General features: G+C 39.6%; 1 protein-coding gene and 2 pseudogenes across 1 annotated transcript; 2 read left to right on the top strand and 1 right to left on the bottom strand.

Annotated features, from left to right (window-relative positions):
• Window positions 1-22,839: 22,839 nt before the first annotated feature.
• Window positions 22,840-22,978, top strand: LOC136858928 (5.8S ribosomal RNA; annotated as a pseudogene).
• An 87,085-nt stretch (window positions 22,979-110,063) lies between these two features.
• Window positions 110,064-264,704, top strand: Mcm3 (minichromosome maintenance 3). The gene is made up of 15 exons (XM_068225217.1): window positions 110,064-110,307; window positions 110,432-110,544; window positions 120,962-121,170; window positions 139,986-140,116; window positions 157,055-157,154; window positions 157,233-157,371; window positions 187,209-187,451; window positions 199,746-199,910; window positions 207,507-207,705; window positions 238,526-238,674; window positions 243,799-243,954; window positions 244,038-244,188; window positions 252,879-253,139; window positions 253,324-253,505; window positions 264,337-264,704. Exons 1-15 carry the CDS (start codon window positions 110,236-110,238, stop codon window positions 264,536-264,538), a joined length of 2,472 nt encoding a protein of 823 aa, XP_068081318.1. The 5' UTR covers window positions 110,064-110,235; the 3' UTR covers window positions 264,539-264,704.
• Window positions 264,705-265,117: 413 nt separating this feature from the next.
• LOC136857513 (kinesin-like protein Klp61F) lies at window positions 265,118-268,269 on the bottom strand (annotated as a pseudogene).
• Window positions 268,270-288,358: the final 20,089 nt, after the last annotated feature.

Genomic DNA, 288,358 nt, shown 5'->3' with positions numbered 1-288,358 from the left:
TGCGGTGAAACAAGAGAAGATTTTTACTTGTTAACAGTGTGCATGGGAACTCGAATGGAAAGTGCGAAATACATGAGTGAGGTTCAATTGAAAGCCATGAAACAGCCGGGTAACGAACAGAAGACCATGGATTGTATAGTGAAAGAGTGGACAAAACCAGGTATATAAGTAAGTTTTTAGAGGCAGTTGGAAAACACTGTACAAAGAGGTTAAAGAAGCAGAATTTAAAAGTAACAGAGAGGATGTAGAAACAAGTATTTGGAGCGATATAGATTTATTCTTCTTGTCATAGATTCTGGTTGTTGTAAATAGAAAGTAAAGGTAGTGAGGACGCAGTTCAGCAGTAGAGGACAAGACTGTGTGTCAGAGTGGGTGTCCTAGGTCAGTGCTCAGCTGCCTGACCGAGCGTATAAGCGTTGAGTCATGTGGTAAGCAGTTAGTTATCTGTGGGAGGGAGTGAAAGAGAAGTGGGGCCTGAGTAAGCTCAAGACGGTCATGTATGGAAGAGCGACTGCAAGGATGGAATAAGAGCAGATGTCTTGGGTGGCAGGTCATCCGCGGCAGAGGTCAGGAGGGAACACCCACGCTGACACACACCTAGAGTGAGTAGACTTTTAGATAACTTTGTATTTGTTAATTTTATCACTTTGTTATTTTATCTGTATTTTCTCCAAACAGATGCATTAGGTTGAAAAACAGTATACACTGACTGACAGAGCAAATGCAGCACCAAGAAGGAGTGGTCAGAACTTTATGCAAATTGCAGGGTAGACTGACGTCACTGAGGTATGCTCATGATGTGAAATGCGCCGCTGTGCTGCGCACGTAGCGAACGATAAATGGGACACGGCGTTGGCGAATGGCCCACTTCGTACCGTGATTTCTCAGCCGACAGTCATTGTAGAACGTGTTGTCGTGTGCCACAGGACACGTGTATAGCTAAGAATGCCAGGCCGCCGTCAACGGAGGCATTTCCAGCAGACAGACGACTTTACGAGGTGTATGGTGATCGGGCTTAGAAGGGCAGGTTGGTCGCTTCGTCAAATCGCAGCCGATACCCATAGGGATGTGTCCACGGTGCAGCGCCTGTGGCGAAGATGGTTGGCGCAGGGACATGTGGCACGTGCGAGGGGTCCAGGTGCAGCCCGAGTGACGTCAGCACGCGAGGATCGGCGCATCCGCCGCCAAGCGGTGGCAGCCCCGCACGCCACGTCAACCGCCATTCTTCAGCATGTGCAAGACACCCTGGCTGTTCCAATATCGACCAGAACAATTTCCCGTCGATTGGTTGAAGGAGGCCTGCACTCCCGGCGTCCGCTCAGAAGACTACCATTGACTCCACAGCATAGACGTGCACGCCTGGCATGGTGCCGGGCTAGAGCGACTTGGATGAGGGAATGGCGGAACGTCGTGTTCTCCGATGAGTCACGCTTCTGTTCTGTCAGTGATAGTCACCGCAGACGAGTGTGGCGTCGGCGTGGAGAAAGGTCAAATCCGGCAGTAACTGTGGAGCGCCCTACCGCTAGACAACGCGGCATCATGGTTTGGGGCGTTATTGCGTATGATTCCACGTCACCTCTAGTGCGTATTCAAGGCACGTTAAATGCCCACCGCTACGTGCAGCATGTGCTGCGGCCGGTGGCACTCCCGTACCTGCAGGGGCTGCCCAACGCTCTGTTTCAGCAGGATAATGCCCGCCCACACACTGCTCACATCTCCCAACAGGCTCTACGAGGTGTACAGATGCTTCCGTGGCCAGCGTACTCTCCGGATCTCTCACCAATCGAACACGTGTGGGATCTCATTGGACGCCGTTTGCAAACTATGCCCCAGCCTCGTACGGACGACCAACTGTGGCAAATGGTTGACAGAGAATGGAGAACCATCCCTCAGGACACCATCCGCACTCTTATTGACTCTGTACCTCGACGTGTTTCTGCGTGCATCGCCGCTCGCGGTGGTCCTACATCCTACTGAGTCGATGCCGTGCGCATTGTGTAACCTGCATATCGGTTTGAAATAAACATCAATTATTCGCCCGTGCCGTCTCTGTTTTTTCCCCAACTTTCATCCCTTTCGAACCACTCCTTCTTGGTGTTGCATTTGCTCTGTCAGTCAGTGTAGATCTGGAGAAAATAAAGGTTTCTGTAATGTAATGTAGTTCTTTGAGCACGTGATCAGTCGATCAGTTGTAATTTTATTTAAAATTGTCGTGTAAATGCGTAATTTCGAGTCAGGTAAGCATTTAGAGTGGATATGAAATTAAAAAATGTTATCAGTGTAATTTTCAACAAGAAATGTAGAAGTCTGTTGTGAATATTGTATTACAATTAAATTCGTTTCATCCAACGATTTAGAAGTGCTATTCGTAGTATCAAGTCGTTTCTGACAATGTTCCGTATTCTTGTTCCAAATTTTCAAGTGTTACAATCGGACTATTCTGAATATGTCATATTATCAGTACTTGTGCCCTGAAGATTATTTAGAGGATTAGATGTGAGATTTATTTACTTTAAAACGCCTTACCATGTTATATATTCAGTACTTACTTTGACAGTTTGCTATTGATGCGTGACGTCATCAGTGGTGCATGCTTGGAACAAGACGTGGGCTACTACTAGGCTTAGGTTACCACATTTCCATAGTTGGTTTAGTGAAGTCTTCAGCATTTTGAGCAGTAGCCAATAGCCAACGGAGAAGCCTGCTGTGTTGTCAAGGCTGCTTCACAAGCTAGTGCCCCGGCCTCTAGCAATGAAAATACTCAACACCTGATCAATGGAGTTGGTAGCCTAAGTTTAAACAAATTAAAGTCCATCTTTGTGGTTAAATGGGTAGAATGCTTGCCTTTGGACCGACAGTCTCCGTTCAATTTTCGGAATAAACCCCCTCACACTGTTAATTACCCTGGCTTGGGGACTGGAGGTTCATGATGTCATTCAAGTTTAAAAACTTCGTATCAAATCGGTATTGAGCCGCGAATCTAATGGGAACAAAATAGAGGGGTCCACCTATTCAATACAATGTTATAATATGAATTATAACATTTTATTATTAATGGGACAGGTTTCGATGCTGGTGTGCATCATCTTCAGCCACAAAATTAAAAAACATACAATGCATAAAAGTGTACACTAATCTTATAAATGATATGAGGAGTGACTTGATTAAAAACATGAGCCCTGAACATTAACTTGTAACATTAACCTAAAAGTCCTCTTTCCAAAAAATTATCGCACCAATTATCTTAAAGTTTTGTGTAAACGTCCTTTTTAACAAGAGTACACCGAATCTTAAAAACTTTGAATGATATGTGACTTGATTAACAATGAGCCGAGGACAATAACTTACATCACTATCTTCTTTTTTATGAAAATATTTGTACGAAAGTTTTCTTGATGAACATTCACCGAGTCTTGAAATAAATGGTGCAAATGTTAACAACTTGAATCAAAAACATCTTGTTTTACTATTGATTGAAAAAGATCGGTCATTAAAATAACTTATCCAGTCTTAAGATGTTACGGTACAAATTTTAAATCTGAAGAGAACATGAAGAAACTTCAAACTCCGTTTTTACATGGTAAAATGCATGTCTTATCTAACATAAGAAATTGTGGCTGGAGTCGGTCTACTAAGTATTCTATAGCAAGTTTCTTTATGAAAATGAGGCGGACGCCGTATTTGCCCCAGGGTGATAAACGATGTTCTCGGTTCAAAATGAGACCTCTGGCGGCGTGTAAGACGTGTGTAAACAGGTGTTAGAGAAGACACCAATGTTTATGATGTCTCCGCCATTCATTTTATCCTCATTAGGTCACCACCAAGCCTATACAGACGCCATGCACCATTATTAATATCATTTTTATTTTTATTATATTAAATAGAAATGTTGAATTTTACAGCGGTCGTATCCATCGCTCACTGGTTAATTAGATTCCCCGAGAGATCAGTGGTGGTGTCCAACCCATGATCATGGGTTCGATTCCAAGCAACAAAAGAGAACACTAAACCTGAAAATATGCATTTCATTTTATCAGAATTACCTATAAAAAGACAACTATATTACTCCTATGACAGCAGCCCTGCAGTGTCTTCCTACAAGAATGTATAAGTAAACGGGAGTGAAATACCAGCACTCTGTTATCTATATAATTAAGTCAGAAGTATGAGGTGAGGAAGTATATACCATGAGAAACGCATGGTTGAAAAAATATAGCAGTGGCGATCTGACGGAACGAAGCCTAGCACAGCTATCATCCCGGTTCCAGCACCTATCGGACATACGTCAGCAAGCCGCGTGATGTGGGTCGAGGGGAGAGGGACGAGAGTCTGGGCTGCCTTGCTCTCAGAAATATGTGCGACGTATTTTCTCACTGCTTTCAAGTGTTGTAAATGGAACAATGTGTCAGATGCTTACATTATAATTTGCTTTTGACTTCCATCATTCTCAATTGAGGTTTGGTAGCCCTCAGTATACGCCACTGGACGTCATATGGCTGGCTTTATTTCATTTGAGAATGTTAACTATGTGACGTGTGACGTCAAGAACATGGCTAACACACCATTCCCTCAGGTGCACTTCGAAAATACGGTAAAATATGTGTCTTATTCCCTAAATATTGAGAAAATTAATGACTGGAGCCCGGAAGTTATGCAAGTCGCCTTTTTCACCTGGGTGGATGTATCGAAGTGTAACATAGAGACAAACATGTTTCCGTACGTTTGGGAACGGTGGGACCAGTTATTATTTTGCCTTTCTTGCCTATTTCAGCTTCCGTAGCCTATTTGATAGCTTAATGCTTTTTTTGGCCTTTTTTAAGTTGAGGATATTTTCTGCTGTTATTTTCAATGGAAAGAAAAACTATATAATTCCTATGTAATGTATTATATCCTATAGGTACTTAATTAGATAAGTTGAGTGGGTACGCGCTTATATAACTTACCTAACTTTCCTGTCCTTGCTGCATCGGTCTAGTAGTCAAAAAGCGCCTGAACGGTGCTGTGGCCTTAAAAAATTATAACCAAGAGGATCTTAAATATCTAATCGGACAGGAAACGTCGTTGTGTGAGTAAATGAGTTGTGTGAGTAAAATAAAAAAGTTTTATTAATCGGAAGCACAAAAATGAAAGTAGAAAAATGAAACTCAAAATGTACACAAAGCTATGGCAATAACTTACAAGTTAAATCACATGCCATGAAGTGGCAATCAAACAACTAATTCACGGTGTCGCCGTGAGGAATTACGATAAGTTTGAATAGTCCCTTTGTATATAACGCATTGGCATAACGTTAAAGATTTATAATGTTAGGAGCAGTAATACTTCGCAGATCTACAAACTATCACACTTATAAATTCCCTCACATACTGGATATATTTGCACATGTACATGAAAACAGGGCAAAATTATTCCCTTCCAAAATCACACCTGTTAAATGTGAGCCCGAATCTCACTAAGAACAGGATGGGACTGAACCCGCAACCAACTAGGTAGCTGACGTGCTACATCACTCTCTAATCAACAACACATGCGACAATACAACGAAATATAAACAACTCAATAAGCACAATAATATGACAACGCAAAGTAAGACGCAGATTCTGCCATCAGATATTTTAAAACAAGCTAAATGGAAAGAAACACATTTTACACGCAGTCTTCTTAAAGAAGGGATTTCATCCTCGCCCAGGGTGTTATGCTGTGTCGTTGACCGCTGCCAGAGTGGGATGGGGGAAAGTCGTCTCGAACGACAAAAAAATGTAAACAGACCCATTTTACACGGCCTAGTTCCACACACAGCTGACACTGTCTCGGCAGAATGGGACATTTTAAATCTTCTGCTTGCCTAAAGCATGTATTCACTGGCTCATTGGCCCTCTTCATAATACACATGGGATCGTTCTTTCCTCATTCACATTAAGGCCTATGGGCCTGACCTCATCAAGAGTCCATTTCATCAAAAGTAAAAACACTTCCACGTGTCAATTCGTCACATAATTTACGGAATATCATCCGTTCAATATAATACTTGTCCCTAAGTCCCAGGTTCAGAGCAAGTGCAGAGTTGTTCCGGAAAATTTAGAAATCCTTACTGATTCAACGTTGTAAATGCATGCACACTCCTTATCCCACCACTCTGAAATACAAGCACACATGCAATCATGCCAACCCTCTCCTTAAGTAAACTAACACTTTGTAATAAATTCCCATTCGACATCGTAAGTCGGCAGAACTTTCCATTTGAAGACACAAACTGTACAACTAACTACGTTAATATGCATAAAGGAATAAAATGAAATATTTACATAGTAACAAACCTAAGTTATACCTATCTCCCTTGTAACCCATAAACAAAGCTAAAAACACCAATTGCACATCCAACAGTCCTGTGAAAATTAACTACTTGCCAGAAAGGCTTAATCAACCTGTTATTTACATAGAAAGATTGCCTGAAAGACTTGAACAAGCATCTTACTTTTATAAAAAAAAAGCTGCCTGAAGGCCTTAACCAGCATCTTATTTACAATATAGAAACCTATCTGCGAAACATTACTACCCTAACATATACCAAAACACCTGTTCACTTATCTCATTGTTGATGACCTAATGGCACCTCCATTGTGGACGCGGCTACTCTGCTTAGCCCATCATCAGGCTGCCGTCATCAAGGGTTGATAGTCCTGGTTTCATTTCCTTGGATGGCTTCACGGTGATGTCGTCTCCTTGAGGTAAATGTAGGAAGGTCTCGTGCTCTGTCAGCTCTTGAGGTCGACTCCATTACCTAATTCCAATCAGACGCCTAATTATTCTACTGCGTTGCACAAGGGATGCTCCTGCTCACTCACGTGGGCATTAAAACAGATGTTGCAATATGCAAAGCCAAGCATAACTGTTACTGTCTGCTGCTCAACCTCACGCGAACTACTGTAAAAAATGACTCTAACTGAAGGCAGAAATGATCGCCTAGTTAGTTGAAATAAACGTTACTGTATCGTGCTCAACTGCACACACATATCAATCTGACGGTAATTATATTGGCTGCTGGAGTCTATATCTATAGTTGTACTCTACATTTTTATATTTACATAGTTTGCCCATGCAGCTTCTACGACGAAGTCTATGCATACGGCGTTATTACCAGTCATACCGTAATTCACTCCCGACCTCACTGTGAATTGTTCAAACAGGATAATTAAACCAAAACTGTTCTACAATGAGTTCATCGCAATTATCGGCCGAACTATAACATGACCGCACTGAATAAATGTTAAGTCTTTGTTCAACACAAAGTCTATGGCGCAATATCTTGATCAAACGGACATACGACCGCATAGGAGAAAATCTTGAAACAGAATGAGATGCCTCCCTCCAATCTCTCAGTTCTTATACGGAAGAGCAAGGCACGCCACGCCAGGGGGTTTAGTAGCAAACATACTTGAGATTGGTATGCGGCTACTCATCTCGTTTCCACGGTGCACGCGCGAATGCTGTTTTATTTAATTAATTATAAATTAGTGTCTCAAGACACATCATATCGTTCGGAAAATTACGAGGATTATTACTATGACTTTCTCTTCTCTAATAATAACCCTCTGGGAGATTAGATATGGCTCAATTTCTTCGACGTAACAAGCCTGCTTTTTGCTACTTTAATTTTTATCACGGTGGCATGGTGCTCTCCCAAACAAAATTCAAGTGTCTCTGTCCCTTTCCAACACGTTTCCTCTCACTCACACATGATGCCACGCCCGTCTCAGCAGACTACGCCTCAACAACAGCTTACAATATGGCTTCGCGCCAATTGTAAATTGAGTCCTATGGTGCAATACTATAATTGCTTTAAATATCAATCTATCACCTCACGAATGATACGGTTCAGTATTAATAATAAAGAGAAAATCAGTTTAGCTTAATTGATAAGAAATAACATTTACATAAATTATAAGAGTGTGCAAGTTAGTCCTTGCTACGTAAATTGGTAACCATCCTCTATTAACACTTATCAGCAGAAGAATGGAAGAGGCCCCATACTTTGAAAAATGTAGGTATCGGCGCTAAAATGAGAGACTCCCTATGCCTCGCAAATCTAATACCGTTGGGTTCGGAAAAGTACAAGACTTGATCAAGGGAGGTCAGACAGGAAAATTAAGAGCGAGTAACGTAACACAAGTGGAAGCAACGCCAGGCTCAACTGGGGGAACCGTGGCCGCCAAAATTCACTCCCAAGTTTAGAGGCTGTGGTCCCCATTTTACTCGCCCCCTCCTACGACAGACAGGGGATAACGTTGACGTTATTCTATCATCCTCACGCACAGGGGGATTTAAGATTAAGTACTAAAGTGTGATGCAGATATATGTTACTTAGCGTACGTTAAAACATCTTTATTATTTGATTGCCCATTTGTGTCATTATAAATGCCTATTTCCTGAACGTAAGTTTCTTTTTTTTTGGTGTGAGAGAATTCGCCCCCATAGATGTAGAAACTTCTGAAACCCGAACTGCTCATGGTCCGCTTCTTTACCGTGCCCCGGTTCCCTTATCGGGTAGCAAGACAGCTGAGTTCTCGCCTGGCTTCTGGGTATGCATGGGATTCTTTATTGTAAAGCCTTGGGACGAGATAGTTAGCATGGCCGTGGCTACGAGTGACATCACCGAGCTACAGCCCCGCCCGTTCGCCGCGCCGTAGCAATTCAGGAACGATCCGGACACGCTAGGTCAGCCCTCTCTGCCACCACTCTGTCGTCGCCCCATTAACTCACTGGATGTCTCCTGACTGTGAGAGAAAGATGTGGATGGCAAACCCAGAGCATTCAAATTCGAGAGGACTCTGGGGTCTTCTCCTTTAGGAATGAACCTGGAAACGCTGGCCTCTCTATTTAAGGTGAGACGGATGTGCTCGAGTGTTCAGTTCAGTGAGAGAGTTAGTGTTGTGTAGGAGCACTATTTGTGGGAGTACTCCCGTTGACACGCCCCCTCACACAAGTGATATCAAAATGGTCTCCGGCTAGTGACACCATGGGTAAGCGTATCAAAACAAGGAAGCAACAAAATCAAAATGCTACCAAAACACAGAAAAAATTAAAATAAAGGTGGAAGAGTGAATATTGAAAACAAGGGACCCATTTCCCAAGGAACAAAAAGGGGTGGGATCAACCAGGGAACCAGAACGAGCATCTACAAGAAAAAAATTGTACACCCTTTTCTAAAAAACTACTATAATTAATTCAATAAACTATGCAAAACTTTACATCTTTAGCAGGAAATAAATTTGTGGAATAAAAGCAATTTTATCAGTAATAAGAAAATGAAATTAGAAATTTAAACAAATAAAACAATTAAATCACCTTTTGGTTAAATATACAGCCTTTAAATTAAAATAATAATTTTATGAATCCAAAGGTGAGGTTTTAACAATTAAATATAATATCTCTTGATTTAAATAAATAAATAATTTAGATAAATAATACAAAATTTAAGAAAGGGTAATTTTCTTTTTTTAACGAAATACGGACCCTAGCGACCTAAATAAGAAAGGAGCTCCTTGAATAAAGCTAAAATGTACCGTATAACATGCTATCTACACTTAAAATAAATAAATTGTCTAAGGACCATTCTTAATGGAGGCTTCACTACACCGAACGCGTAGCAGAAGAAGATAAATACAAAACGCGTCGCACGAAAAGAATCGCCAAGACATATCTGACGAAAAATATCAGTCACATAGCATACCCCAGAAATAGAACCGAATACCATAGTAAAATTAAACACCCCCAAAATAAAACCACAAGCAGAAAGAAACGAGAAGTCATCGTTCATATGCCGTACACTTCAAGAGAGAACCGGTCAGCTAATACTAAAATGTTAGTAATCACACACTCAAATACACACTCGTAAGAGAGCAACATCAACTGAGATCCGTACACAACGGCATCCAGAGGCAGACTCCACGCGCGATAAGATAATAATAATAATAATAATAATAATAATAATAATAATAATAATAATAATAATAATAATAATAATAATAACAATGCAACAGTTATGTAACGACCAGGAAAAGATACGGGCAGATAATCAACAATGGCAGACCAGACACGGTTCGAGGAGATAAGGCTGCTCAATAATGCAAGAATGATGACATGAACGTAATAAAGCCCTCCATTAACAATGTCCTTACATTCTACAGAAACACTACACGTAAAATGAATAATACCGAACGTTACTGTCACCAAATAGACCAAAATATAACCATCTACCTTAAATTACTTTTAATAATGATTATTATTATTTTGGAAAATGAGTGTCAACAGAGATTGCTCGGTGCACAATTCAAAATGTTCAGTTACAGAGGAGAAACTAACCCGAATTAAAATAATGAAAATAAGTAGAACAAGATGTCACAATAAAATTTAACGTAAAACACCGGCAGAATTTACAAGTACGGGCAGCAATAAATCAAATGAAAACACCAGCATGAAGCATACGCAAAAATTTAGCAGAAATAAAATAAATAATATGAAAAATGAAATGGGAAAAGACCAAGACACACCAAGAGTACAACGCACATCACAATGCATATACGACGGCTCCAAATACAAGTCCCATGACGAAAATGAACGAATATGAATTACGCCACGCGTAAAATGTGAACACCAAAACAGAGGCGCCACAAACTTAGGGAAAGCACAAATCACGAATAAATAAGATGCAGTACTTACATAAATGAAGAACACTAAATTACCAAATAATCCATAATGAACAGTGCATCAAACAACCACCCGTCGCACAACAGAATTAATTCTACATTAAACACTACATCCTTTTCATCAAAGTAAAATATAACTACATATTTATATTCACAACTAATCCCTAAAAGGGATGCACCACACCACTTTATCCGACTCCTTTAGCCCTAAAATTCATCTTGCAATATAAGTAGGCATTACAAAGCGTCTTACTCCAGTAATTTCAAAAATGCAGACAAGCAGACAGTCGTTTGCGGAGCGCTCAGCGCAACAGCCGACAGTTCAGAGAGTCAGGCGCTATCTGCCTAACAGCGTTCACACTAACCACAAGTTCCAATGCGCGCGCATAGTTGGCGTTAACGTACACATTTTAGGCAGTTGAATATACTGTTACCAACATAGAAGTATAAAATGTGCCGTGCATATGGTCCAACAACACATACGAAAGGTCCAAATATATTATGCCGATATACGAAGACGTACACCGTCAGATTTCAAGTTTATTTAATAATAACGCCTCACCGTGGAGTTCAGTATGTGGTTCAATTTGGGTGTCGCCCTCGGTATACTTCAGTGCAGCTGAGGAATACAGTATCCTTCGCCGTCCAACGGTTTTCAATCACCGCAAGTCAGGCACGTAGGGAATTCCCTATTGAAAAAGTGAACTGAACAGGTGGACAACGAAAATCGGGGAGGTTTCACCTCAGGACGAGCCCATCGCCAGGAACTACCACACTACCCAGGGTGACTACATTGTCCTGCCAGTCTACTGGAACATACGTGCACACCATGTTTCCATTTTCTCCTCACTGTTCGACTACTACAACGGCCACTACTAGTACCACCACTACCACCATCACGGATCTCAGCCCATCAGCCGCAGTCGGTCATGTCGAGTTTTGCAGCGCCAGATTACCAGGCCAGATTCATCCCAACGACGCCAGCTCCACAATGGAATGCCTCCAACTTTCAGTTTAAATTTTCGAGTCTGCCACCAAGTTCTCCAGCACCCGAGGAACGAGTCCAACAACACGCATCAGCAGTGGCACGAACTGATCCATCGCTACCCATGGACACCTCCGTTCAGGCTATTCCTCCTCCAACCACTACTGCCACCCCCACTTCCAATTTTCCTCAGCTTACTTTCTCCGCTGTTTCCGGTACTCGATGCCCTATCACTCGCTCCCGTTTCCTCCAACCCGCCCCAGCAGGAACTCATTCCTTCTTACTTACTAGTCCTTCCTCTGACTTCCATTCACCCCACGCCATTTTCTCCACCCTATTACGCTACAACATGCGCCGAGAGACGTAGCGGATATCCGCAAAACTACAAATGGAGTCATCATCCAGGTCAACGGAGACACTGCTGCCAACCTTCTCACCACGGCCATCGGCGCTCAACGTCTCGGATCCAACAACCCCCTTCAACCCCTCCCAGAGCCATCTCTCAAAACTCCACCTCCCCCACCACGCTACAGCCTCCTTAGTTGCGTCATTCGCAGCGTCGACCCCTCTATTTCTGAAGACACAATCATCTCCGAGCTCAACGCAGAAGGCATCCCGGCGAAAAAGGCATTCCTGATCAGGAACGCCATGGGTCCAACTTACATGGTGCGGATTCTTCCCCCCACACCAGCAGACATCGACCGGGTACTGGCCAGCGGAGTCTCGTTCACCGTCACCACCATAAGGTTGAACCTTAACGTGCACGGCCTCCCCAATCCATCAGATGTGAGAGGTGCCTCACCTACAACCATCATCTCACCACGCACTGCACTGCCCAACGCCCATCATGTGGACACTGCAACCAACAACACGCTACGTTTCGCTGCCCCAACACCCACCAACCACTCCAGTGTCATACCTGTGGAGGCACTCACCCCGTATACTCCCGCCGTTGTAGAAGCCGCCCTTCCCCTCCCCATAATCGCCCAGACCTGGTGGCCCCTATTAGAACCATAGACCCGCCCAAATCACCCACTCGCTCTTTATTTTCCCCACCCACCGTAGAAGATCTCATCCGTATTGTCACTCTCTCCCTACTCAACATTCACCCCTACAATCGCTCCTTAGTCCTCCATCACCTACAGGCCGCAGCCAACCAAACCTTAAACCTCCACTTCTCCACCACGCATTCCGGTTTAAATTCTAATTTCAATTTCACTCCTCTGGAAACAATGGTTTAACCTCCCGTACTCTCCCGTATATCTTCCAGGTCTCTAAGTGTTTTACAAGAACAATGTCTCATGGTTAAATATTTTCACCGTTCGCTGTCTGTCTTCATATCTTGTATCCCAGGCGTCGGATAATGGATAATCCCTGAAGATTTGTAAAAGCTGTAAATTATGTTATTACCAAAAAAAAGCAAACTCTCTGAAACCCTTCCACTTTATTATGCATATACTTTTTGCTTGTATGTATGTTCTAAAAAAAGAAAAGCAATAATAAATGAATAAATACAGTAGTAACATCTTTAAGCATAGGCAAAATTCCTCCCCCATCTCCTCCTTCTTCACATCCTTTACCCACCTCCTTCTTCCATCACTTCTCCCCAACCCGCCCGCATCTCTTGGCCAGAGAGAGGGCGTAACCCTCTAGGTGGCCCGCCCCACCCCTTCAAGGTGGGGAATGAAAACATTCTTAGTTAGAGAGAATACAGTGCAACGAAGCAGATCTGTCCTGAAGTGAGTGTACATTCTATTCTGTCTGTCGCATAGGAATTGATCCCACATGACCAGCTGCTGTAAGTGAACGTCGTGTTTCTGGTACAGAGTGAGATAGTTCGATCGGGTACCGGGAAGGAACAGTGAATAAAGACTGTTGTAAGTGTACGCACAGTGTACAACATACAGGATTGAGAGACTGCGTTGTCTCTAAACTAAGTGACAGTGATAGCGTACAGCGTAAATAACTGTGGAACTGACTCGGACTGATAGCGATAGTTGTGGAAGACAGTGTAGTGTGATTATTTTAGTTTGCGAGCGATAGAGTGAACCACTAGTGTGACTGAACAGAAAGAGCGCAAACAGATGTAACTGTGTGTACTGTGTAGTGTGTAAGCAATTAGCAGTTAGTTAATAAATCCTACAGTAAATGCTACCAGTTGTATGTTTGGACAAGGGGCAATTTATATTAGTTACAAAGAGGAATGATTATCGACTTTCCGGCTATGGGTAGTAGTATTCTTGAAAGTGAAAAGTTTGTGAACTGATAGCATGCTGCTGTCACGAATGTTTATCTTGAGCGGACATATGGCACCTGAGTCGGTAACTACGGAATACGGTACGATATTGATGTGTAAGATAGAGATACGTGGGGATCGTGAAGGAGCTCGTCGTCAAGACGAACCAGTAGGGTACTAGCTCCCTAAATCGACAAGTCAACAATTGGGTTCCGAAGCAATCAGATGGGCGCTTCGTCTATGCTTAATGGAGAAACACTGGTACAGAAGGCTTCATTGTTTCATGGCAGTATCGGAATTGGATCTCCACTGCCTGAGGGGAGGTTGCCCTCTCCGATGAGTGTTCTGCTTCACTGATGGATGAATGGTCATCGGCGTACCAGGCTAAAAACTGTGGAGAACAAACACCCTGTAACCATTCCTGGAGGAGCAGAGGCTCTAGGTTTTGGGGATACATTCTTGGTATTACAAGCGTAACTAACGAGATTAACCCGCCAAGTGTAACAACACGGTTTGCCGTAAAATTCGCTCAGCGAAAGAGCGGTCAAAATAAGCGAACACATGAACGTTTCCGAGGAAATTATGGTCGAAGTTTCCGACGTGCTTATTAGCGCGTAGCAAGCTCAGTCGACGCGGTGGCGCTGTGGCTTTCGCCGCGACCCCACGTTTTTGCGCCCCGTGTTCAAATCCGAATGTTAGTCCCCTTTAAACAACCAGCAGCATCATCAAATCCGGATGAATTGTTTTCACTGATTTACATTTTTCTATTGACGATTAGTACACGAATGGTTTTGTTCAATGTATCTTGAAATATTGTTATCCTTTTTCTTCTATTAATGTTCTGTCTGGTAAATGAATTTTAAAACATCAACTTTTCTACAACCATTGCACAGCAAAGGGATATCACGGCTAGAAACGATGCAATAACAATCTACGCCTTACTTCATAATCAGTCCGCCTCTGTGGTGTAGTGGTTAGTGTGATTAGCTGCCACCCCCAGAGGCTCGGGTTCGATTCCCGGCTCTGGCACGAAATTTGAAAAGTGGTACGAGGGCTGGAATGTGGTCCACTCAGCCTCGGAAGGCCAAATGAGTAGACGGTGGGTTCGATTCCCACCTCAGCCATCCTGGAAGTGGTTTTCCGTGGTTTCACACTTCTCCTCCAGGCAAATGCCGGGTTGGTACCTAACTTAAGGCCACGGCCGCTTCCTTCCCTCTTCCTTGTCTATCCCTATCCCCACAAGGCCCCTCTTCAGCATAGCAAGTGAGGTCACCTGGGCGAGATACTGGTCATCCTCCCCAGTTGTATCCCCGACCCAGAGTCTGAAGCTCCATAACACTGCCCTTGAGGCGGTAGAGGTAGGATCCGTCAGAGTCCGAGGGAAGAACCGGCCCTGGAGGGTAAAGAGATTAAGAAGAAAAAGAAGACTTCATAATAAACTGCATGCGCAAGTTTTTGGAAAAATGATCCGTTATGCGTCGTTTGTCGCAAACGTAATGCCAACACGTGAAATCTTCAGTAACGTTAATAACGTTTATTTCCTGAGTGATATTCGTAACGATGGCAAACCTGCCTTCACGCGATGCTCGTGGTGTGCGAAATGTCTGGGCCGACTGCAGAAACGATGACCAGTTTTAAGCCTTAGACAACGTCTACCTAAGTTGCGCACGGTCTTCCATTGCACAAACAATGTTCAGCTGGTATTTAAACTAGACACCGCTTAAAGTTTCAATATTGTTCGAAAATTGAGATAGAAGTATCTTTCATACAACTCTTTGCTTACCGGGCGAGTTGGCCATGCGGTTAGGGGCACGCGGCTGTGAGCTTACATCCGGGAGATAGTGGGTTCGAATCCCGCTGTCGGCAGCCCTGAAGATGGATTTCCGTGGTTTAAGACCACGGCCGCTTCCTTTCCTATCCCATCGTCGCCATAAGACCTGTCTGCGTCGGTGCGACGTCAAGCCACTAGCAAAGAAACTCTTTGCTTGTCGCAACCAATGAAATTCGTCGGTGCGTGCGCCGAACGCTAGTCAGCTGTTGTCTTTCTGCACGTTACTCCAGCTCGTTGTATTACTCAATATGGCTAAGCATGAGCATGACTTGCCCACAGATAAGAATGTAGCTTTCGGTGGAAAATATATCTCATAATATCATCGGCATTAAATCTAAATAGTTTCGGTGAAGGGAAGATGAAACAATAGTACTATGTAAGCGAATGAGTTGTACGGGCCATATAAACTTAGATGCAGCTTTCATTCTGAAGATCATAGGTACGAAACATATCATCGGCAGCCCTGAAATTGTTTTCCGTAGATTCCCAGTTCTTGCCTTTTCCAGTCTCATAGTTGCCAAATACTTTTCTGAATTAGCGCGACGATTACCCAAAAATAAATAACCCCACACACAACGTACTTTTTAGTTGTCACTATGTATGCTTACTTGGCAGTAAATATGATATAAGTGAATCTCTCCCGGATGATGTATGTGACAGCCTTCTGACGATCGGGACAAGTAATTTTGATATGTATGTAGTCGAAGTGACCTATAATTCCATGGAAAATATCCTATGTATAATAAAATACTGTATATCGGTTGCCAAGAATTGTGATCAAGTTGACAATTACCGGACTGTCACTTTGTCAGTCTCAAGAAACAAATCTCTTGAAAAGCGAAATCGTCAGACTAACCTTTATGTTTCATGCTACATAACCTCTGACTGTGATTCACTCTTTATATCTGAGGATAAATAGTGTTCTCATGTTTAAACGTGGCCGATTGAACATCGGTTTTAGACAGTGTCTAAGTGATAAATAACGTTTCTGCAATGTAGCAGCCATACTTAGACATTGTTTAACCACACCCATCGTCTAAACATCGTTTCTGCAATCGGGCCTCTGTTTCTTTCGAATGTTTCTACGATCGGTATATATAAAATACATAACGCTTAAAGTGAAACCCAGCTGTAATTTTATAACCAACATAACGCCCTTGTATCTACTAAATGTATTTATCTTTCTTTCTTTCTTTCTTTCTTTCTTTCTTTCTTTCTTTCTTTCTTTCTTTCTTTCTTTCTTTCTTTCTTTCTTTCTTTCTTTCCGTTTACCCTCCAGGGTTGGTTTTCCTCTTGGACTCAGCGACGGATCCCACCTCCACCACCTCATGGGCAATGTCCTAGAGTCTGAAACGTTTGGTCGGGGATAAAACAGGGGAGGAGGACCAGCACCTCTCCCAAGCTGACTCACCTGCTACGCTGAACTGGGGCCTTTGGAAGATCGGAAGGGATAGAGTAGGAAGAGGGAAAGAAGCGGCCGTGGCCTTAAGTTAGGTAAGTACCATCCCGACATTTGCCTGGAGGAAAAGTGGGAAACCACGGAAATCTACTTGGAGGATGGCTGAGGCGGGAATCGATTCCCCCTCTACTCAGTTGACCTCACGAGGCTGAATGGACCCCGTTCCAGCCCTCGTACCGCTTTTTAAATTTCATGGCAGAGCTGGGAATCGGGGGTGGCAGCTAATTACACTGACCACTACACCGTAGAGGCCGACGAACAAACAAAACAAACCCCATGGCCGCAACAGTCCCGAAGGGCCTTCGCCTGCCAAGCGACCGCTGCTCAGCCCGAAGGCCTGCAGATTGCGAGATGTCGTGTGGTCAGCACGACGAATCCTCTCGGCCGTTATTCTTGGCTGTCTAGATCGGGGCCACCATCTCACGTCAGATAGCTCCTCAATTGTAATCACGTAGACCGAGTGGACCTCGAACCAGCCATCAGATCCAGGTAAAAGTCCCTGGTCCGGCCGGGAATCGAACCCGGGGGCTACAGGTAAGAGGCAGGCAAGCTACGACTACACCCCGGGGCCGGCTATGTAGAAGCCAACATGTTCACTAATTTGATAAGAAAATTTCTTGTAGGGGTCATAAGTAGATAAATGAAACAACAACAAACAGTCGTCGGGATTTAAACACGGGGATCAAAAGAGTAAAGCCGCTGCTCCACCGCGTCAGTTGAACGTGTTACGTTCTAAAAGGCACGTACTCCACGTCGGAAACTTTGACTGTCATTTTCCCGGAAACGGTCGAGTGTCTACGAATAAGCCGAAACATGCCAACCCTTATTTTGGTCCTCTTTCGCTGAGCGAAGTTTCTGGGAAATCCGTTTGTTACACTTGGCGGTTCCCCACGTAAGTAAAATAGCGTCCAGGAAAAGTCGAAATTTAGTTCCGCATCCAAATTTTAGGATGTGGCTTTCTTTCTTTCTTTCTTTCTTAATCCGTTTACCCTCCAGGGATGATTTTTCCCTCGGACTCTGCGAGGAATCCCTCCTCTACCGCCTCAATGGCAGTGTCCTGGCGCGTGAGACTCTGGATCGCGGGGTATAAAACTGGGGACCAGTACCTCAGCCATGCGGCCTACTCTGTTATGCTGAACAGGGGTCTTGTTGGGGATGGGAAGAGTGGAAGGGATAGACAAGGAAGAGGGAAGGAAGCGGCCGTGGCCTTTACCTGTGGAAGAAGTGGGAAATCACAGAAAACCACTTCGAGGACGGCTGAGGTGGGAATCGAACTCCCCTTTACTCACAAGGGAACATCCACAATGGTGAAGTCGCCGATCGCGATGAAACTTAGAAAACACATTGAGGTACATGTAAAAACAATGCCAGCATCAATTTTAGGCGCCAACATTCATTAGCGCGTTAACTAAGGGGCCTAAAAGTTGCGACATTTCAAGTTCCGCGCGATCAGCGATGAATACCTGCTGGCCAATGCTAAGCCGGCACACACACTTCCCGTCTGGAGACACACCCTCTGCACCGCCTTTTACCCTCCAAGTGGTTCTCCGCGGCACGTTCCCCTCCCTTCTCCTCGCGCTTGCCGGCTGCTTGGCTGTGGAACGAGACCGGCGCTATATTTTTCTTCTTTACGTACTATAATTATTGAAATCCTTTAAATCACGTTCCGTTTCACACATAATGATAATAAATAACCTAAACGTATTTACTCATATTTTATGCAAATGTTATATTTTCATTCCTGCTAATTCCGGTGAGGTGTCAATTCGTGGGTACAACCCCGAGTTAAGCACCATCGGGCGTGGACAAACGTGGTATAAGGTACCGCGTCCGACCTAGGCTTAAATTATTATTTACGTCTGAAACACCTTGAAGCTGTCGGTAGTGTCATTTAGAGTGGACATACATATGAAATTTATTAAAATAAATCACCCACCTTGAAACAACGTTAAAAATCCTTTTATTTAAAAAAATTACGTGCCCGGGTAGAGGATCTCAATGAATGTAATGAGATGTTGTACCTCGGGATATCAAAATATGGTTACAGGTCCAGACCTTCTTTTCATGTCCACTCCCCTACCCCCATTTTGTGTACGCTATCGGGTGTGTCATAACGAAACGAAATTGCGAACAACAGCAATTATAAACTCCGAGTTAGAAACTGCTGGTATTTCCCGTATTACGTACTCTGGTATAAGGAATCTAGATAGAATGTTTTTATTTGTGCTTGTATTGAACGATGTATTTATGTTTTGCAGTGAAAGGCACAACACATTTCAATTGCAGCCATGGTTGTCGAACATAAATCAATTAAATGCATAGACAACTTCGATATGAGTATGACATGGAATGATTGACGTAAGCAACGTCTTTAAAATGAAATAAAGATGTGCATTTATATATGCAGTAGATATACCGTAATCACAGGCAGAGCTGTAGTCCTACTTACTCGTACTTTTGCGCTATAGCTGACAGAGGTCTATGTATTCAACAAGTAGCCATATTAAAGTATCACCATGACAAATATATTCGTCATGGTATCACACTACAGTCTTCTGGGTACAATGGCAGTTACATACGTAAAAGTGTACATGGCTATTGTACGAACTGGTACAACAACAAAAAATTACAAGGCACCACAATAAATGACTCCATATACATTACATCGGGCAAAAAACTGCCTATACAATGTGGAAATTCCAAGGGAGAGCTATGAGGAAGGCTGATAGCGTACGCAGTGTAGCACAGGTTCTGTTCGACAGCTTAGCAGACGGCAGCGCGGGGAGAGGGATACGAGTGGTGCTGAACCAGGCGGGGCGGGGGGGAGGAGGAGCAGAGGTGTGGCACAAAGCAGTGTTCCGGCTAAGCATTGGTCAGGAGGAATTCATCGCTGTTCGCGCGGAACTTGAAATGTCGCAACTTTTAGGCCCCTTAGTTAACGCGCTAATGAATGTTGGCACCTGAAATTGATGCTGGCATTGTTTTTACATGTACCTCAATGTGTTTGCTAAGTTTCATTGCGATCGGCGACTTCACGATTGTGGATGTTCCCCTGTCAGTTGACCTCCCGAAGCTGAATGGACCCCAGGCCACCCGGGGTGGCAGCTAATCACACTAACAACTACACCATCGAGGCGCACATGATGTAGCTTGAAATATTAAATAAAATATTATAAGAATCGCAAATCATGTAAGACACGTAAAATTTTATTTAGAAATGCAATTCCTTAACATTTGAGCTGTACAACACATATGATATAATTACAAACATCTTTGGATTATCTTTCATAATACATATCGTAACTATTTCCATTTAATTGAAACAGACCGAAAAAGTTGGCCACGTGGTTAGAGTCGCGTAGCTGTGAGCTTGCATTCGAGATGTGGTGGGTTTGAATCTCACCGTTGGCAGCCCTGAAGATGGTTGTCCGTTGTTATTCATTTTCACACCAGGCGAATAATGGTACTGTACCTTAGTTAAACCTTCGACGTTCGTTTATTCGTTACTCTGTATATTAACAGGAAGTCGTAACAATTGTGTGAAGAAGTACTACTCTACAGATACGAAAGATTCTTAAGCTTCTATTTCAAACAGAATAAAGTTATCAGTATAAATAATTAACTGAGTGGGCAAATCCAAACATAAAGAAATGTATTTCTAGTTAGAATATTGGATAATGAGCATAATATAAGTAGTCATAGCTCCACAGAACACACACAGTAAATTGAGATCTAGTGTGAAAAAGCTGCAAGCAGTAAAGCTCAGTTTAGAATGAGTTAATTGTTGTGAGAATGAACTTAATTCCTGGGTAATTCTACTCCCTACTGGTTGATGAAGGATTAATTTTGTCACGTAAAAAGCCGTACTGTTAGCTTCAGACGAGGCCAAGGCGCAGACTGCTCCGATGGTGATCAACTGTATCATGTGGAATACATCCCAGAACACAAGAACTGAAATTTCGTGTATATAGCTCGATGGTTCAGCTTGTAATAAGCGATATAATTGGTAGATATCCGATAACAAACCAATGAAGTAATACATTATTCTCGAAAGGATATCGGGGCCGTAGATCGAATTGATCAGGTGAGCGACTTTTATGACATCGTCGTGAAGAAGCCGAACTGTCCTGATGGAGCACAAGTCTCCAGTTGCTCTGTTGGGAACTGACGCGTTTATTCCATCATAACAAGAGATACCGTACTCAGCTTTCTCCTCGCTACCGGCACGATAATCACGAGCAAACTTATCGAGTATTTCATTTAAAAATTGTAAAAGTTTTCTTAGAAAAATAATACTGTTAATAAACTGCAAATAAAGTACTGTTGAAATTATATGTGCAAAACAGTGTAAAATGTACCCCAGTGTATGAGTAACATAGAGCCAGTTTACGTACAAAACACACATGACGACGATGTGGATAGGAATTTGTGACATGATTATCTTGGACCACTTATGTTCAACTGCGAACTTTACACGTAATATCACTTCTACTTTAGCTAACTTGAGATAAATTTCTTCAGCCTTCCCGATGTAATTGCCTAAGCTAGGTATCAAGGTGACCATAGGCATTATGAACACACCAAGATCCAGGAACCCACGCACGACTCTCGCCATTCCACCGTGCACGTATGGAACACCTTGCAGCAGATCAAGTATGAGAAAGTACAAGAAGCCAGCAGCTATGATGACAGTAATAGTGATGGTTCTGAACAGTCCCTTTGAGCTAATCTTTAGACGTTGAGTGTTAGAATCTAGTTCGTACGGCATGAGGCCACACAATCTTGACACGTGCAAGAGAGGAAGAAACTCTGATAATAAGTCCTTGTTTGGCTTCATATTCACGCTCGTAGGAATTCTGCAAGTAATCCTTGTGTTTCTGAGGGCACCTTAACGACTACAGAACCAGCAGACACTCTCATGCCACTTCATGCTGACAATAAGAACACTCTTACTATATTGATCCGATCAATTATGTTAAGAGCACAATCAACTGAGCAGTTTGCGTGTCAACTCTTCAGTCGATTCGTTGTCAAATAAACACAAGCCTCACATAAGAAAGCTTGGATGTCCGTGCAACAATTGACAGTTTAATCCTCTTGAGTAATTGGAATGTTGTTGAGTCCTTGGTCGATGTTCAACGGATGCAAATGCAAAACAGAAAATTTCTGTCGCAGTTATACTAACGTAAAACTAATGACATGCTGTTTTAAATTTACACTTAGACGTACCTTTCTTTGTTAATCACATGGCAAAAATTTTTACCATTCAATGTTGCTTTGAAAATTAATTTTTGCGACATTACCTTAATATATTCTGATACGATCGAGATTAAAGAATACTTCCTTGTTCTTTGTCGATTTTTTAAAAATGGTAGCTAATATAATCGAAACTGGGATGCATTTAGTACACTTCCTTTTCACTTCTGGGTACCTACCTCCCTCGCTCAGTGGAGCGGAGAAAACACGAGGGGACCCGTCGCGGCTTCGGCCCGGCGGGCAGGTTTTAAATGAACGTAAAGCCCATGCTCGAAACACTTCTTAGCTCTGTAACGAGAAACCCATAAAAATTATTGTTTCTCCTCCACTACCCGTGGAGAGAACGCTCGAGAAATGAAAGAAAACAACCGTGAACGGTGGATCACTCGGCTCGTGGGTCGATGAAGAACGCAGCAAATCGCGCGTCGACATGTGAACATCGACATTTCGAACGCAAATTGCGGTCGATGGATTCCGTTCCTGGGCCACGCCTGGCTGAGGGTCGGGTGCTAAAACTGAACGCGACATTGCGTTCGAAGGATGCGAGCGTCGCGGTTCGTGTGGCCACGGCCGCCGGCCGCCGCCGCGTCTCCTGAAAAGAGCTTCACCTCGGTGGAGCTGAATCGGTTAATACCACCACTGAGAGTGTGTGAGACAGAAGGGTTGGTCCATGCAGCATCTTTGTGTCTGCTGGCGCCGGTTCGCCGCCTTTGCCCCGCGACCAAGCTCGAAAGTGTGTGCTGTGTGTGGAGCGACCGAACATTTTGTGGGATACGTACAAACCAAACACGACTTCAGAGCAGGCGAGACTACCCGCTAAATGTAAGCATATTATTAAGGGGAGGAAAATAAACTAACAAGGATTCCCTTAGTAGCGGCGAGCGAACAGGAAAGAGCCCAGCACCGAATCTCGCAGGTTCACCCTGCCGAGAAATGTAGTGTTTGGGAGGGTCCACTTATCCCGGGATCCTGCGGCGACTTCAAGTCCTTCTTGAATGGGGCCACGCTCCGCAGAGTGTGCCAGGCCCGTGGAGACCACTGCGGATTCCGGGAGGATCTCTCCTTAGAGTCGGGTTGTTTGAGAGCGCAGCCCTAAGTGGGTGGTAAATTCCATCTAAAGCTAAATATAACCACGAGACCGATAGCGAACAAGTACCGTGAGGGAAAGTTGAAAATAACTTCGAAGAGAGAGAGAGTTCAAGAGTACGTGAAACCGTTCGGGAGTAAACGTGAGAAAACCGAAAATACCTCAACCGGGGAGATTCAAGCCTTATCCGCGCCTCTTCCCCTGCTTTGGCCAGATAGGAGCACGGAGCAATCTGGCGTTAGGGTGATAACAGGTTTCTACTCGGTCGGGTAGTGGTGGCGAAGTCGCTGGGCCGCACTCCTCCCCTCGTTGGATGTCACGACCGTCGGGTGTCGGTCTAAGGCCTGCGTGTGTAGCCTGTTCGTCCGCGTCGCAATGCGAGTTCGTAGGACAGACCCCCGGTGTTCCGGCCGACGACTCGACGGCACGTGTGCGCGGAGTTGATTCGCCGCCCTTCGTGGCAGGCATTCGTCCCCTGACAAGGGATGGCGAGCGGCATGGACGACGGACCTCCAGCCCGGCTTCCGGGTCTGCTCAGCTTTTGGTTTGGGGATGCCTCGGACAGAAGAATCTTGTAGACTCCCGTCAGCGGCGCAAAAGCTTCGGGTAATTTCACGACCCGTTTGTAACACGGACCAAGAAGTCTAACATGATCGCAAGTCATTGGGTTGACACTAAACCTGTAGGCGCAATGAAAGTGAAGGTCCCGCCTTGTGCGGACCGAGGGAAGATGGGCCGCGCTGCTGTGCGGCTCCGCATTCCCGGGGCGTCTCGTTCTCATTGCGAGGTGAGGCGCACCCAGAACGTACACGTTGGGACCCAAAAGATGGTAAACTATACCTGGCCAAGACGAAGTCAGGGGAAACCCTGACGTGCAAATCGATCGTCGGAGCTGGGTATAGGGGCGAAAGACTAATCGAACCTTCTAGTAGCTGGTTGCCTCCGAAGTTTCCCTCAGGATAGCTGATGCTCGAACGAGTCTCATCCGGTCAAGTGAATGATTAGAGGCCTTAGGGCCGAAAAGACCTCAACCTATTCTCATACTTTATATGGGTGAGATCTCCGGCTTGCTTAAAACATTTTTGAAGCCGCGAGATTTATTTCTTGGATCGGAGTGTCAAGTGGGCCATTTTTGGTAAACAGAACTGGCATTGTGGGATGAACCAAATCCAGAGTTAAGGCGCCCATGGGAAACCATGAAAGGCGTTGGTTGCTTAAGACAGCAGGACGGTGGCCATGGAAGTCGGAATCCGCTAAGGAGTGTGTAAAAACTCACTTGCCGAAGTAACTAGCCCTGAAAATGGATGGTGCTGAAGCGTCTTGCCTATACTCTGCCATCAGCTCGGTAATGAAGGGTGCGCGGTTTCGCTTCGGCGGCCGGCCCCGTGAAGCCCTGACGAGTAGCAGGGTCGCGACGGTGAACGCAGAAGGGTCTAGGCGTGAGCCTGCCTGGAGCCGCCGTCGGTGCAGATCTTGGTGGTAGTAGCAAATACTCCAGCGAGGCCCTGGAGAACTGACGTAATTCGATATATATATGAGCTAATTTAGAACCCCGCGATGATAGCGTTGTTGTTTTTGTTTTTGTTGTTGTTAATTACTGTTTTAAGAGGAAGTCCAACCAGGGAAGCATTCTATATTAAGAGTAACCAGGGAAAAGTGGAAGAGATGCGATCTTACAAACAATTAGAATTTCGTTCATGAATCTCATTAGACGTTTCCTCAGAAATGGGCCGAAATGACCCATGGTACGAGTAAAGAACTAGAATCACAGATAAGGCTATTCGCGGATGATGTTATGTACTGTATAGAGTAATAAATGAGTTGCAGGATTGTGAGCGACTACAGGGGGACGTAAACAATGTTATGAGATGGACAAGGAACAGGGAACTGGAAATCAAGTGGGGATGACATAAAATTGTTAGTGTTGAACTGTAGAAGTATTGTACATAAAGGAATAGAATTAAGTAATTTAATAGATATATATTTACCAGATATTGTAATAGGAGTTGAATCATGGCTGAGAAATTATATAATGGATGCAGAAATTTTCTCACGGCACTGGAGTGTGTATCGTAGAGATAGGATAGAAATGGTGGGAGGGGGAGTATTCATTCTGGTGAAAGAAGAATTTGTAAGCTACGAAAAAGTTAAAGATGAGACACATGAAATTCTAGGTGTAAGGCTCATTTCTAAAGATAATAGGCAACTTGATGTATTTGGAGTGTACAGACCGGAAAAGGGTAGCACTGACGCGGATTCGGAATTATTTGATAGGATAGTCAGCTATGTGGGAAACGACATGGAAAGAAATGTGATTGTAGCGGGCGATCTGAATTTGCCAGATGTCAATTGGGAAGGAAATGCGAACGACAGGAAGCATGACCAACAAATGGCAAATAAGTTAATATGGGAAGGACAGCTGATTCAGAAAGTGATGGAACCAACCAGAGGGGAAATATCCTGGATGTGGTGTTGATAAAACCACATGAGCTCTATAGGGAAACTGAAGTAATAGATGGTATTAATGATCATTAGTGTCGCAGTCAAAAATAAATGTGATAGAAAGGAATGTCTTAAAAGTAGGACTATTAGGCAGTACCATATGGCTGATAAAGGAACTTACTAGAAACATGAATCTAGCAAAGAAGGCAGCTAAGGATAACATGATGGCAAGTATAATTGGCAGTCATACAAATTTTAGTGAAAAATGGAAAAGTATGTATAGGTATTTTAAGGCAGAAACAGGTTCCAAAAAGGACATTCCAGGAATAATTAATGAACAAGGGGATTGTGTATGTGAGGATCTTCAAAAGACAGAAGTATTCAGTCAGCAGTATGTAAAGATTGTTGGTTAGAAGGAAAATGTCGAGATAGAGGAGGAGACTAAGGCCAATGAAGTATTAAAATTTGCATATGATAACAATGACATTTACAATAAGATACAAAAGTTGAAAACTAGAAAAGCGGCTGGAATTGATCAGATTTCTGGGGATATACTAAAGACAATGTGTTGGGATATAGTACCATATCTGAGGTACTTATGTGATTATTGTTTGGTCGGAGGAGCTATACCAGATGAATGGAGAGTTGCTATTGTCGCCCCTGTGTATAAAGGAAAGGGTGATAGACATAAAGCTGAAAATTACAGGCCAGTAAGTTTGACATGCGTTGTATGTAAGCTTTGGAAAGGTATTCTTTCTGATTATATTAGACATGTTTGTGAAATTAATAACTGGTTCGATAGAAGGCAGTTCGGTTTTAGGAAAGGTTATTCCACTGAAGGTCAACTTGTAGGATTCCAGCGAGATATAGCAGATATCATGGATTCTGGAGATCAAATGGACTGTATCGCGATTGACCTGTCTAAAGCATTTGATAGGGTAGATCATGGGAGACTACTGGCAAAAATGAGTGCAATTGGACTAGATAAAAGGGTGACTGAATGGGTTGCTATATTTCTAGAAAATAGATCTCAGAGAATCAGAGTAGGTGAAGCTTTATCTGACCCTGTAATAATTAAGAGGGGAATTCCTCAAGGCAGTATTATCGGACCTTTATGTTTTCTTATATATATAAATGATATGAGTAAAGGAGTGGAATCGGAGGTAAGGCTTTTTGCGGATGATGTTATTCTGTATAGAGTAATAAATAATTTACAAGATTCTGAGCAACTGCAACGTGACCTCGATAATGTTGTGAGATGGACAGCAGGCAATGGTATGTTGATAAACGGGGTTAAAAGTCAGGTTGTGAGTTTCACAAATAGAAAAAGTCCTCTCAGTTTTAATTACTGCGTTGATGGGGTGAAAGTTCCTGTTGGGAATCATTGTAAGTATCGAGGTGTTAATATAAGGAAAGACCTTCATTGGGGTAATCACATAAATGGGATTGTAAATCTCTGCACATGGTTATGAGGGTGTTTAGGGGTTGTCGTGAGGATGTAAAGGAGAGGGCATATAAGTCTCTGGTAAGACCCCAACTAGAGTATGGTTCCAGTGTATGGGACCCTCACCAGGATTACCTGATTCAAGAATTGGAAAAAATCGAAAGAAAAGCAGCTCGATTTGTTCTGGGTGATTTTCGACAAAAGAGTAGCGTTACAAAAATGTTGCAAAGTTTGGGTTGGGGAGAATTGAGAGAAAGAAGAAGGGCTACTCGACTATGCGGTATATTCCGAGCTGTCAGCGGAGAGATGGCGTGGAATGACATTAGTAGACGAATAAGTTTGAGTGGCGTTTATAAAAGTAGGAAAGATCACAATATGAAGATAAAGTTGGAATTCAAGGGGACAAACTGGGGCAAATATTCATTTATAGGAAGGGGAGTTAGGGATTGGAATAACTTACGAAGGGAGACGTTCAATAAATTTCCAATTTCTTTGAAATCATTTAGGAAAAGGCTAGAAAACAACAGATAGGGAATCTGCCACCTGCGCGACTGCCCTAAATGCAGATCAACATTGATTGATTGATTGATTGATTGATTGATTGATTGATTGATTGATTGATTGATTGATTGATTGATTGATTGATTGATTGATTGATTGATTGATTGATTGATTGATTGATTGATTGAGCAGACAATGGTATGAATGTAAACGGGATGAAAATCCAAGTAATAAGTTTCACCAAGAGTTAAAGTCCTCTCATTGTTAATTACTGTGTTGATGGTGTGATAGTACCTCATGGGGAACACTGTAGGGACCTAGGTGTCAATATACGGAATGCTCTTCATTCGGGTAATCATACAAACGAGATTGTTAAGAAAGGTTGCAGATGTCATCAAACGGTTACGAGGGTATTCAGGGGTTGTAGTAAGGATATAAAGGAGAGAGCATACAAATATCTGGTAAGACCCTTATTAGAGTATGGAGCAGAGCTGACGAAAGTAGGAAAGATCATAACATGAAGATAAATTTGGAATTCACGAGGACTAATTAAGAGTAAGGGAGTGATATAAATTATCAAGGGAAAAAGTTCGATAAATTCCCAAGTTCTTTGAAAACGTTTAAGAAAAAAGCCAGGTAAACATTTGATAGGGAGTCTACCACCTGGGTGATAGCCCTAAGTGCAGATTGATTGATTGATTGATTGATTGATTGATTGATTGATTGATTGATTGATTGATTCATTCATTCATTCATTCATTGAGATGTTGTAGTGGTTGTCAACCTCTCTGAACACAGGGAAAAACTGAAGAAGTCCAATCCTTCGCAAAATTCTTCTTCTCCCTGTCGGATATTGTAAAGGATCAGTGTCCGGCACTTTTCTCTAAATACTCTTGGCACTTCAACAACTCTTTTCTCCACTTATTCCCTTGCTTCCTACATCCATCTCCTCCTACCTCTTGGTCTCCGTCCATTCACAGTCCTTTTGAGCATGGTTCTTGCAATTCAAACCTTGAGTAAATGATAATAGGCTGATGATGCTCACAAAAAGGAAGGAAACATGTACCATATATTAACAATTTAATAAATATATAAGTTCTCATTAGCTTATTATGTATTGAATAAGTGGTATTTAATAAAATTATAAGAATTTGTATCACAAGTACTGTAGATCTTCAATACAGAAAAAAAAATTATAACCTGCAATAAGCAGTATGTTCCAAGCGTCAGAGGAGAGAGTGGTGGTGGTGGTGGTGGTGGTGGTGGTGGTGGTGGTGGTGATTATTGTTTTTAAGAGGAGGTAGAACTTGGCAATCATACTCTATTAACACTAATCAGAGAGAAATAATGGGTAGGATGCGACATTTCAAAAATTGATGGTATCAGCCAAAGAAAGACAAAGGCCACGGAGGGTATGAAAATGAAAGTCTCCCTAAGCTTTAAATGCTCAAATACCTTTGGGGTCAGAAAAGCAGAAGAGTTGACCAAGGTAGGTTGGACAGGAGAGATAAAAGTGAGGATCCTGGAACAAGTGGAAGCAATGCCAGGACTCAGCTAAGGGCCCCAATGTCACCAATATTTCTTTTTCCAAGGCACTAGGCTCAGCGGAAAGATGGCCTGGAATGGCAGCACACGAATAAGCTTGAGTGGAACTTTTAAATGTAGGAAGGATGAAGATGAAATTGGAATTGAACAGGACAACATAGAGCAAATATTAATTTTTAGGATGAGGAGTAAGGGAAGTGTTCAATAAATGTCCAAGTTCTTTGAAAATATTTATGAAACGGATAGATTAACAATTGGTAGGGAATCTGTCACCCGGCTGATAGCCATAATTGACTGATGAAAATATCGTTCAATTATCAACAGCTCAGTGTTTCAAGTTTTGTACGCAGTGGCACTAAAATGTTCCACCCACATATCATTTTAAAGCCTGAACTCTTTTGTGACGGAAAATGGAAACAGACAACTGCTTATCACGCTGACTTAAGTTCGACACCTGACCTGTAAGCACCTGGAAAGCTTTCTTTCTCACCTCAAAAACTATTGTCCATACGGGCAAGTTGAAAATGTATTCTTCCACTGGAAAGTGGAAAAAAACATTTTTAATCCACTAACTGTTTTGAATTTCTAAACATCTAGGACTGTTAGGAATTTTAGGAAATTTCTCACGGACACCAGACAGAAGGTTAAATTGTAGGGCATATCTGGGACTTTTCTGGATATCTGGTAACCCTTACTCTACCGTACCATATGTTTATGATCTGTGTGAGTAGAATGAATCGTAATACATTTATCATGCAAAATGCATGAATTCTTGCAGATACAATGCAGGGACAGATCGATATGAGTACCCACTTGAGCACCTGATGTACGGCAATTACGCTACCTCGTATATGATTCTAGTTTTGACGTAGAGCCGGGAGTGGAGCGAGTTATATCGATGAGTAATCCGGTTTTAGCGGTTGAGTACATCACCAATCCTCTCTGTTTTCAACTGTTAGTACTCGCCGAGGACTGATGCACAGTATAGCGCATGACACGTGTTTGAAAGTATTTGACTGTGCTTATCAAATTGGGGCCTATATTTTATCTTCTTTTTGTGTTTTGTGGATTATGAATGAAATTGCAATTGTGCATAATTTGCAAAGAGTAAGTACAAATAAATATTTTGCAAAAAACATTTTAAGGGATTCAGTTCGCATTTTGCATGCCATGGCGTGGTGCCTCCCACATGGTTCAGTGCATCTTGTACACACCCAGCCTGCACCTGGCTCATGATATTGTTTCACACCACAGAGCTTGAAGTGATAAACCATGCACGGAAAGTCTTGTCACTATGTGCCTCCTCACATCCATTCACAGTTGATCATTGCATCTGTTGCATAAAACTGTTCCTTTCTTTTCCTTTATTCTCACCAGAGTGTTTAAGAATCCCAGCGATGCAGCTAGCAGGAAGTGTAGACATAGCTCCTCAATGAAGAAAGGCTCTCTGATTTACTCATGCGTGCTACGAGATGGAGTGAATTTAGTGAATTTTGTTACATCTGTTTCTTCCGAAGACATGGCCACACATTTTCCAGGCCGTATACACGTATTGGTCTAACCTTCAAATTGAACGGCTTCATGACCGCTGCTTGGGAATCTAATATCATTCATAGCTTTCATTGTGGCATTCTCTCTGTTGGCTAGGTGTAAGCTGAAATTGTTACCTTGAGTCTGGAAAGCCACCCCTAAATATTTTAAATTAGTAACTGCTTTGAGTTGATTCTTCCTTGTGTAAAAAATGACTTCCTTCCCTCCTTTCCTAAAAGTAATGGAGACAGTTTTATCCTCATTAATTTTCATCTAATTCACTTAATCCGTGTACATCAGTAGCATTGTGACGTCCTTTGTTATTGTCGTAATGTCTGCTGTAGTAACTATGAAGAGCAGTGGACTGAGCGGGTCACCTTGTAGAACGCCTGTTTACTATCAGATGGGATCTAGTGATGCCATTGTGTTTTGTAAATTACGTAATGTTAGCGGTGTTTTATTAATCCTATTGTTACATAGTATGTATAATTTTAGTAAATTTAAAGGTGATTTTATTGTAAGAAAAGTTTATGGGAATTTTCAACAGAAATAGGCTACCACAAAAATCATCTGATGCATGGTGATCCTTTGAAAGTACTGATGACAAAGAAATGGGCGAAATACTATTTTTGTAGGCACATTTGCGCGACGGGTGGTGACACATTGAGTTTGTAGCATCAGTCAGTCAGTCAGTCAGTCAGTCAGTCAGTCAATCACCACTGATCTGCACTTAGGGCAGTCGCCCAGATAGCAGATTCCCTATCTGTGTTTTTTTATCCAGTCTTTTCTTAAATATTTGCAAAAAAAATGGAAATTTTGTAAATTATTCCAATCCCTAACTCCTCTTCTTATAACCGAATATTTGCCCCAATTTGTTTTCTTGAATTCCAACTTTATCTTCATACTGTGATTTTTCCTACCTTTAAAACACCACTCAAAATTATTCATCTGCTAATGTCATACCACGCCATCTCTCCAATGACAGCTAAGAACATACCACTTAGTCGAGCAGCTGGTCTCCTTTCTCCCAAATCTTCTCAGCCCAAACTTTGCAACATTTTTGTAACGCTACTCTTTTGTCGGAAATCACCCTTTCCTTCTCTTGAATCAAGCAATCCTGGTGAGGGTCCCGTACCCTGGAACCATACTCTAGTTGGGGGTATTACCAGAGAATTATATGTCCTCTCTTTTACATCCTTACCACAACCCCTCGATACCCTCATAACCATGTGCAGAGATCTGTACTCTTTATTCACAGTCCCAATTTTGTGATTACCCCAATGAATATCTTGCCTTATATTAACACCTAGGTACTTACAGTGATTCCCATAAGGAATGTTTACCCCATCAACGCAGAAATTAAAACTGAGAGGGCTTTTCCTACTTGTGAAACTCACAACCTGACTTTTAACCCTGCTTATCATCATACATTTGTCTGCTGTCCATCTCACAACATTATCGAGGTCATTTTGCAGTTGCTCACTGTATTGTAACTTATTTATTGCTCTATACAGAATAACATCATCCGCAAAAACCGTTATCTCTGATTCCATTTTGTTATTCATATTATTTATATATAAGGAAACATAAAAGTCCATTAATACTGCCAGGGTCAGATAAAGATTCGCCTACTCTAATTATCTGAGATCTATTTTCTAGAAATATAGCAACCCATTCAGTCACTCTTTTTTTCTAGTCCAATTTTGCTGGTAGTCTCCGATGATCCACCCTATCAAATTCCTAGTCCAAAAGCACTAATTTTTGCCAATAGTTTTCCATGATCTACGCTGTCAAATGCCTTGGATAGGTCAATCGCTACACAGTCAACTGACCTCCCGAATTTAACATATCTGATATACTGTATCTTGCTGGAATCCTACAAGTTGAGCTTCAGTGGAATAACCTTTCCTAAACTCAAACTGCCTTCTATCGAGCCAGTTATTAAATTCGCAAACATGTCTGATATAATCATAAAGAATGCTTTCCCAAAGCTTACATGTACCATACGTCATACTGACTGGCCTGTAATTTTCAGCTTTATATTTATCACCTTTTTCTTCATACACAGGGGCAACTATAGCAACTCTCCATTCAGTTAGTATAGTTCCTTCATGTAAACAGTAATCAAATAAGCACTTCAGATTTGGTACTATAACCAACCCATTATCCTAAGTATATCCCCAGAAATCTTATCAATTCCAGCTGCCTTTCTAGTTTTCAACTTTTGTATCTTATTACAAATGTCTTTTTTATCATAGGTAAATTTCAATACTTCATTAATATTAGTCACCTCCTCTATCTGGACAATTTCCTTGTAACCAACCATCTTTACATACTACTGACTGAATACTTCTGCCTTCTGTAGATCCCCGCATACACACTCCCCTTGTTCATTAATGATTCCTGGAAAGTCCTTCTTGCGACCTGTTTCTGCCGTAAAGTGCGTATACGTACATTTTTCACTGAAATTTGCATGACTGCCAATTATGCTTGCAATCTTGTTATCCTTAGCTGACTTCTTCACTAGATTCAATTTCCTAAGTTCCTTCTATTTCTCCTTACCTGCACAACCATTTCTAACTTTACATCTTTCCAGGCTTCCTTCATAGTCTCTTTACTTCTCTGGTGTAATATAGTGGATCTTTACCATTCCTTAGCACCTTCAAAGGTACACACCTGTTTTTATATTCCTCAACAATCGTTCTAAAGCTATACCATTTTCCACCGATCATAATTACTTTTTTAAACTCCCTCATGCCTGTCTTATCAGCCATATGGTATTGTCTAATAGTCCTACTTTTATGACCTTCATTTCTATCACATTTATTTTAACTATGATAACAAACTTTATGATCACTAATATTAATTTCTCTATAGATCTCATCCTATTTTACCAGCACCACATCCAGAATATTCTTCCCTCTAGTTAGTTTCATCACTTTCTGATTCAGCTGTCCTTCCAAGATTAAACTATTTGACATTTGTTGGTTATGCTTCTGTCATTCGCATTACCTTCCCAATTGACATTTGGTAAATTCAGATCACCTGCTACAATCACTTTCCTTTCCGTATCATTTCCCACATTGCTGATTATCTTAAAAATGATTCTGAATCACCATTTGCGTTACCTTTTCTAGGTCTATACTGTGACCGTATCGGCACAATTAATATTTATTTCAAATGATATGTTTGGGAAGGAAGCAGGCAGCAATCTTTCTTTGTGTGTATGTTGGGAGAAGCATCAGATTGTGCAATAGGACGCCCGCCAGCGCGGCGCCTTACACACCCACTGGGTGGCTTAAAGAATCCCCGAACTAGGCACACGTCATAGAAGAAGCAGCAGAAGAACACTGTTTTAGCGACTCCATATTGAAAACAAATGCCAGCGTACAGCGATGCCAAAGCGATCGGGCCAATTTTAATGTATTTTCGGCTTAAAAGGCTTGGTTAACAAAAATGCATCCGTCAGAGCGGTAGAGAGAATATTGGCAAAAATTTTAAAACAGGAGTTATAGTAGAAGAGATTCTCCAAGGTAAAGGCACTTGAGAACAGCTTATGTAACTGGCTTAGCGTACGGACGCGATGTGTGAAGCCAGATGTCTTTGGGGATTCACCATTTCCCCTTCGATCTTATTAATTGATTACGGCAGATCCGCCGAACAAAATCAACTCCGCATGGCATAGCGCACTTGCGCGTAACATAGCCACACAATCTAGCGTATTGCTGATTTCAACAGGCTGGTTTATCCAGGAGAGGTCAAAATAAGGGAGGGGGAAAGGCCCGCTAGCTACCCCTATTCCCGGTTTGGCTATAAGTTGTTGCACTTTCTTGGGAGAGTCCGCAGTCGAGAACGAGCTTCAGAGGTGGAACTACGGTCGGTTCGCGAGCGATATCTACCTCTTCTTTGTCTGAATAACTGACACAAAGAAACGGGAGTGAAGTTCTAAAGATGTTTTCCAGTGTGCAGTGATAGTAGGAAATGTAACTATATGACAAAGATATTTGTGCGACATCCGATCGCGAAGTAAACTCTGAATACTTGTCATTGTGTCGTAGGTAGTGACTGTGAAAAGTTGAGTACGCCGTGGGGATCAAACTCCGGACGAAGAACGCTCATCGCGAGGGTGATGTCTGTAGCAGTGAGGGAGCTCATTTTTCGAGGAGTATAATTTTGGGATTTGGGAAACTCTGTTTCAAAAGAAAAGCAGTCGTCGTGTGAAGAAATACTATAAAAATAAATCCATGTAAAATTGAGAACAGGATTTCAGGATCAGATTATCACACTAAGTAACGGGGAGTGATAAATGCAGGATCTGAAAGATCTAGACAGAAAATTAGGAGAAGGACGGTTGATTTAGATCACGGAAGTAGGAGGCGATAGACTTGGGAAGGAGGAGGTCATGAATGTTCAACTCGCCTAATTTAAATGAAATAGACTAGCTGAGATATCCATAATAATTGGTATCACGTAACTTGCATCGGTCATAGAACGATAGAGGGGAAGTTTGATGGTGTCGAGTGATCAACAAGTGTGCAAGATTGTGTAAATATAATTTCAGTGATCTGTTTACTAGGAAGATGGATTACGCCAGCAATGTCATCGAACTCCTAGAACCCAGGACTGCACGAGCCAGCGACATGGAGTGAGCACCGATGGCAGGCCCCCCGAAATCTCCGGACGGGGCCAGAAAACACCAAAACTGTTGAGTACTGAGCTATTTTCCTTCCAATGTTAGTATTTCCCCTTGTAAATAGAGTTAATGTAAAGATAGGGTTAATGACGATGTAATTGATAGGTTAATTACCTGGAGTGGTCGGATGACCCTTGTTCAATTTGATTTATTTAATGAGATATGGGAAGGAATTGAACCAGGGAAGATGTATAGAGTTTGGGACCCCTTTTAGAGGCTGCATGTGCATGCTACAATATATATTTTTGTTATGAGTGCTGAGAAAGATTTGAGGGGGGAAATAAGTAGAAAATTGAACAGGTTAATGCCGTAAATTTAATCTGCGTGACTGCATGAAACGAGCAGGGATTAGCAGGTGACAGGATCATTAACATGTGCCTATACAGAAATTAATGTGGAATAGTGACAGCACTAAATTCATAAAAGTAGAGGCAGTAGTTTGTTTTACATGCTAGTGTATAAGTTTGGCTGTAACTGAAGATGTTCGAGAAGATATGTGCGGAGGTTCGAACCCGGCCCCCCTACACATTAGTTAGGCTAATAAAGTAGAGATTTACTAGTTGAGTTTGATCATGTCTGAATATTATTATTATTATTAGTAGTATTATTATTAGTATTATTATTATTATTATTATTAGTAGTATTTTCTTGAAGTAATTTGATCGGTGATTTTATACCGATATATCTCGAGCAATAGGGTAGAATATGACAGGTACACAATCTCGCCTCAGAAGGCGGAGATCTGGGAATATTGCTGTGGTCAGTGGCTGACGTATGGTGAATATTAGGAAGGAGAGAAGATACGAGTCGAACTCCAGACCTCCAGAGATATGAGAGAATTTGATGTGCGTTAACGATTGAATTTGAGAAATGATTCTCGTGTATTGAAAGTATGTGGGCTGGCTTGAGCAATGAATAGATTGCGCCAGTTTCTAATGAATTAAATTTTATAGACACAATATCCTAGCGTAAGCAGGTTGGTTGGTGTTTTTAGCTTCCAGACGGTGGAAAGAATGACCGCTGTAATTTACGAGCAAGGAGGAGGGGAGCGACTTGCGAGGGTAGGTCCCGGCACGAGCGAAGAAGTTGGTCGTGCTAACAGGCTGCCTTGCCTTTGAGAAATAATGACAGTAGAGTTCTGTAATTGCCACATATGCCGTAAGCCACGAACCACGAAGCAATGTAGATGTTTCCGTTGTATGACAGTGTTCACATGATTAGGGTAAATTAGGGTTTGATTGCACTTTGATGGAGACGAACATAGTCTCCAGTTCGAACCTCGACTGCACATAGACAGGACGGCTGCTCGCACAAGTAGCGGGTTCTACGAGATGAAATACAGCCATTTATATTTTGTGTTGTGGTATAATGTATGTTTTCTTTTCAGGGTGTAACCTTGTTTGTGATAAGTACTGTTCTGCGCGAATTTAGACTTCATGAAATTTCACTGATAGTTGTTGTAAGTGACGAGTTCGTTGTCAAGCCTGTGTTCGTTTGATTTTTATTTCATTTTTCTTCTAATTAGTGGAGACGCGTAACCTTATTCTCTTTTCCATGGTTTAAGTAAAGCATATGATTATTCTCCAGTATACTTTTATTCATGTATAGATATTTGGTGGCGGTAGATGTAAGATAAACGACCACTCTGGGGTGAATCTGAGTTAGTGTAAGTAAACTTTTAACTTAGTGATGTGGGATTCGGTCCCAGGGGATACTGGTATTTGGAGGAAAATGGTTCGTAATTGTAACTGTAAATAGGTAATATGTGTTATTTTGTTTTATGTAACACTCAACAGTTTTAATGTTCAACGGGAGATAGACAACAAAAACCAGAGGTAGAAACGTAGTATGTCTACGAGTACGATCATCCTTTGGGGATGGGAAATATTTTTGTTTTATGTCAAATTAGGTATCCATCAGGTTGTTGGTTCGGATGGAAGTTTTTTCCTTCATCTGAAATATTATTAGAAGCTGTGGTCATCCACACAGATATTCTAATGGAATGTGGATGACGTTAGCTGATGGATGGTAGCACGGATTTTTCCGTTGCTAAGTAATTGTATTCATTTTGCCAATTTATATTACTTTACCAAGGATGTCATAGTGTTTGTATAGATTTCAACGAGCGCCTTAGTAAATTGGTAAAAACTTATTTGTGCCTATCTTTACCGAAAAACAAGCATCCAAAAACCTCTTCCGTTCATTGTAGGCCTTTAAGATAGTTTAAGGTTAATAGACTATACATGCCGCGAAAGGTCTTCGACCCTGAGGAGTCCGTGTTCAGACCTCAGGAACGGGAGAGTAGCTCTGACCTGGCTGTGCTGTATGGCCGATAACTTCTCATGTGAGTGGATTAACGATACAATCCCAATGAGGGGAAATCGGCACAGGCCGAATAGGTCCCTTGACTATCGACTTCCGTGGAGCATGGTCCCATGTGTTCGTGACCCGAAAGGGTTGGTTTGTTGTCACATGGTCCCATGAGTCATGGGGGAAGGTGGGAAAGGTTCCAATACAGTACTAAAACATCATCTCTAGAGATGAGCCTTACAACTAGAATTTCATGTCTTTGTCATATAGAGATTATATGAAGAGAGATAAGGAATAAAGGGCCAGGTCAGATTCAGCTGCAGAAAAATCATTTCTTTATTCAGCAAAACAAGTGTTAAAAACCAAAATTGGATAGAATTTCGGACAAATTTGCACATCAATGCACGTAATTCCTTTTGTCATTTGGTACATGAAAATATTTAATTTTTTCATTACATTCTGTTAAATATCAGATTTTTATGTTTACTTTTCTCATTAGCAATATAGATAGGTGTACAGCATGAAATTATGGATCATTTGATAATAAATTAGTAACTGTTAAATTCTAAGCTGCATTCTTTACAAACTCGTTCTTTCACCCATAGCCTACACAATAGGGCATTCTCATGACAGCCACCGTGAAGGCGACATAAATTTGTGAGCCAGAAAATATCCAGGGGGAGATGGACACACTCAAAGTCATGTTTAAGGTTACAACGATGTTAATATTCATAGATTTCTGCATCCCAGAGGGACAACTAAGCAAATCTCACAGAAGAAAGAACTGAAAGTAACTGCCTACCCGCCTTGCATTCACTTTATCACGGATTGAATAGCCAAGGTCCTCTGCAAGCACAATATAAACATTGTGTTTGGCAATGTCACTAAAATTTCTCACAGTTTAGCTAAAAGCAAGGACAAATTATTCCCACTACTACACAAAATTCCCTGTACTAGCGACAAGGTATACATTGGCCAAATATTCCAGTCCATTGGTACTAGTGTCAAGGAACACCAATGAAATATACATCTCAACCAGCCAGACAAGTCAGTAATAGACATGCATGCCCTATTAACAGGTCACGATGATGTGTTCCAAGATGTTGGAGCTCTTACCCACACCAAACACTAAAAATCATAACAAACACTCTATCGGTGCTAGTTCTATACATCCCTATTGGAGAGTAAGTTACAGTACTGCCAACAGAATATTGAAGACAAAGAACTTCTAGCTCCTCTAATGATGCCAGAATAAAATATGCCCCTTGGTACATACGTCTCTTGGTACAGCACTCTCCCCTACGTGTGACAATGCAAAGGGATGATAGGTAGTCATCTAAACGAAATAATAAATCTTTGGTCAGGAAATGGTAAGAAATATCACGCATATGAATAATAAGAAAATAGGCTGCTGTGTTAGCAGGAATGTTTTCAGATCTAAACGAATATCAACAGGAGATTCTTTTATAGATTCTTCATGATAATAGCTGTCTATAACTACAATCGGTGCTTTATTTTTAATTCTTGAGGCGAAAATAGCGGACGATCTTCTTTCTGATAATACGATGATTGGAAATTACACATCATGTCACAGAGCATCCCAAATTTCTTTTTCTCAAAGTTAATGACTATGTTTTCGTAGGGATACGTAATTCCGTTGAGATATACACTGACTGAGCAAATGTCATGGGATAGCGGAGCACAGATGCGCACGTGTGTTGTCTGCGCACCGCACGCCCCCTGTGCCAGCGGCAGTTGTATAGGAGACCTTGTGAGCAGTGGCTTCGAATGTGACAGGTGTAACATGGAACGTTGTCGTGAGCAGACACCGTTCGAACGGGGTATGGTGGTTGGTGCCCGACGGATGGGAAGTGCAATTTCGGAAGTGGTGCGGGAATTCGGCTTCACACGACCAACAATGTCCAGTGTGAATCGTGAATGGTTGAATGCGGGTGTCACCGTCCACAACAGGTGAACGACCGGCCGTCCAGCCACCCTCGATGACCGTGACCGGCGACATTTGAGACGGATTGTCAATAGTGACAGACGGGCAGCCGTGCAAAAAATCACGGCTCAATTCAACACAGGCCATGCTAGACACGTCTCCCAATGGACAATCCGTAGAAATATGGGTTCTATGGGGTATGGGAGCCGGCGCCGCACACGGGTGCCACTGTTAACCCAACGTCATCGGGCACAACGACGCGCATTTGTCGCCAGTCATCAGGGATGGATACTGGAACAATGGCGTAACGTGATATGGTCGGACGAATCACGACTTCAACTGCACCATGCCGATGGGGGCCAGCGTGTATGGCGCAGACCACATGAAGCGATGGATCCCGCCAGCCTCGAATGTGTGGCCCAGGGCTCTCGTGTCTCTATTACGGTCTGGGGTGCATTTTGCTGGTATGGAATGGGCCCCCTAGTTGTTCTGGAAGAGACTTTGAATGGTACGCGGTATGTTGAGCTGCTCGGAGACCATCTCCGCCCATTTTTGGCCTTCCAGCGCCAAGACGGTTCTGCGGTGTTTCAAGATGAAAACGCGCCGCCACATCGCTCCCACGTCGCCCGGGAATGGTTCCAGGAACATGCAGAGGAGGTTCAACGACTGCCATGACCACCCAGCAGCCCCGATATGAACCCTATCGAGCATATGTTGGATGTCCTGTAACTCAGGCTCCGTGCCATGGATCCTTCACCCTCGAACAGACCAGCATTGGCGGCCACTCTGCAAACGATTTGGTGTCAGGTGCGTCCAGAGGACTACCAGGGACTTGTCGACTCACTTCCACGGCGTCTTACTGCAGTTCGCAGGGCCAGAGGAGGCCCCACACGTTATTAGGTGACTATCCCATGACATTTGCTAAGTCAGTGTAGTCTAACATGTTTTAATTTACGGTGATCAAACAGTGAGCTATCTTTTTTGTGATTGAATTTACGATTGGTTTGAAATCCAAGAATAATATACAAGGGCTTCTCAGTAAAACGTGACGTTTTGACAGCCCAGCTATGCTTGTTTGTAGGTAGTAACACAGGATATTAATTCAGTTCCCAACTTCGAGAACGTATAGGTAATGGTGTATCATTTTCTACAATCTTCAGTAATCGAAGTTTTTCACGATCAGATAAGGTTACATGTGGAATCCTCCACAATATACGATGAAGTGTAATTTTCGAGTCTACTGGTGTTTCTGCTGCTTTAAGAGAATTGTAATCATTTCGATCACGGATCAGAATAAGCTCTTGTTTTGCGATGATTATAATACGTGTAAAGTCTTCTGTGAAACCAAAAGTATGTGTCAGTGATAACATACCTGTAAAAGTTCCATCCTCATTAATCATCCAGTTGTAAGTAGCTTTTGGACACCATCCTGCCATCCGCAAAAGATTATTTTCTTCAAAACAAAAAGAAGGGTAGAGTTTCATTGCACTTGTAATACTAACATTCTTCGTTCTATCTATTTCTACATTATTTACTTCATATCGCGCTTCAGAAAAGAGAAAAGCTAGAGCATGGTTGTTTAGTTGTGATGTACTTGGTCCATTTCCATCTGACTTATCTAGCCGTCCTTCAATATAGAGGAAGGTTTCGTGTGGTAAGGTGTATACATCTTGCTGATTAATAATAAAGTGAATTTCATTATTATTATTTAATCCAAACATAAAAGGATGATAAGAATGAAGCTCACATCGTACTACATCTTCACGAGTTTCTACTGTATTCATAATGTCTAGTATTTCTTCTATATTGTGGTTGTAGCGAATAACCTAAATCTTGGAGTATCTGCTTATGGTTATCTGTTAACTCGATGAGTCTTCGCAAACATGTAGTTCGTATCTGCTCTGGCAAACTAGCGAAACTGACAAACTAAGGAATCTGTAGTTCTGAAGTTCTGGTCTAGATTTTGTTATTTATATATTGTCTACCCTCTGACAAAGTCTCACATCTGCAGCTCATTCTGTATGCCTAACACATAAAACCAATAATTAAGTATAAATATTGATTTGACATGAGTAATCACAACATCTTTCAGCTCTCCTAACCTTTTGACAATTTTCAGATTCGTTAGTTTGCCAGAGCAGGGACGGTCTTCGAAATGTACACCGTGTTTTATAGATGTTTTTCATACTGGTTTGAGATGAAGATTGTAAGGTACGTACGCGTACCATTCTAAATGAATAAGCTGATTATGTTTATTTACAAGCCTAAGAGTGATGTTACTAATGTATTTTACAGCCACAGCATGATAAAGAAATATTGCTGGCCTCTCACGAATAGTATATCCAAGTTCCTCTGTAAAAGTCGTGCAGGACGTGCGAAGGTTGTAGATTACTATTCAAGTCTGTAATAATATTACAAGTAATGTTCACATGATAATCATCGAAGGGTGTTATAGGTTGATCAGACTCGTAACGTACGTTCGGTAGGAGCTCCCCTGATGAAAATCCAACAATGGTCCAACCGAATCAGGTTGTGATTTGACTCAATCTTAAATGATGATTCAATAACACATTTATGTGTAATGTTGCTTACAGTAAGTGAAAACTAGTAATTATGATTACGGTACTAAAACTCTCTTCTCCAAACTGATCAATTAACGTACTTTCAATATATTCATGAATATCGACTACTGAATAACTGCCTGAGGGTAGCGTTAGCCCATACTCATCGTAATAGAACTTGTTTACACCAACACGCACATTATAGATTTTATTGTAGCTTTCAGACGACAATAGTCCAAGACAATGAAGCTGATAACCAAGTTCGATCGGGGTATTAAAATAGACAGAGTTTTCAGGTCTTTTCCCACGTACAGCAAACGTTCTTTCACCGTTAGTCATCACGTATACACTAATTCTCTTTCTCTACTGTCTGAGTTTGATATAAGAACATAAGACATAATCGTCCGCACATGCGTGTATTGAACTTTTGGACACGGTTTTTAGTGTAAAATTTGTCTTCACTGCTTCCGAAATAACGTATGAGCTCAAAGGGAAGAAGTAAGTCTCCATAGCTATCGAAATACCATACTTTAGATTTACGTTTTACATAAGCAACGTAATGAGTTCCAGGTCCGGAACTATGGTCTAAGTTAATTACGGCACTTTCGCGTTCACGTGGTCTCGCTGATAGTTGATCGCGCATATAATCACCTCGAAAATAAAGAATTCCTAGTTGTTCAGCAAACGTAAAAACGTCTTCATGCGTTATTGCTCAATGTGGCAGTGCATTCAGTAGACGTTTTTTGGAGAATAGTAGGTGCCAAGCCCTTTTTTGTATGGTGCTAGCTTCATGTGTACGACTTTGCCTAGTAATTCAATTGCATCCATGGTCTTGTTATGACGTTCACTCTCTTTCAACTGTTGTTTCCCTGCTTCTACAGCCTTAACAGTTCTTACTACAGCGCTAGGACCATCCAGTAATGACCCTAAAGCTGCTAGGCCAGCAAACAGCGCAGGAAGAAATCCTCCTCGTTTTGGTACAGGAATAATTCGTCCACGTTTACTAATTCTCTTATGATCTTTGACGATGTCGCAACAGAAAAGTAAAACGTTATTCCTGCATTCTTTACTATGGAAAGGCATAAATATGTTGATTGCATCTATTTATGCCAAATTTATTCTCGTGTGCCTAAACAGTTGATACGCGACAACGCAAATGTTATTGTGCTTTTTCGGCAAGATGAGCGCAACATGAGACATGTGTATGATGATCATGTTAATACTGATATGACATTCAATGACTTTAAACGTATGTGTGTTACATGTTGGTCATCACATCGTTATACAGTTTTTAGTTATTGATAAAGAAAATGATGTTCACCATGGACGATATCGCGTGGGTTTTGATCATTTTATATGCATTAAGACAGAATTACAGTCACTACTTGATCGAAAACCATCATCATGTTAATATCTAGCAAGGAGATTACAAAACATACCATCCATGCACGGAACAATATTCGACGGAAATTTAAAGAGCTTAAACGTATTCAAGCAGGCACGGATTTATTTTTATTTTCAATTGTACTTCATTGCCACAGTCTACTTCAAGTTTTGCTTCTATGTAAACATCATCTGATATCTGATATAGAAAAGCATGAAGAAGAAAAGCATAAATAGGAAAAGCATAAAGAAGAAGAGAAGCAAGATGAGGAAGGGGAGAAGCAAGATATAGATCAAGAAGAGGATAAGGAAGAAGAACTTATAACGATACTTCGCCATCTAAGGGTGTTGAGTTTTAACTACAGATGTTATTGCTGAAACACCTACTACATCGACACAAGATCTAACATCTTTGTCTGAGGTTATGATCACGCCAGGGTATCGTAATCAGTTCAGAACTTTTATTCAAGATACCTATGGATCTCTATTTACACTTTTATATAGAAAAATCTTTACAGGACAAATTGACACTAATTACAGTATTCGCTACGAAGACGACTGTTTCTGGATAGGAAATTCAAATGTTAAGATTAATAGCAACAAACTTACTGTAAAAGGTGTTACTTATAAACCTACGAAAGGACTCATAGAATTTCTTTTCTCACGAATACCTGACAAGGATATAGTTTTACAAGATGCTCTTAAAATATAAAGCAATACTTTTGCTACTGATGCAACATGACGTAACTGCAAGAGAACAGAAAATGTTAATTCAAATAATAGTTACAAGTATCGTGAGTTTATTTCTAAGCTGTTTCCTACTGTACGTGCTCTTTATGGTATCTACAAGCCTTTTTTGACGTATGTAGACGTAAGATACTGGAATGACCGAAACTTACTCGTTGAACGCTTACAACTTCTAAGAGCATCGCAAGATGCTGGTCACACAGGTCATGAACCAGAAATTCCAGAAATAGTGAGAGAATTACAACATGCCGGTATTATTTGTAATGGCTCGTCAATAGAAGATCTCATCTGTAAAGGTAAACATCGCACATGAGTTACATAAACCAGCACGTCGCACCTACTGTCGCGGAATTGTTATTACACGAGGAAAAGATGATATCTGGCAAGCAGACTTAGTATAAATAATTCCATATGTCTCTAGCAATAAGAGGTATAAGTATCTACTTACTGTTATCGATATGTACTCGAAGTTTGCTTTTGCACAACATATGCGTTCTAAGACAGCAGCTCAAGTCAAAGAATCATTTAAAAATATTGTTAAAGAATCGAAACGCTGCCCAAGGCTCCTTCAAACTGATCAAGGTAAAGAGTTTTACAACGAGGATTTTTCTTCTTACCTCAAGTTACTTCGCATTCAGCACTACTTTATTTCAGCAATCTCAAGGCAAGTGTTGTAGAACGCTTTAATCGTACACTCAAAACAATGATGTGGCGAGAATTTACAGCGCAAGGTTCATATCGTTGGATTGATCTGCTACCTAGACTTGTATCTACCTACAACGATACACCTCATCGCACTATCGGAACAAAGGCATGTCTTGTTACAAGGAATACACATCGCCCAGATGCTATTCATCTTGTAATTAAAACAGCTGATCCACGCCGCTATCGCTTTAAAGAAGGTCATTTCGTTCGCACCAGCAAACACAAGTCTATCTTTGCAAAAGGATACACTCCCAACTGGAGCACTGAAATTTTTCAAATCAGGAGTGTTAAGCTTACTAATCCAGTTACGTATTTATTTCGCGATCTCAGAGGGCAGCCTATTGAAGGAGGATTCTACATCGAAGAACTGCAGAAAACAAAATATCCTGATCATTATTTAATTGAACTTGTTATTCGACGTCGTGGTAATAAACTGTATGTTAAATGGCTTGGTTTTAATAACAGCATTAATTCGTGGATTAATAAAGATGATGTACTTTAAATCTTGTGTGTTTTAATTTTCAATCCTCTACCTCTCCTTTCTTCTAAGTTAACATTATTACTAGGACATGCTATAGGATTAATATTAAATAACACCTGTAATATGTTTTGACAATTCATATTTATTTTAAAATATATATACATTTTTCTTCAAGAAAATCTCTTTTATCCTTTCTTTATTTTACTGTCTTTGCCACTACCTAGTAACAGTTTTCCTTTTATTGTACCGACGACAACAACAAGTGCTGCTATCTTCTCAGGAACAGAAGCACCTGGTGACGACACACGCAACATAGCTTTACGAAGCAGATTTTCATCAGCTACACGTCTTAGTTTAGGGTTGTTTTGTCGATAAGCAAGGTCAGCATATAATATATTAATACCAGGAACACCACGTGCCAAGCGAACGTCAAGTCGTGTTCTAGGGCCACAATACTCATAATTAGGAAGATGAAGCTCGAAGCGAAGAAGATCAATCGCTTCCTCGCGTTTCTCCCAGCACGTTTCATCACCTTTTTCCTGTTTACTCCTTTCACAGCCATGATAAGTGTTTATAAGCGATGACAGCTCGTTAGTTTTAAGTCCGTGATACAGTTTAATCAGTTTACATATACAACACTGTCACACAGAAGGTCTCCTACCTAAACTCATTTGTTCACGATGTAAACTACACGTTTTAAGCTCTGAAAAACAGGATGTTGAATCCACTTACGAGGCACCTTATCCCAAATCTTCTTTACGGCATTCGCAGCTACATTAACCAAAAATGCCTTTGGTAATGCATTTAACTCTTCTTCAGTAAAAGTGTTTAGTTTCTTTTTGCATGCATAAAACTTAACGATTGCCTTTTCAACTGCGTTACACTTAGTATCAGTTAGAAATGACATGATGTATTTACTTTACAAATGTTTCTTTCACACTAACGTTATTTCGACACTGCAGTTTACAAATGTTGTTCACCTCCTGGCATGCACTACAACACAACCAATCAACATGCACACATGTTGTAAAGACTGTTTACTTGTTTCTCCACTACGCTCCTTCGGAAGAGTTTTAAATAATTGACACCCTAATTCACGCATGTTGATAATTTCACACTATGATGGTAGGTACTCATGCAACCATTTCTTCCTTTCACAACCCTTTAAAAGACAAGACCTGCTCTTGACAAATGTGCGTTCATCATTAAAGATAGAAAATGATAAGGTACTCCTTTTTCTTCCCTCTGCAAACCTAAGGTTTTCGATCGATTGAGTCTGCTTTTTATCTTCATCTGTTTGTAAACAATAAGGGAAAAGTGGACCAAATACTAAACTAACAAGTTTCGGTGCCCACAACACACTGCAATCTAACACAGCCACCTCTTTGAACACAAATGTGTTGCCGTTTACTTTAAAGCCTTGTACATCAACTATTAATGTTCTCGTCATGTTTGCGCTCTACTCTCTATCACTGTATCTCGAAGACTAAAGCTTTCAGTCAGTAAGTAACCTTCATAATGATCAAGTCTAAACATGCACAACTATGATGACGTCAGCGCTGCAGGTTAAGAACAGGATAATAGCACGTGCTCACTCTAGCCTTAAGCATAAGATCACGGCCTTATACTAATGCATGTTTAAACTTGTTCGACAGAGACATAATGCTATGCCTTAGCAGAGGAGGAAGAGGAGGAGGCCATAACAGCCTATATATAGCCACCATCTTGTGCAGTAGCCTCTAAGCTAGATTTCTTCATAAAAGCAGCCGCCATATTGTGCAGTAGCCTCTAAGCTAGCTTTCTTCGTAAGAGCCTGTGTATTGCCGCCATCTTGCGCAATCGCCCCTAGGCATCTCATGAGAGCTTATGTATAGCCGCCATCTTGTGCAATAACCTATAGCCGGCATCTCTAACAGCTTCTTGGTTTAAAAACTAAGATAATAGTATCTTGAGAAGGGCAGCTCGGTCAGTATGTTGAGAAGAGCAGCTTGCTTTATAACTATGATCGTAGTAAGTGCTTGGCTGAGTGGCTCAGACGGTTGAGGTGCTGGCCTTCTGACCCCAACGTGACAGGTTCGATCCTGGCTCAGTCCGGTGGTATTTGAAGGTGCTCAAATACGTCAGCCTCTTAAAAAACTCCTGCGGGACAAATTCCGCCATCTCGGCGTCTCCGAAAACCGTAAAAGTAGTTAGTGAGACGTAAAGCAAATAACATTATTATTCATTGATCGTAGTAAGTTGAGAAGGGCAGTTAGCTTGCTTGTCCCGTTAGATTCCGCGCTATAAAGTTTACTTCCGTCAAAATAGCAGTAAGCCGTGTACATGTAGTTAAAGATGGAGGCTGACAGTTGTCAAAAAGCACGTGGAATTTTTCAAATTGCCCGTCACTACATGCCTAAGGTGGCAACCAGGTGGTTTAGCGCCTTAAAGATAGCAGCACTGAGGTTGGCGATGCTCTGTTGTTTAAAGATGGCAGCTGTCAGAAAAGCACGGGGAATATTTCAAATTGCCCACCACCACGTACCTAAGGTAGTAGCCGTGAGGTTTAGTGCCATAAAGTTGGCAGCACGGTGCTCTGTTGATTAATGATAGCAGCTGTCAGCTTGTCTGCTCTCAAAAAGCAAGTGGCTTTGTTTACAAACAAGAGCACGTGGAATTTCAATTTCTCGCCACCACATGCCAAAGGTGGTAGCCGTGAGGTTTAGTGCTGTAAAGATGGCAGCACTGAGATTAGCGATCGTCTGTTGTTTAAATGTGGCAGCTGTCAGCTTGACAACTGTCAAAAAAGCACGTGAAATTTTTCAAATTTCCCGCTACTACGTGCCTAAGGTGGTAGCTTATCAGCTGTCAAAGAGCACGTGGAATTTTTCAAATATCCCGCTACTAGGTGCATATACGGTTTAGTGCCGGAAAGATGGCAGCACGATGCTCTGTTGATTAAAGGTGGCCGCTGACAACGGTCAAAAAGCACGTGGCTGTCAGCTTGACAGCTGTCAAAAGAGCACGTGGCTTTGTTTACAAACAAGAGCACGTGGTTATGACCTTGCCAGAGGTCAATGAGGTGGAGGCCTCTGCCGATGGCCTGTGGTGGCGGTGGCGGCTGAAACCCCCCCCACCAAAACAGCTACTCCTGGACATCGTACCATGGTCTCCTTAGCTCATGTTGACGGTCATCACATGCGCAAATGTAACAAAAATGAATACAGAGTCAGTTTCGTCAACTCAGGAACTTCACTGCATTCTTACAATAATATTGATATTAACGTTATAATTCTCATGTTAGGTCCATATTTAAATGTACGTAAATACAAAGTATGTTACAAGTGTTATTATTTTTAATATCCACCTATTCAATACAAAGAGATCATTTTTAGAAATTAAATATTATTATAAAATGTTAAGGGACATGTTTCGCCCATATTAAGGGCATTATCTGTCTCAAACTCAAACCTGTATGGTGAAAAATCAGGATCCTGATTACTCTTACAAGTTATAAAAAGAGGATATCAATGTAGGTGTCTGTCCAAACATTAAATATTATTAGAATGTACTTGGCTAAAATCGCAGTATCCAGCTGCATGTCAAAAGTTCACACGATTATACTTTCCGGAGCGTTGATTCCATGCGCCCAAAAACTTGTTGGGGTAGAGCAATAAACAGCTCAATCTTGAAAATGAAACAGAAATGTGCCTCCTTGAATACTCCTGTTAGAGGATAACAAAAAGCAAAGCTGGTAGACTGTTAAAGATGCCAATTTCGTATGTCGTGATAAGAGAACAGCCCTCTTAAGGGGCTGTTCAGCTGCCTATAGTCTATTTAACTGGCTGAAGGAGTGAAAGTCGAATGCATTACGACAAGATAACAGTCTTCCTTAAGTAGTTGTGGGAGCAAGGAAAAACATTCGGTTGTCTATAGACGTATTTATCTCGCTTAAAGGATCGAAAGTCGAAGGTATATCGACGCTGATGGAGCTCTTTGATGTGAAGTCTGTAACAAGAGGAGAGTGAATGCTTAGGAAAGGTATTTTAGAAGAGAATGTGGGTTTTAAAAAAGAAAAACATGGAAAATGTATAAAAAACTTACCCTTTCGTCTGTAAAGATGTAAATCAGTTATAGAAAGTTTAGTTGAAGAAAAACAACGTTATGTGTAGGTTCATTTATTTCTTTGACTGTTATGGTGTTAAACAGTTGCTATGGTAGCGTTGAGTGACTGACACTTGTGCTTCTAGTATTGTATCGATGTGAGATTGGCGGAGGAGGGTGTAGAAATAGTCCGACATATAAAACCTCAAAATATATCCACTATTTTCTAAAAAGTCATTGCAGGTTTAACAATAAATCCTCTTTAAAAATTCAATAGACTTCTGCGAAATTTTAAAAATTCACCTTACTACCAAATCACATTATGTGCTCTTTTGATATTACTAATATGTATTCTAATGTACCAACAAAGGAAACTGTAAATATTATCAAAGACAACCTCGCAAAACACAGCAACCTCACCAAGCTTGAATTAGAAGACCTCATAAAAATCCTAAATTTTGTGCTAAAAAGAACTATTTCACTTTTAATGGTAAAATTTACCACCAAGATGGCCTAGCTATGGTGAGCCATTATCAGGCATCTTAGCCGACATCTATTTAGTTTCTTCAGAACACCATAAAATAATAAATAAAATAAAAGGCCTTAGCTTATGACTTCGGTATGTAGATGACACATTCGTAATAATCAATAAAGATCTTAAAAATAGTACCGATATTTTAAATTATTTAAACAACCTAGACCAAAATATTAAATTCACCAAGGAAGATCAAGTCAGTGGATCCTTAAATTTCCTAGATCTCACAATAGCTCATATTAATGGTAACTTCGATTTTCAAATTTTACAGAAAACCTACTCACACCCCCATTAACAATCAAAAATACTTCTATACATCCTAACTCCCATAAATTGGCCACTTTTCACAGTTTAATTTACTGAGCTTTAAGAATCCCTCTAACACCCAAGAACCTTCAAACAGAGATAAATTATATATAAAGGATTTAGAAAAAATAAATGTATATAAACCTGAAATGATTAACCGTTTAATAAATAAGGTCAAATTCAAATTAACAACAAACCTAATCCCTGACAAACCCAAAAAATCCAAATTCGTTACCTTCACCCACAAGAATTCAAACTTTCACCAGGTCTTGAACTCAATAAAAAACAAAAATACCAGTATAGATTTTAGGACAACAAACACTAACCAAAAATATTTTTTAATCACAAAACAGTCAATTCAAGCAAAAACATTTACTCAGGCTCAGGTATATACAGGCTCACCTGCACGCAATGCAACCTCTCTTGTATTGGTCAAACAGGCTGAAGTTTTCAAACTAGGTACTTAGAACAATATAATGCCATTAAGCACAATAAATTTTCAGCTATGAACACCCATATGACAGAAACAGGACATCAATTCACAACGATAGAAAGAGACCTCACAATTATTAAAAGAGTAGACAAAGGAAAGTTGATGAATGAACTTGAAACCATCTATATATTTTAGGACCAATACTACAACAAAAATCTAAACTTCAATGACTTAATTGAAGTCAAGAATCCATTATACGAAAGTTTACCCAAATTATTGCAAACTCCAAATTCAAAACATAACTACATTCTTAAAAATCTTCAATTAACATCTTCTAGAACATCCACTACTTTAACTATCTTGACTCCTTTCATGTGCGCCCCCGAAATTCTCCCACAACCCAACACCACTCCCTCCCTATCCGACCATACAAATCTCTCGCAACCAACAACACATAAACGCCCCACCTACACCTCCCCATCCACCCCACCCTCCTCCGCCAATCTCACATCGATACAATTCTAGAAGCACAAGTGTCAGTCATTCAACGCTACCATAGCAACTGTTTAACACCATAACAGTCAAAGAAATAAATGAACCTATACATAACGTTGTTTTTCTTCAACTAAACTTTCTATAACTGATTTACATCTTTACAGACGAAAGGGTAAGTGTTTTATATATATTTTCCATGTTTTCCTTTTTTTAAACCCACATTCTCTTCTAAAATACCTTTCCTAAGCATTCACTCTCCTCTTGTTACAGACTTCACACCAAAGAGCTCTATCAGCGTCGATATACCTTCGACTTTCGCTCCTTTAAGCGAGATAAATACGTCTACAGACAACCGAATGTTTTTCCTTGCTCCCACAACTACTTAAGAAAGACTGTTATCTTGTCGTAATACATTCGACTTTCACTCCTTCAGCCAGTTAAATAGACTATAGGCAGCTGAACAGCCCCTTAAGAGGGCTGTTGTCTTATCACAACATACGAAATTGGCATCTTTAACAGTCTATCAACTTTGCTTTTTGTTATCCTCTAACAGGAGTATTCAAGGAGGCACATTTCTGTTTCATTATCAAGATTGAGCTGTTTATTGCTCTACCCCAACAAGTTTTTGGGCGCATGGAATCAACGCTCCGGAAAGTATAATCGTGTGAACTTTTGACATGCAGCTTGATACTGCGATTTTAGCCAAGTACATTCTAATAATTTTTATGTTTGGACAGACACCTACATTGATATCCTCTTTTTATAACTTGTAAAAGCAATCAGGATCCTGATTTTTCACCATGCAGGTTTGAGTTTGAGGCTGATGATGCCCTTAATATGGGCGAAACATGTCCCTTAACATTTTATAATAATATTTAATTTCTAAAAAGATCTCTTTGTATTGAATAGGTGGATATTAAAAAAATAACGCTTGCAACATATTTTGTATTTATTAATATTGGTGTCAAATGTAGCGTTTCTTTAAGTTTCAACTCTGATTTTTCTTCTAGATTAAAAAATATATCTGCCTAAAATTCAATTATCTGTTACGATTTCTATTTGATATATTGATACTAATTGCCGAGATTTAAATATTTCTTTCTGGTCAGCTATGAATGCTATCTGCTGCTGTTCGGGATTCGTGACGTAATTCTTCCCACAATCTTCTTCTCAATATACCACTTTGATTTATTGTCGGCTATTTACGCGTTTCAGCGTAGCACTCTGTATTTCTGATCATCTTATCCCAAATGTCTTAATAATTCTCTTCAAACCTCAGTCAGCCGCTCGTATCATATGCTTATTTTGCCATGACGGGTACCTTGCTTCTTCCAGTTATCAGTCTTTTACGAGAAGTAGTAGTAATGATATAACAATCTTAGGCTTTACTTTACTTTTTCACCGCCGCCTTGATATTTCTTGCTTCGGTTACGGTATATATATTACTTTCTCGATTTCTATTATTGAATTTAGGTGCCGTATCTATTCGTCTCGTGGTAACTGCGTCCATTTTAGTTCCAGCGTGTCAATTTATGACAGTGAATTGGCACACTATTGCATGTTTCTGTAATGGTTGGAAGTGTAGTGTATTGTCTGTAAATGAAGATAAAGTGTTGGAACAAACACAAAGTTCGAACTACACTGTCGGCAGCGCTGAAAATGGTTTTCCGTGGTTTCCCATTTTCACACCAGGCAAATGCTGCGGCTGCTTAATTGAGGCCATGGCCGCTTCCTACCCACTCCTAGCCCTTTCCTGTAGCATCCCCGATATGAGATATATCTGTGTTGATGCGACGTAAAACATCTCGTAAAAAAGAACACCCAGTCCCCAAAACAGAAGAATGAATTAGTCGCGATTAAAATCTCCGATACCGCTGGGAATCGAATCTTCGACCTTCTGAAGAGAAGACCTCAACGCCGGCCAACCAGCCAAGAATTCTGACAAAATGAAATAATGATTTGAGTTTCATTATTTCTATCAGTTTTAACATTCAACTTTCGTAGTAGAACAACGCAAACATAATTATTTAGTTTCATGATTTCTACCAACTATCAACATGCAACTTGTGTAGTTTCAATCTTATCACCTGGCGTTTAAGGTCGGGCTGCCAGGTGCACCACTGTCAACATGTCTCGCAGTTCAGTACGGGAGAATGACGAAGTGTCCAGTATTGTCTATAATGTAGTCTACTTGCTGGAGTGCTGTGTGCAACGCGCAACCTTACTACGAGCCTTCTGGCGCCAGGGAGTAAAGACCTGGCGCCAACGCTCCTCCTCGACCCACTGACTTTCCCCTAGAAGTACTCTTATTTACAAGCATTTAAACGGAGGCACTGTAAAACTTAAATTTGCCACCGTTTTCTGCGTTGCTATTGGCTGACTGGGGCTGCCAGTTTCGTTGAAAATGAGAAAATCGAGCAGTTTAAAAATTGTTACGGAGTACGCCGGGTACGTTTTAATTAGTCACAGGGTTATTAATCGCGTCGTACCTTGCGATGTGTATGGGATGCTAGAGACCTGTTGACCACTTTGTTGCCCCTGCCCAGTTGTCTTGTTACAAGCCGGACTTAGCCAAGCCAGACTAATCTTTTTAGTAGCCTGGTCTTGAAACTAATTCCAAAGTTGACAGCATCGCTTAGCCCAATGTGACATCGTTCTAGGCGCTACATGTTGAATTTCTAACCTCTGTGACATCGTCCGAGCCGCGTCATGTGGGATCTCTAACCTATCGTTCGCGAAGGGTCTACAGAATCTCTACTAAAATACAGGTTATCGCCGTATCCACGTACATAATTAATTTGCAATAAGAGAGCTGACCTTGAAGGTTGTCCAGTTACTACCAGATGTAAGGAAAAGTGAAACGAAACGATGTAAAAGTCGCGCATTTTATGTTCATCGTGTATGTCATGATTGCAGTGGTTTGATACCGTTATGTACAGTACCGTATGAGCATGTCCGGCTTCATGGCTAAATGGTTAGCACGTGTTGTCCTTCAGTTCAAGAGGTCATGATTGGGTGGGGGATGTTAACTTTTGTTGGTTAATACCGTCAGTTCGGGGGCTGTGTGTGTGCGCCATCTACGCATTAGGATTCATCTTAGGTAGAGCCACATTTTCCTAAGCGCGTAGTTCGCATTGCACGCGACAACTCGCAAGATCTGCAGCCGGCTTCGGAGGCCACACGCCATCATTATTATTATTACTACTATTATTATTATTATTATTATTATTATTATTATTATTATTATTATTATTATTATTATTATTATTATTATTATTATTATTATTATTGTTACGGAGTTATCCGTGGTAGTTAGAGGTGAAAGAAGGTGCTGGGATGAATAGGTCTCAATCTACGAAATTAAAGTTAATTTAAAATTTAACAAGGTTATATTTTCTTTTCAAGATCAAGAAATAACAAATATAACAGGTACTTAGTAGCCTAGCAACAAATCGAGAATGTACAATTACAGTAGTTACAGGATTTGGGCTCCGAGAGCCAGACACACAATTCTTGAGCTTGCACCCGCCCATGTGGCAGTCAGCGCCAAGTTATCCCGGTAGCTCTTGATTTCTTCTCAGGGTATTCAATTTTCCGCTCATAAAATCTGTGATTTTCTATATAGTTATTTTACGTGGTTTCGGATGAGAATCAGTCCGCTGGGATACGCGTCACGGGAGTACCTACACGCACCAGTACGAACCTGTGGCCGATAACTTCATAAGAATCTCTTTCCATTTGTGAAACTAATCAATTGCTTATATCTACAAAACTTATCAACTAACTTACAAACTAGCCGTAACTCAAAAAGAAATTAAGACACAGTCACTTACAAAAAGAAAAATATAAAATTATTTATTGAAAAAAAATGTTCAATGCAAGAAAAAATGAAATCTGGGTAGTATTATTTGAGTAATATTTAAGAATGAAAGATTAGAGTCAGCGCTGGCTCAAATAAAATAAAACAATTAAGGCTTAAAATATTTACATTCTTTCTTATTGAATGTTCAAATTCTTATTAATATTTACTTCAATATTCGTAGCCATGTTCCGAAAAGTATTTCATTTTCTCCAAATATATTCATGAGATCACTGAGCAATCACGGTATCAATAAAAATACTCGTTGTGAATACTGACACGCTAATTATTTAAATTATTCACACAATATTTAAGTCATCTCGCAGAGATAAAATGAATGGTTTACTAACTTGAAAACGTAATAAAATTAAATGGGAAAAAGTCAGATTATAAATGTAAATCTGCTCTTATCTTCACGTAAGTATTTCCCAAACAAACTCTTGTGTGAGTATTAAATCGTAAAAGTGTTCTCCAACTTTTCCATTCATAAATCTTAATCATTCATAAATTTGAACTCTGATTATTTGGTCACCTATTTCGAGTACGCACAAATAACAACTTACGGACTAAGACAATACCTCCGTAAAGCCTACGACATATGGCTCCTAACTAACCATTATCATATTCTTCATATTTAAAATACTTCAATTGAAATCATTACTGCATGAAAAGAAATAAACATCTATCTAACTATTCAAGTAGTTTCCAATCCACACACTCCTCTATCAACGGCTCAATGTGCTTTAGCAATCTGCTCTTTCTCAATTTCTCATATGTATACGAGCTACTCAACTCGTATGGACAGTATAGAATGAAAATATTACGTATTATACTGTATCGTCACCGCACTAAAGAAAATCAGATGTATACTACGTCATGAGCCTAGTAAACCATATATTATAGCTCTCTCTTATATTCAGTACCTGTCATTCACCAATGTCAGACAAATACAACTGTCACGATACACAATTCTATCATAATACATGTCAATCTTACCTTAAAATGGTCATATGCGCGATGTTCACACTGACATATTATTTCCAATATGGCACAGAAACTCACCTCGTAATTCTAACACAACGTTTCCACATCGAATGGCAATTCTTACTCTTTCCGTAGAATATAAACAAATCTCTATACTTCAACTATTCATCAATATACTCCAATAAATAATCACATTTCAACGCCATTCCAACATACATTAACATAACACCGGCATACATATTGCCGTATGCATATAGCCAATTACACCCAAAACTATATGCTAAACATTCTAGAATTGCATTGTAAAATACGCATTTAATAACCTTTATCTTAAAAAAACTGCAGTACGAGTTCAATGCCCTCTTTCTATGAAGAAAGGAATACGTAACATGACAATATTCATCTGTATCGCGCAGGTAATTCGTGACGTAATCTATGTACAGGTAAGCGAGATTAATCGAAATTTCACTAGTTAAATAGACTCATTGCTACTAGGTCTTCACAAGTAACACTTCTTTCTTTTATCCAAGCTAGTTTCTACTGTATGTATGCAAGTGCGGTAGCTTGTATATGTCATAATAGAATTCTAATTCTACACTTCCATCTTATCTTATAGCCTTAAATATCTCACACTTCACTTTGTATTCCACACACGTTCTTAATTAATTCATAAATATCACCAAATATTCAGCACATGCCGAGTTAGATTGAGGGTGTAGATTACAAGAAACTACTCTACTAAAGAAATGTATGGACTTAGCTCGTCAGTTGCTACGTTTGGTCTGGTTGTTGCTCCATTCCTCGGTTGTAGTTAGACCCTCCGATCGGATCTGGATCTCTGGTTAAATAGCATGTTCCTGGTCATCAGCTGGTCACATGGTTCGCCGGTCCACTCCTCATCGACCGGACTTTTGGCTGGCCGGTGCTCATCCTCATCACCATGTCCACTGGTTGGCCGGTCCAAACATCATCGGCTGGTCCTCTGGCTCGACGGTGCATATCCCCAGTTCAGTCCATCATGTTAATTTAGCAGACAGTCATCATCTCGAATCTGCGGACAACGAAGAAAATTCCTCTTGCGGAGCAATCAGTCATAAGATATTCCATATTTCTATTACTTATTGTAAACGACGAAGTTTTCTTCAGTTGAAATAATTTCTCCGTAGATAAATATTGAGTTTACTACCACAGCGGTAACTATCTTCACGTATGAAATTATTAGTTCTACAATATGGTGAGTCCCTTTTGCTTCAATCGTTGAGTGGCAGCTCACGAATCCAAGTCAGTCGTATCTCACCACAAATTATTAATTTATATAATATTTCGTCTCCTTTCTTAGCAAACGCCGGTGAATTAATTTATCGTATGTTATCGGCGATTGTAAATCGTTAATATCCTCCTCAGTAGTTTAGGAAATTCTTCAGTAATGAAGCTTCGCTCGTATCTGCGTCTTACTTCTTCGGATGCAATTTTTAAAGTATCAACTTAAACAATCCTTCCGCTGCTATATTTTTTTAAAACAATTCAAAATGAGCCTCTACTGTTCTGCAGTGTCTTCCAAATCAGTCCGTTCCGTGACGTGCATAGCCTCCTATATGCTGTATTAATAAGTTCATTGCCATAGTAGATCGCATGGGCCATACCTTCCTACGCCGCCATTTTGTAACTGGTCTACGAGATGCGAACGGGCACAAGCTATAAGCCCAACTTTACCCGTATACCAGATTCAACCAAGGGGTAGAAGACCCCAATCATGCTCAAGAGCACTTGCTCCCAATTACATAGTAAAAGCCTCCTCAAGGCACATAGAAACAAAATTCTTTTTGGGAAGAGCAACCGGCTCTCAAAGTTCCAGCCTATCAAAGGCCACACCAAACTCAACTTTCAAGCTGACCTCCAAACACACGAAAACAGGGGTAAAAATACCCAACCTACTGAGGCCTATTAAGTAAAGAAACAGGTCAATTACATGGCCTCCAAAATACCAACTTGAGAGGAGGCGAAACTGCACTCCTAATACACTTTATTAAAACCTACTGGACACTAGGCCGCATATGCAAGGGCTAATCCCATACTAAAGAGGTGACACGATAGGAAAACTATTACATAACGAAACGAAGAAAAATGGTTGAGAAAACGTAGTCACCTCAAAAACAATATGAAAGGGAGCTCGAGAGGGTTAGGCACTCTCTATCCCAATTTGTAGTTTAAGGAGACAGAATTTATACCAAGAGTCTATTACATTTTAGAGGAAAGTTACATGATAAAAGGTATCGAACCTGCCCCGAGAGTTAAACTGCTGAGCTGGCAAGAAAAGAAGTTATTAAAAGGCCATTACCTTATGGATGAACTGCTGCCCGAAGAAAGAGGCTCTTCCCGCCCCCTGCTACATAATTTACACAATGAAAGGTGTTACTGAAGTGGCGCGGAGACCCGAAAATCAGCAGTTTATATACCCTCGCGGAACATTCGAGACCTTTCATGAATGAGAACACCCGCCCACAAGCCTTTTATTGGACGACCAAAAGATTACATGTCAGAATTGAAGAAGAAAACCAGGATTGGTGGAAAATTAATTACAGAAATTTATGATTGGCCAGCTTCAAAACTGGCAGAATGAAAGGGTTAAAGTTGCCAACTTAAACACAAGCTGAAAGAAATTTAATAAGGAACAAACTTATAAATACTAAATTTCTTCAAAAAAGGGTTCCCTCACTTCGCACTAGGGTGCACAATAGTAGTTCGTAAGTAGTGTCATCTAGAAGAGAATGTTCACACTTCTTGCTACAGAGAAAACAACAATGAATCCAAATTGACATAGTTCAGAACCCTTCAAAATTTACAAGTAGCGACATCTTCTGAGAAACTTGAGAATTAACACGATAGTTAAAGTTCAGGCTTCCTCCCGTAGAGGAGTTTCAACTGGCGCAAAGTTTGAATTAGCGGCGCGGAGGTGTACCGCCCGGTACAGACCTCCCCCCCCCCCCAAAAGTCCCTCGAAGGGGTAACACAGAAGAACATAAACTTTTGTTTTAAAACAAGGTCCAACTTATGCTGTTGAAATAGAAATTAATTGCAGAAGGATTTACAAACAAGTTTTCTTAAAATGATTGGATCCAGTTTCAAAATTCTTTGTAGTTACTTCTGATGTAATGTCTTTATGCTTGTAGAAGTTGAATTCAGAAGGAAAAACTTTTAATACTTGAAAGTGAAGAGAAATTTTCTAAGTCCACCAAATAATGCAGTTGAATTCAAAAATGTAGTAATTGTTGATATTAAATGTCCATGTGGCTGATTAAGTACATTCAATGTTGATTAAGCTTGACGGCCAGACCAGCCGCCGCTGCTTGTGTCCAGAGGAGGCCGCTCGGACCCCTCGAGTACCCTGAGATACCCCTCGCCCGCACTATGAGAGGAGCCGTGGAGTTGAAGCACGCCGCGCCCGCGGCGAACATACAGGTCGCGGGCAAGTTGCAAGTTGAGCGCCGCACATCAGCCTTGGCCGGGAGGAGGGCTCCGGCTCGCCGTACACTGGTTGGCCTCACTGAAGAGGGGCGGGCCCATACCCCACCTCAGTGGCGGTACGGCGCCGCGCTGCTGCGGGGGCACTGAAACATTAAGATCTCGGCGGCAGAATTTGTTGGACCATAATTATTTTAGGGTACAAGCTTGTGGTGAGGTTGAGGGGCCAGCGGCGTGGAGATATTTATTTCATTTAAATAGCCACTCTGTGTTGTTGAGCAGGAGACGGGAGCGTGGTAATGGCCATGGTAAGGACAGGATGGCAGTTTAACTGGTCGGGGAAGGTTTTACAATGAATGCTTAACTACTAAGAACTTGCTTCCAAGGGCAGAAGGCCTCACAATGAACCCCCCCCCCAAAAAATATAACCTTCTGAATACCTTCAAAATGTTAAAACAATTATAAATGCAGCTACGTTAGCGCGGAAGTTACACAGGTTTCACCTGCGACAGGTGAGCCCTAAATATCCTCTCGGTGGCTGGATTGCTTAATAACAACGTAACCGGCGTAAGAAAATCAAGGATTATGCACGGCCCATGAAATCTGGGGGCAAGCTTGCCCGCGGGAACAAAATTCTTGACCATCACCTGGTCGCCTACCTGCAAATTGGTGGGTCTCCGTCCACGATCATATCTTTCCCTAACCTTTTCATGAGACACTTTAAGATTGGCTTTAGCCTTCTTCCAGAGATCTTTAATATTATCTGGATCTATTGCCCCGGGTATAATGTCACTCAGAGACCAAAGGTTAGAGAGCGGCGTGTTGGGAACAAACTTGAACATCAGAGAAGCTGGAGTCAATTTATGTGATTCATGAACCGCCGAATTCAGAGCGAAAGCTAACCAATGCAGGGACGTGTCCCACCTGGAATGGTCTTCATGATGATAAGCAATAAGAGCCGACCTGAGATTACGATTGACTCTTTCGGCAAGAGATGGTTGGGGATAATAAGCAGAAGTAGTCACATGATATATGGACAGATCAAAACAGAATTTACGAAATAGATTGGATGTGAAAGCCTTAGCTTTGTCAGACACAATATATTGACACGGACCAAAAGAAGCAAAGATAGAATTCAAACAAGTAATGGTGGACTGAGCGGTAGCCAGCTTAGTCGGGAATAACCAAGAAAATCTTGTAAAACCATCTACACATACAAGGATGAACTTGTTGGCATTCCCCTTTGACTGGGGGAAAGGTCCTACGTAATCAATATACAGGCGTTCCATTGGGCGCGACGCTTGATGAGAGGACAAAAGGCCTATCTTGGTAGACATGGTGGGTTTACTAATCAAGCAAGATTTACAAGCCTTTACTAGTTCACGAATTTCACCGTTCATACCTTTCCAGATAAACATTTCACGGATCTTTTCCCGGGTTTTGAAGATGCCTAAATGCCCCCCCCCCCAGTGGGGTTTCATGGTAGTACTTGAAAATCATTGGCACAAGTACAGCTGGAACTACAACTTTCATTTTTTGATCATGCCTCGACGGGCAACATAAAACACCATTCCTCAGTACATAAGGGACAACATGTTCCCCAGAAGAAAGGGTTTCCATGATCGGAGCCAGCGTCGGATCTTCACGTTGATATTTCTCAAGATCCCTAAAGAGCATGGGAGCATCTGTTAAGATGGCATTAACCTCAGATAGCATGGACTCGGGAGGTGATGAACTATCAGCCGATTCATGGGTCGCGACGTCATTGGAAAACATACGGCTGAGTTCGTCTGCGACAACATTTTCAGTACCTCTGATATGCCTGACGTCAAATTGGAAGGCAGAAATTCGGATGGCCCACCGGGCTATACGACCAGTACGACGCGGCCTACCTAAGACCCAGCTTAAGGCTTGATTATCAGTCTCCAGGTCGAATTTGACATGTTTCAGATAGAGACGGAACTTTTCTAAGGCAAATAAGACTGCCAAACCTTCGAGCTCATAGATGGAATACTTGGCTTCTTGAGCCGATAGAGTCCTAGAGGCATAGGCGGTGGGTCGCCTTCCTAGTTCAGTTTCTAGAAGAAGGACTGCAGCTACCGCCGACGACGACGCGTCGGTTTGGACGATGAATTTCTTCGAGAAATTTGGCATAGCAAGGACAGGGGCATTACAAAGAGCTAATTTAAGATCTTCAAAAGCGGCTTGTTGCGAAGGCCCCCATTCGAATTTTATGCCTTTCTACGAAGAAGGTTCAAGGGCGCCGCTCTATTGGCGAAATTTGGAATAAATTTTCTGAAGAAATTCACCATACCAATGAACCTAGCAATACCTTTGATGTCCTTGGGAGGCTTGAAATCACGGATGGCCTGCGTTCTAGAGTGATCGACTGCAACACCATCGGGCGACACAATATGCCCTAGGAATGACATAGAGGGCTTAGCGAACGCTACCTTGGACAACTTCACAGTTAGCCCCGCCTTACGAAGGCGATTGAGAACTTCCTTTAGATGATCTAGATGTTCTTCAAAAGTCTCCGAAAATACGACGACATCATCAAGATAGTGGTACAAGTACTCAAATTTGATGTCGGAGAAGACCCTATCTAGTAGCCTCGTAAGCACAGCTGCTCCGGTGGGGAGCCCGAAAGGCACGCGGTTGTATTCATACAAATTCCAATCCGTGGCAAACGCTGTAAGATGTTTGGATTCTTCAGCCAGAGGAATTTGATTATAGGCCTGATTTAGATCCAAGATGGTGAAGAACTTAGCTTTGCGAAACCATGAAAAACAAGAATGAAGGTCCGGAAGGGGCACAGATTGTAACACCACCTTCCGATTGAGAGCCCTATAATCAATGACAGGCCTGAAGCCACCTTGGGGTTTCGGGACTAGAAAAATAGGCGAAGAATACGCCGACTTAGAGGGCCTAATAATACCATCCTTTAACATTTGATCGATTATTTCTTTCAATGCCTTCATTTTAGGTGGAGATAGCCTATAAGGTGGAAAACGGACAGGAATCGAATCCGTGACCTCAATTTTGTATTCGATCAGGTCAGTAACACCAAGAGTATCAGAGAACACCTCTGGAAACGACTGACACAACTTACGAATACTGTCAGCCTGCTCCTCAGGTAGATGTCTAAGATCTAACAACATCTCATCCTGGGTAGGTGAAATAGATGAACATGGTGCAGAATTACATTTCAATAAGGGGATTTTACAATTAGAAGCAAATTTGAAAGTGCACGACCTACTCGGAAGATCGAGCACAAGACCAGTAGGGGACATGAAGTCGGCTCCCAATATAATGGGGCAAGACAAATGCTTAGCCACAAACAATTTAACTTTCCAAGTAAATTTAGAAATACGAATTTTGACATTTAAAGAGCCTAAAATTTCTAATGGAGATGAATTAGCCGAAACATATTGAACCGAAGACGAACAATAGTTAGGAAGTTTACAAACTGTTTTCAATTTGGAATACCATTCAGCTGAAATAATAGAACACACACTGCCTGAATCTAGTAAAGCTGTTACAGGTTCATTATTTAACTCAATTTTGAGAAAAGGCACAGGTGCTGGGGTATCCGCTGCAATCCTAAGACATTCTTTGGGAGCTTCAAATGATAACTTTGAAGACAGAGTTTTCCCTGAAATTTTGACATGATTGCTTGGGGCTGAGCCTCGAGAAGAAGGGTTCACCGACTCAGCCGAAGCCACTAGTCACTTATTATTATTGGCATTGGTGGAAGTTGCACCAGAAGTTGAGCAGGAGGGGGTGCTATTCAAATTTGGGCAATTCTTGGCGATATGTGAGAAAACAGCCTTGTGATGAACCTGCTCCATTATTTGTCCTACTAGATTTGATCAATGGACATTTATTGCGAAGATGGTCAGGCGACCCGCAGGCATAACATTTACGGGGTGTGACTGGTAGGCGAGGTGGAGGCCAAGGGTTACTAAAAGAAGGAGGCGGTTCTTTCGCGACACGCAAGGTATCGGCGTATCTAACTCCTTCGGCGGAGACGGCCATAGCCTCTAACTCGGCAAATGTTTGCGGACGCGACGCAAAACACAAGTATGATCTGTAAGATGGAGAAATGCCTTCCACAATGGCCTGTACAATCTGATCTTCAGGGAAGTGAAGAGCAAACACCCTGGTATAGAATTTAATGTCTTGTATGAAGTCAGCAAGATTTTCATCCAGTCTCTGTACTCGATAATAGTACTTCTGAAACAGAGATGACCTCGCACGAGCAGGAATGAAATTTGCAAGAAGGTGTGCATGAAAATCTTCAATAGATGACTGTTCTGCTATTGCATTAACAATTTTGTCCGAGAGAACACCAATTGCCTAGGGATAAATTATCTGCAAAATTTGACATGGAGAAAGAGAAAAAACAAGAGCATGGTCCTGAAACTCAACTAAAAACCATAAGAATGAAATAACTTCACTGGTAGAGTTAACCGAAAACTTAGAAATACCTCTGAGCAACATTGCTAATGGATGAGGTAAGCTGCTGAACCCGGGTGACATAGTAGGTAAAGGTTTAAGTGGCAAGGAAGCTAATTCAGAACGTACATTATTCAATGAGGTACGTCGTTCAGATTCATGGTCTAATGGGGCAGAGGTTTGTTGAACTCCTATAGATTTAGTACTTTCTTCCCCGGTGGGAGAACGGTTCTCGCTGACTACGTTTACCGTAGCGGGTTGGTCGGTTTTGGGAGGAACCTCCCCGGTTAACAATTGGGTAACGTTACTGGACAATATCAGAAAGATTTTCAAGAACCACACTAGCTTCCTTCCTCTGAACGTCATTCAACTTCAGAGACAACAGATCGTTAACTCTATTAGAAAAATGAAATAACCTGGCTTGCACACGTTTAATTTGATTAGGAGAAGGATCGTTTTCTTCAAAAAAGGTAATTACAGATGCCAGCTCAGTAGTATTGCCCGTGATCGTGGAGAGAGAGTCGTCAATTTCTTTCTCTCCCAAAGTGGGGATGGAAATGGGCAAATCAAGGGACTCTCTAAGCTTATTTGTGTCTACCACAACCGTGCCTCCAGATTGCACATTTCTAATTGTTAATTCATAGATTAACTCCTCCTTGCGCAAATAGTTGAGATGGAGAACATCGCGAGGGCCGGGCATGATGACAAAGCAATTTTGAAAACAAACGGAAAAATCAAAAAATTCCAGCAACTGACAAAATTGTTAGAGTTCGAGAATAAAGCAATGTTTAGCCATCAAAAGGGGCTAAATTGAGACCCACTCAACCACGCTCTGCTACCACTTGTTACGGAGTTATCCGTGGTAGTTAGAGGTGAAAGAAGGTGCTGGGATGAATATGTCTCAATCTACGAAATTAAAGTTAATTTAAAATTTAACAAGGTTATATTTTCCTTTCAAGATCAAGAAATAACAAATATAACAGGTACTTAGTAGCCTAGCAACAAATCGAGAATGTACAATTACAGTAGTTACAGGATTTGGGCTCCGAGAGCCAGACACACAATTCTTGAGCTATAAGCCCAACTTTACCCGTATACCAGATTCAACCAAGGGGTAGAAGATCCCAATCATGCTCAAGAGCACTTGCTCCCAATTACATAGTAAAAGCCTCCGCAAGGCACACAGAAACAAATTTTTTTTTGGGAAGAGCAACCCGCTCTCAAAGTTCCAGCCCATCAAAGGCCACACCAAACTCAACTTTCAAGCTGACCTCCAAACACACGAAAACAGGGGTAAAAATACCCAACCTACTGAGGCCTATTAAGTAAAGAAACAGGTCAGTTACATGGCCTCCAAAATACCAACTTGAGAGGAGGCGAAACTGCACTCCTAATGCACTTTATTAAAACCTACTGGGCACTAGGCCGCTTATGCAAGGGCTAATCCCATACTAAAGCTGTGACACGATAGGAAAACTATTACATAACGAAACGAAGAAAAATGGTTGAGAAAACGTAGTCACCTCAAAAACAATATGAAAGGGAGCTTGAGAGGGTTAGGCACTCTCTATCCCAATTTGTAGTTTAAGGAGACAGAATTTATACCAAGAGTCTATTACATTTTAGAGGAAAGTTACATGATAAAAGGTATCGAACCTGCCCCGAGAGTTAAACTGCTGAGCTGGCAAGAAAAGAAGTTATTAAAAGGCCATTACCTTATGGATGAACTGCTGCCCGAAGAAAGAGGCGCTTCCAACCCCCTGCTACATAATTTACACAATGATAGGTGTTACTGAAGTGGCGCGGAGACCCGAAAATCAGCAGTTTATATACCCTCGCGGAACATTCGAGACCTTTCATGAATGAGAACACCCGCCCACAAGCCTTTTATTGGACGACCAAAAGATTACATGTCAGAATTGAAGAAGAAAACCAGGATTGGTGGAAAATTAATTACAGAAATTTATGATTGGCCAGTTTCAAAACTGGCAGAATGAAAGGGTTAACGTTGCCAACTTAAACACAAGCTGAAAGAAATTTAATAAGGAACAAACTTATAAATACTAAATTTCTTCAAAAAAGGGTTCCCTCACTTCGCACTAGGGTGCACAATAGTAGTTCGTAAGTAGTGTCTTCTAGAAAAGAATGTTCACACTTCTTGCTACAGAGAAAACAACAATGAATCCAAATTGACATAGTTCAGAACCCTTCAAAATTTACAAGTAGCGACATCTTCTGAGAAACTTGAGAATTAACACGATAGTTAAAGTTCAGGCTTCCTCCAGTAGAGGAGTTTCAACTGGCGCAAAGTTTGAATTAGCGGCGCGGAGGTGTACCGCCCGGTACAATTATTATTATTATTATTATTATTATTATTATTATTATTATTATTATTATTAGTATTATTATTATTATTATTACACTTGAAATGCGAAAAAATGCCTAAATATAGAACCAATATTTTGTTACTTTGCTTTCCCCTATTTTATGTCACCCGCATTTATCATTTTCCTCGCATCCATCGTCATTTCCCCCCTCCCTTCGGAAAACGATGTATCGAGGTTTTACTGTATATCTTTTAAACTCTCACATATAAACACTAGAAATGTTTGCATCATTCAGTAAAGAATAGTTTACAAACTTTATTTTGCTCTGTGTTCTGTGAGTTCTGGAATGTCACAGATTTCAAGTTTTCCACTTTGTGTGATTGGATTAATGTTACGTCATATTTTGTCATCTGCGTGCTAGATTTCATCCTTGATATCCGGCTACTTCTCAGTGCTCTCCATTGCACTGACAATTGCACGTCGCTTGTATACTTTTGTTACAATTCCTGGGATAGTAATTTCCTTCGAATATTACGATTATGTGTGTTCCAACCAGAGGCGTATTCTGAGGGCTACCAAGGCTACCGGTGAAGTCCTAGCCTCAAATAAGAACGATGGAAATCTAAAGCACTTTATATTGTAAGCATCTGGCACATTGTTCCATTTACCAAACTTGACCGCAATGAGATAAAACGTCGCTCGCATTTCTGAGTGCAAGGCATCGGAGAAAGATATTGCAGCCGAGGCACTGCGTTCCTCTCTCCTCGCCTCACCTCACATGGCTTGCAGCTAAACGGCCGACAGAAGAGGGGAATAGGTGTTCTAGGCTTCGGTCTGTCAGATCGCCGCTGCTAACGAAGGAGAGATAGCTCAAAGACTCGAACTTCTCCGGAAGTTTCCGAAATTGACACATGCGTTCCTCATCGTATATCCTTCTTCAACTCATACTTCTGACTTAATTATACAGACAACAGAGTGCTGGTATTTCACTCCCTTTTGCTTCTACATCCGTCTAGTAAGACACTGCAGGGCTACTGTTGTAGGAGTAGAATAGTTTTCTTTTTATAGGTGGATCTGCTAAAATGATATGCACTCTTTCAGATTTAGTGCTCTCTTTGGTTGGTTGGAATCGAACCTGTGATCATAGGTCGGACACCACCACTGATCTCCCGATGAAGCTAATAAATCAGTGAACGTTGGGTACGACTGTTTGTAATGCTGCAAAACCCAGACATTTAATAATAATAATAATAATAATAATAATAATAATAATAATAATAATAATAATAATAATAATAATAATAATAGTAATAATAATAATAATAATAGTGCATGGCATCTGTATAGGCTTGGTGGTGATCTAATGAGGATGAAATGAATGGCAAAGACGTCATAAATATCCAGTCCCCAACCCAGGAGAATTAAGAGTACGGGGGTTTGATTCTAAGAATTTAACCGGGCCCATGGGAGCAAAGGCAAGAATTCTACACTTTCCGCCACAAGTCCGGAATTTAATTTGCTAAACCTTAGGCTACCATCTTCACTGATCAGGTGTTGATTATTGACAGTAGCAGAGGCCAGGGTTTGTGAAACAGCACTGACAACTCAGCTGGCTACTCCGTTGGCTATTGGATACAGCTCAGAATGGTTAGGGCTTGACATTCACTAAACCAACTATCGAAAACGGGTAAGCTGTTTTGTAGTAGCCCGCATCTTGATCCCAGCATACGCCACTGTTTCCAGCAGTTTTATCCTCGAATTGGAAGGTTCGATTTTCACGAATAGGAAGTTCTTCAGAGCCGGAATTAGATTCTTCTTCACGCACTGAACTGTCTTTTGATTCAGTGTAGATCATCGTTGTCATTTTGGCGTGAATCCTCAGTTCGGGTGCCTTTACTGTTCTTTGAGCAACTGTTCTTGTTGGTGCCACTACAGCTAGGAATCTCATCTGCAATGTCAAAATCTGAAGCTGTCATACCTCTTCCAGGTGGCACATCCGTGCACCTTCCCCTTCTTCGGCCATTTGTTGTTACCTCACCTCTTTCGTGATTCAGATGTTCAATGAAACTTACTTACAGCTTGTTTCACATCATCACTTACATTCTTTTCCCTATTGTACGGATGCTTCAGCATTTCATCCCAGTTCATAGGGCAAATTCCACACTTTCTGAATCCAAAATGTAGATTATTCGGAAGATTTTGATCTAGTTCCCAATTAGAACTAACAAGAAGTGGACATTCTTGCTTCCAGGGGCGATTTCTCCGAGCATGCTACGCTTGCTGCGCAAGCGCAATATTTTTCTAAAGTAGGCGAGTTAAAAAAATTACAATATGTACCGTATCTGTAATAGATCTGCATTATACAAATCGCATGTTGCATTTATCTTGGCGAGTCTAGCGAGGCTTGCTCGTATCTTGGGAGCTTCAGTGGAGCTGTCGACACAGCGAGAAATATATGCGCGCGCAGGTTTCTTCTCTCCAAGGCCGGTTGCAAGCTGTCACATTTGTAATGTGTAGTTGGAAGCTCTGGTCTGAGAGCTACAGATCTAGTGTGTTATGTCAGTGAGTAGTGTACTGTAAGTTCCTGATCATCTATTCTGAATGATTTGACGTGCTGCAATGGGTTCCGAACCGTGCATCATTGACAGCTTGTTATCAAATCTATTTTCTCGGAGGACTATCCAAGAGAAAACTGACATTATTAAGAATGGTAGGCCCTGTCCGGCGCTGCCAGATTTAAAGACACGGCACAGGGAGAAAAACAGAGAATATGTACGTTCGTTCTCTGTATCTCAGCTATGTTGTCGATTGAAAAAGGATTGCTTGCAAAAATTAGATTACAGTCCTCTTTCTATGATGAAGTTATGGATGGTTTTGTAAAGAGAAGCCGCAGAGTAGAGTTTGTTTTCAAGTAGGAAGATCTAATAAATAGTTGCAGTTTTTCTGTGTACGTAGTTTGACGTTTACTTCTATAAATTATATAATCACTGGCTTGTCATGATTTGTTAATAATTATAAAATGTGTCTGATTGTTATTCTTTTGGCCATTCTTGAATGTGTGACGTAACCAGTTTGAATGCATGATTAAAATGTTCGTGTGATTTAGCGATTTTTGGGTTTATAAATTTTATTCATTCAGAACTATGCATGTCCCACCCCACCAACTTTCACGAATGGAAGAGCAAGCCTGACTTTCATGACCAGCATTCGCCCCTGCTTGCTTCATTATAATACAAAATCGTTTTACGAATCCAGATTATTTAAAAAGGCAATTTTCGAGAGAACCATTGTAGTCACAAAGTAACCCCTTAAAGTTCTTGTTTTTTATTTTATTTTAACATAAATAACTGAAAGAAAGCCCAAAGTGACGTGAGAATTGCACATGTTTATCAGGAAGCATGAAATTAAGATTTCCACTAAACTTGATGTGTGTACCTCATTGACATTTTATGTCGGCAACAAAAGTTTCCCATTATTCACAAAACACCGCGCTCAGTAAAAAACAGAAAAATGCTCTCTGTTGCCAAGAATTCAACACTAAAGAAGTTGTCATTCTACGCACAGGCAGCAGCGTTATTGAGGAGCGGAAACATTTGCTGTTCAATGTCAAACGATCGCTGCATATCCCGCGAAATATGAAATAAATAGTTGGCGTGCACCTGTCACAAAGTAACCCCAGTTTACGGTATTCATTATTTGAATATATTTATGTTTATATCTGTACAAACATCTATGAATTTGAAATTTGGAAGTTGAAGTCCTGCTTTGTCAGCATTCCAGCATACAGTGCGAGGCGTTTGAAAAACCATTGCTCTTTCAATACATACCTCAAATCCAAATGGCTGTCAGTCCGCTGTCCCTCCATTACGGCACGCCATCCACCCTGGTCAGTTCGATGACATGTTGCACTTCCCCTACATGTGTTTTACCCTTAGTGTCTCCTTAGAATTATCGCTGTTGTTGCTATCTTTAGTATTATTTCTCATAAGTAGGCTATATTATTCTTTAAAACTACGTTAGGGTTCTTCATGAGCATTTAATGGTCTGCCTATTATACCGGTATTTTTAAAAAATTCTTGTAGGAGTTATTTTTAGTGATAAATGAAAATCTATTTAAATATCGTCAGGAGTGGCGAAGACAGGGAGGCCTATCGCAAGTGTGAGAGCTTTGGAGAAGAAGGCCATGGATTTCGTCCATTTTGATGTTGAAAACCACTTGAAACCATTGAGAAGCAATCACAATACATAAATACAAGATTAAAGTGCGACAAATATAAAATTGCACTCTAGGTTCAGTGTTTTGCTGTGTTTCCTAGAAAACACGTACCTACTTAAAAGAACTCGACTCTCTATATTGTGGGCAATACTAAATAATGCCAATTTTTTTTATTCTCCTTTATATTGTTTTCGAAAGTAAAATTTTTATTTTTGGCATATATGTATAGGTCTATGCAGTGACAAAATGTGCATTAATAATGTGTTTGGATGTCAAAAGAAATAAATAAACAAACTGCATCAATTATTCATTTAAGAAAAGAAATTTGGATTGAAGTGGGTTAAATTCAAAGCTTCATTATTGAAGAAGTCTTCCTCGTGAACAGTCGAGATTTTATCCTGAAGACGCAGAGCAGAGCTCTCTGCGAAACGTAAAGTATTTCACCTTGTTGTCATGACACGGCAAAAGCCCAAACGCTTATTATCATGTCTACAACTACAGGCCGTGAAAGCATCAATCTAAACAGCATACCGTAGTCTTCTTTCATTATTAGGATGAGTTCACTATACGAGACGAGTTCGTTACAGATCTTACGGTTATTATACTGTAGGAAAAGAGCGTTGAATCGGAGGGTGAAATGCCTTTAAATGGTCATACGAATAACATGTTTAAACCAAGACAGACTCCAATCCTCAGACCTTAATGCTACTCTCGATCGTTCAAAGATGGCGAATCCAGTAGCCGGAATTGTTGGAAATGTGGGTTTGTTTTGGTTTGTTGTTATCGTATGTAGTCGGTGTAATTTTATGAAAGTTGACGATAAATGTTAGTTTCTTGGTAGAATATAAGTGTGCGAGTGTATTTATATGAGTCAGTGGACACACAGGATCTGTAATTATACACAGTTATGTGAGAATGTGCTTGTTCTGATCGCGTTTTTACCCATTAACGAACACGAGTGCACTAGGTGGACCAGGTTTTAGTCTAACTATTAAAAATGCCTCTTATAAAACAATTCTTAAGTTTTCTACGGAATAGAACATTAAGAGAGAAATGGATTAGGAATATACACCGTGATTATTTTGAAGTCCATGAGAAAACTGTAGCGTGCATACATCATTTTGAGAATAAGTCTGAGGTTAGGGAAGCCATTTCTCTACTTCCAAACTATTCGTGTCCGTCGAAACATATTAATTTAGAAAGAATATAACTGATATTGTGTTATTCCGTCAGTGTCTATGTGCTTCAAAATGTCGAGTGATTTAGATGCAAGTGTATTCTACGATAATCTGTGCTTTGCCTGCGAAAATGTTTGGCTGGATCTTGGAGTATAACAAAACTTATAAGTGTGACAGATGGAGCAATCTGTATACTGTTACACAGAAGAAATAGTGACTTATAGGGATAAGTTGGGTTTGTAACGTAGGTTTTTACACTACCAGCACCTTCAGATTCATGCTGTGGTTATCTGTTATCAAGCAGATAGCGCCGAACTGAAGCTCGTCTATGTGGTTAAATATCAATGTTTACTCAATAGAGATTTTGCACTCATGTTCTTTAATGGGTAAAAACCTATTATATCTTTAGTGTCTGAACGTTTCTTTACTAAAGGTACTATCATCGTGTGAAGTGCTGTTATGCCATATGTCAACATTATGTTAACATTACCAGGGCCGTTCATTGGGTTAGCATAATCATTTCGGGTGTACTTGGGCTGAGTGGCGCAGACGGTTAAGGCGCTGACCTTCTGACCCCAAGTTGGCAGATTAGTAGTATAATTGGACAGTACTGCCGCCTCCTCCTCCCGCGGGAAATTTGAATTTCGGCGGGAAATTTGAATTTTGGCGGGAAATTTTAATTTTGGCGCGAGATTTCAATTTGTAAACAAAGCCACGTGCTTTTTGACAGCTGTCATCGACAACAACGCATCGCTAACCTCACTGCTGCCATCTTGACGGGTCTAAACCTCAGTGGTACCAACTTAACCTAACTAGCGCGAGGTAAACAAAGCCACGTGCTTTTTGACAGCCACGTGCTTTTTGACAGACAACAACGTATCGCTAACCTCAGTACTGCCATCTTGACGGGCCTAAACCTTAGTGCTACCAACTTAACCTCACAAGCGCGAGATAGACAAATCCACGTGCTTTTTGACAGCTGTCATCCGCCATCTTTAAACTACAGAGCACCGTGCTGCCCTCTTTATCGCAGTAGCTGCAAATTCGTCACCTGTCATCGGCAGTGCTGCCATCTTGGCGGGCCTAAACCTTAGTGCTACCAACTTAACCTCACTAGCGCGAGATAAACAAATCCACGTGCAGCTGTCATCCACCATCTTTAATCTATAGAACACAGTGCTGCCCTCTTTAGCTAGATACCTGTGGTGGCAGGCAATTCTACGTGACAACAGCCATCTTTGAGCATCGTGCTACCCTCTATGTGGTGGAGGCAAATTCTACATGCTCTTGTTTGGAAACAAAGCCACATGCTTTTTTGACAGCTGTCACCCGCCATCTTTAACCAACAGAGCACTATGCTGCTAGAATGCGGGCAATTTCGTTAGCTGTCATCCGACATCCTTAATGAACAGAGCACCGTGCTGCCCTCATGCGGGGGCAATTTCGTTAGCTATCATCCGCCATCTTTAATGAACAGAGCACCGTGCTGCCCTCATGCGGGGCAATTTCGTTAGCTCTCATCCGCGATCTTTAATGAACAGAGCACCGTGCTGCCCTCATGCGGGGCAATTTCGTTAGCTGTCATCCGACATCTTTAATGAACAGAGCACCGTGCTGCCATCTTTGTGTTGGCATCTTTATTCTTTGACATGTGGTGGTGGCAAATTCTACATCCACAATCTGAGAGCACCGTGACGTACTCTTCGTTGTGGCGGACAATTTAAAAAGAACAAGTCAAGGAATACCTTTGTTCTAAAAGAAAACAAGACTACGGTTCTGAACGGCTTGCGTAAGATAGCGATTGTTATAACCTCCTTTTCCCTGCTCTGTTAAGGCATAGCTTTATCGAATACTTGAAGATTATATTACAAAATAAGTGATTAAGAATATAATCGATACAATATATGATCAGAACGTTGAATGATGTGTTTGGGGTGCACCTTCGTTCTAAGAGAATCGAACCCGAGACTGCTGGGTGAGAGGCAAGCACACTAAACCAAACCGTAGGAACCGGCAATTCTCTTTCTATATAATAATTTCGTGTGGCTATTTCTAGTCAAGTGCAGTCTAAAAATAAATCCTAGTCTTGTTGCATCAGGAAGGGTAACTGCCTAATCCTGGTCTTTCAGCGTCCGTAAGGGCAACCGGTCGTAAAACAGATTCTTGCGATTTAAACTCTTACGTCAGGAGGGGGGCACTCGGCTGTAAAACATATTTTTAATCCCAAGAGAATCGAACCCGAGACAGCCGGGTGAGAGCCAAGCACACTAAACCAAACCGTAAGAGCCGGTAATTCTCTTTCTATATAATAATTTCGTGTGGCTATTTCTAGCCAAGTGCAGACTAAAAATAAATCCTAGTCTTGTTACATCAGGAAGGGTAACTGGCTAAATCCAGGTCTTTCCGCGTCAGGAAGGGCAATCGGCTGTAAAACAGATTCTTGCGATTTAAACTCTTGCGTCAGGAGGGGGCACTCGGCTGTAAAATATATTTTTAATCCCGGCCCTGTTACGTTAGGAACCACATCTAGCTGTAAAAACAGGAGCTCCAAACATTTACAGTGTTAAGTTTTAGGAACAGGCTATAGGTTACATTTTTTGTTCTACCGCATAGAACACTATCTTTGAAGTTGTATCGGCGCAGTCAGTCAGAGCGAGGTGCGGAATGCATGCGTTGACTGAAATTGTACACTCATCTTCCGGCTGTAGTAACCTTGAACGAGGACACTGCGTGCTGATAAGCCACTTGTAACTCACGGAACGTTCTCTTAGCCGTGTACCATTTAGCTAGTGTAAGTTCCTAACATAAAATATTATGATTGTACGGAGAGGTTAAAACCCAGTACCAGCACATAGCCCACTCCTATCGAAAGAGCCTGCACGGCGCCGGCATTTAGGCTACTCCTGTTGAAGGAGCCTGTACAAGGTTTAACGCCCCCCATCAACAGCCTTTAATGCCGGCTTTTTGCACGCCCTCGAAACTACCTAAGAATGTAATATACTACAGAAGGGAGAGGGTAAAACCCCGTGCCGGTACATAGCCTACTCCTACCGAAGAAGCCTGCACACAGCTTATCACCTCCATCCGACAGATGAATCACCATCAACATCTTATACTCACAATCATTTTCGAAGGAGTCTGCACAAGGTTTAACGTCCCCATCAACAGCCCTTACTTAATGCTGGCTTTTTGCACGCCCTCGAAACTACCTAAGAATGTAATATACAACAGTAGGGAGAGGGTAAAACCCAGTGCCGGCACATAGACTACTCCTGCTGAAAGAGCCTGCACAAGGCTTATCGCCTCCATCCGACAGATGAATCACCCTCAACATCTTGTACTCACAATCAGTTTCGGGGAAGCCTGCACAAGGTTTAACGTCCCCATCAACAGCCCTTACTTAATGCTGGCTTTTTGCACGCCCTCGAAACTACCTAAGAATGTAATATACTACAGTAGGGAGAGGGTAAAACTCGGTGCCGGCACATAGCCTACTCCTGCCGAAAGAGCCTGCACAAGGCTTATCGCCTCCATCCGACTGATGAATCACCCTCAACATCTTGTACTCACAATCATTTTCGAAGGAGTCTGCACAAGGTTTAACGTCCCCATCAACAGCCCTTACTTAATGCTGGCTTTTTGCACGCCCTCGAAACTACCTAAGAATGTAATATACTACAGTAGGGGGAGGGTAAAACCCGGTGCCGGCACATAGCCTACTCCTGCCGAAAGAGCCTGCACAAGGCTTATCGCCTCCATCCGACTGATGAATCACCATCAACATCTTGTACTCACAATCATTTTCGAAGGAGTCTGCACAAGGTTTAACGTCCCCATCAACAGCCCTTACTTAATGCTGGCTTTTTGCACGCCCTAGAAACTACCTGAGAATGTAATATGTAACAGTAGGATCGCCCCCCATACGACAGATGAATCACCCTCAACACTCTTGTACCCGCAATCATTCTCGCTACTTCGGGAGATAGCGGGTTCGAACTCCTACTGTCGGAAGCCGTAAAAAGCAAATGCTAGGCGAGGGACCTGCGCGATCGTCATAACGTGTAATTACATGATCTAGCTAGATGCGGTTTTAGCTCAATACCTTTAAGTGCCTACAGGTAAGGAATACCGCGGATGTCGGTTTCTTGCTTAGCTTAGTACCCTCCCGTTTAAGTCCAGAGGTCGAGGATCGCGCGCTAACTTTCCAAGGCTCGATCCGCTGCAGAACTCTTAAATTCTGACACCTCGGCATCAACAGCAGGTTCGATCCCGGCTTAAATACGTCAGCCTGCAGAACTCAGCGTAAGACCCTCAGGAGAGCTCTTGTTACATAAACATTTCGTTCCAACTGTACTGCAAACGTCTGCAATTCTTGATATCCGCTTGGTAACAAGGAGCATATTTACTCGCTGGATTCTGCGTGAAGCGCTCACAGTTCTTTGTGTATGTCTATTACGTGCACATCTCCCGTCTACGTACTGTCCGCTGTGAATATTATTCTTCAGCCTTCAACTTAAGGTAAGCCTGAACTGTTAGTTACTGTTTGCAAAGCAACTTCTACGCTAGGTAATAAACATCTACATTCATATATGTTTGTTCTTTTCTTTTTAGGTACAACTAGAATATTATCATTCGAGATACAGGCTTGAAAGTACGCATTTTATTCATCCGAGTAACAGTCTGCAGCACGTGCATTTTTAAGGTACGTTTTCGAACTTTGAGTTGTAAAGATAGCTAGGCTAGCTGATGTACCCTACACTACATTCATATATGTTTGTTCTTTTCTTTTTAGGTACAACTAGAATATTATCATTCGAGTTACAGGCTTGAAAATACGCATTTTATTCATCCGAGTAACAGTCTGCAGCACGTGCATTTTTAAGGTATGTTTTCGAACTTTGAGTTGTAAAGATAGCTAGGCTAGCTGATGTACCCTACACTACATTCATATATGTTTGTTCTTTTCTTTTTAGGTACAACTAGAATATCATCATTCGAGTTACAGGCTTGAAAGTACGCATTTTATTCATCCGAGTAACAGTCTGCAGCACGTGCATTTTTAAGGTATGTTTTCGAACTTTGAGTTGTAAAGATAGCTAGGCTAGCTGATGTACCCTACACTACATTCATGTATGTTTGTTCTTTTCTTTTTAGGTACAACTAGAATATTATCATTCGAGTTACAGGCTTGAAAGTACGCATTTTATTCATCCGAGTAACAGTCTGCAGCACGTGCATTTTTAAGGTATGTTTTCGAACTTTGAGTTGTAAAGATAGCTAGGCTAGCTGATGTACCCTACACTACATTCATATATGTTTCTTCTTTTTTATGCACGACCAGAATATTATCATTCGAGTTTCAGGCTTGAACGCACGCATTTTATTCATCCAAGTAACAGTTTGCAGCGCGAAGATTTTAAGGTATGTCTGAACTCTATACGTTGAAACTTGGTTTCTTTCGAACATCGTAACTTTAAGCTAATCATAAATAGTTGTTCTCTTCAATCCTCATGCTATAGACGAGGTTAATCTTATAATTTCAAACTCACAGCAATGTCCGACCTCTATACGTTGAAACTTGGTTTCTTCCGAACATCGTAACTTTAGTCTATTGATAAATAGTCGTTCTCTTCAATCCTCATGCTATAGACGAGGTTAATTTTATAATTTCAAACACACATAGCTATGTCTGACCTCAACAGGCTGAAACTTGGTTTCTTCTAAAACATCGTAACTTTAGTCTATTGATAAATAGTTATTTTCTTTAATCTGCATGTCATAGAAGAGGTTAATCTTATAATTTCAAACTCACAGCAATGTCCGACCTCTATACGTTGAAACTTGGTTTCTTCCGAACATCGTAACTTTAAGCTAATCATAAATAGTTGTTCTCTTCAATCCTCATGCTATAGGCGAGGTTAATCTTATAATTTCAAACTCACAGCAATGTCCGACCTCTATACGTTGAAACTTGGTTTCTTCCGAACATCGTAACTTTAGTCTATTGATAAATAGTTGTTCTCTTCAATGTTTTATGCTGTAGAAGAGGTTAATCTTATAATTTCAAACTCACAGCAATGTCTGACCTGTACAGGTTCAAACTTGGTTTCTTCCGAACATAGCAACTTTCGTCTATTGATAAATAGTTGTTCCCTTCAATGTTTTATGCTGTAGAAGAGGTTAATCTTATAATTTCAAACTCACAGCAATGTCTGACCTGTACAGGTTCAAACTTGGTTTCTTCCGAACATAGCAACTTTAGTCTATTGATAAATAGTTGTTCTCTTCAATCTTTCATGCTGTAGAAGAGGTTAATCTTATAATTTCAAACTTTCAGCAATGTCTGACCTCTATAGGTTGAAACTTGGTTTCTTCCGAACATAGCAACTTTAGACTATTGAAAAATAGTTGTTCTATTCAATCTTTCATGCTGTAGAAGAGGTTAATCTTATAATTTCAAACTCACGGCCATGTCTGACCTCTATAGGTTGAAACTTGGTTTCTTCCGAACATCACAACTTTAGTCTAATGATAAATAGTTGTTCCCTTCAATCCTCATGCTGTAGAAGAGGTTAATCTTATAATTTCAAACTCACAGCCATGTCCGACCTCTATAGGTTGAAACTTGGTTTCTTCCGAACATCACAAATTTAGTCTAATGATAAATAGTTATTCTCTTCAGTCAGCATGCTGTAGAAGAGGTTAATCTTATAATTTCAAACTTTCAGCAATGTCTGATTTCTATAGGTTGAAACATGGTTTCTTTCGAACATAGCAACTTTCGCCTACTCTCTATTGGTTTTTCTCTTTTCAGATGTTCCCCTGCTGTGAGGAATGCAATGTAACGTTTACAAGGCGAGATAACTTCATGCGCCATATGAAATCAAAACACCCTAGCATAACATCTGCTTTATGTAAAGTTTGTATTGTGTATTTCGCTAACGTAGAGCGATACGAGGCTCACTTAGTAGAAGCGCATCAGGTATCTACTTGCCCTCAGGTAATAGGAGAAAAGCGTAAAAAAACGGATGTAGCTGTAGAAAGTACTAGTAGTAAAAACCTAGAAAAAATCATGAACTTCAAACTATTCACTGCGAGCACTGTAACACTGATGTACCATCTTCACATTTTCAGGGGCACTTGCGGAGTAATGCGCATAAAAATAATGCGTGTAGAAGTGGTAGTAACGCAAACATCGAGGAAATTAATACAGCATTTAAAAGTAGGAATTCTAGTTGCAGAATTCGTCCCAGTCAAAAGTTTCAGAGCACTTCAAACTTTTTAAATTTTGTTCAACCGGATGTACAACAGCTTCTTGCTAAATCTTTGTCCAATCATAACTTATTTAAAGTTAATTTTGAACTTTTCGCCTTGTACATTAAAAGCACGGTTGAATCCGAAATAACGGACATTAAATCATTTAATACGAAGAATTTTGTCATAAGTGAGTCGACTAATTTTGGTGATGTACTTAGGGATGTCTCTAACATTATTTCAACTAAGAGCGAGAAATTTCAGGAAAAGGAATCAGGGTGGGCTTTAGTTGAAATAATGTATCTAGAAGTTAACATCAATAAGTACAATCCTATGCGAGGATCTTCGCACATCGAGCTGCCGACATGGATTCAGCAAAGAAAAGCTGTTGTAAACATCCAAAACAATGACGAAGCATGTTTTGCATGGGCGGTGATGTCGGCTTTAAATCCTGCTAAATCGAATGTAGCGAATAGAACATCATCGTATCCACACTATTCAACGCAGCTAAATTTCGATAGTATAGAATTTCCTGTACAGTTAAAAGATATTAAGCGCTTTGAAGAACTAAATAACATTAGCATTAATGTGTATAGTGTAGAGAAAAAGTCTGTAGTAGGCCCTCTGTATTATACATGTCATAAGAAGAGTACTCATGTTAACTTACTCTATATCGAAGACAGTGAGAATAGCCACTTTTGCTGGATTAAAAATCTGAGTAGACTTGTTAGTAGTCAGTTGTCAAAACATGATGGTAAAAAGTGGCTATGTGATGGATGCTTGCAGTATTTTAGAACTGAAGATCAGTTAACGAAGCATTCCAAGAATGACTGCAATCATGTACGTACAGAGATACCTACTACAGGCAATGATGTTTTAAAATTTACAAATTTTCACAAGCAGATGTGGGTACCTTTCGCGATTTATGCAGACTTTGATGCCATCCTCACGCCATGCAACACATGCTTACCTAATCCTGACAACTCTTTCACTAATACTACGCACATGCATGTCCCGTATGGCTTCGCGTATTACATCAAGTGTAGTTATGATAGTACGCTTAACAAGTTAGAGCTGTATCGAGGACCTGATGCTACTAAAGTATTTTTAGAAAGACTTGAAAGTGATGCAGTTCGTCTTGGTCGTATTCTAAATAGTAATATTCCTATGAAGCCACTCACCGAAATTCAGTTAAATGATCATGAACGTGCTACAAAGTGTAGCATTTGTGATGGGGAATTTTCCGAAAATGACCCTAAAGTTTTTGATCATGATCATTTAACTGGTTTCTACAGATGTTCCGCTCATTATAGCTGTAATCTTAAGTACAGAGTTCCTAAATTTATCCCTGTAATTTTTCATAACTTATCTGGTTACGACTCACATTTCATCATTTCACAATTTGGAGCTTCAGATGAAAAAGTAGATATAATCCCTCAGAATAAAGAGCGGTACATTGCGTTTGCAAAGTCTGTAAAAGTAGATGCGGAGCATTCCATAAAACTGAGATTCCTTGACTCGTTTCGCTTTATGGCGAGTAGCCTCGATAAACTTTCTAGTCATTTACAGCCAGAACAATTTACGGAAATTCGACGCGTTTTTCCTGAAGAAGAGCAGTTTAATTTACTTCGGCGTAAGGGTGTTTTTTGTTATGAATATCTTGACTGCTTAGAACGCCTCGAAGAACGTGCCTTACCATCGAAACAATCCTTTTACAGCTCGCTGAATTCAGCAGATATTAGTGATGATGACTATTTACATGCACAACATATCTGGGAGCAGTTCCACATTCAAACGCTGGGTGAATACTCCGACTTATATTTAAAGACGGATGTACTTTTGTTAGCTGATGTTTTTGAAGATTTTCGCTGTGTTTGTAAGAAAACCTACAGCCTTGACCCATGTCAGTATTTTACTGCGCCTGGGTTAAGTTGGGATGCGATGTTAAAATACACGCAGGTGAATTTGGAACTGCTAACTGATATTGATATGGTGCACTTTATAAAATCATCTATTCGAGGCGGTCTAAGTCAGTGCAGCGGGCGGTATTCTAAAGCAAATAATGAGTACATGCCGAGTTTCGATTCTAGTCAGGAATCTCAGTATATTGTTTATCTCGATGCTAATAATCAGTATGTGTGGGCGATGAGTCAGCATCTACCGGTGAGTGGTTTCCGCTGGCTAACGCAGTGCGAAATTGATGCTTTACAGCTGCACGCCCTAGGCGATGAAGCTGATAAAGGCTATTTCCTCGAAGTTGACTTACAGTATCCTAAAGAGTTACACACTTCTCATAATGACTTACCGTTCTGCCCTGAAAATATGAAGCCTCCGTACAGCGCATCAACGACGAAAATGCTAATTGCAAATTTGTGTGATAAATCTAAGTATATCATTCATTACCGAAATTTAAAACAGTGTTTGCAGCATGGTTTGAAGTTATCCAAAATTCATCGCGTACTAGAATTTAATCAGTCACCGTGGCTAAAGCCATATATCGATCTGAACAATAATTTAATAACGAATAGGGTTAACGAGTTTGAAAAAGATTTCTACAAGCTCATGAATAACAGTGTGTTTGGTAAGACTATGGAAAATATTGACAAACGCGTTGATGTAAAATTGATTACAAACTGGGAAAATATTAAGAAAAGGTATGGTGCTAACTATTTAATAAGTAAACCAAATTTCCACAGCTGCACCATCATACATGAGAATTTAGTTATTATACAGATGAATCGTGTTAAGGTTAAGTATGACAAACCTACCTACGTCGGCTTTGCAGTACTTGAATTGGCTAAAACACTCATGTATGAATTCCATTACGATTGTATGATGAAGAAATACGCGCATAATGCGCAATTGCTCTACACAGATACCGATTCGTTTATTTATCAAATCAAAACTGATGACTATTACAATGATATAAAGCCAGACTTGGGTAGGTTTGATACAAGTAACTATCCTGCAAATAATCAATATCTTCTACCGCTAGTGAACAAAAAGGTTCTAGGTAAAATGAAAGATGAATGTGCTGGGAATATTATCGATTCATTTGTAGGTACTAAATCCAAGTCATATTGCATAAAACTATTAAATGAATTACAAATAAAGGGATTGAAGGGGGTTAAAAAGAATGTCGTTCAGAATCAGCTAAGTTTTGAAAACTATAAAAATTGCATTAAAATTAATCCACCTGTTTTGCATAAGCAAATGTCTGTCATTAGAAGCAAGAAGCACCAGTTGTACACTCATTTAATTAGTAAGGTAGCCTTAATAATGTTGAATGCAAACGGTTTGTCATTCCAAATTCTACCAACACTCTAGCCTGGGGGCATAGTAGTATTGATCGGTACTACTTTACATAAAGCAGATGTGTGTAAACATTATGCTAGAGGTGTGTACTTTGTAATATATACGTTACGCTGTCTTACATCACAATTCACTGTACATATTGTATAAAGATAGGGAGAGGTACGCTGAGAGCGTAGTACGGCATGTTTAAACTTGTACATACAAGAATTGCGCCGAGAATGGGAGAAGTACGCAAACATCACTAGGGTAAAATGATTCGAGATAAAACATGTACATACAAGATGTAAATAAATAATGTAGAATTGGCATATTCTTTTATTTTAGGTTAGGTATTACCTTCCTCCCGCTCCTTATTTGCAAGATAGAGTTTCGTTTATTACTCAAAGAAGAAAAGCAAGAAAGAAGGTGATGAGCAGATTCGTAAGTATGTTATTGTCCAGCTCATGTTGAGAAGAGAATTTTTTTCTTTTTCTAAACAGTGTTTGATTGCAATGCAGTGTTCAACAACATCGAACTATAAACGGTAGTATGTGTTCAAGTCTAAACTTGCACACTCTTGCTTTTGCAATGCATGTTCGATAGAGATGTGCCTTGACAGAGGAAGAAGAGCAGCTTAGTAAGTATGTTGAGAAGATATTATTTTTTCTTTCTAAACAGTGCTCGATTCTAGTTATACAATGCAGTGTTCAACAACATCGAGCACTAGTATGCAGTTCAAGTTGTAATAAGTTTTGAACAGTAGTATGTGTGTTCAAGTCTAAACATGCATCACTGCGGGTATGCGAGCGGATGACAGCCAACGAAATTGCCCCGCATGAGTGCAGCACGGTGCTCTGTTCATTAAAGATGGCGGATGACAGCTAACGAATTTGCCCCGCATGAGGGCAGCACGGTGCTCTGTAGTTTAAAGATGGCGGATGTCAGCTGACGAAATTGCCCCGCATGAGGGCAGCACGGTGCTCTGTTCATTAAAGATGGCGGATGACAGCTAACGAAATTGCCCCGCATTCTAGCGGCATAGTGCTCTGTTAGTTAAAGATGGCGGGTGACAGCTGTCAAAAAAGCATGTGGCTTTGTTTCCAAACAAGAGCACGTGGAATTTGCCGCCACCATAAAGAGGGAAGCACTGTACTCTGTTGCTTAAAGATGGCGGATGATGGCTGTCAAAAAAAGCGCGTGGGTTTGTTTCCAAACAAGAGCATGTAGAATTTGCCGCCACCACATAGAGGGCAGCACGGTGCTCAAAGATGACTGTTGTCTCGTAGAAGTGCCTGCCATCACAGGTATCTAGCTAAAGAGGGCAGCACTGTGTTCTATAGATTAAAGATGGTGGATGACAGCTGCACGTGGATTTGTTTATCTCGCGCTAGTGAGGTTAAGTTGGTAGCACTAAGGTTTAGGCCCGCCAAGATGGCAGCACTGCCGATGACAGGTGACGAATTTGCAGCTACTGCGATAAAGAGGGCAGCACGGTGCTCTGTAGTTTAAAGATGGCGGATGACAGCTGTCAAAAAAGCACGTGGCTTTGTTTATCTCGCGCTAGTGAGGTTACGTTGGTAGCACTAAGGTTTAGGCCCGTCAAGATGGCAGTACTGAGGTTAGCGATACGTTGTTGTCTGTCAAAAAGCACGTGGCTGTCAAAAAACACGTGGATTTGTTTACCTCGCGATAGTTAGGTTAAGTTGGTACTACTGAGGTTTACGCCCGTGAAGATGGCAGTACTGAGGTTAGCGATGCGTTGTTGTCTTTCAAAAAGCACGTGGCTGTCAAAAACACGTGGCTTTGTTTACCTCGCGCTAGTTAGGTTAAGTTGGTACCACTGAGTTTTAGGCCCGTCAAGATGGCAGGAGTGAGGTTAGCGATGCGTTGTTGTCGATGACAGCTGTCACAAAGCACGTGGCTTTGTTTACAAATTCAAATCTCGCGCCAAAATTCAAATCTCCCGCCAAAATTCAAATTTCCCGCGGGAGGAGGAGGAGGCGGCAGAACTGTCCAATTATACTACTCAGATTCTATCCTGGCTCAGCCCAGTGGTATTTGAAGGTGCTCAAATACGTCGGCCTTGTGTCGGTAGATTTACTAACACCTAAAAGAACTACTGCGCTTCGACGTCTCCGAAAACCGTAAAAAATGTAGTTAGTGAGACGTAAAGGCAATAACTTTATTATTTAGGGTGTACTACCCATTCATTGGTTGCTGAATTTAAGAATTTGTACATCACTTCAAAACTAAGGTAACAAATTATGTTCCACTGTTCTCATGAGAGCGAATAAATAGAGGAATTCCGCACCTTAATTAATTTTGAAACATTCAAAATTATGTTAGATATATCATTTTAACAGTTTTATCATGTATTTTTATCTATCCAGAGAAGTGAAATCTAAGAGAAAACGTTATTTGACGAATTGAAATTTCTAAATAATCACCTTGTTGTGCTCTTTTCTAGTAGAATATATCTGATTCTAGTTGATTATATGTGGTGCGTACTTGTTGGTGAAGCGTTTTCATAAGTGTAACAGTGATTTTCCCCATGATGTTACATGTATCATGTTAAATTACCGCCGTTTATATAATATGTATACGTGATATTTTCGTGTTAGCCAATACCAGCAATCCGGCTACTTCGGCCGCCATGTTTTTTTATATTACCGTCTGAGGATTGGAGTCGGTCTTGTTTAAATGTGCCGCTATATTTACTCGAAGTTCACTTGATACAACCGGGTATTGACGTCACAATAACTGTTCCGAAATAACCTCAGGACGGCCAACTATTATCACGGCCGACTTGATGCGTCTCTCTAGCTAGCTGCTTACCGGCCTTGACAATCGGGTCCACGCGCTGTAATCTTAGTAGTTACACAGCTCGACACGTGGCGCTGGCGGCCGACCTATTTGCGGTAGAAATGCATGCTTCTTTATGGAAAATATATTGACTTTGATTGCCAATTTATCGTAATTTAGAGTTATGGAGAATGTTACATAGGTTAATACTGTTAAAATGATTAATCCTAAAAGTTACTTTCGTTGATATTTGCCAGAATAATGTCGTGAAATGAAACTGCTGGGAGATGGAATAGTCCAGCTGACGTTCTGATACTGAATCTGATTGCCGATGTATCTTAATTTAGGGAATAAAGGAGTATGTCACATTGACTAATATTGTTAACATGATTAATCCTAAAAGCTACTTTCATTGATATGTGCCAAAATAACGTCGTGAAATGAAACTGCGGAGGACGGAGTAGTCCAACTGATGTTTTTATTATCATGGCATTTAGATACATAGCAGAACTTATCACAATACTTTTGTCTTCTGATGTCAATCTTGATGTTAAGAGTCATTGTTCAATTAGAGTTTTAAAATTCTTCAAGCGCTGCTCTCAGAAAGGGGGCTGGACAAAACGTAAAAGTCTTACTTTTTCCATATTCGCTGTATGCATAACATAAGTATTTTGACTCAAACATGTTAAACTTTTAAATTCATCATACGGTATATAGTTTCAGATTACATTTCATTCATACATTTCAGTAGAATATTAAATATCGGGCAAGTTGGCCGTGCTAAATTCAGACAATAACTTTTACTTGAAATGCAGTAGGGTGGAACAAGTGTTGGGCGCGCGGCGTGCAGCTGTGAGCTTGCATCTGGGAGATAGTGGGCTCGAACCCACTGTCGGCAACCCTGAAGATGGTTTTCCGTGGTTTCCCATTTTCACATCAGGCTGTACATTAATTAAGGCCACGACCGGTTCCTTCCTACTGCAGGCCCTTTCGTATTCCTCCAGCGCCATAAGACCTATCTGTGTCGGTGCGACGTAAAACAAATAGCGACAATTAAGCAGAAGAAGAAGAATTTAAAATAAAAATTCAGTGAGAGAAAAGTATTTTTAATAAATAAATTGTAAACAGTTCATTGCTCAGGTAACAACACTTCATACGTTGGCCTCACCGTCATAGCAGTAGTGATTCTTACTTGTCAATGTTTAAATGTTAAAGTTCATATTATCTTGGATAAAAATGTGTTGTGTTGCAGTCATATGGCAAACACGACACCGCCTAAAGGCTTATTCTATGAAAGAAAATTCATGGGTAAAAATACCTGATTAACGTGATTAGCTGCCACTCCCGGAGGCCCGGTTCGTTATCTGGCCCTGCCACGAAATTTCCAAAGTGGCACGAGGGCTGGAACTAGGTCAACTCAGCCTTGGGAGGTCAACTGAGTAGAGGGGGATCAATTCCCACCTCCGACATCCTCGAAGTGGTTTTCCATAGTTTCCCACTTCACCTCCAAGCAAATGCCGGGATGGTATCGAACTTAAGGCCACGGCCGCTTCCTTCCCTCTTCCTTGTCTATGGCTTCCAATCTCCCCATCCCCAGCACAAGGCCCCTGTTCAGTATAGCAGTTGTGGCTGCCAGTTCGAGGTGCTGTTCATCCTTCCCAGTTGTATCCCCGATCCGCAGTCTCACGCTCCAGAACACTACCCTTGAGGTGGTAGAGGTAGGATCCCTCACTGAGTCCGAGAGAGAAGCCAACCCTGGAGGGGTAAACAGACTAAGAAAGAAAGAAGGAAAGAAATAAAGAAAGAAAGAAAGAAAGAAAGAAAGAAAGAAAGAAAGGAAATAACCGAAATAGAAGAGGAAAACTAAGATGAGAGTGCTAACTGCTTTTAGCCACTCTGTAATTTTGTCCTGGTCTACAGAGAATTCTTGAAATGATAGTGTCCCTTTGCTCTTTTTTCCTATTCGGAATACAAAAAAGGTACACAGCAATACATTTTCGAATATTTCCAAACACAGTTAAAGAAGAGCAAATCACCACACCATTAAAAAACTAATTAGCGCATAAATAAAAATTCTTGTTTAGGACGAAGTTACAGTGAGAAATCACTTTTTCTTGTTTGCATAAAATTTCTGCTCGAAGTACGAAAAGGTGCAAAAGAATGTCACAAATTCCAATATTTGTAAACACAATTTAAAAAATATAATCACCACACTACATATTAAAAAATAAACTCACTAGCGCATAACTATCAGCTCTCAATATCAAGCCAACAAGCACCTCATTGCGAACACATTGCCAACATTGACGACAGCAAAACCATATAAATAAAACTGGAAATGCGGCAATATGCGTTATACAGCTTCTTATCAGTAGTGTAACCGTCCAGGCTTCTCCAGCCCTACTAATTTAATATAATATCATTTTACGCGATATCATTTGATATCAAGTTTATCCGCCATCGGCGATTATTTGTAATAACATATTTATTCAACGTCAATCATTTGTAATCAAGGCATTTTGGAATCATATTGTATATATAATAACATCGTTTTAGTATTTAAATTATTATATTATGTAGGATAAGAATTCATTATGTTGTAAATACGGTCAATATGTTGAGACATAGTTGTTTTCATTTCATCCCATATTTGTGTATACGGAGGGTTATTCTTGAAGCTTGGGATTTTGCGTGCGTCATGGGTTTATTTTATGACCAAGGCTAGTAAACAGCGACCCGTGCGCGAGGCTTGCAAGCTGGTCAGCTACATCATCGCCACGCCTTCTGAACTTGTCGAGGAAGAAGAGGAGGGGAGTTGATGCTTCGATCTATCGAATCAGATACCTCGTTGTATATGAGTTTTGAGATTGAACTGTTACCAGGATTGGGGGTGAGCCCGGATATATACTGATTCTCAACACGAGAACGGGACCTTCCGACCTTACAACCTTACAACCTTACAACCTAACTACGTGAACTCCATCACTACTACTTCTACTGTGAACATCTACTTTGAACGACGTGATTTGATTTTTGAAACAGTGTGTGGTCGCTCAGCGACATAGTTACTTTTGTACAATGTGTTGTCGTTTCGGTTATGTTATCGGATCTACGAGAAACGAAACAAGCTTATGGCTTGTGTGATATTCAGTAAATATTGTGGACGAAGAACTATGTTTAGTTCAAGTCTACGGAATTTTGGTACAAGTCTGTACCGTATAAATAGTATAGCTCAGTTGGATTGAGATTTCTAGTAATATGGAAAAATTCATATCTCTGAATTTTCTTCTCTTACGATCAACGCTGATCAGTTTTTACAAGTATAGGGCCAATGTCTAACTTAAAGACTAGGCAGGCAGGGAGTGCTAGTCCAGATAGCCCGTACCATATCAGAGAAGGAAGGAAGGATGTCCATGGAGCAAATTCTACATCGAGAAGGAGAGAACGAGTAACCACGGAAACCAGATGACTTCAACGGCAGCTGCAATTGGTGAGCTTCAATTAGATAAAGCAAGCAATAGTAAATTCAGTAAATTATAAATTCCTCCACACTTTAAGGAACCTTTTCCGATTCATCTCATTTTTTATAATAAATTCATTTGTATTTTATATTGCGTTAATTTTCTTTCTTAAGCGATACTTAATGGGTTAATTATTTAAAATCCTACCCCTGTGATTTCAGTATAAGTCTCTATGCTAGTAAATATAAATTTTGGTTTACAGTTTTGTTTAAAACTGTAACCATGGCGCCCAAACATAACACAGAGAAATGGGGGAACAGTGGAATGTTAATTGTTTCTATTTGCGTGGCAATTTGCGGGCAAGCCGCAAATAGTTTATTTAATATTCATGTGTCCCAAGACAATAACTTTCATCTCCTCAAGTGTTATGACGAGGTGGAACAGTTACATTTGTCGCACCAACGTGGAGCTCGAAAACCATTAAGTATTCGTGGAAGGAAAGCAGTAAAGTAGAATCTGTGTTTGTGGGGGTTACATGAGTGTCCATATAATTTGTATGTGTGATTTTCGGGGAATCATGGCTGCACAAGGTGAAAAGGACATGAAATTACGTAGTGGAAACTTAGTAAAGGGAGGCGAGACACTGAATTCTAGGAATGTTGTAGATGAAACTATTGAAGTAGATAAAACGGTAGAGAGTGGTGGGAGCATGGAAAATAGTACAGAATCTGATGTAGCTAGGATGGACGGCGAGAAGGAAAGTAACACGAATAGTGATATGAATATTCAACAACTGTTTTTAATGATGCAAAGGATATTACAGCAAACGGATGAAATTAGGAAGGAAACGAAAGGGTTAAAGGAAATTAGGAAAGGGATGGCTGAAATTAGGAACGAAACGAATGAAAGTAAGAAGGAAGTAGAGAAAAAGCAGACAGAGATTAAAGAAAATAGAAAGGATATCGAACAGACTAAAACCGAAAGTAGCAGGGAAGTTAATGCTAAGATGTATGTTTTAAATAGTAGTAGTACACGTGAGCACACAAACTATCAGACACCACCCAGAAGACAAGAACACAATCACCGTGGTCAATTTCAACCGAGACAACAACCTGTAGGTAATCAGTCACACCAGCAAAATAGGAATGTTCAGAGGGAACGTAATGTAAAGAAAGGTACAAGCCGAAATCAGGATACAAGGCGACACAGTAATTTAAACTGATTGTAGACGGTAATGAGAGATCAGATTATCAGTCTTCAGAACATGTTGCCAGAAATTGTGTAATGACGCACATGGATTATGATCTCGATGTTAGAGATGAGTTATTACGGGAGGTGGAAGTGAATCAAGTCGATGTTGGTAGTAAAAGTGAGAACCCCGTTGTTACGATCGTTATATGGAGGGCGCAGTATCAGGCTTTATTGGATTCAGGCAGTCAAAGATCATGTGTAAGTTTGAAGTGGTATGAGGACAGAAAGAAGGAGAATATTGAGATTGAAGAAATGCCTGTGAAATCTACATATATCGTCACTGCTGTAGGTAAACGATCCAAGCAAATATGTAAACAAGTTCCCATACCTATTTGTATTAACGGGAAGTCGAAAATTCAGATCTGTCTTGTTATTCCGAATCTTATATTTGATGTTATCTTGGGATCTGACTGGCTAAGTTTATACTCAGCTCGGTTAAATTACAATGAGGCGATAGTATATTTAAGGTGGGATAATGAGGATGTTCAAGTCACGTGGGATGCCGAAGTTCAGACGAAAGTGGAGGTTTGTAACATGTGGTGTGTTAATGAGGTTTCAAAAGATGAAGAAGAGAGAGCGGATTTTAAGTTGTGTGAAGTGTGGTTAGAGGAGAACCACGATGATGCTTTGAGAGAAGCGGTAGATAGTAGCAATTTGGAAGAAGGTCAGAGGGACCGATTGTTGTATGTGTTGAGAGAACACAAGTAAGTATCTTCATCGAAACCTGGCAAAACACATGTGTATGAACACTCATTTTCAGTGCTGGATACAAGTATATTCGCTGGACCGAGATATCCGATACCACATAAATATGCTAAAGCAGTAGACAGTCAAATTGAAGCTGTGTTAGAGGACGGTATTATTGAAGTTTCGAGTAGTGAGTGTGTCAATCTTTTATTGAGTAAAGCGACAGGTCTCAGTTGTAGTAAGATTATTAGTGACAGGTATGTTCAGGAATTAAGTAGGATGTTTCGATCTTTAGTTCATGACAAGCACACTGCGTGGGTTGGTTCTTAAGCGTTGATTGAGAAATGGATTAACATGGTTCAGCATGATAGTATGAAATTCACCCCATTAGAGGTTCATTTTGGCAGCAATCCTAGGAATGAGCTGACAAAAGTACTAGGTATTATACAGGAACCTCAGCGGGACTCTCAGATATATGTCAGATTAGCGAGAGAGAATTAGATTAAAGCGGCCGAGAAGCGTAGCAGACAGCAGAAACGTCAGGTGTTAGACGAATTTCAGGTAGGAGATTCTGTTCTGTTATGTGTTCCCATGCTCTCGTCCAGTGAAGAGAAAGTGACGAAGAAATTCTTTTTGTTGTATCAGGGTCCATTCCAGATTCATTGTCGGGTTGGTCCTTGTGCATACAAATTGAAAGATGGTAATCGTGTCATGTTGGGCACTTATAATATTCGCTCTCTGAGACGATATATTTCTGCGAATTAAGTGTAATGTCTCCCAGGTGTTGTTTTGATAACATTAAATGTACTTGAGTTGGAAAACGTGAATTCATGTATAGGTGGTGAACCTAGACCTGACACCATTGTAGAAGCCATGAGTAACTTGGGATTTTGTTTTGAAACTGCAGAAGGAAATTAATGCAATAATTTTCTAAGTAGTATTTTTTTTTGCAATGAAAACAAGAAATTGCTTGCGGCCATCTATGAGAGGTAAGCCACGTGTGATTACGTGTGTGTGTGGTGTATATACTATGATAACCTGGAACTGCCGAACACTTTGATGGTGAAGTGCAAAGATAGAGTTATTTACCTGTTGTTTTGTTGTATATATGAGTGTTGCTGACAAACTTTCGGAAGAAAATCGGCAGGAATTATTACTAATGTAATCTGGTATCGTTGAAACAGACACTCTACAGTGAGATACAAGATTTGATTATGTATGTTTTTCATTAAGTGTTTGTCAGATGTAATGATGTATATATCAGCCATTTTATTGTAGTGTGTTATTTTCATATATGTTATATCTGTAAATAACAGGAGGGCGTATGTAACCGTCCAGGCTTCTCCAGCCCTACTAATTTAATATAATATCATTTTACGCGATATCATTTGATATCAAGTTTATCCGCCATCGGCAATTATTTGTAATAACATATTTATTCAACGTCAATCATTTGTAATCAAGGCATTTTGGAATCATATTGTATATATAATAACATCGTTTTAGTATTTAAATTATTATATTATGTAGGATAAGAATTCATTATGTTGTAAATACGGTCAATATGTTGAGACATAGTTGTTTTCATTTCATCTCGTATTTGTGTATACGGAGGGTTATTCTTGAAGCTTGGGATTTTGCTTGCGTCATGGGTTTATTTTATGACCAAGGCTAGTAAACAGCGACCCGTGCGCGAGGCTTGCAAGCTGGTCAGCTACATCATCGCCACGCCTTCTAAACTTGTCGAGGAAGAAGAGGAGGGGAGTTGATGCTTCGATCTATCGAATCAGATACCTCATTGTATATGAGTTTTGAGATTGAACTGTTACTAGGAGTGGGGGTGAGCCCGGATATATACTGATTCTCAACACGAGAACGGGACCTTCCGACCTTACAACCTTACAACCTTACAACCTAACTACGTGAACTCCATCACTACTACTTCTACTGTGAACATCTACTTTGAACGACGTGATTTGATTTTTGAAACAGTGTGTGGTCGCTCAGCGACATAGTTACTTTTGTACAATGCGTTGTCGTTTCGGTTATGTTATCGGATCTACGAGAAACGAAACAAGCTTATGGCTTGTGTGATATTCAGTAAATATTGTGGACGAAGAACTATGTTTAGTTCAAGTCTACGGAATTTTGGTACAAGTCTGTACCGTATAAATAGTATAGCTCAGTTGGATTGAGATTTCTAGTAATATGGAAAAATTCATATCTCTGAATTTTCTTCTCTTACGATCAACGCTGATCAGTTTTTACAAGTATAGGGCCAATGTCTAATTTGAAGACTAGGCAAGCAGGGAGTGCTAGTCCAGATAGCCCGTACCATATCAGAGAAGGAAGGAAGGATGTCCATGGAGCAAATTCTACATCGAGAAGGAGAGAACGAGTAACCACGGAAACCAGATGACTTCAACGGAAGCTGCAATTGGTGAGCTTCAATTAGATAAAGCAAGCAATAGTAAATTCAGTATATTATAAATTCCTCCACGCTTTAAGGAAACTTTTCCGATTCATCTCATTTTTTTTAATAATAAATTCATTTGTATTTTATATTGCGTTAATTTTCTTTCTTAAGCGATACTTAATGGTTAATTATTTAAAATCCTACCCCTGTGATTTCAGTATAAGTCTCTATGCTAGTAAGTATAAATTTTGGTTTACAGTTTTGTTTAAAACTGTAACCATGGCGGCCAAACATAACATAGAGAAATGGGGAACCATGGAATGTTAATTGTTTCTATTTGCGTGGCAATTTGATGGGCAAGCCACAAATAGTTTATTTAATATTCATGTGTCCCAAGATAATAACTTTCATCTCCCCAAGTGTTTTGACGAGGTGGAACAGTTACAGTAGGTAGGAAGCCAGCTTTCCAGTAGCATTACGGTGAAACTTTCCAATTACTGCACGGCCGACTGGATCCCTCGCTGCGCTCCTTATACCGGCTTTGGCAATCGCTTGTGAAGCCCAGCATAAAGCTGTAATTGGAAAGTTTCACCGTAATCCCGCTGGAGCACTGGCCTACTACCCACTGACAGGAAGCTGTATACCACAAATTGCCGCATTTCCATCTTTCTTTATATGGTTCTGCTGTTGTAAATATTGGCAATGTGTTCGCAATAATGTGCTTGTTGGCTTGATATTTGAGCTGATAGTTATGCGCTAGTGAGTTTATTTTTTATTGTGTAGTATGGTGATTATATTTTTAAAATTGTTTACAAATATTGGAATTTGTGACATTCTTGTGCACCTTTTTATTCTTCGACCAGAAATTTTACGGAAACAAGAACAAAGTGATTTCTCGCTGTAACTTCGACCTGAACACGGATTTTAATTTATGCGCTAATTCGTTTTTAATGGTGTGGTGATTTGCTTTTCTTTAACTGTGGTAGGAAATATTCGAATATATATTGCTGTGTGCCTTTTTTGTATTCCGAACAGGAAATAAAGAGCAAAGGGACACTATCATTTCACAAATTCTCTGTAGACCAGGACAAAACTACGGAGTGGCTAAAAGCAGGTAGCACTCGCATCTTAGTTTTCTGTTTCTATTTCGGGTATTCACCTTCGTTCTTTCTTTCTTTCTTTCTTTTTTCTTTCTTTCTTACTCTGTTTACCCCTCCCGGGATGGCTTTTCTCTCGGACTCAGTGAGGGATCCCACCTCTACCACCTCAAGGGTAGTATCCTGGAGCGTGAGACTGCAGGTTGGGGGATACAACCGGGAAGGATGACCAGTACCTCGGCCAGGCGGCCTCAACTTCTATACTGAACAGGGGCCTTGTGTTGGGGGTGGGAAGATTGGAAGGCATAGACAAGGAAGAGGGAAGGAAGCAGCCGTGGCCTTAGGTTAGTTACCATCCCGGCATTTGCTTGGAGGAGAAGTGGGAAACTATGGTAAACCACTTCGAGGATGTCTGAGGTGGGAATCGATACCCCCCTCTACACAGTTGACCTCCCAAGACTACTTTTGATATTTCGTGGCAGGGCCAGGAATCGAACCCGGGCCTCCGGGTGTGGCAGCTAATCACGCTAATCAGATATGTTTACCCATGAATGTTCTTTCATAGAATAACCCTTTAGGCGGTGTCGTATTTGCCATATGACAGTAACACAACACATTTTTATCCAAGATAATCTGAACTTTAACATTTAAACATTGGCAAGTAAGAATCACTACTGCTATGACGGTGAGGCCAACGTATGAAGTGTTGTTACCTGAGCAATGGGGCCGATGACCTAGATGTTAGGCCCTTTCAGAGAACAAGCATCATCATCATCGAGCAGATAAAAATTTACTATTTATTTACTCAAAATACTTTTCTCTCACTGAATTTTTATTTTAAATTTATCTTATTTTTCTTCTACTTTCGCTACTTGTTTTACGTCGCTCCGACATAGATAGGTCTTATGACGCCGGTGGAATAGGAATGCGTTAGCAGTCGGGAGGAACCGGCCGTGGCCTTAATTAAGGTAAAGCCTGATGTGAAAATGGGAAACCACGGAAAACCATCTCCAGGGCTGCCGACAGTGGAGTTCGAACCCGCTATCTCCCGGATGCAAGCTCACAGCTGCACGCCGCGCGGCCAACTTGCTCCACTCTACTGCATTTCAAGTACAAATTATTGTCCGAATTTAGCACGGCCAACTTGCCCGGTATTTAATATTCTAGTGAAAGGTATGAATGAAATGAAATCTGAAACTATATATATATTGAAATTAAAATTTAAACATGTCTGAGTCAAAATATTTATGTTATGCATACAACGAATATGGAAAAAGTAGGACTTTTGTGTTTTGTCCAGCCCACTTCCTGAGAGCAGCGCTTGAAGAATTTTAAACTCTAATTGAACAATGACACTTAATCTCAATATTAATATCAGAAGACAAAAGTATTGTGGTAAATTCTGCTATGTATCTAAATGCCATGATAATAAAAACGATTACTATTATTCCTCACAATAAAGGAACGTCAGTTGGACTACTCCATTCACCGCAGTTTCATTTCATGACGTTATTTTGGCACATATCAATGAGTAGCTTTTAGGATTAATCATTTTAACAATATTAGTCAATGTGACATACTCCTTTATTCCCTAAATTAAGATACATCGGCAATCAGTGTCAATATCAGAACGTCAGCTGGACTACTCCATATCTCCGCAGTTTCATTTCACGACATCATTTTGGCAAATATCAACGAAAGTAACCTTTAGGATTAATCATTTTAACAGAATTAACCTATGTAACATTCTCCATAACTCTAAATTACGATAAATCGGCAATCAAAGTCAATATATTTTCCATAAAGTAGTATGCATTTCTACCGCAAATAGATCGGCCGCCAGCGCCACGTGTCGAGCTGTGTAACTGCTCCGATTACAGTGCGTGGACCCGATTGTCAAGGCCGGTAAGGAGCTAGCTAGAGCGATGCATCAAGTCAGCCGTGATCACAGCTTTATGCTGGGCTTCACAAGCGATTGTCAAGGCCTGTATAAACAGTTCGTGTTTGTTCGCCCTGAGGTACGATAGCTCGTGAGTGAGTCTTATTCGTGTACGGCATTGGTGACTAGTTTTCTTTGTGTGTGTGTGTGTGTGGATAGTGGACGGTAAGCCATGGCTGCCTCCAGTGGAGGGCCATTGACAGTGACAGGTGATAAGATATTCGTAGAGAGTGAAATTGAAGTTCAAATGGAGGAGGATTCCATCTCTGATAAAACTTCTGATTCAGAGCAACCTCCGCCACCCAATTCAATCAATAGTGATCAGTGAAGTCCAGATATAGGAACTCAACTTCGTTCTACTGAAGGACAGCCCGATCGACAATCAACAGTACAGCAAGTGGTTACTGCACCTGAGTATTATAATAAATTCCACAATGGCCCATATATAGTTTTCGTAGAATCCACTGTAGATAAGAATGTCGCCGTTTTTATGAACAGGACTTAAACGTCAAATCAATTCAACGCAAGGGAAGAAACATGATACAAGTAACCTTTCATACTGCCATGCAAGCTAATGCGTTTTTGCGAAACTCTATATTAGAAGCATTAAAATCAAAGCTTATATTCAATCATCACAGGTATTACAAGTGGGAATAATACGTCGTGTTGATAAGGACTTTTCACATGAGGAAATCCTCAACCATCTAGATACTGTAGTACCGGTTAAGTCCGTTCAGAGGCTTAATCGAAGAGTCGTACAGGACGGTGTAACAACTTATCTTCCTACCGGCTCTATTAAGATTATTTTTCGTTCACAAACGCTTCCTCAACAGGTGGCTCTGTACAAAGTATATATGGATGTAGAACCCTTCATTTTTTCACCTATTCGTTGCAGAAAGTGTCAACGATATGGCCACACCGTAAAGCAATGTCAAGCAAAAAATTCCTGTTGTGGTAAATGTTCACAGTTACACGCAACTAACGAGTGTACTGAACAATTTATTCAATGTGCCTATTGCAAAAAAGACCATCTCAGGGGATCACTGGACTGTACCAAGCATAAATACCAAGTTCAAATAAAACAACTCATGAGTACGGAATACCTTTCATTTTCTGAGGCAAAAGCTCGGGTAGCACTTCCAGTTTATTACCCAGACCAACAACCGAACCAGTTTCCCCCATTATCGCAAGAAAATAGGTCACCTCCGATTGAAAATCCACGGAAGCGTAAGTTTACTCAGGTTGTTTTGCAATCTCAGCCCTCAGCGCCTGAGCCAGGTTATGACAAACAGGGTTATTTAGCCATTCTCCGGAACGAAAATGTACCTTCAGAGCGGCTAACTCCTCTACCGAGTACATCAGCGGCAGCTGAATCAGTGTTGCACACTCAACCTACGCCCCTACACCGAGGGCAGAGAAATATTTCAGCCTCTCAGGCTCAAAATTATACTCCAACGAAGGAATACCTTCATCAAGAAATACAACGCATCCTGGTAATGTTAATACAACTCTTGGGTCACGAACCCCAATTTAGTAATGTAATTTATAAATTAAGGGATCATATCATGACTATCAGTTCATGATCAGACTACTACAATGGAACAGTAGAAGTGTCATTTCCAAGTGGCATGAATTACAATTACTAATACAAGAGACTCAGGCTAATCTTATATTTTTACAAGAAACATGGTTTAAACCTCACTCTCATTTTCGATTATTTGGCTATCAGATCATAAAACACGATGGTAACGGTTATGACGGGGTAGCCACGTGCATTCAAAAGTCTTTAAGTTATACTACGTTATCTATTCAATATCTGATACCGCACGCTTATGCAGTAGGACTTATTTATAATAATATTTGTTTTCTGAATCTATATTGTCCTCCGCAAATATATATCACCCAAGGACAATGGGCGCAATTTTTTGCTCAATTTGAACAATTCCAAAACATCTTCGTTGTAGAAGACTTCAATTGTCATCATACCGAATGGGGAAGTGCAACAGATACAGTCAAAGGGTTACATTTATTATTAATGTCCAACAGACACGATTTCTTAATTTTAAACGACGGCTCTCCGACTCGTATTTCACCTCCCGGTTCCCCACCTAGCGCGGGTCGATCGAACACTTTGCTGAACGAACATGGTTCCAGTTACCACATGGCATACTTTGGCAGATACTCACACTAGCGATCATTTCCCTATCATCATCACGTATGGTCTTAGTAAATGTGGCCCGACATCATTAGCATTGCAAACAGTACGTAACGTCCGCTCATATAAAAATTTTAATCCCCAAGCTTATCGTGAATACGTTAATCAAATCCTGCAACGTGAACGAGGTAACAACATTACTTTTCCGTCCTTATGTGCCTTTTGGACCCATTATTTAAATACTTTTCACCCTTGTAGACCCATCAAGACATTTAGACCTCCCCCAGTTACCGCAAACAAATGGTGGGATAAAGACTGCCACGATCTTATATCTCGGCGCAAACTGTTATTCAAATTATATCGTAAGTCCATGACTCAATATAATTATCTGCAATTACGTAAGCATATCGCGAAAACGAAACTAATTTTTAATTCCAAGAAACGTAAGGCATGGCAAGCATTTCTCTCCCCTTTAACGCTTCATCTACCTTCTGCACAATTATGGAACGCCATTCGTATGATTACACGAACGTTCCAATATCAAACCCAATATTCTTTTCCTCGTACTGTATTAGAAGAATTTCTAGTCAATCACCCCGGCCTCGGCAATACCCCCATTTATACCCCATCAGCTCATGATCCTCGGCAATTTCCTACATTGCTACAACCAATAACCTATAATGAACTTCAAGCAGTAATATCCTATGTAAATAGTTCATCACCGGGAGCAGATGCCATTACATCTAACATGCTTAAATTACTCCCCTCTCAAGCTCAGGTTTTATTAATGCAGTATTATAATTATATCCTCAATTCCGTTCAAGTTCCAACGCAATGGAATACTTTTTATAACTCCAATATTAAAACCCTATAAATGCCCAAATGTGCCAGAAAATTTTCGAGGAATCGTTTTAGGTTCATGCATCCGCAAAACATTTTGCAAAATTTTACTTCGAAGACTTGTGTGGACGTTGGAGTATTATAACGTGTTTCCTAAGTATTGTACCAGGAAGGCCTAGGTCCTGGCACATATTGTAACAGTAAATTTGGTACTTTGGTAGAGATGAGACGCAGGGCGTGTACCAGTCGCTGAAGTGCATACAGAGGGAGAGGGTTTTGTTTAAAAGAAATCCTAAAAACTTTGTTTTCAGAGTTTATTAAAAGATTGAAATTAATATCACCTCTGTACAGCGTATACAGTCGAAAATTTTCCTCGTCCTATGGCTGGCGATGTCCTTGGATTCCGGCAGCTCCATTTTCCATAGCAGCGAACCACCATTCGTCCCCCGATGGAAGTTCTAGAAGATCTATTCGGTGCTTTGTAGATCCATGGCGTCGAGGTAGTCCTTGTAAATGGTGAACATGAATGAACATCGTTCAGCTCTGGGCGAGTTAGTGTAAAGGCTGCTTCTGCACAGATGATAGAGTGTTTATAAATGCTTTTAACAAAGTCCAAACACAAATGTCTCGGTGAAATGTCACTTAACTTTATCACGTGTCAAGTGAAAGAAACATTCACAAAATAAAGTCCACTCGGAACTGATTGTCCAGTTTAAAGTTACTTAAAGTTTGTTGCACCTATGACAACATGAAGTAAGTTCATTGAAGCACTGTTCAATTTAAATGAAATAAAGATGTTCCGCTCGTGAATCAAACTCGTTCACGTGTTGAAACCAAAAGACGAAATTAACTGAGTACTGACAGTCCTTGGTTTTGACTGTTCGTAAACTAAATGTACACTGTTCATTAGAATGGAAATGCACTGTTCATTAAAATAGAGATGCGCTGTTCACACCTGCACAGTTCACAGTTCATGACCACAGCTTACGGATTGGTAAATTAAATTTGGATTAAACACAGTTTATAACTTAAAGTATCGAGTCCTCGGCAAGGAGCAATCAGATTCAAGTCCATAAAATTTCAATTTCGAACACTCGAAAATGTTTGCGGGTCTCGGACACTCGTATAGAGTAACAGTCAATAAATAATGTCCAGACGATACACAATTCACCTCACGTCCTATCGGAGTAAAAGGTTGTCACAATATAAGGAAATCTGAATAAGTCCACATTCAACGTGACTATATTAAAGTCCACGAACTTGAAACTTAGCAGCGGCTTCACGCTCGATTACCACACCCGCGAACTGACGGTGCGAATACTACGGTCTAATGTGCTTATAGAAATCCCGGCCACGAACTGGTATCACATTCTGCAGCGCACTGCTGCTCACTATAACATGCTGCAATACACACTCACATTCACTGATCTGCTGAGCGAAGCAGCACGTATTTATATTTGATCCGAAACTCGTAGAACATTCTACATCAATCCAGGTTTCGTAGTGCAGCGAGGCATGCTGTGACGTCACCCGCTCACTACGTCACCCGCGCGCAGCTGTCGCTCGCTGTCGAGTTAGTTCTTCGTAAGCGTTCCGGAGCATAACACGTAAGTTTAAGATTTTCATAACGGGGACTTAGTCTGTACCGCCGTTACCGGTACAATATAAATTAAAAACTTTTTTCCAGCATACAATTCCATTCAGATACGTGAACGGCTATGTGAAGGAATGTTCTAGTACCTACCACACTTCACGAGCAAGTCAAGCAAGGTCAAGTGACGTCACCGCCGCTTACAGCTTACTTCCCCTACAGACGTTTCTAGACTGTTTCATGAACTCTTCAAAGCCTGGACCGATTAAAATGAGACCAACGCTAAACTGTAGCTAACATTATGGAAGTAAAACCCTGCAAATTTCAAGTAAATCCGTCCAGTAGTTTTCGAAATATAACGACTTAAAGTTTGGGAAGAATGAGCACTCTTCGCCACCTGATTCCTAGCGCCGCCCACTTGGCGTGTATATATAGGCCACTGGGCCAAGGCCATGGAGAGAGAGCAGTCTGACCCGTGTAGCGAGTACAGTCTGTCAGTGCAGTCTCGTCAGTGAAGAAAGTATGCTCCGTCGCGATTCGTGAGGACGTAGTTACGGCCATGATCGAACGCCGTTGAACTAGTACCGTACGTGAAATTTCCAACACGCCGCGACGACGGTAAAATTCTAGACGTTTCCGTAATATAACATTTGTGAAATTATTAACTGAATAAGACCATAATTCGGAGTGAGAATTCAAGTATCTGTTATTTTACGGAGTTCATTACTAACACTTTACTAATTTCGTGTAATTGTGAACTATGACGATATCTTAAATCATCGTGTGTGGCAAACGGAAATCATTCTAGGACACATTATTTTAAGACAGTATAAGAGTGAACTGTGTGCAACCTTATTTTTTCAACATTTGTTCCATAATAGGACAAGACTTCGCTATTTTTCCTAGTGAACTTTCTCGATATTTCAATCAACACTATAATGAACTCAGAGAACATTAAGAACTTTTTATAGTTATATTAAATAATTCAGACTAGTGTTATATAAACACGATCATAAAATCACCTTAATCTGCCAACAACAATTGTTCAGAGACTGTGATAAAAACTATTGCAAATTACATTTTCAAGTGTTTGAACTGTGCTTATTACTTCACAATCATATTTTCAGACGTAATCAGTGACGATTATGAACTGTGTTTTGTGCAGCAAGGACTGTAAATATTAATCTAATATCGTAAAATTAGAGTTAGAACAGAACTGTGTATCACGACAGCGAGTGGTAATAATTTCCGTGATTACTGAATTGACAAGTGCCAATTGAACTTTCCGTGTGCTAATATCACCTCCAAGTGCGACAGAAATCTTGGCGAAATAATACATCCTGCTACATCGAACATCATTTCTTCATCTATGGTACCCATCGCGGGACGTCGACGTGGTCTCTTCACGGAACATCGCCGAGTTCGAGTCTTCATCCGCACTCCGCGGAATGTTCCAGACACCAAGTCTCCACCTTCAACATTCGTAAGCAGATATTTCTATTTAGAGTGAGTAATTACAAACTGACTGACTTTTACCAAACAGTTAATCCAGTACAGTGATATTACCAGTGCTTCGTGTGAATAGTATTCCATAATTTTCTCGTCATATCAAAGAAGTTCACATTTTGTGATAAATTTGTTTTCAAATTTACGTAACCTAGGCAAACTTTAAGGTTTTTAAGTGCTTTATTATCATTTCCTTCAATCCAAACAAACTGAGAGACACTCAACAAGAGTTTAAATATTTTATTCAATTTTTTCATGATAAGTGTTTGTATTCATTTTGTGTGATTTAAAACTTAGAAAGAATGTAGGTGCAAAATTGATATTTTGTGTTTTCACGAGATTTAGAAAGACTGTAGGATATTAATGTCCCATGAAGGAGTGATGTTTATTTTGGCATTTTCAAACTGACTTCAAGAAGATCACAATATAAATCTTTGATTTTGACAAATATTGGTGACAGATTTGAGTTCTACAGTAAGATTGCAGGGTGATACATCCTTTGATATTATTATTAATAAATTTCATGGAAAAAAGCACAACCATCTATTATTCGCACTGCGATTCTATCCTCTGTATCAGCTCCAAAAACACCGAACACTACTTAAGATCCTTCTCATGCCCAAAACCCACAATCATTTCCTGGTACAGTATCAATTTGCTTTTATGCGAGGACGCAGTACACAAGATACTATCATAATACTGATCCTTGATATTTTATTAGCTAGATGGAGGAAGCAAACCACTATCGCTATTTTCTTGGACATCAAAGGTGCTTACGATTCAGTCTTACTGCATATTTTATGGGAAAAATTATCTAGTCATGGATTTCCCTTTAATTTTACATCTATTTTGCACCAATTGTTCACAAACCATACAATAACACTAAAATCTGCTCAATACCAAATCGACAGTCGTCAAACATCACATGGCTTGCCACAGGGGTCCATATTGAGTGGAATATTATTCGCTTTATATATGAAAGAACTAGAAACTATTGTAACCTCTTATGCACGTATATTAGCTTTTGCCGATGATTATGTAATTTATTTTTCCCATACTAACATTGACACCTGTAGGAACACAATATCGCAAGTCATGTGTCTTGTTTTCAGTGGCTAACTTCCCATGGCCTCCACCTTTCACTTCCTAAGTGTGCAGCAATGGTTTTAACTACCAATCGAGTGTCTGATAAAAGTCCTATCACTTTTGATGGCTATAGTATCCCCTTTGTCCCTCAACACCTGTATTTAGGTATTTGTCTGGATCAAAATCTAAATTGGACTTTTCAGCTTCAGCTGTTATATCGAAAGTCAGAAGGTTATCGTAACATCCTGAAAATAGGCGTAATTGGGGAGCAGACCCTCCCTCAACTTTACAGTTATATCGAGCTACAGTTCGATCTACATTGGATTACAGTGCACTAATACACTGACTGACAGAGCAAATGCAACACCAAGAAGGAGTGGTCAGAACTTTATGCCAATTGCAGGGTAGACTGACGTCACTGAGGTATGCTCATGATGTGAAATGCGCCGCTGTGCTGCGCACGTAGCGAACGATAAATGGGACTCGGCGTTGGCGAATGGCCCACTTCGTACCGTGATTTCTCAGCCGACAGTCATTGTAGAACGTGTTGTCGTGTGCCACAGGACACGTGTATAGCTAAGAATGCCAGGCCGCCGTCAACGGAGGCATTTCCAGCAGACAGACGACTTTACGAGGGGTATGGTGATCGGGCTGAGAAGGGCAGGTTGGTCGCTTCGTCAAATCGCAGCCGATACCCATAGGGATGTGTCCACGGTGCAGCGCCTGTGGCGAAGATGGTTGGCGCAGGGACATGTGGCACGTGCGAGGGGTCCAGGCGCAGCCCGAGTGACGTCAGCACGCGAGGATCGGCGCATCCGCCGCCAAGCGGTGGCAGCCCCGCACGCCACGTCAACAGCCATTCTTCAGCATGTGCAAGACACCCTGGCTGTTCCAATATCGACCAGAACAATTTCCCGTCGATTGGTTGAAGGAGGCCTGCACTCCCGGCGTCCGCTCAGAAGGCTACCATTGACTCCACAGCATAGACGTGCACGCCTGGCATGGTGCCGGGCTAGAGCGACTTGGATTAGGGAATGGCGGAACGTCGTGTTCTCCGATGAGTCACGCTTCTGTTCTGTCAGTGATAGTCACCGCAGACGAGTGTGGCGTCGGCGTAGAGAAAGGTCAAATCCGGCAGTAACTGTGGAGCGCCCTACCGCTAGACAACGCGGCATCATGGTTTGGGGCGCTATTGCGTGTGATTCCACATCACCTCTAGTGCGTATTCAAGGCACGTTAAATGCCCACCGCTACGTGCAGCATGTGCTGCGGCCGGTGGCACTCCCGTACCTTCAGGGGCTGCCCAATGCTCTGTTTCAGCAGGATAATGCCCGCCCACACACTGCTCGCATCTCCCAACAGGCTCTACGAGGTGTACAGATGCTTCCGTAGCCAGCGTACTCAACCGGATCTCTCACCAATCGAACACGTGTGGGATCTCATTGGACGCCGTTTGCAAACTCTGCCCCAGCCTCGTACGAACGACCAACTGTGGCAAATAGGTGACAGAGAATGGAGAACCATCCCTCAGGACACCATCCGCACTCTTATTGACTCTGTACCTCGACGTGTTTCTGCGTGCATCGCCGCTCGCGGTGGTCCTACATCCTACTGAGTCGATGCCGTGCGCATTGTGTAACCTGCATATCGGTTTGAAATAAACATCAATTATTCGTCCGTGCCGTCTCTGTTTTTTCCCCAACTTTCATCCCTTTCGAACCACTCCTTCTTGGTGTTGGATTTGCTCTGTCAGTCAGTGTAATTGACTTAGCACCTAAACAAACTCTCCCTAAAATTAGATAGAATACAATATTCCGCCTTACGTATAAGTATTGGTGCACTTAAAACTACACCCACTAATGCTCTGTTAGTCGAAGCCACAGAACCACCTCTTCACATTCGTAGGTTAAAACTAGCAAAAAATTTATTCTCAAACATATAGCTCGTTCTAATTCCATGATAATTCCTAAACTGAAATTATTGTATGAATGTTACCAGCAGCGTCCCCCAATAAATAGTCGATACCCAGCGATATAAATGGCATATGTTGACATGCAGAATATTCAGGACTCGACCCTACGAACACCTCGCTTAATTATGTATTCATACAATTATGATATTCTCATTTTCAAACCGTCAATAATTATACCTTCTTCCCTCCCATCTGCCCAATCTTCCCGCGGAACAGAATCTAATAACCTCACTCACAAAAAATTTAAAGGATAATTAAACCCACAAGATTATAATATATTTACTGATGGGGCAAAATCGCCTAATGGAGTAGGAGCAGCTTTCTTTGACCCTCAAGCACACGTAAGTTTTTAATATCCTTTACCGAATAGCATAACTATATTTACAGCAGAACTATATGCGATTTTTCAAGCGCTATTATATGTCCAACGTCTTGGTTTCCGAAGGATAAATATCTTTACAGATTCCCAAAGTGTTCTCCAGGCTTTACAGTCCCTTTCACATTCCCACAATATGTATTTATACGAGGTTAAATACTTGTTTTATCAACTTGAGAAGTCAGGCGTCTATATTACGTTGATCTGGATAAAAGGGCGTACTAATCATTTCGGTAATGATCAAGCCGATTCTGCAGCAAAGGAGGCAAGTCACGATACCTCAAACCTACTACAAATCAAAATTCCGCTTTCTGATCTCTTTTCTCGCATTAAGATAGACGCCAATCAGGCTTGGCTAACATTATGGCGACTTTCTGCAGGTGAGAAAGGAGAATATTATTATCAATTACAGCCCAACATCCCAATACAACCATGGTTTTTCAAAGGTACTTACACGCGCCGGCACATTATCAATATAATACGATTACGTTTTAATCACTCCTTAACCCCGGCCTACAAATATAGATTTCATATTTCTAATCATCCATCTTGTGCTTGTGGCCACAGACATAGCGATAGTGATCACCTATTTTTCCAATGTCCACAATATGCATTACAACAGCGTTTACTAATTCAGAACTTAATAAATCTCCACGTACCTCTGCCAACATGTGTTTCAGTATTGTTGTTTCAACCATCACCACATATAATCACTCTTATTAACCAATTTCTTGATTCTACTCAAATACGGTTGTAATTATAATACATTCATTTGTTTGTTCCCTACGTTCATGGAAATGACACTCCTACAGGGTCGTAAGGGCTTAGTTAGCATCTTATCTCATATTGATAGTCTTGCCATGGTTCCTAATATTTCACATCACACTTGGTCATTCGTGTGCATAGCAAATTGAATAATATCATTATGTGAAATATTAAGACGTATGGCTTGAGACTGGGAAAAAGGACACTTCAATCCCAAACAAACTCCTCAAGAAAGATGAAGAAGGCCGGTAAAAGCTGCGCAGTGAGGGACCAGTCGTGGCTGGGTATAGCGCTCCCAAGCGAAGCCCATTAAATTACCAAGATAAGACAAGACAAGACAAGACAAAGGACCAGTCGGTCGTAATTCAGATTCGGTGTTCGGCTGTTGTGCGGTGCACACGTCTCGCTCCGGTTACTGGTGCAGCGGCTTTTTCTTGTCTGTAGATAAGTAGAGTGTTTTATGTTTGTGTTTGTATTCTAGTACTTTTTTGTGTTTGTTCTGGTGCTAGTGTAGGGTAATTCCTTTTGGGCTATTATGTCTGTAGATAGTGGAGGCGGCCCTTTAGGCCGACCTCCTGATATTGGTACTGGTGCCGTGCGTAAGGATTTACCCATGGACGTTAGTAATACTGCTACCCAACGAGACAGTTCTCAAGATACAATACGTGATTCGGACCAGCGTCCGCACGTTCCTGTAGCTACCTATTCTACCACTCATCTTGGCCCTTACATAGTATTTGTCGAATCGATTGACTCTACAAATAAAATAGGACATATTCACCCTATGGCTCTGGGACGGATTTTCTACGAGAGGCACATTAGTGACGTCAAGGCCATCCATAGGAAAGGAAGAAATAGAATTCAAGTTACTTTTATGTCTAGTAAGGCTGCAAACGCCTTTCTTTCTCATCCCATTCTTACGGAAAAGAAATTGACAGCTTTTATTCCGTCTTCGAATATTCAGCGAGTAGGGGTCATACGGGGAGTAGACACTACTATTTCCGAATCCGACATTCTCACCTATTTAGACTCACCATATCCTGTAGTGAAGGTACAACGTCTAAATAGACGTTCATCTAAAGACGGAAAAACTGAATATATCCCTACAGGTACTGTGAAGGTTGTATTCGAAAGTCAACAACTTCCGAAAAGTGTATCCATTTTTAAAGTAATATTAGAGGTTCAGGCCTTTATATTATCTCCTTTATTATGCAAACGATGTCAGCGGTATGGACACACCGCTACTAATTGTCGATCCAGGGAGCCGAGATGTGGAAAGTGTTCCCTTACTCATTCTACTGAAGATTGCACTCACCAAGTCGTTAAATGTGCTAACTGTGGCGGAAATCATCCTGCGGGAGCAGAACATTGCGAAATACACAAACAACAAAAAGAAATTAAACGCATTATGAGTGTTGAAAACAAATCATATTTCGAAGTGAAAAACTATTTTGCCCCATTACAGTCCTTATCTAACCCCCTTCTGATGCCCCAACATTTTTCCTCCTTTACCCCATAGATCATCTCAATCGGATGAAACTCTCCCTCGAAAGCGTAAATTTACTATGGTGGTTAGTAACCCTTCCCGCCCACCCGCTAAACCCGGTTATGACAGGGCATCATATCTTAATTTGCTCAGTAATCCGAAGACGGTTTCAGAACATTCTGGCACTCCAGTTGTGCGTTTGTTATCTGCTACTTCTAACGAGCCTGCATGTACATCCCGGCAGCCAAGTCCTTACGGGCAACCTTCGGCTCCTCCCGCGCCATTATCGGCATCCCCCTCTGTCGGGGCATTACCTTGTCAATCAAACGTTCTTTCTCCTGAACGGCAGCGGAAACTCCTTAACGGCTTTGCAGAATTCATCGCAAAAAAGGACCCAAACGACCCAGCGAAACTTCAGCTACAAGAAGTATATGACGCGTTTTTTAATCTCGTGGGACCTTCCCCTAATGTCAAGTAAAATATGCGGATACTGTAATGGAATTATAGGTACATATTACATAAGCAACATCCTACACTATTCTGGAATATTCCCAGCTCTCATTTGTACTAATTACTAAAGCACCTTGATGGCTTTAGACAATCCCGAACATTCCAATATTTGGTACATTCAACATTTCCGTATATTACGTTCAGACTTGTCCCTCCGTCATTTTCAAGTATTATTCGCATGGCTTCCGGGCCATTCTGGAAAACACGGCAACGTCACAGCGGATATCCTAGCTCACGAGGCCGCCCAGGGTTCTGGATTGGTCTACTATAACGCAGATTTACACACAGCCTTATGGGAACACTGTCGTCACGTCCTCCACGATCAGTGATGGGCACTGGCGCCGAACTTCTCCGTTGAAAGGTAAGCATTTCTTTACGATTCTGCCTGATATTCTTCCTAAACCGTGGTTCGCCGTTGGTTACTACACTCGGCGTCATATTCCTACAATCATACGTTTCCGCTTAAATCATGTGTGTACTCCTGCTCATCTCTATCGCCTTAATCTTATCGAAAGTAACTTTTGTCCATGTGATCGGGCAGTGGGTACTGTCATTCATATTTTTTTTCAGTGCCAGACATATGAACATCACCGTCATGACTTCCTAGCTAAGCTTCCTCATGCGGGTTACCAACTGCCGTTAAATGTTTCGTGTTTAGTGTTACCACCGACTTTTCGCGTTGTAGACTTAATACTCAATTTTTTAGTTACTTGTAACATCCAATTATAACCTTTTCCTTCCCTATAGGTACGAACTTTCGTATCCCAACCCTTATTTGTGGTCCGGTCGAGTTTGTTTGTAGTAAGACGTCGTGGTAGACCACACAGACGTGAAGCATTAGAACCCTGTGTCCCAGTGTTTTTGTGTTCTCCTAGCTAGTTTAGTCTCCATATTATTAGTATTTTCCTCAGTTTTATTATTTCCGGCTGTCATTCGCTTCATTACATAGCTCACCCTACTATCCTGTAGTGTACTACTTTCTACTAATGTTGGTACCTCTCCCAGACATTAATGATTCCGCAAACCAGTGACTGGACGTAGCGTCTTACGACGATGTCCAAAAACTAACCAAGAAGAAGAAGAAGACCAGTCGGCCGTGCTATAAACCTACGATGAGCGCGAAGGAGCTGCGCATCAAGTAGGCCGTGATCCCGCAATCGAGTGCTCCAAAAACACCAACAAAACTATCATTTCCATTCCGTTTGAATTGTATCTCCTGTGAATCCATTACAATTGATTATGGTATTGGTTGCATTATATACTTTAAATAAATCCATTTAATTGCTCTAAAACATGTACTGACACATCATTCAAGTGTTCTGATATTTTCAAGACGCTTTTGACGCGCTCCCCTGACGGAGAGTGTATTGGCAATCCTGTCACGGTAAGAGAGATTTCCCGCGCGAAGTGTCAAGTGAGCTTGAGCTGGGAAAAAGTCTTTTGAATCCCAATTAAATATCCGCAAGACAAGACAAGACAAGTGAGCTTGAGGTGGTGGTGTCTTCATTGACGGAAACCCTTTGTATTTTAATATTTGTATAGTGGACGAATAGTAGATATTAAAATGATAGACGCAGAAGTTGATCAACGAATTAGAGATTGCCAGCGTGAATATTTAGATTTCTTAGATGATGAGGTGAGTGAACAGTGATGTGGAGTTTTGTACCTCAGCAGTTTTCTTTTCTTATCTGAGACCTAGTTTATTACCTTAATAGTGAAGATTATTTTGTGCTATATTGATGACTTTTCGTGTATTTCAGGAAGATCAAGGTTTATACAGCAAACTTGTTAAAAATATGGTGTCCGACAAAAAGAGGCGGTTATTAGTCAATGTTAATGACTTGCGTAGAAAGAATCCAAAGAGATGTTCAAGGTATGTGGCAGTTTTATGTTAAATCGTGCGTTTTTCATTCGTTTTTATTTTCTAATTGTTATCTTTGTTCTCTTCACTTTCGGTGAACACTTTGTTTATGATGATTTATTTATTTTACTTCTGCCGTTGTGCCGTACAGTAAGTTCCTGTGGGACGATGGGTGTCGGTTTATTGTGATGAATTCTGGTTAATATAGTCATAAAAACTAGGACAAGAAGTTCATTAAAATTATTCGCGGTTCAGTAGACATGTAGAGTGAAGTTTGGTATAAGGGGTTTCTTCACAAAAGCCAATTGTTTAATTTGGTATGTTTACTGGAATAACCAGCTTAAGCCGACCCATGGTCAGGCTACATCTTTAGGCTGTCTACTTTGTACTTACTTACCTCCCTTAATGCACAAGTAGCAGGTGCCAGTAATCTGCTTTGTATAGCCTACTGTTGACAGTTACTACCGTGGAGTGGGGTGAAATTGATCATTCTCAATCTGTTATTACCCGTTACTTCTATATTAATGGAGATAATACAGTCAATAAAATACTCTCGTACTAAGCTCAGATAGTAGAACATCATATGTAGTGCATAATTTTTCATGATATTTTTACGACTGTAAAAAATAAAAAATTGTCAGTGATCAATTTCACCCATAGTGTGGTGTCAGATTGATCAGCTTCCATGAATAGCATTGATGTGGAGAAGAGGCTTTCATATATGACCAATTTCACCCCTAGCCAATTCTACCAAGTAGTTTTCTAGCAATGGTTTGTTGAATTTAAGGGGGTGAGATTGATCGATGGGTTGAGATTGATCAAATTAGATTCTCTTAATCATCTTTATTATCGCCATTTAAACTACTAGCCCGATTGGATGGGATTTCTTCTTCATCCTCAGACTCGTCTGATTGTCCTAAGCAGGTGATACTCCTTCCAGGAATCATTTTCAGCTGCCTGTTTCTGTGCAGGGTATTATTTTCCTTATATCGCTGTTCTTTCAAAAACTCTGTCAATGAATTATTGATATTCTCTTCCATGTTAGGGTCAGTACTGTAAGGGAGTTTGCTACCTTCTCAGCATCCAATGGGTACACACCTGTTGCCCTAAAACGAGCCTGTAGGTTCTTCTTTATTGCTGACTGGCATTCATCATCATTCTTTTGATGGACACTATCCATTTTCTCAAGAGTTTCCCTTAGAAGCTGTGGAAACTGTGGCTTAGGAAGCCCGGTCTAATCTCTGTTCCTAGGCTTTCATACTGTTGGTGTCTTATGCCACGCTAGTTTCATGAGCCAAAAGAAAGCCACATCTAAAAGCTGGCATATATTTTTGGAATTAGGTGGTAAGCAAACAAAGAAGATGGTGTCATTGCATGACTGCAGAACTTCTGGAGAAAAGTGGGAAGATGGGTTATCTCCCAGAAGAAGTTTCTTCCCTGGCAAACACTTTGCATGAGGCAGAAAAATTGTATCAGACCAGTCACAGAATGTCCTGTTGTATCTTGCTCCTCTAAAACAGCATGGTGCATCACAACACGGTTGGCCTCTTGGTCAATTTCCCACCCAAGTACTGTAAAGCCTTATGCACGATTTGCCTAGATGTTTGTTGCAAGTCTTTTGCCTGCTTTGTCCTTGTGTCTGCTGAGCAAACCCCCGCCCCAGTCTGGTCCTTGAAGATTGTTTTTAAATTTTGAGGCCTGTCTATCATTCTTATTTGAATAATATTGGAAAAACATTCTCATATTGAATGAATCAAGTGGAAAACCCCAATCTGCACAGCTTATGACGGCTTTTGTTAGTTTTTCTTCCTCTAACCTAAACACAGTTTGTCTGCCATGTTTCTTATTATTGAGAGTGCCATAACTGAGTTTATGCTTCTCAGCAGCTTTTCTCAGAGACACATTGTCTATTACATCTTGTAGGGCAGCACTGATCTGTCCTTCAGAGAAATTGCCATATGTTCTACTGCCAGGCTTCTTTTTATATACCCTTCCCATTGTGATGCCTAGTATTTTAAAAAAATCTTAATTATTAAGGAATTAAACAAACTATTTTTAAAACGGGTAGAAAACAGTTAAGGTTAAAAGTGATCAATGTCACCCCATCAAGTTTGAAGGTTAATATCACCCTCAGGAATGAATATTTAAGAAAAAAATTTCATTAACTAATAGCCCATGAATAGCAGTAACAGATAACTATGATGGTAATGCTGTGTTTCTATAACTTTAAGACTGAACTTTCTTATTATTTATAGTACAGAAATAGGTGATTATCAGGAAATATTTTCACATGCTTCCAAACACATTCCACTATGTTGTACACACCCTGTTTTTATAGTTCACCAACTTCAAAATCTGAACTCTTTGCTAACATAAAAATAAGAAAACTCCCTAAAATCACTTAGGCTGCACAGAATGAAATTTAAAGTGAAATGTTTTGATCAATCTCACCCCTTAGGATCAATGTCACCCCACTCCACGGTACTGTATGCTCATTGGTCATCATCATGATCTGCTATTAGAGCTGTCACCCAGATGGCAGGATTCCGTATCTGTTGTTTACCTGTAATGTTTTCAAAGAACTTGGAGATTTATCGAACATTTTTCCTTGATAAATTATTCCAATCCCTTACAACTCTTCCTACAAATGAATATTTGCCCCAATTTGTCCTCTTGAATTCTAAATTTGTCTTCATATTATGATCTTTCTTTCTTTCTTTCTTTCTTTCTTAAAAAGCTCCGCTCAAGCTTATTCGCCACGAACCTACTACGCTGGTGTAGCAGGGGGAGAGGTGATACTCCCACGTGGCGCCTCCCAGGTGGTGGATAGGGGGGTCCTAACCGGCTTGCCGGCGGATTTGAGGGAAATAAAATACATCTTGCGGACCAAACACACAACCCCCTGTGGGTGGGGGATGCAGATGAAGAATTCATCCACGGTATCCCCTGCCTGTCGTAAGAGGCGACTAAAAGGTGCGATCAAGGGATGATCAAATTAGAACCATGAAACTACTTGTGATTAGTACCGCTAATGGGTCGCTTTTTCTTTCGCATAGTACCACTATGTTGGGTACCAAATAGGTTTGTGATTAGTAGCAAACAAGAGCGTGACGGCTTTTACAGTACCTGTGATTAGTAGCACTAAATGAGGGACACCATGGGATGAGGGAACCGATGGTTCTGGCTTGTCTATGATTAGTACCCACTATATGAGGAACACCACGGGATAGTACGAGTCACTGCGGTTAGTACCCTGTTGTGATGAACACCATAGGTTTGTGTTGCCTGTAAATGGCGCCGCAGTGTGCGAAACAGCGTAGGTCTGTAATACATGTGCAAGTTCATTACCTGTGAGTCGTATACCATAATGTGTGGAATACCACGAGTCTGCGCTACTCTTGATTAGTACCGCAACATGAAAAATACCATTGTCCTACTTTGCTATCAATAAGTATCATTGTGTGGGGCCACTGACTTGGATTTTGGACCCCTTTTGACTACGTATCATCGATTCAGTATTTTGTTATAGAAGCAATCCCTTGGTCAGTAATACTATTGTTCTACGCCAGCTTCTGTGCATGTGAGGCACTGTGGGTCAGTTCCACTGATCGTTTTAAATTCATATCCATCCATTCATTCTTCATCCTCATGTTTTGAATTGTGGTCAGCGGATGTTTTTGGGCTTTTAAAAAATGTAATTTCATCTCATTTCGTGCCATTGAGATCCGATGACCTAGATATTAGGCCCCTTTAAACAAGCATAATCGTCATCAAGCTTATTCGTTTACTAATGTCATTCCTTGCCATCTCTCCACAGCCCGAAACATACCACAATTAAGTGAACGAATTGGATCCATGAAATGTCACTGTAATATTTGTCCCAAATGGAAGATAATTGCTTTTACTCAAATAAAGTGTAAAATCTGCAGTAAATTAAGAAATATTATGAAATATTTTACTTGTAGAAAATAGTATGGATACATACTTTACTACCTTACAACTATTTTTTTCTGCTACATCAGAGCGCTTCCTTATGCGTTTTGTTTGTCTTTGCAAACTGAAGTTATTTGAATTAATTATGTGTCGTTTTCTTCATGTTGCTCATTCGTTTTTTGCCCTAACTCATTCATTGATATGGGCTATTAATTGGTCCAGGGATCATGCTATTTTTCTTTCAACAAAACAGTAATATATTGATTGGTCCAGAGATCATGCTGTTTTGCTGTTTGAACTGCCCGTGCTAGTCATATGGACAAAGATAATGAGAATCCACAGACATAGCACTCCCATTCGTCAGTGCTAGCCCTGGATCTCGAGAAAGAAACAAAAGACGGCACGAGCAGCAGAATGCAACATAAGAGGAATGCTGTCTACAGCCCGTTAAGTACGTATATATATTTCTCTAGTAATGACGGTATTTTTTACTTTACTGCAGATTTTACACTTTATTCGAATAAAAGTAACTATTATCTTCCATTTGGGACAAATATTACAGTGACATATCGTGGTCATCATAGGATATAAACTTCATGGTTTTGATCTGTATTGAATTGTGATCACAATAATACTTATTAAATTGATGTCATAGATCGCTGCAGCAGTCTACTTTTGTTGACTTGTTTCCCTATAGCATTCGCTGCGGTAATCGACTTTTGTTGACTTGGTACTTTCCTGCTGTAGTTTCCGCGTGCTTCTTTAATAAAGGCGCATTTAATAATACAAACATCTATAGTCATATAATGACTATGTACTAAGCATTGTTTGAAAACATTGCCACCAATACTGGATCTATGTTTATTTGTTATCTTTCACTCGCTCTCCTGCCAAAATTCCTGCCAGCTGTCTGGCCGATAACAACTCAGCAGCTATGAGCGCGCGGAACAACATTACTAATGGCAACATTAGTAATGACAGAGAAGGAATCTTCAATCTTTTAGTGGCCGATTCTGATTCAGACTGTTCAGTAAATTTGGAAAGTGATGATGTGCATAGTGATTGTTTGGAAGAAAGAACCAATGAGGAAGATCTTCGTTTTGTATCAGACTGGCGGGATATTAGTGATGACATAAGATTTACAAAAATGAAATTATGTGAGAGGGCAATTAGTGCTCCTTACTTCAGAAATTCTGTCATAATGGGACTTTACGAGAGTATCAGCGTCGTCCGCCGGCGAAACGAGGAAGACCTGATTACATACCTCAAGCGCGCCTCACGGAAAGGCACTTTCATGGGGAGCAGCAGGACAAGTCACAAACCTAATTGTGTTGCATGTTCCACATTACCAGCAAAATGTTCAAAGAAAGGAAAGGGACTGTGAAAGAGAAAACACAGTATTTTTGTGACAAATTGTCCAGGACAGCCTGCAATGTGTCCAGTTCCATGTTTCGAAATGTATCACATTAATGTGTGTTTCAAGATCAAATGTCACTGCTAGTTTGGCAAAGTTGAGTTAAAAATGGTGCAATGGTGTTGAATGTCACTAACCTTAAAAAAAAAAAAAAAGTTTCAGTTCATTTGCAAAATACGAAAAAAAATTACATTTTTTCTGTAAGTGTTCTGTTTAAAACTCGTGCAGCAAAAGAGTTAATGTAATATATCTAATAACTAAACAAATATAAAACACACACAATTGACATGAAAACTAATGTACAAAACACACAGTTAACATTAAAATATGGGATGAAATAGCCTAAGATGTAAATCTGAAAAATGATTTAGGCTCTAAATTCTTAGCATCTGGAGTATGCTCATCATCCAGACTCTTTCTTGTATTGATATTCGTAGAATTGTTAGTTCCATTGCTGCTAATCATTAGGCCTGCAATTTCAATTGCAAAACGGGAACTGGTAAATGTTGATTCTGTAGTCAGATCATCAATCACCAAATCTACTTGAGTGGTGTTAGCAATATGGATGCCACTGTAAATAACCACCAGCTGACGCAGAACTGCTAGACGGTGTTTCCACATCGACCAGTGTGAATAAAATGAAATGTTCCCTAGTGCTTGTTAAAATCTGCTGAAATGCTGTTGGACGGTACATGAAGATATGGTTAAAACTGACACATTCTTAATTTGTGGCTGGTATGAATTCACAATTCATTGCGGTGTCCATGAAGTTAACCTGAATAAATGTTAGATAAAATTGATTAATTGAAGGAGAGAGCGTGTTACTCAAATGGCATAGGTTATATGAAACTTACCTCTCGTTGCGGCATGTGATGCGTGGTGTATTGTTGTGTGCCTCATACTAACGGTTGTGAGATTCAAAGGAAAAGGAAGCAGTGGGGCAAGGAGATGGGGGTGGGGGGAATTAAGGCGGGGCCGAAGGATGTGGGAAAAGAGATGGCTGCTGAAGAAAGGTGCTGTGAATATTATGAAAAACTGAATTATGACTTGGTTTGACATTTCTAAAAATGGGAATTAGGTCAAGTAGGATATTTGGCTTTTCTGAAATCTCATTAAGGTTATGATTCGGGTTAAAATATTGATCACCGGGCGATTTGGCCGTGCGCGTAGAGGCGCGCGGCTGTGAGCTTGCATCCGGGAGATAGTAGGTTCGAATCCCACTATCGGCAGCCCTGAAAATGGTTTTCCGTGGTTTCCCATTTTCACACCAGGCAAATGCTGGGGCTGTACCTTAATTAAGGCCACGGCCGCTTCCTTCCAATTCCTAGGCCTTTCCTATCCCATCGTCGCCATAAGACCTATCTGTGTCGGTGCGACGTAAAGCCCGTAGCAAAAAAAAAAAAAAAATATTGATCTATATATATGAAGCAGCTTTCAATAATGTTAAGGAGGGGTCCTTTATTGATGGTTTTGAGAATTTCCGTATCTTATTTTATGTCTGTGAATTTGTGATTATAGTCGGGCATATGCTGTCCTACAGCTGAATATTTATTGTACTTCAGGGCATTGACGTGTTCGGAGTACCTTCTATTAAAATTTATTAAAATTCCTCCTGGTCTCTGCGACGTAAGAAGAATTACAGCTGTCGCAAATAATCCTATATACTCCTGATTTTGAAAAACTATTGATCTTGTTTATGGATGTGGCATTATGTAAGACTTGTGCATTCCTGTTGTTGGTTTTGAAAACTACTTTTACATCTTGCTTTTTAAAGATGTTGGTGACTTTATAAATTTGTTCGTTGAATGTAAAGATAGAAAGGGAGGAGTTGTTTTATCTTTTTTCAAAGTGCTAGAGGGGCAATATTTATATTTGATTATTTTCTTAATAAAGAGACTGTTGTTTCCATTAGATTGATGATCTGACTACAGAATCAACATTTACCAGTTCCTGTTTTGCAGTTGAAATTGTAATGATTAGCAGTGATAGAACTAACAATTCTATGAATATCAATACAAGAAAGAGTCTAGATGTTGAGCATACTCCAGATGCTAAGAATTTAGAGCCTAATTCATTCTTCAGATTTTACACTTAGTTCATCATAGATTTTAATGTTAATTGTGTGTTTTGTGCATTAGTTTTCATTTCAATTGTTTGTTTTTACATTTGTTTAGTTATTAGAGGTATTACATTAAGGCTGAAAATGGCCGGCCAAGGCCGAAACTAGTCTCTAGTTTAGTAATATAATTTAACAATATCGCATAATATAGTATTGAAAAAGGTGAACCATACAACATTAATTTAATTATTATTGTGACATTTCATGGATCGGATTCGTTCACATAACTCGTACCACTTAGGTTCAGCATCTCGTCTCCTTACTCCCAGATCTTCCCAGCTGATAGTTTGCAACATTTTTGTAACACTGCTCCTTTGTTGGATATCACCCAGAACAAAATGTTCTGCTTTCCTTTGGGACCGAGCTTGATAGCTGCAGTTGCTTAAGTGCAGCCTGTATCCAGTGTTCGGGAGCTAGAGGGTTCGATCACCACTGTCGGCATCACTGAAGATGGTTTTCTGTGCTTTCCCATTTTTTTCACCAGGCAAATGTTGGGGCTGTACCTTAATCCGTAGATGGCCTGAAGGAGCTAGGCTACAGAGAATATGGCAACACTGTGCAGACCTCAGATGTAGGTGTCTCAACTGAGGCTCGTACATTTGACCCTCCGCTTAATTGTATTTTCGGGCCTAAAATGATCATGTTATTGGAGCATTATTATAATGTTGTAGGAATAGAGATAGGAAATTGTATACAGAATACATCCATTGTGTATGTGAGAAGACAGTGCCATGTTTGTCCTTGAAATGTCGTGGCCCACTATTACTTGCTCTGGGCAGTTTTTCAAAATTATTTTTGGCATAGGCCCCTATCATAGAACCTTTTATAGGGACATTCTTAGTCTTTGTTTCATTAAACCATTTTATTGAACTATTGATATTGTCTGATACTGCCATCTTCAGTTGCTTTCATCAGATTTTCCACTCATAACATTTTTCTCAATTTCTAAATATTTCTTTAAATTGAGAAATGTTTCAAATGTAGATCACAAAAATCCACAGATATTATTATTATTATTTTTTTTTTTTTTTTGCAACTGCTGTTGCATTTACACACCAGATAATAACTGAGAAGACTGGGTATTTTTAAAGATCATGTACCAGTCTTCCATCGATTTATAGAAATTTCCATCCACAGGTCATTAAGCTGTACTGTACGCTGGGACCGGCTTGTCACCTTCCGAGAAGGGTTTTACTGAAATTACTTCATCGATGTAATGGAGAACAATTAATAATAATACAAGAAAGTTACTGGTACAGACCAAAACTGTCATTTAACCCGCGAGGACTGGCGCATGGGTGTTTTTGACCCGAGACTTAAACATTAGCCTATAATTCTGATTTGGTCACCCCTCGTTTCCTGTCGCCTTCGGTACCTTCCTTCCTGACCTTGGACTAAATCCTGAGAAAGTTCACATGTGATAGCTTTGTCATCACCCGAGTTATTAGTGTGTTACTCTCTGGCGGGTCAGATTTACCCAAGGCGCCAGTCCTCGCGTGATTTTTCTGTCAAATCAGTGCTTATCTTGATGACTGTGTCGATGGATTGGAATAAGGAACAAGAACGTTTAAAACGACTAATTGATGAAGTATTTCAAAAAGATGAAGAGGAGTAAGTAATCGGTGGACATGCAAGTGAAAGTGAAGATGACTGTGTGTCAGAAAGTGAGCTTAGCATAATATTTGCTGAACAATCGTCGGCTTGCTTTAGTCGGAACGATACGTAAGAATAAAAAAATTAATTCCTCTTAGTTTTGTACAACACACCACAGACCACAGTATTCAAGTACATTTGCATTTGATAATCAAGTGACTCTGGTATCACATGCTCTGAGGAAAGGAAAGACCGTGCTGCTCCTATCAGCAATGCAGCATGAGGCAGCCATTGAAGGAGAGACTGGTGACAAACAGAAGCCGGAGATGCATAAATTTTACAACTGCACAAAGTCTGGCGTTGATGTTGTTGACGAGCACTGGCCACTAACAGTATTTTATGCCATGCTGAATGTAGCTGGTATAACTATTCTCATTGTCTACCAATCAAATGGACCTGATAAGGTAGTTAGACGTACTTTTCTCAAGCAACTGTCTCAGGAAATGGTCCACGAACACATGAATAGCCGAGCCGTAATGGAGAACTTTCTTCGTTCACTCAGGTCGAACATAGCTGGATATGTAGGAATTGAAACTCCGATGACTGGACGTCCAGCTAAGAAAGGCCGAACAAGATGTGGGTATTGTCCTTCCAGTGCTGACAGGAAGACTAAAACTGAGTGCAACAATTAGGGAATAATGATTTGAGGTCAACACACCACTCCCATGTGTCTCCAGTGTACGGGTATCACTACCAGCCAGCATGAATAGAAGGGCACATTTTGGACAGCCATGAATTCTTGAAAAATACTGGTAACGATTTGCAAGTGATTGGAAATGTTTATTGAGACTTGTGCTATATATTAATGTGAATATTTCTTTGAATTGTTGATCGTAAATGACTGACATTGAAGATAAATACTTCCCTGCCAATATTATAGCCTATTTTACAATTCATGAAATTATTGTAATTATTTTGCATGTTTTATTGAATACATGTTTAAAAATCACATTAAAGGATTTAGAATAGTTCATTAGAACAGTCCAGGTGGAAATCAATTTCGTACGTAGTGCCTGATGGCAAAAAATTGATTTTTAAAATCCGGGTCAAATACACCCATACGCCAGTCTTCGCGCTATATTTTTTCGCGCCAGTCCTCAAGGGTTAATGCAAGTTTAGCATTATTTTGATCTTCATTAAACAGAGGTTGGACCATACAAAGTAATGCTGGAAGTTCAAAAATGGCTGTGTTAATACTAAGAGTCAGAAATCTTTAGTACGAGTTCTAAAGCATGAACCATATCCTTATCATTTCTTTCTCTGTTTATTAATTGTGTTCTATATATATATATATTTTTTTTTTTTTCCAGCTTGCTGAACAACCCTTTTGAGGAGCAGCTAGCGTTTGAAAGGGCTCTCAAGGAATATGTTGGCAGCATTGATCCTCAGTACAGCAAAGATACAGAACAGTTCTTTGTAGCATTCGAAGGTAGTTTTGGAAACAAACATGTTACACCTCGAACACTCACTTGCAGATATTTAGGAAATTTGGTCTGTGTAGAAGGCATTGTTACCAAATGTGAGTACAGTTTTTATTTTTAATGTAGGATTATTATTCAACAGTTACAGTAAAATTGAGAACAAACTATGTTACATTTCATGTGTAATTAGAAAAATATAACTTTTAAGTTTTTCAGTATGTCATGTTATTTTGCAGGTATATTATAGTGCCCTAATAGTTTTATTTTGTGTTTCGACAGACTGAAGAACTTAAAAGTTATATAGGTAGACCTTGTTATACACGATAGTTACGTTCTGCGGAATTGCCATGCATTTATGTAAAAGTTTCAAACAAATTTATTTAAAAAACCACCATTCCAATAGTTTTTAAAATAAATTTGTTTGAAAGTTTTACATTCTGTACTCCAATATGGCTATCATAATGAGACTCATAACATGTAATATTGCTGTGCATACCAAATTCGCGTAAATAGTCATTTTATATGTAACACATAGGGTCAGGTTTCCATTTACTCACAAAATGAATTTAAAATAGCAGAGTTCTTAATATTTGTACAAAAAATAACCATTATGTTTGTGAAACCCATTTTAATGCAAAACTTTATAAACTTAAAAATTTAACACAATAATAAACTAAACTCTGTGTACAAGCTCTTGGCTTTAGCTTAAATAGCAGCTCCACAGAGAGGCATGTGTTGTTGGTTGTGATGCTCAATCCAATACATTCTTTCAATTGCTTCTGAGCGAGATTTGTTCACTCTAGTCACACTTAAGTTAGTAGATAGATAGATAGATAGATAGATAGATAGATAAGAAATGGGTGAGCCCTGTTTTCGCAGAGCTCCACACGTAGGTCTATGAAGACCCTTTGTGCCCCTTGAACGGGTTTGCCTAGTCCAGCTCTAGTGCTCCTATAAAGGATACCAGTGTCCGGATTTTGGCATTCCTGATGTCCTCCAGGCTCACAAAGTGTGAGCCCAGGTATCGATGTCTAGTGCCTGCAAAAGCCTCGCACTGGCATAACACATGCGCGGAGGTCTCCTCCTCCTTACCGCATCTTCTACACATCGGATCCTGGGTGATTTTCATGATGTGTAGGTGTCTCTGTAAGGTATTGTGGCCTGTTAACAGTCCAACTACCATTCTCATTCTGGTCCTATTCAAATTCATTAGGACCTTTTTATAACTTTGACTAGGCCCTTTGATAAGTTCACGTGCCTGTCTTGCTATGGTTAACCTCTTCCAAATATCTAGGTGAGACTGGTTTATCCATTGGGATATTGCCAGTCTCACACTTCGGAGTGACACTCCCAGGAAGGGCTCTGGTCCTGTGAAGGAACCCATTGAGCCCTGTTTTGCTAGTTTGTCAGCTTCTTCATTTCCACTGATTCCTGTGTGCCCAGGAACCCATAATAAGGTAACTGAGCTAAGCTCACACAGCTGATCTAACATCCTTTGGCATTCCCATACCAGTTTTGATGTTGTTTTAACTGCACATAGTGCTTTTAGCGCTGCCTGGCTATCACTACATATAGTGATGTGTCTTCTGTGTCCAGGCATATTTCATATATTTAAAGCACAGGCTAGTATTGTGTATACTTCAGCCTGGAAAACAGTAGCATATTTACCCATAGGAAGGGAGAGCCTTGTCTTAGGCCCCCAGACCCCGGCGCCCGTGCCCGCCTCTGTCCGCGAGCCATCTGTGTACCATGTACAGCCCCCAGACTTACGACGGGCCCCAGCGTCCGCGGCCCACTTCTCCCTTGTGGGTATCACCACTGTGAATTTATAATTCAAATTAAAGCTAGGCTTCATCAGATCCCCGATCATCATTGTCATAGGGCAAGTCTGGTGAAGCCTTGTAAGAACAGAGGCATGACCTCTATTCGGGTTTTTGAAGGACCATCCTCCGAGTGACCAAAGGCGATAGGCACTCATTCCCGCTATTACCTTAACATATAAATGTAAGGGGGGAAAACCTAGGATGGCCTCCATTGCACATAATGGTGTAGTATCCAGTGCCCCTGTTATTCCTAGACACGCAAGTCTTTGGACACTGTTTAACTTGGTGCTCACGGTTTTACTCTCTGAGCCTGTCCACCAGACTATAGATGCATAGGTGATCGTGGGCCGTACAATGGAGATATAGAGCCACTGGACCACCCTAGGTCTTAGGCCCCAAGTCTTCCCGACGGCCCTGCGACAGGCCCACATAATCTTGCGAGCCTTATCCACATTATGATCTATATGTTTCTTCCAACTCAGTCTTGCCTCAAGGATTACCCCTAGGTACTTAACCGAGGTTGTCTTAACTAATTTTTTTCCGAATAGGAAAGGCTCTGGCAGTCCGTCTAGCCTCCTCCTCCTGGTAAATACCACGAGCTCCGTCTTATCGGGATTAACCGACAAGTCTGTCTCGTGACACCATCTTTCCACCCTAAGTAGAGAGCTCTGTACGAGTTCGGAAACCGTACTGGGGAAATTTCCTACCGCCATCAGGCTTATGTCGTCTGCATAGCCTTGGGCGTATATTCCTCCAACATTTAACCTGGTAAGTAGTTCGTCCACTACCAAACACCATAATGTTGGTGATAATACTCCTCCCTGTGGACACCCCCTGTCTATATTAGCTCTCAACATTACAGCGTTGAGAGTAAACAGAACTTGACGGCCCTGCAGTGAGGCCATAATCCATTTTATGAGCATACTGCTCACTCCTCTTCTCTCTAGACTACGTTCTATGGAGCCCAAGGATGTATAGTTAAAGGCCCCTTCTATATCTAGGAATACAACCATAGCAAGTTGTTGCTGATCCAAGGCACTCTTCAGCCTAGAAACCAGCTGGTGTAGTGCCGTCTCAACCGACTTCCCCGGTTGATATGCATGTTGATGAGAATGCAGGGGAAAGTCTCTTAATACTTTCTCCCTGATATGTCTATCCACCAGTCTTTCCAAGGTCTTAAGTAGAAAAGACGTTAGACTAATGGGTCTATAATCCTTAGGTCTAGTATATGAAGACCTTCCGGGTTTAGGTATAAATACCACCTTCGCCTGACGCCACAAGGAGTACACGTACCCCATAGTGAGACAGGCTCTAAAGATTCTGACCAGGTATGGTATAAGGACCCCCCCCCGCCTCCTGAAGAAGCGCCGGGAAGATCCCATCCACACCTGGGCTTTTGTAAGGGGCAAAGGATTCTAATGCCCACTTAACCCTTCTTGGGGTAACAATCTCTGCGGCTTCCCTCCAGCCACTTTTATCGGGTCTGAAGGATCCGCTCGATTCTACCTCACTATTCGTGATTACCGAACCTGGAAAGTGGGCATCAAGCAATAAGCTCAGGGTCTCCCCCTCTGTGGATGTGTATCCACCAGAAGGAGTCTCCAGTGAGCCCAGCCTTGCCCTTCTATCCAAGGTTAAAATTTTATGAAGCCTTGCCGCTTCATGTTGACTTTCAATGGAGTCACAAAATTGTCTCCAAGATTTCCTAGAAGCCTTTTTGACTTCTGACTTGTACCTTCTTTGTGATTCTTTGTAAGAATCTAGGCTTTCTTGATCCTGAAGTTCCCTGTATTTATTCCAGAGCCTTCGTGTATTTTTCCTCAGTTGTTCAAGATAACTATTCCACTTGAAGCTTCCTGTTACTCTTTTTGCCTTAACAATAGGGCAGTTTAATTCATAAGAGGTAACCAGTGTCCGTGTGAGAAAACTCACACTGAGCTCCAGCTCCTCTTTGTTTTTAATTATATTTGAGGGTCCTCCCTCCAGTCCCCTCCTCACGTCCTCCCTAAAAGATATCCAATCAGTTCGTCTAGGGTTTCTGTAAGACGGGATCTCGATGGAGCCCTTTATATAAAACACAATGTGTCTATGATCTGACAAGGAAGGCTCCAAAGAGACCTTCCAGTCTTTAAATTCCTGCATGATTCCCATGGAACCCAGGGTAAGATCTATGATCCCTTCGCTCCTATTATTAATGAAGGTAGGGGTATCACCAATATTCATGATCTCAAGATCAGTTGTACATAGAAATTCTATGAGGTGCTCTCCCCTTCGGTTTGTATTTTTACTTCCCCAAATGCTATGATGAGCATTGGCATCACATCCTACTACGAGGTTTAATCCTTGTTTCCTACAGTATATCACCAGTCTCTTGAACTCCTCCGGCGGGGGTGGAGATTCAGAGTCTCCTGGGAAATATGCAGAACAGACAACCAAGTCTCTTGGCTGTCCGCCCTCTTCATCTCATTAGGACTGCTACTAGGTCTCTAGTAATGAAACCCGGTATAGCCCAAGCGTTATGATCCTTAACTAGTATACATGCTCTAGGCTTCTCCTCTGCTATTCCACTGAATAGAGTGAAACCTGCACATTTTAGTCCCATGATATGTCCCTGTCTAAGCCAGGGTTCTTGTATCAGGGCGACCGAAAACCCGCCTTTCTGGATACTTCTATTAAGTACCCTAGAGGCCGCTATACAATGTTGTATATTTGCTTGTATGAAAGTAATCATTCTTTACTTCCATAGAATACTTTACCTTATGCGGTCTCCGGAACTTGCAGCTCCGTCTCCCGCGATGGATCCTGGGGCTTGGCTGGCCCCGGTTCCTGTCCGGGCTCCAGCTCTTCGCCCCTGCTGGTCTCGGTTTTATCTGTGGTGGGGTTGGTCCTCTGCTTGTCACGCTTGCCCTCCACTAATGTGAAGGTAGCCACATGCACCCCGCAGAAGATCTTCTTCCCCACCACTTTCTCCACATCCCTGGAGTCCATGCTGACCACAAGGCGGACGCCTCTCTTCTCCTCCTTGCGGTCGTAGACCCTCCAGCTGGCGGGATTTAAGCCATGGTTCTGGCGTGCCATTCTTCTCAAAAGGACGTTATTGTCCTTTGGTTGTCCTGGTATCCAGACCATGACTCTCTTGTAGGAAAGGAGTTTGTCCATGCCCACAATTGTGAGCCTGGCTCCTTCCCACGGTTGTATACCTGTAACAAGGCTAGAAAGCCATGCTACAGTTTCATTGTTCTCCGCTATGATGACGGCCGCACCCCTTGACAGATAGCAGTCCAGGAACTGAGGCTTAATGGGCCCCTGCTAAGGAAGCTCGTCTATCAGATTGATGATAGCCTCTTCCACAGCTTCCACCTGTTTCTCGGATAGCTGCTGGTCAGGATATCCCACAGGTACTATGGCCATCCTGATCCCAGCTTTAGCTATCCTGGCGTACTCCACTTTGGGTCTCTTGCGGGTCTGCCGATCTTCTTCTGGGGTTGCCCCCGACAGAAGTCGTTTCCCCGCTGGCATCTTGGTGGATGGGGTCCTCTGTTCCCTAGAAGCAGAGCCCTTTTCAGGGTCCCGCCTCTTGTGCCCATTGGATCCCTCCACTGTTGTCGCTGTTGTGGTAGTAGAAGTCCCCTCAGCCCCAGGAGTTAGGCCTTCTTTGGCCTGCTCCCGGGCCTTTAAGGCCTTCTTGTATCTCCTCTTTTCAGCGCCAGAGCGCTGTTTCTTCTTCTTCTGAACCTGCAGATTGCCCACCTCTTGAGTGAGCCCTCTGACTGTTGAAGTCGAACTATCCGAGGGTATCTCCGAAGAGTCTCCTTCGGTTGTTGTTGTGCTGGTATTTCTCTCGGAGGCCCCAGAAGAGCTCTCCGGTTTATGGGTGGCTACGGAACTCATGTAGGTCCCACGAGTAGCTAGGGAAATATATGTCCGCCCAGGCAGAGCCCCGCATACCTGGGTAAGGCTACTTACTTCGAGAGGGCGCCAAGTATCTCGAAGGCTCCGTTCAAGACACATCTCCCATGTGCCATGCACCCCATCGGCACGGGTCGCGTTACACCTTAGGGTTGGGCGGTGCTTTAGCTTCCTCCTCCTTGTATGCCGAACGGTTACCCAATAGGGCTCCATTCGGCATCGCAAGAAAGGAGCTACTAGTCCCCCTCACCGCGAAGAGGATCTTCAATTGAAGAGGGTAACCAAGGTTAGCCCCCTACAATTGTAGAAGCACACACGAGGGGGTAAGTTAGTAGAAGATTGAGCAGTTTTTTGAACTGATTCCACATTGTCACAAATAGTTCTCACAGTGGAATCACCCAAGTCCCAAAGCACAGTACGCTCACCTTTCTCATAGCGATCCAAAAATTCTAACTTTGTTTCTAACGAATATTACCATATTTACGCAAATAATCCCCGCATATTTTTAAAAAAAATTTGAGGCACGAAATTGGGGTGCAGGTTTTATTTGCGTCAAGGTTACCAACACGCTCCTGGCTCACCTAGTTTTCGATACTGAGTGTACAGTTATGCTTTGTGAAACCGTAGATGGAAGAAAACTGTCCCCATATGTCATATTTAAACGGAAAACAATTCAGAGTTTTAATTCTAAACTGACTTTACATTTTTTTTTAAATAGTACCGTATTTTACAGAGTAATTTAAATTCAAAATTTCTCCGCGTCACGACAGAACGCATCTTCCGGAACGTGCAGGGGTAGCTTTTCACATTTTCACTCACTTTGGTGCGTCTATAGTGTGTTTCATAGATGAAAATAGTGAAATCGTAATTCTTTTGTATTCAGCATTTTAAGGAAGGCCACAATATCACGTAGCAGGCAGTATGCGGAAAAGCAGAATCCGCGAAAACTGGCGAGGGTTGGCATTTCTGAATTACAAAATGGTTGTTAATTCAAAATCATGCAATTGGAAGTCCGATTTCTGTATTACAAAGACTTTGAATTAACGAGGTTTTACTGCATCGCAAAACTAACATCAGATTTTGCCGGGGTGTCTATTTCAAGTGTTTACGTTGCCTGAAAAGAATTATCCACCACCGGATGTGTTACTGTCCTGTAAGGGTTTACACATTGTATTACTATACAGCACGTATACACTCGTTCCAAGTCGTAGGAATCTCTTTCTGCAGTTCACTAACGTATTTCGCGTGTTCACCGCCTTTATAATCGCTTCTACTTGTTATCTACTGGCAAAACTTTCCGGAAAGTCGTGCAGTAGCACGGCACATCGAAAGGCAGTGGCAACACAAAGTGAGACGGCTGGAAATTGGCTTATACTGATGTCAAAATTTCTTCAGCTTGCTTCTGTAATGAACGCCACAAAAGAAATGAAAAGCTTAAGAAAATATCAAGAACTCCTAACTAGGATAGTACGGAAAACATAAGCAATTGTAATTGAATCGGTGTGTTGAAAAGGGTACACATTCCAAAATCCTTACTTTTCAGGAGAAAGGAAAAACCATTTTGTACCTAAAAGAAAGGTTTGATCAAAAAAGTTTCTATTAGGCATTTATCTGCGTATTCAACTACAAAGTATGGAAATCATATTACGTACGGTTTTCAAGTTGTACCATTTTTTATGTCAAGGAATATGTCCCTTTATATACTCAAATTTGAGAAAGATCTTTATAGAGGCAGATAATGTATAATAAACTCGTAATTTCAAAAGTCTATTAAGCAGTAACACATTATTACTCAAAAATTCGCCCAACCAAAATTTCTTTTATAGTTATTCATTGTCATTCCGCCTGTTTAAGAGTGTTTTACTTTACGAAGATGTCTAGCCTCCATAACCCCTAAATGGCGAATGTCTATGTTTAAAATATCGTGAAAATCATGAACGTTATCGTCCATTCCTTCAATGTTGAATGGATAAGTCGAATATTTCACCACAATTATATTACTGCACACAGTAAATACCACGAAAATAAACTGCTCACTCGTTTCTTTTTCTGCTACTCGCTGCTATATAACGCTTATCCAGGGTGTCCGAGAAGTCCCCGTACCCCTAGTTTCATATTATTATTTTGTTACATTATGACATGGACAATTGACTTTGTATAATTGCGGAATTCAATAGTTGTTTTATTGGTATTCGTATCCCTACTGCTAGCGTTGTTGTCAGTCTCGTTTCAGTTGTTAAGTCATGGCGGACTTGAGCGGACACAGCTACACTGTCGAGGAACGATTAGTGGTGTGTGTGTGGGTGCACGAACTAGCACATACGGGGCAAACCATGACAGTGATAATGAGTGCATTTAGAGATCGCTTTGGCAAACCCGCACGTCGTAAAGCTACTCTGCTTGATTGGGAGAAACATGCGTTTGCATCAGGCAGTGTGTTTTTATAGAAAAACAATTATGGTAGAACCTCGACAATTCTAAATCGGTTAATTCAAAATCTCGCCTAATTCGAAGCAGCTCTCGTTCCCGCAAACATGAGGTATGGTTTTGCATGTTATTTAAAGCGTCTAATTTGAAATACAGATAATTCGTAATTCGAAGAACAATATCAGTCCCGTTACCAAAATTCAGACTTTTAATTCGAAACTGCCTTTCCATTTTGAACAAAATAGTATTTTACAGAGTAGTTTAAATTCAAAATTTCTACACGTCATAAAAGAATGCATCATCCGAAACGTGAAGGGGTAACTTTGCGCACTTTCACCTACTTCGGCGTGTCTACAGTGTGTTTCATATCTGCTTTGTTCGAGCGGAATCGTAATTATTTTGTATTCGGCATTTTTAGGAACGCCACAATATCACCACAGTCATGTCACGTAGCAGGCAGTGTGCGGAGAGGTAGAATCCGTGAACACTGGCGATGCGTGGCTTATAGCCTGTACGCACCAAACAATGTTGTCAATGCCGATGAAACTGCATTGTTTGTTTGTTGCTTTTTTTAATGCTGAGGCCAAACCGACTTATAGTTTTCTGTGTTGCTATGCAGTGCACACTGCACACGGAAGCGAGAGACTTCCTTCCCTTGTCATAGGAAAGTTCGAAAAGCCGTGATGTTTTAAGGGCATCGGGCACTTTCCATGCCAGTAGAGGCATCTAAAAATGCAGACGGTACAGTAATCCAAAAGATAAAGCATTTGCACAGGGGAGCCAACATAATTTTTCCTAGTCTTTGAATCGTATTTTTCTTCCTTTCGTTGCGCGAGGTTATGTTTGTCATTGTTTTCTACAAGTGCATTTTTTGAATAATGTAAATGCACCTTGTTGGATAAATTTCTGAAATAGTATTTTCCATGGCATTTGAAAAGTTTAAACTGAGAATCAAGGTGATTGCATGCATTAATGGGTCTTAGAGAAGTGCCTTGGCGGGAAATCGTACATTATTGTCACTGTACTGTTGTAATGTGGACGGAAGTGAGAGAATTTCTCTCCTCGTCATAGGAAAGTTCATAGAGTACATTCCGTGCAAGCACAAGGCATCTAAAATGCATACAGTACAGTAATCCAATGAATAATACACTTGCACAGGGGAGCCAGTATAGATTTCTCCTCATCTTTGAATCATGTTTTCTTTCTTTTGATTTCATTGTGTGAGGTTATGTTTGCGGTGAGTTATCCAAGTGCATTATTTGAATACTGTAAATACACCTTGTTGGACACATTTTGGAAATCATTTTGTCCATGACATTTGAGAGCTTTAAACTGTGAATCAAGGTTAATTGCATGCAATAACGGGTCTTGGAATATATTGTGACGCAGTAAGGTTGGCATTTCTGAAGTACGTGTTGGCGGTTAATTCGAAATCACGTAATTCGAAGTCCGATTTTTACGTCCCAACGACTTCGAATTAACGAGGTTTTACTGTACTACTGTTTTTAAGATGAAGATTCAATAATAGTTTCAGACAAGGTTTTAAATTGACATTGTGATAATTTTAAGTGTTTGTTATCACATTTTTAGAAGTGCTTTAATGTTATTTTTTAAATGTTATGTAATTTGGTTTTTAGACTACTGTAATTTTAATTTTGACTATACAGTGGAACCTTGGATTGGAACCATAATTCGTTCCGGCAACATGCTTGTAATCTTAAGCGCTCATATATCAAAGCAAATTTTCCCATAGAAACAAATGAAACGCGGATGGTTCGTCCACAACACAAAAATATTTATTCGCATACCATTTCTAGAACAAAATATAACGTAAAACTAATTAAAGTGCACTTTACCTTACCATAGAATCATTGTTGGTGTGAGGGAGACGTGAGATGGCATGAGAAAAGTTACTGCGTAACACGAATTTCACGAATGGAATCACTGCTATTTGTTGGCTCACTGGAATTGTTTTCTTTTCGTGCAACTTTTTTTGAGGAACCTGTCCAATGACTGATGCTTTTGCCTGTTTTTTAGGATTTCACGAAAATGTGACATTGCTTTGCATTGTCATTGAACTGCTTCATCGCTCGCACTGCTACAGCCTTATTCGGGTGGTGTTTCTCTATAAATTTTGCACCGTTTCCCACATTTTGCACTTCTCCTGAATCTCAGTTGAAGTGAGAGATTCCGTTGACTTTTCCTCTTTCTCTTCCCCAAACGAGATCTCCTCCATATCACCCTCCTATTGTTCGCGATGCAGGTCCATCAGTTTGTTGGTGGTCAGTTCCTGGCTATGTTCTTCCACCTGCACTTGAATGTCCACGTCATTCACCTCCAGCCCCACAGTATTCCCTAAGGACACAATTTCATCAACAATCGGTGGCTCACTGTCACCAACAATCCCCTCAAAGTCACGTCCAAAAACACAGCCAGGCCACAGCTTTCCCCAAGCGGAAGTGGAGTTCTCTTGGTGACTGCATCCCCGGCTTTATAAATGATCTTCAGGCAGTTCACAATGGGGAAATGATTTCTCCCAAACTCGCGGAGGGTAAGGTTTATTCCTTTGGTCACTTCGAAGCATCGCTGAAATTGTGCTTTGGTGTATAGCTTCTTGAAGTTCGAAATGACTTGCTGATCCGTAGGCTGGAGTCGTGTTGGGAGGAAGAAACTTACCCTTAAGGAACTTGAATTCATCCAGTAAGTCGTCCTTAAGGCCTCAAAGCCTGGAGGATGAGCAGGAGCATTGTCCATGACCAGCAAAACTTTGAGCGGCTGATTATTTTCTGAAAGGTATTTCTTCAACACAGGACCAAAGACCACATTCATCCATTCAACAAAGGCTCAGGGGAGGGGAAAACATAGGCACACATGACGCTCGTATTGCGGAACCTCGCTAGCTTATCAAGTTACAATTTATTTAAAATGTGTGCTCGTCTTTCAAAACACTCGTAGACCAAGTTACTCGCATCCCGAGGTTTCACTGTAGTCTTTTTAATATGTTTACGACTGTTCAAGAACATCATTTTAAGATTTAAAAAATTAAGGCTGAAGATGCTCTTTATATGAGCAAAACATGTCCCTTAAGCTACTCGTCCACGATGCAACTAAAATGGCATTCAACTTCGATTTGAGCAAGAAAAGTTGAGTGGCTTCGTGTAAACAGTCATGCAATTCGAAAAGTTGCACGCGCCACTCGAATTCTGCGCAACTTCCAAGTGGCGTGCGAAGTCAAAAGTGGCATCGTGTACACAGCGGAAGAGAGGAAGTTGCGCCATCTGAAAGTGGCGTGAAAAGTATAGATAATTTTTGTGGCGCAACTTTCTCACGTGGCCATCTGCTGTGACATTATACTGATGTTTGAGAGGGTCACACTCGGGAATAAATTAACATAAGTACGTGCCTGTATATATTGTAAATGAAATATAACATGCCTCAAAATAGATACCCATCTTAGTAATAATTGCATAATTTACGTAAGTTCATTTACAGGTTACAGTGTCTCAGAACACAAAATGAACGAGGGAGATGACGAGAAAGCTGATATATTTAGTTGAAACACAAGAATGTTTATGGAAGGTTGAGGCAACGGACTACAAAAATAAACAAAAACGGCAGAGAGCGTTCATCACGATGTAAATAGCATCACAAACTTCAGATATTACACGTCAAATAGAGCATGTCAGTATCAATGACTGATAACTGTCACCTGTAACAAAACAAAATGTAGGAAATTACAATAAGCTAAAAGAAATGATCCTTATGTGTACTGTATAAAATCCATATTTTTAAAAAATCGGCTTACCTGTTGCTAAATATCTCAAGGCGTTCCGTTGGTGATATTCATTTTCTCATTAGCGTGTCTTTCTTTTGTATCAACCGCGCTGCTCTTCTCAGCAGATATTCAAAATCAGTCGCTGACTTTCGCAGGATATTCTTGCAGAAGACTTGGTCTCCCATGTACAATTCCTGTGGCAAGTTATTAACAACACCACAATGTTCATGACCTAAAATCCGTTTCCTCATCCAACATTTCCGTTTCGCTCTTTCTCGTCTTTATTTTCGTCGCCATAATAAAATCAGCGATAAGAAAGCCGCCGATAACACCTCGCCAGAAGACATGCTTGCTACTATCAACACTCACATCCGCTAGAACAGCTGACTAGGAAAGTTGCATGCGAGAAAACTTGCGCCACTTAAATAGCGTGGTGTAAACACTCGGTGCAACATTTCCTTGGGCACGCAAGTTTTCGTGTTGCGCAACAAGAAAAAAGGCAAACTTGCGTGCTGTGTGTAAACAGTGCCTGCCATTTTTCTTGCGCACCACAAAAGTGGCATGCAAGTTTTGTTGCATCGTGGACGAGTACCTCTGATTTCTCCCAAACTCATGGAGGGTAAGGTTTATTCCTTTGGTCACTTCGAAGCATCGCTGAAATTGTGCTTTGGTGTATAGCTTCTTGAAGTTCGAAATGACTTGCTGATCCGTAGGCTGGAGTCGTGTTGGGAGGAAGAAACTTACCCTAAGGAACTTGAATTCATCCAGTAAGTCGTCCTTAAGGCCTCAAAGCCTGGAGGATGAGCAGGAGCATTGTCCATAACCAGCAAGACTTTGAGCGGCTGATTATTTTCTGAAAGGTATTTCTTCAACACAGGACCAAAGACCACATTCATCCATTCAACAAAGGCTCAGGGGAGGGGAAAACATAGGCACACATGACACTCGTATTGCGGAACCTCGCTAGCTTATCAAGTTACAATTTATTTAAAATGTGTGCTCGTCTTTCAAAACACTCGTAGACCAAGTTACTCGCATCCCGAGGTTTCACTGTAGTCTTTTTAATATGTTTACGACTGTTCAGAAACATCATTTTAAGATTTAAAAAATTAAGGCTGAAGATGCTCTTTATATGAGCAAAACATGTCCCTTAGAAGAATTAATTGTATGGAAGTGTAAACACAAATAAAGGTGATTTGTATTGAATAGGTGGACAAGAAGTACTTCTTATTATAATTGCTGTGTATTCTTGAGTGAGTCAGCCGGTGAAGAAATACTGTGCTGGATGTACTCGAGGCCGTGCTACCGCGCCAGTCTTTGTTGAACGTTTGCAAACATGGCACGTGTTTCGTTGGTGACATTAGTACAGTGTGTGAATTCAGTGAAATGGCTCAGGTGGCTCAAGTCGCGTATCGGTATTCTGTTTCCCAAAGAGTATTTGTTTACGATTCATACGTCCATACGGAAAGTGTGAGGGCCATAAGGAGATTATTTCAAGAGATGTTTCCTGATGTTCAAGTTCCAGTTGGACTTCGATTCCTAGATTAGTGCTGTAAATAGATTATGTGAAATAAGAAACGTAATTGGTAACACTCTGGAAAGGTTTCCTACAAAATCACTTTGACGACTTGCTCAGGAAATGGAAATTTCATACGATTCCATTCAAACAGATACAAAGATATTAAAGGTAAAGGCGTATGAAATTACTGCAGTGCAAGAACTGAAACTGGGTGATTCTGCATTATAAATGCAATTTTGCGAATGGGTTTTGAATGCGATGCGTGACGGAGAAATTAACCCTAATCTAATGTTTATTTCGGACGAATCATAGTTTCACCTAAGTGGGTATATTAATACACAAAATAATCGTTATCGGAGTACTGAAAAGCCTAAACAGCTTCATCAAGTACCCCTGCATGATGCAAAAATAGAAGTGTGGTGTGCTATTAGCTGCGAAAGAATAATTGGCCCTATTTTTTTTTTTGAAACTATCAATAGTGATAGGTATGTGAAAACCGTTTTGTGGCAGGTTTTTTTTTTTTTTTTTTTTTTTTTTTTTTCTTTTGAGAATTAACTGAGAGGGGAAGAACTGTTGCATTTTTCCAGCAAGACTCTGCAACGGCACATACAGCCCACTTCTCCTTACAGGAAATCATGCAGTGTTTGAAGATAGTTATCACTAACAGCATATGGTCTCCTCAGTCCCTCGATTTAACCCCCTGCGATTTTTATCTCTGGGGGGCATTGAAAGAGAAAGTGTACAAAACAAATCCACATCCAAACTGTAAGCATCTTGACTTCGGGTCTCATGCAACGTCAAGGAATTGTCAAGAGTGCAATATTAAGATTTTTCTTAGTTTTAGACTGCTGCTTAATTGAAAAGGAACATCCTAGACACTTGATACAGTCTTGTATGAATTATCATTCCTGTTGATGTGTTGCCTGGTCTTTGGGAGGGATCTTAAGATTATCTGTAATAAAGTAAAAAAAAAAAATTTAATTTAAACATTTTTTTAGAGTACGCGTTGTGACAAAATGTATTAAACTAACACCTCATAACTGTAAAATGACTTACTCGTTCAGTTCATACTAGATGGACCTGTCTGTTCCGGCAGCGCCTGTCTTATCAACATTTCTACTCCTGGTGTTGTATTGGTGCAGTAATGGAGGGGCGGGGAAAATTTCTTTTTTACTTCATTACAGATAATCTTAAGATCCCTCCCAAAGACCAAGCAACACATCAACGGGAATGATATTCATACAAGACTGTATCAAGTGTCTAGGATGTTCCTTCTCAAATACGCAGCAGCCTAAAACTAAGAAACAGCTTAATATTGCACTCTTGACAATTCCTTGACGTTGCATGAGACCCGAAGTCAAGATGCTTACAGTTTCATTCACAACAACATTCTTGACCAGTCTATTTATAACAATCGGTTTTAAATCTCCACTAGTGTTTGACAACACATTCCAATATTAGTTACGTCAAGAACATGAAAATGAAACATGTGGGTCAAATAAGCCCCAGTATCAATATCCTCCTTTCTCAAGACTTGTGATAAAGAAGATCCATTTTATTTTTGAACATATTTTTAAGTTAAATAGAATAGAACTGCCAAGTTAAAACACAGTTAATTTAAATTTATATTATCAATCTTGACCAGCCTACAATTAACAACCAGTTCAAAATCTCCACTGCTGTGAGCTTGCATCCGGGAGATAGTAGGTTCGAATCCCACTATCGGCAGCCCTGAAGATGGTTTTCCGTGGTTTCCCATTTTCACACCAGGCAAATGCTGGGGCTGTACCTTAATTAAGGCCACGGCCGCTTCCTTCCAACTCCTAGGCCTTTCCGATCCCATCGTCGCCATAAGACCTATCTGTGTCGGTGCGACGTAAAGCCCCTAGCAAAAAAAAAAAAATCTCCACTTGATGTTGACAACACATCCTGACATCAGTTACGGTACGTCAAGAACATGATATGATACAGGAGTCAAATGAACCCTGGTGGTATGTAATATCCTCTTTAGCCAAGATCCATTTTAGTTTCGAACATATTTTCAAATTAGATAGAATAGGACTGACAAGTTTTAATGTGTTAACACACCATTAACTTATGTTACCCACAGTTATGTTTAGTTCACATTTTTAAATTGTCCTGCAATGTTAGTCTTAAGAGATTATTAATGTTTGTATATATTGACCTAAAGGTTGTCTACAGGCTGAAGATGCCCAAAATAATGGGTGAAACCTGTACCAGACCTGATAAGTCTACATAAATTCATGTAGATTCAAACCACATTAAACGTGGAAAGTAATAAATAGGTGTTTTTTTTAATTATCCTTGAAATTCTATGCCTAGTACCACTGTGTTAGGTACACAACAGGTTTGTGATTAGTAGCAGCAGTGTGTTCACTATGGGTTTACAGTACCTGTGATTAGTACCACTACATGAGCGACACCGTAGGTCTGCGTTGCGTGTGATTAGTATCCATGATTAGTACACCTATGTGAGGAACACCACTGTTTTGCGGTGCCTATGAGTGGTGCCATTATGTGAGAAACACCTGTGCGATGTACAAAACTTATTAGTACCATAATGTGTGGAACACCGTGAAGCACTGATATACCCTACAATGTAGGTTTTTGCACCCTCATAAATAAACTCCATTATAAATGACTGTAGATGCACATACCAAATACTTTTTTAAATTGCCATGTCATATGAAAAAAAGTGAAAAATTACAAAATCAGACAATCTTATATTTTCTTTATCTTTTGGTGATTAGTACCACAGCATGACAAATACCATGGTTCTACTTCACTATATGAGGGGCCGTTGACCTAGATTTTGGCCCCCTTTCGATATCAAGCACCATTGCTTCAAAAATGTGTTTTAGAAGCAGTCACTTGGTCAGTAATACTATTGTTTTAAGATAGTTTCTGGGAAGGTGGGGGCATTGTGGGTTGTATCCACTGATTGTCTTAAATTCATATTCATCCATGCATTCTTATCATCACATTTTGAATTCTGGTGAGTGAATGATTTTGGACTTTTAAATTGGCATTACTTTTTGTCTCATTTGGTACCATTAGGAGCCAATGACCTAGCTGTTAGGCCCCTTTATACAACAAGCATCATCATCATCATCATCAAGAACGAACTAATAAAATGATAAAAGCTCTAAAATGAACATGGTCTAGTACAATAAAAAATGTCTATTGATCAAAACGGTGGTTCAACCAGAGTTGTCATATGGAAGTGAAATTATTTTTAAAGTCACTCAGAGAAACAGAATCAACTAAATCCTAAAAGTAGAGGGAAGAATAGCAAGGACATGCATAAATAAAAATTATCAGAATGGGAGACAGTGGTGGATTGTGCCAAATGGAGTGTTGTACAGAGAACAGGAGTCCATCACAAATACTATAAGGAAGAAGAGGATCTTCTTTTATTTTTTATTTTTTTTAGGCCACATTATAAGGACACTAGAAACCAGATTATCAAGAAAAATTATATAGAAACTGTACAATCTGAAGCAACAAGTAGGATGGTTTAAAGAAATTAGATAGGATAGGGGAGAACTAGAAACAACTCTGAACGATTTGTAAAACAAAACAGAAAATTTAAAGAAACTAGAACAGTACCTGTGATGGCATAGGCCTACCACTCCATCTCCTTCCCACACAAAGTGAGTGTGAAATACAATGTGTGCACTGGAGTAAAGCATACCTGATCATCCCTGTACTTCAACATATCTTGCAGATTCTTCTGTTTCTGCTTCATAATTGGCAGATCATCTGGATATGCAGGAACCAAATCAGACATTCAAAAATGAACATATTTTGGTGACAACTGGATAATATTGAAATGGAATTACCATATATACAGTACGCAAATAATCTTGGCACCCTGATTTTAGAAAGGGAAATTTTGAAGAATAAACACATTTTTTATTGCATAACTTTGAAAAATATGAATATTGAAAATTGTAAATACGTCTGGTCCGTGTTAGCAATTTGTGACAACCCCGTGTGGTTGGTGGACGCAGACAGAGAATACACCCACAACATCCCTTGCCTGTCGTAAGAGGCGACTAATAGGGGCAACCAAGGAATGATGAAATTAAGACCATGATACTACTTGTGATTAGTACCACGATGTGAGGAACACCATGGGTCGACGTTGCATAGGTACCCTTATGTGAGGAATACCACGGGTCTAGGCATTGTCTGTGTTGTACCATCGTGTGCACTCCAACAAGGGAGGGGGGGCTGGGCACTTGGCTGGTCAGACTAATGTCCATGCGAGAGAAGGTGCCGTACGCTGCGCATGAATGTGTCAGTTCCCCTGTGTTCAGAATGGGCCTGCATTACCTATGAGTAGTACCACTATATGAAGAACACCACGCGTTTGGTTGTTGCCTATGATTAGTACCACCATGCGAGGAACACCATGAGTCTACGTTACCTGTGATTAGTACCACTGTAGGAGGAACACCATTGTTCTGTTTTACCAGTGATTAGTACTATTACGAGGGGCCAGTGACAGGGATTTTTTTTTCTTCTATTGGCTTTATGTCGCACTGACACAGATAGGTCTTATGGCGACTATGGGTCAGGAAAAGCTTAGGAGTGGGAAGGAAGCAGACGATGCATTAATAAAAGTACAGTGCTGCCTGATGTGAAAATGGAAAACCACGGAAAGCCACCTTCAAGGCTGCCGACAGTGGGATTCGAACCCGCTATCTCCCGGATGTGAGTTCACAGCTGTATGCCCCTAACCGCATGGCCAACTCACCCGGTGACCTGGATTTTGACCCCTTTTTTTTATAGCAAGCATCATCTCAGAAAAAAAGGTATTGTGAATTGTATCCACTGATTGTTTTGGATTCATGGTCAATTTTTCATCATCTTTTGTTTTATATTTTTGTCAGGGGATACGTTTTGAAGTTTTAATTATCGTTTCCTTTTGTTGCACTTTGTACCATTAGGGGCCGATGATCTAGTTATTAGGCCCCTTTATTTAAACAACAAACATAATTATTTGCGACACTACATACAAATTTCACTGACGGTAACCAATAATAAATCTGCGAAAATTCACGATATTTTCTTCTTAATTGGCTGAGAGATGTTGCACAATACTGGTTTTCCTATGAAAATGGAAGGTATTTCCTTCAAAAGGATGCTTGAGTCATTCACAGCTAGCTGTACAGAATGTCCATTTTGTGAACGAAGATATAATAAACTTAAACAATTCACAGCTGAACGTCTTGACTAGAGTAACCATTCAGTTGGAATCTTGAGGCCATCTGTTACAGTAAGCTCAAACAAACGGTAAGTATGGGTCAAGGGCTTATCATTGACAATTGTTCCATAAAGAACTGCATTTTCACAACAACAAAAAAGTTATTTTTTGCCTACATGCTCCCATTATAGGTTACATTATTGTAATCATATTCTAACAATTTTAAGGTTCTTTGGTACGGCCGAAAGTTGTGCGAAGTGTGCACTATTGTCCTGCCACCAAGAAGATTTTGGAACGTCGTTACACTGACTTGACATCCTTTGAAGCCTTTCCTTCAAGCGCAGTGTACCCCACGAAGGTGAGTAGTAATGGCTGTTTTAATCTCTTGGCATGGTTATGATCAAGAAAGTGTACCATATTTACTCGCCTACAGGACCCTCCCTTTTTCATATTAGTCCTAAATTCCACTGTCGGTAGCCCTGAAAATGGTTTTCCATTGTTTCCTGTTTTAACACCAGGCAATTGCTGGGGCTGTACCTTAATCAAGGCCACAGATGCTTCCTTCCCATTCCTGTCCTTTTACTGTCTTGTCGTTGTCATAAGACCTATGTGTGTCGGTGCGACATAAGGCAAACTAAAAAAAGGGGGTTTATGAAAGTACAGATCGTGTCACAGGGCTTTGTACCTGTAGCAAGTTCCTTACTAACTGAAAAATTGATAAGTAACTGCCAACAGTCTCTTGCTATGAAGAGTAATGATGGTGCCAAGAAATACCCATACCTTCTTGGAAACCATCTAGTGCATCACAAATCCTTTTCCAGCCCTTCTACCGAGGTCCAGAACAAAATGGAAGTGAAGGGCAAACCTCAACGCCCTCCTGCATCAGGCTTTTCCATGTAGAGTGCTCGCCAGTGAGCAGCGGAGTACTCGTGCCTGCAGCATGCAATAGAGCTCCACTGAGGCAACCTGTTGTCACGGCCCGGTGGATACTTACGGAGACCGGTGGCTGGGAATATCGTTGAAAGAGGTTGTATGACTGAGGAATTGGGAGTATAGGAGGTGTTCAACAGACAGGTTCGATATGCAGAATACAGTATGTTTATTGAGTATGAGAACTAACACGGTTTACTTTGGAAACAAGTGATGATATATCGGGAGTCAGTGTATTTGCTGATGTGATGCGCTGAGCACTCTTCATTGTTGGATCTCCGAGCATTGATCTGTCTGCCTTTTATTCTGTTCATGGCCAAGAAAAGTTGCCCGCAACAGTATGTGGACCCTGACATACACATGATGTATAGAGTGGAACCTCGATTTTCCGTTTTTTGAGAGACCACGGAAAGGAAACGTACAATACGGGAAAACGGAAGATCCAGGAACGAATGAACCATCAAGAATTTGGCTAAACATCACCAAAATGAAATATGTATACCTATAATCTCAAACGCCCCTAAACCAAACCAAACTACAACCCAATGGGCCTTCCGCCTACCAAGCGACCGCCCTCGGTCCGAAGGCCTGCAGATTACGAGGTGACGCATGGTCAGTGTGACGAATCCTCTCAGCCGTTATTCCTAGCTCTCTAGACCGGGTCGCCATATCACCATTAAATAGCTCCTCAATTAAAGGTAATCATAGAATGACTGAACCTGGAACCAGCCCTCATATCCAGGTAAAAATGCCTGACCTGGCCAGTAATCAAACCCGGGTTCTCCGGGTGAGAGGCTGGCAAGTTAGACATGGGGCTGGCTTCAAACATTAATTACCGGTACGCGACTTAAAAATCTCAAAACTTTACATTCAGTTTAGCGGGGAAACTTTGTCAGTTTCCTCTGAAAACTTCGTCATATTCGTTTGAAAACTTCTTTCAGTTCAGCATCTTTGATCTCTTTGAACTCTTAGAAAAATCTAATACCCGGAAAGCCAAGCCAAACAACAATCAACCACAAGTAGTTTTTCATTCTCTAATCTAATATAATAAAGCACATTCGATTTGAAAACGTCCAACATGATGGCAAAATCCTTTTTTTTAAAAATCTTCCATTGTAATTGGGTCACCGGTATGCTGTTCCTAGTCAGTTTATCGAAATCTTGTACCTGGTAAATTAGGCCTACATCGACTTTTAAAGGTTATGTTGAACTCGAGAATATGGTTTCGAAAGTATCAATCCTCAAGTTCTCTAATGCAGTATATTTAGTTCTGCCCATCGGTAATCACAATCAAATTGGAAAGAGAAAAAATATCATTAACACTTCCGAAATTACAATTATTCGCAACCTTGAGCTCAGCTGGAAAGCACGCTCGCTGTACAAGTGAACATCTATATCATCTGATGGCGAAGCAGGCATCAATTTTTGATAATGAGACAAAGTCTCTCGTAGTGCATTGGCACTGCCGGTGGCTACAATTAGCCTATGCAGTGGCCTCCATTGTATGCACTAGCCAGTGTCTTGGTAGGTGTGCTAGGTACCAACTGATGAGCCCAGCCTAGCACACGAGGGCGAAACGCTGGCAACCAGGAATGAGTTAGCTGGAAAATTTGTAATGTCCAATAACAGACCATTTATATTGGTATTATAAATTTACTCATTCGGAACAAATATTTCAGATTCCCTATGGGAATCAACATCTATATCAACATAGTCGTATTCGATAATATTAAAATACTAAATTTGTGTTACTGGTACTTAAGAAGGAGCAGTTTTGATTGCTGCCTGAAAGCCCAGTGACTATACAGTGCCCTGTGGGAAATGCTGAAAACCTGTTCGGCGATACACTCGAAAAAAGTAAAAAATAAACATCTAACCCTGGACATAATGTAGACGTTTTGCAAGTACGAACATGTGACGAAACTCGTTCCATCTTCAAATAGAGCTGTCAAAATGCGCTCTGTCTTCTTACAATTGTTGTGGACACACTCTGCTTCATGATTTCGAGGATTCTCTAGACAATACTACCCAAATGCGATGCTAAGATGATCCCTTATGCAAGTTCACCGCTGATCGCTTTACCAGTACAGTACTTCTTCAAATTACCGCATTGACGGAATGTCAACACCAAAATCCGTAAGTATGCCATAGCCGTTTTTTTCGTAAGATACAGTTTTTTGAAAAACGCGTGATCGAGGATGTAGCATTGATGGGACTGAAATTTCTGGACGGTTGATCCGGAAAATCGTTTCTTCGAGGAACGGATAATGCGGGATTTTTACAATGTGATTTAATTAGGATGGTCACTGGACCACGTAATTTGAACGAATAATACGGGAAAACGTATTTTCTGGGAACGTATAATCGACGTTCTACTGTACTGCATTCTTGTGCAGCCTGGGTAAGGTTTCTTCCATCGTGACAGATCCAGTGTTGCAATATCTTTTTGGTAAATTATGACTTGTGTTAAGTGTATTATTTCAAATTGCATTGAGACAGGAAATTATCAGGGGTAACTGAGAAAGGACTACTGAACAATCTCATTTCTTTTTCCAAAATATGGAGCTCTTGAAACCTCGCTTCGGAAGACTGGAGAAGCTTAATGATCTTCTTTAGATAATTGTCCAAAGAGGTCTAGGAGGCAAGTTTAAAGAGGCAAGATGATAGAAAAACATTAAATCTCCATTTCAAATTTGCCACTTTCTGTGAACGCTCTGAGTTTATTGTGCGTGTCTACGATTTTATTAGATCTTTCCCTTGCAGTGGCTTATTCAGTTGCTTTTGATCTATTGTTATATCTGCAAGAAATGCCAAGTCTGATTCCCTTGTTGGACCAGACAGACATTGCTCTTCCTGTCCATTCATCTCCAGGAAAAGAGCGATTTCTTCATGAACTACGAAAAACACATCAAGAATTTTTCTAGACTTAACCATGAACCAGTGCTGTGTGATGCGCAGAGCACTCTTCATTGTTGGATGTATCATTGTAAGCCACTTCGAGGTCTTGTAAAAACCATTTGGACTGACTGTAATTACATCGTGGTGCCAGATAAAATTTACACAAGTCACTACAACCTCCGTAACAGATTCCAGTTCCACTGCTGCAGCACCAAGTGCCTCTTGGTGAATAAAACAGTGAATATTCACCACGTCCTTTTTGACTTCACATTTGACTTTTTTTAAACTGAGACAAAGCTCTGCTGTAAACAAATTGTTCTTCCCACAAAATAGTCACCAAGCTTCCTCAGAGTTACATTTTCACACTCTTGATCCCATGCTGCCAGAAGCTCCTCGTCAGATGCAAAACGCCGCCCTTTCAGCTTCACTTCTTGGAAGAGTGCGAAGACATATGGGGCAAGATCAGGACTGTATGGAGGGTGATCAAGCACAGTCAACCCTGATCTGGCAAGAAAATCCATTGTTACATTAACACGATGTGCTGGAGCATTGTCGTGATGCAAGAGCCAAGTGTTGAGCAGTGACTTTGGAAGGAACTGCTTGAGAGCCTGGATAACCTGAGGCAGACAAGTCTCACTGTACCACTTCGCAGTAACTGTCCTTTGTGTTTCTAGCACAACACAAGTCAGGATGCCCCGTTTAGTGAAGAATACTGCAATCATCCTTTTCTTTACTGACCTTGACTTTTGCACAGTCACAGGAGTACCCTCATCTTCAAACAGCTACACCTTGTTTTGGGATTTTGTTGAGACATCATAATAATAAAGCCAAGTTTTGTCACCGGTAACAATACTATTGACGTTGCACGAAGTCCCATTTTCAAACTGTTTTAGCATTTTTCAGCACCATTTCACTTGATGTGCCCTTTGTTCCTCTGAAAGTGAATGGGGCACCCAAAAGGAACAAACCTTTCTAACATGGAGATGGTCGCGTAGAATTGAATGAATAGCTGGTGCAGGAATGTGGAGGGTATCTTCTACCTGCCGATATGTCAACCACCTCTTTGCTGCAACATTTTCCTTACAGCTTCAGTGTTTTCCTCAGTCACTGATTCAGACAGTCGCCCAGAACGAGGATCGTCTTCAACCCCGAAATTTCCCCTCTGGAACTCTTTGTACCAGCGGAAAATTGTTGTCCGATGTGGACAGTCTTTCCCCAGCACAGGAGTCATTTCCTACAGGCACTGGTCAACATTTAATCCATGAGAAAAATTGTAACGGATAATTGTGCGATTTTCACCTTTAGACCACACTGACATCTTAACTTGCTTTCAATCCCACTGCTTGGTAACAACTGGCGTGAAGGTCGTGCCTTGCTGTCTTCTAGACCAGTTTTCACCACGTTTTTGCGTATTGCAAAACTTTCCTAGTGCCCTTTGTACATCGACAGTACCCATAATTCATCTCTAGCAATGGTCATTGCAAAACTTATCTTGTCACAAGTTGCTGATACGTCCAGCTCTGACAGATATCACTCTGACTTCCTTCCAGTAAAGCATGAGGTGGAAGCCCACCATCTTTCTTTCACTCTTTCACCTCTAGTGCTATGTATTCCTACAACATGCCTTTCACAGAGTGGGAATTGTGGAGCATGCTCATGCTATACAAGTACACCATTTTATTCAACAGAATATGGAGTGTGGGAGAATTTCCATCTCAGTAGGGTAACTCAGTCAATCCAGACACTCCGTTAACGGCAGTCCACTTCGAACCAGCATTACTACCAATGACCCAGTTCAAAACAGCAAATTAGGAGGCAAAAGAAACAGACACCTATAAACACCACCAAATAACAACAAAATCAAGGACTTATCTTTAACAGGCGGAAGGTGTCACAATTAACCTGTGGATACTAAAAGAAACACTGTACCTGGTATCGGAGTGATTACACGTAAAGAAAGAAGAACACATATACTTCAAAATATAGAATTATTTTTAATCCAAGAAGTATTCATAAAACAGATGAGCAAAGTAAGGTAATCATCCTCTTTAGCTGAACTTCAGAAATAAGCTATTAATGAGATATTCAATTAATTATAAAACTTAAACGCAGCCTACTGACTTGGTTAAATTACAAGAAAAGAAAATTAAAATAAGATCAGATTGAGCATACATTACTTCCTGTTAGAACCTCTTTCCAAAGTTAATTAGAGGTATTTTACAGATTTTTAAGTTTCTCCTTTTTCTTAAAACCAGATTCTCCTTTTTCCAGGTGAAGTTTTGCATCGTGAGTTTCCACAATATTTTATTGCGACCCCAAGAAGGAACTTGTAGGTCATTAAACCACTCACGAAGAAAAATAACACAAATGAAGCAGAAAATCAAAAAATCTTAAAGATGAACAAATAAACAAGAAATCACCCCATCAGATTCTACACTGTATCAGTGTAACTCCAAAACATCAACCTCAGGAATCAACAACTCAACAGTAGTAACTATCACCATCAACATTACCATGGCAAAGTAAATACACTAACATAGCAATGTAAATACGCTAACATGGCAAGGAGCAAACGTAATTTACCTATACAAACAAGGCAAATCAAATAGATGGAAAAACGCCAAAGAAAAATAGAATCAAATAAAGATAATCAAAAGCGGATATTAAAAAAAGAATAAACCCAAATGATTAAAACATCGCAGAAACTCAGGTGGTTGTTTTAACAACCCATTGACAGATTTTCTTTAGGCATATAATATTATCATAAGGTAACTCCTCTGAAATTAAGAATAACAATCATATCGTGGTAGTAACCTGATCGTAAAATACAAATTTAGAACCCGATAACACTTACATAGATCGAAGATAGGTGATTTTTAAAAGTCCAAAAGGAAAGGTAGAATTCCTAGTAGGCACCGCACACGAGAGATTACGATGAATTCTATGGCTTTTCACAAAGGCCAAGTTCTAATGGTGAGATAATTCCAAGGTGAAGGGAATAAATGTTAGAGACTTACAATATCAGTTGTAGCTTCCCATGAGTGGTAACGCGATGCTCATACTCACAAGAAGGAACCTCAATCTGCAGAAGTAATCAAGGACAAAGTAAAAAAAAAATATTAAGAACTCTTCTGAGGATGAAGACGTCCTCATCCAGCTAGCCCGGATCCATTGTCCTGTCCCAATCTGGGACAGAACGCCAACCAAGAACGTGTCTCTCTCCCTCATGGTAGTCAAACAGATAATAATAATGGTTGCTACAGGCATGTAAGAAGAAAAAGGCGTGCCAATAATCAAGCTGTGCTCTCATTGGCCGGAGAGCACCAACAAGGTTACAAAGTTACACCACTTGCCGCCGAGAGCAGCACAACCCAGAGTCGGATATGCTCTCTCTAGTGCCTAGAAGGCGAAATAGAACATGGAAGGTTTTTAAAAAATAAGAATTAGTCGCTCCAGCTGAGTAGGCTATTCAATTCCAAAAACATGATAATCGCGTAGAGAAATAATTGGAAGAAGACAAGTTGGGAAATAAACAAAATGTGCCACAGATTTCTACGGCAGATAGGCCACAACGAAAATGTAATTGGGGAAGGCTTTCAAACTCGATACGACGGTGTCAGCAGTGTGAGGGAGCTGTAATACCCATTCCCAAGCCAGGTAAAGATCAAAAACTTCTGCGTAGCAATTAGCTTATCATCATTTTGCAGATGTAGTGTACAAGCACTTGCTATTTCTTCCTGCCAGAGTATAGTTTCTGTTCCTCTATGTCCTCCCACCTGACATTCCTATTGCTGATCTCTGATTTCACTGTGCCTATCCATCTATTCCTTGGTTTCCCAACTGGCCTCTCCTCTTTCACTTCTTTGTCAAAGTAATTCCTTGCTGTTCTCATTCAGTCCATCCTCATAATATGTCCAAACCATTGTAGCTCGAGTCTTCCTAAAAACTCTGTAACAGGTATTTGGATATCAGCCTCCTTCCTATTTGCTTCATTCCTAATCTTGTCCTTCCTGGTCTTTTGGTTCATTGTTCTGATGAATTTCATTTCTGTTCACTGGATTTTACTGTTTGCCTTGTTATGCAGGGTACATGTTTCGAGTCTATGTGTGAGAATTGGAATGAAGTAAGTATAAAACATGGTCTGTTTTACTTTCTGGGATATTTTATCACCCCAGAGTAGATTTCTCACTTGAAAATAAAATTGAGAAGCTCTTTGAGTCCTATTAATTGTTTCTAGTTTTACTGTGTTCTCTTTTGAAATGATACTTCCAAGATATTTGAAGTTAGAAACAGACTGCCATAGAGATCCCTCCAGAAAAATGTTTGGATCTGTGCCTTTCCTGTTGATAGTAATTTCAACAGTTTTGTTTTATTGGTGTTTAGTCCATATTCTTTAAACTTGCCATTTATTTACTCCCCAGATCAGAACATTGTCTGCAAATATTAGTGTGTTAGGCTCTTTGCAATCTTCTTTGATGGAATTTATGATCTGATCAATAACAATGATGCAATCTTCTTTGATGGAATTTATGATCTGATCCATAACAATGATAAACAGGAGTGGTGACAAGGCTGGACTCCTCTTTTGGTTTCAGACCAATCTGATCTTCCATCCCTCACATGGACACAGCTCAAGCACTTTTGATAAGAACATCTTTACTTTATTGATCAGGAAGTTTGGCACACCTATACCTTCTAGCCATTCCCAGATTATCTCTCTAGGTGCACTGTCATAGGCCTTCTCGATCCATAAAAGCCATCACTAAGTTTTTACCATATTCCCAGTGCTTCTCTGTTAGCATTCTGATGGCAAATATCAGGTCTGTAGTGCTTTGGTTCTTCTTGAACCAGTGTTGTTCCTCCTCCAATAACGGTTCAACTATATTCCTGATTCTTCTTTCAATTATCTTCTCCAGAAATTTGAGTGAGAAAGTGCCCTATAATTTCTGCATTTCTTCCTGTCTCCCTTTTTATGCACGGGGATGATGATACCTTTCATCCAGTCCTCTGGTATCCTGTTCTCTTTCCAGATGACAGAGTCCACCATTGTATGTCTTGTGCTCCAGCTGCCTTTATCATGTCAGCAGTGAGGTCATCAGACCCTGGGGACTTCCCATTTCTCATGCTCTTCAGTTAAGACTCCACTTCTAGCTATGTTAGCTGTTGTTGTGCTCCATCACTTGCAGTTAAACTGCAGTCTTCTGTGATATTTTGAAGACTTTCTCCATTTAATAAAGTATTGAAATAGTTCATTTCTTCTCTGATGCATTGATCTGTCTTCACCAGATTCCCATCATCTGTTTCCAGTGTAAGGATATTACTATGCTCACTTCTTCTGTTCTTGACTTCTTCACAAAGCAACTTTCTATTACTTTCACTGTCTTCTGTTAGCCTGGTATTGAACTTGTCCCAGCACTTTACTTTTCTTTTTTAATCTAGTTTTTTGTTCCGGTACTCCTGTGCCATGTTCTGAAGTTCATCTGGGTGGATCGATTTCGGTTTTTTTGTTATCTAGCCTCTTCTTTGCTGCATTTCTTTCTTTCACAGCAGTTTTCACCTTCTCATTCCACTGTGTGTTTCCTTCTCCCTGCATATTACACTTCTGAAACTAGGGTGTTCTTGAATGACAGCCACTCTTCTTCTACTCCTCCTTTTTTCATTTTTTGGTAATTTGGCTGAGATATTTTGTTGGTATTCTTCTTTCTTCCCATCTTCTCCTAGCACCCAGGTCTTTACCTTTGGCATTTTCTTGCACTTGACATTCTGCAGTGTCCAACCAAAAGCCGGTGGTCACCATCGAGACTTTCACTTGGAATAACCTTGACATCATTGATGAACTGGCTAGCACATCTATGAGTTATTATACAGTCTTATCACTGTCCTCTGCTTCCCATCCCAACTGTAGTGTGTGATTTTATGCCTGCCTCTCTTCTGAAATCAAGAGTTTTGTATGTTCAGGTTATTCTGTGCACAGAAGTCTATCAGGTTTTCTCCTTCCTGGTTTCTGCCACCATAGCCATGGGGGCCTGTGATGTATTTACAACTTTGACTATCTGTCCCAATTTGGGCATTCAGGTCAACCATAATTGTGATGTTGTTTTTCTGTCTGTGGGGCATATACTTGGAGAAAGGTACCTGGCCAACACAACTTTAATTTTAATGATTCTGTCACTCATATAACTGATGTCCACCTGCACATCAACATCTTTGTGGAGAACGAAAGCAACTCCATTTCTAGCTTCATTAGGGTTCCCACTCCAGTACAATATATAACCATTTTGTAAGGTTTTCTCTCCTGAACCTTTCCATTTCGTCTCTACCCTAAATCCCCAAATGTACATCTGTCCATTAGGTCTACAATTTCTTCACATTTACTAGTAAGGATGAGGATAATCAGGGTTCCAATTCTGAGCTATTTGTTTCTGTGTAATGTCGGTCTCTTCCTTCACGTGCAATGAGCTTCAGGTTGTTGGCCCTCATAAATTCGTAAGTTGCATGAAGAGTTGTTGTCATGTCTGGTAATTTTAATACTTTTACATCCGAGGCTTGTTTTGATTTTGAAAGCAACGAACTCATCAACTATTAGCTAATATGCTTAACAAATGGTCTCTAACTATTTGATGGTGAACTGACAAAATGGGTCGGCCGTAGATGACAGAGGTCTCCTGACTAAAGTGTGGTTTTTGGTCCTTGGAAAGGCTTAAGATTGTGGGATTATCTCTGCCCTACATCGGTGAGGATTCCGGGGAAACTGGGCGATGATGATTAACAACTTCATGTGCTCCAATTTTGACTCCAAGTAGGGAGGTCATATTCTCAATATAACATTCAAGGAGATGGAGTGCCACAGGGGTTGGTACTGGGTGTCATGCTATTCCCTATCCTTATCAATGGCATAGTTGCTGCTGTTGGACTTGCATTTGGTCTGACGCTGTACGTAGATGTATATTTCAGCTCAGAATAGATGACAGGTGGGCTCTCTGTGGTTTTCGAATTTCTGCATCAAAAACCTCAGTTGTATACTTCTGTAAATGCCGATCTGTGCATCCTGACCTGGAGTTTCGCTTGAAGAACAGTGTCCTGCAACTGGTAGACACCTGCAGGTTTCTGGGACTCTATTATGATAAGAGACTGGCGTGACAGTGTCACATCCGTCAGCTGAAAGCTGCCTGCATGAACAGATGTAACGTGCTTTGGTTTGACAGAAGCTCTTTGTTGGGGGCTGACTGTTCAATGCAGCTATGTTTTTACATGGTTAAGGTTCGTTCCTGTATCTACCATGGTAGTTCAGCTACAAAAACTGCACAGAGTGAGTTGGCTGTGCTATTAAGAGCACAAAGTTGTGAGCTTGCATTCGGGAGATAGAGGGTTCGAAACCCGCTGTCGGCAGCCTGAAGATGGTTTTCTGTGGTTTCCCATTTTTACACCAGGTAGATGCTGGGGCTGAACCTTAATTAAAGCCATGGGTGCTTCCTTCCCACTCCTAGCCCTATCCTATCCCATCACCGCCGTTAGACCAATTTGTGTTGGTGTGACGTAAAGCAACTAGCCTTACTCATTGAATCAGAAATTCCACTTCTACAAGAAAATAGACAGCAACAGATTCTCCTCACATACGGTGCCAAAATTCATGAAATGTTAAAGCATCCAAGATAACAATGCCTCTTTGTTACCCAGTATCATTAGAGGTATGAAAGCCAGCAAAATGGCTCATGACCAGTTGTGATTTGCATTGATGTTCAGCTCCATGGCTAAATGGTTAGCATGTTGGCCTTTGGTCAGAGGAGTCCTGGGTTCGATTTCTGGTGGGGTCGGGAATTTTAACCCCCATTGGGTAATTTCGCTGGTACCTGGGCTGGGTGTGTGTGTCGTCTTCATCACGATGCGCATGTTGCCTACGGGCGTCACATCAAAAGACCTGCATCTGGTGAGCCAAACGTGCTCAGACACTCCGGGCACTAAAAGCCATACACCATTTCATTTTTCATTTGTATTGATAGCATGATTGTGTCAGGAGATGAGTGTGGCTGTCTGCGGTCGTCTTGATGTACCCCTAAAAAAATGCTATTTGTTCGGGGCGTCGACCCATGTGGATCTTTTGTCCCTAAAGAATGTACCCCTAGGAAGGTACTCCCGTAGCCAATTCTGCAACCGGATACTGTATATTGCTAGATCTACTCCAGGGACTTCCAGTGAACACAGAACATACCACATAGTTAAGCAGCTCGTCTCTCTACTCCCAAGTTCACAACTTTACTCCCTTGTCACAAATAACTCAACAAATTGTGCTCCTTTTCTTGGGATCTTTTCCAGTTCTCCGATCAAGTGATCCTGGTAAGGGTCCTTTGCCATGAAACCGTACTTTAATTGGGGTCTTACCTGAGATTTATCCTTTACATCTTGACCAAACCCTAAATACCCACATATACATATGAAGAGATATCTAACCTTTATTTACAGCTTTGTTAATGTGATACCCCAGTGAAGGTCTTACATTAACACCTAGGTACTTAGTGATCCCTATGAGGTATTTCCTGTGTTCCTTTAACTGTGGCCTACCAATTTTTTGGGAAAAAAATGTACTTTACATACTATTTATTTTTTCACTTATTTTAAGGAAATGCAGATGAATATATGCATGGATGTTACATGCACATATAAAAGTTTTATTGTATTCCACCATACATTTATGATTTGGAGAAGTCCTTTCATGTATACAACGCTGAAAAAGATAGGTGTTCACATGCAAAGCTACCTCTCATTTGAGGTACTCTAATGAGAGTTTCCCTGCAGAATCCCTGTGCTGCACCACTCTGCATCAGCAGGACGGCTCTAATTTCTTCTGAGTTGGAGCTGTTTTTGATAGGTAGTATCCAGTATAGCAACCTTGAGGCATCATGGAAATACCATATTTGCTTGCATGTAACTCGCCACCGCGTATGTCTCGCACCCCATTTTTAACATTTGAAATTGCAGGAAAAAATCGCCACACATAACTTGCATTAATTTCTGATGTCAGACATACGGTACATACTACACAAAATATTTGGGTGGGACTGTACCAATTGCCGTTACGGTACTTTACAAGAAGAATCTGCTTTTCTTTCTATCTGCAGAACGGTTCATGCCAGCTGTTGTAACAAAAATACCTAACTTGCAAACCGCTGCCCAAGGCTGCATTCCTAGCCAGTCAGTCGCACTCAGCCATCCCTCTCATTCCTCTGTCTTTTTCAATATGCTTATGGCCACCTGTCCGGTAGAGCTGATTATGTGAACTGGGAGTGTTTCTCTGTCCAGGCAGTTACGTGATCACGGGTATTAGGCATCTTCCATCTGTTGTATTGTCGATAAGTGCCAGTATTCTGTCGTCACGTTTCATTGTTTCTCAGTTAAGTTTTCTTGTGTAGGTCGATCTTTAAGTTATGGAGAAAGGTGGGAGTTATAAGGCTGGGTTTAAACTCAAAGTGATAAAAAAAATGCTGAAGAACATGGTAAGAGAACTGCTGGTCGAGAATTCAGTGTGACTGAGTTTAATGTTCGCTACTGGCGTAAACTGAAAGCTGCACTAGAAACCACCAACTGAACACGCAAGGCATTCAGAGGGCTGAAAACTGGTTTCCTGAGCTGGAGGACAAGTTGCTTCATTACATTACAGAGAAGCGAAATGATGACTTTAGTATCTCACATGAGATGCTACATTTCAAAGCGTGCGAACTAGCGATTAAATGATGAATCAGCTATTTGGATCTGAAAGTGAGCCGGGATTGGATCCGTAGATTCATGACACAAAAGGGATTGTGTCTGCGAAGGTGTCGGAGAATACCAAGTGATTTCAGCGACAAAAGTATAGATTTTTTTCGTCATGTGATAGCAATGCGGAAGAAAAACAATTATCTCTTAATTCAAATGGGCAATGCTGATCAAACCCCGATAAACTTCGACATGCCATGCAACACCTCCATCAACAAGAGGGGAGAATCTAGCGTGCTCGTATGTACAACTCGGTGTGAAAAATAGCGTTGCACTGTCATGCTAGTAATAACCGCAGGCAGCAGAAATTTGCCATTGTATGTTATTTTCAAAAGAAAAACAGTTCCTAAAGCGAAGTTTCCCAAAGACATTCATGTATGGGTTCAAGAGAAAGGATGGATGTATACAGCTCTTGTCAAGGACTGGGTCCGTACATTGTGGGGAGCATGGCCAGTAGTGATGGGACATTCGATTCATTTTACTGAATTGATTCATTTGATTCCGTTCACGTTACTGAATCGATACAGTGATCCGATTCACGGCTCATTGGTCACCGCTCCTACTGCATCTGTGTAGTATGTGCTGGTAAGACAGCAGCAACAGCATTCAGTGCTCGCAGCTGCCATCTGGTCTTCAGACTATGAACTCCTTTCTTAGAAAAAATGCTAGTTACTCTAATACATCGAAAGTTTCCGGCGACGCAGGGTGGGAAAGGTTAGGATTAGGAAGGTAGCAGCCATGACCTGAATTAAGGTACAGTCCCAGCATTTCCTGGTGTGAAAATGCGGAAACTACGGAAAAAACATCTTAACGGCTGCCGACGGTGGGATTCGAACTCACCATCCCCCGAATGCAAGCGCATAGCCACGCGATATTAACCGCACGACAACTCGCTCAGTCAATTTTATTAAAAAAGTATTTTTCTATCATCTGAGGATTTTTTTAAATAGTCATATTTTGTATAGGCCACCCGAGATGTACAGTAGCCCGCTGGTTTTCTGATTCAACATACTGTTATTGCGTCTGTCCACAAATGATTGAAGTCTTGTGCAACGATGTGACATATGAACTGAGAGAATACTGAGCCATTCTTCCCAGTATAAAACAGGTACTTTTGAGTGGTCATGAGCATGGCTCATAGTCATAGGGCAGGCTAGAGTCGAGTTAGTCAAATGTCAACTAAGTTATAATACTAAGATTCATTAAACTAATAAATAGTTAACCTAATAGCCTACCTACTTACTAGCTACTTCAGAATTATGTTGTGACTACCTTTTTAACACTGCAAATAAATCCATCTATTATTTAAACCTCCCTGTAAGAAGAGGACAGTGAATGCAAATGGGTATTATTTTCAAATGAGCTGAGCTCGAGAGTCCATTATAGCATACGATTCTTTCAGTGTAACATGGCTGGTTGGTTGCAGTGAGCCGATAAGGAGCCGTGTGTATCTTGTGTCTCACTGAGCCGCGCTCGTTCACGATTCTTTCGATGTGCCATTGCTCACTGTATGTCTCGCTGCAGCGGAAGCTCGGCTCTCCGCATGTCCAGTGAGCCGATAAGGAGGCGTGTGTATCATGTGTCTCACTGAGCCGCGCTCATTCACGATTCTTTCGATGTGCCATGATTCATTGTCTCGCTGCAGCGGAAGCTCGGCTCTCTGCGTGTCCAGTGAGCCCATAAGGAGCCGTGTGTATCATGTGTCTCACTGAGCCGTGCTCGTTCGCGATTCTTTCGATGTGCCATGATTCACTGTCTCGCTGCAGCGGAAGCTCGGCTCCCCGTCAACGTCCAGTGAGTGCGCCACTCAGCACTGTCCGCTGGGAGTAAGCTGAATCGTGTGCTGTGAGCTCGCCGTTCCTGTGAATCGATTCACTCGGACACTTGAATGAATCGATACACTGCTTCGAATCATACATTCAGTAGCCAACACTAATGGCCAGGGTCACTGCTTCAACACTCAGCAGTTTCTGCGGACGCTTGGTGGAAGACACAAAGAAATGTTTTCAGAAAATTAAAACTGATCTCGTAATTCCTGGTGGACTCACACATTGTCTACAGCCCTTAGATGTTTCCATCAACAAGCCCTTCAAGGACAACATACGTAAATTGTACGCTGAATGGTCGGCAAGGGCATGAGCTGACGCCAGCAGGCAAAATAAAGAGGCCGTCAGTTGAACTCGTGTGTGATGGGGGTTATGCATGCATGGGTTATTGTGTCGACAGACGTTATTGTGAAGAATTTCTTGAAGACGGGCATCTCAAATACGTTGGACGGAAGTCAAGATGATGCAGTATGGGATGGTGACCAGAACGATGCACGCGAGAATAGCTCGGAGATTGAAGGCAGTGACAATGAATATAGGGCAAGCATGCAGTTGTCTTGTTTCAATAGCCTAATGCAAATTTTACGTTTTTTCGGGAATATGATATTTCGTGCACAAATCCCCACATATATCATGCACCGAAAATGTTCACACTTATTTTTGGTCAAAAAAGTGTGAGTTATATGCGAGCGAATACGGTATTACCAGTGTGAGGGGAATTTGGCAAGGATGCAAGATACTTGCAGGCATGAGCATAGGTTTCTTCTTTTTTTTTGTCTGGTTATATGGCTAAATTGTTAGCATGCTGGCTTTAGGTTACAGGGTACCTGGGTTCGATTCCCGGTAGGGTCAGGTATTTTAACCATCATTGGTTAATTTCGCTGGTACGGGGGCTGGGTGTATGTGTTGTTTTCGTCATTTCATCCTCATAACGATGCACTGGTCGCCTACGGGCGTCAGATCAAAAGACCAGCACATGGCAAGCCGAACCTGTCCTCGGGCACTCCCAGCACTAGTAGCCATGTGCCATGTGCCATTTCTTTTTTTTTTTTTTACGTAATTCCAGAACTGTGGGGTAGGAATTCATTGACCACTTACAATTCAGTTTGATTATCTTCTAACCTTCTCTCTGCCATAAGTGAATTTTACAAACTGGTTTATATGTGACATCGGTAACTTTATTAGCTTCAAGTTCTCAGATCTAGTCATTACTGACGTTCCTACCTGTTGATGTTGTTGCACGCTGTGTAAATCTTGAATTATCCATTGGCGCTGGTTCTTCGGAAATAGAATCAGATCCACATTCATCAATATCATTGAAGATGAATTATTTTCACTTCGCACACTTTCATAGTGAATCTCAACATCAATATTCACAAGCCAATCATGAATAACACCATCTGCTCCAGTCCAGGCGACTGCCATATTTGTTCACAAATTACACACAGTGAGGTGCTTTTAACTTTTTATTCCAGGAGTGAGTTACAGTTTATCATATAAAAATGAAGTTCAGGTAGTTCCTGACGTCTGTTGGTTACATTTCAAAACTCATAGAACAAACCTCACTAACTGGGTCTGTGGGTAGTCTCGGCGCACGGATGGAAGTGTCCGTCAAGTGTCTGCACCTTTCACTCGCTGGACAGAACATTCCATCAAAGTATGGTACAAGGTTAATTATCACTTTATTTTTTAATTTTTTCTTGTAAGTGTGTTTGTTATTGAGTATGTTTTAATTCATAATTCATGCTAAAATTGATTTTATGTCCTAGCTCCAAACTATTATTTTCCTCTTTCAAGTGGGAAAACATGGAAAATGACACTCTTGAAAGAGCTACCACCAATTTTTTTTATGGAGGTCTTATTTTCTCACTTTTCGTTGAATTTTGTTTAAGGATGAAGATGGGAACACCCTGGAGACAGAGTTTGGACTTTCGGTGTACAAGGACCATCAAACTCTGACAGTACAAGAGATGCCTGAGAAGGCACCTGCAGGTTAGTGGTAGTTTCTCTCTTAATGTATTGCTTCTACCAGAAATTCAGTCCCTATCTGATGGTGATGATGTTTTGCAGGCCAGTTGCCCCGCTCGGTTGATGTTGTATGCGATAATGATCTCGTCGACCTCTGTAAACCAGGAGACAGAGTGCAGGTGATTGGTAATTACCGCTGTTTGCCTGGGAAACAAGGAAGCTTTACAACGGGAACATTCAGGTATTCCATTGCAGCATTAAGTTCTGTCATGTAAGAGAACTTCTGATAACCATTATATTGATTTTGCTTGGTACAATTCTCTTCTGTTAAAAGCAACGTTATTTTTACATACACTGTGGAACCTCAATTCTCCGTTTTTTGGACGGAGCCTGGTAGAAGTAATGGTACAATATGGAAAAACGGGAAATCTGAGAATAAATTTAAAACCATCAACAATTTGGCTGGACATCTCAATAATGAAATGCTGCAAACCCTTGACCATCCAGAACTGCACGGTTAACTGAAAAAAGCGGATAATGCTTATTTATGAACATGCTACATATGAAAGCCCACTGTATTACTTTCGTGTAGCTCGCCGGAAACTGACAACTTATTTACAAAATTACATTCATCGAGCAAGTGGCAGCGATTTATGGGGCACGTAGCTGTGAGGCTGCATTCCTGAGATAGTGGGTTTGGACCCCACTGTCGGCAGCTCTGAAGATGGTTTTCTGTGGTTTCCGATTTTCACACAAGGCATAGACCATAAGACCTGTCTGAACCGGGCGAGTTGGCCGTGCGGTTAGGAGCGCACAGCTGTGAGCTCGCATCCGGGAGATAGTGGGTTCAAATCCCACTGTCGGCAGCCTTGAAGATGGTTTTCAGTCATTTCCAATTTTTACACCAGGCAAATACCTGTACCTTAATTAAGGCCACGGCTGCTTCCTTCCCTTTCCAAGGCCTTTCCTGTCCCATTGTCACCATAAGCCCTATCTGTGTCGGTGCGACGTAAAGCAACTAGCAAAAAGAAGGAAGACCTGTCTGTGTCGGTGCTTTGTAAAGAAAGTTGTAAAAAAAAAAAACCATTTTAAAAATCTGTAATTCAGAGGTGCTAACACTAGTCATTCCGTCTCGCGGGCGCCTAGCACTGTCAGTGGGCAAACACCCAGGCGATGAACATATGCTATTCAACCACAGTGACGTTGTGACCATGTCACAGGCTGTGAAGATTGGGCGAAGTTCTCCCAGTCACTCTCGATCACTGCGGTGATTCCCGAGTTTGAAATGGAGGCAGAAAATAACGAAAGAAAGGGGACAGAAATCCACATGTTTTTCAATTTAAGTTGTAAGAAATAAGTTTATGTTCATTGCAGTTTTTATCTATTTTGACCGGATACAGTAAAGAGTTAGGCCTACAACCTCAAATATTTTTATAATGTATGTTTATGAATAACAAGTTTCACTATTACTATTAGATTTTAAGAGGTGCTTTAGAAACGGTTCTAATATAATACAAAGTTAAGGTAGATAAGCTGTGGCTTGTGGTGTTTTGGGTTTAAATTATCTGATACACTCACCATCAATCCAATCATGCTTACTGGGAACAAAGTTAGTGAGGTTATTTATTTTGAAGGCATTCTGTACATCTATATGGTAGATATATTTACATTGTTGTTGTACTTTAATCTTGGATAGTAAATATCTGTCCTGCTATTCAGAAGCTAGCTATTTTCACCAGATGCCTGTTAAGTTTTAAATACTATTTTCAGAAATTCGGTGAAAGGGGAAAGTCACACAACACTGCAGCATTGTGCAAAATCACCGTTGCATTATGTAATTATATTACTTTTTGCTTATGAACAACAGGAATGTTACATTTTAAAAGAAATGGCAATATTGTCGTTCCCATCCAAGGAGTTGTACATTTAAACCCTGTACATTTGTAGATCATAACACAAAAATCATAACATGTCTGTTTTCTTCGAATGAAAAAATATAAGAAAATAAAACAGACTGTTTACATGTAGTGCAGTATAAATGAAACCAGAATATCTTGGAAAGGTCAGAGTTTTTCTTTGTTGTGGTTATTTTAAATAATCTACTCCAATCAACACTTCGCTGTGTAGTGGAGGAGAGCTTCGTAATAACAGTCGAACGTCAATGCTCCCTCGTTTTCCTGCAAAGTGTGTTCGCTCTCTCGCTTCACATTTACGTCACGCCAGTCCAGCAGCACTGGTAGCCTCAACAGGCTCTGCTGTAATTTGATGACTAGCTTTCACTTCCAGAAAATAATTGTCCAAATTTTTTCTGTTTCTGTTTTTCATTCATGCGTTTCCTGACAATGGTATAGTCAAACTAATTTTTTCCTGCCTCGGTGTGATAACTGGTTCCTCGTCTTTGCTCTCCTCCTGTACCATACACACTTTGTTCACTATATCCGCAACACATAGCTTCTCACATCCTGGTTCATAGGCGTCGCTATTTAACCACTCAAGGGTTATGAATTTCATGTTGTTGGTCCGTATTGAACTGAGAATAACGTATGAATAATAACACAGTAAAGGTTTCCACCTATTCAATACTAAGATATATTTACAATATTTTAAATTACATGGAACTAGTTTCGACCCACCTCGGGGTCATCATCAGCCATATTAAAGCATGAACAAATCTTGGCGAAATCCTAAAACATGTCAGTTATTTTAACTGTAAGAATCTTATGGATTTATAATTTATAAAGTGAAGTGTGGTAGATGAAATGAGAGATGTTAGTATGGTACAGGTGAGTAATAGTTAATAATTATACAAGGAATATACATACTAAGAAGTTTGGAACAAAGTACAAATGGGGTGCTTAGTGTTGTAAAAAATTTTACTTTTTACTCTCCAGACTTTATACATACTTGTTTATATTTTTATATGTGTCATTTTACATTGTATTCTTTATTGCAAGGACTTACTGATTTCCATGAGTGTACAGTGGAACCTCGATTATCCGTTCCCGGAAAGCACGTTTTCCCGGAATATGCGTTCATATTACGTGGTCCCGAGAGCATCGTAATTAAATCACGTTGTAAAAGTCCCGCATTATCCGTTCCTCGAAGAAACGATTTCCCGGATCAACCGTCCAGAAATTCCAGTCCCATCAACGCTAAATCCTCGATCAATCGTTTTTTAATAAACTGTATCTCACGAAAGGACGGCTATGGCATATTTATGGATCTTGGCGTTCGGCGATCGGCGGTGAACTTGCATCTTAGCATCGCATTCGGGTGGTATTGTTTAGAGAATCTCGGAAAATCATAGGGCAGAGAGTGGCCACAGCAATTGCTAGAAGACACGGCGCATTTCTACAGCTCTGCGTGAAGACGGAACGAGTTTCGTCAAATGTTCGCACTTATAAAACGTCCATATTATGTCCAGGGTTAGATGTTTTCTTATTTACATTTTTTCGATCGTACTGCCGAAGGGGTTTTCGGCACTTTGCTCAGGGCACTGCAGACCTAAGTGGGCTTTCAGGCAGGAATCGAAACTGCTCCTTAACACAAATTCAGTATTTTTGATATTATCGTACATGATTATGTTAGCGAGACGAAAACAGATGTTGCACCTTACATTTAAAAAAAAAAGAAAGCCATGGGAGGTCTTGGGATTGCCTATTACTGTTACTAATGTAAAACTGGGAATTTTACGTTTTCGTGTTAAAATACCAAAAACCGCAGTCGTATTACTTGCGCACGTTACATTTTAAATGATTGGTATCATTTCAAACTCGTACTGATATGTGCGGCGAGCGCACTTTCCAGATGACCTCAAGGTCACGAATAACCGTAATTTCTGAAGTTTTGATATTTCTTTTATCTTTCCAATTTGATTGGATTTGTGACGCGCAGAATTGAATATAATGTATTCGAGAACTTTTAAGACTCGATACTTACATTCGAAACCATGTTTTCGAGTTCAACATAACCTTTAAAAGTCGATGTAGGCCTAATTTGCGCGGTACGAGATTTCCAGAAACTGACTACGAACAGTATACCGGAGACCAAATTACAATGAAAGATTAAGAAATGAACGGATTTCGCCATCATTTTGGGTGCTTTTGTATCTAATATGCTTTATTTTATTAGATGAGAGAATTAAAAGCTACTTGTGGTCGATTGTCGTTTGGCTTGGCGTTGTTAGATTTTTCGAAGAGTTTGGCTAGCGTAATCAAAGTTGCTGAACTGAAAGAAGTTTTCACGGGAAACTGACGAAGATTCCCCTGTAAAATTGAATATAAAATATCGAGATTTTGAACTCGCGTACCGGTAATTAATGCGGTTCGCGGTCTAACATGCCCGGCTCTCATCCAGAGGGCCCGGGTTCGATTGCGACCAGGTCAGGCAATTTTACCTGGATATAAGTCTGGTTCCAGGTCCACTTAGCCTACGTGATTACCTTTAATTGTGGAGCTACCGTATCTAATGGTGAGATGGCGACCCCGATCTACAGAGCCAGGAATATCGGCCGAGAGGATTCGTCGCACTGACGATGCGCCCCTCGTAATCTGCAGGCCTTCGGGCTGAACAGCGGTCGCTTGGCAGGCAAAGTCTCACTGGGGCTGTAGTTTGGTTTGGTTTAGGAGTTTTTGTAAGATTATAATTATACATATTTCATTTTTGTGATGTTCAGCCAAATTGATAGTTTTCATTCATTCCCGGATTTTCCGTTTTCCCGTGTTGTACGTTTTATTTTCACGGTCCCTCGAAAAACGGAGAATCGAGGTTTCACTGTATAATTTTTACAATACTAAGCACCCCATTTGTACTTTGTTCCAAACTTCTTAGTATGTATATTCCTTGTATAATTATCAACTATTACTCACCTGTACTATACTAACATCTCTCATTTCATCTACCACACTTCACTTTATAAATTATAAATCCATAAGATTCTTACCGTTATAATAACATGTTTTAGGATTTCGCCAAGAGTTGTTCGTGCTTTAATATGGCTGATGATGACCCCTAGGTGGGTCGAAACTAGTTCCATGTAATTTAAAATATTGTAAATACATCTTAGTATTGAAGAGGTGGAAACCTTTACTGTGTTATTATTCATATGTTATTTAACCACTCGCGGATGTTTTAGTTATCTGTGTGTTCACAACCAAAAAATATATAGACAGGAAATTGGCATGTTACGAGGTTAGAGTGACAGTTTTTGCATGAAATAAATTCCATTGTAAAGCCTGTATTGTCGTTCATGTACTTATTTCCAAATGTACAATCAAAGGTTCCACCTTTATAATACTAAAAGATTTTTTATTTAATTAACAATTAATAAAATATCTGTACCTGTTTTGTCTATCTTGTGGACATCATCAGCCGAATAATTATTATAAAAACAAGTAGAATAGACAAGGACAAAAAACACACTAAAATGATTCGGATTACCGAACACGTCAGTTAAAAATTCATGTTAAAAATTTGTTTGAAGAATGTTCTGAAGCACAAATATTTCGTTCTATTAAAATGAAGATGTGATAGTTCAATAAAATATGGTAATAGAGCTTTTCTTGGCGTGATGATGATGTATTAAAATGTAATTCGGATTACCGCATAAGTCAGTTAAAAGAAATTTTGTTTGGAGACTGTTCTGGAGCACAAATATTTGGTTCTAATAAAGTGAAGACAAAGATATTAAACACATGTGATAGTTCCAATAAAATAAGATAATTGAACTCTTCTTGTCATTCTTAGTCATAAGGCAGGCAGAATATTTGACTGTAATTTCATACATGGAAAAATTGTGTTGTAGTTGAGTATCCCTAGAACGAAAACAGTGGCTATTAGCAACGTTAAAAGTAGGCAAGTTTGAAGCATCTTTTAATTACAAGTGAAATTGGAATAATATGTGACACATCTGACTACTTATGTTCTTGTCTGCCCAAGAGTGGTTAGCTTGAAATGTATGTTAATCTTGACAGCTGACTGGAGGTGAACTGTGGAGGCTGTGCATGATGAAAGCTAGTTCGAAGGGAGAGTAGGGGAGGGTTGAATCCAATGTGCAGGGAGTGAGTGTGTAAAGGTTTGTTGTGAGGCTTGTTCAAGGAGAAACTGTTGAGTAATACCTCAAAAAGCACATTCAAAATACAATCCTGCTCACAAATTATATGAAATATCGGAAACTGGATATCGAAATTCTCAGCACTCTAAATAAAGGCCCTCACTTAGACATCACTGAAAACTGTTTTATACACCTTGACCAGTTTTTCAACTCAAATCTTAACCTGAATGATATATCTGAGAAGCCTAAGGCCCTTTTCGATTTTCTCATCTCCATTTTAAATAACCTCAAGTCAACAAGTACACGATCAATCTTTCACAATTTACACAATACCCTCTCATATTACTTGCCCCTTCTGCATGCCCCCATGAGCCTCCTTAGATATTCCCTTACCCCCCTTTTTCATTTTCCCTCCCACCCTCTAATAACCGCTCATTATTCCCCACTTTTATTTATAGTCTCCCATACATTTATCAATCACCACAGCAAGCTGTTCGAGTCTCATATTGTTATTCTTTTAAATTTTCTTCCTATTTTTAAAATATTTTTATTTGGTTCTATTCTTTTTTAATGATTTAAATTCTTCTTATATACAGTGGAACCTCGATTCTCCGTTTCTGGAAGGACCACGGAAAAAAAACGTACAACACAGGAAAACGGAAAATCCGGGAATGAATGAACCAGCAACAATTTGGCTAAACATCACAAGAATGAAATATGTATACTTATAATCTTACAAACACCCCTAAACCAAACCAAACTACAGCCCCAGTGCGCCTTCCGCTTACCAAGCGACCGCTGCTCGGTCCGATGGCCTGCAGATTACAAGGTGATGCATGGTCAGTGTGACAAATTCTCTCGGCCTTTATTCCTGGCTCTATAGACCGGGGTCACCATCTCGCCATTAAATAGCTCCTGAATTAAAGGTAATCGTGTAATGAGTGAACATGGAACCAGCCCTCATATCCAGGTAAAAATGCCTGACCTGGCCAGAAATCGAACCCGTCCCTCCAGGTGAGAGGCAGGCAAGTTAGACTGCGGGGCCGGCTTCAAACATTAATTACCGGTACGCGACTTAAAAATCTCAAAACTTTACATTATGTTTTACCAGGACAACTTCGTCAGTTTCCTCTGAAAACTCCTTTTAGTTCAGCAATTTTGATCAGCCGAACTCTTCGAAAAATCTAATACCCATAATGCCAAGCCAAAGAACAATTGACCACAAGTAGTTTTTAATTCTCTAATCTAATAAAGTAAAGCACATTAGATACAAACCCATGACTTTATGTACAGTATGTAAGGTGCAATATCTGTTCTGGTCTCGATAACATAATCGTACTGGTGTGTATGTATGTTCAGTCTTCAGCCCTAAGGCTGGTTGGATCCTCAACAGCTCCGCCATCAGCTGTCATAGATGGCCTAGGCATCACTGAAGAGGCGTACTAGGGAAATGAGGAGTGAGGTAGTTTCCTGTTGCTGTCCTCACCGAGCTAGAAGTTGCTATTACATATCAGTCTGCCAAGCCCACTAAAATGCATGCACCAACTGACCCTATGAGCAACATTTTCACACTATTCATAGCAGGGACTGGCTGCAGAAGGAATGGCATTACTAGCATCGCTCATACCTCAGTCACTTTCATATTGTCAAAGCCAAGGATAAGACAGAGACAGATCAATGAAAGTAACATAATTACTCTATCACATACCAGAAACACTAAACACTAGGTCCTGCCAACAAAGGGAAATCGTACTGGTATACGATAATATTAAAATACTAAATTGTATTACTTAAGAAGGAGCAGTTTCGATTCCTGCCTGAAAGCCCAGTGACTACACAGTGCCCTGAGGGAAGTGCCGAAAACCTGTTCGGCGATACACTCGAAAAAAGTAAAAAAAATAAACATGTACCGGTAACCCTGGGCATAATGTAGATGTTTTGCAAGTACAAACATCTGACGAAACTCGTTCCGTCTTCAAGTGGAGCTGCCGAAATGTGCTCTGTCTCCTTCCAATTGTTGTGGACACACTCTGCTTTATGATTTCTGAGGATTCCCTACACAATACCACTCAAATGCAATGCTAAGATGGTCCCTTATGCAAGTTCACTGCCGATCGCTTTTCCAGTACGGCACTGTACTTCTTCAAATTACCCCAATGACGGGACGTTAACACCAAGATCCGTAAGTATGCCGTAGCCGTCCTTTCGTGAGATACAGTTTCTCGAAAAACGTGTGATCGAGGATTTATCATTGGTGGGACTGAAATTTCTGGACGATTGAGCCAGGAAATCATTTCTTCGAGGAACGGATAATGCGGGATTTTTACAGCATGATTTAATTAGGATGCTCGCGGGACCACGTAATTTGAACGAATAATTCGGGAAAGCATAGTTTTCGGTAACGTATAATCAAGGTTCTACTCTATCCACTATGAATTATTGAAATTAAGTCCTACACTGTATTCCTTAGACTTCAATTGCATCGTTTTCAACTCTTTGGCCAATAAAATAAATGCGTACAAGTCCTTGCCTAGCAGCAACTATACATAATTGCATATCACAATTTCAATTTCATAATGAGTTATCCGTCAAGTTTTCATCTAGAAAAGTCCTTTAACTCGTTATTGAGCTTTAATACGTCTTCATATGTCTTCATATGTGAATGCAGCACAACAAGATTGTACAAGAACTGCTTATGAACTTCAACTGGAATTGTTTTGGCATGAAATAGTGTTGATCTTTTTTCTTTTTTTCACTGTGATCATTGTGTTATGAACATCAACTGGAATTGCTTCGACACGAAATAGTGTTAATTATTCTATGTACAGTGGAACCTCGATTCTCTGTTTTTGGAGGGACCCCGGGGAAAAAACGTACAACACGGGAAAACTGAAAATCCGGGAATGAATCAATCATCAACAATTTGGCTACACATCACAAAAATGAAATATGTATACTTATAATCTCACAAACACCTCTAAACCAAACCAAACCAAACTACAGCCTCAATGGGCCTTCCGCCTACCAAGCGACCGCCCTCGGTCCGAAGGCCTGCAGATTACGAGGTGACGCATGGTCAGTGGGCTGAATCCTCTCGGCCATTATTTATTTATTTATTTATTCAGTGATGAACATAACAGGCTTTTTGCCCAATTACAATGTTCACAATATACAGTAAAATTAATAGTTACACTACTAAACATTAAATGAAAAAAGACAATACAAAGAATACAATGAACTACCCAAACAATACAGAGTTGGTAACACAATAAAAATATACAGTTACTACATTAATAATTATTTTACAGTGGTGCCTAACACAAAGTAACACATTCAGTTATACAGTCTTAGTATTAAACATGACACATGACACATTATCCAAAATAATATTCTAAAAGAGAAATAAAGTGTTTAATTTATAGGTCATTTGAAAACTGTGAATTCAAATAGAGGAGAAATAAAAGAACAACTAGAAGAATGAAATAAAAAACATATACAGAAAACAGAGATAATATTCAACAGTATGTGCATTATAGGAAAGTATCACACGCCAATTCAAAGTTGATTCGATTCATGAAAAAGATATCCAAATTATATGTATTTAATGTATTATAAAGTTTCAGAATTTTATTAAGAGGAGAATTCTTATGGGCTTCTGTGCGGCATTTCTTAATGTAAAACAAATTCTTGAACCTGCCAGACTTTCGAGGAACGTAAAATGGTATCCTTCCAAGTAACTCTTCATCAATTTTACTATTCAAAATTTTATACAAAAATAACATCATGGACTTTTTACGTCTTTGTTCCAAAGTTTTAACACCAAAGTGTGATAACATTGTGGAGTAGGACAGAAATGTCGGGTACTCGTGTAACTGTTTCCAGTACACATACTTTAAGAATTGCTTTTGTACTTTATCAATTAATTTGATGTACTTAGTGTCTGAAGGACTCCAGATAATAGAACCATATTCTAGTTTCAGTCTTATTAAAGAGTTGTATAAAATAAATAACGTAAGTTGAAAATTTAAGGAATTTCGAAATATGAAACCCAAATTTCTATAGGCTTTATTAACTATATATTCAATATGACTTCCAAATTTCAAATCTATATTGAACTGAATACCTAAATCCATCTTTTGTTCGACTTCCTTCAAGACAGAACCGTTGATGTTGTAAGTATACCCAATATGCTGGCGACATCTTGTGAAAGACATTTTAACACATTTATTTACATTGAATGGTAATTTATTTTCTTTACTCCACAATGATATAGCATTTAGATCGTTTTGTAAATTCTTACAGTCATCAGTGGATTTAATTGCAGAAAATGCCTTCAGATCATCGGCAAAGAGTAATATTTCAGACTTAGACATGACATCTACAACATCATTAACGTAAATTAGAAACAGTAAAGGTCCTAGATTTGAGCCCTGTGGTACACCTGAATTGGCTATAAAGTTGTGAGATGAATATCCTTTATAACACACATATTGTTTTCTGTTAACTACGTAAGACCTTATCAAGGAGTAAAAGCCCTGAGAGAAATTCAAGGAGTCAATTTTCTTTAAAAGTATATCATGATTAGGGGCCGTATTTTTTGGTAATAACGATATGCATGAGTTTTCTTGATATCTTTTTTCTTGTCTATATATGACTTCCCAGGTACTAAAAATACTATATTTTAGCAAAATGAACTCGCGAAATATCGCGAAATTTGATTTATTGCACGAATTGCGCAAATAATCACGAAATATACACCATTTGGTGTGAAAAATGCAAAATGGCACCAGAAGAGCTCTCCAATAAACGTTTAAATGCTTCTGAGAACTTGACTATTGTAGTTTCCTTCTCATTTGCTTCATAGCGCTGTATATTCCCCACACAAATGCACACATAGCGGTACGCACTGTGTATCGTAAGTATGTGTATTCAGTTCCGCGATCTCTAAGACAAATGGAAATTCTAAGTTCCCATGAAGGGAATTAGATTCTTTTCCACCAATAGAGCATATCAAAAAACAGATCAAAAATTAGATGGATGGCTTTTCCGGCGTTTGCTCTATTAACCAGCGTTTCGTCTTAGGTCTGACACTAGACTCTTCAGAGTGGGATGTGTCAGACCCTACCCACTGACGCTGGGGTGTATGCAGGTGAACTTATCAGAAGCTTATTTATGAAGCACAGTCTGATAACTGCATACGGGAGATAAAACTCCACAATGGAAATAATGCCCGCCTAGCAATTCCAAATGGAAATTCTAAGTTCCCATGAAGGGAATTAGATTCTTTTCCACCAATAGAGCATATCAAAAGCCATCCATCTAATTTTTGATCTGTTTTTTTTTTTATCTCTAAGACAGTCGATAAAAATCAATATCTGTTATCGATTACAGCAAATAGCGTTGTGGTCGTAACAAGATACAAGAGCGGTCGTAGATACAGCAGTGCGCAATGAGAGTTCGTTACTTACGAACCTTTATCGGCAAATGTCCAACATTTAAGTATAAAAATGCCGAAAACTGAAGTCGCAACAGGTTTTTCGAGGGCCGAAGAATACAACAGTGGGGGGTTCTATGTATTTGACGTTGCAAGAAAGATTCTAATGTATCAATAGTGTACCGGTAATATTCGTAAAGTTGAAATGTAGGCTACGATATACAGTGCAGAGAATCAGAATGAAGCAAATGAACATAATTCCAAGCGGCAAATAACAATCGGCGATACTTTACATATCGTAAAGGTGTTGAAAAATTATAGAGAGCAATTTGTAATAGATACAAAAAAAGCATTCATGCAAGCCAACATGGCTCTAGAAAAATAGGATAATCCTAGCATGAGGAAGAGAATGAATAGTAAAGGAAAGATAAATAATACTGTCTTTACTGTAAAATATGATGGTATTGGTAGGCCTATTGTAAATAAATCGCCTGTTTGAGTAGTAATAATGGTATTGTTTTTATGTCCCACTAACCACTTTTACGTTTTCTGGAGACTCCGAGATACCGGAATGTTGTCCCGCAGGAGTTCTTTTACGTGCCAGTAAACTAGTGACACGAGGCTGACGTATTTGGACTCCTTCAAATACCACCGGACTGAGCCAGGATCGAACCTGCCAAATTGGGGTCAGAAAGCCAGCGCTTTAACCATCTGAGCTACTCACCCCCGACCGGGGAAAAAGAGCACATCCATGAACATCTTCCAGAGCTACATTACGTTGAAAAATGTAATGAAAGCACATCTGGTTGAGGAAGTGAAAGAAGACAGTGTTAGCAAAGTTTTAGGAGGTTTTATAAAAGACCGCAGTGAATTTACATCCAAGTGTTTGCAAGCTTTATGGTTTCCGACGTGTAATGTGGTCAGCGAGAGGAGCTTCTCTGCTTACACAAAGACACAATCTGACTGTCGCACAACTCTGCATCCTGATAATGTTGAAACCATGCTTAGCTTGTACTTTGGAGACAAGTAATTCAACGTCTAAAAATGTAGGCTATGTATAAATGTATATCACAGGGCAGATCACCTAACTTCATTTCGAAGTATCAGTGATTTATTTGCCGGCCCCGTGGTGTAGGGGTAGCGTGCCTACCTCTTACCCGGAGGCCCCAGGTTCGATTCCCGGCCAGGACAGGGATTTTTACCTCGACCTGAGGGCTGGTTCGAGGTCCACTCAGCCTACGTGATTAGAATTGAGGAGCTATCTGACGGTGAGATAGCGGCCCCGGTCTAGAAAGCCAAGAATAACGGCCGAGAGGATTCTTCGTGCTGACCACACGACACCTCATAATCTGCAGGCCTTCGGGCTGAGCAGCGGTCGCTTGGTAGCCCAAGGCCCTTCAAGGGCTGTAGTGTCATGGGTTGTTTTTTTTTTTAAGTGATTTATATATTTATTTCTATAACAATTGGCATATTTGGTTTATCTAAGATTTAATAACAATGATATATTACAAGAGTTTACTTTAAAACCCCTTATCACAAAGTTAGTTATATTTACCCCATACGCTACTACAAGGAAGATTTCGCAGGAAACATCGATCAGTATAACAATTTATTTCACGAAATACCTACTGACATAGTGTCAGTTTTAACGCCGAAATCAACAGTTTTATTTCACCAAAAATTAAGGCCCCTAATCATGATCTACTTTGTCAAACGCTTTCTGAAAGTCGGTAAATACAACATCAACCTGGCCTCACTCATCCAAATGCTCTGAAATATACTCTGAAAATTGGATTAAATTTGTGGTGGTAGAACGCATTGGCATGAAACCATGCTGTCGAATAGAAATAATGGGTTTTACATGATTCATTATACGTTCAGAAAGAATACTTTCAAATAGCTTTGCAGGAGTTGACAATATAGTTACTGATCTATAATTACTGATTAAGCTAAGGTCACCAGTTTTGGGAATAGGAGTAATTTTTTAATATTTCCAAGCATCAGGAAAAATCGAAGAGCTAACAATCATATTGAACAGTATTGCCAATGGATACAGTAATTGATCTTTGCATCCCTTGAAAATAAACGGAGGAATACCATCTGGTCCTGACGATTTCGTTGGCTTGAGTTTCATTATTGCTTTCTCGATCTCACAGATAGTTATTCTACCCAAGAGAAGCAAATCCAATTGTACGTTTGAGTTACCATTTGAACAGAGCGGATTGTATGATGCAGTATTTTCTGAGTACACTTATTCCGCGCTCTCTAGACTGGGGCTGCCATTTCGCCATTCAATAGCTCCTCAATTAAAGGTAATCGTAGAATGACTGAACCTGGAACCAGCCCTCATATCTAGGTAATAATATCTGACCTGGCCGGTACTCGAACCCGGGCCTTCCGGGTGAGAGGCAGGCAAGTTTCATATCTAGGTAATAATATCTGACCTGGCCGGTACTCGAACCCAGGCCTTCCGGGTGAGAGGCAGGCAAGTTAGACCGCGATGCCGGCTTCAAACATTAATTAACGGTATGTGACTTAAAAATCTCGAAACTTTACATTGAGTTTTACCGGGAAAACTTCGTCAGTTTCCTCTGAAAACTTCTTTCTGATCAGCAACTTTGATCAGCCAGAGCCAAACTCTTTGAAAAATCTAATACGGTACCCATAACGGCAAGCCAAACAACAATCGACCCCAAGTAGTTTTTAATTCTCTATCTCTGATGTAATAACATAAAGCACATTAGATACGAAAGCGCCTAAGATGATGGCGAAATCCTCTATTTTTATCTTCCATTGTAATTTGGTCACCGGTATACTGTTCGTAGCCAGTTTATGAAAATCTTGTACCGCATAAATTAGGCCTGCATCGGCTTTTCAAGGTTATGTTGAACTCGAGAATATGGTTTCTAATGTAAGTATCAATCTTCAAGTTCTCAAATGAATTAAATTCAATTCTGCCCATCACTAATCATAATCAAATTGGAAAGAGATAAAATATCATTAACACTTCTGAAATTACGATTATTCGCGACCTTGAACTCAGCTGGAAAGCGCGTTCGCTGTACACGTCTGTAAGAGTGCTAAATGATACAAAGCTTTAAATGTAACGTGCGTAAATAAAACAACTGCAGTTTTCACAACATTTTAACACAAAAACGTGATATTCCCAGCCTTTTGGACGAAAACAGTAATAGGCAATTTCAAAACCTCCTGTGGCTTTATGTATGTAAGGTGCAACATCTGTTCTGGTCTCGATAACATAATCGTGTACGATAATATTAAAATACTGCTGTCAATTTGTGTTACTTAAGAAGGAGCAGTTTCGATACCTGCCCAAAAGCCCAGTGACTATACAGTGTCCTGAGGGAAATGCCAAAAACCTGTTCGGCGATACACTCGAAGAAATTAAAAAATAAAACATAAAATCTAATCCTGGACATAATTCAGACGTTTTGCAAGTATGAACATTTGATGAAATTTGTTTCATACAGTTGTTGTGGACACTCTCTGCTTTATGATTTCCATGGATTCTCTAAACAATACCACTGCAATGCAATGCTAAGATGATCCCTTATGCAAGTTCGCCGCTGGTCGCTTTTCATTTACAGTACTGGTAAGTACTTTCTCAAATTACTGGTATCGCAATGACGAGACGTTAACACCAAGATCCGTAAGTATGCCATAGCCGTCCTTTCTTGAGATACAGTTTCTTAAAAAACGTGTGATCGAGGATTTAGCAGTGATGGGACTGAAATTTCTGGACGGTTGATCCAGGAAATCGTTTCTTCGAGGATCGTATAATACGGGATTTTTACAACGTGATTTAATTAGGATGCTCGCGGGACTACGTAATTTGAATGAATAATGCGGGAAAATATAGTTTCCGGGAACGTATAATTGAGGTTCTACTGGACTCTTTTTGACTGTGATCATTGTGTTATGTTTTTTTTAGAACTGTGTGATTTACTTTTTGCCCTGCTTTGCTAATTGGCTGATGATGATACTTCAAATGTGTTGAAACTGGTCCCAAATGAACAGGTTGTAACTCCTATTTGGTTCAACTTAATAACAGAGTATTGAAATGGTAGATCCTTCCTTCTATTTAATATTGTATACAGTACTTGTCTATGTGTGGCGCCATTATGTGAGAAACACCACAGGTCTGCGTTAATTGTGCGACGTACAATACTTGTGAGTAGTACCATAATGTCTGGTACACCATGAGTCTACGCTACTTTTGATTAGTACCGCAATATGACAAATGCCATGGTTCTACTTGACTAGTGATAAGTACCATTATGAGGGGCCGATGACCTCGATTTTGGACCCTTTAGACAACAAGCATCCTCGATTCAGGATTGTGCTTTAGAAGCAGTCCCATGATCAGTAATACTATTGTTTTTGATAGTTTCTGGAAAGGTGAGACATAGTGGGTTGGATCCATTGATTGTTTTAAATTCATATCCATGCATTCATTCTTCATCATGTTTTTTATTCTGGTCAGTGGTTGATTTTGAACTTTTAAATCGTCATTCCATTTCTTCTCATTTGGTACCATTAGGAGCCAATGACCTAGATGTTAGACCCCTTTAAATAACAATCATTATCATCATCATCATCACGTGATGTTGAAAGAAGTTTTTCTTGCTACAAGACAATACTCAGCGACAGCCGGAGAGGATTCTCATTCAACAATCGAATGGTCATAAATTGCAACAAATGTACATCGAATAACCGATTGAATACTGAACAGTGAAGGTAACTGTATTGTCTTCCACAGAGTCCGTCCTTGCCTAGAAGTATGCAGTGTGACCTTGATGAGTTCTTGAACTACTCAGCATTATATGAGGGTAATCCCAAAAATAAGGTCTTTTTTTATTTTTATGAATACAACTCTGTTCATGTGGCTGTTGATCACAATATTGTGAAGAGTGTTTCCCGCGCTTGCATATAAACATGCGCTCGCCGCACTGAGGCACTCATTCTTGGCTTGGCGGCCGTTGAGAATGGAGCTCCCTTTGGATGTTACCGCCAAATGCGAAGTGCATGCAGTTATTCGGTTTTTGAACGCAAAAGGTACTGAACCAATTGAAATCCATCGCCAATTGATGGAAGTGTATGGTGAATCGTTCATGGATGTAAAAAATGTTCGTAAGTGGTGTAGAGAGTTTGCAGCCGCTCGGACTGAAATTTACGACGAAGGAACAAAATAGCAGGAGACAGTCAATTTCCGTCGAGACAGTCGTGAAGGTTGAGCAAATCATGGGTGAAGATCGGCGGATCACCCTGGTTGATCTCTGCACTTTGGTTCCTGAGGTTTCCCAAAGCGCCGCTCACAACTTCCTGAACAGCATGGCGGCGAGCTGGTATGACATGGGCATACAAAAACTGTCACAGCATCTACAAACATCCATCGACCAAAATGGTGATTATGTAGAAAAAGAACTAAACGTTCAAGCCGTAAAATAATGTAAACCATTGTAGAAATAAACAGGTCTATGTATTTATAAAAGAATAGGAGACCTATTTTTGGGATTACCTTCGCAGTTATTTTTAGGTTAAGGATTTAGACGAATTAACACTATTTTAACTCTACATTAATTGCAGCCTGTAGCAGTTGTAATAAAAGTGTTTCTGTATATAATGTACATGTTACTCGTTAAGTCATATTTTGAATTTTATAGGCCATATTTGTATGTATTTGAGGTCATGAATGCATACGTTTCGTACTTGTTTAGGTCATAGAAATCCGCCCCATAATGACGACACTTAAATGTTACTCTCCGGCGCACTACTTTAATACATGAGAACCCTTTTAACACTCTGACGCACTAGCTATAGGTATGATATTTTTTGTGAATATCCAAAGGGTTTCCGTGTACGTCATATGGGAAGTCCTTTATTCTTGTCAGAAGTATTGCACTGTAGACATAATTGTACAGTGGTAAACATAGCTAAATAATGAAGTTATGTACACTTCTAAAAACTGAAGTGCTTTTTTAAGGTCTTTTGAATAAATTGTTAGACTTCATAAGAGAAAGACTGTATTTTATACGATGAAATTATAAACTTTGATAACCCTAATATTTGCCACTAATACGTAACTTTTTAGTTGCATGTCCACTTCCAGTACCTCTTACTCCTTGTTTACATTTCCACTCCTGCTCTCCCTTCCTCTGATGACGCTACTAGCACTCGTGCAAGAGCGAACGTGTTGCCAACTTAGTGTCAGCCTAGGTGGCAAGTTGTGTCCTGCAATAACGGAGCTAATGGAGAGCGACTTAATAATTCTTATTTCTCACTTATGTCATTGTTCACCTCCTTTTTCTTCTTTCCTTAACACTTATTTTGTTTTTCTTCCCTTTAGATATTTCATACTGTACCATTTCATTGCCCTGGTCATTTAGAATCGCGATATTAAAATCGTTGTTTTGCCGTGAATAGCGATAAAGTGTCGGAAATCATGCGGCAGAAAATACGACTTGTAATATACAGACGTGCAGAATTAAATAGGCCATGAATATCTTGGAAGAAAGTGCAGACATGTGGAATCCAAATGGCCGTGATTTAGATTAATGCAGGGACTTTTAATTGGAAGAAACAACAATAGGAACGGGGAAACATTGCATGAAGTCACCAGGAAGAGATTTACGAATGAATTGATATGCAACTAGAACAGAAGATTTAAAAGGGATACTTCCTAAATTTTTGTGAAATCAGATTGCATTATAAAGTTATGACGATATATTTTTCGTAGTCGTAACAGAAATCCCAAGCGGAGTATCAAAAAAAAAAGAATAAACGAAGTAAATAGTGGAGCGTAGGTTCCGAGTAAACTAGAGTATCAAAGATTTATTATTGAAGACGAAAATCGATCAATTAATGTATCTAGTGAAGACACGGCAATATTTAAGATACCTTTTAAGATAATTCAAATTAAAATATTGACGTTTGTCACATCATAACCTACTCTGCTCAACATAAGTATAGTTTAAGGAAGATCTACGAGTAGCATGGTTGTCAAGCTAATGATGTCTTCAAATATGTGTTTTATGCATGTCTTCGAGAGCTACGTGATGACCGGCTAGACTGAAGATGGGACGAGAGTCTGACGGTAACCCGCCAACCATTCCTACGGACCCGAGGATCGTGGCCGCAGCCCGGTCATGATGCAGCGATAACCCGGAGATGAACGTCCTAGGAGAACCAGGAAGCAGCCATCCCAGTCCAGAAACGCAGATGGATTAAGTTAAGTTTCACAAATTTCTTTTCTTAAATTGTAGTTATATGTATATCATTTGATATCAAGTTGTCGATGGTGATTGTACAGGAGCTAGGTCGATATATCTTCGAGAGATGATCTCAATATCGAGTTTCAGCGCGAATGTACCAATGTTGATGTTTAACTGATGGATTTAGGTAATCTTCCAAAACTAATAAACACTCCCATGTGTAGGAAAGATAACACTCGCAAATGATGTGCTTTGCTTGCAATGTTTAGCTTTCTTTCAAAGAATATTGCCGTACATAATGTGAAATGAGATATTTCAAACGAGAATATGTAGTATATTGAATTGTAGGTTAACGTGCGGATACGACGTCAACTTTTACCCAATGTAAATAGATACAGGCTTAATATCTTTGTACTTTGATAAGATAAGTATGCGTCGATATAAATGATAGTTGTTGATCCATATAATATGAATTCTGATGAGATATTGAATATAGTGAATTGAGCGGTACTTTGAAAAGAGTTAATGATATTTATATTCGCGGTGAGCTCATATATGTCGGGAATATTGAGGTGAGACTTGTGAATGTTATAAATAATATATGCATTGAGATATTAGGCGTGGAATTATGATTAATACGACGGCGAATAAGGAATTGATGTCCGTTTTTTTCAAGCAGTTATGGATCAGGATATATTTGACGCATATAACGATATGTAATATGGCTTGTCTTATTATTTGAGTTATTGACATTTGGTTAGTGAACTTGCAGATTGGTAATAATGTACGATCCTCAAAAATAACCCTAGATAACCTATAGTAGAGCATAATGACGGCATTTTCTAAGAAAATTTTACATGTTACTCAATATTTAAAATGACTTAAGTGGGAACAGTAAATCATTGACGGTAGTGTCTTCATACTGTTATGTTATTGCTATTTGCGAGTGTGGAAGTTTCATCTACGGTAGCCCTTGACCATTAGCACTCAGTGATTGGATTTATAAAGCATTTCGACCTTAATTTGACCTAGACATAAACTTGTTGAGATTTTACTGAAGAATTATTACATATTTCTTAGGGAATATTTTGAATATGTCCAAGTATGATCAAACATATATACATATATATTTTTTTTATGTTCATTGGTATATCAGCCTAGGTAGCAGTTGAAACCTACACATGTGAAACATTGCTTAAACCATCTACGTTATTAATGATACAGTTACAAACATGAAATAATGTTAGGATGAGACACCAAAAAGAAGCATTCTTTAAATGCATGGTCGAACAAACCTTTCAATAATTACGTACATATGTAGAACATAATATTATGTAATCATTTAAGATCTTGATAAAACTTAATAATAAGTTAGAATTTGATATTTAAGGAGAATTTGAGAATTCTATTCCCAGATAATTTCATGTTAGTTTATTCTTAATATAACAGTTTGTTAATTTTGAATTAGCCAGAAGGAATCATAGAATTATTTTATGGTAGTTTAGTGGACTGAACATTTTAATTTTTTTATATATGAGACTGAGGAGATGTAGGAGGTAATCCACGTCAGGTCAGGAGAGCTTCCTGAAATATTACAATTCCGCAGAGAAATTGAGGAAGGTAATTGTTTATGGAAGTAGATAAGACTGTGGATGTTGAGAAAAATATTAATAATGTGAAATGTAATGCACCATCCTGAGGGGATTTCTTTCTTGCACCATATTGGGCGACCCATCAATTGCTCCGGCTATTTTCCCCTCATCCAACCATCACTTCTACGGATCATTAAATGGATCAATGCATTTAAGAAAAACGATGCTAAGTGTCGGTAGCTATGTTCGCTTCTAACATTCATTGAAAAAACAGTATCCGCATCATAAAATTTAAGCGATATCGCAATCTTCATTTCTCTTATCACATTTATCGATAGGATAATCCTTAAATTGCCACACGACACCTCTCAGGGATAATTAAAATGCATCTGTGAATAGTATTATTTTTACGTGAGGTCAACTGGGAAACCGCATTTCCTTTTTAATAAATTACCATCGATACCATCCATCCACCGAAATCAATGTTAAGTTGTCCAAGTCCAATCATTCAAAGAAAAGAAAAGAAAAAAAAAAGATTTTTTTTAAAATTAATTAATTCAAAATAATCTATACCATAATGATATTAGCCTATCTTCAATAATAACCTCTAAATTGAATAATCTATAGTTTATTTCATGATTCTAGAATCATAAAAGAAAATCTAATAACATTTATTTACATCAGGTATCTTCCTCCTCTCTATATGAAAAAAAATTAAATTTAATCTATCTACAATCTGATTCAACTGATCCTCTTGCACTTATTATCCGCATCATAAAAATAAAGAATAAATTCTCTTAATCACATAAATCGTAGGTACATATTCTATCTGTTGAAGATGTAGTTAAATATTCTCTGAAATTAATTATCTCATAATAATAATGACAATTAATTGATAAGCAGAAAAAAATTAATATTGGTTAAAAAAAAAATCTAAATCCCTAAGCCTTAGTAAACTTCATAATAAATATGCTTAATCTGAGTCCATTAGCTCTTGTTTCTTTCTAGTAAAATAAAATGTTTATTTTCGTCGATATTAAATTGATATTCTGTCACTAACATATGTATATCTTCCAATATTATAACGTCAGCAGTTGCAAGTAAGTTCCAAGTATATAACAGCTCAAAATGGCTATTTCAAATACCGTATTTCACGGCATAATCATCGCCACCGCGTAATCGTCGCATCCTTTATTTTCAATACAAAAATCGGACTTTAAACCTTTAATTACATAATCGTCGCACGTCCAAATTTTGTTCACTAATCTGGTTAAAAGGTAAATGGAACTGCAACGTAAGTTGCACATGAATGCGCAATTTAAATACGTGTATGGTTTATGGGCAATTTGGCAACACAGTCACGTTTGCGACATGTTGCACAACGTATAAATAATAATACCGGTATATGTACGACGCATGGCTTACCGGTAGACTATCGGCAGTTTGACAACGTGTTCGCGAGACAGTGTACTATTTATTCACCACCTACATATTATGAGTTCCCATTTGAAATACGTAAGGCTGTAAGTTATCGCTTATCGGCAACGTCGCCAGGAAATACCGGCTAGGTAGGTTGAATGGACCTCGAACCAGCCCTCAGATACAGGTAAAATTCCCTGACCCGGCCGTGAATTGAACCCGAGGCCTCCGTGTAAGGCTCCATGGGGCCGGCTCCTGTGTTATTGCGCACGAAGTGAAATCCAAGACGATAACGCAGATTTCCACGGAATTATTCAGCCGAATTATTTACGATGTCGCAGTTGTCATCGCTAGACTCTTATCTTACTACTACGTCATAAGTGTCCGGGCATGGGATGAAAACTTTTATCCAAGCAGTCAAGATAATTATTATCCAATGCTATTAAAGTTTTATTTTATAAACTCGTCAGTAATGTAATGTAAAATCATCAATAACTGGGAAGAAATATTAACCTAATTACCGTATGTTTAAAAGAAATTGAAAAAAATGAATGTTTGTTACTGACGTCTCGGAATACAGTCAACTATACAGTAGATCTACACCGCGCTAGCTAGAGCTCCGGTTTGCGAGCTTTGCACAAGCGCAGTAGTGTGTCGCAACGTCGCAACCAACGAGCTAAACTGATAAATTGTTGCATGCTTCCTTGCTGCCTAACAGTATTGGCTGCTCTGGAATGGACAGATCACAGATGCATTTATTTGTTTCAGATTTACGTGATTACTGTAGACATGTGTGCGTGAGAATTTAAGTTTTTAATTTGTGTTTTGGGTGTTTGCAGAAATAATTTGTTTTAATAGTGAACAATTACGGAAAGTCATTTATGTCGCAAAACATTAACGTGTGAAGCATTTATAAGCGATTATGGGTAAATATAGAAAGTATTCTGCGGGCTTCAAGCTAAGCGTAATTGCCTTCGCTGAACAGCACGGGAACAGAGCTGCAGAAAGAAAATTTTCTGAGTGAAAAGTTGGTGCGTGACTGGCGGAAAGTAAAAAACAAGCTAAAAAGCACAAACCCTTCTGGACGCGCGTTTAGAGGTCCTAAAACAGGGAAGTTTCCTATAATTGACGAAGAAGTGTTTAGGTACGTCAGTGAAATACGTAACAATGGCTGCAGTGTATCATATGAAATGTTACAAATTAAGGGACAGGAGGTAGCGCGCAAACACAACATACCGGTAACTCAGTTTAAGGCGACTCGTGGGTGGATTAAGGGGTTCATGCGACGACACAATCTGTCAGTGCGAAGGAGAACAACACTAAGCCAAAAGTTGCCTGCTGATTACATGGACAAGATTGTAAATTTTCACCGATTTGTCATACGTTTGCGCAAGGAAACTTCGTACTTGCTTTCTCAAATCTGTAATGCCGATCAGACTACAATCTTTTTTTTTTTGATATGCCTCGCACTATTGCGCTAAAAGGATCACGGAGTGTATTAATGAAAACCAGCGGTAGTGAGAAGTTGCGATGCACGGCAATGCTAGCCATTACAGCTGACGGGAGAAAGTTGCCTCCTTACATCATTTTCAAGAGGAAAACGATGCCTAAGAATATACAGTTTCCCCGTGGAATTCATGTACGAGTGCAACCAAAGGGTTGGATGGACGTAGAACTCATGCTGGACTGGGTTAAAACTGTGTGGAATAGAAGACCTGGTGCACTACTAAAACAACCAGCTCTGCTTGTTTTAAATAGTTTCCGAGGTCATCTCGTGAACGAAGTGAAGCAAATTCTCACTACAAATAAGACACGACAGATAGTCATTCCTGGTGGCCTAACATCTGCTTTGCAGCCACTAGACGTATGTGTTAATAAACCCTTTAAAGACCACTTACGTCGATTTTACAACGAGTGGATGATGAGCGGCGATCAGCAATTTGACGCCCGCCGGAAATATCAGGCGTCCACCCTTGGACTTGTTATGCTCGTGGGATCTTATACCACCTGAACTAGTCTCCAAGAGCTTCAAAAGGACTGGGATTTCGAATGCACTAGACGGTTCCGAAGATGACGCAGTGTGGCAGGGAGACGAAGAATCTGATACTGGTATTAACAGAGGCGAGGACGGCGCATCAGATAGCGAAACCTGCGATAGCGACACCGAAGATTTGGAATAAATTGCGTACCTGTAAGTCCGCATTTCACAACAAAGCGATAATTTTTTGCAAGTGTAATATTTTAACTTTAATACTCAAATTAATGACAAATTAACTTAATACGTTCATTTTTATTTTCAGGTTGGAAAAACGTTCGCCGAATTGTTGCGAAAAATTATGAATTTTGTTTTAGACTATTTTAATTATTTTGATGTATAAACGCGAGTATTACGTGCATCTTAAATTTGTATCAAATACAATTTAGTTATAAATACATTTTTTGAGTAATACAAATACTGGTATTAAATATTCATCGTATAATGGTCGCACCCTACAATTTTTTTCGAAAATTTTGGTATAAAAAGTGCGACGATTATGCCGTGAAATACGGTATATATCGATCATTAAATGGAAAATATTGGTCACTTTGACCATGTCATTTGGTTAAAATATTCAGATAACATCCTAAAATTAAATGTAGGTATCGTATAAAGAACAATTATTATCGTAGTTCAAATAGAAAATATACCTATCATGATTTATGGTTTCACCAATGTCCAATCAAGTATCATAAAATTCGTAGGAATGTATTTGCTAACCTATTTTATTTAATTGTAGTAGAGATTCAAATTATGAAATTGCTCTATCAATTAAAGACATTCTCGATACCAAACTTCAAATATCATTCAGTACAACGTTTACATATTATCTTTGAAGACAACAAGTTTCCCCTTATTTATTTCTTATTTGGATATTTAATCTGAAGACAGTTTACGGTAACCCACATACGAAATCTACGATGTATTTCATTGTATTCATGTACCACTAACCCAATATATCTCGCATTACCATTTTAATATCTTGCCGCACATGTCAAACATCACCATTGGCCAGTAATACGTCGTATTTACCACCAAAATTATCCATAAGCATATCTATCTCTCCATTTACCAATATTAATTACCATAATATCTCGTCATTCATTCCCATAAATATGTCTCAGCGAATAATTATTCGTAAAACCACATCAACATGTCACTCAAATCCTAACTTCTATACGTAAACATGTGTCATTTCCAACTACGCGGCAAATCATCTTAACATATCATGAATGTACTGCAACGGTACATTTCTGGGTTAAGTTTCATTTGTAATACACATAAACACGTTATCCTCTAAATGAAACACATGTATAAACTAAACAAGTTAATATTTACTCACATGTCATTGCGTCGTAATTGTAACCAGATCTAAGTTACTCAGAAAGCAACTATCTTCTGTAAAACATTACGTCTGGGATATGTCTCTTTGTATACGTTGTTTCAATCCCATAATGGTTGAAAACATCACTTTAAATCTCTCCTTGTTCAATTATAAACATTCCTATACTATGACATTGATTATAAACTCTGGAAGAAATACCTACTCCCATAATGATAAATCAACTAGGATAATCTCATTGCAAAGATAGTATCAACTGAGATTTCGTCACGAAGAACTCCGTAACAAGCAACATACCAATGTTCACTACAAATATTTAAATACTACTGAACCGTTCCCATCCATCGATATCACAATGCCAGACTCAGTCGGTTAGAGCTTCGTGGTTACGTTCGGTCTGTGGGCGAGAATTAAATCTAACTTCTATAAAAATAATCACCAATGGTGTATATGAATGGGAAACAGTTGCATTTGTTGTGAATAAGAGACAGATAAAGGGGTAAAATGGATTTATTCACTAGAGCACATGATTAATATTCATTGTATCGAAATTCCACAAAATACAATAAAACATGACGCAAACTGTCATAATAAAAGTATGTGCCGTGCACATTAAGAACAACTACATGTTACATTACTAAAAAAATATCGGTCCAAATACCGAACAAATGATTTATAAAAGAACAAAATCTTAAATCTTGGCCTGAATTACATCTTTAATTCTCGACAACGCCGCCAAGTGAATATGCCGATTTCCCCGAGGGGAATTTCGATTACGACCGTCCACAAGCTATGCTTTGACAAGAGAAAATCACGTCAGTTTCATTCCATAATCCAACTATTTACATATACAAAATCATTAATCCTGATAAGGGAAAATCCAGGGATCCTAACTTATATACTACACAGATTCTACTGACAGATCCAATCTGTCGCAAACAACCAGCCTGAAGCTGCATACCACCAGAAAAAATTAGCTCCGGGCTAAATTTAAGAGACAAAGATTAATTCGTCAAGACACAACACACTGACAACAGATACGACAAGGCACTTCGATACAAGGTATATAAGTATACAAACACAACTCCTGTAAAATAACAGCATAATTACAATATAAAGAAAATATGTACATGCAGTCAGAGCACTTCCTCATCACCAGGTCATTAGTGGCACGCCCCTGTCCGCCAGGGCGATCGGGACATTCCCCTTCGACTAGCGGAAAGTTTCACTTTTCATGGGAGCGGAACCCAGCTGGAAAGTAATTCATACTGCCTCGCAAAGGACTCCAGGCAAACGGGGTGCAGGTAATTGCTTCCTTCACAGCTACCCCAGCCAGACTTGCTCACACAACAAAAGAAGGTTTCTTTCTTAAATACTGCTGCCTTATTATGTAAACTAATTATTTCTCCCGTTTATAAAATCTTCTATGACAACAGAAACATCTCTTCTTCACCTTTCAATACATATGCCGCAAACATCGCTCTCAAGGAAGACGTCACACATGGCCTTCCGTCTCAGCGGCTCGGGAGTTCGATACTCGACTCTGTCTCTTTACTCTGCGGGCATATCCAAGCCTATCCTTGTTTAAAGCAGCTTGCCCTGCTAACATCCCTTCCTTGCCATGTTTACAGGCATTCAAACCCATATCTGACTTCCGCGTCATATATCAGGCGATCTCAGCCTCTCAACCCTCGCAATAATCTCCACCCCGATCTACTGTCGTCTCTGCTCATTAGAAGAACCTAACTACCCAACGAAGACGTCGTGGCGTTCCTGTGGCAGCGAACATATATCTGAAATCGCGCACAGATCAAATCTAAGAGGCCTACACTGGTCTTTACTGCTAATGATTCCACAAAGAGAAGGCGGCCTGGCCTCGTCAATGATGAAACTATCCACCTTCCTAACACTTAACACGCACACCTAGGAATGCTCTGAAAGGATTAAAAACAATGCATGCACACACACTCCTAACTTTACCTATTTACAACCCTTTTTCCCATAACTAAACTAACTATGAATCACTGCAACAAATAAGGGCACTAGCATGCTGCCCTGGATCTCCCACTGATTTATTGACAGTAAAATTACTCATCGTTAGCAAATTGACATTGACCGTTAATATTACCCTAAAAACTGGATGAAACTGAATTGACCTCAAATGTTACCCACATGCTTAAAAATCTGACATATCCACTTAGCTTTGTTGTCTTCGGCAATCACACCATCTGCACAACTGCAGCGTCAGGAGATTACTCGGCCATCATATCCTCTTTGATGGCGTTACAAAAGATATGAATTACACATGTAGCTTCCATGATTGTCCTTGCAGATAACACTCCTACAATGAATGGAAAACAGGTTAGCACTACACTTGCTCAATTGCATACGCGCACACTATTTAAGGAGATATTGCTTAGCACACATAATTGGACAAAGATTAATTCCTTGATCAGAGTCGTAGTCTCATGGAATGCGCCCCGGATCCGTCCATATGCAAGAGCAATTGCGATACGATCGAACACGTTTTCTCCGCGATCGCGAAACCGACCCGAAACGTTGGCGTGTAATACAGCTAATTAGTTCACGACAATCTTCCCGGTATGCACAGCTATCGTCCCTTTTATTTACCGCGTTCACACATACGTGGTACCTACCGCACTTGATTTATGAGCGAAGCGTCACACGCGTAGCGTTAAATACACATATACGGACTTGTAACTCCCGTAGTTATTAAATGTAACTCACACCAGGTGATACGTTTTACTGTAGTCTGGGCACGCTTCTATGTGTATAATATTCATATATCAATCATGAAGAAATAACGTCACTGTAGCACTTTGATGTCGGACAAAGAAAATGGCGATCTCGACTGGCGTAGAGACTACCTTCTGTACCACCGACACCTCACGAAAGACAGCCCGCTTCCCCAAGCCACTGTTGGTTTTATGGACCCACCCGCGTCGTTCCAAAAAGAGGGGGTGGCCCTGTTGGCTATAGCGCGAGGTTTCAACCGCTTTCTCAGGACAAAGCCCACAACCGTTATAACCTAGCCACACAAATATATATATAGAAGTTAGCCGATGAATGAACAGATAAAGAAGTCTAAATTCATTTACTACTCATCAGGCGTATCGAAACCGTGGAGAGGGGTTATTTATCAGATTTCACCCTAATTTGTAATAGGTCGGCACTGTGATGATCGAAGTTAGCAACCCCGCGCAATTCTTTATGACTCGCTTTCACAGCTCGCGATTGGCTCTTTTCAAACTCGCCGCACGCTAGGTGACGCCGCGACACTCCCACAGCCTCGTTCAAACTTTCAAACCACAGGCCGATTCAAACCTGCTTCCGGCCGCTCTTCCAGGGCGCGGCCCAGCACAAAGCCGTTTGCTTGCCACCTCACAAACAAAGTCTTTCAAATTTAACGCCTCCACAGTGTTGCGCACTATGCAAATAAAAGTCCCTGGGGCAATATGATACGACACATTAGTCTCAAGATAATAAAATAATTCTTTGGAACTTAGCTTGCGGCTGCTGATGTTAGATGACTGGGTTAAGCTCCGATGTTGTCATCTTAGGGCTGCGTAGAAAGTCCCCAACATCCGTTACGTCACCATCAGGTTGTAGTCTCAAAACCCGGGTTAGCAGGAACAGCTGGGCGGTCTACGTCGGAAAGTCAGCTCCATCTCCGATTTAGCCTCTCATGTTGTAGCCGTTAGTCATATGTGAAGGGGCCGATGACCTTCGATGTTAGGCCCCTTTAAACAACAAGCATCATCATTATCATCAGTCATATGTGAAAGAAACATTTCCAATATGGCAATTAATATCATGTCCATATCATTCAGAATGTTCTACAAAGAATCTAGATTATATTTTCGTTTCAGGTTATAATGTCAGAAATTCAATGTCAATTCCTTGTGACAGATTTTACCATAGGTTATAAACTTCATGGTTCTGATCCGTATTGAATTGCAAGTACAATATAATTATTAAATTAATGTAGTAATGGTCCACCTTTCAATACTATAATATGTAATATTCTAAATTACATTAATTAGGGACTAGTTTCGGCCTGGGCTGGCCATCTTCAGCCTTGATGTAAAACACCTAATAACTAAACAAATGTACATGCACACAATTCACATAAAAACAAATGAAAACAAATATATATACAAAGTGACATTAAAAACTGGGATGGAATATGAATAAATTTGAAAATGAACTAGGTTCTAACATCTTGAGTATGTTCATCATTGAGAATAATTTCAAGTATTAAGTATTAATTTATATACACAGAACTGTTAGTTCTAATACTGCTGATCATTTCAATAGGAACTGGTAAATGTTGATCCTGTAGTTTGTCATCAAATCTATATGTGTGGTGTTAGCTATATGTAATCCATTGGACACTGCTGTAAATAACCACTAGCATCAGAATGCAAAAGGTGGATTACGGATTATAGTGCAAACAGAGAGTGGCGCGGCCATCTTCACTTCGCAACAACGCAAGCTGTACTGATCTCATAATGCCGAAACCTACTGCAGACTTATTGACTTGTCTGTGTACATAAGAATGTAAAATTCTCTACCGGTACGTAACATTAATATATTTTACATGTTGTCCTATTGTCCTGCTGAAGATGACCAAAATAGGCCGAAACATGTCCTCAGTACTAATTATGTAAAGTTTTTGCTATTTTAAATTTTATATAAAATCATTATATCGACTAGGTAGACATCTAAACTTCCATTTTATTGTATTGTAAATGGTCAATAAGGAGGCACAATGAAATTTATTACATGTAAATTTTGTGTTATACGGAATTAATTTTGACGGACTGTCCACTGCCGCTAGTGACTCTTACCAGTAGCCATGTTTATTTCTGCTATTCAAATATTCTCTCTCTTTAAATAACTAGACCTTGCATATACCATAATTGTATCTTTGTTGTCTCCATTCCAGAACAATTTTGATTGCCAACAACATTTCCACTCTGAGTAAAGAGAGTTCTCTCCACATTACGCGGGAGGATGTTGCTAAATGCAAGAAACTTGTGCGGAACAAAACAACTGGCGATATCTTTGAGCTGCTCGGGAAGTCCCTGGCTCCTTCTATCCACGGCCATGAGTATATTAAAAAAGCAATTCTGTGTTTGCTGCTGGGAGGCGTGGAGAAGATTCTGCCAAATGGAACAAGGCTCAGAGGGTAAGTAGTTTTAATCCTGTCTACGTGATGCATCATACCTTCATTCTTTGGATCAAGCAGCCTCAGTGCAATGCCCTATGTAATAACAGCGCACCCTGCAGCCTGATATTCTGGAGCGATAATGTTTGCAGTGCCGACCCATTGCATTTGCCATTATTGTTCAGTCAGTACTGATCTGCTTTCAGGGCTGTCGCCCACGTGACGGATTCCCTGTTCTTTGTTTATCTAGATTTTTCTTAAATGGTATCAAAGAAGTTAGATGTCTATCAAAATTTGAATACATTTAACACTTTGAAGATGTGCGCCGTACGTTGATGGTAATGTTCCATGGAGGAAAAGCAATGTACGCTCTACGGTGTCTAGTTCTAGTGCTTGTATATCCACTTCAACGTTAAAAATTAAATAATTGAAAGAGGTTCAACCTATTCAATACATAGGAAAGAAATGTAGTGATTACATTTTTATTTAATAGTAAAAATAAATGGGACCGGTTTCGACCCTAGTCCAGGTCATCGTCAGCCGTAAAAACATGTAAAACAATGTATATGAAAAAGAAAAAGAAAAAGATTAATTAAACTCTGGATCGGTATAAGATGAAACAGTACGTAATATTAAGAATGGTAGTATGGCACACGCAATGATAGGCGAAGTCTCACAATGTTTATGAATATTGGAGAACAGTCAAAAGGGTCAGTTTCCACACTCTGTCAGGCACAAAGTCACAACACTATCAAATAATATATGAAGATCATAAATAACTTGAAGTCGCAGACGAATAGATTTGTAGAAGCAAACCGCCAGCTCCCGGTGATCCACTTCAACGTACTACAAACGTTAGCAGAGTGCTCGACCTCATTCTGCAGTGCTTGTAGTTCATTAAAAACTACCAGCCGTCATCAGAAACTAATTCTGTTATGATACTAAGTTGGTACTACCGAAGCAGCTTCATAGCCGCACGGTTCACGTGGCCGGCGACTAGAGCCAATTTCCCCAATTAATGAACATTTCTTCATTTCACAACGATTAGTATATATGTTGTGTTTCATAAATGTATCGTGGTATATGTGAATGTGTATCTTTTCATGTTTTTAATATGCATTGTGAAAAGTTTAAAAAATTGAAAGTAGAAAAAAAGGTTCTTAATTTACTTATAAAAGTTAGTGATTCTGCTCCAGTTTTGAAAAATAAGGTATGCATACATAGCTCAAATGTTGTTGAATCCAAAATAGGTTTCTGACTGTAAGTAAGGTTATCAGTTATTTTTTTATAAAAATGGGAAAACGCACTAAAATGCTCAGTCTACAATGTAAGATCTAACATTACCTGCTCATTCTTCAATGTGTTAATAGTTCTTGTGCGGAACAAGATTCTTATTGCGGAAAAACTTGTCAGATTATGGGTGCTACCATCTTCAGGGCTCCCAGCATTGGGGTTCGAAATCGCTATCTCCCGAATGCAGGCTGATGGACAGGGCCCAAACTTCACAGCCGCTTATTTGGTTAGCACCGGAATAGCAGTTACAGATTGTTTCACGTACCTTCGGTTCTTTGCCTTGTCAGACAACCAAGAGGGGTACCTCCGTGGGCAGTACGACGACCTGAAATAATCCTGGATCTGCACACTGGCCCGAAAGAAAACGTGGACCCTTCGATTTATCGGAGGTTCTTCCTGACAGTTGTTGGCCGCTATCCAGGTTCAGTCGTCGTCTACACGGATTGTTTAAGGACAGAAACGAAGGTGGACTGTGCGTTCGTTGTCGACAATGATAGGTTTCTTTTTTGCTCTCCTGGAAACCTGTAGTGTGTACACAGCAGGGCTCTATGCGATCTGTAAAGTCCTGCGGTACGCACTGTCCGATGGACGCCGACACTTTCTTGTGTGTACTGACTCCTTGAACTCAGTACAGTCTATTGATACTTGTTTCCCTCGACACCCTCTGGTGCAGTGGGTCCAGGACCTGCTGGCCAGGTGTTTGGATGCCGGCACCAGAATCACTTTTATGTGACTCCCAAGCCACATGGGTGTAGAGGGGAAACGAGTTAGCAGATAAGGCTGCCAAGGAGGCAGTAACACTATCCCCCCCCCCCCCCGGTTGCCTTTCAAGGTTCCAGCAAGTGATATTCGCTGTCATCTGAGACATCTTGTTATGTCCCATTGGGAGATGGAGTGGCAGGCCACATCTCTTCCAAATAAGCTGAGAGCGGTTAAAGGTACTACGAAGGTATGGAGGACTTCCCTTCAGGCCTCTCGGAGGGAAGCAGTGGTATTATGTTTTCTTCGGATCGGCCACAGTATCCTGACTCAATTCCATCTATTGAAAGGAGAACCCCCTCCGGTGTATATTTGCGGCGATCATCTTACCGTGGTACACATCATTACAGAGTGTGTGGACCTGGTCGATCTGCGCCGTAGTCTTAACCTCTTGAGTACAATCTCCCTCATCTTGCGAGATGACGAGCAGTCAGCAGACCTCGTCATTTGCTTTATGAAGGATAGTGGTCTGTTTTATCATGTGTGATGATATCCTTTGTCCTAGTGTTTTTTGTTTCAATTGCGCTTTTATCCCATTGACTTCATTTTAGTTTGTGTTGCATGTTTTAATGTGTTATTTTAACATCTGATGTAAATTATGTGTATATATCTGTACTACCAGGCAATGCCTTATTCCTTTGTTTCCTGTATTTTCTCTTATTTTATTAGAAAATAAGGCATTGCATATTAGATCCACTGATTGTTTTAATCTCACCTTCATATTTCTTCATCACCATTTTTTTTAAACTGTAGTCAGTGGATACATTTTAAAATTTTTAACTATCATACATCATGTTGTCCATCTCGTTCCATTAGGGGCTGATGACCTTCGATGTTAGGCCCCTTAAAACAACAATCATCATCATCAGCACCGGGGTAGTCATGTCCAGGCATAGTGGAATTGAAAGGCCACTGCTTGTCAAAATATTTCCAGGTCTACGTTCTGGCCTGCTCAATTCTACAATAGATCAGAAGCAAGGTCCCAGTCATCAGTAATGTGACATCCCAGGCTTTTACATGTTGCCTCTTGTTTGTTTTTTATTTGTATATAAATTAGTATACATGTTAACAGTGACGGGAATAAAAAATTACCCACAGTAATAATTGGAAAATTTAAGAATCCAAGATGTTTCAAGAACACCCATACACTCCCGTGTAAATATGATTTTAACAAAAATGCGTGGATGACAATGGAGATATTTCTGAAATTTTTACAAAGCTTGGATGCTAAGATAGGATCAGCAGGAAGGAAGATAGTGCTGGTGATGGATGTCCAGCTCATCCTTCAGATACATCTTTCCTGCAGAATATCAAAGTGGTTTTCTTTCCTCCTAACTACATCTGTCACCTAGACCTTGGCGTTATTCATTTTGTGAAAGCGAACTAAGGTTGGGCAGACCGGAACATTTAGTTGTTCCGGAACATTAGGAGCTTGAGGTGGAGTGTTTTGGTACAGTGTGCTGGCACACGGGACATGGAACTGTAAGTGTGCAGTAGGGAGAACTTCGTGAGGCAAGATGTCATGCTCCACGTCCGCAGAAATGTGCTGCCGAACCGGAGGGGCTGTGTGTAGGTACGGCCAGCGTAAAGCTGTGAAGGAATAGTCAGAATACTGAAATTCGCACTCAACAATAACCTTTAAAGGCTCCTTTTAGGTGAAGATTTTTTCGGTCAATGCGAAATACACATAACAGGGTTACAATGGCAGTGCAGGTGTTTAAAAGTAACTAATCCAAGGATATTTTCACCACCGAGCTCGATAGCTGCAAACACTTAAGTGCGGCCAGTATCCAGTATTCGGGAGATAGTAGGTTCGAACCCCGTGGTTTCCCATTTTCACACCAGGCAAATGCTGGGGCTGTACCTTAATTAAGGCCACGGCCACTTCCTTCCAACTCCTAGACCTTTCCTGTCCCATCGTCACCATGAGACCTATCTGTGTCGGTGCAACGTAAAGCAACTAGCAAAAAAAAATATATATTTTCACCGGTTGAATGTATCAGCCTATATTGTGAGTATAATTAGGGCCAGGAGAAACTTCACAGCACGTGAAAAAGCAGTCAGAACTCTGAAATAGGCACCCGGAAAATCCTGTCTAAATGTTTTTAGGATAAGGATGTTTTCATTCATTCTGAAATACACGTCACAATTACACTGGGAGTAGATGTGTTTACAAATGTCACAATGTTATTTTCACCAATTAAAAATATACTCGCACAGTTGAAGAAACATTTGTCAGTACTCTGTTTACGTACACAATATACAAGCAGAACACGAAAATAAATAAAAAACCCATAGAAGCAAAACATAAAGATAAAAATTAAACACTGTACACGAAATAAAAAATTGTGATATGTTTAAGTTTCTAATGTCTCGTCATTGTGCTGGTTGAAGATCCCTTTGAAGACTAAATAGAAGAACTTTAATGGCATTTCACTGTAACCGTCCGTGGTCGTGGATATTAAGGGTTCGTAGATGTGAATATGCCTCGGCTGGAAGGCTGGAAACCAACTGTGATACATGAGTCTCCACTCATGGCGTGGACATTCGGTGAGCATCAGTTAGGTTCTATTTAACGCAAGTCTCTTATTGTCATAACAGGGAATCATTCAATTAACTATGTAAGGCTAAAATATTTCTCAATTAAGTAAAGAAAGATATCAAAAATGTTAGTTTCTTGGAAGGATCTTCCCAATTTAATAAAATCATGGTAATTAGAATTAAATGACAATAATATTTACATCGCAACATGATTGGACAAAATGAAAATAAAACGAGGTCAAATTCTTTGTTGGCTAATACCATTACAATTAATCACATCATTAAAAATTAATTTTAAATTCAATATCCTATCATGATGAAATCAAACATGGAACATGCTGAAGGCTTAGTGTCGCTTATAAAATTATTCCATTATCATTAATTGTCCTCACATTACAGAAATGAAATGAAAAATCTTAAACATTTCAATTATGTTATCGTTCATTGATCCAAAATTTCATCTTTCGATATTCTATCCTTATTGTTTTTCTCATAACTTGCCTAAGTACTTATCAACTTGAGTTTCCCAATTATAACCTATCATCAATGTGGCCATCCTTAAATAAGTGATCATACATAATTTAAAGACATTATATAACTGGATTTCATAATAATTCAGTCGAATAGAAACAGCATCTCCCAGGAACTCATGAGCATCACCTAAGAAAGAATGCACAATATCTAGCTAATACCATCATTATAAACAAAAGGTCTAGAAATGAGTTAACGCATCTGGTCTCGCTGGAACTATCCTCCTGAAAAATCGTGAAAATCTACTATTTACAAAGACCCATGCTACAAAGCAACCACTCAAATGAATACAACTTGTACGCCAGGTGATAACAACTTGCTTGAATGTGATGTTCTAATACATCCATAACAAACAAACCCCATGGCACTACAGCCCTTGAAGGGCCTTGGCCTACCAAGCGACCGCTGCTCAGCCCGCAGGCCGTTATTCTTAGCTTTCTAGACCGTCAGATAGCTCCTCAATTCTAATCACGTAGGCTGAGTGGACCTCCAACCAGCCCTCAGGTCCAGGTAAAAATCCCTGACCTGGCCGGGAATCGAACCCGGGGCCTCCGGGTGAGAGGCAGGCACACTACCCCTACTCCACGGGGCCGGCTTTCTAATACATCCATGTCAGTGTTATTTAATGTCGAAGACCTCCTATCGGTGATTATCCATTCAAAATATTCAATATCTGCACCGCATCACACCACAAATTAATATCTTTATGGTCGTACATCTATCTCACACTTATGACCTTCGGAAATGTTACACGAAAAACATTAATAACAACGTTACTGCGTGTCTATCTCTGGATTCTCTTAACTTTGCATGATGAACACTTAAATCCATTCCTCAATCCTAGATTCATTGAAAATCTCGAAGATAACTTAATACACTTTCGTAATACCTATTCTCAACAAATCATTTACTATAATAACTTAATTTCACCATCTAAACACTTATCGACGACCCTATCATTTGTCATACACCATACTTTCAAGCGCACCATGCCTACTCGCAATTATTTATCCCAAGAAATTCACAAGCATCTTATCCGAAGAACTATTATCATCATTACAAAATATGTCACAATCATCGCGGCAGTAATCTCACGAAACACTTGCAACTGTACAACGTACGCGTGTACAAAAATTATCACATAAGACCTTCTTAAAATAGACATTAAAAGCATATCACCTTACAAAAATATCTACGCAGTTCTAGTATGATTCAAAATTATGAAGAAAGCATCTCTTTATATTCATGATAATTATGGAAAAATCCCAGGTAGTTTACAATAAAATGCGTATTCCACAAGTTGAACATTGCACGGGACAAAAGACTTCAATATCTCCACATTAAACTGAGCTGCCATTACGAATATCACTGGGTGTTTGCGATGATCACATTAGGTCACTCAAGCTATTTCAATTAATATCACCTCATGATAAAATGAAATAAAATCTACTCTACTACTGTGCGTGCTACAAGATAGAATAAAGAAAGATGATATCTTGGGTACTTATCATTGAAGATCACATAACACTGCTCTCATCTCTCCATTTCATTGGTCTCCTCCTGTCATTCACTCTAGCATCATTCCGGGCCTGTCAGGACACTTCGTTACGCCCACAATCTTCCATCATTGTGAACAAACAGACCTGAAACTTGTATGGACAGAATTAGTACAATGATATTTCACTATTAGCCCAAAACACTTGCCTTGTTTTAATAACAAATATTAAGTTTTGTTATTTTTTACAATATTAGATCTTCCTAATATGTCTTTCAATGTGTTTTCTTTAAATTCTACAACTCTAAATAGCTTCTTTATAATGCGTGTTAAATAGCTCTTATGTCGACCTCCAATCTCAGTTTGTAGTTTTTTTTTTTACAATCCAATTGTTTATAAAAACAAAAGTCCATTAAAAATTGTTACATTAATAATATTAGTCTGCGTTTCATGTTTTCTGCTAAGTTCGTTTGTTTATAATTTCTTTTCCATATGTTTTTTACATTTGAGGAATAAAGTCTGTGATAACGTCATCTCTTCTAATTAGAAAGTTATACAAAGGAATATTTCACCATATATTTGTCTTCATGGTGTATACAATCGATTATCTCTTCAGCGCCTTCTTGATCATTGAACTTATAACGTTAAATCATAGCCTCCGCCGCATGTTATTGCTGGACCTAAATGTCACATTGTAGACTTGCTTCTTCCTGCTGCCGAAAATGTAAACTTTACTTACTAGCCTTTACTTACATATATTAAACGACATTTCATGACTGTAAGCATCCGATGACCACGGGGTTCTGAGCTTATGAATCTCAGTCCTCATTTTGTATCCATCCAATTTCTTATTTAAATAAGCAAGTTATTCCGGCTATCAGACACAATTAGACGTATGATGACTGGACCTGTAGCTGCTGGACATATTTTTTCCGAGTAATTTCCGTTGATCTCTTCCTTAGCATAACCTTCAATGGCTCTACAACGGACCCACATGTCATTGAACGGTTATACACTCTGTCCAGTTTAATTCTAGTAAAAAAGTCGTAAACAGGACTCCAGTGTGACATTATTCAAAGTTTACTGTCTTTTGTATGGTATATATTACTAGACTGCAATGAAAACACTCTTACTAAACAGAACACATTAAGTTATCCGCATGTACCGAAGGCCAGTTGCCGGTGCAATGGAACTCGCAGAACAAAGTGGTTATGACAGAACACTCCAGCACATGGTGGAACACTGCCGGTATCGACAGTCACTTAGTGGGCAAAGGGGCAGTGCATAGTAGCGCTTCTGACGGGATAGAGAGACATTATCTCGGCCTCGCTTGAAAATATTTTGGAACAACTGATGCTCCATGTTCCAGAACAACGGAACATAACTGTGCACTGGCACAGTGCGCCAAAACAGGGACATTGTGCCCAACCCTAAAGTGAAGTACAGAAAGGCCCTGGTTCAGAGAGCTATTTCTTTCCTCGAAAGAAATTGAATATAGTCCAAGCCATGCATATGTTTGTATCAGCATGGAAATTATTCACAACAGACACTATTCAAAACTGCTTTGGCCATGCAGGTTTTGGTGCCATTTAGAAGATTTCAATGAAGTTGATGCTACTGATGACATTGGGGAAGATTGAGGGGTTGTATCAAAGGACTCGAGTGCCAAAACATTCAAAGAATTTGATACTTGTGATGATGATATCGTAATCTCAGTACCAAGATGGATGTTGGAGTCCTCGTGATGGTGCAAAATGACAACTACTCCAGAAGAAGAAGAAGAAGAAGAGGATTCAGCAGAACCTACTTTTGAGGCAGCAGTGGAGCGACTGGATATTGTCCACCGATACTTCTCCTTCTCCCCCTCTGGGTGGGGGCGGTAGAATAACACCCACCGTATCCCCTGCCTGTCGTAAGAGGCAACTAAAAGGGGCCCAGGGGCTCTGAACTTTGGAGCATGCGTTGGCGACCACGGGGCTCTCAGCTGAGTCCTGGCATTGCTTCCACTTACTTGTGCCAGGCTCCTCACGTTCATCTATCCTATCAGACCTCCCTTGGTCAACTCTTGTTCTTTTCCGACCCCGACGCTATTAGGTTTGCGAGGGCTAGGGAGTCTTTCATTTTCACTCCCTTCGTGGCCCTTGTCTTCCTTTGGCCGATACCTTAATTTTTCGAAGTGTCGGACCCCTTCCATTTTTTCTCTCCGATTAGTGTTATACAGAGGATGGTTGCCCAGTTGTACTTCCTCTTAAAACAATAATCACCATCACCTTCTTCTCCTTCTACGTTGATGAAGACCTCATCAACAGTTTCAACCAAACTGGTGGAAAACTTCTTTCCATGACACATCTGGGCAAGAGGAAGCAAACTACTGCACTAGACTATTTCAGAAAGTGAAGGTTAATATGCTTATTCTCATGGTTCTCATGGCTTATTTTTCACAAATCTCTTTAAAATTATATTAGGCCTCTGCTCCTTCAAGTTAAAATTGCAAGTCAGTAATACCTATTTCTCTCTTCCTTGCTGCAGGTTGTGCAGGTGGTCCACTAAGGAATTTGTTACCCTGTTGTTCTGTAAATATTTTGTTATTCTTGTGCTAATTTGACTTTTTGGTATTACTTAACATGTTCATTAATTATTTCTTGACATTACATTAGTTAAAAACATGAATGAATTATTATTTCTTGTGATATATAACCTTTTATCTTTGAAATCCCTTTTTAAGGAAAAAAATATCAAATACTCATGAAATTTGTTAAAAAGGGGGTTCTACTGTATATGTTTTGTTCTATACAGTCAAAACTGGTTAGGACGTTTTTGTGGGGACCAAAAAAGATTTCATAAAGAGCGAACGTGCTAAAAAATTAAAAACCAGTACGCTGTTAAATTTAAGGTTAGGTTTGAACTTAAAAATAATTATGATGAAAATAAAATGGAGACCTAATATATTTTAAAAACACTAACATAGCAAAACACCAAAGAAAGACGTTCTTAGGGAACTACGTTGCTTACAATTATGCTCAATGTTATTGTAGTAATGTCAAACATCTGGGCGATTTGCACACGATTCATGTGTGAATCAGCATCCGCTTTCTCAATAAACTAATTTTTCATCCTTTGCAAAATGTCTAGCTTTCTTCTTTTCCATAACTAAATGTCCTGCAAACCACTACGCATAAGTACAGTAGTCTAATTTATGTACGTTGTTGCACAATTCACTTACGAACATTAAATTAAGCGCCAACATATCTGTTGTATACTAACGTACAGTAGGCTTAATCTACGTATGTTGTTACGCAATGCACTTACGAACATTAAATTAAGCAACACGTTACACGAGCTACTGTTGCGTGATCCAAATAAACAAACGCCCACATCGAAGACTGGTTTGAGACTGACGCTCCCTACAGCTGTAGGCTGACGTGCTAAGGCCTTGAAATTAAGCTCTCTGCCAAATCCTCACCCAGGTCAGTTGTTGCTGCCGCATCGTGCATGCAGCATGGCCGGGAACGCTAATTAATTTTTTTTCTGGTGGGAATTACGGACATACTAAAGATAATTGGACATGGACTGGGACTTTGGAATAATGATGTAATAACCTGGAAAACACACTAGAAAAGGACGTCTTAACCAGTTTTGACTATATATAGTATTGCATGATGATGTCTGAGAAGTGTAAAGTTCTATGGACAAAAATAAAAATTGAAATTGAAAAATTCTCTGTGATGCTTTCATTAACATTTACTCTGTAAAAAGTACCATCATAGTATACACAGGTGATAGTATCTCATTTGGTATACCAATCGCAAGCATGACCTTCCACATAAAGTTCCTTTTGATGTTTCACTGTATAAGGTAATATTCTTATAGCCAATCAAAACTATTTCATAATGAAATTAAATTATGGTTTCCTTCTAGAAACCTTTTTTTTGATATAAAGGCCAAAGGCAGGCATTTATAAAAGTGGAGGCACATGCTTCCCCTAATGCACTGTCACTACATTGTCCTACATATGAGGCTTGCAGTGTTGTCTCAACGGCGCACTAGCTACCAGCGTCTTGGAAAGGTGTAGCAATCCAACTAATGATCCCACTGCTACACTGGGACGAAACACTGGTAATTTCACAATTGAAAAAGCCTAAAGAGCTTAAATGTTTTTGATGTTCTTGTTTAAGCATTCGTGTTTGTATTGTTGTTCTTTTATAAAGCCCTAGGATGCAAATAACAGTACATGGATATAACACAAACAGATCAAGGAAGCGTGTGGATACTCAGAGATTCCGAAGTAGGTACATAAAAGTCACAACCTTTAAGCAAGTGTATTTTAAACCAGCAAAATACAAATATGAAAGAAAAAAAAAAAAACAGATGACCGACAAGTTCCAGAGAATGAATAAAAACAACCTGATTTAAAACCTAAAAAGGCAAAAGAACTCTGACCCTAAAAAGACACAAGAAGTTGGATAACAAACCAGAATGTCTTTCGAAATATTAAACATCAAGAACACAATCTAACAAAGTTGAACAAGTTACAACACCTGAAAGAGAAAAGAATCCTATAGAATAATAGGAAAGGAGGGACACAGGCAGGAATGGGAAGCGAAGGATTCGTCTGGCAAAGCAATAACTCAGAATAAAAGGAGGTCTATCACCACTTGCTGAAAAAGGACATCAGGTATTGATAGAAAATAATGCGCAGAAAGTTCCAGCTGTCAGTCATGACAATGTTTCAATTTCCAAAAACTTTACATAAAAATTTCAATCGCAGCACTCGCAGCCATTTCACGGGCAAAGGCCATTATATAATACCTTAAGTAGAGGCTAGTTATAAGAGCCTGATGGGCTATGAAAATGTAAGTCCTGGAAAATTAATTGCTCACCGAATGTCTACCTGTGAAGTCCAATAATAAAGATGGAAATAGCTTGTTACGAGCACTCAACATAACTGGATTTTCAGCCCTCCACACACACACACACACACACACACACTCTCTCTCTCTCTCTCTCTCTCTCTCTCTCTCTCTCTCTCTCATCGAATCTTGACTGGGGAATAAGTGGGAAGGTCTCGGTTTATATAGGGCATGTGGAAGGTGCTGGAAGTATGCACAGTTTGTTCGAGAAAGTATGCAGATGACGTAGCACCGACGCATTGATGACACATTCAGCAGGTGATAGGAAGCTTGCAGCGTCCAGTTGTATGACTGCCAGCAATTCGTGATGTTGGTCAATTGGAACAATGTGAAGAGTTGACGAAAAAAGTAAATGATGTAGAATCTTGAATAAACTTTTGGGGGAATGTTATATGTTTGCAATTGTTCAAGGGTTTCTTCATTGTGTATTACTTTTGATTAGCTCCATGAATAATTTAATATTAAAACAACTTAACATAGTTCAGTAAAATATAAAAGAGACACTGTAAATCCACAGTAATTAAAAATCGTTAAATCAGACAAAAATTGAAATAAAATTTACAATACAAAGCTATTCTAATTAAAAGGTGTTGAATCAAACTAAAATTGAAATTAAGTCAAAGTGGGGACCTGCCTTATGTCCTTTATTTTTTCTCGTACAGTTTTGTTGGTCTTGTCATGGCTCTTGTAATTTGTGTACCATGCTGATCTCTAGTGAAAACTATTGCACAGTTCTATGACCTAGGGTATTGTCATGACTTTTATGGTTACTGGTTCTCCCTTCAGGGACATCAACATCTTGCTGGTTGGTGACCCAAGTGTTGCCAAGTCTCAGCTACTACGATACGTGTTGTGTACAGCTCCGAGGGCTATAACTACCACTGGAAGAGGGTCTTCAGGAGTAGGTCTCACAGCTGCTGTCACTACTGATCAAGAGACAGGGGAAAGAAGGTAATGATTTTTCTTTCTTTGTTAAATGTAATGTAGAAATCCACTAGAAAACCACCTATTGCAAGTTATCAAAGTCTGTATTTAAGATTTTCTATCTGAACTTGAGTATTCTTTTTAGTTGCTACCTGTGTGTTTGACAAATTTTTGTCAGTACTTTATTACAGGTGGGCTTTTGAGGATGGTGGCTGATTTTTCTCAAACTGTTAAGACTGTTCTGTATGAATTATACAGATTTTTTGTTACTTGTTTGTTGGAAATCATCCCCCTGAATAAATTGTGCTACTTGCCTGTGGATCTGTTCCAGCTCCATACACTACAGTTAAACAGGGAAACAGATTATCAGTAGAAACTACAATGCAGCGACTATATGGACCGATGGGAGGCTGGTTTTGATTTCCCACAACCTGAACAGTGTGTGAACCGACCATGGACAATGTGAATTTTTTTGCTTCATAACTGATGTGTGAGATCTCTTCTCTGTGACTGTGATACACATAAGCAAACAGTACGGCTCATTTTCACCGAATGTATAGTACTCTGCAAACATTACCACCCTATTCCCTTTTTTATGGCTCATCATCCGGTCCGGTAGCAGGATTCTTGAGCCGCTGGGCAACTGAGTGGTCCGAGCCCCTAAATCCTGGTGTACCTTACCCCATCCCCCGCACTTTATTTAGACCAGAACTTGCAGGTTATTTTACAAAGGCTCCAATAGCCACGCCTAATGCTAGGCCCGCCCAATCCAATTCATGTAACGCCTCTCGAGCAACAATACGGATGCACGATTTGAAACTCACGCCCCCATCCCCACAACGCTCCACCCCTCCGCTACAGCATCAATGCTGCACTAGGAGTAGCAAGCTTAGCCATTCAGACACAACCAGAACAATTGGTCCCAGCTAACATCGACAAGACAAGTATGTTAGGCATAGATATCAAGGATAATTTAATAAAAAACCACCTATTCAATACTTTCCACGTTTAATGTGGTTATTATCTACATGATTTTATGTAGACTTATTTAGGTTAGGTACATGTCTCACCCATTATTTTGGGCATCTTCAGCCTGTATACAACCTTTAGGTCAAGGTTTGGGACCTTTTTAACCAATATAAACATACCAATATATACAATATATACAAACATTAATGAACTCTTAAGATGGGTAACATAAGTTAATACAGTTAAGTTTTTTGGTCCTAATCTATCTTAATTTGAAAAATGTCCGAAACTAAAATGGATCTTCTTTTTGGTAAAGAGGATTACATACCGGGGTTTGTGACCCCTATATCATATCGTGTTCTTGACGTACCGTGTCTGTTGACAGGATGTGTCGTCAACAATAAGTGGAGTTTTGAACTGATTTTTGATTGTACTGTAGGTTGGTCAAGATTGAAAATATAAATTTAAATTAAATGTGTTTTAACTTGGCAGTTCTATTCTGGTTAACTTAAAATGTTCAAAAATGAAATGAAATGTATCTTCTTTTTTATCATAAGTCTTGAGAAAGGGTGATATTAAAACTGGGGCTTATTTGACCCACGATTTTCATTTTCATGTTCTTGATGTAACTAATATTTAAATGTGTTGTCATGCACAAGTGGAGTTTTAAAAAACCGATTGTTGTAGGTAGACTGGTCAAGAACGTTGTTGTGAATGAAACGGTTAGCGTCTTGACTTTGGGTCTCATGTAACGTCAAGAATTGACAAGAGTACAATATTAAGCTGTTTCCTAGTTTTAGGCTGCTGCTTAATTGAGAAGGAACATCCTAGACACTTGATACAGTCTTGTATGAATATTGTTCCCGTTGATGTGTTGCTTGGTCTTTGGGAGGGATCTTAAGAATATTTGTTCAATTCATACTAGATGGACCTGTCTGTTCCGGCAGCGCCTGTCTTATCAACATTTCTACTCCTGGAGTTGAGAACTGGAGCAAGTGTGTGGAAGCAAAGACAGAACATAGGTGTAAGGGGGGTGGGGGGGGAGCTTGAGGAATGAGGTGATGAGGGGAAGGTGTTTAAGGAGGTTCTGGAGAGCAATGTGGTGGGGGCTTTGAAAAGGTGGAACCCTTAAATATAATTTACCTTTGTGACTCTCAGTTCATTACGGAACAACTATGAAGTTTTTAACTTTGAACGGATAAGGGGTTTGCACGCGTGAATGACAGTGGAGAGCTGGGCTGCTTCAGTACGCCACGAGTGAGCAAGAGTTGCACACGTCTGTTGTGCTACCAATCATTATCAAATTTGTCGCCAAAGAGGGGACCAAACCTTCCGAAATTTTGAGATGGCTCTGCTCACAGTTTGGGGAGAAACACTTTCGCAGACTCGAGTGTATGAGTGGGGCTAAAAATTTTGTGGCAGGAAGAGAAGCTGTGGAAAATTAACCTCATGAAAGGAGACCGCAGACAAGCATCACTGCAGACTGTAGACAACATTGTTGCCATTCTTGACATTATTGGTGAAGATCGACGAATAAAAATTTTGCAATTGTTTTAGCCGTAGGAATAAGTTACGGAAGTGTCCAAACCATCGTCATATGAACTCTATTTCAGAAAATTGTCTGCCAGGTGGGTTCCTCGACTCCTCGGCCAAGATTAAAAAGCTTTACACCAGGAAGTTTGTCAAAGTCTCCTGCGTCGCTACGAGGAGGAAGGAGAGGATTTCTTGCATCGTATTGTGACTTGTGATGAAACTTGGGTGCATCATTACACCCCAGAGTCAAAGAAAGTAAGAAAGGGGTTTACAAAGGTGAAGTAAATTTAAGGGTTCCACCTTTTCAGTACAATACAAATCTGTTGCACAGTATTATGTTACGATATGTTTATTGTGGTACTGGTTTCGGCACATTTTTTAATGTCATCATCAACCTATCACATAAACCAAGCAAGAGGACAAAAATATTTACAACAGTGAAGAGACGAAACAGGTCTGGTCAAGGCCAAAACATGCCCATCTGCTGGTAAGGTGCTTGCAACCGTTTTCTGGGACTCCGTAGGCATTTTGTTGGTGGATTTTCTTTATAAACAAAGGACAATTAATGTAGCCTATTACTGTCACATTTTGGATGAAGCAAAAGTTGCGTATCGCAACAAGCGACACCCGCAACCGATACAAAAGTCATTCTTCTCCTTAATGATGCAGGGCTACATACAGCCGCTTTAAATGCGGGAAAAAGTGGAGGAAAGTCTCTGGACACCTCTGGAACACCCTCTGTACAGTCCAGATTTATTGCCCTAAGACTTACCTGATTATCAGGTACTGCGGCAGAGTTTGCACAAAAAATTGGTGCAATATATTTATCGATGCAAATGTGGTGTATTTGTGGTGTTAATTTAGTACAAAAGAGGCAATGCATGCACTGAATGAACACCATGTAAAAATGCACCAAAACAGCACCATAATTACACCACATCTATTTTCACATTAACCCCTTGACTACGAATTTGATTTGCTGCACCATAACACTAAATACTTATTTAAAAGGGATACTGTAAAACAGAATGACCCATGCGACAAAGATCATGACATAAACCATACAATTCACTACATAAATCACTGAAATTTTGTGAACATGTTTAAAAATAACCTTTTCATTACTTAACATTGATGTAGTGAGTCTTGAAGCAAGAAGGAAGGTTTAAAGGTACTTCACATTTCTCACATTCCCAGGTTGTTTCGCTGCATTTTCCTTGTGGAGTACAAATTTTGCAGGCCTTAGCTGGATGAGACTTCTTTGCTGTGGGAGGAATATGTCTTGGGAAATGTGCCCACGTCTTTGCCTGCAGTCTGGCTGGACAATCACCATTCAAAACCCTTCCTCTTCCTTTATAATCAGGCAGTGTTATAGACTGAATAATCTGATCTGCCAAGTCCAAGCGAAACTCTGTGAACTTCTGTGCTTTTTTGTACAATATCTTGAAATGTATGACACACATGTTTAGTAGAGCGATATCAAACATGTAGAAGAAAATCTTTTTGTAGCCTTTCATAAATTTCCTCATCGGAAAGCAGGCAAGTAGTTGATCCTGCCTGTCCACCCGTCTCATTCCCTTATTGTATTCGAGAACCATTTTTGGCTTCTTGATAGTTTCTCCTTCTGCTGCTTTATCCTTGCTATTTCCTCTCTTCCTTTCTGTTTTCCCTGTGTCCACGATTTCAAGACTTGCATGCTTTGAAGATAACATGTAAACATCCTTGCGGTCATGCCATTTGATAGATAGCAAATCATGACTTGACCTTCTGTCTGCTTTATCTATCTTCAGTTGTTTCTTCACTAAATCCTTGGGCATCATCTTTATGTTTTTTCTTACAGTATTTGTGTTCCTATCATGTTCATGAACAGCTTAGGTGACGAATACCAATTATCTAAGAACAGGGCATATCCCTTGTCCAAGATAGGCTCTGCCAACTCCAGGACTACACTTTCACTTGCAGTCATCCCACTTCCCATAACTAAGTCATTGCCAGTATAAATTTTAAATTTTACACAATAGCCTGAATTTGATTTGCATAATTTATAAAACTTTATCCCAAATATAGCATGCTTGGAAGGATTGAACTGAACTAAAGTTATGTTAAAATGAGATTCCCACCTTCCAATACTTGTCAGTTTCTTATAGCTAGTTTATTATTTACATAACATAACCCAGCTTAATCTCAAAGTATAATACTAAATAGAACATGTTTCGTTCCAATTATGGAACATCTTCAGCTAAAAGATTTACAAAAATTGACGACATATAAAACACTTGTGATGATTATGATGATGATGATCATCATCATCAGTTTTCCACTCCAGTTGCCTGGGTGTGGTTTATGAGCTCTCTCCACTTCTGTCTGTCCATGTACCACTCTTCTCTCAAGACGACATCCCAGCTGACTCCTCTTGTTCTTATGTCCTCTTTCACTTTGTCCAGCCATCCGTTCCTAGGTCCTCCTACCAGTCGTTTTCCGGCCACGACTATGTGTAGCCATTGTTTTATTGTTTTGCTGTCCTTCCATCGTCCATTCGTTTGACATGGCCAAACTATTTCAAATGGGCCCTTGTCACTTTTTCATTCAGGGATGGGTACACACCAGCTTCCTCTCTTATTCTTTCATTCCTTACCCTGTCCCTTTTTGTCTTCTGTACCATAGTTCGTAGGAACTTCATTTCTGCGGCTTGTAGTTTGCTATCCACTTGTTGGGTTGTTGTGCAGGTTTCTATGCCATATGTTGTCATGGGGGTGAAGTATGATTGGAATAGAATCTGCTTTGATCTTAAGGGAACTTGTTCGTTCCAGAGGAGGTTCCGAACTTGATGGTAAAACTGAGCTGATTTTTTTATTCAAGTTAACGAATAAGGGGTCTTCTTTTAAGGCTGGAGAAGTATATGCTTGTTGAATCTTGAAGGTAAAATTAATAATATAAAAATTGCCTTAAAATGTGATTTTCGGTGGAACTCTTGAAAACAACCGTAGTTGAAGTTGAATTTAAAGTTTAAATTCCCGTTACACAATTGAAATTGTAATATTCTTAAATGCAGTACTGCACTAGACTAATTTGATGCTGCTCTATCGACTGGGCACATAAAATTGTACTTTAAATAATATTTCCTTTTCAGTGGGAAGCAAAACGTTTTGCATTGACATTGGACGTCGCATGATATACTTGATAAGTATTCCTTGTTTGGTCTGGCTTTACAAAAACACTAGAGAAAAGGCATCTGAACAACTCTCAACCCGATGAGTGCTACGCCCGTCTATAGGCGTTGCACAAGAACTTTAAATTTTTTAGTGTCCCGGTTCATTCTCGAGTGCTGATTCGGTCTCTGGCATGTTCTGCCATCTGTTTGGCATTATGTAGAACTAATCACGGCTTATAGCTTTGGGAAGTAACTTACAGAGCTTTTTGTACAGGTCTGTGGAGCTCATCTGTGATGTAAACAAGCATGGTGGAACAACAAGCTAGTTGCTCTCGGAGCGATGTTATTTCAGATCAAAGAATCTTTCAGTTATTAACCCCAGCGGAAAGTGATGATTTTATTTAATTTTTTAGTGATTTTGAAAGTGAGAGTGATACAGAATGTGCTAAAAATATTGTGAGAAAGTAACAGAGCCTCGTCCTAAATGAAAGAAGAAAAACACTGCGAGTTCAAAAGCTATTTCATCACTATTTTTGTGGCGGACGGATTACTTTTCCCCACCAGATTTTCAAGTAACTGTGGCATACTCTGGGAGCCAAGTAGTGTTTGATAACCCCAAAATTGATTTTTTTCTGCCAGTGGAGTTGTTGCAGCTGGTTGTTTATGAAACAAATCGGTATCACAAACAACTGATGGAAAACATTAAGCTGTCACCACATTCCAGGTATTTTAAAATATCAACTTATATACTTGTAAGGAGTTACATGTCTTAGTTGGCTACTGATTTTAGAAAATAATTTTATTTTGGGCTATTTTCTTTGTATAAAGATGGGCACAAAAAGTATAATTTTGTTTTCTCTCGAAATAGTATTGAAGAACTCAAGAAAATTGCTGCAAAAATTGGACTGCAAATCTCGTTTGAAAAGACTGAAATGATGCCGACCTTAAAATTCAAACACCAGCCATTCACCTCAACGTTGGCAAACAGATTAAGATTGTGAATAAGTTCCAATATCTTGGGGAAATTATAACCTGGAACACAAAAGAGAAAACATCGACCGACAGCAGGACATCTAAACTGAGAACAGCACAGCGAATCACCTGGCCAACTTATTAAAAAATTCTCTCTCCATAATGCTAAATTTTGACAATACGGTTGTATAACCCGAAGCAACTTATGCTAGTGAAACTCTTCAGGTTGAACACTAAATCAACAACCGATAAATTACAGAAAGTAGATACAAGAATCATCAGGATGATCATCAATGAGAAACACCAAGCTGTATTACCTAACGAAGTGGTATATTGTGAAAGCGAATCAATAATAGATGGAATGCAGAAAAAGGAGAATTGCCTTTTTTGTCATACATTCAGACTGCCAGAAACCCAACTAGTGAAGCAGTTATTTAGTTACTTTTGGAAAAACAAAACAAAGAACACTTGGTTCACAGAGATCATAAATGATTTAGAAGAATTAAATTCATCAATGCTACAAATTGAAGGCAGAGAAGAGAATTCTAAGGAATAAACACTTGCGATTCGAACTCATAACATTTGAACGAAGGACGTACCCCATTACAGACAAACATAGGGCAGTCTGGGCCGACAGGATGGAGAAGTTTTGGAAGAAGCTTAAAAGCTGACTCTATTTAATACTATTATACTTTAATGATTAAAGTGGTACAGTGTAAAATATATACAACATAAATGTAGGATTTTTCGTTTGCATTTTGATTTATAAAGAACCAACATTTATAAACATTTTAAGCTAACTGCTAAGTTAAAAATTGAGGCTTCTACAATTTTTTTACATACGAAAGAAAAAACTCAGCACTGAAATACCAAACAGTCAAGTGGTAACTCAGTACTTAAAAGGTTAAGTGAGACACCCAATATAGCACTAACATCATATCTTTGTTCACTTCTCTCTGTATGTTCTCAACAATCAGTTTTATTTATTTTTAATTCAGGCTCGAGGCAGGTGCAATGGTGCTGGCCGATAGAGGAGTGGTGTGTATAGACGAGTTCGATAAAATGTCGGACATGGACAGAACAGCCATCCACGAGGTGATGGAACAAGGCCGAGTGACTATAGCCAAAGCTGGCATTCATGCTCATCTGAATGCTAGGTGTTCCGTGTTGGCTGCAGCAAACCCTGTGTACGGAAGGGTAAGTGTTCGTCTTTGTGTCTGTAATAATAATTTTTATTTCCAAAATCCTCCTCCACTTGAAGGCTGGCTAAAATGGTACATTAAACAATTTCATTAAAAAACTAAAAGTAAAAATTAATCGAACATATTAATGGCTAGGAACATCCACCTTAAATGTAAACATACATCTTTATTTTGATTATTCTAAATAGTTTCTAACTAAATATTTGCCTGGGAGATATTGCAAGTGATTTTACAGCCTTTACATTCATTACAGCTTCAGATAGTAATCATTCAGCTGGGTGTACAAATCATAGGGTATGAATTTCATTATTGCCTGTATTGACATTTGGTCACTATCAAAGTGTTGGGAAAGGTCCACTTGTATAGTATCTTATATACAGTAGAACCTCGATAATTCAAAATCGGTTAATTCAAAATCCCACGTAATTCGAAGAAGCTCTCGTTCCCGGAAACATGAGATACAGTTTTGCATGTTATTTAAATTGTTTAATTCGAAATACGGATAATTCGTAATTCGAAGTACAATGTCGGCCCCATTACCGAAATTGACTTTTAATTCAAAACTGCCTTTACATTTTAAAACAATAGTATGTTACAGAGTAATGTCAACTCGAAATTTATCCGTGTCATAATAGAACGCGTGTTCCGGAACGTGGAGGCGTAGCTTTCCGCACTTACACTCACTTCGGTGGGTCTACAGTGGGCTTCATGATTGCCAAGTTGAATGAAATCGGAATTCTTTTGTATTCAACCTTTTCAGGAACGCCGTAATATCACGCAACGGGCAGTGTGCAGGAAAACAGAATGCGCGAACACTGGCGATGCCGATAGTTGACGAAAAAAGCGTGGCTCATATAATAAATTCGTAGGCACCAAACAATACTGTCATTGCCGATGAAAAAGCATTGCTTTATTTTAATGCGAGCCTAAACGGTCTTATGGTTTTAAAGGAGAAAGTGCCAGCCGAGGAATCGTACAAGGGTCGGGGATGGGGGTCATTGTAGTGCGTTGCAATTGCAATGCACATGGAAGCGAGAAACTTTATCCCCTCGTCATAGAAAAGTTCGATAAGCTACGTTTTAAGGGCGCCGGGCACTTTCCATCCTAGTACAAAGCATCTAAAAATGCAAACAGTACAGATGTCCAAAAAATAATGCATTTGCACAGGGGAACCAGCATATTTTATCCTCGTCTTTGAATTGTGTGATTTTTTTCTTTCGTTGTGTGAGGTTATGTTTGTTAGTGATTTATCCAAGTGCATTATTTGAACATTGTAAATGCACCTTGTTGGATACATTTTGGAAATAGTTTTTCTATGGCATTGGAAAGGTTTAAACTGTGAATCGAGGTGATTGCATGTATTAATAGGTCTTAGAATACTTTGTGACGCGGCAAGTGTTTACATTTCTGAAGTACGAGAAAAGTGCCATGGCGGGAAATCGTACAAGGATAGAGTCATAGGAAAGTTTCATTTTAAGGGCATCGGGTACTTTCTGTGTAAATACAAGGCATCTAAAATGCATACAGTATAGTACTCCAATGAATAAAGCACTTGCACATGGGAGCCAGCATAGATTTCTCCACGTCTTTGAATCGTGCTTTTTTTTTTTTTTTTTTTATCTTTCTTTCGTTGCGTGAGGTTATATTTGCAAGTGCATTATTTGAATACTGTAAATGCACCTTTTTGGATACATTTTGGAAATACAGTAGTTCTTTTTTCATGGCATTTGAAAGGTATAAACTGTGAATCAAGGTTAACTGCATGCAGTAACGGGCTTAGAATATTTCGTAACGCAGCAAGGGTTGGTACTTCTGAATTGCAAATTGGCAGTTAATTTGAAATCACGTAATTCGAAGTCCGATTTTTGAGTCCCAACGACTTTGAATTAACGAGGTTTTACTGTAATTGGTACTAGTTTTGACCCTGCTACATTAGGTCATCTTCAGCCATGATCAAATAGGAAACACATGTATACATACAACCACCAATAAAAAATTAGAAATTGGTATGTTTTAAGTAAAATCTAAATCTAAAACGGTGATGAAATGTCAGACTACACGTTTAAAATTGAAACTAAAATGACACATTGGAACTGTCGTGACTGGTGTTGAACTGTTTCAATGTCCTTATAATAACCAAGTATTCTTGAGTCGATTTTGGAGCTAATATTCATTGTCTGTATAGTGGACCCATTTGATCTTCACATTATGGCTTGTTGAATAGTGTATGTGAGTAGCAGTTTATATATAGCCTGAAGGGGACATTCACAACTTGAATAAGTGTTCCTTTTCATCAGCTGTAATGATCTATTGTTTAGTTCATTGTGAAGTTATTGTCTGATAGTTTAGCACATTTTCCGTTACTGCAGTATTCTCGGAAAGGGAACGACACAACATGATGCACAAATTCTTTATTCGATTATCTCAGCTTTCAGGTTATTTTCGATTTCTTGCACTTTTTCTTGTAACATTGGCCCACTCACTCATGGTTACTTTGCTCGAACTCATTTGAACCACTCATATACCCCAGTGTTCACTTCTGCAAACAATGACTCCCACTTTTTCATTCCTCGATTCCTATTTTCCTCGCTTTCACTTTCCTGCAGTTTAATTTTTCAGGTAGCTTTTCTCACTGACAGTCCTTTTGCGCTACATTTTGTCTTGTCTCAAGATCAAAACACTAGTGTTGGCTACTGAGTGCATGATTCAAAGTAGTTCATCGTTTCATTCAAGTGTCTGAGTGAATAGAGTCGCAGGAACAGCGAGCTCATGGCACACGATTCAGCCGACTCTGAGCAGGCTGTGCTGAGTGGCACATTCACGGATCAAAGAGACACAACACACACACATGGTTCATAATCGCCACACTGGACATAGGCAGCGAGCTGAACTTCCGCTGCAGCGAGACTTACAGAGCCATGGCACATTGAAAGAATCATACGCTGTAACAAAATTCTGCTCTCAGCTCATTTGAAAATAATTCCCACTTGCATTCACTGTCCTCTTCTTACAGGGAGGTTTAAATAATAATTGGATTTATTTTCTGTGTTAAAAAAGTAGTCAAAACATTATTCCAAAGTAACTAGCAAGTTCGTAGGCTATTAGGTTGTTTATTTGTTAATTTAATGAATCTTTGTATAATAACTTCGTTGACATTCATCAATTAATTCAACTCGGCTATGAGTAATGCTCATGACCCCTAAAAATTATCTGTTTTATATTGGGAAGAACTCCTCAGTATTTTCTCAGTTTATATGTCGCATCATTACACAAGATTTCAATCATCAAACCATCGAGACCATTGGTGTACGTAGACGGTAAGTAAGTGAGCCGTCTGACTCAGTAACTTAACTAAAAAGACGTTGAATCAGAAAACCGTGCCACGAACCGACTACGCTGGCGTGGCAGGGAGAGAGGGGGTCCTAACCGGCTTGCCGGCGGACTTGAGGGAAATAAAATACCTCTCGCGGACCAAACACACAACCCCCTGTGGGTGGGGGACGCAGACGAAGAAGACACCCACGGTATCCCCTGCCTGTCGTAAGAGGCAACTAAAAGGGGCGACCAAGGGATGATCAACTTAGAACCATGAGTCTACTTGTGCTTAGTACCACCATGCCAGGAACTCCATGGGTCGCTTTTACTTGCGCATAGTACCACTATGTTAGGTACCAAATAGGTTTGTGATTAGTAACAATAGAGTACGTTGGCAGCTTCTACAGTACCTCTGATTCGTACCCCTATATGTGCAACACAGTGGGATGAGCGACTCCATGGTTCTGCCTTGCCTATGCTTAGTACCCACTATGTGAGGAACACCCTGGGATAGCGTGGGTCCGTGTGGTTAGTCCACTTTTGTGAGGAACGTCATAGGTTTGCGTTGCCTGCAAATAGCGCCGCAGTGTGCAAAACACCATAGGTCTGTATTCCCTGTGCAAATTTTATTATCTGTGAGTAGCACCATACTGTGTGGAATGCTGCGAGTCTAAGCTACTTTTGATTAGTACCTAACATGACAAATACCATGGCTCTATTTTTCTGACAATAAGTATCATTATGAGAGGCTGATGATTTTGGACCCCTTTGGCCTAAAAGTGCTATCGATTCAGTATTATGCTATAGAAGCAGTCCCTTGGTCAGTAATACTATTGTGTCACGTCAGTTTCTGTGAATGCGAGACATTGCGGGTCGGATCCACTGATTGTTTTAAATTCATTACCATCCATTCATTCTTTGTTCTCACGTTTTGAATTCTGGTCAGTGGAGGATTTTAGAATTTTAATTTGTCATTCCATTTCGTCTCATTACGTAACATTAGGGGCCTATGACCTCGATGTTTGGCCCCTTTAAACAACAAGCATTATTATCATCATCATCAGAAAACCATGAATATAATTAAAGTTCCCTTTGAAATCGTTTAATAAAAGACTAGGCAAACATTTGGTAGCAATAGAGTAAAATAATATATTATTATTGGTCCACCTTTTCAATACAAAATGAAAATTACATAGGGACTAGTTTCGACCTAGTAATAGGTCATCATCAGCCTGAAGTAAATTAAAGCGCAAATATCGAAGAAAAACATAAACAATGTAAACACAAGTACAGTCTTTTTAAAGGTACATACCATGTGGGAATTTGAGCAGAGATATATTAAAAATAATAACTCTTCCAATTGACGAAGCACTGAGCGGAAGTTATGTAAAGTTCGGTGCGCCGTATATTATGAAAGACCACCGTGCACTAAATGATGTAATAAAGAAGAAGAGTAGGTTGAATGCTGGCTTCTTCTTAGCCGTTGTATATTCGAAGAAGATTACGTCGTATTTTATAAGGTATTGAAAGACGTCAAAACACATGGACGTTAGAAAGGCTCTTCATTTTTTGGAACAAGGCAATTGTTGCGCGAGGAGGCTTAGGAAACCAGAGAAGCGCTATATTATGTTAAAAAATTGAGATCCTTAAAAAAGTTCCGTGCGTCGTATAAATTGTGGAAATGGAAATCGAAAAAACTTGGTTCTTAAGCGATAATGTTGTTCATTCAGAGATCAATTGAAAATAAAGAATCGTAACATTGTCTTCCCAAGATGTTTATAAAGTAGAACTAATAGACGATGCGAAGCATGATACTAGGAGAAAGCTCCTCTGCCTCCGGAATCCCGAAGGACGATGGACGTTTCACGAGGCGGAATAACATATATGGAGTTAAATAAAGGTGGATATAAATTCGCAGTTCAATGCGGACCATAAATTTGATTCTGAATAAAAGACAGTAAGATATATATATTTTTTTAAATTTTTATTTATTAGCTGAAGAGAGAAACGGAGGTAGGTAAGGATCAAAGGAATATATTTTTTTGAGGAGGTGAAGGAAGGAAAATAAAGGTATGAGATTTTTATTAGCTGAAGAGAGAAACGGAGGTAGGTAAGGATCAAAGGAAAATTTTAGAGGAGGTGAAGGAAGGAAAATAAAGATATGAGGTTTTTATTTTTTATTAGCTGAAGAGAGAAACGGAGGTAGGTAAGGATCAAAAGGATTTTATTTTTATTTATTTTTTTTTTTTAGCTGAAGAGAGAAACGGAGGTAGGTAAGGATCAAAGGAAAATTTTAGAGGAGGTGAAAGAAGTAAAATAAAGGTATGAGGTGTTTTTTTTTTTTAAGGTGGGGCTGAAGGATGTGGGAATATGGAAGAATGATTAAGAAAAGTAGTAAAAATAGAATGAACAATCGGACCTTTAATATTAGGTTTTGATTGTCTGAAAAGTTGAATTAGCAGGTCAAAAAGAATGTTTGATTTATCGGAAATGTCATTGAGATTGAAATTGGGATTGAAATATTGGTCTAAATTTATAAAGCAATTTTCTGTTATGTTAAGGAGGGGTCCTTTATTCATAATTTTGAGAATTGTCATATCTTGTTTAATGTCAGTAAATTTATGATTATAATCATTCATGTGTTGACCAACTGCAGAAAATTTATTGTGTTTTTGTGCATTGACATGTTCAAGGTATCGTATTTTAAAGCTTCTTCCTGTTTGTCCGATATAAGAAGAATTGCAGCTGTTGCATTTGAACCTATATACACCAGATTTTGAAAAAGGATCAGTTCTATTAATAGATGATGAGTTGTGTAAGACATTAGCGTTATTATTGTTGGTTCTGAAGGAGATTTTAACATCATGTTTTTTAAAAACGTTAGTGACCTTGTAAATATCTTTATTGAACGTGAAGGTAGAAAATGAAGAAATTTTTGGTTTTTCTTTTTTCAGAGTGGTTATAGGACGATGTTTGTATTTATTGATAATACTTTCAATGAAAGAACTATTGTAACCATTGAGTTTAGCGATCATACGGATATTGTTTAATTCTTTTTTAAGATCACATTCAGACATTGGGACTGTATAGGCTCGATGAACCATACTATTATAAGCCGCTCTTTTATGGATTTGTGGATGAGAAGAAACTTGATGAATAGTGGAAGAAGTTTGGGTAGGCTTTCTGAAGATGTTGAATTTTAAGGAATATAGTTGCCTAATGATGGTTAAGTCTAAAAAATTTATTCTTTGTTCAGATTCAGATTCGAGCGTAAATTTTATGTGTGGGTCGATATTATTAAGGTTGATAAGAGTAGAAGCTGCGTCTGTTGTGCTTTCATCTAGAATTACCAAAGTATCATCAACATATCTAGCCCAAAAAAGAATATTAATGAAGTTATTATTATTATCAATTTTAGTATGTTCTAAAAAATCTAAGTAGATTTCAGCTAAGATGCCCGAAGCCGGCGATCCCATGGCCAAACCTTCCTGCTGGTAGATAATACCGTCGAAAGTGAAATAGTTATTGTTTAAAACCAATTTCAGGATAGACATAAAGTCTTGTATTTCTAAAGCACTTAGGTGACTGGTAATCTTCTTCGAATATACAACGGCTAAGAAGAAGCCAGCATTCAACCTACTCTTCTTCTTTATTACATCATTTAGTGCACGGTGGTCTTTTATAATATACGGCGCACCGAACTTTACATAACTTCCGCTCAGTGCTTCGTCAATTGGAAGAGTTATTATTTTTAATATATCTCTGCTCAAATTCCCACATGGTATGTACCTTTAAAAAGACTGTACTTGTGTTTACATTGTTTATGTTTTTCTTCGATATTTGCGCTTTAATTTACTTCAGGCTGATGATGACCTATTACTAGGTCGAAACTAGTCCCTATGTAATTTTCATTTTGTATTGAAAAGGTGGACCAATAATAATATATTATTTTACTCTATTGTAATCACAGTTCAATACGGATCTATCATTATGAAACTTATTTCTTTTAATTACTTAGCCAACCAGGCAAAACGTAAAGCCTATTTATACTTAGGTTTAAAAGTTAAAATAGCCAAATTAGGCAAGGATATAGAGTTTCTTAAACAATGTATTACGTATAATTAGACACCTAATTTTCTCAAAGGCAACTTAAAAAGATTTTGACCTTCACCTCACATTGCTAAGACCCAAATTAAAACGAACAAAATTTGGCTAAAAGAAGAAATTAAATTCCTATACAAGAAAAAATCTTTCTTAAATCATAGATTATATGAAACTCACCTCGTAGCTGCAAATTCACTTTCAAGTGTTCAATGGAATTTATTTCAATCTCTAATTGATAATAGACTTTTCAACATATTAGCTAAGAAACAGACAACCTTGGATAAGAAACTTAGTATACTAAAAGGTTCTAAACCTAATAACACCCTTGCTACTAATAATAGAAATTCCTCTAGCACAACGATTCAATTTCATCCACCAATTATTAATTTATCCAATGTTCCTCTGAATGATGATGATAATTCAATTTTAGCCAAAGGTCCTAATCACAATTGGCCTAATCTTAATAAACTTGACAGCTCTACTACTATGATCTTAGAATCTGAACTAGCCATCAGTAAATTACCTCTCGAAAAACAGGATGAAGTTAGGTTCAAAGTTAAACGTAAAATTAACGACATTGTTAACTCAAGTATGAACCCCAACATCCCTATCGACATTAAAGAATCATTCATTGATCAAAAGCGATTACGCGCTCTCAAAAAGAAGATTTCTGATAATAATCTTATTGTCACTAAGGCCGATAAAGGCAATACCACTGTTATAATGGAAAGAAACAATTATATTAATAAGACTAAAGAATTCTTTTCTGATAGTTCGTTCACTGTTGTTAAAAAAGACCCTGCTCAAAAAATCCAACGCCTTCTTAAACAAACTCTTAAAAACACTTCATTCCTTTTAACTGAACAAGAAAAAACTAAATTTATTAGCATGAATCCAAGTCTTCCAACCGCTAAAGCCCTTCCTAAGATTCACAAACCCGGCATCCCTATCCGCCCGATCATCAATTACAGACCAAGTCCTCTTTATAATGCTTCTCAATTCATTCAAAAGTTTCTAAGAAGATATTATCATTTTTTGTCTAAACAATCTATTAAAAATACTACAGAGTTGATCGAGAATCTTAATAACTTTCATATCCAACCTAACCATTCCCTTCACTCTTTTGACGTTGTTAATATGTATCCTAGTATTCAAACCTCTAAATTATACCCTATAATTGAAAACAATTTAGGCAAATACAGTCACCTAAGTGCTTTAGAAATACAAGACTTTATGTCTATCCTGAAATTGGTTTTAAACAATAACTATTTCACTTTCGACGGTATTATCTACCAGCAGGAAGGTTTGGCCATGGGATCGCCGGCTTCGGGCATCTTAGCTGAAATCTACTTAGATTTTTTAGAACATACTAAAATTGATAATAATAATAACTTCATTAATATTCTTTTTTGGGCTAGATATGTTGATGATACTTTGGTAATTCTAGATGAAAGCACAACAGACGCAGCTTCTACTCTTATCAACCTTAATAATATCGACCCACACATAAAATTTACGCTCGAATCTGAATCTGAACAAAGAATAAATTTTTTAGACTTAACCATCATTAGGCAACTATATTCCTTAAAATTCAACATCTTCAGAAAGCCTACCCAAACTTCTTCCACTATTCATCAAGTTTCTTCTCATCCACAAATCCATAAAAGAGCGGCTTATAATAGTATGGTTCATCGAGCCTATACAGTCCCAATGTCTGAATGTGATCTTAAAAAAGAATTAAACAATATCCGTATGATCGCTAAACTCAATGGTTACAATAGTTCTTTCATTGAAAGTATTATCAATAAATACAAACATCGTCCTATAACCACTCTGAAAAAAGAAAAACCAAAAATTTCTTCATTTTCTACCTTCACGTTCAATAAAGATATTTACAAGGTCACTAACGTTTTTAAAAAACATGATGTTAAAATCTCCTTCAGAACCAACAATAATAACGCTAATGTCTTACACAACTCATCATCTATTAATAGAACTGATCCTTTTTCAAAATCTGGTGTATATAGGTTCAAATGCAACAGCTGCAATTCTTCTTATATCGGACAAACAGGAAGAAGCTTTAAAATACGATACCTTGAACATGTCAATGCCCAAAAACACAATAAATTTTCTGCAGTTGGTCAACACATGAATGATTATAATCATAAATTTACTGACATTAAACAAGATATGACAATTCTCAAAATTATGAATAAAGGACCCCTCCTTAACATAACAGAAAATTGCTTTATAAATTTAGACCAATATTTCAATCCCATTTTCAATCTCAATGACATTTCCGATAAATCAAACATTCTTTTTGACCTGCTAATTCAACTTTTCAGACAATCAAAACCTAATATTAAAGGTCCGATTGTTCATTCTATTTTTACTACTTTTCTTAATCATTCTTCCATATTCCCACATCCTTCAGCCCCACCTAAAAAAAAAAAATCCTTTTGATCCTTACCTACCTCCGTTTCTCTCTTCAGCTAATAAAAAATAAAAACCTCATACCTTTATTTTCCTTCCTTCACCTCCTCTAAAATTTTCCTTTGATCCTTACCTACCTCCGTTTCTCTCTTCAGCTAATAAAAAAAAAATCTCATACCTTTATTTTCATTCCTTCACCTCCTCAAAAAAATATATTCCTTTGATCCTTACCTACCTCCGTTTCTCTCTTCAGCTAATAAATAAAAATTTAAAAAAATATATATATCTTACTGTCTTTTATTCAGAATCAAATTTATGGTCCGCATTGAACTGCGAATTTATATCCACCTTTATTTAACTCCATATATGTTATTGCGCCTCGTGAAACGTCCATCGTCCTTCGGGATTCCGGAGGCAGAGGAGCTTTCTCCTAGTATCATGCTTCGCATCGTCTATTAGTTCTACTTTATAAACATCTTGGGAAGACAATGTTACGATTCTTTATTTTCAATTGATCTCTGAATGAACAACATTATCGTTTAAGAACCAAGTTTTTTCGATTTCCATTTCCACAATTTATACGACGCACGGAACTTTTTTAAGGATCTCTATTTTTTAACATAATATAGTGCTTCTCTGGTTTCCTAAGCCTCCTCGCGCAACAATTGCCTTGTTCCAAAAAATGAAGAGCCTTTCCAACATCCATGTGTTTTGACGTCTTTCAATACCTTATAAAATACGACGTAATCTTCTTCGAATATACAACGGCTAAGAAGAAGCCAGCATTCAACCTACTCTTCTTCTTTATTACATCATTTAGTTCACGGTGGTCTTTTATAATATACGGCGCACCGAACTTTACATAACTTCCGCTCAGTGCTTCGTCAATTGGAAGAGTTATTATTTTTAATATATCTGCTCAAATTCCCACATGGTATGTACCTTTAAAAAGACTGTACTTGTGTTTACATTGTTTATGTTTTTCTTCGATATTTGCGCTTTAATTTACTTCAGGCTGATGATGACCTATTACTAGGTCGAAACTAGTCCCTATGTAATTTTCATTTTGTATTGAAAAGGTGGACCAATAATAATATATTATTTTACTCTATTGTAATCACAGTTCAATACGGATCTATCATTATGAAACTTATTTCTTTTAAACATTTGGTAGGGAATTTGCCACCTAGGCAACAGCACCAATTGCAGATCATTGATAATTGTGTATGTAGATATTGCACCCTACGGGTCAGGGTAACCACAGTATTTTCCCAACTAGTCAGTTACATATCTCAGGGTATTCATGCCTCCAGAAAAATGGTTAATATTTCTGTTTTGGTTTAACGTGTGTTCGAAGAGAAAGTAACGGCATCACACGCGGTTCAGAATTACGTAATCCAACGCTCAGTAGTGGATTTTGCGAACATAAACATCAGTCAACCTTTTCGAAAAAACACATCCACATAATGAGAACCTTACTCACTAAGTACAACTACTGATTACCATTATAAATGAAAACTCATTCCATTCTATAAAAATTAATCAAGAAACACATTTATTAAACTATCAAGATTCGCGAAAGAAATGGTTAATCTCAAATATTGCTCATAATCTTCCAATTATCAACCTAATAAACAAATATTTTAATTACTGAATCATATATTCTAGGTCAGCGCTGCCTTACTCCTAAAATAAGTATCATATCTTAACATTCTGGGTCGCGTATTTCTGAAATGAATTATTGCTTTGTTTCATCTTCCTAATAGAATTTACATCGGGTCACTTAAGTATATATTACATCAAAGTCTTCAGATCACGGTCAAAATTCGGTGTATCAATAAATTATTCCATCACTCACGGTGTTAATCATACACCCTCATCAAAAATACAACCATTACATTGTTCAAGTTATCGTGGAAATGAACTGAATTTGAGTAAAGTGTCCTGAATTCAAATATCAGTGACCTAAGTTACATTGAAAATTATCTGAGTTCGTTGGTGCAGACTACAGTGAAGTAAATGAAATATAGAATGACGCACTAAGTTTCTTGGTCCGATTGCCACTTAAATTACGGCTCCTAACTAAATATTCGCTCTAATAATATTTCATATTAATAAAACATGGATGATATCCTACGTAAATCTCAAATGATTTCCCTACTCTAGCTAGATAATTTCTTATGTATCGTATTCCAGTTCAATATACACATAGCCAATAAGCACTTTTCATATATAGATGTGCAAATGCCTACATAAAGATATTTCAACACTACATTATCATACTAGTTGCATACAAGTTTGATCTTCCACGCAATTACCATTCATTCAGAATATGATACAATCATGTATTCATTTACCCATCACCGGTTGTTATTATTGTCAAACCACTTTCACACTTCATTAAATATGCGTAATTTTATTGTCCATACCTTGCTATGGTTCCTCCCTGGGGCATACTTATATTCCGTAGTCGCTTTACATGTGCTCCTATATCGCACATTATATATATATCATATACATTTTATTCCCTGTTAATCTGCGCAATATATCATTTAAATACCACATATACATCCATTATTTCATTATTAACCTTCAATTCAACCCATATTTAATTCATTTAACATCTATAATTACCGCGTTTAACCTCCAATATTAATTAAACACAACGATACGTATCACTCCAATAGCGCAGAATTTGTTCCTCAAAAACGCATTTTGTCATACAATTCAACATATAACCCCAAATTCAGTATCTATTCTTTCATTATATTCACACAGCAAAGAGTATGGTAATTTAACTTAACCAATCCAAACATGCATCCCTCTGTGATGTAACTGGGTTTGACTGGTATTACATCACTCATGGATCCTTCTAACTAACCGGGATTCTTTGAAAACAGCTGTTATATTATGTCACATTCTAAATCGTATTCCTTCATCCTTGGATAAGATAATGTAGTAAACACGTTACCATTCTGTCACGAGATATCGTCTTAAATATTTCACACTGCACTTTCTTATATTCACTGCATACTTAATTATCTCACGCTTAGGCTATTCAGATCTATTGCATATACTGGTAATACTCTACATAAGAAATTATACTACTTAATACTATTACTTAGCTCGCCATTCAATATCTCGGGTCTTAGTTGCTCTTCGGTCTGGTCGCAGGCCTTGGATTGGGAACTGGGCAGGATCTCCACCACTGGTATCTCAAGTAGAGTGACCTCCTCCACACGGGTCGGGTGGTTTTAACAGCCAGGATGACATCTCCCTCCAGGTTGGTCTATGCCGATTTAGCAAGCCATCATCTGTTCAGGAACACAGTAGACAATATGCGTCGATTCTGGAAAACATGAATTCATCATGGTTCTGCGTAGTATAAATATATTTTTTTATAATGATTGCTTCTTTAGTTGGGTTGTCCTTGCTATTATTTCCACTTAATATAGCTCGACCTCGAGCTTTCACGTCTCAATCCACTTCTTGTTTCCAAACGACTTTGCGTCTAAGTATTTGGACGGACTTTTCAAAACTTCTGAATTTTATTCCCTCTTTACGGTATTTCAGCGTTTATCTCTTCGTTTCGTCCAATATTTCCGTCCTCTCAGCTTAAAATTTCACGTTAGATACTGCAGATCTTGCTTATTTTTTGAGAGCGATGTTCGGGATATCTTGTCCTTCCCACGTCAATTTTTTAAGTCAGTTTTTATAATAATCTGTTTGATCCTTCTTATTTTTTTAAAAAAACAATTCTATCGATTCTACACCATTGTACATGGCCTTCATAAAGGTAGGTTTAAGTTAGTCATGGCCTTCTAGCATACATCAATATCGATACCCTATTACACATTTCTTTGCCTTGGCTGGCCTCTACCTTCCGTAGGCGCCATTTTTAATACGTCCAGTAAATGCATCGGGTACATTTTATTCCCCCAGTACAGATTAAATATATTGCTTGCGATATATTTATTCTCTTGAACTATGATCGACAAATGTGACGATGCATTTCTGCTATTTCTCCATGGTTCTTTGATCGATTAATGGATTTTATTTCTCTATGGAATCGTATCGATTACTCTGTTGTTATAACTGGTGTTGTTTAGCTTCACCAAGCCTATCTCTTTGCATAACAGCTGATTCACGAATATATTTATTCTGAACCTGATTCGTACTTCTGTGGGACTTATATCATCGTTTCTCCAGCTTTGTTTTCTGGGAAATATAGCTTCATGTTACATGCATTGTGAACGTTTTTGTATTTTCCGTCCATGCTTATAATAAGATATGCGTTATTTCCATAAGCTTGCTCAACTCTGTACGGTCTTTCATATAAATGATTGAATTTAGTGCATATTTTGGCTGGTGCGTTCGTTACTGGTGTCTTTTTAATCAAAACGAGATCGTTTTTCTTAAATGGTGCGCGAAATCTTGTCTGTCGTAATCTTCTTAGTCTCTTCTCAGACTGTTGTTTTAGCCTCTCTTGGACCATTTTATTGATCTGCTGGATGTCTGGTTTCTCTTCAAGTGATATGTTTATTATATTGTCCCATGTTCTTCGTGATTCTCTATTGTGATGTACCAGGTTAGGGACCTGAGCAATTGATTCATTTATGGTGTTATTTAGGCATTCCTCTATTATCTCTATTACATCAATCCATTTCCAGTGACAATGATTGCAGTATATCCTACAGAATTTTGCTATTTCCTTCATGTATCGCTCCACTGGATTTGCCGACGGATGCCGAACTGAACATAATGTGTGTTTTATGCCCATACTTTTCATCTTTTCTCGGAACAGCATAGATGTGAATTGTGTTCCCCTGTCCGACAATATTCTTTCGGGCTTGCCCAGTTTTAGGAAATACCTTCTCCACTAGTCTGTGTAGAACTTGCTTTGTATTTGCCCGTTGTATTGGCTGTAGCGATATATACTTTGAAAAGACGTCAATTACTACCAATATGTATTTGTTTCCTTTTTTTTGGCTGTCGGTAACTTTCCAAAAATATCAATTGCATATAATTCTCTTACTTTAGATGGCAATATGGCGATAGGTTGGTTACTAGTGATAAAATTGTTATGTTTAATCCGCTGACAAATATCACAGGTTTTGATTGTGCTTCTTACTGATTTCTTCAGCCCTGTCCATGTGAATTTTTCTGATAGCGTTCCAATGACTTTATCGATTCCTGCATGTCCTGTTACTTTATGTACGTGCCAAATTAATTCACACTGCAGTGCTCGTGGTACTATTATTCTTTTCTTGTGCGTGGTCTTATCCACGACCTTTATTAATATGCCGCTCAACATCTCATTTATTTTCTATCAATGGTTCCCTCTCATCAGCCATTAATTTGTCAATGATGATCTTTAACTTTTCATCCATTTTCTGATATTCAGCAAGGTCTTCCAGTTTTGCTAGCAACTCCTCGTCTTGACTATCCAACGTTAACTGTAAAATATTCTCTTCATGGCCTGCTGGATTTCTGCTTAATGCATCGGCTAATACATTTTCTTTCCCGCTGCAGTGTTCAATTCTGAAGTTAAATTGCTGTGTGTAAAGCATCCACCTAACTACTCTTTCGCTGGTCATCATTGCTTTAACCCAAAGGTTAGTGCCTTATGATCCGTTCTGATGATCACGGGGTATCCATAAATAATCCGTCTCCATTGCTGCAGTGCATGTATTATGGCAAGGAGTTCGAGCTCCGTCGTTGTATAATGTAGCTCGTGTTTTCGCAGTTTTCTGCTCGTAAAGGCTAAGTACGTTCGTTTCTTATTCTCCTCTTCCTCTTGGTATAAACATGCTCCAACACCAATATTTGACGCGTCTGCCTGGACAATAAAATCTTTTTCGAAATCAGGGTACCCTAGTTTGATGCTTTGCCTAAGCAATTCTTTCATTCTTATGAATGCGTTTTCGGCTTCCTTGTTCCATTTCCAGCGGTTATTTGCCTTTAAGAGTTCCTGGAGCGGTGCAGCTATCTCTGTATAACCTCTACAGTGGTCTGAAAAGAATCCAGTCATACCTAGGAATTGTCTTATGTGCTTAACTTTAGAAGGACGTGGGAAATCACAAATTGCTTTGATTTTTACCGGGTTTGGCTTAACTCCTTCGCCATCTATTATATGTCCAAGGAAAAGCACTTGATTTTGGCAGAATTTTGATTTCGCTAGGTTAATTTTAAATCCGGTTTTCTGCAGGTTACTCAACAATTTTTCTAATTTTTCACAGTGTTCTTCGAAAGTTGTACTGCCAAATACTAGATCATCGACATAACAGTTGACAAATCCTTTTACTTCATCTGTTAGGTTCTTATCTAAGGCCCTTATCAAAACGGCAGAACTATTCTTCAAACCAAAGGGTAATCTGCAGTAGGCGTACGTTTGGTTATCAAACATAAACCCTGTTAGTATCCTTGACTTTTCTTCCAGTACGATGTGATGGAAGGACGATGTACAATCTAAGCTTGAGAAGTACTGCAGACCTCTAAATTTTTTTATTATATCCTTAATCCTTGGGACCTTATTGTACTCTGGGATAAGTCTTTCATTGAGGACCCTAGCGTCCACACACGGCCTGAGTTTTCCGTTGTTTTTCTTTACTATTACCAGCGGATTTAAGTAAGGTGTGGTTGTCTTAACTATTATTCCGTCAGCCATCATTTCCTGAATAATTTTTCTTACTTCTGTTAAATACTTTTCTGGTACATCGTATAACTTTCCCTTATATGGCGTCCAGTCGTTGACTAATATTTTGTATTTAAAGTTGGGTATTTGACCCGGTTTATTGTCGAAAACTTCGATATGTCTTTTCAAAATTTCATAGATTTTCCGCTTTTCTGTGGATGATATTGTAGTTTCGGCCATTGTTTTCCAAATTTCAGTTTTCTCTTCCTCCTCCTCTTCGATAGCCATTATCTTTTCGAGCTTTTCAATTAGTTCTAAATCTATCTCTTGTTCATATACGTCTTTATTTTGACCTTGGCCTTCCATGATTTCAGGATCAATTTTCTCCACCATAATCTTCAAGTGTTCCCTTTCGTCCGTAAGGTTATTAAGTTGTATGGTTTCTATAGACTGTGTTCCACCACTTTTTGGTACTGGGAACCGGACTTCTCGTCTTTCCATATCAATGGTCATTCGTGTTGTTAACATGAAATCTATACCAAAGATGATATTATATTTTATCCTCTTCATAATCATGAATGGATGTTCAAATCTGTGCCTTCCTATCATGACTGTAACATATGCTTGCAGCTTACAATCAACAGATTTATCTGGGATTATTCCTCTTATTTTAATTCCTGATACAGGGATTGTCGGTATGTAGATTCTTTTAGTAAGCTCTTGGAAAAATGCTAATGCCATTACACTAATACTTGCTCCAGAGTCCAAGCAATGCAACTTTATGTCGGCCACTGTTACTACAATTACGGGTAAACTAAATTTTGTTCTTTCTTTGCCACGATCATTTTCGTCAAGCAGGTCATCAGGTCGAATATCCCAGTGGTCTACTTGCGCAATTATCCAACTACGAATTTTGTCAACTTCACCATTTCTTTCGCTACTTGATATCTCCTCACTTCTCAGTTGGAAATCGGAGTTTTTTTTTTCTCAGGTGGCTCCGAATTTCCTACGAATTCAGGAGTATTTGGATTGAGTCTCCCCTCTTCTGCTTTTCTTCGTTTATATGATTGCAATTCGAGGCTCTCCGCTCCCTCGATGTCTCCATTTATATCTTTATCTTTTATTGCTTCTTCCCATCTGTTTTTATTTCGTCTTTCCTCTCGTAGTTGTTGTATATACCTTCGGTTTTCTTCGTTCCTACGATAATTATTCTGTCCTTTCCGATTATTGAACCATGTTCTGTTTCTAAAATGCTGTTGGTTCCTACTGCCTCGAAACCTTGGATTATTTGTATAATATGGGTTATGTCTACTATTACTCTGTCCATATTCCCCATTAGAATTTCCACTGCATTGGCAACATCATCTCTTTCTGCCCTTCTCTCTTTGTTCGTCAAGGTCCTCTGGCCTATTCTTTGACTTGTGATTTTCCCTATGGCTTGTTTCCTTGGGACTAATGGTATTTATTACTTCTTCTTGGGCCGTACTTCGTATATTTCTATTCAATGGATATGAGGATGTCATATCGATCTGTCTTAGCTTCCTCTCTATATCGACTGCGGTTTCAACATCTGAGGCTGCTAATAACCTCTGCACCTCCGGTGGGAATTGTCTTTGAATAGTTTTTATGGCCTCTAGCTCGCTTGGAGCTGAGTCTAAGTCCTGAAACCTGTGAAACTGAAAAGAGAAGTAGTCACTATATCGGATTTGACCCGTTGACGAAAACTTTCTTGCATAAAGTTCGATTCTTAGTTGTTGTTGAATTTCTGGACTCCAAAACTTTCTTAGGAACGCTGCCTTAAATTCCTCATAGCTGTGGAAAGTATATTTAAAAGCTTGGAACCAGATGTTCGGGTTTCCGTCTAGATGTTTTTCTATCACGCGCAGCTTCTTATCCTCTTGAATTCTACCTTCGCGAAAATGTTCCTCAATATCTCTGAAAAATTGCTTAGGTGAAATTTTTGATGTGTTGTCAAAATGCTTTGGGCGATCGTCGTAAGTTTTTATGACGTTTATTATGGTTGGATTTTCATTTTGACTGCTTCCATTTACCAAATCTATGCTCTGCCTACTTGGATCCAATGTTCTTGACGGTGTAGTCTCCCTCTCATTAATCTGAATCTCTATCGCTTTTTGCCGTTCACTATAATTTGAAATAACGGATTTTGTTGTCTGGTTTTCTATCTTAATTTCTTGCATCTCCTTCCTAATCTGCCTTAACTCCTCTTCCGTCTTCTCCATCTTCTGGTCCGCCTCATTCTTATCGGTCTCGATCTTCTCTTTTAACTCATTAATTTTACCGGCCACCGTGCCAGCAGCCTGATCGAATTTCTCCTCCAATTCTTGATGTCTGACCTTCAATCCTTCCATGCCGCTTGTTATTTCACACAATTCGTCCCATTTCTTCTCATTACTGACTTTTAGTTCTCGGAGATCGTTGGTCAGTTTGCTAATCTCATCCTTCAACTTCTTGATGATTTCCTGGCTTTCTGTAACCTGTCCTTTAATTCTGTCCATTTCTTCATGTATCTGCTTGTTTCCATTCTCCATACTCTGAATCATTTCGGCTAGCCTATTTTGTATTTCCAATCGAGTTCTTGTGTTGTCTTCCTTTATTTGCTCCTGTTTCTTTCTGATGTCTTCTGTCAACTCTCTCTGTTTATCCTCTTGCTTTCTATTCATCTCTTGCAACAATTCTTGCTGTTCCTCTTTCCTTTCTTCACGTTGTTTTTGTTGCCACTCCTCCAGTTTCTCTTCTTGTTCTCTACGGAACTCCTTTAAGAGTTCTTGTTGTTCCATTTTCCTCTCTTCACGTTGTTTTTGTTCTTTCTCTGCCCGTCTCCTATCCTTCTCTTCTTCCTGTTTTTTTTCTTTCTCATCACGTTCTTGTTTTTCTTTCCTCTTTTCGTCCTCTCGTTCTTGTTTTTCTTTCCTCTTTTCGTCCTCTCGTTCTTGTTTTTCTTTCTGTCTCTCTTCTTCTTGTTTCTTTATATATTCTAGGAACCACCACGGCATTCCTTCATGCTTTTCCTGTGCTCTTTTCATTTCTTCTTGTTCCCTTCTGGTTTGCACTCTTCCCTGAGTTGCCATTATTTCGTCAATTTCAGTAATATTTCGAATAATTCTCTAATTCCCTAACCAACTCTAATTTTCAAAGTTCTCTAATATCACACAGTGTCAATAAATATGTGAAATATTTTTCAATTTCTGAATCTAAAATACCCTTAAAGCTAGCAATCAAGTCTTATATACTAAATGTTCACTTAGTTTCTCAAATTATTTAAAATATAGACCTTCCTGAAGATCGATATCATTCTACCAGTTAAAGTATGAGCAACTTCCCAACGAAATCAGATCATTTTCCTTTGAATTCATTTCAGAAATAGTTTCCCAAAAAGAGAAAAATAATTACCCACCATGTGGTATTCGTCATTTGCTTACATACTAACTATTAATCCAAATATCAAGAATGAATTCAATCATATTTTAAAATAAAAGAATGAAATGTGAAGACCTACAATTATTTCATTAAAAAGGATAAAATATCCTATCACTCCATCTAACAATCTACTTCTGGAAAATATTCATACTTAAACGTCATTTTCTCAATACTTAATTATCAGTTTCTCATCCGAGCCTATTTTCTTGACAAATCTCCAAGTATCTCCTTCACCAACCGCATGTTGGGCTCTTTTTGCTTCCCACAATGTTTCGCAATATCTTTCTCTCTTGACCTCAGCTCAGAGTGTCAAAAATAGCTGGCTTATTTTTGGTGACTCATACGTTTCTTTCTCCGGTATCTTTCTCTTTAATCGCCTCACGTTGAAATGGCAATTAATACTTCTGGCGGTCCATTATTCGATGTTCCCGCGGTGTCTTTCTTTTCAATTGTCCCACTGTTGCGCGACAATTTATTACTGCACCCTACGGGTCAGGGTAACCACAGTATTTTCCCAACTAGTCAGTTACATATCTCAGGGTATTCATGCCTCCAGAAAAATGGTTAATTTTTCTATGTTTTGGTTTAACGTGTGTTCGAAGAGGAAGTAACGGCATCACACGCGGTTCAGAATTACGTAATCCAACGCTCAGTAGTGGATTTTGTGAACATAAACATCAGTCAACCTTTTCGAAAAAACACATCCACATAATGAGAACCTTACTCACTAAGTATAACTACTGATTACCATTATAAATGAAAACTCATTCCATTCTATAAAAATTAATCAAGAAACACATTTATTAAACTATCAAGATTCGCGAAAGAAATGGTTAATCTCAAATATTGCTCATAATCTTCCAATTATCAACCTAATAAACAAATATTTTAATTACTGAATCATATATTCTAGGTCAGCGCTGCCTTACTCCTAAAATAAGTTTCATATCTTAACATTCTGGGTTGCGTATTTCTGAAATGAATTATTGCTTTGTTTCATCTTCCTAATAGAATTTACATCGGGTCACTTAAGTATATATTACATCAAAGTCTTCAGATCACGGTCAGAATTCGGTGTATCAATAAATTATTCCATCACTCACGGTGTTAATTATACACCCTCATCAAAAATACAACCATTACATTGTTCGAGTTATCGTGGAAATGAACTGAATTTGAGTAAAGTGTCCTGAATACAAATATCAGTGACCTAAGTTACATTGAAAATTATCTGAGTTCGTTGGTGCAGACTACAGTGAAGTAAATGAAATATAGAATGACGCACTAAGTTTCTCGGTCCGATTGCCACTTAAATTACGGCTCCTAACTAAATATTCGCTCTAATAATATTTCAGATTAATAAAACATGGATGATATCCTACGTAAATCTCAAATGATTTCCCTACTCTAGCTAGATAATTTCTTATGTATCGTATTCCAGTTCAATATACACATAGCCAATAAGCACTTTTCATATATAGATGTGCAAATGCCTACATAAAGATATTTCAACACTACATTATCATACTAGTTGCATACAAGTTTGATCTTCCACGCAATTACCATTCATTCAGAATATGATACAATCATGTATTCATTTACCCATCACCGGTTGTTATTATTGTCAAACCACTTTCACACTTCATTAAATATGCGTAATTTTATTGTCCATACCTTGCTATGGTTCCTCCCTGGGGCATACTTATATTCCGTAGTCGCTTTACATGTGCTCCTATATCGCACATTATATATATATCATATACATTTTATTCCCTGTTAATCTGCGCAATATATCATTTAAATACCACATATACATCCATTATTTCATTATTAACCTTCAATTCAACCCATATTTAATTCATTTAACATCTATAATTACCGCGTTTAACCTCCAATATTAATTAAACACAACGATACGTATCACTCCAATAGCGCAGAATTTGTTCCTCAAAAACGCATTTTGTCATACAATTCAACATATAACCCCAAATTCAGTATCTATTCTTTCATTATATTCACACAGCAAAGAGTATGGTAATTTAACTTAACCAATCCAAACATGCATCCCTCTGTGACGTAACTGGGTTTGACTGGTATTACATCACTCATGGATCCTTCTAACTAACCGGGATTCTTTGAAAACAGCTGTTATATTATGTCACATTCTAAATCGTATTCCTTCATCCTTGGATAAGATAATGTAGTAAACACGTTACCATTCTGTCACGAGATATCGTCTTAAATATTTCACACTGCACTTTCTTATATTCACTGCATACTTAATTATCTCACGCTTAGGCTATTCAGATCTATTGCATATACTGGTAATACTCTACATAAGAAATTATACTACTTAATACTATTACTTAGCTCGCCATTCAATATCTCGGGTCTTAGTTGCTCTTCGGTCTGGTCGCAGGCCTTGGATTGGGAACTGGGCAGGATCTCCACCACTGGTATCTCAAGTAGAGTGACCTCCTCCACACGGGTCGGGTGGTTTTAACAGCCAGGATGACATCTCCCTCCAGGTTGGTCTATGCCGATTTAGCAAGCCATCATCTGTTCAGGAACACAGTAGACAATATGCGTCGATTCTGGAAAACATGAATTCATCATGGTTCTGCGTAGTATAAATATATTTTTTTATAATGATTGCTTCTTTAGTTGGGTTGTCCTTGCTATTATTTCCACTTAATATAGCTCGACCTCGAGCTTTCACGTCTCAATCCACTTCTTGTTTCCAAACGACTTTGCGTCTAAGTATTTGGACGGACTTTTCAAAACTTCTGAATTTTATTCCCTCTTTACGGTATTTCAGCGTTTATCTCTTCGTTTCGTCCAATATTTCCGTCCTCTCAGCTTAAAATTTCACGTTAGATACTGCAGATCTTGCTTATTTTTTGAGAGCGATGTTCGGGATATCTTGTCCTTCCCACGTCAATTTTTTAAGTCAGTTTTTATAATAATCTGTTTGATCCTTCTTATTTTTTTAAAAAAACAATTCTATCGATTCTACACCATTGTACATGGCCTTCATAGAGGTAGGTTTAAGTTAGTCATGGCCTTGTAGCATACATCAATATCGATACCCTATTACACATTTCTTTGCCTTGGCTGGCCTCTACCTTCCGTAGGCGCCATTTTTAATACGTCCAGTAAATGCATCGGGTACATTATTTTTCATTTCATTCTGTATACTTATTTCATGGAGTTTTCACTGTGGGGTAGTGGCTGCAGGAGAAACCTAAATCTGCCAAAAGTTGGATGACTCACAGGGAAGCAGTTCATAGAATGAAGACCAGATGGCAGCAGCTAGCATTGAATGCTGTTGCTGCTGTCGTATTAGTTCACACTACACACACGTAATAGGAACGTTAACTCCAATGTGCCATGAATCGGATCAATGTATCAATTCAGTACGTTTTTGGAATCAAATGAATTGATTCAGTAAGACGAATAGAATATCCCGTCACTACTAAACACTCTCGTCCCTCCTCCTCATGTTTACTGGGCGATTGAAATGCTATGGTATTTCTGCCTCAACAATCTGCACGTAAAAGTCTCTTCCTTATCATGTTTAACTGAACTACCTGACCTTGACCTTATCAGCGACAATCTGAGTTATGGATAGAATTGGTAACTTGAGAGTATGCAGTCACTGATAGCATTCCCAAGCAGGTAGAATTCACAGAATGTACACTAATTAGAACACAAGATGACCCTAAAAAAAAAAATCTGGACAGAGCCTTGTACAGAACAATTAACTTCCCGGCTACTTTAGCATTTCTGTGTGTTTCATCTCTCTTTTCCTTGGACTCGAAATAGTGCAAATATTCAAAAGGAATTCCCGTATGTCTGCAGAATGAGAATGACATAGCCTTGTGTAAATAGTGTCCTAATAATAATAATAATAATCGTATGGCCTCAGCTACCGTTTGCAGACATTTCGATTTGACGCCATCTGGCTGTCTGCTCGTCAATTTCGACGTTCCGGTTTACTCTGTCTGCCATCTAGCGGACCTAGAGTAAACCGGATCTCTCTCGGGCGTCTATGGCTGAGATTTAATTAATTTTGTCGGGTAAATACCAAATGTATCACCAGAGATCTTTTACATGCCGACATCGTACGACATGGAGTGTCGAATGGACTTTTTTCCGCCCTTCAAAAATCCGACTACCTCTGCCGGGTTTGAACCCGCTATCTTGGGATCCGGAGGCCGACACTCTACCACGGACCCACAGAGGCAGCTAAATAGTGTCCTGGAACGTGTAATATGTCTGCTTAAGAGAAGTGGATGAGACTAATTTCGATGTACGCTGTCTGGAATTCAAGGAGTCCGCTTCAAGTAGGCTTAATAGTAATTTGGGATATTAAGTTGCATAACGTTAATAATCTGCTGACAAGTAATGTATTGGCAACTGTCACTCCATAGCAACCAGATTCAAGATAGAGAGACCCTGTTAGAAATATAGTTCATTCCATGGCCTCCAGAGTCAAGGAGAAAGATGTTGATGAGTTAACTATGGAGGGTAGCCGTGATCTACTCGGTATATAGCAGTCACTTTTGTTTGCATCAAAAATGATTTCATGGTCATTATGTTTTGACACGTTCTGCCACAGCAGACTTCTATGGCTGGGAAAGACGCAAGTCCCTTTGATGTTCTTTAACCCTCGTTGCTACCTTTCTGCATGTTTGGCCAACATAGACCGATCCACAGGAGCACAGTTTAAAGCAAAAGGCAAGCAATTGCCTATGGTGATATTTTTATGCAACTTCTGTCATTTATAAAGAGAAACATTTTATACCTAGAATCATTCATTGCTAAACACCCAAATAATTTTTACAAAGGTGACGGCTATATACTAGGTATATCTAGGGACATTGCAATATTATCGATATGAGTAAATATCAATACTTTCCCCTGACATTCAATGTTTCAGTATCGATATTGTACTGTGATATTTTACTGATATCGAAATGATGATTAAAAATTAAGAACCCCCTGCGGGTGGGGGACACATATGTAGAATACACCCGCGGTATCCCCTGCCCCTCGTAAGAGGCGACTAAAAGGGGCGACCTAGGCGCGGACATGGATTGCGGTTTGGTATAGTGTGTTGGGCCTCCTGTGAATGGGAAGGGCTGAATACATTCACAGGCAATCCCTGCATGTCGTAGAAAGCGACTAAAAGGGTCATGTGGCCATGGTCCCCTCTGTATTTTTTATTGTTTGAGGGTTAATTGTAGACCATTTCAAGTTTTTTGATGTGCGTAATGCAACTACGCTCGAAAGCCCATGACAGTAACCACCCAGGAAGCGGCGGGCAGGTGTGTCGTACCCGGGCAGTAGTATCCGCCTGACAACTCAGGTCCCCGCACAGCCGAATGCCAGGACATATTCTTATTAACTATTTTTATTTATTTTTACCAATATTTAGTGCTCTGTACACGCTATGGGGTACTGGAGGAAGGAAGTCCTAGTGCTCATTGCCTCAGTCTCCCCGTATTAGGCATCGTCCAACATCGGACCCCGGGCAGTACCGGCTATGACCAGGTGGGTATTGCCTTGGCCGCTTGGTTCGGCTATAGAGACCCCTGATTGGAGTGGGTGGCATTCGGGGAGGATGATTTCGGGCATGGCGTCGACACAACTTCCGCCTCCCACCTCAGGTAGTTTGCTACCCGAGCCTTTAACTTTCGATTCTCTAAGGAGGGGCAACCCCGTGAGAACAAGCACAGCGTATTAGTCTGGGTTCCAGCTTCCCTAGGTTCCTGGTTACTACCAGAACCATACCTGCCAAGTATTCCAGTTTTTCCATAAAATGTACGGATTTTGAGTGTGTTTTACGATTGTACGGATGAACAACATTATTATACGGATTTTGAATATCCGTGTCTGGTTTCACTTTCTGCGGTCAAATTGGATTTGTTTGACTTTTGATAGTAGCTGGTAATACGAGATCAGTGTTTGAAAGTTGAGCGGGAAATCACAGTATCGATTATCACCATGCTTTTGTCACCTGTTCTACCTCAACTGCTACTTCATTCAATGAGATGTTCCCAAACAAGTAGCAGGCTGCGATTTCGAAGAAAAGAAATCCGTGAAAAGTAGCAGGCTGTGAATTTTCATGATACAACTTTAGTAACTGTGTCGTGCTTCTGAGAGGCTTTGTGTGTGTGTGCGTGCGTGTGTAACATTGGCGAAAGTTCAGAAACTCATGGAATTGTGTGACGAGTTTCTAAGCGATTTAGTATTTTTAGTGGTGTTCGTAATGAGTTCCACTAAGAAACGATATTGTCAGTCTTTTCAGGAAGCATATTCTGCTTAATTTCCTTGTTTTATATGATCACGGAAAGTGTTCCCAGTGTTAAGTGAAAACACATGAGCACTTATCAAGATGTAACTTTGTGTAAGTATTTAATTTCAGGGGTGATCATAATGTATGCAGTAAAACCTCGATGCATCTTTTTTCAGGGGGCAAGGGGAAAATGACAACGGATGCGGGAAAACTATAAATGTGGGCAACATAAATAAATAGCGGGAAAGCAATGTAATAAAATATGGGTACTCTAAAGGGACATTTTTCGTTATGTAAATATATTATTATTATTATTATTATAAAAACAACAATAAATGGCGCGTGGCCTCCGGAGCTGGGTGCAGGTCTTTCGAGTTTTCGCATAATATACAATCTACACGCATATGAAAATGCGGCCCTACCCAAGATGAATTCTAATGTTTAATTCTGCAAACAGACATCCCCCGAACTGTTGGAATTAACCCAGGAAAGTTAAAATCCTCGACCCAACCGAGACCCCTTGAACCAAAGGGCAACATACAGGTATCATGTATCAAAATACTGCAACCTTGATACAGGCCTACGAGATCAGCATAAAAAGTGTTACTTTTACGCCATTTCGTAATATTTGGAAACCTTTAAATTCAGTTATTTTATTGCAAATTAAAGATATGTGTATATTATGATTAGGGAGCGGATTTTTATGTAATTACATATTTTTTTTGCGTAAGTTTTAACGCAAGTTACGAAGTTCATTATTCCTATTGTGCATCCCGAAGTGTAAAAACTGAATCTTATTTCACATAAAAACACATATTTTCACAATTTTTTTATGTAAATACATATTTTAAGAAAATCTATAATAAGCACATAAATCGCCAATATTTGTTGATCAATAAAATTTAAAATGCTTTTGTGTTATAAAACAATGCACATATTTTCATTTTATGATTACGGTATAGTTTTTAACAGTGTATTTAACATAATATATCTGAATGTTTCGGCTATTTATGGACTTCCCTCCATAAGTTCTAAAACTTGCTGGTCACTGGCTACGTCGTTACATTTAGACAGCGATTTGATTTGATGCACAAGATGTTTCCTTGCATGATGTCATTCCAACTCTTTATGAGTCAGCCCTCTCGGGTTTTGTTTATAGAATATCAGCGAGAGGCAATCACGGAGAGATAAGGTGACGTAATTCCGTTACGACATGGGAGACTCAGAAGAATATTGCCCCATCATTAGGTAGTGGAATTTCATCACTCCTAAGAGTAAGGTTAACTGTTCGGGTCCATATATCGTTCCCGTGGTCGTGTGATTTTGTATAGATTTATAAGAAATATTTCCTTCAGTGTCCGCTGCTATTCTTTTTATTGAAACAGTGATTCACCGTAAATGCGTGTGTTGTAACCTGCAAAATAATGCCAAAAGAGAAGTTGAGTACAAGGTCGCGTCTTCAACAATATGTAGTGGAATTTAAAAGCATTTTCATTACCGATGGAAAGATATTATTTTGCCAACCGTGTGGTAAAACAGTACGTGCAGATCAACGTTCTCAAGTAATCCAGCATTTGTCTGGAAATAAGCATACTGCGGCTGCTTCGCGTGTGCGTTCGCGACAATTACTAATAGCTGAACCAGCTACTTCAAATGCAGGCCCATCTAAATATTCCCAGTATTATTTAGATGTGTGCAGAGCATTTGTTTGCGCCGACATTCCTCTTGGTAAAATAAATAGTCCGAGACTGAGAAATTTCCTAACAAAGTGCATTAATTTTGAGCCTCCAGACGAATCCACATTAAAGAAAAACTATCTCCCAAAATGTTACGAAGAAACTTTACAGAAAATTCGGGCAGTATGTGATAGCGAAAAACTGTGGGTGAGCATTGACGAAACCACTGATTCAAGTGGCAGAAAAGTAGGAAATGTTGTAGTTGGTGCGTTGAAGAATGACAAAACTGTTTGCGAACATTCTTATTTGCTAGCGTGTAAAGAAATGCTTGCTGCAAACCACGTCACTGTGGCTAGGTTATTCAATTAAGCCATGCACTTACTTTGGCCAAAAGGTATAAAATACGACCATGTATTGCTTTTCCTTACTGACAGTGCAGCTTACATGAAAAAGGCAGCCGAAGGCCTGTCTGTGAGCTTTCCAAAAATGATACACGTAACTTGTGCGCACTGTTGAAAATAAATTAGATTCACTCCCGGCTTCGCAGGTACAGGGACTGTTAAAGGTCAAATATCAAAATTTGTTCAGGAAAAACAGAGGATTTCAAACAATGTGCCAAATTTCTAATGCATTAGAGGGTACTCATGTTGGCGAAATTGATGGCGTTATTGTTGGTGACATTCCTCTCTTTAACTATGCTCGTCTGACTTCCTGTGATGTGGAGCGATCGTTTTCGCAGTATATGGCATTCTTTAGAGATAATCGGCATGCATTTGTGATGGACAATTTGGAGATGACCTTTGTTGTTCACTGCAATTCTAAGACTACTTCTAGCAACTAATAATGGGTGAGTACGAACTAGTACTATTTTTTCAAAGATGATAGGTTGCTTTTGCCATATTTAAGCAAATCATTACCTTTAAAAAATAACCATTCATAATATCTACTCTGGAATATCAAAAATTAATGTACCATACAGCACGTTTCCATACACAGACATCATTTTGCCTTAAGGAGCACGTTTGGTAGCACCATATTCTAATAGAAAACATTATACTTATTTACTTCTTGAGCGCGAGTAGTTATGTGGTATTTAAAGGAAAATAATTTCAGTTTTTTATCACATATTTTAAAGTTTTTCAGCACATAAAAAATAAATATTTTTCACATTTTTAGCACATAAAAATCCGCTCCCTAATTATGATGATGACCTGTAGTTAGGAAAAGATTCCATAGACCCTTTGCGAACGATAGGTTATATACCCTCAGCTCAGACGAAGTCACAGAGGTTAGAAATTCAACGCTGCGTGTCTTGAACGATGTCACAGCGGCTTGTGCGAAACTGCCAACTTGGAAACTAGTTACAAGACTGGGCTATGAGAAAATATTGGTCTGGCTTGGTTAGGTCCGGCTTGTAACAAGACTATTGTGCAGGGGCAACAAAGCGGTCAACAGGCCTCTAGAATCCCTCACACACCACAAGGTACGACGCAATTAATCACCCTGTGACTAATTAAAATGTATCTGGCGGCTTGCGCGCTTTTCTCTCTTTTTTTTCAATGAAGTTTAGACTTGGACAGACTAATTTTCATAACCATACTCACTGCAGGCTTTTAGCACAATCTGCCATTAAGACAAAGTTGTCAGCGTAGACCAGACTGCTTACTACATTTCCACCTAATTGAATCCCTCCCTGCCACTTCATACATTTCAGCAGATGATTCATATAAACTATGCACAACAAAGGTGAAAGATTACAACCTTGCCTAACCCCTGTAAGAACCCTGAACCAAGAACTCATTCTACCGTCAATTGTCACTGCAGCCCAATTCTCAATATAAATATCTTTGATTGATTTTCATAATCTACCCTCAATCCCATAGTCCCCCAGTACAGTGAAAATCCTTCCCTCGGTATTCTGTCATATGCTTTCTCTGCACGTACGAAACTTAAATATAACTGTCTATTCCTCTCGTAGTATTTTTCTGTTACCTGGCACATACTGAAAATCTGATCCCGACTGCCCCTCTGTGGTCTGAAACCACACTGATTTTTCATCCAACTTCCTTTCAACCACTGATCGTACCCTCCCTTCCAAGATGCCGGTGAACATTTTGCCTGGTATACTGATCAGTGAGATACCTGCACCCATCTTCGGAGGCCACATGCCATCATCATTATTATTATTATTATTATTATTATTATTATTAGTATTATATTTACATGACAAAAAATGCAAAAATACAGTACCCATATTTTATTATTTTACTTTCCCCTGTTTTATATGTCACCCGCATTTATCGTTTACCCTCATCCATCATCATTTTCACTCTCCCCCTTGAAGAACGATGCATCGAGGTTTTACTGTACTCTATGAAGCCATTTCATCTCCGCCTTCCCACTGTATTTCACCATTCGGGTCTAATTTCATCTGTTCCTGCTGATTTATGATATTGGAATTTGTTTACCATCCTTTCCACTTTATCACATGAGTGTAAAAACACAAATAAACAAAAACATATGTCTGAAATAAATTAACATTGGGAAGAATAGGAATTTTTTTGGACCTCAGAAAAAAATACGAGCAAGCATAAAATACGTTAGACGTATGAAACATATAAAAGTTATTTTAAGACTCTTATGGCTCTCGCTTCATTTTGTGTTGTGTTTTTTGTCCTTCGAAAATTCTTATATTAAACTACCGTAGGTAATATCTTATGGTTACAAGAACCCTTTCACTGATTCATCTGTTTTAATTAGTGATTTAGTATGTGTCACTTTTTCCAGGATTGTTATTCATACACTCAGCAAGGCTCATAACTAAAATTATGTATGTGGGCAAATAACTTCCTTCTTCTTTTTTGTTCTTTGAAGTTTTGTTCATCATCTGTTTACTTTTTTTCCCTTCCTGCAGTATAACCAGTACAAGACACCCATGGAGAACATTGGCCTTCAGGACTCCTTGCTGTCCCGTTTTGATCTACTCTTTGTGATGTTGGATTTGGTAGATACTGAACATGATAAAATGATATCAGACCACGTGGTGCGCATGCACAGATATAGGTAATGTGATCTTATTTTATTAATGGATGTAGAACAGGTACCAGTAAGATAATAGTTTATTTAGGTTGATTACATTCACGGCCCATATTAAGACGCTACATGTGATTTAATCAGGTAAAAATTTTCCACCTGTTCAATACAGTAAGCTTTTTGCTATGCATTATTCATACACTCAGCAAGGCTTCAGTGATTATATTGTACACAGTTGATTACCCTCAGTATCGATGTCTCGGTATGTGCACTGGCAAGCTCTCTTGCTGATATTCGAAGGCACTGTCAAAGTTGATTAATACCTGTCGATTGGTATAAACAAACATTCATGTTCGAAGTGAAAGGGTAAACATGTTTTCATAATAAGTGCACTAGGGCCGGTATTAAAATGAGGGTTTAAATGGAAGATTGAATTAAACACTAACTTGAGTTTAAACCAATGTTGAGTCTTATAATGGCCGGCCTAAGTTAAACAAAGGTGAAGAAGGAAATATACGATTTTGGTAGGAGTGACTTGCGAGAAAAGAAGACAGTCGATAATGTTTTGCAGTGACTTGCAAGAAAATATGACTATCGATAATGTTTTGTTTACTTCTTGTAGGTAAAATGGCAGATAAAAGCAATACATGTTGTCCTCATTTTACTTGTGAGGAAATAGAATTGCTTGTGCAATTAGTACAGAAAGATTTATTTAGTCCGTGAAACAGTGGCCTTATGAATTCCTCCGAAATCTCCCATTGCAATGAACATACTACGGGAGGCATAAAACCGTAATGCTATTAGTAACTGACTGAGGGGTTCTACAGCATGATTTCTAAAAGAGAAGGAAGTTACTTTATTTTCTAAAATTTACACTTTTGACATTCAAACTGTTCATAAAGTCATGTTTACATTCTTACGTTTTCGTTGCATGTTTTATTCTAGCACCGATTTGCTGAAATAGGGTTATGACAGTCTGTTTTGAAAGCCTAAACCTATTTAAAAACTATTTTTCATTCCACATATGAATGTGACGTGACCTTGCAAGAAAAACTCGTGGTAACCATGGTCATTCAATAATTTGAACTACTTCTTCGTCATCGCTTAGTATTTCTTCAAAACACCTCAAAAATATCTTCGAGATCCATTTGTTCTGCCATGTTGTAAGGTTATGTATTCTTAAACTTCAGTTTAAACTGTAGATGAGTGGCAGTAAAATTAATCTTTAGTTAAACTTAATCTTAAATTTTATAATACACGACTAACAGATAAACCAAAGTTTAAACTGAACCAACAGTTTAACCCTCTGTTATAATACCAGCCCTAAGTAATCTAAATAACTCGTTAGAAATAAAGGCTGAAAAACAATCATAATTTTAATACTAGGTACTGAAAATAAATAAGAATGTAATACTTCAAGATTTCTGAGGTTAGTTTATATATTCTTAGGTCTGGTTACATTACAGAAAGGCTATTCTAGCATAAATTTATAGCAACAAGGTTTTCATTACTCTACTTCGGCTTCAAATATATTTTCATGATACTTGCACAATTAAGTTAAGCGAGAGTACAGTGAAACCTCAATTCTCCATTTTTCGGGGGACCATGAAAATAAAACGTACAATACGGGAAAATGGAAAATCCGGGAATGAATGAAAACAATTAGCAATTTGGCTAAACATCACAAAAAATAAAATATGTATAATTATAATGTTACAAAATCTCCTAAACCAAACCAAACTACAGCCCTAATGGGACTTTGCCCACCAAGCGACTGCTGCTCAGCCCAAAGGTCTGCAGATTATGAGGTGGCGCATTGTCACTGTGACGAATCCTCTCGGCCACTATTCCTGGCTTCCTAGATTGGGGTCGCCATCTGACCATTAGATAGCTCCTCAATTAAAGGTAATAACGTAGGCTGAGTGGACCTGGAACCAGCCCTTATATACAGGTAAAATTGCCTGACCTGGTTGGAATCGAACCCAGGGTCTCTGGATGAGAGGCAGGCACGTTAGACCGTGAAACCGCATTATTTACGCCATTAAAGCCATACATACTGATTAATTACGGGTACGCGAGTTCAAAATCTCGATACCTTATATTCAATTTTACAGGGGAATTTTTGTCAGTTTTCTGCGAAAACTTCTTTCAGTTCAGTAACTTTGATTAGCCTAACTCTTCGAAAAATCTAATAACGCCAAGCCAAACGACAATCGACCACAAGTAGTTTTTAATTCTCTCATCTAATAAAATAAAGTACATTAGATACAAAAGCGCCCAACATGAAAGCGAAATCCCTTCTTTTCTCAATCTTTCATTGTAATTTTATCTCCGGTATACTGTTCGTAGTTAGTTTCTGGAAATCTTGTACCGCGTAAATTAGGCCTACATCGACTTTTAAAGGTTATGTTGAATTCGAAAACATGGTTTCGAAAGTATTGATTCTCAAAATTCTCAAATGCCTTATATTCAGTTCTGCCCGTCATTAATCCAATCAAATAGGAAAGAGGAAAAAAACATTAAAATTTCAGAAATTACGTTTTTTGTGACCTTGAGGTCATCTTGAAAGTGCTTTCGCTGCACATGTCAGTACGAGTTGGAAATGATACAAATCATTTACATGTAACATGCGCAAATAAAACGACTGCGGTTTTTGGCACTTTAAAAACGAAAACATAAAATTCCCAGTCTTACATTAGGACCGAAATAGTACTAGGCAATCCCAAAACCTCCCATGGCTTTCTTTTTTAATGTACGGTGCAACATCTGTTCTGGTCTAACATAATCGTGGTCTTGCTAACATAATCGTGTACGATAATATTAAAATGCGGTACTAAATTTATGTTAAGAAGGCGCAGTTTCGATTTCTGCCTGAAAACCCAGTTACTCTACAGTGCCCTGAGAAAAGTGCTGAAAACCTGTTCGGCAGTACGATCGAAAAAAAAGTAAAAACATAAACATCTAACCCTGGATATAATGGACGTTTTATATGTGCGAACATTTGACGAAACTCGTTTAGTCTTCAAGCAGAGATGTCGAAATGCGCCGTGTTTCTTTACAATTATTGTGGCCACTCTGCTTTATGATTTCCGAGATTCTCTAAACAATACCGCCCGAATGCGATGCTAAGATAGTCCCTGATGCAAGTTCACCGCCGATCGCTTTTCCAGTACAGTACGGTACTTGCTCTAATTATCACAATGACGGGGCGTTAACGCCAAGATCCGTAAGTATGCCATAGTCGTCCTTTCGTGAGGTACAGTTTATTAAAAAACGATTGATCGAGGATTTAGCATGGACTGTTGATCCGGGAAATAGTTTCTTCGAGGAACGGATAATGTAGGATTTTTACAACGTGATTTAATTACGATGCTTGCGCAACCACGTAATTTGAACGCATATTCCGGGAAAATGTAGTTTCCGGGAACGGGTAATTGAGGTTCCACTGTATTTGAGTAAGAAATCTGAAGCCCTTGCCATTGAAGCCTGTGGAGTGATACTGTTACAGTTTTTAACAATGAAATTGAACCTGTGCTTTCACATAGTATTGGAATTAGAAAATAACTAAAGAGTAAGCCACAGTATGGAAATCTTCCTCGAAAACATAAGTTTTGAACAAACTGATTGCTGTTTCGTGCAGATTTTAATGGGTTTCTTTTTGTATCTTTTTCAACTTTTACGAAAAATGGGATATCACGACAGTCCATTATAGTGTGTACATTTTTCATCGTTATCAATTCTCACTATAATGGACTTCTGCTGTGCAAGGAAGTAAGTATTGTATTGGCCCAAGTGTGCAGGCATTTTTGGAAGGTATTTGCAAGTAAAACTAAATAATGCATTTAATTATAATATTTTCTATATATATGAATAATCCTGGCCCTTTTTTTTTTTTCAAAATCTGGCAACGAATTGTCAGGGTGTAGGTATAATTTGCATCGAGGTCAGTACAGTGCTCCTTATATACAGAAATCTCAAAGTTGGTATTTTTTCACCTGCTGTATTGGCAAATCTGTTCCCGTGACGATGAAAGAGTGTGCTGTGTAAATATCACGTCATTTGCACAGTGTCAGTTTAAGTAGTAGCATGTGTTTGGGATGGCTAGTGTGATTTTTATAGGTTATTCCTATCTAAAGAAGGGCTCCGCATTATTGAAGAGGCAGAGCAAATTGGTAAGAATGACTTGAAGACTGCTGATTTTATGTGTAAGAGTGGATTAATGAAGGGCATATAAATTTCAAGTGTTCTGTTACTCGGGGAACTTACGTTCCCTTCTGATGCGTCTATGATCTTTTTGGCTTAGTAAAATAATATTTGTGTTTTTTATAATTCAGATTCAAATTCTTCTGTAGATTGAAGAATTTTATTTTGTTTCCACTTCATTTGTTCAGAGAGGATGATTACCTAGATGTACTTCTCTTAACCCTTCAAGCCGGTATTAAAAGTTGGCTAAGTTTTACCGTACAGCGGTAATAAGTTTTAGAAAAATATCACAATTTTCCATGCTGTCACAAACATTGCTATAACTTCTGAACGACTTGTCCGATTTTGTTCAAAATATGTGGATATGCAGTTCATATCATGCAGATGTATGTACATACAAAAAGGAAGCATGCAAAGTAAAAATATGCCTAATTACCTTCTTGTTGGAGTAAAATTAAAATCAACAGGTGTCCATGACCACTCTGGTGAGCATTCACTTATATTACTATCATTATGTACATCACACGTAATTTCCTGCTGTGCATAATCATCATCGATAACACTTTCGTTATCACTTGGATTATTCTCATCACTCCTTTCACCTAATATGTGTTCGAGAACTGCATTAGATAAATACAAACTATGCAAGGACATTCATGAAACAAATTCTTTTTTTACACCAACACAATGCTGCATTACGCAGAAGATACTCCCCTGCATAGCAATATACCCTGTGTTGCGAGTTGTGCTCAAAATTGACATTGACTACCAACAGGTGGCATGCAGATCTACATCTAAAACATCGCTAACTTAGTCTGTACAGGTATACGTCAAACCGCTCCTGTGTGATGTTTTGTAGGTCCTTGCACATACACATCGAACCGGCTTGAGCGGTTAAAACAAAAATCACCACCACCACTCCACTCATGTATGTCTTGTGTGGTTGTTCAGGAACCCGGGCGAACAAGAAGGGGAGGTCTTGCCCATGGGCTCTGCTGCAGACATGTTGGCCACTCAGAACCCAGATGTTGAGGAAGAAGATGATACCAAGACCCCAGTCTTTGAGAAATATGATGCTCTGCTCCACGGTAACACACGATCACGGACGTACGTATAGTTCATTTGTTCTCCTGCCATTATTTCCGGAAAACATTTATTTCAGATTGTTCAAGTTAACTTTCTCATTTCAGTGACAAGATCATCAGCATAAAGTTTATGCGAAAGTACATTCACATTGCCAAGTGTATGAAGCCAGTGCTGACTGAGGAAGCATCTGAAGCCATATCTGAGGAATACTCCAGACTTCGTTCCCAGGACACTATGGAGTCTGATGTTGCAAGGGTGAGTCATCCTGTAGTGGGTTTCACATCATCATCATCATTATGTTTGGAGCAAAGGTGTTCTTAATCGTGGGGCTGTTCTCATGCACTGTCCCCCCCACAGTTCATCTCTCTATATCAAACCACCGGAATCAGTGGTTCTCACCAGGTGCTGTGAAACATCCGAGCCTTGTGATGATGTTAATATCAGTAATTAAAATTATCACTCACTATTCATTTTGAGAAAAGATCAAGAGAATAATATTAAACAGCCTAAAACATATTTACAGTATTGTGCATGGGATATGTTTTGGCCCAAATATATGCTTTTTACATTAACCCATGCATATTTGTTGGATTGACACTGCATTGGGACTGGGATTATTTTGAGGGAAATGTAGTGATGCTTCACATGATGAGAAATTTCTTACTTACAAGAGCATTAAAGATTTAGATATACACAAATTTTCTGCAACGTCAAGAATAGGACCTTTGCTCATATTCATGAGCACCTCTATATCTTGTATGTTACTGAAGCTATGCTTTGAATCTTGAATGTGCTGGCCAACTGCCGAGTATCTATTATATTTTGTAGCATTAACATGCTCCATGTATCTGATTTTGAAGTTCCTCCCTATTTGACCAATGTACGAGGATTGACAGTTTTGACATTGGAATCTGTAGACTCCCGATTTTTGGTAAATGTTAGTTTTTTTAATTGAGCTGATAATTGCTTCATTCACTTGGACCAGTTCTTCAACTCCAATTCGAATCTGAACGAAATCTCAGAAAGAACTAACATTCTGTTTGATTTTTTAATTAAAGTATTTAAGTATTTTAATCTTCCGAATAAGAGGTCAATATTTAGCGTGATACACAGGACCCTATCACGTTACAAACCCCCACCACATGGTTCACAAGACCCACCTTAAACCTACTACTCCCCTAAAGAGATCTTTTTCTTCCCCCCCAGACCCACCACACATAACATTTTATATCTCCTTCTCACAAGACTAACGTCTTTTTCCACTAACTGATTTCATATTCATCAGTGTTAAAATTTTATCAGGTATAAATTACATACCAAGTTATTCAAATAAGTTCTCAACGTTCGTGTTGACGCATAGCACGTGTGAGTGTTTAATATGACTCTATTCTTTGGAAGCCTGTCGGAGCCTTGTATTGAACGGATGCACAAAGACTACATATTAAAGTATAGTGGGAGATTATATGCATACTTCAATATGTCGCTGCGCCAGATTTAATTATTATGACATTGCTCTTCTGTTATGGTGATTTATCTTAACACATGGTGTGAATGGACGGCTAAAGATTTTTAATGAACATATTTCAATGTGTATCCACAATAGTTTTGATTATTATGTCGTTGCTTATATATCTGTGATTCATTTTATGGCTGATGATGACATTTTAAATGTCAAAACTGGTCCCAAGTTGAATAACAGTTATTAGTAACATCAACACGTAATTAGTATTGAATAGGTTGAACCTAATAGATATCTCATCTCTATAAAAATACAGAAAACATGACTTTTACACTACAGTAGAAGTCCGTTATAGCGAGAATTCATAACAGCGAAAAATTTACTCGCTATAACGGATTGTCGTTATATCCGATTTTTGTATAAAAGTTGGAAAACCCTTCATGCCCTTTAAAATCAGTATGAAACTGCAATAAGTTTGTTCAAAACTTGCGTTTCCGCAGATGATATCCATACTACGGCTTACTTGTTTGTTATTTTTCGTAATCCAATACTACATGAAAGTGTATGTTTAATTTCATTCTGAAAAAAATATAGTTCCGTATTTCTCCGAATCCAAGATGAGCCCCACTTTTTCCTTCAAAAAATTTAAATCACGCTCAAAAAGAAGTTTGTAAAATCATACGGGCCTGCGCATTTTTAGACGCCGAACATTGAATTTCGTCACGCCGTATTTCATTTTTTTGCGGCTGCACAATTATTCTTTATTTCCGCGGGTTAAAGGACCATTAACTTAACGTTGGCATCATAATACCGAAGAGAACTCGTTGAAAATGTTCCGGCAATACCGTACCTATTCCATGCGTATCTACAATACAACGATCCATCAGGAAATTATTCTTGCTTTCTATAAAACTGTTACTTTTACGCAGCGTCAGATATAACTGGCTACCGCTACACGCACGTCCCGCTTGTCGAGTGCGGACAAATTCAACGGCTAGCGATGTATAGGCGTAATCACGAACGTTGAAAGTCAACGAACGAGTTTATTGCGCCACGGTATGGCCAACTGTTCTTGTGTTTTTCGTGCAAATACCTCACAATTTCATCATCGACTTCTTTAAAACGTCCTTGTTGCGGACCACTGAATGCATTTTTTGTACAGTACGCATTTTTTTAGCTTCACGCTAACGCCAAATATTGGCTTTAGTTAGGCCTATGCCGTATTTTCTTGCGGCTGCACAATTATTCTACATTTCCGAGTGTTTAATAAACATTAACTTAAAATTGGCATCATAATATCGACTAGAACCCGTTGAAAATTTGCCGGCAATACCTTTTCCACGTATTTTTACAATAAGACTATCCATCACAAAAACATTCCTGCTGTCTATAAACCTTAATTTTACAAAGCGTCAAGTAAGGCTTTTCAGGCGTTTGCTCTATTAACCAGTGTTTTGTCTTAGGTCTGACACTAGACTCGTCAGAGTGGGATGTGTCAGACCCTACCCACTGACGCTGGGTGTATGCAGGTGAGCTTATCAGAAGCCTATATATGAGGCACAGTCTGATAACTGCATACGGGAGATAAATCTCCACAATGGAATTATTGCCCGCCTAGCAATTCCGAATGGAAAATTCTAAATTCCCATGGAGGGAATTAGATATTTTTCACCAATAGAGCATGTCAAAAACATATCAGATGTAAGGTTTTTCAGGCGTTTGCTCTATTAACCAGCGTTTCGTCTTAGGTCTGACACTAGACTCGTCAGAGTGGGATGTGTCAGACCCTACCCACTGACGCTGGGTGTATGCATTTTACAGTATTTAAATTTTGATTTGGAACACCAAATGACTCAAATATGTATTAACAGTAAGTAACTAGCACATATCTACGTTATGTTAGCTGGGCGGTCTGTAAAAAGGTCCTAGGGAGAACACTGTTCTCGCATAACAGGTTGTCACTATTATATGCTGGAGTATTGAGCTGTCTCCTTAAATTAAAAAACTTTTGGGTATTTTTTCTTTCCCATGATCGATCCATATGGGAGAATTGTGGCAGAGGACAAAATGGTTTTTTGATGATTGATGCGATAAAACGATAGGTTCTGCTTAGATTCACAATTAAACTCAAATGAGGTAAAATACAATCAGCAATTGGAATAAAAATCCATGCTCGAAATGTTCATTGATTCAGTCTTATTGTAGGACAAATCTAGTTGTAACAGGTGTGGGTCCAACCGTGTTTACCACAACTATTGATCGGCTGGAAGAATGCTTTAAAATTATGAAGACTGTCAAATGCTGTTTGTTTGTCATGCTTCTGGAATGGAGTGAAGTTCAATCAGTCACTACTGATCTGCATTTAGGACAGTCAGTCAGGTGGCAGATTCCGTATCTATTATTTTCCTAGCCTTTTCTTAAATGATTGCAAAGAAATAGGAAATTTATTGAACATCTCCCTTGGTAAAATATTCCAATCACTAACTCCCCTGCCTATAAACAAATATTGCCCCAATTTGTCCTCTTGAATTCCAACTCTATCTTCATATTGTGATCTTTCCTACTTTTAAATACACCACTCAAACTTATTCGTGTACTAATGTCATTCCATGCCATCTCTCCACTGATAGCTTGGAACATACCACTTATAGGGCATTATAAATTTTCCAGCTAGTTGAGCAGCTCGTCTCCTTTCTCCCAAGTCTTCCCAATCCAAACTCTGCAGCATTTTTGTTACGCTACTCTTTTGTCCGAAGTCACCCAGAATAAATTAAGCTGCTTTTCTTGGGATTTTTTCCAGTTCTTGAATCAAGTAATCCTGCTGGAACCATATTCTGGTTGGGGTCTTACCAGAGACTTACATGCCCTCTCCTTTACATCTTTATATTAACACCTATGTACTTACAATGATCCCCAAAAGGAACTTTCACCCCATCAATGCAGTAATTAAAACAGAGAGGACTTTTCCTAATTGTGAAACTCACAACCTAACTTTTAACCCTGTTTATCATAGCATTGCCTGCTGTCCATCTCACAACATTATCGAGGTAATTTCCTTTACTCATATCATTTTTATATATAAGAAAACATAAAGGTCCAATAATACTGTCTTGGGGAAACTACCTCACTCCTCATTTCCCTAGTACGCCTCTTCAGTGTCGCCTAGGTTATTTATGACGGCTGTTGACGGAGCTGCAGAGGATCAAACCAGCCTTCGGGCTGAATACCCAACACACATGGGGAGTTCTGCTCTTAATTATTACAGGGTCAGATAGAGCTTCACCTACTCTAATTCTCTGAAACTTTTTTTAGAAATATAGCCACACATTCTGTCACTCTTTTGTCTAGTCCAGTTGCACTCATTTTTTCCAGTATTCTCCCATAATCTCCCGTGAACTACCCTATCTCAAGTTTTGAGACCCATAAATTTCTTCACAGAGAATAAAAGTGTAACTAGGATATTTAGTCACTACGGAACCGGGATGAAGTTCATTACTCGTAATAATAACCAAATTGTTCTCTTGAATTCCAATTTCATCTTCATATTATGATCTTTCCTATGTTTAAAAACTTCACTTAAACTTATACATCTGCTGATGTATGCCATGGCATCTCTCCATTGACAACTCAGAACATGCTGTGTGGTTGAACAACACACCCCCTTTCTGTCTGCCTCCATAGACTAATGGTAAGCATTATTTAGCTCTCGTCCTCAGTTGCCTGGGTTCGATTCCCTGTACTGCCACAAATTTAATAAAGGCAGGATGATCGGTAAGTGATTAAAATAGTACATAAGTCAGTACAATAGTAGCATCTTATAAAAGGAGTGTTAATTAGACATGTTTCAACTCTCTATGAGTCATCTTCAGTAAAACACTTTCAATTAAAATGACATTAAGATTAAAATTATGGAATATACAATAAAATATTGCTTAAAGTTAATGATAAAGTGAAATGGAAGGTACAAATGAGCATGTTATCCTGTCTGTTCTGGTTTGCAGTGTAGCGAGGCTCAGCCTCTGGTCCGTGAGTAAAAACTTGAATATTTTCAGTCGCAATGCCTCTATCATATGGCGGAGGCCTCAGTTACAGATAATATTTTCTCATGAGAGGAACCATCAATAACTATAATGTTCTGTTATCCACTTACCACCCCCTGTAGGTGGGGGCAGTAGAATAACACCCACGGTATCACCTACCTGTTGTAAGAGGTGACTAAAAGGGGCCTCAAGGGCTATGTACTAGGGAGTGTGTGTTGGCGGCCACAGGGCCCTTAGCTGAGCCCTGGCATTGCTTACACTTACTTGTGCCAGGCTCTCCTCAATTGCATCTCTCCTGTCCGACCTCCCTTGGTCATCTCTTGTTCTTTACTGACCCCTACGGTATTAAAGCACTCTAGGCCTGGGGAATCTTTTGTTATGCCCTTCGTGGCCCTTGTCTTCCTTTGGGCAATACCTTCATTTTTCGAACTGTCGGACCCCTTCCATTTTTTCTGTCTGATTAGTGTTATATAGATGATGGTTACCTATTTGTACTTCTTCTTAAAACAATAATCACCACCACTAACTGTCTACTTGACCGTCCTGAGTCCCCTGATTATGGAGCCGAGTCAAGAGTGAAAATGAATCATAAAACAGAAGAAGAACGAAAAGGAAAGGTACCATGGAATGAACAAAACCTTCCACACTAAGATTCTATCAACCTTGACCACTAGCTAGTTTCAAAATTTTTAACATGTCACCGAATGTACAAGTCTCATGAACAAAAGTTAATTCGAGACCCACCATCAACGTTCAGCCAGCCAAACACGAGTAGACTCGGTCCCATCAGCAAGGAGTTAACACAATAAAATCTGAAATGTAGAGCTAATCCGATGCTAACATGCCACAGCGCATGCCGCTGCTAACAGATACTGATATTTGTGATGAATTATATGCAGTCCAGTTATTTACTGAGTGACAGTGAATTAGGTATTTCTAATTATGTTAGTGATTCCAAAAGTGATTTTGGAACATCTACATCAAATCGTGGACAATAATTTCTTGTGTTTGAATACAGCAGTAACTCTGATACAGCTGATAAAAGATCTAAATATAGACAATATGGGTCCAGTTTGAGTGTGGAAGTGTAATTTTATTCTTGCGAATTTGAACTATCCGGTCAGCAGAAGTAGCAGCCACTTGTATACCGGGTCAGTCCATTGTGCCTGACTCTTTCTGTTGTTAGGCATCCCAGCGAGCCCCCTGTGGGTGGGGGATGCAGATGAAGAATACCCCCACAGTATCCCATGGCTGTCGTAAGAGGCAACTAAAAGGGGCGACCAAAGGATGATTGAATCAGAACCATGCGACTACTTGTATTTAGTACCATCATGCGAGGAACACTGTGGGTCACCTTTACTTGTGAATAGTACTATTATGTTAGGTACCAGTACACAATAGGTTTGTGATTAGTAGTATCTCTCTCTCTCTCTCCCTCTGTGTGCGTGGGTGTGTGTGTGTGTGTGTGTGTGTGTGTGTCTCTCACAGTATGGTACCCATAATACCACTATATTGGTGGCACCGTGGGTCTGCATTGCCTGTGATTAGTACCCACTATGTGAGACACACCATGGGTTTGCATTGTCTATGAGTGGCGCCGTAATGTGAGAAACACCGTGGGTCTACATTGCCTGTGCATATTATTTTACCTGGAAGTAGTACCACAATGTGTGGAACATTCATGATTGGTACTGCTACATGAGAAATACCATGGTTCTTACTTTCCTAGCGTTAAATACCATGACAGGCTGTTGTTGGATTTTGATGCTGTTTAGACAACAAGAATCGTCAATTCAGGATTGCGCTTTGGAAGCAGCCCCTTCGACAGTATACTATTGTTAAATCGTTTCTGGGATTCTACTGATTGTTTTAAATTCATAATCATTTTCATCGTCTTTTTCCTTTTAATTCTAGTCAGTGGATTAATTTTGGAATTATTTTTAACTTTCAATATTGTGAGTTGGATCCGCTGATTATTTTAAATTCATATTTATCCATTCATTCTTCATCACATTTTGAATTCCGGTCAGTGGATGAGTTTTGGACTTTTAAATTGTCATTGCATTTTTTCTCATTTTGTACCATTAGAGGCCGATGACCTAGATGTTAGGCTCCTTTAAGTAAAACCATCGTCATCATCCCAACGAATGTCAATGGTGTATACCAAGCTGTAATCACCTTCAAACACTCACTGTGTCATCATAACAAGACTTTTGCAAAAACATTGTGCAACAGATATTTACACAATACATCAAACTGTCACATGCTTATGTAAAAAGTAGTCTAATTATAAGTTTTTGATTGGATATGAAATTAACGCTAAACGCGATGGCATGCTGTTAGAAAACGTGCGAGTTCATGAAGCAGAAAGTAGTTTTACACCAAGTACGCTTTCTGATGAGCTCGAGGCAACAGGCACCGTGATGCCATGGACTAATCACAGATGTGCTGACTCATGTGTCTTTGGTAAGTGGGTTCAGATCCCACGAGCGCTAAGTATTTTTTTTTTTTTCACATTTCGCTTTGAGAATCAAATACAAGGCCATTCGTGCCACATTCGACCAATAGCATGCAGCATGTGTGTTCAGTGTGTACTGGCCTTACACTTGGTGTAGTCTAGCAGTGCTGGTCATTTCTTTGCTGTGTATTCAATAGATGAATATGTTGACATGCTCCTCATCTATGGTGAAGCAAGACAGAACGCACAGCGCCTATACCATGACATGAGGGTATTCAGATACATTGGCATAGTGGATGATCTCAAAGTACAAAATGTGTATAAAATTATCAGGCTCAAGTGGGATTCAAATCCATCTACAAATTCAGTTGTATTAGCAGCACCCCACTTAACTATGACACCACGGCGACTCCAGCCAGCAATTTGGCGGAAAGCGTATTAGATGGACAACTACTTCCACTTCACAAATGCAAGCTCATAATTGGCACATACTTTTTACACAATCATTTGACAGTTTGATGCATTGTGTAAATACCTGCCGGATACTTTTTTTTTTTCTTAACGTTGAATCAACACAGATAGGTCTTACGGTGATGAAGGGATAGGAAAGGGCTAGGAATGGGAAGAAACATAAATCTTTTTTGCAAAGTTGATGGTGCAGTAAGTGGTTACGGACAACTGTTTCTTGGTGTACGGTAAAGGAGAATGAACCATCTCACCACCATTGATGTTCATTGGGATGCCTAACAAGAGAAGTCAGGCGCAGCGGACTCACCTGGTATTTGGAGCCCCTCACCATATGATGTGTGTCATGATATTAGGGTCCACAGTAAAGCATTTCGTCAGTCAAAACAAATTGGGAACCCCTTCCCTAGCAAATCATTGTGTTAATTGTTTTTTGTGTTCTTCCTTTCCTAGGTTCCATTCTTTATGCCCATAACAAAATATTAGATTCTCTTGTATTTAAGTATGGTTTCTTTCCTTTTAGACCCAGCCTGTAACTGCCCGAACATTAGAAACTTTAATTCGGCTTTCAACCGCCCATGCCAAAGCTCGACTTTCTCGAACTATCGACCTTGAAGATGCACAAGCTGCGATAGAATTAGTGCAGTTTGCCTACTTCAAGAAAGTCCTGGAGAAGGAGAAGAAGAGACGTCGCAGTGGCAATGCCACGGCTGACACAGCAACTGATGATGATAGTGATGGGGAGGGCCAGCAAAAGAGAAGAAAGAAATCTCGTAAAGATAAGGTAACTAAACTTCACTGGACAGCAAGCTTTCTTTTGTGGGGAACTTTGGTTAAATTGACCAGAAATTTATCCCTTTTTTTTTTTTTTTCCTTCTCTTTTTGTTGACACATTGTTTGTTTCTCTATCCTAACTCTTGTGTTCACATTTCTGTACACGGCTAATTATAAATGATGTAATTCTGTAGCCTAAGGAACCACGCCCTAAGCCAGGACAGGAAGGTTATGACCCCTACGATTGGTACTCTGAAGATGAAGATGATGATGCTACTGCTGGTCCCAGCACAAGTGGAGCAACAGCTGAGCAACCGCCGGCACCGAGCTCAGAACCTGCCGCTCCTCCTGCGCCGGCTATCATCTCGGAAGAAAGGTGAGGACTGGTTACATTAGATACAAAAGTCCTGTTTAGTTAGTTGGCTTGATCCGCGGGTTATCGCATGCAAATAGTCGTTGGTGTACATTTTTGAAAATCCTCTAAGTTGTCCGCATTTCTTATATTGAAAACCTATTAACCCATTCAAGTCACATTGTTGACTGTGGAATCACTTGCCTGCCAATACTTTGAGTGTACCTGTCACACAAAAACATAAATAAAATATTTATTTATTTATTTATTTATTTTACAGTAGAACCTCGATAATTCGAAATCGGTTAATTCAAAATCCCGCCTAATTCGAAGAAGCTCTCGTTCCCGGAAACATGAGATACAGTTTTGCATGTTATTTCAATTGTTTAATTCGAAATACGGTTAAATCGTAATTCGAAGTACAATGTCGGCCCCATTACCGAGATTTAGACTTTTAATTCGAAACTGCCTTTACATTTTAAAACAATAGTACGTTACAGAGTAATTTCAACTCGAAATTTATCCGCTGCGCGTCATAATAGAACGCGCGTTCCGAAACGTGGAGGGGTAGCTTTCCGCATTTACACTCACTTCGGTGGGTCTACAGTGCGCTTCATGATTGCTAAGTTGAATGAAATCGGAATTCTTTTGTATTCAACCTTTTAAGGAACTCCGTAATATCACCCAACAGGCAGTGTGCGGGAAAACAGAATCCGCGAACACTGGCGATACCAACAGTTGACGAAAAAACGTGGCTCATATAATAAATTCGTACGCACCGAACAATACTTTCATTGCCGGTGAAACTGCATTGCTTTATTTTAATGCGAGCCCAAACGGTCTTATGGTTCTAAAGGAGAAATTGCCAGCCGGGAAATCGTTCAAGGGTGAGGGATGGGGGTCATAGTAGTGCACATGGATGCGAGATACTTTATCGCCTCGCCATAGGAGAATTCGATAAGATACAATGTTTTAAGGGCGTCGGGCACTTTCCATGCCAGTACAAAGCATCTAAAAATGCAAACCGTACAGAAATCCAAAAATAATGCATTTGCACAGGGGAACCGGCATAATTTATCCTCGTCTTTGAACTGTGCGATTTTTTTTCTTTCGTTGCGTGAGGTTATGTTTGTCAGTGATTTATCCAAGTGCATTATTTGAACATTGTAAATGCACCTTGTTGGATACATTTCGGAAATAGTTTTTTCCATGGCATTTGAAAGGTTTAAACTGTGAATCGAGGTGATTGCATGTATTAATGGGTCTTAGATTACTTTGTGACGCTGCAAGTGTTTACATTTCTCAAGTGCGAGAGAAGTGCCATGGCGGGAAATCGTCCGGGGATAGTCATAGGAAAGTTCGATTTTAAGAGCATCGGTTACTTTCTGTGTAAATACAAGGCATCTAAAGTGCGTACTGTATAGTACTTTAATTAATAAAGCACTTGCACATGGGAGCCAGCATAAATTTCTCCTCGTCTTTGAATCGTTTTTTTTCTTTCTTTCGATGCGTGAGGTTATGTTTACCAGTGAGATATCCGAGTGCATTATTTGAATACTGTAATTGCACCTTCTTGGATACATTTAGGAAATAGTTCTTTTTTCATGGCATTTGAAAGGTATAAACTGTGAATCAAGGTTAACTGCATCCTATAACGGGCCTTAGAATATTTTGTAACGCGGCAAGGGTTGGTACTTCTGAATTGCGAATTGGCGGTTAATTCGAAATCACATAATTCGAAGTCCGATTTTTGAGTCCCAACGACTTCGAATTAACGAGGTTTTACTGTATTTATTTTATGCCTTTGTATGTGGCGAAGTTAGGGCTCACGGCCCTCTCTTACACTTAACCACTACGTGCAGTACATAATCACATACTTTAGTAAAATAACATTAGCAAACCCTAGGAGCTACTTAAATTTATGGAGTAATATTATAATAGATTATAATTGTTATTTTTAATGATTAATATTATCTAGCCTATCTACATCTACATCACCTAACAATAGTTCTAAATCATAATTGCACTCATACACACTAACATTCATACAAGCTGGTCACGTATTTAAGAGGAAATCTCGACAAGACCGTTTAAATGAGACTGTTGAAGTGCTATTACGTATACTGACAGGGAGTGTGTTCCATAGCCTTGCCCCAGACACTTGGAAAGAGTGGCTGTATACAGATGAATGATTAACAGGTATCATAAGGGTAGAAGTCGATCTGGTATTATGTTCATGGAAAGATGAGAGGAAGTTAAAATGTGAGGATAGGTATTCAGGTGTAGATTCGTTCAGAAGTCGAAAAATTAGTGTCGCAGTATGTAAATTCCTTAGATGATCAATTTTCAGCCAGGATAGCTTCTCATAATAAGGGGAAATATGTGTCCTAAAGTTCAAAGAAAATATAAATCGTATGCAAGAGTTCATTGCCCTTTGAAGTTTCATAGTTTGTTCTGCAGTTGCATCGGTTAATACGACATCACAGTAATAAATTATTGGAAAAATGAGGGTTTGAATAAGTTTTATTTTCATGCTGTGTGGAAGAATGGATTGTTTCATTTTTAGGGGGTGAAGAGATGCATATACTTTTTTGCAGACACTTGTTATATGGTCATTCCAGTTTAATGTGTCATTCATGACAACGCCTAGGTTTTTTACAGACTTCTGAAAAGGTATAGCTTCACCACAGAGCATGAGGTTAGGCTGCTGTATGACGTTTAGCGTATTTAAAAGTCTAGATTGTCCTATTATGATTGGTTGCATTTTCTTCGGGTTAATTAATAGGCAGTTATCTTTAGCATACGAGCTAATTGAATTTAAAGTCGAGTTCATATGGTGGATTGCTTTGTCAATGTCAGGGACCTTAAAGTGTGAGTATATCTGAAGATTGTCGGCATAAAGATGATAGTTGCAGTCGTTCAGATGAGAAGAAATGTCATTAATATAGATTAAGAATAAAAGAGGTCCAAGAATAGACCCTTGGGGAACGCCAGATAGCTTAGTCCTCCATTCTGTAGTCTTCATGTTTGATACAACTTGCTGTCGTCTATTTTTGAGGTATGAGCCCAAGAGCTGAATAGCAGAATGAGCCATGTGAAGTTTTTGTAACTTAGCTAACAGTATGTCTATATTTACAGTGTCAAACGCACTGCTAAAGTCTAGAAGGATAAGTATAGTCAGTTTTCGTTCGTCCATAGCCCGTCTAATGTCATCCGTGATTTTGATTAGTGTAGTTGCAGTACTGTGTCCTTTCTTAAAACCAGACTGTAAGGGATCAAGTACAGAATGTTTTTCCAAGTATTTAACAATTTGTTTATGCATTATCTTCTCCAGAACCTTAGAAAGTGCTGTGAGGATGCAGACAGGTCGGTAGTCAGATGCATTGCTTGCAGGAGAGATTTTTGGGACAGGCACAATGAGTGCATCTTTCCATTTAATTGGGATTTTGCCTGAAGTAATGCAGGTATTAAGTAAATGCGTAAAAATGGGCAGTATTATGTCGATTATGTAATTCACAAATGAAATGGGAATTTCGTCAGCACCTGTTGCGTGAGATTTTATTGAATTAACTTCCCTTCTTACTTCATGTTCTGTAACGATATCAAATTCGAATGCAGGACGGACTGGGGATTGTTGCCTTAATATATTGTCAATGGTGTTTTGTACTGTCATTGTGTCAGGAGTTAGACGTTCCGTGGAGAAATATGTATTTAGCTCATCAAGGGACACCTCGGGATCAGTATGCTTCGCAAGTGGTTTGCCAATACCCAGTGACCGAAGTTGTCGCCATGTGGAACCAGTGTTAATGTTTTTGTTTAAATGCTGGAAATAATTAAATTTCTTGTTACGAATTACAAGCTTAATTCGGTTTCGAAGAACACGGTACTGCTCATGTACGTCAGCTAGTTGAGTCTGCTTATAGCGTCGGTGTAGTGCGTCTCGTTCTTTCATCATAGTCTTAACATCAGCAGTCAGCCAAGGGCAGGGTGGACGTGTTACTCTCACAGAACGCTTTGGTGCATGTTTGTTGTACAATTCATGTAAATGTGAATTAAATATTTCCACTTTCTCGTCATTGTCACTCTTCATCATTATGTCATTCCAGGGGCAGAGTTGTGCATCTTGTCTCAGTTGTATTAAATTCATCCTTTTAAAGTCTCTAAACGTTACATATTTCGGTCGGTACTTCGGCACGCGAAGAGAGTATGCTAAGTATATGAGGTCATGTTTAGATATGTCAGGAACAGATACTTGACCGTGGTGAAGGATTTTTTGAGGGTTATTTGTTATTACTAGGTCTATGAATGTATCAGCGGAAATAGTGGAAGTATGGACATGGTGGGTGGGTTTAAGGGGTAATATAGTCATGTCACACGATTTAAAAATATTTTGTAGTCGTGAGGCGTCGTTGTTCAGAGTTAATAAATTGATGTTAAAGTCCCCAAAAAGTATCACGTGCTCGTATGATGGTAGCAGTCTCAGTAAGCTGTCTTCTAAGTCATGGAAGTCTCGCACTGCGCTAAGTCATGGAAGTCTCGCACTGCGTCAGGAGGCCTATATACTACTCCTACAAGTACTTTTACAGAATTGACAAGCACCTCTACGAACATATATTCAGGAGCCGTTTTTACAGCAGGAGTAGACGTGTGAACAACTTTACTCTTGAGCATTGATTTACAATATAGGGCGATCCCACCACCCCGTCTGTTCGTCCGATCATGCCTGTGAATATCATAGCCCGATATGTCAACCATGCTTGCGGGAATCGAACTACGGAGCCAACTCTCGCTTACAGCAGCAATATGAATTGGACTGTCTTCAAATATCATCTTCAGTTCGTCGAGGTGAGCAACGATGGATTGGCTGTTGACATACGCACACAACAGGGCGTGATTAAATGACATCAGTTCCTTCTCTAAAATGGTATGGGTAGAATAGGAAGTAGAAAGTGTTGAGGAACGGTCAGTGGCAGGTCGTGTCCTTCCAGACGTATGTTCCGGTGAAAGGGCTGTGGAGGGAGAGTGTTGGGGGACTGTCCTACAGAGGAACGCTGGGGGGTGAGGGAGGGAGCAAGGAGGGGGACTTTTAATAGCCCTTCTCAACTCAGGCATGCTAACGGAATGTGAAACATGCAGCTTACCTTAATTTCCTCGTACATACAGTGGCCAGCTGATTCACACAAACACACACACACACATTCACAATTATGCACTAAATTAAAAATAAATAAACTACACAGGATGCACATTGTTCATATGTCGCTTTCACCATATTGCCTGATTAGTGATTGTAATTCCGCGAGTGAGTTCACTTGGAATTTCTTGCCGGATACGTGAATGATTATCCTTCCGTCTTGGCTGTATGTGTTACGCAGTCCAAAAGTGTCTCGTGCCTTATTCAAGATGTCCTTTCTCAGCCTAGTGAGGGATTCAGTTATAAGTAGTTTGGAGCCTTTCAGCTGTCGCTTAGCGCGCCATACTTGATCCCGCTGGTGGTAGCGGAGGAATTTTATTATGATAGGTCGATTACCCTCGGTCACTACGTCCGCAGTCGATCTACGTTGGCGTCCCAGTCGATGACAGCGATCGATGGAGTCCATGGACAGTTCGATTTTCAGTTTATCACGGAGAGTTTCAATGACCTTTCCATAGATGTCCTCATTAGGCGTTTCACTCACTCCATGCAGAAGGAGACAATTACGCCTACTGTACTGTTCCGCTTCGTCACTCCGAGCCTCCTGAATTTCCAGTCGTTTCTCGATATCTTCGACATTGTCTTTCAGAACAAAGAGTTCAGCACAGATGGAATTTCTAAACGTTCCGAAGTCCGCTTGAAGCACAGTCAGAACATCGCTGGGGTTGGTAGCACTGCCAGTGGGAGCAGACATGGCTTCCTCCAGGCGGGCTTGGAATTGAGCCATTTGCTTTTCAAAGCCTGTAATTCTTTCCTTCACTTCTTTGAGGGTCATAGTTGCACACACGATGAGATGGTATCCTAAACTTTCGAATTACACTCACTCGCGATTACGACTTGCTAGCTGTCTTGCGATTTAGGCAGGTGAGTTGCGGAGCTTACTTACACGCGTCTAGCTCTCAGCGCCATGCAACCCAACATACTAATTAATGAAGATAATTCACTCAAATTTTGCATTTATGCCATTGAAGAATGTGACTTACCCATTCTTCATTCCTTGAATGACTGTTGGCTGTGATACAAATGTTTCATTTGAAATAATTTCAAATAGAGCGCATCCACGTACTCCGAAAACATCGCAAGTTGGGACGGTGGGCGGATTCTAAATTTTTCATAAGTATTTCTGAAACACTGCTATATCCACAAATTGTATATATAGTGAAACCTCATTAGTGCTTTCCTCATTAACACGTTTTACCGCTTAGCACATTGTAAATTCGAATTCCCAATTATCGTATTAAATCAATAAGAAAATGTCTCTCTTATCACGTCACGAATTTTCACTATTACCACTTAGTACGATCACATTTTTAGTAGCCCTGAAAAAGTTATTTGTCATCCCTTGTGGAAGGAACGTGATTTCCAACTCAGGTAAGAGCCCTCGCCGCAGTTGTGTGATAACTGGAAAAGGCCTTAAATTCTTGAACTTCACAGGATAAATTGCACCTTCGGGGAGCAAGCCATTAGCAGCAGAAATGGTCAGTTTTGCTTGCAGGTTAGCAGTGAAACTTCAGAATAACACAATGAGCCTGTTTGTGCTTGTATTTTGCATTCCATTCAGAAGTTAGAAATGTATTTCACGTTTAGTTGTATAGTGAGGGGTAGTGAATAATTGTTGCGCGATAACCTCCATTTGGAACATAATTGTGTGAAGTTGACCAGCATGGTGCATATTCGTCCTGTTATAGCGTAATTATATACACAGAAAAAGTCGTGAAATTCCTTAGTAATGAAAACAAAATTAAAGTCTGTGGACTGACATCTACATCTTTAAGCGCACACAGGGGGCGTGGATCTGAAACTCGCACATTCCAGTTTTGACTCGATCACTCTAATCGAACTTGGTTGGTCGAAGTTTTGTTCAATTCAAAATGGCAGCCAAGATCATTCTGTTGCAATCTTACATGGCCGTGTATAACCTCCAATTCATTGTCTAAGTGTGTGACCTGAAAAATAATGTATAATAACCCACAGGTCCAAAATAAAAGGCTTCTACTAACATTTGTTTTAGAAGGAGTGTGATCTGCAATAATACTTTTGATATTTTTATGGGCCCTGTTCAAATTTTGTTCATACTTGTTGTTTGGTGTTTTTTAACACTTTTCAGTGCACCATTGTTATTTCATAAGCCCCACCGGTAAGTTCTAATATTTGTTCTCTCGTGTTTTTTCACATCTTTTAATACTCTCTTCTCATAAATGGAATTTTCACTGTACCCACTGACATACGACATAAAATCCCCTTACATCGGAAAAAATCGTATCTAGTGTTTCAACATTCCTGTTGGATAGTTTTTATTCATGTGTTCAGTAGTATGTTTTCTCACTTAACACGTTCTTTTTCCTTGTCCCCTGCAGAAACGTCTTAATTAGGTTTTACTGTATGTTAGAACGAATGTCTTTGTTCTCCAGTTTCCAATCACCAGTTCTTTTGTGTCTCCGGCTGCACACGTTTGGAAAGATCTGGCACAGCATTTTCACTCTCACTTTCTTCAATATTCTTAACACTCAAATAACTTTAATTGTTGCTATCACAACCTTTAAACTCGGGTTCATTTCCCAAAATATAATTACAGTAGAAACTCGTTGATTCAAAGTGGTTGGAACGCAAAAATCTGACTTCAAATTATGTTATTTTGAATTAACCGCTAACTCGTAATTCAGAAATGCCAACCCTTGCCGTGTCACAAAATATTCTAAGACTCATTAATGCATGCCATCACGTTGATTCACAGTCCAAACCTTTCAAACGTAATGGAAAAAACTATTTCCGAAATGTATGCAACAAGTGCATTTTTATTATTTAACCTGCCATTGGTATCATTGTTAGGTAGTTCATAACAAAATCATTCCTTATTAAGAAAAGTTTTTTTGGTTTAAGACTCAAACTTTTGAAACTCCAGATATTCCCAAATGAGTGTATGAGTCACATGTTTTGCTTTGTTACGCGATGATTCACGCATACGTGTCACATGGGGAAGTGCGTTCTGTCTGGCGTTAGTCCTCACCTTGCTACAATACCGATCGCTTCACAGGCAGTGTTAGGCGCATTCTAGCCTTGATACCTTTGGCGTCACAGTTTTTGCACCTTCCGTGCTGGTGTAATGTTTTAGTGAAAAGTGTCACAGTCAAGTTATAAAGGCTAATAGGCCTAGTGAATATGTTCTTTTGAGCTGGATTAAAGAAGACGACGTATTTACTGATGTTGACGACCAAGGCTTTGCTTCTGACTAAGTGATGCTCCTACTGAACATTCCACGCATCAAACTGATATGGAGCAATCCAATGATTCAGAAAGTGATATTGGTACAGAACTAACTGACACCCAAATTCTTCAGCCTATACCCTCCACGTCTTCAACGCAGTCACCTGGGATTTTTGCACCCGAAAGAACCACAGTGCAGCCTTCAAGACAACGGAAAAACTTGAAACGTCCATCCGCTACAGCCATAATGCAGCGTTCTGGACTTCGGTACATTGGAAAGGATAAATATACCAAATGTTATTTATACAAACACACACATAAGAAAGGGGAAACTACAAGCCAAAATATAGTTAGTAAATTACCAGGTGTCAGGGGTAATGCAAAAAAAAAAGTTCAGAGACGCCAAGGTGCCGGAATTTAGTCCTGCAGGAGTTCTTTTAAGTGCCATGCAGAAGGCCAGCGTCTCAATCGTCTGAGCAACTCAGCCCAGCTGATGCTTGTTGTTTAAAGGGGCCTAACATCTAGGTCATCGGCCCCTAATGGTACAAAATGTAATGACAAATCTCATCCACTGACCAGAATTCAAAACGTGATGAGGAAGAATGAATGGATGAATATGAATTTAAAATCAGCGAACCCAACTCACAATAAGGAAAGTTAGAAATAATTCCAAAATTAATCCACTGATTAGAATTCAAAAAAATGAGACATTGAACAATCAGTGGATTTGACTCGTAATGCTTCACCTTCCCAGAAGCTATCTTAAAACAGTGGTATATACTGACCAAGGGGAAGCTTCCAAAGACAATCCAGAATCGATGATGCTTTTTGTCTAAAGGGGTCCAAAAATCAGGTCAACAACCCCTCTTAATGGTACTTACTGCTAGGAAAGCAAGAACCATGGTATTTCTCATTTAATGTTACTAATCATGAGTAATGAAGACTTCTGGTGTTCCACACATTGTGGTACTACTCACAGGTAATGTAATACGCACAGGTAACACAGACGTATGATGTTTCTCACATTACGGCGCCACTCATAGGCAAGGCAAATCCATGGTGTTCCTCACATAGGTATGCTAATCACAGGAACTCGTACTATCCTGTGGTGTTCCTCACATAGTGGGTACAAATCTCAGGCAACGCAGACCCACGATGTCGCTCATATAGTGTTACTAATCGCAGGTAAAGCAGACCCACTGGGTTGTCATATAGTTGCAAGAAACTATTCTCATTTTAGATCCCATGTTGAAAATCAATTGAAAGGAGAATAATAATACATTGTTTTCCACATATTCCATACTTTAATAGCATACAAAATTATTAAAAATGTGGTACATGTTTCACTCATTTTTAGAGCATCGTGGTCGTCAAACGGCCGAGAACACTAACAGAAATGTAGGCAGGAGTCGAAGGGATATGTCAATAAGCTCAATATGTAGTTGGGAGAATGCCACAATTCAACTATCAACATAAAGCTTGAGAGTCCACATCAGACCTAAGCCCTGCTCACTCACACAAGATATTCAAATCTTGATTAAGATACAAATAATGTTGAATTTAACAAGTTCCAACAAATATTAATTTATTACATTAAGTACATCTTCATCTGTAATAAATCACCTCACATTAGAGTTTTGGATATTATGACGACGAACACAATAATAATTGCACCTGATCTCATAATTTGTTTTGAGGGTGTAATACAGTTCATTTTTCAAGTTTATATGATGTGACAGTTTCTTCAAAATTTAAGAAAATTAATAGTTTTAATAGATTGTGAAAAATAGTCACACTTAGAACAACTAATTGACGCCACATATGTGAATATTGTAATAGTTTTAATTTCATTGTTGATAATTGTTATATCCTATATCACAGCCATACGACGTAATATATAAGACAATTATATTTAATAAGGTTTCTCAAAAATGTTATTATTTAAGTTTTTTAATGACATATCATGTATACAAATTCAAGTTCAATGTTCCTAATTAACCTTGTGATGACAATATGGCTGAAGATGCTCTAAAAATGAGTGAAACATGTACCACGTCTTTCTTGGAGGTTTGAACTACCCGGTCTACATGGGATAGCATCCTCCTTTCGGGGCCCATCGTCAATGTGTTAAAATGTATTATTTCTTTATTTCATTAATTATAATCATAAACAGTTGTTTCTTTGTTTCCATCATAATTATTTTTAAGTTCAAACCTAACCTTAAATTTAACAGCGTAATTGTTATTCATTTTTGAGCACGTTCCCTCTTTATGATTTTTTCTCAGTCCCCACGAAAATGTCCTAACCAGTTTGGGCTGTATTGTATTGCCCAACTTTAAACATATTTGTACTCTATTAATTGTATTCAGATGGTCTTTTATCCTATTCATATTCATCTTTGTTTTTGCAGAAGTTTCATAATTGGAAGAAATTTTCAGAGCTCTGTTCTGTCCACAGGTTCAAACTGTACAAGGCGAGTTTGGCTAAAGTTTTCCGGGAATCTCGACTTCAGTCCCTCACCCTCTCCAGAGTCACGGAGTTTGCGAACAGTGAATCAGGAGGCGAGCCTTTCAGCGAGAGTGAGGTGTCAGCTGCTATGGAGCGCCTCACCGACGCCAACGTCGTGATGTTGACTGATAACATGGTTATTCTCATATAGAACTGTACTGTAAACATCATGTAAACATTGTGTACAGATCATCAGTATTGTACTTTGTCAATATCTATGCCCTTTTTCTTGAATTACTTAAACTGTGCTCTAGAATATGTAGGTCCTTCCTGTGTGTTTGTAATATGAAAATAACTAAGTTGTCTGTTTCACTTTATGGATATATTTTTATGTTAGCCGACCACTTTTTCCAAATATCCTTGTTTTGGTTTTTTTTTGTTGTTTTTTTTTTCCTCAGAGAAACTGATCAACATTAAGGATGAAAACAGTGTATGATTGCTCATAACTTCTGAACTGTTTCCTGCTACTTTCATGTTCTGAACTCCCGTGTTGAATGTGATAAAATATTTGCAAGAGCTGATCTACAAGTCAACATTTTTACATATTTGTACGCTACTATGGTCGTCTGACGAGAAGTCATGTAGATTAAATTTAGTCTTCAATCGGTTGTCACAAAATTTCTATATAAGGTTGAAATTGTTTTTATAAAAATATAAAACTCTGGACCCTCTTAATAACTACTATAACTATACTTATATACAGTATACAAATCATGTAACAATTAGTAATGAAAGACACTACAACACTAATTATTACGAGAAGTCAATATTTTACGAGGTTTCCTCGTCACCCGACCCTTCTTTGCACTTGATATTTCGTCCTTCACAGTGTTTTCCTTCTCCTCAATCAACATAATATCTGGAGCACTGCTGCCTGACTGTAGCACATGAGACGATTTACTGGGGATGTCACTGGTTGATGAAGATGATCCAAGACATTGCAAGGGTACATCTCTATCTGATGATGATGATGATGATGATGAAAGATATTCTTCAGAGCCAGATACTGGCATTGCAATGCTGGTTGTAATTCCTGCTTCTTCCATTCTAGCCCTATACCTCTGTATGATCAGTTCATGTGGAGAAGTGGGCTTGAAATTTCTTGGGTATGTGATCTCTTGCCTCTCAGGTGTTTTGCCTGAGGGGGCATAATGCTGAATGTCCTCTTCTATAAATTTATTAAGATCTCTATTGAGTTGCTCAATGTTATTTCCCAAATTGTAGGCAATTGTCTGTGCACCCTGCAGATGAGTTTCAACGTCTGTGGAGCACTCATCTTTTACCGTTTCAAATAGGTGAACCGGATCTCTTATCAATTCTGTATGAATAGCGACAGATGACTCCAACTCCTTAATGATGTTCAGGCTTTGTCCTTTGTGGTTTTCCTGAACAGTTCTTAAGTTTGATGACACAATGGCAAGTTCATCGTTTAATGACTGAGAATGCTCCTGCCAAGTTTCACTCTCTGATGACGTGACTTTCATAGCATTGTGCAATACTCTGTCAGAATTATTCTCTATTTCACTTAGAGCACCTGAAACTTGACGACTGAAGGTCTTTAGTCTTTCATCCATACGAACAGAAGTATCATCTGTAGAAGTCAAGATTTTTGTTGGCTCACACTCTTGTAGGTTATCCAAATCTTGGTGCAACTCTTCCAGTTTCTCTTGCCTCGAAGAGTTCATTTTACCCATTTCCTCACAATTTTCATCAATTCCGGCGGAGAAAGTAGTTAAAGAATTCATGAAGTGTTGCATGGTTTGCTGCATATCCTCAATAAAGGAGCGCTTGGCAACCTTCACAGACTGCAGAGTAGCTCTCTCTTGCTCAGAACTGTTCTTTAAGTACTTTAATTTCTGCAAAATGCTTTCTTTAAGGTCTTCCATTGTTTTATTTGTCTCTTCAACTTGCTCAGTAACTATTCTTTTGTGTGTCACCATTTCAGTAAGATCTTTCCTGAGAGCTTCATTTTCATCCCGAAGTTTAGTAACATCCAGTTTGAGATCCATTAATTGCCCCTGGCAATAATCCGAGGCCTCTTTCAGAATCTTCTGGCGGGCGTCCCGTAACTTTTGTACAGCTGCCTGGGACTGACCAAGCACCTCTACACTGGGATCCAACTTGGCAAGTTCCTCCTCTAACAGTTGTTGCAAACTGATATGAGCTTGAATTATTGATGTAACCTTTCCTTCAGCAACACACGACCATTTCTTAACATCCTCACAACAATGACCTAGCTTTACTTGCAAAGTTTCTGCGAACTGCTCTTCGTCCTCTTGAAGTTTCTTGACGTCCGACTGCAATGTTGTCAAAGCCTGCTCAGCACAATTCTGAAACTTCCGGCAGTTGGCACTGTTGTCATTCTCCAACATCCTTCTCCTATTGAGAGAGTTGTGCAAATTTTCATTATCTGCAACAGCAAGCAGATTATGGGCCTGTTTCTATCAATTTTTGTTCTGTGGTCAGGTGATGCTCTATGATGTATTCCTTCTCATTTCGATCACAAATGGTTTCTTTTAACTTTCCTTTTGTGCAATCGAGCTCTTGCATTGCTTTCACCAGTCGATCCTTATAATCCGCTAGAGACAAACTGAGATCAGCGTTCAGTTTCTCTCTCTCCTCTAAGCATTCTCTTAGTTTTAACACTGCTTAGAAGTGTGGCCATCTCATTTTTCTGCGTTTCTATTTGTCTCAGCATATCATAATAGTTTTCTGCAGCCACATAAATACCATTTCGTTCTCTGCTTGCAATTAAATCTTTTCTCAGCCTTTCAATCTCTTCTGTGTATTCCTTGATCAAGGCTTTCTTGGCCATTTTCTGGTTAATTTCGTGTTTATTCTCGATATTCTTTGCTCGATGCGCATATTCCAGAGTGCTCAGGGTTTCTTCCATATTGGAGAAATGCGCAGAAACAGTAGCTATGATTGACGTCTTTGTCCGGCCACCAAGCGACTCTTGCAGTAGCCTGGTGAGTTTCGATTCTCTATATGGAACATGGGGGGCTCGTTCCACCAGAGATGTAATCACACGGCCTAAGGTTAAAAGGGATTGATTAATGTTGCCAGCTTCGCGGGCTCCCTTCTCTGTGGCCCCCGATCGCCCGATGTTCTCGCTTCCCGCTAGATCCACAAGGTTCAATTTACCCAATTTTATTAGCTCATCGCCTTCCACAGAGTTCTCCTTAATATGGACCGTGATGGTGAAGACTGTGTGTGACCGGCTGGAATGAGCATTTAACATGGTTGCTGCCGTTTGCCTTTTCAGCGAACCTTTCTCCATAATTTCATATACTTTTTCTTGCTGCGCACTGTCAACTCTTGCAGTCCATGACCAATGACTGCTCCTTTCTTAGTGGCATCTTCATACAACTTCATCTTATTGCTGTCATCAACTGGAGACAGTAAATCCAGCAATTCCTCATTATACAACTCCAAAAATGAAATTTTCACAGAATATTCAGCCTGAAGAATGCGGAGTTCATCAAATAAGTGACTTAGTGCCCATGGAATTATACCCATGAGGGGATCCTCATGCCACATCATAGCAGGATCATTAGACTTTTCACCTTCCATGGTGAAAGTCTTTCCAGTACCAGTCTGGCCATAGGCAAATACTGTACAGTTATAACCTGCCAAAATTTCCGAGACAAGTGGGCTGACAACAGTTCGATATACGTCAGCCTGCTGACAGGAGGGTCCAAATACTTTGTCGAACATAAACTTCCTGGAATTCTTGTCAAAGGGCCATTCTCTAACCAGCAGCTCTCTTGGTCCAGGATAATCGATAACATTTTTACATTTCTCATTATTACTCAGGGGCCTCATGCGCACGAACACTTTAATGTGTTGGTTTTTATCCTTGCTGCCTGTGCTAACATCCATAATATCTTCTAATATGCCACTAAATACAACACACAAATATTTCAATTATTTTAGCAGAACGTTCCAACAACTCTGGCCGTTAATATAATACCCCACATTTAAATATCCTTACCGGGTGAGTTGGCCGTGCGCGTAGAGGCGAGTTGGCCGTGCGCGTAGAGGCGCGCGGCTGTGAGCTTGCATCCGGGAGATAGTAGGTTCGAATCCCACTATCGGCAGCCCTGAAAATGGTTTTCCGTGGTTTCCCATTTTCACACCAGGCAAATGCTGGGGCTGTACCTTAATTAAGGCCACGGCCATTTCCTTCCAACTCCTAGGCCTTTCCTATCCCATCGTCGCCATAAGACCTATCTGTGTCGGTGCGACGTAAAGCCCATAGCAAAAAAAAAAAAATTAAATATCCTTCTCCATCAAAAACTTGTTCCTGATGCCAAGGGCACCAGCATCAATATTCTGCTCTATCTTACTTTTCTGTTTTAGAAAAGTAGATAGTGTTGAAGGGCTAATAATAATAATTTCATGTGGCTATTACTAGCCGATTGCAGCCCTTGTAAGGCAGACCCTCCGATGAGGGTGGGCGGCATCTGCCATGTATAGGTAACTGCGTGTTATTGTGGTGGAGGATAGTGTTATGTGTGGTGTGTGAGTTGCAGGGATGTTGGGGACATCACAAACACCCAGCCCCCGGGCCATTGGAATTAACCAATTAAGGTTAAAATCCCCGACCCGGCCGGGGATCGAACCCGGGACCCTCTGAACCGAAGGCCAGTACGCTGACCATTCAGCCAACGAGTCGGACGTTGAAGGGCTGATACTATATTTCTTTGCTAATTCTCCTTTCTTTCCTCTTTTCTTCTCATCTGGAAGTATTTCACATTTTTCTTTTAAAGAAAACTGCTTTTGCTTCTTTTGATCCATTTGGCAAAAGTTAACTAGCACACTAATACACACATTGCTTCAAGAACGAAAGATGAACAACGAACGTGTCATGAGATGTGAATAAACAAAATTCAGTACTGAATGTAGAGATGTGAAACCGTAACGTTCATTGGTTGATGGTAAATGTGTGTTCCTACCCACCCAATACCGTTACTTCTTATGTAATGTTTACTTTGAAATCTATATCCAGCTCGACCAATCGCATAGATGTATGGAAAATGGCTACTTGAACCGTATCCTGTGAACGCAAATACAGTAGAAGTCCGCTATAGCGTGTATGGCGTATAACGAGAACTCCGTTATAGCGACGACATTTTTCTGTCCCTTCAAAATTCCTATCTTAAACTGTGTATCGTCCTTTGGTTACAGCGAGAGCCCTATCACTGGCGCATCCGTTATTACGAGCGATTAAGCGCGCGCAATTTTTTCCGTTACCGATATTTATGCACCCCAGCGATGATATTGCATGCGATCGATTACCTTCGGCATCGTTTCCTCGCTATGTGCACTAGCGATTTCTCTCGTCGACATTCGAAGGCGATGTCGGAGTCGATTAGTAATATCCGTAAAGAAAATTCGAAATGAAAGAGAACATACTTTCGTAATAAATGCGTAAATAACGTGTCCGATAACGGTTGTTAACTCGTTAAATATAAGGCTGACTAAACCGCCGCTTAATTTTGAGGCTAAATACTGCAATTAAGTAAGAATGGGATACACCTTGAGATATGGCAGAGTGCTTAATTGATTTCAGAAGTTAGTTTATATTTTGTCGCGTCTGGTTAAATTACGGAAAGGCTATTATGAAAATTTATAGCGAGAAAGGTATAATTTCCCTACTGGAGCTTGAAGTGTGTTTTCATCATACGTATAGTACGGTTAAGTTAGGATACGTGACGACTGAAACGTTTGCAACAAAATGCTGTCGATTATCATCGGTACGGTATAGTTTTCTCACTTTGTGCATTTGCGAGCTCTCTCGTTGACATTGAGAGGCGATGTTGGAGTTTATTAGTAATACCCATTGACTGCTGTTCTCTAAAGAAAATTCGAAATGAAAGAGGAAAACACGTTTTCGTAATAAATGCATAAATAACGTGGCCGATAGCAGTTAACTCGTTAAAAATAAAGACTGAAGTAAACGATATCTTAATTTTAATGTTATATACGGAAATCAAGTAGTAATGTGATACACCTCAAGACATAGCAGAGTACATCACTGATTTCAGAGGATATTTCATATCTTCTCGCGTCTAGTTACGGCTATTTACATGTAAATTTTACGCGAGGAGGTTATTTCTCTACATGCGTTTCAAATATGTTTTCATGATAGACTACATATACGGTTAGGTTAGGTGACGCTGTTTGAAGAAGAAAGCTGAGGTGTTTGCCACAGAAGTCTCTGGAATGATACCGTATTTCTCCGAATCCAAGACTTTTTTTTTTCTCAGAATCTCATGCGAAAACTCAAGGGTTGTTGCATTCGCGGCCTAACAGTAAGTTAATGGATACCACTGGCAACTACCGCGGTAACCACTCTGCTTCTTTTCACTCGCCCACAGAACTCGTTGACAATAAATGACCGCCTCTTTACTACACATCGCTAGCCGCGACAACCGGTTGTACAGAGCCTGTGTGTTCCTCAAATCTAAAGAATGGCATCAAAGCGTGCGACCCTTCGAATTCTTAGAAAAGCCATGGCTACTCAGTGGCAGAGTCATAACCCATCTATTGTACTTGACGCTTAGTAAAATTAAGGTTTATAGACAGCAGGAATATTTTCGTGATGGATAGTCGTATTGTAAAGATACGTGGAAAAGGTATTGCCGGCAAATTTTCTACGGGTTCTAGTTGATATTATGATGCCAATTAAACACACGATAATGTAGAATAATTGTGCAGCCGCAAGTAAATACGGCACAGGCCTAACTAAAGCCAATATTTGGCGTTAGCTTGAAGACAAAGAGCTAAAAAAAAATGCGTACTGTACAAAAAATACATTCAGTGGTCCGCAACAAAGACGCTTTAAAGAAGTCGAGGATGAAATTGTGAGGTATGTGCATGAAAAACGCATCGGCGGAATGGCCACACCGTGGCGCAATAAACTCGTTCGTTGACTTGCAACGTTCGCGATTAGGCCAATACATCGCTAGATGCTGAATTTGGCCGAACCCGACAAGCGAGACGTGCGTGTAGCGGCAGCCGGTTATATCTGACGCTGCGTAAAAGTAACAGTTTTATAGACAGCAAGAATAATTTCCGGATGGATCGTTGTATTCTACTGTAGAGACGCATGGAATAGGTATTGCCGGAAAATTTTCAACGAGTTATCTTCGGTATTGTGATGCCAATGTTGAATTAATGGTTCTTAAATCCGCGGAAATAAATAATTGTGCAGCCGCCAAAAATAAAGAAATACGGCGTGACGAAAGTCATTGTTCGGCGTCTAAAAATAGTAAAAAAAAATGCGTAGGCCTACTGGAAGACAAGGCATTCATATGATTTTACAAACGTCTTTTTGAGCCTGATTTAAATTTTTTGAAGGAAAAAGTGGGGTTCATCTTGGATTCAGAGATATACGGTACTATATTTTTTTCAGAATGAAAATAAATTTACACTTTACGTAGTATCGAATTACGAAAAACAACAAACAAGTAAGCCGTAGTGTGGATATCATCTACGGAAACGCAAGTTTTGAACAAACTGATTGCTGTTTCATACCGATTTTAAAGTGCATGAAGGGTTTTCCGACTTTTATACAAAAATCGGATATAACGACAATCTGTTATAGCGAGTGAATTTTTCGCCGTTATGAATTCTCGCTATAACGGACTTCTACTGTACTATAATCCAATCTGTGCGCCCCAATATTTGAAGATATTTTTATTAATAGAAAATTGGCTTTAATTTGCTTTTTATGTATAAGGAATTAATCCTACATGATGTTCAGTAGACCTACACCGAAACTGAGTAAGATAATCTTCACGTTCTGTCGGGTAGGCATTCCGCTCGTCAGAATTGTGATGTTTGCTTACCTTCCCCTGATTTGTAATAGATTAGTGTTGCCTGTGTGTTGTATAGATTGTGCCATCTGATATTAGCTGTATAGAAACTTGTGCAAAATATGCAGCAATTAAAACAGGATGAATTTCTATTATATTTTGAAGAAAAGTGTTGTTAAATATCAGCAAAAAGGCTACAAATTAATTTGTTAAACTGAAAGTTCGAAATTTCTTACAACGAAATATTTTAACACACATTAGACAGAAAAGGGTAGGGGCCTAAAAATAATTTTGCTATTCTGAACATTTCGAAACAGACATTCGTTACAATGACATTTTACTGTATTGGGATCCAAACAGTAATAGGCATTCCCAAGACCTCCCATGGCTTTATGTATGTAAAGTGTAACATCTGTTCTGGTCTCAATAACATAAACTTATGATACAGATGTTGATTCCCATAGGGAATTTGTAATATTTGTTCCGAATGAGTAAATTTATAATACCAATATAAATGGTCCGTTATTGGACATTATAAATTTTCCAGCTAACTCATTCCTGGTTGCCAGCGTTTCGCCCCCTTGTGCCAGGCTGGGCTCATCAGTTGGTACCTAGCACACCTACCAAGACGCATGGCTCATGCATACCGTGGAGTCTCTCATAGTCTCTCGTAGTGCATTGGCACTGCCGGAGCCTACAATTAGCCTATGCAGTGGCCTCCACGGTATGCACTAGCCATGCGTCTTGGTAGGTGTGCTAGGTACCAGCTGATGAGCCCAGCCAGGCACACGGGGGCGAAACGCTGGCAACCAGGAATGAGTTAGCTGGAAAATTTATAATGTCCAATAATGGACCATTTATATTAGTATTAACATAAACTTATACGATAATATTAAAATACTAAATTTGTGTTAAGAAAGAGCAGTTAAGATTCCTGCCTGAAAGCTCAGTGACTATACAGTGCCCTGAGAGAAGTGCCGAAACCTGTTAAGCAATACAATCAAAGAAAGTAAAAAAATAAACACCTAATCCTGGACACAGTGTACAGTAGACGTTTTAAAAGTACGAACATTTGACGAAACTCATCCGTCTTCAAGTAGAGCTGTCGAAATGCACTGTCTCCTTCCAGTTGTCGTCACTGTGCTTTATGATTTCCGAGGATTCTCTAAACAATACCACCCGGATGTGATGTTAAGATGATCCATTATGTAAGTTCACCGCCGATCGCTTTTTCAGTACAGTACTTGTTCTAATTATCGCAATGACAAGGCGTTAGCACCAAGATCCATAAGTCCTTTCATGAGATACAGTTTCTTGAAAAGTGCTTGATCAAGGAATTTAGCCACGAACCTGCTACGCAGGCGTAGCAGGGGGGAGAGGTGATACTTCCACGTGGCGGGTCCCAGGTGGCGGATAGGGGGGTCCTAACCGGCTTGCCGGCGGACTTCAGGGAAAGAAAATACCTCTCGCGGACCAAACACACTCTACCCCCTGCGGGTGGGGGACGCACATGTAGAATACACCCACAGTATCCCCTGCCTGTCTTAAGAGGCGACTAAAAGGGGCAACCAAGGGATGATTGTCTTCGAACCATGAAACTACTTGTGATCAGTACCACCACGCGGAGAGCATTATGGGTCGCTTTTCCTTGCGAGTAGTACCTCTCTGTTAGGTACTGAATAGTTTTGTGATTCGTAGTACTCAAGCGGGGTTCAGTGTTGGTTTCCAGTACTCGTGAGTCGTACCCATGTGAGCAACACCACGGGTCTGGGCGTTGCCTGTGAGTTGTACCACTATGTGAGCGACACAGTAGGTCTGCGTTGCCAGTGATTAGTACCCACTATGTGAGGAACACCACGGGAATACCGGCGCCCGTGATTAGTACACCTAGGTGAGGCATCTCATTGGGTTGCGTTGGCTATGAGTGGCGCCATTGTGTGAGAAACACCATAGGTCTGCTTTACCTTTACGACATACAATACTTGTGAGTAGTACCTTAATGTTTGGAACACCGTGAGTTTACGCTACCTTTGATTAGTACCGTAGCTTGAGAAATATCACGGTGCTATTTTCCTCGCGACATGTACCATACTGAGGGGCCTTAGACCTGGTTTTTGGACCCCTTTAGACATCAAGCATAATCAATTCAGGACTGTGCCTTATAAGCGGTCACTTGGTCAGTAATACTATTATTTATGACTGTTTTTGAGTCGGATCCGCTGTTTTTTTGTTTGTTTCTTGTTGGGTTTTTTTGGGGGGTTCATGTCCATCCATTCATTTTCATGACATTTTTATTTATTTTGGTCAGTGGATTTTTTAAACTTTTTGTTGTCATTTCATTTCGTACCATTAGGGGCCGATGACCTCGATGTTAGGCCCCTCTAAACAACAAGCATCATCATTATCATCATCAAAGGATTTAGCGTTGATGGGACTGAAGTTTCTGGACAGTTGATCCGGGAAATCGTTTCTTCAAGGAATGGATTATGCAGGATTTTTACAATATGATTTGCCGTATTTATGCGAATAATCCCTGCGTATTTCTTTTTTTAAAACCCAGGCGCGAATTTGGGATGTAGGTTTTATTTGCTTCAAGGTTTGCAAGTTTTCGATGTTGGATGTACAGTTGCGCTTTGTGTAACTGCAGATGGAAGAAAACTGACCCCATATGTCATATTTAAATGGAAAACAATTCAGACTTTTAATTCAAAACTGCATTTACATTTTTAATAGTATTTTATAGAGTAATTTAAATTCAAAATTTCTCCGCGTCACGATAGAATGAGTCTTCCGCAATGTGCAGGGGTAGGTGGCTTTCCACACTTTCTTTCACTTCGGTGTGTCGACAGTGTGTTTCATAGCTACTTAGTTCGAGTGAAATCGTAATTTTTTTGTATTCAGCGTCTTAAGGAAGGCCACAATATCAACTGCTGATGTCAACATTTGGCGAAAAAGTGTGGCTCATAATTATAATCTATTCGTATGCACTGAACAATACTGTCAGTGCCAATGAAACTGCATTTTTTTTATGCCTAACCAAAACGGACGTTTTGCAATGCAGACGGAAGCGAAAGACTTCCTCCCCTCGTCATAGGAAAGCTCGATAAGCTATGCTGTTTTAAGGGCGTTGGGTGCTTTCTGTGCAAGTACAAGGCGCATACTTGCGAAGTATTGCGGTTTTTCCGTAAAATGTACGGATTTTGAATATTCGCGCTTGGTTTCACTTTCTGTGGTCAAATCGGATTTGTTTGACTTTCGATAGTAGCAGGTAATCGGAGATGCAGTGTTTGAAATTCGACCGATAAATGTACCGATAATCACAGTGCTTTTGTCACCTGTTCTACCTCACCTACTTCATTCACTGAGATGTTCCCTAACAAGTAGCAGGCTGCGATTTTGAAGAAAAGAAATCCGTGAAAAGTAGCAGGCTGTGAATTTATATACAGACAACTTTAGTTACTGCGTCGTGCTTCGTAGCAGCTGAAAGGCTTTGTTTGTGTGCGTATGTAACCTTGGCGGTAGTTCTGAAACTCATAGAATTGTGTGACGAATTTCTAAGCGATTTAGTACCTACTGTAAATGGTGTTTGTAATGAGTTCAACTAAGAAACGATATTATCAGTCTTTTCGGGAGGTATATTCTGCTTAATTTCCTTGTTTTTTTACGATCACGGAAAGTGTTCCCAGTATTAAGTGAAAACAGATGAGCACTCATCAAGATGTAACTTTGTGTAAGTTCTTAATTTCAGGGGTGATCATAACATGTACAGTAAAACCTGGATGCGTCGGTTTTTAGGGGACAGGGGGAAAATGACGATGGATGCGGGAAAACTATAAATGCGAGCACCATAAAAAATAGGGGGAAAGAAAAATAATAAAATAGGGGAATACTGTATTGGGACATTTTACGTTATGTAAATTTATTATTATTATTATTATTATTATTATTATTATTATTATTATTATTATTATTATTATTATTAACTAACAATAATGGCGCGTGGCCTCCAGAGCCGTGTGCAGGTCTTTCGAGTTGTCGCGTGATAGGCGATCTACGCGCATATGAAAATGCGGCCTTACCCAAGATGAATTTTATTTAAATCGGCAGACAGACAGCCCCCGAACCGTTGGATTTAACTAAGGACAGTTAAAATCCTTGACCCAATCGAGACCCCTTGAACCAAAGGCCAACACGTGCTAACCATTTAGCTCATACTAAACATACCACCATCAAAATATTGCAACCATGATATAGGCCTACGAGATGAAAATGAAAAGCGTGACTTTTACGCCATTTCGTTTCACATTCCGTAATAATTGGAAACCTTTAAGTCCAGTTCTGTTATTGCAAATTAAAGATATACGAGGATATTACGGCGACAACCTGTATTTAGGGAAAGATTCCGTAGACTCTTTGCGAACGATAGGTTTGATACCTAACACTCCCACAGCTCAAAGAGAATAAGTGCCACAGCTCAGCTCAGACGATGTCACAGCGGTTAGAAATTCAACGCGGCGCGTCTCGAACAATGTCACAGCGGCTTGTGCGGTGTTGCCAACTTAGGAACTAGTTACAAGACTAGGCTATGAGAAAGGATTATTGGTCTGGCTTGTAACAAGACTAAAGGGCAGAGGGCAACAGAGCAGTCAACAGGCCTCCAGCATCCCACACACACCACCAGGTACGACGCGATTAATCACCTGTGACTAATGAAAACGTATCTGGCGCACTGAGCGGTTTTATCTTTTCTTTTTCAACGAAGTTGGCAGCCCTAGCCAGGCTATAGTAACACAGAAAATGGTGGCAAATTTGACTTTTACTCTGTCTACGTTTTAATTCTTGTAAGGGCCGGTTCTACCACCTACTGGTAAAGTAGCGCGTAATTTGCCCTCCGCGTAAAAGGCTGTTTCCGTTCGACCACTCCCAGGTAACGATATCGGCAGCATAAATCGTCGTTACCTGGCGCGTAATTTATTGGCCACTTCGAGGACCCGATAAGACTTTACCTGCCGGGCAAGTTTTGAGAGCTGAACAGTGGCGGCCGGTCAATGCGTGCTACCGGGCTCCAGCACGTAGCTTGGAACTGTAAGGAATATTATTTATGTACAGTACAATTATCCTGGTGACTTTTCGTGTTTTGAGTACGATATGAATTTGTGTTTTGTGCAAATCAGGACGAGATCTGTCGAACACCCAGCGCCGTTCTCCCGGGGAACAAGGCTCGTGCTCATGTGAAGTGAGCCCTTGCCTGTAGCCTGAAGGAAGCAATACGCAGGCGCAGCCAAGCTTGCAACACTCCCCCTAGCCGGCGGAGTATACCGTAAACCGGGATCAACTTTCACTGATCCCGTTTATAGTTACTTCCTCTCCCGCAAGGGGGTAGAATTACTCGATGTCTCCTGCTACCCGGAGCGCAGCGAGGGATCAAGTCGGCCGTGCTTATGTTGAACGTGGTAAGCGAATCTGCCACTAGAGAGTAGCATCGTCTGGGTTCGAAAGTAAAGCGTAAGTGGAGGCAATCTATCTCACACATGCTTATTAAAATATCCATCTTCCTTTTGTGTCAAAAATAAGGAATTCGTAGGTGAGTCAAAGAATCTTTGACTGACCCTAAATGTGATCCCGCATTACAATGTAATTTACTCTGGTGAAATGAAATAGCGTATGGCTTTTAGTGCCGGAAGTATCCGAGGACATGTTCGACTCGCCAGATGCAGATCTTTTGATTTGACTCCCGTAGGCGACCTGTGAGTCGTGATGAGGATGAAATGATGATGACGACAACACGTACACCCAATGATGGTTAAAATTCCAGACCCTGCCGGGAATCGAACCCGGGATCCCTGTGACCAAAGGCCAGCGCGCTAACCATTTAGCCATGGAGCCGGACATTTAATCTGGTAATAGGGGAGGTCTCAATGAATTAGTTGGCAGCTCTTTCAGTTGCTTTGTGCGGTTTTTAATCTCGCAGTTATATTACTGGTGCGTGTTTTTTCTGTCATTGTGTTAGTGCTAAAGTTTATACGAAGATTTATCAACTTATTTATTAACTGCAGTGTATATAAAGTGAAATTAAATTAGTGTTCTTAGTGGGGATCTATATTCCCACGATTCTATTTGCACTGATGTAAGTTGCGCCATTAGGTTAGTAAAAACAATATTTCTCGAATGAATTATTTATCTCGTAGACAGTTGTCGAAGAATTCATCTGCTTCCAAATTAATGTTGTTTTTGTTTGTTCTGAGTTATAAATTGTGAGAAGTTGTATTATTATTATTATTAGACCTATTAGTAGTAGTAGTAGTAGTAGTAGTAGTAGTAGTAGTAGGTCTAGTAGTAGTAGTAGTAGTACCAAGTTTGAAGTATGCGTTGTTCATCATGGCAATATGCAGATTTAAAACAGCGTATTTAGCTTGTTTTTTGTAGCACGGAGGACGATTTTTTCACGAGCCGCCACTGGAGCTGAACATTATTAGCTGTATTTCTGGTGACATACAACTGAAATTAGCTTAGTATACTGAAAAAAAAGCATTATACTGTAACAGTGATCGATATTGTATTGCAGGATTTTGAACATTAATGCTTCCTTAGAGTTGAAACGGTCACACCAGCCTCTCGCATTGATAGCGTAGGGAACACATTTTACACGTCAAGCTTTCGCAAATAAACTCTAAAAGGATATAAAATCGAAACCTATTTGGAAATAATTTCAAATGAGATATAGCGTTATACTTTCTCAGTTTTCAAACGCCAGGTATAACTTGTTGCCATGTAGCCATGTTATCTCTAGGTACCTCGTAGCGCAATGGCTAACGCGCACAGCTCATAATACGAGGCTTACAGGTTCGAGTCTTCATTATGACGAATCCTTTTTTTTTTTCTCATTATTAGCGTTGTATTAATCTGTATGCATCTTTTCATACGTTCTTTTGTTAACATATTTCATTGAAATGTTTAATCACAATATTATGTCTACTAGGAAAATGCTTTATATGTGTGCTACTCATAGACAGTGATGATACGATTAATATAGCATAACGTATAGGACTGTCACCCAGGTAGCAGATTCCCTATCAGTTGTTTACATACAGTAGTCTTCTTGTAAATTATTTCGAAGAAATTGGAAACTATTCCATTCCCGAATTCCTCTTCCTATGATGGATATTTACCCCGATTAGTTCTTTAACAGTACGGTACCGTACCTTCCAACTTTATCTTCATAAACATTAGAATGAAATGCATTATAAATAAATGGAAGCATGTGGAACTAAACGAGGTCACAGAGCTAGGCCTAGTTGCAAATAGAGCATCGTGGAGATACTTAATCAATTCACAGAAGCCTGAAGATAGAATGTTCAAAGGCATTAAGTCCGTAAGGAATATGTTAGGTGTATATACGTATATGGAAGCGCGTGAAAAAGAGTTAAGAACAACGGCAGGGAACGAAAATATTTTTTAATGTAAATTAGAAATACGATGAAAACCTGCGTACCTTCGATTACGCAGCGAGCGACTTCACCAATCTACTACGAGAATACTTTCCAAAAACGCTGCCTGACATGACAGGTTATAACTGGCATAAGAAAATATAATCTCGAGATTTTAATCCCAATTAGGTATTGATTTTGAAGCTCATAGATTAAAATCACGAAAGTTTGACATAAATCGTTGTCCATAACTCTTAAAGACTCCCCTTATTCGGCTTTTTGAAGATAATCAACAGATGCAAGCACAGGGAAATAAGACAATCGAAATGAGCTTCATACTTCTGACGATAGATAGCAGCACACTCGAAAGCGAGAAGTCGCTGAAAATCAGTCTAGCCAACTCCGTATATCGGTGTCTAGCTCCTGGTAGCTACCCAGCGCTTGCGCGGAGGTGGTTGCACGCAACGCAAAGTACCAGCTGCTTTACACCCCCAGGCAGTTTACCTCCCGGACAGCTGCCAGCCACTACCAGCAGATGGTAGAACCGGCCCTAAATAAGAATACTTCTAGGGGTCGGTTAGTGGGCCGAGGCAAAGCCTACTAGATACTAGAAGGCCTGGACAGAAAGCCAATTTCTTGCATTAAAAGCGGGTTAATAGTTTTTCTCTTTTCCACCGCTAGGTTCGCGTTTATGTTCTATTGTTTGGCGTGAATTCTATGATGATGTGTGTTACTGCAATATGTTTTATAAGAAGAAATAATATATTAAACTTTATTTTATACGGTAAGGCCTTATCTAACGTGTAATATGAAGAGTTTTGTCGTTTTTAATTTATTTGGTCTCACGATTTGCAATATATGGATGGTTGCTGAGATGCATTTACAGTAACATTTGTTTAGTTATGTGCTTCCAAATTATCGTCAAGGTGGTGGTGGTGATTATTGTTTTAAGAGGAAGTACAACTAGGTAACCATCCTCTATATAACACTAATCAGAGAGAAAAACTGGAAGGGGTCCGACACTTCGAAAAATGAAAGTATCGGCCAAAGGAAGACAAGGGCCACGAAGGGCGTGAAAATAAAAGACTCCCTAGCCCTCGGAAACCTAATAGCGTAGGGGTCGGCAAAGAACTAGAGTTGACCAAGGAAGGTCGGATAGGATATATGAAAGTCAGGAGCCTGGCACAAGTAAGTGGAAGAAATGCCAGGACTCAGTTAAGGGCCCCGAGGTTGCCAACACACGTTCAAAATTTCAGAGCCCCTGGGGCCAATTACCGTCAAGTTTCTCTTTCCATTCTGTAGGTTAAGGTGGTTTATTGCCGGGCTGAGTGAGTCAGACGGTTGAGGCGCTGGCCTTCCGACCCCAACTTGGCAGGTTCGATCCTGGCTCAATCCGGTGGTATTTGAAGGTGCTCAAATACGTCAGCCTCCTGCCGGTAGATTTACTGGCACGTAAAAAGAACTCCTGCGGGACAAAATTTCGGCACCTCGGCGTCTCCGAAAACCGAAAAAGTAGTTAGTGGGACGTAAAGCCAATAACATTATGTATTATTAACATTATTATGATGGTTAATTTTGCGTGCCTAACTGCACATCTGACACAGCGAAGAAATATACACAAATATAAATTTTCATCTTTTTCCTAAAGATCCGAGTTTACGGGAGAAATGGAGGCCTGCTATTTCTGGACAGGGCAGCAGAAAAGTATCTCTTCCGGCTCCTAATGATAACTCCAGAACATGTAGCTTGCACTTTGTCGAATCAGATTACGGTGTAAGTACTGTGAGGGGAATTCTGCCTCCCCGACAAAGTGCCGTTGCAAATTCTTCTTATTAAAAATGTATTAATATTTACAACGCGGGCGTTAGGATATCTCGGAAAATGTAAACTTGTCCGAAAGCTGAAATTCCTTACCGCTCCAAAGTTTAAAAAGACGTTTCAGTGCCGCGACTGTGATCAAGCACACATCACATACGTTATACTTACATTTTTCAGGCCTGTTCTTGATAATAACGCAAAGAAAGTGACTAATGACTGTGATTTATTAAACAAATTCAAGAGCAAGCCTCTGAGCAGAAAAGTGTTGAAATTATAGAATTAGGGAAAAATCGGGTCAGTACTTCTATTTAGGCCTATTTCCCTATTCTTTACTCCTTTGTGATAAACAAGTGCAAAATGAAAGAACTCTATGAAGTGTAATGTGTTTTAAGTTGTTTTGTATATTTATATCTCATTCACACGGGACATAATGATAATAAAAATGTATTATTTCGCGTTATTGTATGAATATTCAATATAAGGATATAGACAGAACATCAGAACAATAGAACATATACGCGATCCAAGCGGCCATTGCCTGAACTACATCGTTCGCCCAGAAATGTGTCGGCTTGTCCAGGCCTTCTATTATAGCGTAGGCAACGGCCGAGGAGAACCATCCGTTGGCACCAGGAAGCTCGTAGTGAGGGTGCGTTTGAATAACCTGCGCACAGCACTCCAGCCTACAAAATCCTTGTTCAAGACTAGCATCTCCGAATCGCCCGTACATTCTCGCGTAACAGGTTGCCGCTATTATACGCTAAGAGTATTGAGCAGTCCCTCTAAATTCAAAAAACCTTTTGCGTATATTTTTCTTACGTACAATCGATCAATGCGGGAAAATTGTGACTGAGGACAAATAATTTGTCGACGATCGATGCCATAACATTGGTTTATATGGAACATTTTTGGGACCGAATAAATTCTGCGATGAATACTGGAAAACGACAGTTCCGGGAACGATGCATCGAGGTTCTACTGTATTTGACTTGTATTAGTACTATTGTTTATAATCCCCCCCTCCCCTGCCGTCCGATGTCTCAAGACTGTTACGCGTGTTGTTGAAAATTTTCCGCTTGATCTTCCGGATTTCTCTTTTTGAAAGTTGGCAGGTATGAAGGCGTTTAAAAATGCAAACGGTAGAGTAATCCAAACAATAAAGCACTTGCACAGGGTAGCCAGTATAATTTGTCCTCATCTTTGAATCGTAATTTTTTTTTCCTTTCGTTGCGTGAGGTAATGTTTGCCACTGAGTCATCCAAGAGCATTATTTTAATACTGAAAATGCACTTTGCTGGACACATTTTGGAATTTTTTCCCAAGGAATGTGAAAGGCTTAAACTGTGAATCAATGCTAGTTGCATGCAGTACCCAAACCAAACCAAACCCCATGGCACTACAGCCCTTGAAGGGCCTTGTCCTACCAAGCGACCGCTGCTCATCCTGAAGGCCTGCAGATTACGAGGTCTCGTGTGGTCAGCACGATGAATCCTCTGCCGTTATTCTTGGCTTTCTAGACAGGGATGCAGTAACGAGTTTTTAATATTTTTGATGCGGCAAGGGTTGGCGTTCCGGAAGCACGAGTAGGCAGTTAATTCGAAATCACGTAATTTGAAGTCAGATTTTTGCGTCCCAAAGAGTTCGAATTATCGAGGTTTTACTGTAGCGCAAAACTAACATCAGTGTTCGCCGGTGCGTCTGTTTCAAGTATTTATATCCACCACGGGTTGTGTTAATATCCGAGTAAAATGAAACCACGTGTGAAAAGTGTTTTAGACGTGGAGTGTGACGAATTTGTAAGTAATTTAGGAGAAGATTCTAGTGATGCAAGAGACAACAAATCTTCCGATCTACAGTGAATCGAGCCTATTGCAAGTTCAGAATCATGAAATACCTAGACCTACTTGCCAATTTTCATAGCAGATATATTTTATAGCAGTGGCAATGTATTTTTATCGTCTCAAATATGTTCGGGCAAAGCAGCTATATCCGTAAATTTCCACGTTCATATTTGCGTAAAGACCCCATAGACCTTGGCGCAGTGATATGGTATGTTTGTTTATGCCTACTTTACTCCTTCGATGGAAGGAATTTTAATTCATTTCATTTTTTTTCAAAAAGATCCTTTCTAAAATTAGGGTGCGGGGATTATTCACGTAAATACGGTAATTAGGATGCTCGCGGGACCACATAATTTTAACAAATAATCCGGGAAAACGTAGTTTCCAGGATGGATAATTGAATCGATTATTTCAGAAAGCAGTCAAGTGCCAAAAAATGAAAAAATGAGTTAATGGCAGAATATGTTACTAACAGAGTATACGCATATTTTGGTGCTGAAACCAGTCAACAAACGTCCTCCTATAATGGTCAGGCAATACGTTGAATTTCGTATTTAGTTCAGAAACCAGTTAAGTGACACCGCTTGGCTGGTTTCTGCAGTAAACTGCTGTACATTTTGTGATGTGCCCAAATACAGTAGAGACAATACGCGACACTGAGCGAGATATCGAGGGACAGCTATTGGAGCTCACTCTAGCGGATAGACCTGAACGGTACTGATTCTCTCATAAGAGCACGTGTATTTTTGTGTGAAGTTTTTGGTGTTATTTATGCGTTTTCAGTGAGCTGACATAATTAAATAGTAGCGTGTGTCATTCCTTGATATCTCCTCTCAACATGAGGGGAAAGGTATGTGCTGTGTTTGGCTGCAGTAATTACGAAGTAGAGAAAAATGCGCGGTCGTTCTTCAGGTTCCCTCGTGACAAGAACATGTAAGTAATATTGTGTTTGCATATATATTCTTACAGTGACAGAGATTTTTATAGTACTTCATAAACATCTGACCTGCTGGACCCATATTTTGACTGGCATAAAATGTAATACGCATATTTTATTGTATAGTGCAGCAGTTAACCTTCAATACCGATGTGTTGTTGTAGGTGTGATCTGTGGGTTTTGAAATGTCAGAGAAGTGATTTGGATAAGGTGTACAAGAAAGAAGGGACGTTACGCTTATATAAGAACTTAAAAAACAAATATTACTCTGAAAAATTTAGAATTCATAACAAGAACCCAAAGGAAACGTGGAAAATAATCAATGAAATCATACATAACAGGAAAACAACAAAAGGCGATAATTGTACATCTCTAGAAATAGATAACAAGATAATTACAGACAGTCAGGAAATATGTGAATCATTAAATTTTTATTTTACAAATATTGCTAAAACCCTGGCTTCAGCAATCCCTCCCCAGAGCACTGAAACACTTGCAGTTCCTAGTTACTTGAACTCATTTTACCTATATCCAACTGATGAAACAGAAGTAAGATCTATAATATCAAATCTAAAAAACAAGAGTAGCTGTGGGCAGGATGGTATAACTGCCAACTTTCTAAAAGAATTCCAGGATTCTTTAAGTGGGATGCTAACAGATATCATTAACGAATCCTTGGCATCTGGTACATTACCTAGTGAGCTAAAAGTAGCTAAAGTAGTTCCTGTCTTCAAGGGTGGGGACGGGAGGAATCCTAGTAACTACAGGCCTATCTGTATTCTTTCCATAATCTCCAAAATATTAGAAACTAATGTTAAAAAGAGACTTCTCACTTTTTTAAACAAAAATAATTTCTTTTACAATGCACAATATGGCTTTCGTGAGAACTCTAACACTGAAATAGCAACCGTAGATCTCATAAATATGCTGCAAGAGTCAATAGATTTTAATAGTTTTGCTGGTGGGTTGTTTATAGATCTAAAGAAGGCCTTTGATACAGTAGACCATGAAGGACTGTTAGCTAAATTAGAGAGAGCAGGAGTTCGTGGTGTTGCATTGAAGTGGTTTGATAATTATCTGTCCGATAGAAAACAGTATGTAGTGCTGAATAACAGTAGGAGCTCAGCAATTAGGGTAACCCATGGCGTTCCACAGGGGTCAGTATTAGGGCCGATTCTCTTCCTAGTCTACATCAATGATATTGCAACTTGCCGCTTGAAAGGACGTATCACACTGTATGCCGACGACACAAACTTGTTCTATACTGGTAGTAATATAGACTCCATTGTTAAGGATATGCAGGAAGACCTCAATACTCTGTGCTTTTGGTTTCAAGCAAATAAATTAACTATTAATGTGCAAAAGACTAATTATATGATAATGACAAAACAAGGTCAGAATGAAATCCCACACAGTAAAATATATATGCAGAATAGTGAAATAAAACTAGTTAGAACTGTCAAATATCTTGGGTTGGTGATTGATAGGAACTTGAACTGGACAGACCATGTTGAATACATTACCAAAAAGATCACACATGTTGCAGGAATTTTAAAGAAACTTAGTTATCTTATCCCACAACATCTTCTGAAACACATCTACTACTCTTTAATTCATAGTCACCTACAATATTTGAGTGTAATCTGGATGCGCTGTAAGAAGTCCGACTTGAATGAGCTAATGGTAGTACAAAATAGAGCTGTTAGAAATATACTTAATCTTCCCTACTTAACACCAATAAAATATCTATACCTAAGTGCTAAAATACCACCCCTAAGCATGAGTGCAGAATTCAATACAGCTGTACTCATGTATAAAATAAAACATAAATTTATACAACACAACACTACATATACTCTGAATTCTGACAACCATCCATATAGTACTAGGCATGCAAATGACTTTGCCTTATACAATGTTTGCTCTTATAAATATGGTATAAACAGCTTGAAGTTCTCTGCGATCCAGTTATTTAATAACATCCCTGTGGAGATTAAAACAGCACCAACTTTGGCAAAATTCAAAGAGTCAAGCATTATTTTTGGGAAAGGTACAGTGCTGTTTAAATCAAAATATCAGATGTCATTTAAGGCATTCTCCCAAACAATCTTGCAAACTGTCCGGAACTATTCTTGTACCTCTACAACTTTTATGTTATGTAAATGTAAATACTCTGTAATCTGTTCTTGTACCTCTGCAACTCTGTGTTATGTATATATTCTGTAAATACTCTGTAATCAATTCCTGTACATCTGCAACTTTTGTGTTATGTAATTGTAAATAATCTGAAATCTATTCTTGTACTTCAGCAACTCTTATGTAAATGAAAATACTCCATAATCCATTCTTGTACCTTTGCAACTTTCATGTTACGTAAATGTAAATACAGTCAGAAATAATTCTCTGTAATCCTCATATTGATGATGTACATATTTTATATATTGTATGTGTTTATATGTTCAACCATTTACTAATTATCTTATATACACAAACTATATTTTGATGTGTAAGTGCCCGCCAGTATGTAATGTCCTGTACAATTCCTATGTATGAGCATGCAGGCTCGTTGGAATTAATTGAAATAAATGAATGAATGAATGAATGAATGAATGAAGAATTATAAGATCTGTTCAGATCATTTCCAGGCCAGCGACTTAAAAAATCCTCGACTATACAGCCAAGGGTATGCTACATTTTTACTCTAATTGTACGTAAATATTCCTCAAAGCATCACTATCGACAACATTTTCATACTTTTCTTTCTTTAATCCATCTTCTCAGATTAAAGCCGGAATTTTATAGTTTTTCTTTCTGTTAGTAGATAGGCTTCATGTTAAGAGGAAAATTGTCCAGCTTTTAAATGTTAATTCATTGAGTCATGTGTGTAAGGAATGTGCGGATATTTTTATTGACAAGTGTCTTAATGTGATCATACAATGTTTTTTAAATGAGAAAAAAGACAAATCCAACCGTAAAAGCTCAGGCAGGAATGCTAAAGCTAAAAAAGTAAAGCAGCCCATTTCATATCTTGTTTATATGTCTAATTTCAGTCTTTGGAAAAATATTTTGTGCTTATTAACTTTGCTGTGAAAAAATCCAAAAAATATTTCACTTAACTGGTTTCTGAAATAAACGAGTGTTGCAAACATATTTTTATGGGATAATTCTTGAATTTTGAAAGTATTTTATCATAAACCCCATATTTGTGGAAATAGAAAATATTTTAATAGCTTTAGACTGCATTGCTGATACAAAAGGATGAAATCAGCAATGCCTGTTCATCATGACAAAAGATAATCAATCCTCATAAACAAACTCCACAGCACATTCTGTTTCTGTAGTAGGCCATTGTAAAATGCTGTCATAAAAGTGTTCATATTCCATCAGGTAAGGTTTTAAGGCATTTAGGTCACGTATCTTCTTGATATTGATGGGCACCTAAAACAAACAATAACAAAGAATAATATAGGGCTCAGACCAGGTACTTCCTTTTCTGAGTAAGAAATGTAACCTTCTCCTTTTACCCTTGCATTCTGAATAATATTACACGTGTGAGTTTGTTTGTCTACCACTCCTTGTTTCCTTTCAGATACAGGTTCGTCTTCTGAACTTTCAGATATATCACTACGATTATAAAAACACTGCACTGAACAAAAGAAACACTTTTTGAATCAGTTGCTCAGGAAACTACGAATATGCGATTGCAGAAACACAACAATGACAATATAAACAGCCGAACAGCTGGCTATTCTGGATTCAGAACAGCAGCGCCAACCGGCAAGGTGCGTCACATCAAATACAGTAGAGACAATACACGACACTTACGGATTTCGCCTAGCTAAAATGGGAGGCAATTCGACGGTGGTGCTCCTAGTGACGACCTGAACAAATCGCGCTAAATTCAAATATCAATGGAAATGTATATACGGAAGTGGATAAATAAATTACGTCTAGAAAGAAAGTGGTATTGAGATATTAACTTCGAAGTTGCTAAAGCAATTCTGGATAAATGAATGAAGAATTATTCAAAAGTATTTAGAGATATAATACTTTCAAGCTAAAATACTAAAACCCCTACCATAACATTTTGTCTGATGCTAGACAGTTTTTTTCTTTTTCCCAAAA

This window comes from Anabrus simplex, chromosome 1 (assembly GCF_040414725.1).
Source record: "Anabrus simplex isolate iqAnaSimp1 chromosome 1, ASM4041472v1, whole genome shotgun sequence".
NCBI lineage: Eukaryota > Metazoa > Arthropoda > Insecta > Orthoptera > Tettigoniidae > Anabrus > Anabrus simplex.
The sequence above is the reverse complement of the archived record's forward strand: the minus strand, read 5'-3'. Positions and strand labels throughout refer to the sequence as shown.

Bases quoted from the DNA above. Each gene is read 5' to 3' on its own strand.
- Mcm3 (XM_068225217.1), top strand. From the start codon at position 110,236: ATGATAGACGCAGAAGTTGATCAACGAATTAGAGATTGCCAGCGTGAA. The intron at 187,452-199,745 runs GTAAGTAGTTTT...TTCTCCCTTCAG, and splicing joins AATGGAACAAGGCTCAGAGG to GGACATCAACATCTTGCTGG. The intron at 244,189-252,878 runs GTGAGTCATCCT...CTTTCCTTTTAG, and splicing joins TGGAGTCTGATGTTGCAAGG to ACCCAGCCTGTAACTGCCCG.